General features: G+C 44.1%; 6 protein-coding genes across 8 annotated transcripts; all 6 read left to right on the top strand.

Moving 5' to 3' along the window:
- The first annotated feature begins 12,247 nt into the window (after window positions 1–12,247).
- LOC110486847 (voltage-dependent calcium channel gamma-4 subunit-like) lies at window positions 12,248–34,222 on the top strand. The gene is made up of 4 exons (XM_021558673.2): window positions 12,248–12,770; window positions 31,162–31,245; window positions 31,898–32,038; window positions 32,476–34,222. The coding sequence occupies exons 1-4, from the start codon at window positions 12,548–12,550 to the stop codon at window positions 33,009–33,011; spliced, it is 984 nt and encodes a 327-aa protein (XP_021414348.2). The 5' UTR covers window positions 12,248–12,547; the 3' UTR covers window positions 33,012–34,222.
- Window positions 34,223–46,768: 12,546 nt separating this feature from the next.
- LOC110516592 (voltage-dependent calcium channel gamma-1 subunit-like) lies at window positions 46,769–79,305 on the top strand. Its single transcript, XM_036941565.1, has 4 exons — window positions 46,769–47,589; window positions 73,500–73,574; window positions 76,139–76,276; window positions 76,476–79,305. The coding sequence occupies exons 1-4, from the start codon at window positions 47,349–47,351 to the stop codon at window positions 76,715–76,717; spliced, it is 696 nt and encodes a 231-aa protein (XP_036797460.1). The 5' UTR covers window positions 46,769–47,348; the 3' UTR covers window positions 76,718–79,305.
- Window positions 79,306–129,729: 50,424 nt separating this feature from the next.
- Window positions 129,730–259,382, top strand: LOC110514491 (cytoplasmic phosphatidylinositol transfer protein 1-like). 2 transcript variants are annotated; one of them, XM_036941563.1, is made up of 9 exons: window positions 129,730–130,446; window positions 231,337–231,485; window positions 240,311–240,399; window positions 242,369–242,376; window positions 244,736–244,807; window positions 247,459–247,557; window positions 252,573–252,728; window positions 254,046–254,109; window positions 257,825–259,382. In XM_036941563.1, exons 1-9 carry the CDS (start codon window positions 130,399–130,401, stop codon window positions 258,139–258,141), a joined length of 1,002 nt encoding a protein of 333 aa, XP_036797458.1. In that variant the 5' UTR covers window positions 129,730–130,398; the 3' UTR covers window positions 258,142–259,382. The 2 variants fall into 2 exon arrangements, with proteins under 2 accessions (XP_036797458.1, XP_036797459.1); XM_036941564.1 differs by lacking the exon at window positions 244,736–244,807.
- Window positions 259,383–262,453: 3,071 nt separating this feature from the next.
- Window positions 262,454–266,300, top strand: LOC110486836 (methionine-R-sulfoxide reductase B1-A-like). Its single transcript, XM_036941562.1, has 4 exons — window positions 262,454–262,669; window positions 263,694–263,836; window positions 265,397–265,511; window positions 265,699–266,300. The coding sequence occupies exons 1-4, from the start codon at window positions 262,615–262,617 to the stop codon at window positions 265,716–265,718; spliced, it is 333 nt and encodes a 110-aa protein (XP_036797457.1). The 5' UTR covers window positions 262,454–262,614; the 3' UTR covers window positions 265,719–266,300.
- Window positions 266,301–272,390: 6,090 nt separating this feature from the next.
- On the top strand, window positions 272,391–275,064 carry LOC110486834. Its single transcript, XM_021558657.2, has 4 exons — window positions 272,391–272,794; window positions 272,994–273,260; window positions 273,474–273,580; window positions 274,050–275,064. Exons 1-4 carry the CDS (start codon window positions 272,502–272,504, stop codon window positions 274,289–274,291), a joined length of 909 nt encoding a protein of 302 aa, XP_021414332.2. The 5' UTR covers window positions 272,391–272,501; the 3' UTR covers window positions 274,292–275,064.
- A 2,560-nt stretch (window positions 275,065–277,624) lies between these two features.
- LOC118938330 lies at window positions 277,625–284,959 on the top strand. 2 transcript variants are annotated; one of them, XM_036941561.1, is made up of 5 exons: window positions 277,625–278,062; window positions 279,914–280,180; window positions 281,795–281,910; window positions 284,423–284,713; window positions 284,837–284,888. In XM_036941561.1, exons 1-4 carry the CDS (start codon window positions 277,758–277,760, stop codon window positions 284,671–284,673), a joined length of 939 nt encoding a protein of 312 aa, XP_036797456.1. In that variant the 5' UTR covers window positions 277,625–277,757; the 3' UTR covers window positions 284,674–284,713; window positions 284,837–284,888. The 2 variants fall into 2 exon arrangements, with proteins under 2 accessions (XP_036797456.1, XP_036797455.1); XM_036941560.1 differs by having other exon boundaries at window positions 284,423–284,959.
- The last annotated feature ends 3,399 nt before the right edge of the window (window positions 284,960–288,358 follow it).

Raw genomic sequence — 288,358 nt, 5'->3', positions numbered from 1 at the left:
GAAGGGGAGGAGACGGGTTAAATAAGGATGTTTAAGCCTTGAGATAATTAGACATGGATTGTGTATGTGTGTCATTTAGAGGGTGAATGGGCAAGACATAGTAGGTGCCAGGCGCACCTGTTTGTGTCAAGAACTGCAAGAATGGTCCACCACCCAAAGGACATCCAGCCAACTGGAGTCAACATGGGTCAGCATCCCTGTGGAAGGCTTTCGACACCTGGTAGAGTCCATGCCCTGATGAAATCGGGCTGTTCTAAGAGCAGAAGAGGGGCTAAGTCAATATTAGGAAGGTATTCCTAATGTTTTGTACACTCAGTGTAAGTGTTAGGTGTTACACACAGAATGACCTTGAAGGAATATTTCACCCACATTACAGAAGGACCTCTTGGTTTCCTCCAGGCCTCGTTTTGTATCACTTTCCAATTATAAAACTGGGGGGGCAAAAATGCTATTTCAGAATGTGTTGGGGGGCATGTCCCCCCCCCCCCCCCTGTCCCCTGTAAAAGTTGCGCCCCTGGTTTCCTTACCATACCAGCAGTCTATGGACAAGATCAGACATCAATCTATGCTGTGGTTTACCTGGTCACTGTCGCCAAATGACAATTTAGCATATGTGGCACAAATCCAATGCAAGTCAACATCCCATATATAAATATATATTTTTGCGCTTCATGTCTGCATCATCTTAAAGTAACTTAATTGAGCTACACAATCAATTTTAGACTGAGATCAATATGAACTTAATGCCACATCTGATCTATTGTAAATTAGTTTGGTAAAGCAAGCACTAACTACTGCAGTAGGTTGTCTGGGGTTTCACAGATGGTGTGACAAACGCTAAGAAGAGGAACAGAATGTACTGTCTGGCTGAAACACTTGTTATGTCATCACATAATGGTATTTCTATATTCTTCCTAGACTCTTAATATTATTTTCTATATTACGTTGTTCTATATTAAACCCAGTGGTGGAAAAAGTACCCAATTGTCATATTTGAGTAAAAGTAATGATACCTTAATAGAAAAGGACTCAAGTGAAAGTCACCCAGAAGAATATTACTTAAGTAAAAGTTTTAAAATGTTTTTTGAATATTTGGTTTTGAATATACTTAAGTATCAAATGTAAATGTATTTGGTTAAATGTACTTAATTATCAAAAGTAAAGTTATAACTAATTTCAAATTCCTTATTAAGTAAATACTTTTGTATCATTACTTCTGATACTTAAGTATATTTGTGCAATTACATTTACTTTTGATGCTGAACTATATTTTAAACCAAATACTTTAACTTTTACTCAAGTAGTATTTTACTGGGTAACTTTTACTTGAGTCATTTTCTATGAAGGTATCTTTACTTTTACTTGAGTATGACAGTTGGGTACCTTTTCCACCACTGACTAGTACTTTTGGGTGTGAAGGAAAATGTATGTGAAGTACATTATTTTCATTAGAAAGGAAGTGAAGTAAAAGTTGTCAAATACCCCAAAAACCGATTTAAGTACTTAAGTGCACCACTGATTTAAACCAAATGAATCTGGATTGCTAAAAAAGTGTGAATTATTCAGTAGTAACCCATCTGTCCAATAGGTGGCAGGTGAGTCATTTACTATGGCTTGACAAACTACTCTTTTTGCCCTTCCAGGCTTTTCACAGATCAGTTCATATAACGCAGTATGCCAAGAGGTGGGAACAGAATAATCCAGCAGGTAAAAAGTTAATTGTTTCTACTGTAGACACTTTTCCAAAAGACATTCATGTAAACTCAGCAAAAAAAGAAACCTCTTCACTGTTAACTGCGTTTATTTTCAGCAAACTTAACATGTAAATGTATGTATGTAAATGTAAATATTTGTATGAACATAACAAGATTCAACAACTGAGACATAAACTGAACAAGTTCCACAGTCATGTGACTAACAGAAATTGAATAATGTGTCCCTGAACAAAGGGGGTCAAAATCAAAAGTAACAGTCAGTATCTGGTGTGGCCACCAGCTGCATTAAGTACTGCCGTGCATCTCCTCCTCATGGACTGCACCAGATTTGCCAGTTCTTGCTGTGAGATGTTACCCCACTCTTCCACCAAGGCACCTGAAAAGTCCCGGACATTTCTAGGGGGAATGGCCCTAGGCCCAGACTATGACAGACCCTCCAAATCCATCCTGCTCCAGAGTACAGGCCTCGGTATAACGCTCCTTCCTTCGACGATAAACGTGAATCCGACCATCACCCCTGGTGAGACAAAACTGCGACTCGTAAGTGAAGAGCACTTTTTGCCAGTCCTGTCTGGTCCAGCAACGGTGGGTTTGTGCCCATAGGCGACGTCGTTGCCGGTGATGTCTGGTGAGGACCCGTCTTACAACAAGCCTGCAAGCCCTCAGTCCAGCCTCTCTCAGCCTATTGCGGACAGTCAGCACTGATGGAGAGATTGTGCGTTCCTGGTGTAACTCGGTCAGTTGTTGTTGCCATCCTGTACCTGTCCCGCATGTTTGGATGTACCGATCCTGTGCAGGTGTTACACGTGGTCTGCCACTGCAAGGACGATCAGCTGTCCGTCCTGTCTCCCTGTAGCGCTGTCTTAGGCTTCTCACGGTACAATCTATTGCCCTGGCCACATCTGCAGTCCTCATGCCTCCTTGCAGCATGCCTAAGCCACATTCACGCAGATGAGCAGGGACCCTGGGCATCTTTCGTTTGGTGTTTTTCAGTGTCAGTAGAAAGGCCTCTTTAGTGTCCTAAGTTTTTATACCTGTGACCTTAATTGCCTACCGTCTGTAAGCTGTTAGTGTCTTAACGACCGTTCCACAGGTGCATGTTCATTAATTGTTTATGGTTCATTGAACAAGCATGGGAAACAGTGTTTAAACCCTTTACAATGAAGATCTGTGAAATTATTTAGATTTTACAAATTATCTTTAAAAGACAGGGGCCTTTCTTTTTTTGCTGAGTTTACATACAGTACCAGTCAAAAGTTTGGACACACCTACTCATTCAAGGGTTTTTCTTTATTTTATACTATTTTCTACATTGTAGAATAATTTATGAAGAAACCAAAACTGAAATGCCACATATTGAATCATGGAGTAACCCAAAAAAATTAAACAAATCAAAATATAGCCCTTAAAAAAAAATAGCCCTTTAACAGCCTGGAGGTGTGTTGGGTCATTGTCCTGTTGAAAAACAAATTATAGTCCCACTAAGCGCAAACCAGATGGGATGGGGTATCGCTCCAGAATGCTGTGGTAGCCATACTGGTTAAGCGTGTATTGAATTCAGAATAAATCACAGACAGTGTCACCAGCAAAGCACCATCACACCACCTCCGTGCTTCACGATGTGAACAACACATGCAGAGATCATCCGTTCACCTACTCTTCCTCACAAAGACACTGCGGTCGGAACCAAAAATCTCAAATTTGGGCTCATCGGACCAAAGGACAGATTTCGTGTTTCTTGGCCCAAGCAAGTCTCTTCTTATTATTGGTGTACTTTAGTACTGGTTTCATTGCAGCAATTCGACCATGAAGGCCTGATTCACACAGTCTCCTCTGAACAGTTGATGTTGAGATGTGTATGTTACTTGAACTCTGAAGCATTCATTTGGGCTGCAATCTGAGTCTGGTTACTAATGAATGTAAATCAAATCAAATCAAATCAAATCAAATTTTATTTGTCACATACACATGGTTAGCAGATGTTAATGCGAGTGTAGCGAAATGCTTGTGCTTCTAGTTCCGACAATGCAGTAATAACAAGTAATCTAACTAACAATTCCAAAACTACTGTCTTGTACACAGTGTAAGGGGATAAAGAATATGTACATAATATGTACATAAGGATATATGAATGAGTGATGGTACAGAGCAGCATAGGCAAGATACAGTAGATGGTATCGGGTACAGTATGTACAAATGAGATGAGTATGTAAACAAAGTGGCATAGTATAGTATAAAGTGGCTAGTGATACATGTATTACATAAGGATACCGTCGATGATATAGAGTACAGTATATACGTATGCATATGAGATGAATAATGTAGGGTAAGTAACATTTATATAAGGTAGCATTGTTTAAAGTGGCTAGTGATATATTTACATCATTTCCCATCAATTCCCATTATTAAAGTGGCTGGAGTTGAGTCAGTGTCAGTGTGTTGGCAGCAGCCACTCAGTGTTAGTGGTGGCTGTTTAACAGTCTGATGGCCTTGAGATAGAAGCTGTTTTTCAGTCTCTCGGTCCCAGCTTTGATGCACCTGTACTGACCTCGCCTTCTGGATGATAGCGGGGTGAACAGGCAGTGGCTCGGGTGGTTGATGTCCTTGATGATCTTTATGGCCTTCCTGTGACATCGGGTGGTGTAGGTGTCCTGGAGGGCAGGTAGTTTGCCCCCGGTGATGCGTTGTGCAGACCTCACTACCCTCTGGAGAGCCTTACGGTTGAGGGCGGTGCAGTTGCCATACCAGGCGGTGATACAGCCCGCCAGGATGCTCTCGATTGTGCATCTGTAGAAGTTTGTGAGTGCTTTTGGTGACAAGCCGAATTTCTTCAGCCTCCTGAGGTTGAAGAGGCGCTGCTGCGCCTTCTTCACGATGCTGTCTGTGTGAGTGGACCAATTCAGTTTGTCTGTGATGTGTATGCCGAGGAACTTAAAACTTGCTACCCTCTCCACTACTGTTCCATCGATGTGGATAGGGGGGTGTTCCCTCTGCTGTTTCCTGAAGTCCACAATCATCTCCTTAGTTTTGTTGACGTTGAGTGTGAGGTTGTTTTCCTGACACCACACTCCGAGGGCCCTCACCTCCTCCCTGTAGGCCGTCTCATCGTTGTTGGTAATCAAGCCTACCACTGTTGTGTCGTCCGCAAACTTGATGATTGAGTTGGAGGCGTGCGTGGCCACGCAGTCGTGGGTGAACAGGGAGTACAGGAGAGGGCTCAGAACGCAACCTTGTGGGGCCCCAGTGTTGAGGATCAGCGGGGAGGAGATGTTGTTGCCTACCCTCACCACCTGGGGGCGGCCCGTCAGGAAGTCCAGTACCCAGTTGCACAGGGCGGGGTCGAGACCCAGGGTCTCGAGCTTGATGACGAGCTTGGAGGGTACTATGGTGTTGAATGCCGAGCTGTAGTCGATGAACAGCATTCTCACATAGGTATTCCTCTTGTCCAGATGGGTTAGGGCAGTGTGCAGTGTGGTTGAGATTGCATCGTCTGTGGACCTATTTGGGCGGTAAGCAAATTGGAGTGGGTCTAGGGTGTCAGGTAGGGTGGAGGTGATATGGTCCTTGACTAGTCTCTCAAAGCACTTCATGATGACGGATGTGAGTGCTACGGGGCGGTAGTCATTTAGCTCAGTTACCTTAGCTTTCTTGGGAACAGGAACAATGGTGGCCCTCTTGAAGCATGTGGGAACAGCAGACTGGTATAGGGATTGATTGAATATGTCCGTAAACACACCGGCCAGCTGGTCTGCGCATGCTCTGAGGGCGCGGCTGGGGATGCCATCTGGGCCTGCAGCCTTGCGAGGGTTAACACGTTTAAATGTCTTACTCACCTCGGCTGCAGTGAAGGAGAGACCGCATGTTTTCGTTGCAGGCCGTGTCAGTGGCACTGTATTGTCCTCAAAGCGGGCAAAAAAGTTATTTAGTCTGCCTGGGAGCAAGACATCCTGGTCCGTGACTGGGCTGGGTTTCTTCCTGTAGTCCGTGATTGACTGTAGACCCTGCCACATGCCTCTTGTGTCTGAGCCGTTGAATTGAGATTCTACTTTGTCTCTGTACTGGCGCTTAGCTTGTTTGATAGCCTTGCGGAGGGAATAGCTGCACTGTTTGTATTCGGTCATGTTACCAGACACCTTGCCCTGATTAAAAGCAGTGGTTCGCGCTTTCAGTTTCACACGAATGCTGCCATCAATCCACGGTTTCTGGTTAGGGAATGTTTTAATCGTTGCTATGGGAACGACATCTTCAACGCACGTTCTAATGAACTCGCACACCGAATCAGCGTATTCGTCAATGTTGTTGTCTGACGCAATACGAAACATCTCCCAGTCCACGTGATGGAAGCAGTCTTGGAGTGTGGAGTCAGCTTGGTCGGACCAGCGTTGGACAGACCTCAGCGTGGGAGCCTCTTGTTTTAGTTTCTGTCTGTAGGCAGGGATCAACAAAATGGAGTCGTGGTCAGCTCTTCCGAAAGGGGGGCGGGGCAGGGCCTTATATGCGTCGCGGAAGTTAGAGTAACAATGGTCCAAGGTCTTTCCTCCCCTGGTTGCGCAATCGATATGCTGATAAAATTTGGGGAGTCTTGTTTTCAGATTAGCCTTGTTAAAATCCCCAGCTACAATGAATGCAGCCTCCGGATAAATTGTTTCCAGTTTGCAGAGAGTTAAATAAAGTTCGTTCAGAGCCATCGATGTGTCTGCTTGGGGGGGGATATATACGGCTGTGATTATAATCGAAGAGAATTCTCTTGGTAGATAATGCGGTCTACATTTGATTGTGAGGAATTCTAAATCAGGTGAACAGAAGGATTTGAGTTCCTGTATGTTTCTTTCATCGCACCATGTCACGTTAGTCATAAGGCATACGCCCCCGCCCCTCTTTTTACCAGAAAGATGTTTTTTCCTGTCTGCGCGATGCGTGGAGAAACCTGTTGGCTGCACCGCTTCGGATAGCGTCTCTCCAGTAAGCCACGTTTCCGTGAAGCAAAGAACGTTACAGTCTCTGATGTCCCTCTGGAATGCTACCCTTGCTCGGATTTCATCAACCTTGTTGTCAAGAGACTGGACATTGGCAAGAAGAATGCTAGGGAGTGGTGCGCGCTGTGCCCGTCTCCGGAGTCTGACCAGAAGACCGCCTCGTTTCCCTCTCTTTCGGAGTCGTTTTTTTGGGTCGCTGCATAGGATCCACTCCGTTGTCCTGTTTGTAAGGCAGAACACAGGATCCGCGTCGCGAAAAACATATTCTTGGTCGTACTGATGGTGAGTTGATGCTGATCTTATATTCAGTAGTTCTTCTCGACTGTATGTAATGAAACCTAAGATGACCTGGGGTACTAATGTAAGAAATAACACGTAAAAAAACAAAAAACTGCATAGTTTCCTAGGAACGCGAAGCGAGGCGGCCATCTCTGTCGGCGCCGGAAGTAGAAGTATCCTCTGCAGCAGAGGTAACTCTGGGTCTTCCTTTCCTGTGGCGGTCCTCATGAGAGCCGGTTTCATCATAGTGCTTGATGGTTTTTGCGACGGCACTTGAAGAAACTTTCAAAGTTCTTAATCTTCCGGATTGACTGACCTTCATGTCTTAATGTAATGTTGGACTGTCGTTTCTCTTGGCTTATTCGAGCTGTTCTTGCCATAATATGGACTTGGTCTTTTACCAAATAGGGTTATCTTCTGTATACCACCCCTACCTTGTCACAACAGATTGGCTCAAATGCATGAAGGAAAGAAATTCCACAAATTAACTTTTAACAAGGCACACCTGTTAATTTCAATGCATTCCAGGTGACTACCTCATGAAGCTGATTTGAGAGAATGGCAAGAGTGTGCAAAAGCTGTCATCAAGGCAAAGGGTGGCTACGTTGAATAATTTTTTTAACACTTTTTTTTGTTACTACATGATTGCATATGTGTTACTTCATAGTTTTGATGTCTTCACTATTATTCTACAATGTAAAAAATAGTCAAAATAAAGAAAAGCCCTTGAATGAGTAGGTGTGTCCAAACTTTTGACTGGTACTGTAGGCTGTCTGTATATCCTGTTTGTTTATTGTGGCAGCACCATTTCACAGAGTCATATTCCTGTACATGCAAATATTTTTATTTTATTAAACCTTTATTTAACTAGGCAGGTCAGTTAAGAACTAATTCTTATTTAAAATGACTGCCTACCAAAAGGCCTCCTGCAGGGACAGGGGCCTGGGATTAAAAAAAATATATATATATATAAATATAGAACAAAACACACATCACAAGAGAGACACAACCCTGCATAGAGACCTTAGACAACATAGCAAGGCAGCAACACATGACAACACAGCATGGTAGCAAAATGACAACATGGTAGCAGCACAAAAACATGGTACAAACATTGGGCAAAGTCAACAGCACAAAGGTCAAGAAGGAAGAGACGACAATACATTATACAAAGCAGCCACAACTGTCAGAAGAGTGTCTATGATTGAGTCTGAATGAAGATATGGAGATAAAACTGTCCAGTTTGAGTGCTGGTTGCAGCTCGTTCCAGGCGCTAGCTACAGTGAACTGAAAAGCGGAGCGACCCAGGGATGTGTGTGCTTTGGGGACCTTTAACAGAATGTGAATATATTTGCAGAATAAAGGTGATTTGTCCATCTGTCTATCTGCCCACCCGTCTGTCTTTGTCTGCCTGCCTTCTGTGTATCTGCCTCTGTCTGACTGGGCATTCAAATTGAACAGGAGTCAGGAAAGTGCAGGGAGTCTCTTGGCGACCGCCTGATGAGACCAAACCTCCAGTCTGTCAGCTTTGCTGTGAGGCTCAGAATACACTGAGGAGACACTGAAAGCAGTCACACACACACTGGCACTGAGGTTCTTCTGTACACACTACTGTGGGTTTTAGGTCTTGAATGAAATCACTCTGTATAGTCTGTCTTGGGGGGGGATATGAGAAGAAAATAACTTGATTTACTGCCTGTCATATAAAGTTATGATTCCACTCATATTTTCGTCTTTGTGTTCCTCAGTCTTGAAACTGGAATTTAACGGTGTTTATACAGCAATGGATATTGCTGTTCCATGTTTACTAAAGCTATTTGTCAGCTGTATGATCACACTCACTGTGGAGTGCGGGTGATGGGCTTTGGGGAATCAGGCTGTATAGGAGAGGGGGAGGGTGGCTGGTGGAAGATGGCAGTAGGGGTGTATAGATGGAGGGAGAACACCAGGAATTGGGTGAGTGTCTGTAAGGAGGGAAAAGATGTATGGTTGAGAGAGGAAGGTGACGGTATGGGCATATGAAGCAACATCAGGGAGTATGGTTGTGTGGGTGGGGGGGGGGGGTGATGTGGTATGAAGCAACATCAGGAGTATGGTTGTGGGGGGGTGATGTGGTATGAAGCAACATCAGGAGTATGGTTGTGGGGGGGAGTGATGTGGTATGAAGCAACATCAGGGAGTATGGTTGTGGGAGGGGAGTGATGTGGTATGAAGCAACATCAGGGAGTATGGTTATGGGAGGGGAGTGATGTGGTATGAAGCAACATCAGGGAGTATGGTTATGGGAGGGGAGTGATGTGGTATGAAGCAACATCAGGGAGTATGGTTGTGGGAAGGGAGTGATGTGGTATGAAGCAACATCAGGGAGTATGGTTGTGTGGGGGGGGGGGGGTGATGTGGTATGAAGCAACATCAGGGAGTATGGTTGTGGGGGGGTGATGTGGTATGAAGCAACATCAGGGAGTATGGGGGGGGGGGTGATGTGGTATGAAGCAACATCAGGGAGTATGGTTATGGGAGGGGAGTGATGTGGTATGAAGCAACATCAGGGAGTATGGGGGGGGGGGGTGATGTGGTATGAAGCAACATCAGGGAGTATGGTTATGGGAGGGGAGTGATGTGGTATGAAGCAACATCAGGGAGTATGGTTATGGGAGGGGAGTGATGTGGTATGAAGCAACATCAGGGAGTATGGTTATGGGAGGGGAGTGATGTGGTATGAAGCAACATCAGGGAGTATGGTTATGGGAGGGGAGTGATGTGGTATGAAGCAACATCAGGGAGTATGGTTGTGGGAAGGGAGTGATGTGGTATGAAGCAACATCAGGGAGTATGGTTGTGTGGGGGGGGGGGGGGGGGGGTGATGTGGTATGAAGCAACATCAGGGAGTATGGTTGTGGGGGGGTGATGTGGTATGAAGCAACATCAGGGAGTATGGGGGGGGGTGATGTGGTATGAAGCAACATCAGGGAGTATGGTTATGGGAGGGGAGTGATGTGGTATGAAGCAACATCAGGGAGTATGGGGGGGGGGGTGATGTGGTATGAAGCAACATCAGGGAGTATGGTTATGGGAGGGGAGTGATGTGGTATGAAGCAACATCAGGGAGTATGGTTATGGGAGGGGAGTGATGTGGTATGAAGCAACATCAGGGAGTATGGGGGGGGGGTGATGTGGTATGAAGCAACATCAGGGAGTATGGGGGGGGGGGGGGGTGATGTGGTATGAAGCAACATCAGGGAGTATGGTTATGGGAGGGGAGTGATGTGGTATGAAGCAACATCAGGGAGTATGGTTGTGGGAAGGGAGTGATGTGGTATGAAGCAACATCAGGGAGTATGGTTGTGTGGGGGGGGGGGGTGATGTGGTATGAAGCAACATCAGGGAGTATGGTTGTGGGGGGGTGATGTGGTATGAAGCAACATCAGGGAGTATGGGGGGGGTGATGTGGTATGAAGCAACATCAGGGAGTATGGGGGGGGGGTGATGTGGTATGAAGCAACATCAGGGAGTATGGTTGTGGGAAGGGAGTGATGTGGTATGAAGCAACATCAGGGAGTATGGGGGGAGTGATGTGGTATGAAGCAACATCAGGGAGTATGGTTGAATTAGGGAGGGTCCGACTGAAGAACAGAACAACAGCAGAGAGAGGTGGAGGGAGGAGAATAGAACAGTAGATGATGGGGAGTGTGGTGGACAGAACTACATGGGAAAGAATGAAGGACAGAGTGGAGGATAAGGGGATAGATTATATGAAAAGCGATGCTCAGTTGAACAATTCTCCAAGGTGAATTAGACTCTGAAATGGCAGCATATTCCTTATAAAGCGCTATGGGCCCTGGTGAAAAGTAGTGCACTATTAAGGGAATAGGGTGCCATTTGGGACACTTACCCTAGAGGGAACATCCTTATGAGTGTGACAACATTGACATAAAGACACAAAACCATCTACTGATCACAGACAGGGGAATTGTTTCTAGATCAGCACTCCTACTCCGAGACACTTTTTGAATAAGGACCCAGGAGTTTTTCTTGATCAGGTCACATGGGCATAAAAGACTCCTGGCCTTAATAATTTGCTATAAAGCTTACAGCCAGCCACACAATTAACTGACTTTCTGTTGCCACAGGGTTTGCTTCCATATTGACTATAGTAAACGCTCATCAGCTGCAACGGGTAGATGTTCTCGGCTCTCTTCAGACTCCAGTAAGTGATCGACCATCGTGTCAGGCACACACACACACACACACACACACACACACACACACACACACACACACACACACACAAACTATTGACCCCCAGACTACATCTACTGGGCCTGGTGGAAGTCAACCAATCAGAAGCCCAGCATGACTTCAGGGGTGGATGGTGCTTCCTGTTGCTCCTTCACAGAGGGACAATAGCCTGTAAATTCTGGCCACTGTCACTTTTACTGCCTCTTGTTACATGCTTTGCCTACATACAGTATCAGTCACTGTCACAGGCTGGCTAGCACAGGCAGGTAGCTCTTTGTGCATCTCAAATGGCACCATATTCCCTATACAGTGCACTACTTTTGACCAGAGCCCTATGGGTCCTGGTCAAAAGTAGTGCAATTAAAAGGGAATAGTGTGCCGTTTGAGATGCAGGCTGTGTCTTATTGGCTTGTCTCTAGTCTTCTCCAAAGGTTAATGTGGCATGAGGTTGTAATATTGTTTCATCAATACCTATAATAGCATATAGGCCTCAGGCTACATGTGAAGAACAGTGGTGTCCTACTGCCTGCTGTGATTTATAGTGTGCTTGATAGTAACATGTACTCAGTAAACATCTAAGTGCATTTTTAACAGTCTGTACAGAGGGCTTGGGCTATCCTGATTGCCAGTCTGTTTAGCTTAAATTATAATCAAGAATAAAATGAGTGACTGTTGCCATTTTCGTTTTACAGTGGCATTGAGGGCAGCAGTAAGTAGTGAGAGTAGGTCTAAGACAATACCGGTAAGCACCACGTATCTGGGTGATATATTGGGCCAGATATCTGGGGTTTAGGATGGTAATTCAGGTCTCCATGTCTTTGACACATGAACCAGGCTTGAGCTGGCTTGAGAGGTAGACCACAGAGAGAGATGTCAATACCTGACTGTCATTATTTCTCTGCAGCCCCTCCCTTCCTAGTGACATCTCTCCATAGATCAGTGATATTGACAGGTTCTGATTCCAATAAAAGTTGGTATATAGGGCAGGAGCAAACCAGGAACATAGAATCAACCTGGGGTAAAATATCAGGCGATTCAGAAACTATGAATGGCCAAACATGTGGGCTGTTTGCGCGCGTCAGATCAGTGTGGACACCGATTTCTCTCCCGTTCGGATCACTCAAGCTGGCTGTCACACGGAGTGAGCGCTACAGCTCCAAGTGAACATTGGGATCCAGTGTCACCCATAGTCAACACGTAGCCCACGTCTCAGATCCTTGGAGAGGAGAGAGGAGCGAGCAAAGCGCAGTGGACATGCGGTATGACCAGATGACCCGCCGCGCCGTGACGCTCTCCAGGTGTGTGTAGACCGGGCTCTGTTGAATAATATGAAGCGCCATGGCGTGGTGTGACCGTGGGGTTCAGACACTGCTGGCTACCGTGGGGGCTTTCGCCGCTTTCAGCCTCATGACCATAGCCATAGGGACGGACTACTGGCTGTACTCACGGGCATACATATGCAACGCAACCAATGCCAGTACGGATGACACCCAGTCACAACCCAAGAAGGCAAGGGGAGATCTTACGCACTCTGGGCTGTGGAGAATATGTTGTATTGAAGGTAAGGCAAGCTGAAATAGGTTACTCTTTCTATTATACTTTGGTAATGTGAAGTCATGTTGAGTTCATGTGGAGAAAGGGTGCTTATGGGTAGTATTTGGAGGAAGAAGGTAATTGTCTGTATCATAGAGGAGCTGTTTTGTTTCTACTGTCAACTGTATTGGCTTCTCTTCGCTAAGAGAGAGGAAGAGACTTAACGCCGTCAAAGGGTGCGTTTTTACGCGCTCCAAACAAGGTGAGAGTAAATAGGGTAGTCTTTAATAAGGACTGTTTGGCAGTGATATGAGCATGACAAATACATTAAACGCAGCAGGTGTTGGCCGTAAGAATTATCTAGTTTAAATACAGGGAATATGTTTCTATCTGAAGCGGCGCTATAATTCTATGAGTGGATTATGGAGAAAACAAGTTAATCAACACACTTGTTTAAAAAGTTTATAAATCACTGACAGAGTGAAGTTGGTTGATATTTTCACTACACTGTTGCTAAACTTAAAGACGCTCTGAGGACCTTTATGAGTCCTGCCTTCAGGACGAGCTCTGCCTTCATTCACGTCTTTATTGTATTTGAGGGTGTTGCTTGGCAACGTCTCTCTAATTGCTATGGAAACATGAGAGACTAGGTTATAAAAATAAAGAGGAATCTGTACAGAGATTTCATTGTCCAAGCAAAGTAAAATATGATGTTCTTATGCCATTAAAGATGTACAAATGCATATATTTTTTATAGGTATAGCTAGACATGCTTGCTTAATGTAGTTTTATGTGAAGTATTTTGATAATAAGTGGTGTATAGACCAGAGCCCCCAATAGGCCTACATGGCTCGTAGTCTAATTGGTCAGAGGCGGAGGCAATGGCAACAATATATTACCATTCATCCACTGCTGTTAGCCTTTTAGAACCATTGGAATTAAGACGTTTTCAAGGTTTAGGTTCTTGTATCACACTCTACTTGAATAACATAATGTTCCGTAACAGTTTGAGGTGGTTTAGCTTAAGTGGGTGAAACAAAGCTGCTGGCATTGTTGTCCAACAAATCACTGACTTTAACCTGTACTTGTTATGCTTTTTCCAAGGCTTTGGGAATTATCCTAGCCTATATGACAAGGTTGTCTTATATCATGGGACCTTAGGGCTTACCACCCCAATTTGCAAGTCAAGTGTCCCTTCAGTCAACCCACAGTCACTCCTGACCTCAATGCCGTCAGTAATGGTTTGAGAATACGTGTGCTGAGGGGTGTGGATATCACTAGCAAGTAGACGTGTATAATTTAGCGCGCGGGAAGACACTATTCTAGAAGCACTTTGTTGTGTTCCAGTCGCAGACTGAGCAAAGCGCTCGAGCAGCTGTCGGTGGTGCTGAACTGCTTGACGTAGACTAAAGCCAGAACTCATCATTTTACAAGATGTTGGCCTCCTGATAGTGAATGTATTTGCTAATAAGCAACACTGTTGAAATTATAAATATGGACAACAGTTTAACACACTATCAATTTGAAAAAGCTAGAAAAGTTTCCAAGATTAGCCAGGTTATTTTACACGAGGCTTTGGCGGCATAATCCATTTATGTAATCCAAAAGGTAGGCCTATGTCTGTTTCTGTGTTCAGCTCCTATTCCAACACAAATGAGTAATCTTTCCTGATCTATCCATGTCCGCTCCACACCACAGACATCCACGAGCGCATGGACGCGCCTAATGCAGGTCATTTTTTGAAAGTCAGGCGTGGCTCGGCCCCCCTTCGCGTGGCTTGGACAGGCCCATCAGAGAAAACAAATGGCTTGGCAGCCGGAGTGCAGTATCTGATGTGGTTATCACGCAGTGCTGTCATTGCATGAGTGTTTTATTGCACTGCTTTCTATAGGAAAATAACAGCTGGAAAAGGAAAGGCTGAGGAAGTTTGATGAGCATGGATGATGGCAGGCCTGTGATTGGTATAGCTCTTCAACACATCCGTGGTTTTGTAGGCTATCAAATATATTACAGGCCATGATAGTCTAATTAGGACAACCTAGTTGATTTTTTAATATATCCCCGTCGTTTTTCAACATCCTATTCCCTGGCGTTTCTTTCAGCTCTGCAAATAGCCTATATATTCAGTGTAAACATATAGCACGGTAGTAAACATAACAGAAACAAAAAAATCTAAGACATCAAATAAGATAACAGTGCTTGATGTGTATGAATGATGTAAACGTGTGACGAAATGTTCGCATCCATTATGACGCCACGTTCCAAAACCTAAAAAAGCGCTGCATCGTCCATCAACCATCATAAAGCCATCAGACATGGACACCCACATCGACTTAGTTGACACCGTGACCCTGTCAATCAAGATGGCAATTGAAATGGACAAGAGAGTGAAGTCTCGACAATTAACTGAGCTTTTGAAACGAGCCGTGGCGACCGCCCAAGGACTGAGCCTTCGACCTGAGGCCGGGGATTGGAGCCCAATTCCCAATGCTAGCCCCGCGGAGAAACTCGCTCCAAAAGCCATCCAGAACCTCGAGACCCGGTTGGGCTCAGGTGATTTCCGCGTGACTACTGCTTCGACCATCAAATGTGACCTCGCCGCTGCTGCCATTGGTACAACCATTGCTAATGGACTCGCCACGGCCATCGCCTCGTCTTCTGGTAACCGTGGCACCGCCGCAGCAGCTAACAAGATCTCAGAGACCCTCGAGATCATTGAGACCCCTGGAGCGCGTGCAACCGACTCCGGGTCGGTGCAGACATCGGGTTATGATATCAGCGAGCAGATCCAGATGACATACACATGGGCGACTGTCCAGCCCATGGCCTATTGCTGCGGCTGCTATGCGCCACCACAGGTGTACTATAACACATACAGCTGGGAGATGTCCAGCCAGTACACCCCTGTCACCTAAAGACAAGCAAGACAGACACTTTTTTTTCCTTACAAGATTTAGTTGTAACCTTTATTTTTACACATGTAGCAAAATAAAAGTCTGAAAAGAGAATCCAGTCTGTATGTCTTTTTTATTTAGGATAGTTTAGTTTAGCCACGTTTCATTTTTATTATAAAGCTGAAAGCTGAATGGAGCAGTATGCAGCTAGCTCTATAAGTAGCCCAAAGAAAACAGAAACCAGAAGTCATCAAGGAAAGGGAAAAAAGTAAACAAGCGTTTCTATATTTTTGACTGCTGTGTTTGTTTGCTACAGTTCTTGCACATACAGAGGTTCCACAGTTATTGTATATATCTGGATGGACTATAAATAGGCCTGTCTACAGTGCTGTATATCTGAATAGACTATAAATAGACCTATCCACAGTACTGTACATCTGAATAGACTATACATAGGCTATCTACAGTACATTATGGCTAGACATGCTATTTATTCAGACAATCTGACATTTGAATCAAAATGTATCTAACAGATCAATGTACCACTATCAAAATCAAATCAAATCAAATGTATTTATATAGCCCTTTGTACATCAGCTGATATCTCAAAGTGCTGTACAGAAACCCAGCCTAAAACCCCAAACAGCAAGAATTGCAGGTGTAGAAGCACGGTGGCTAAGAAAAACTCCCTAGAAAGGCCAAAACCTAGGAAGAAACCTAGAGAGGAACCAGGCTATGTGGGGTGGCCAGTTCTCTTCTGGCTGTGCCGGGTGGAGATTATAACAGAACATTGCAAAGATGTTCAAATGTTCATAAATGACCAGCATGGTCAAATAATAATAATCACAGGCAGAACAGTTGAAACTGGAGCATCAGCACGGCCAGGTGGACTGGGGACAGCAAGGAGTCATCATGTCAGGTAGCCCTGAGGCATGGTCCTAGGGCACAGGTCCTCCGAGAGAGAGAAAGAAAGAGAGAAAGAGAGAATTAGAGAGAGCATACACACCAGACGCCATTTGAGTGGACAAGTGTCCCACGGTTGTCATGGGGACAATCATCAGTAGATAAGAACACAAGAGGAAGAGACTGTGCCCAGGCGTTGTTGACGCATGCCAGATCTTAGAGCAAGCAAGAAAGTCCAATTCACTGTACTAGTGCACATGACAATAAAAACACAACTTAAAATAGCCATCATATACTCTGCTGCTACTCCGTTTATCATATATCCTGATGCCTAGTCACCTTACCTCTCTCTATACATATCTACCCCTTCCACTCCAGTATCCCTGCACATTGTAAATATGGTATTGGAACTGACCCTGGAACTGACACTGTACAGTATATAGCTTACTCACTTTCTCGTGTTGAACTTATTTCTAATTCTCATGTGTTTTGGTTTGACTTGACTTTGTATTTATTTTTTACACTACTTCTTGATTGCTGCATTGTTGGGAAAGAGAAAGCAAGAAAGTATTTCACTGTAGGCCTACTTGTGACAATATAAACTAAGAGTTTTTATTACTAACCCAAGATAGACCAAAGTCTGTCGTTTTCATCGGAGCAAATGAATCATAGTGGGCAGAACAAGCAAGGCAGAGCCAAGGACGAGCTAGTGAGATCCTATTGGCGCTTTCCAATATTTATTTGCATATTTCTGCTAGGGAATGCCTACTCGGTGAAGTTTGTGTGTGCAATTCACCCTTGAACTCCTTCTAAATCTAAACAATGGACTTTTTTGAAACTTTAGGAATGGGTAACGTCTACAACATGCAGTCCACTCTGATTGTTATATATTGTAGTTTGGAAAAAGAAAACTGTATGAAGATCAAATGTTTCATCGATGAGAAAATTAGCAAAATGTGGGCTACTGGGCTTCCTCTCATCACCATATTTGGTAGTGAGTGGAAATACCAACCGGATGCTTCACATTTATACATCTGGTGAAATATATGGCTTCCTAGTTCTATCTAGTTGTAGTTCTATCTGTGATGAAAACTTGAAACTTGAAAAATCATTCTGTGTAATGCAATTGATAGTGTAGTCAGTACGAAAAGGTATTTGTCACCTGACCTCACAATCCAACTTCAAGGTCCGTACAATAAGTGTGAGATATGTAGCCTCTCTAGGAGTCAGCGGCTGTGACACCAGACAGTCGAAACACATTGTAACACATCTAAAACATGGGGACAGTAAGCACTTGTTGAGCAGAGTGAATCTTGAGCTGTCCAGTGTTGAAATTAAAGTAGCACATAAGCAAGCCCTATAGGCATGAACACAGCCCACTAATGTGTTCCCCTTACACTGTGTACAAGACAGTAGTTTTGGAATTGTTAGTTAGATTACTTGTTGGTTATTACTGCATTGTCGGAACTAGAAGCACAAGCATTTCGCTACACTTGCATTAACATCTGCTAACCATGTGTATGTGACAAATAAAATTTGATTTGATTTGATTTGATTTTGTTCATATTAGCCTCTGTGCTAGTTTCATTTCAGCACTGGACAGCTCATTTCTCAGTGTTCTTCTCAGGAAGTGTTCATTCTTTTGACATGTAGACTCATGGGATAAAAATGTAAAAGCAGCATGTAGCCTAGCGGCTTGTTTCACAAATTCTATCTTCAGATTGGTCAATGGCCATCTTTAATTCTATTCCCTTGTGATTGTAATTTCAGAAATTCATAATTTAGTGCTCTGGAAATCACTATTCCACAAGCACTTTGTGTTCCAATCACTGGTTCCATTCGCAGACAGAGCAGAGAGCTTGAGCGCTGTCCACAGAGTGTGGTGCTGTAAGTCTTTGAATACATTTGTCAGCAGAAGAAGAATCCCTTTTGTCCAGCATCCCCGCCCATCAGCATCCCTGCCATCTATGCTATTAGCTGTAGCAGAGAGTAAGAAGCTGTCCGGTGCTGAAATCAAACCTTTGTCTTTTGTTAGTTTGATTTCAGCACTGGACAGCTCCTTTCTCACTATTGCGCTCATAATTAGCTTATTTTGAATCTCGCTTGGCATTCTCAGCATGTTCCACAGGTCTGTAATTAAAATGTGTCAGCCGAAAGGCCACAAGGGTGCTAATTAGCCACCGGGCTCTCACTTCCACCAGCACTGCCACTTTTCTACTCTCCTCTGTTTTCTTCTCATCTCTACCTTTTCCTCTCCTCTCCTCTCCTCTCCTCTCCTCTCCTCTCCTCTCCTCTCCTCTCCTCTCCTCTCCTCTTGCATGCTGCCCTCAGCTTTGCCCCTCCCCACCTTTCTCCTCCAATTCTCTTCTCTTTGCTTCACTCACTCATACTCTTCTCTCTTCTACACCTCTCTTCTCTTCTTCTGTCCTTCTAAACTCAGCAAAAAAAGAAATGTCCTCTCACTGTCAACTGCGTTTATTTTCAGCAAACTTAACATGTGTAAGTATTTGTATGAACATAACAGGATTCAACAACTGAGACATAAAATGAACAAGTTCCACAGACATGTGACTAACAGAAATGCACAAATGTGTCATCGAACAAAGGGGGGTCAAAATCAAAAGTAACAGTCAGTATCTGGTGTGGCCACCAGCTACATTAAGTACTGCAGTGCATCTCCTCATGGACTGCACCAGATTTGCCCGTTCTTGCTGTGAGATGTTACCCCACTCTGCCACCAAGGCACCTGCAAGTTCCCATACATTTCTGGGGGGGAATGGCCCTAGGCCTCACCCTCCAATCCAACAGGTCTCAGACATCCTCAATTGGATTGAGATCCGGGCTCTTCGCTGGCCATGGCAGAACACTGACATTCCTGTCTTGCAGGAAATTACGCACAGAACGAGCAGTATGGCTGGTGGCATTGTCATGCTGGAGGGTCATGTCAGGATGAGCCTGCAGGAAGGGTACCACATGAGGGAGTAGGATGTCGTCCCTGTAATGCGCAGCATTTAGATTGCCTGCAATGACAACAAGCGCAGTCCGATGACGCCCCAAACCATGACAGACTCTCCACCTCCAAATCGATCCCGTTCCAGAGTACAGGCCTTTGTGTAACGCTCAGTCCTTCAACGATGAACGCGAATCCGACCATCACCCCTGGTGAGACAAAACCGCAACTCATCAGTGAAGATAACCTTTTTCCAGTGCTGTCTGGTCCAGTGATGGTGGGTTTGTGCCCATAGGCGGCGTTGTTGCCGGTGATGTCTGGTGAGGACCTGTCTTACAACAGGCCTACAAGCCCCCAGTCCAGCCTCTCTCAGCCTATTGCTGGGTGCATCTCAATAGTCTAAAGTGGCTTCCTCACCTCATCCTCACCTCCTCTCATTCAGTTGTACTGATCTGAAAACACAGGTTTGAATGCGAAATGGAGGATCCTTACCGGTGACTTGAATTTAACCTATCCAGTTTTATCACATTGTAAGGAGACAAGGAGAGAAAGCCACTTTAGCCTATTGAGATGCACCCCGGTATTCACATTGGTGAAGATGAAGGAAAGGAGACAAGGAGAGGAAGCCAGTCTGCACTATTAAGTTGCACCCCTAGTGATCCCAGCCTTCAGCACTCCCAGCTGCCTATACTACCATAGAAACAGATTAATATGGCCGCTGCGAGCTGGACCACCCATCACAGAATAATTGTCCCTTCTAGTAATTACATTTCTATGCTGCCACCTGAGAGGACCAGGGAACAGTGTCTGGTTGTTTTATAGGCTGGGGAACAGTGTCCTATCTGTTTACAGCTATATAAAACCAGATTACTCCCCCTGATAGACTCCAACCCACAGCCTCACTGGCCCCTTTTGATGATGTAATGGTATACTATGCGGCTGTATAGTACAGTCAGTGAATGTAAGGCTGAGTCCCAAATTGCACCCTATTCCCTATATAGTGCATTGCTTTTGACTAGAGCCATATGGTCCCTGGTTGAAAGTAGCGTAGTAGTGTACTACAAAGGAAATAAGATAACATTTGGGACTCTGCCTTACATTCACTGACTGTACTATGCAGCCACCTCATGTACCATTACATTATAGCCCCCAGGCTGTATTAATGATGCTATATATTGCAGATATATGTATTGATGTTCATTTGGAGGGTATCCTTAATTAATCTGCCCATTAAAATATTCAACTGGAGAGATGATATGTCTTGAGGATAGGAAAAAGGCAGGGTAGACACCAGGGAGAGCTGAGAGAGTGTAGGATATGATGCTGTGATACTGTAATGCGATTGGTCTATTCCACTGAGGCTCTCGCGTTATTGGCTGAGCTGAGTTAATTCACAATAATGGCAAAGTACATCACCCTGTCACCCACAGCAATGCTGTGCTGTGATAGCTGTTTCATTCACAGGGCATGCATGTGTGTGTGGGTGTACATTATGTAATATCTGTGTTTTGTGTTTCAAATCAAAATGTATTTGACACATGCTTCGTAAACAACAGGTATAGACAGATGTGTGTGTGTTGGGGGATATATTTCTTGAAGGGTTAGGGGGCTGTTGACAGGGAGCCATGTGACAGGCTGTCTGTTGGTGGTTGCCAATGAAGATGTCAAAGGCATCCTTAGAGACATTATGGAAATCAGACTGTTGAAACAGAACTGGGGTTGCCATGGAGAGGATGTGCCCAGCGGTGGTCTCCCAGGAAGGGCTCAGGGACTGGTCTCTCTCTCACTCTCTCTCTCTGTCTGTCTGTCTGTCTGTCTGTCTGTCTGTCTGTCTGTCTCTTTATTGCTCTCTCGCTCACACACACACACACACACACACACACACACACACACACACACACACACACACACACACACACACACACACACACACACCTTAGACATTAGACTGATAACCACCGCTCGTAAATCACAAGCCCAGGAGCCTCAGTCTCTAATCGGATTACAAATCAGATGCAATATTCTCTTTTCCTCTTCCCCTAGACAGACCGACACACACACACACACACACACACACACACACACACACACACACACACACACACACACACACACACACACACACACACACACACACACACACACACACACACACACACACACACACACACACACAGGTGGAAGGGGCCATGGCGGCAGACAGACTGGAGAGGTTGGAGCTGGGGTCTGAGTGAGACGCTCTGGGGGAGGGAGGACGGGGGATGGGATGAGATGAAATGGGTGAGGAGGGAAGAGGCAAGAGAGGGGAAATGCTGGACATAAATAAATGACTGCTCACCCATTACGTCCATTCTAGCAATGTCATTGTCATGTCCAAACATCTCTTCTGTTAGAAAGAACAAAACACACTGTCGTCTTGGTAACGACAGTGGTGTGTTTTCATGGATGCCAAGAGAAGCCAGGCTTCCCCCAAAATTAAGAAAACATTAAGTTATTTATCTTTCGTCTCTCTGTGTTTTCATAATTTCCCTTCAATTCACAAGAGGCTGAATGTATCTCACCAGAGAAAGCATCTGAGCGAGTGAAACAACGCCTTTCTGTTTCTCTACGTGTAGGCCATCTATCTGATGCGGTCTGGTCATAAAGAGGATGACATTGTTACCACCTGTAGCATTAAAGACAAGGGAAGCCAGCAAGCATCTGGCCTCCCTTGACAAAAAAAGTATAAAATAGTCAATCAGCGTTGAGCTAAACTGAGTGTCAAAAGAAGCCAGTTTGGATTTGGCTTCACTCCTATCAAATCGCATTGAGAGCATACGTCATTGACAGAAACATCTTTAATTGTTGCATCTCATTGTGTTGTTGTCCTTCAGTGGCTAGCTAGCTAAAATTGTCCCTATCCTAAATTAACCATGGGCGGAGATAAGGATTACTTAATTTTTACTTAATTCTCCGTACTGGCCAATGATTATAACGGTGATTCTGATCCAACCATTAATTCATACATTGTTGTGCCCCGGCCTGAGAGGATGGAAGTTCAATATGTAGCTAGATGCAGAAGGCTAATGTTAACTAGCTAACGTTGCCAGGTAGCCTAGGAAAACAAAAACAAAAAATGTGTACTTTATGACAGAGTCATAGACCGTTTCATCAACATGAAAGAGAGGAGGATGGCATTGGCATTTCTCTACAAGTAGGGTGTGTCAACATGTTTTTTCCACTTAAATAGACACACACACACACACACACACACACACACACACACACACACACACACACACACACACACACACACACACACACACACACACACACACACAGCGAGAAATCAGAACCATGGACTGCGACATCTTATTTAGCTTACGTTGATTGTACTAAATTGTTTTTGGAATCTTTTAGTTGTCACTGTATTAGACTAAGCAGAGGTGATTTGATGATGTTGAAATGTTGAAGTTGAAATGGTCCTAGAATAGTGGAGGCAGCTCCTGTTTCTTTGCAATTTGCTGTAACTCTCTGTGGTTCTAAATCAATAGTTATTTAGAAGTCTGAAAATGTCAGAAACATTAACTTTCTTGACTATGCTGTAGGTCATGTAACTGTTTGTTACAATACATGCAATATGCTTTGTGGACTTCACTGGACAGAGGTTACTGTCCGGTTTTGTGATGAAACGAAGGTGTGGTTGAATTTATTCTGCTCCTCTGTCTTCTTATTGTCTCTGCCTTTAAACCTTTATGACCAAAAGTATGTGGACACATGCTCGTCGAACATCTCATTCCAAAATCATTGGCATTAATATGGAGTTGGTCCCCCTTTTGCTGATTTAACAGCCTCCACTCTTCTGGGAAGGCTTTCCACTAGATGCTGGAACATTGCTGTGAGGACTTGCTTCCATTCAGCCACACGAGCATTAGTGGGGTTGGTCACTGATGTTGGGCGATTAGGCCTGGCTTGCAGTCGGTGTTTAAATTCTTCCCAAAGGTGAGGGCTATGTGCAGGCCAGGGCTCTGTGCAGGCCAGTCAAGTTCTTCCACACCAATCTCGACAAACTATTTCTGTATGGACCTTGCTTTGTGCACAGGGGCATTGTCATACTGAAAAAGGAAAGGGCCTTCCCCAAACTGTTGCCACAAAGTCAGAATTGTCTAGAATGTGATTGTATGCTGTAGAGTTAAGATTTCCCTTCACTGGAACTAAGGGGCCTGAACCATGAAAAACAGCCCCAGACCATTACTCTTCCTCCACCAAACTTTATTTTTGGCACTATGCAGTCGGGCAGGTAGCTCCCGACTAACAGTTCTTGTGCTGACGTTGCTTCCAGAGGCAGTTTGGAACTCGATAGTGAGTGTTGCAACTGATGATAGATGATTTTAACGCACTACGTGCTTCAGCACTCGGCGGTCCCGTTCTGTGAGCTTATGTGGCACACCACTTCGCGCTTGAGCCATTGTTGTTCCTAGACGTTTCCACTTTACAATAACATTACTTGACCAGGTCAGCTCTAGCAGGGCAGATATTTTACAAAATGACTTGTCAGCAACGGGTGTGACTGAAATAGCCGAATCCAGTCATTTGAAGGGTTGTCCACATACTTTTGTATATACAGTATCACGGTGGCAAGGCACATTAACTAACATTAACTAACAGAGCAAACAATGCAATTATCACAACATACAGTATATGTGGAAATCTGGCTTTTCTGGGGGGATTGGCTTCCCCCGGGATTTTACCCACGCACCACTACTGGGTAATGATGCTCTTCTTCGGGACAATTATCAGTTACATGAGGTGTTTATTTGGCATATAAACATACAGTGATTTATTATTATTATTATTTTTTATTATTTTTTGAATTTTTACCCCTTTTTCTCCCCAATTTCGTGGTATCCAATTGTTGTCCTTGTCCTTGTCCTTGTCCTTGTCTCATCGCTACAACTCCCGTACGGGCTCGGGAGAGACGAAGGTTGAAAGTCATGCGTCCTCCGATACACAACCCAACCTGCTTCTTAACACAGCACGCATCCAACCCGGAAGCCAGCCGCACCAATGCGCCGGAGGAAACACCGTGCACCTGGCCACCTTGGTTAGCGCACACTGCGCCCAGCCCGCCACAGGAGTCGCTGGTGCGCGATGAGACAAGGACACCCCTACCGACCAAGCCCTCCCTAACCCGGGCGACGCTAGGCCAATTGTTCGTCGCCCCACGGACCTCCCGGTCGCGGCTGGTTACGACAGAGCCTGGGCGCGAACCCAGGGACTCTGATGGCACAGCTGGCGCTGCAGTACAGCGCCCTTAACCACTGCGCCACCCGGGAGGCCCAGACTGTGTGACAGGCCCAGACTGTGTGACAGGCCCAGACTGTGTCTCAAGGCCCCTGCTCTGTGAGTCACCCTGAGTGTACAGAGAGAGTCTCCTGGGTCTCTGACTAGCTGTTAGGTTCCTTCTTGGTGGTTACTCACGTAATAAGGCTTTTATACAGTCGGGAGGAAACTGTGTCAACCCTGTCACAGGTGTTCAGCCATTAGGGATCTGAGGGAGGAAATAGATGGTTAATACCACAACAACACTATGGATAAAGGGGTTGTCCATGGAATCTTACAACATTCGTTCAAGACACGAGTGCACACATGCAGCAAGCACACAAGCACAAACACACAAACACACACACACCACAGTAACTGTTGACAGTGACACTGCTGAGTGCTGGCTGTGCTCAACACTGCAAATAAACTCAGGTACAGTCCAGCCCAGCCCAAGACAGAGATGGTAAGTAGTCTATTTATGATTGAATTGGTTGGCTGAACAGCAATACCACAACAACATTATGTATCCATGAACCTTCTCGTCCTCTTCCCTCCCTTCCTCTTCCCTCCTCCTCATCTTCCCTCCCTCCTCCCTCTTCCCTCCCCCTCCTCCTCTTCCTCCCTCCCTCCTCCACCCTCTTCCCTCCCCCTCCTCCTCCCTCCCTCCCTCCCTCCCTCCCTCCCTCCCTCCCTCCCTCCCTCCCTCCCTCCCTCCCCTGAGTGTGTACAATATTACAGCAATAGGTCTCTCCCCTACCCAACATACACACACACACACACACACACACACACACACACACACACACACACACACACACACACACACACACACACACACACACACACACACACACACACCCTCAGACAGGTACTTAAAGCCATCAGAGAGCCCACTCCTTTGTTGTTCCAGTAAGGTGGTTGTTTTCCCTGAGCTCAACCAATCAGGGATTCACCTCAGATGAATTTGGACATGCACTGAAATGCACGAAATACCTCTGGGTAATGCATTCTTAATCACACTGTGGTGTAATATCAGTGTGTGTGTGTTGTTCCTCCAGCATCTAACTCAAATCGGCTTTGTGGTGGCCCACGATTTATGTGTTGTGCAATGAGCTGGAATCTTAATTTGCAAGCCCCAGAGAGACGCAGGGCATTGACTGCACCTTTTTGAAAGTCATAACCAATAACCAGTGCCTCACCTCACCTTAGATGAGGTTCTCATCGGCTGCTTGCTGCTTTATCTAAAGCCAATATAGGGAGAAGGTAATGGTTTGAGGTGAGACAAACATCACCTTGTCGTGTTGAACACACACATGGGTCCATCTAGATCGCAGGACAAACCATTCCTCACATTCTTTTCCATTTCCTCTCAATCCCACTTCTGACACCAGTGTAACGAACCAAGAGGGGGAGTAATGGAATAATGTATTCTGCCTCCAAGGAGAAGATGAAGTTCAGTTGAACAAGCTCTCCATGAGCTTCATATCTCAGTGTTAAACAGCTTGCTATAGTGGATGAATATCTCAGTGCTAACCAGCTTGTTATAGTGGATGAATATCTCAGTGTTAAACAGCTTGTTATAGTGGATGAATATCTCAGTGTTAAACAGCTTGTTATAGTGGATGAATATCTCAGTGTTAACCAGCTTGTTATAGTGGATGAATATCTCAGTGTTGACCAGCTTGTTATAGTGGATTAATATCTCAGTGTTAACCAGCTTGTTATAGTGGATGAATACCTCAGTGTTAACCAGCTTGTTATAGTGGATGAATATCTCAGTGTTAAACAGCTTGTTATAGTGGATTAATATCTCAGTGTTAAACAGCTTGTTATAGTGGATGAATATCTCAGTGTTAACCAGCTTGTTATAGTGGATGAATATCTCAGTGTTAAACAGCTTGTTATAGTGGATGAATATCTCAGTGTTAACCAGCTTGTTATAGTGGATGAATATCTCAGTGTTAAACAGCTTGTTATAGTGGATGAATATCTCAGTGTTAAACAGCTTGTTATAGTGGATGAATATCTCAGTGTTAAACAGCTTGTTATAGTGGATGAATATCTGAGTGTTAAACAGCTTGTTATAGTGGATGAATATCTCAGTGTTAACCAGCTTGTTATAGTGGATGAATATCTCAGTGTTAACCAGCTTGTTATAGTGGATGAATATCTCAGTGTTAAACAGCTTGTTATAGTGGATGAATATCTGAGTGTTAAACAGCTTGTTATAGTGGATGAATATCTCAGTGTTAACCAGCTTGTTATAGTGGATGAATATCTCAGTGTTAACCAGCTTGTTATAGTGGATTCATATCTCAGTGTTAAACAGCTTGTTATAGTGGATGAATATCTCAGTGTTAACCAGCTTGTTATAGTGGATGAATATCTCAGTGTTAACCAGCTTGTTATAGTGGATGAATATCTCAGTGTTAAACAGCTTGTTATAGTGGATGAATATCTGAGTGTTAAACAGCTTGTTATAGTGGATGAATATCTCAGTGTTAACCAGCTTGTTATAGTGGATGAATATCTCAGTGTTAACCAGCTTGTTATAGTGGATTCATATCTCAGTGTTAAACAGCTTGTTATAGTGGATGAATATCTCAGTGTTAACCAGCTTGTTATAGTGGATTAATATCTCAGTGTTAACCAGCTTGTTATAGTGGATGAATATCTCAGTGTTAAACAGCTTTTTATAGTGGATGAATATCTCAGTGTTAACCAGCTTGTTATAGTGGATGAATATCTCAGTGTTAAACAGCTTGTTATAGTGGATGAATATCTCAGTGTTGACCAGCTTGTTATAGTGGATTAATATCTCAGTGTTAAACAGCTTGTTATAGTGGATGAATATCTCAGTGTTAAACAGCTTGTTATAGTGGATGAATATCTCAGTGTTAACCAGCTTGTTATAGTGGGTGAATATCTCAGTGTTAAACAGCTTGTTATAGTGGATGAATATCTCAGTGTTAACCAGCTTGTTATAGTGGATGAATATCTCAGTGTTAAACAGCTTGTTATAGTGGATTAATAAAATATGTAGTCCTATTGTGTCCTACAGTGCTATTCATCACTAAGTTATGAGAATCTAGAGCTTTTCAATAGGAGGAAGGCAATACATGTTTTAAATGAGATGCCATTTTCTATTCTCTTATATTGTCCCCTTGGTGCCCTTATCTTCAAGTACTGTATTAGTCTAATGTGTAAGAAATTAACCGGGGTCAGTTCCTCAGATTTTTCAATTTTTTTTTGCAATATTGAAGAGCCCTCACTGCTGCTCAATCAGCCTACTTTTCCAACCTGATGGAGGAGAATAAAAACCATCCAACATGTATTTTTGATATTGTTGCAAAGCTAACTAAATAGCAGCATTCCCCAAGAGAGGGTGGCCTTCACTTCAGCAGTGATGAATTCATTAACTTCTTAGATGAAAAGATCCTGATCATTAGAAAGTATATTATGGACTCCTCTTTGAACCTGCCTATTTCTCCAAAACTAAGTTGTTCTATCTGCACAGAACTGCCAGGACCTAGGATCAATGGGAGACACTCAAGTTATTTTATCCTGTATCTCTCGACACATTCACGAAAATAGTCATAGCCTCTAAACCTTCCAGCTGCCGACTGGACCAGAAGCAGTGTGTGGATGAAATCCCTGAGGAAGCCACCTCTGTCCAGTGAAGTCCACAAAGCATATTCCATGTACAGTAACAGACAGTTACATGACTCACAGCATAGTCAAGAAAGTTAATGTTTCTGACATTTTCAGACTTCTAAATAACTATTGATTTAGAACCACAGAGAGTTACTGTAAGTCACAAAGAAAACAGAAGCTCCACTATTCCAGCACCATTTACACTTCAACATCATCAAATCACCTCTGCTTAGTCTAATACAGTGACAACTAAAAGATACCAAAAACGATTTAGTCCAATCAACGTAAGCTTAATATGATGTGGCTGTCATTGGTTCTGATTTCTGTGTGAGCGTTCGTGCAAATAGAAAAACATGTTGACTCACCCTACTTGTAGAGAAACTCCAATGCCATCATCCTGCTCTCTTTAATGTTCACAAAACGGCTTAGTGCTCTGTCATACAGAACACGCTATTATTTCTTGTCCTAGGCTACCTGGCTAAAATGCTTGCTCACTAGCCTAACTTCCATTTGTGGGCAACATTAGCTAGTTAACATTAGCCTTCTACATCTAGCTACATATTGAACTTCCATCCTTTTAATCATTAGCAGGTACGGAGAATTAAGTAAAAACAAACTCCAAATCCCTGTCTCCATCCATGGCTAAATTAGGAAAGGGCCAAGTTTAGCTAGCTGGCTAGCTAGCTACCGGAGGAAAACAACACAACAAAATGGAACATTGAAAGTTTTTCTGGTATTTGATAGGAGTTAACACTTTTTTTAATGCACCTGGACCATGCACAGCTGAGGTCGCTCAGTTCAGCTCAACAATGATTGGCTAGTTTTGTATACTATTTTTGTCAATGGAGGCCAGATGCTTGCTGTCTTCCCTTGGATTCAATGCTAAAGGAGGCAACAATGTCATATTGGTTTGGACCAGACAGCATCAGATAGTCGACCTACGTAGAGAAACAGAGAGACTCTGTGTCGCTCGGAGGCTTTCTCTTGTGAGATACATTCAGCCTGTTGCAAATTGAAAAAAGAAAATGGCAGCCATGAATACACGTCACTGTACTGGACCCTATTCCAACTATACCACTGAAAGAGCTACTTCCTGTGCTTGGCCCTCCTATGTTGAACATCATTTGTATCAAACTCAATACAAGTGGCAGTAACGAAGCCTGACCCCCCCTCCCCCCCACTAACGGCCTATATCGAATCTCCCACTCAAGCATTTAAAATAAAAGCTGCCTTCCTGAAGACAAACAATGTATACGAAATGCTCCAGTCTAATTTTAGACCCCATCATAGTTCTGAGACTGCACTTGTGAAGGTGGTAAAGGACCTTTTAATGACGTCAGACCAAGGCTCTGCCTCTGTCCTCGTGCTTCTAGACCTTAGTACCACGTTTTGACACCATCGATCACCACATTCCTCTGGAGAGGTTGGAAACCTTCTCTACACGGCCAAGTTCTTACCTGCTTTAGATCTTATCTGTCAGAAAGATATTAGTTCGTCTCTGTGGATGGTTTGTCCTCTGACAAATCAATTGTAGGTTTCAATATTCGTCAAGGTTCCATTGTAGGACCACTTTTGTTTTCACTAGACTACTGCAATGCTGTACTCTCCGGCTACCAGGATAAAGCACTAAATAAACTTCAGTTAGTGCTAAACACGACTGCTAGAATCTTGACTAGAACCCCAATTTGATCATATTCACTGACCCCCCTGTCTCAGCCTCCTGTGTATATTCTGCAATAGTCTATGTGCTGGGGTGCTAGGGTCAGTCTGTCCTATCTGGTAAAATTCTCCTGTCTTATCTGGTTTCCTGTGTGAACTTAATAAGTATGATCCTTCTAATTCTTACATCTCTCTCTCCCTCTCTCTGTCTGTCTCCGTCTCTCTGTGTCTGTCTATGTCTGTATCTGTCTCTCTCTGTCTCTCTCTCTGTATCTCTCTCTGTCTCTGTGTGTCTCTCTCTCTTTCCCTCTCCCTCGCCCTCTCCCTGTCCCTCTCTCTCTCCCTCTCACTCTCACTCTCACTCTCCCTCTCTCTGAGGACCTGAGTCCTAGAACCATGCCTCAGGTCTACCTGGCCTGATGACTCCTGGCGGTCCCAGTCCACCTAGTTGTGCTGCTGCTCCAGTTTCTGCCTTTCTGCCTGTGGCTATGAAACCCTGACCTGTTCACCAGCCGTGCTACCTTGTCCCGGACCTACTGTTTTTGACCCTCTCTCGCGCTCTCTAGCGCTCTCCCTCCCTCTTTCGCTCTCTCTCTACCGCATCTACTGTCTTGACCTCGGAATGCTCGGCTAGGAAAATCCAACTGACATTTACTGAAGATGTGCTGACCTGTTGCACCCTCTACAACCATTGTGACTGAAGAACGATCTAGCCTTAATTGCCATTTACTCTTATAATCTCCACCCGGCACAGCCCGAAGAGGACTGTTTACCCCTCAGAGCCTGGTTCCTCTTTAGGTTTCTTACTAGGTTCCTGCCTTTCTAGGGCGTTTTTCCTAGCCACCATGCTTCTACACCTGCTTTGCTTGCTGTTTGGGGTTTTAGGCTGGGTTTCTGTATAAGCATTTTGTGACATCTGCTGATGTAAAAAGGGCTTTATGAATACATTTGATTTGATTTGATCGACGATCTAAGTTAATAACTGAGGTCTGTTCCTCAGCTGTTTCAGTCACTGTGTGTAAATGCAATGCAATGTTTCTTCCAATGTCCTGCAGGGATTAACGTAGGGAGCTGTTACCGTATCAACCACTTCCCAGATGATAACGACTATGACACAGACAGCTCAGAATACCTCCTGCGTGAGTGGTCATTGTCTCTTCTCTTCTTGACTTCTCTCCTCTCCTCTTCACTTCTTTTCTCTTCTCTTCTCCTCTCATCTCCTCTCTTCTCCTGTCCTTCTCTTCTCTCCTTTCCTTTCCTCTTCTCCTCTCTTCTCTTCTCTTCTCTCCTCTCCTCTCCTCTCCTCTCCTCTCCTCTCCTCTCCTCTCCTCTCCTCTCCTCTCCTCTCCTCTCCTCTCCTCTCCTCTCCTCTCCTCTCCTTCACTTCTCTTCTCTTCTCTTCTCTCCTTCTCTTCTCTCCTCTCCTCTCCTCTCCTCTCCTCTCATCTCCTCTCCTCTCCTCTCCTCTCCTCTCCTCTCCTCTCCTCTCCTCTCCTCTCCTCTCCTCTCCTTCACTTCTCTTCTAATAAATGTTCAGACCTCGTGACTATGTGTGTAGTAATCCTAACTGTTGTTACTGCTCGTCATTTAAAGTTATGGGTATTTTTTCTTATATTCCCCCAAGACAATAGACTTTAAAGAGTGATTTTATTCAATATCTAAAACCCACAGTAGCACTCAGTGTGTACAGAAAATAGCTGCAGGGAGTGTGTGTGAGTGTGTGTGTCCATGTGTGTGTGTGTGTGCGCATGTGTGTGTGTGTGTGACTAACCATACCTCTCTCTACTCCAGGTATTGTGCGGGCGTCCAGTGTGTTTCCTATCCTCAGCACCTGTCTGTTGATGCTGGGGGGGCTGTGTTTGGCCGTGGGACGTATCTATAGCAACAGGAACAGCATCCTGCTTAGCGCCGGCATCCTGTTCGTAGCCGCAGGTAAGCCACGCCCCCTTCAGGGCCTGACACACACACACCCTTCAGGGCCTGACACACACACACACACACACCCTCATCAGTTACCTGTGCTCGGTCTGAATTGTGAAGTCCATTCACAGCGCAGGCTGAGAAGGCCATGAGCTGTCCTCTACGTACATTAGAGCAGTGTGTTAGGGCTGGGGAGGTCAGTGGCACCGATCATTAAGACTGTTCATTACTTATCAGACCAGAGAGAAGATGTGTTCTGGGATCTCTGACTGATGACTAGTATTATCCAGAGGTCTGATTACACGTTCCTCAAGTCAGGGCTGAAGCCTGATAGGAAAACCAATGGGGCTGAGAGATTGTCTGATGTTCTGACTCTCTCTGTCTCTGTTTCGGTGTCTCCCTCATATACACTCTCTCTCTGTGTTTCGGTCTTTCTATAACTCTCTCAGGCCTGAGTAACATCATTGGCATCATTGTCTACATCTCTAGCAACGCCGGCGACCCCAGTGACAAGCGGGATGAGGACAAGAAGAACACCTACAGCTACGGCTGGTCCTTCTACTTCGGAGCTCTGTCCTTCATTGTGGCCGAGATGGTGGCCGTCCTGGCTGTCAACATCTACATCGAGAAGAACAAGGAGGTCCGCTTCCACGCTCACCGCGACTTCATCCGCTCCATGTCCTCCTCCTCACCCTACTCACGCATACCCAGTTACCGCTTCCGCCGGCGGACACCCCACTCCAGCTCGCGCTCCTCTGACGCTTCGCAGGAGCACTCCCCGGCGAGGCTGAAGGGTGGGACCTCAGCAACGGGGCCGTTGGGAGAATTGACCATGTACACGTTGACCCGTGAGGGGGGTCTGAAAGGGGGCGTGACGGAGAACGCATACAGCCCCGAGCACGGCTCAGGCGATTTCCTGCAGTTGCACAACTGCTTCCCCAATGACCTGAAGGACGGGGTCAACCGGCGGACCACGCCCGTGTGAGAAGAGCTTTAGACGGGCCGGTGGAGTGAGGAGGCCCCCCTGATGTGGATGGAGGATGGAGGTGGGCCTTTGGGGATGGAGGACCCCATGGTAGCCCGTCACACTGGAGAATCAGAGTCAGAGTCCGCAGTTCCAGGGAAAGACGGAGCCAGTGAAAAGACAAAGCCCCTCCTCAGTGAAAAACAACATGAGGACGAGGACTGAGGACATGGACAGAGATATAAGGTTAGAAAATGTTGCCCGTGACATGGTTTCTAAGGGTCACTGGACATAAAGAGTGCTTGCTTCTTTCCTGGTGTTCCTTTGTGCTTTTTGACTGCAACAGACTAGTCACCATCATTGTTTGTGTCGTACACTACAAAGAAAAAAACCATTCCCTTTCAAATGTGTCCTTGAACCGCGTAAAAGAGAAGAGAGTGGAATGTCCTCTTGTTGATGGATTTTTATTGCCAATGTGTGTTGGGAAACTGTTGAGTGAATTGTTCAATGTACAACATTTCACACTATTTTACCTGCTTTAGGTATCGAACACAGTTCAGCTAAATGTATTGTCCAACCTGAAGCCCTCTGTCACCTTTGCATGCTACTGTATAGCCTACTGGAGTAGAGCTCGGTGTCTCTGTGTTATCTGTTAGTAGCTACTGTGTGTCACTGTCAGTTTAATAGAGAAATAAAACCCAAGGATTGAGTTCTCAACAAAGACATTCTTTTGTATCTGGGAAAAACTAAAGGGACATGACTGACCAGCGAACCCATGTTAAACTTAATTGGTTGTAGTTAGGTTAGGTGAGGGTTAAGGTTAGGAGTTAGAGTTACAGTGGGGCAAAAAAGTATTTAGTCATCCACCAATTGTGCAAGTTCTCATCTTTTTAAGTGGGAGAACTTGCACAATTGGTGGCTGACTAAATACTTTTTTGCCCCACTGTATGTTATATCATGCCCCTTTTTTTCCTGCAACCATAGTCATTTAATTCTAGACACTTCTATGATTAAATGACCATCTGTTATATAAAAAAAGCACATCCAAACGACTGCTAATTTCCGGATTAAGAATGTGTTGTTGTACATTTTCAAGTTTAGAAGGGAAATAGCACCTTTGAATGTGCATACACTGAATGTACAAAACTTTAAGAACACCTGCTCTTTCCATGACATACACTGACCAGGTGAATCCAGGTGAAAGCTATGATCCCCCATTGATGTCACCTGTTAAATCCACTACAATCAGTGTAGATGAAAAGGAGGAGAGGTTAAAGAAGGATTTAAGCCTTGAGACAATTGAGACATGGATTGTGTATGTGTGCCACTCAGAGGGTGAATGGGCAAGACAAAAGTGTTTTTGATGGTAGTAGGTGCCAGGCACACCGGTTTGTGTCAAGAACTGCAATGCTGCTGGGTTTTTCATTCTCAACAGTTTCCAGTGTGCATCAAGAATGGTCCACCAGCCAGGCAACTTGACAACTGTGGGAAGCATTGGAGTCAACATGGGCCAGCATCCCTGTGGAACGCTTTCGACACCTTATAGAGTCCAAGCCCTGACGAATTGAGGCTGTTCAAAAGGACAAAAGGGGGTGGAACTTGATATTAGGAAGGTATTACTAATATTTGGTACACTTAGTGTATGTTTCATTCTTTTTTAAATTGATACTGGATTGATGACATTTCATCCATAACTGCTAAGTCTAACCAGCTGTCTTAAAACGTATCTCTGATACCCTTCATCCTATAGCAATCTCAATTCATCCCCATCTCATCTCATGACATCTCTGTGTTGAAGTTCATTCCTACTGCTCAGTCCCCATAGAGTCCAGTCCAATATGGCCGACCTGATGATGTCAGTGGAACACCTATGGACATTCTGCAATCTTTATTTATTTCTATGTCAGTCCCCTTCCTTCAGTGTTCTAATCAAAAACCCTACTGAGATTTGACATTGTGGGGGCACTGGTCACAGGAAAAGAGCAGTTAACAAAAGCCGACTCGCCCAGGAATTGAGAGAGCACAGGACGTCTTTCAGCTTTTCAACAGCCAGGCAGCTGGTTGGATAAGGATCGAGGATCGACAGAGAATGAATTGGCTGAAAGGCTACCTGTCTGTCTGTCTGTCTGTCTGTCTGTCTGTCTGTCTGTCTGTCTGTCTGTCTGCCTGCCTACCTGTCTTTCTGCTCTCTGTCTGGGTAGATGTTTTCTAGATCTCCACCATCCAGTGCAGAACAGAGAAGTCAATCTGAAGGTTGGGAGAAATCCACATCTGTAACCTGGAGCTCCAGTCATCCATGGCATCATTGTCCTCCAAACTTCTCTTCCATTTTGGTTTCTCAGGAAATATTCCATTATAGTTTCTACAGTTCAACCCCTTGAGGTTTGGAGATTCAAGGATTCACTGCTTTAATGCCATTGTTGTGAGGAAGAGAACTGGACTATGGGGGATTTCAAAGTGGATGTTTGTCCCTGAGGGGCCACCATAAACAGGAAATGCTGATATCATTGTGGGACCATTGAGAGTAGTTCTAACTCTGTTCTTACTCATCTGTTACAGTTGGAAACAGACGTGTGGTGGTTTGAAATGTGAAAATGTATATACAAAAGTCAAGCCAACACAAACCATGTATAGAGAGAGTATTGCTGAATTGACATCACATCTTTTAATAGAATAATATATCAAACAAGATGTGATGACGGAAAAATACTTTGATAGTTTGTTGCATTTGTCATGCTTGGAGGTGGATACCATTGTTCCTGTCTGGGATACCATTTAATACGCTGAAAACACATTCCTGTTTTTTCTGTAGAGTGATGAACGTAGAGGGAGAGGAACACATATTTTCTATGACTCTGTGTTCAACAGCTTTAATGTGCTTTCAATGTTCTAAACAGGACTACTATTGAGCCTTCCTGTAAAAACAATAAAACACACACACACACACACACAGTATACCTGTACTCTTCTCCTCTCCTAACTCTGAGGAACTACCTGCTTATTCTCATCACATCTCTGGTAGCTGATATTGCTGTTCTCTATATTTCTTTCAGTCTCCATCCAACAGTCAACATAAAGTTGTTAATATGAATGAGAATAAATAAAATTGGGGTACAACATCTTGTTCATTGGCTTGTGCATGTTTTGTCTGTCATTCTATTGTGTGTCTGATTCCCTTCAACTTCCCTATTGTTTATTCTCTTTCAGGCAAGACAAGTGTAAAATGTATCACATCTAATGCATAGGCATAATAGCACATACAAAGTGTCAGTATTCATGTATTCATTCTCTGTGTTTTATTTATTGGTTTCAATAGAAGCTGCAATTCATGTTAAGCCTCGTTCTTTTTTTCTATCCACAGATGAACTGTACAATGTCAGGAACATAAAACACCAATCTTAACTGAGCAAGCAATGCAGGTTTTCAACAGGCTTTTACTATTGATCTGAGAGCTGTACCTTTTTAAAAGCACAAATCAGATGAAACTGTTTTCTTTGTTTCAGATGACGTATCATTGTACATTGCTGGGGAACGATCAGTAATATGCAGTAAATATGAACATACAATGGAGCATTATGAAGCCTGCAGGCTTATCTGATATTCTGCTGAATGGAAAAAAAGCTACCTCTGGTTTGATTGCACTCCATTTAGCAATCTACAATTCAGGTTGCTCTGAGATCTAGTGCTCTCTACCTTGTAGACAACCTCACACCACTGGTTCTTCTGGACTTCAGTGACTTTGAATATCTCATAGGGCGTAATTAAAACCTCACTCTCATTTACATAGGTAGAGTAATATGTCAGGTTACCCCCGAAACATGTTTTGATCTCAAAGCAGGAAACGTTACCGAAAGTGTATAAGGTTTTGAGTTGATAGTTTGAGGTGAAAGAACCAAAAGGGATCTCTTTGTCAACAACACTGATTAAAAGACGAGGCAGTTCTGCGGTATGTGGTCCTACATGCTGTTTGACTTAGTTTAAGGATGTGAATGGCATCCGTCAGATAGAAGTGCAGGGAATGGTACTGGAATGTTTTTCCATACAGTGATTTGCCATTTCTAACCACATTGTTGAAGTCAAATTAGAAGGATTGTGATTTAGATTTGGTTTTGGGTTTGTTATTTGTGAATAAATGCATAGCATCGGAATGCTCTCTGTTCAGACCACGTTTAGGTGACTTTGCTTTTTGTTCGGCTATCTTCCAGGCTTCATCGAACTTTGAGACACTTGGCCGCTTCAGTGTACATTTCCGTTGTGCAACTTTCTTATTTGTCATCAACAGAATCTGGGGCCATGTCCAGTGCAAACGGCTTGGGCTGTAAGAACAACATGTCATAGTGTCAAATAAAGACATGCCTGGTCTCCACATCCAAACAGATATTTTTGTTCTATGGAAACAGTTCAGCACTTGAAATCACATTTACATAGTTGTGGGGAGGATGGATTGTATGATGGAGAGATGGCTTGGCTACCCCAGGATGGATTGTATGACGGAGAGATGGCTTGGCTACCCCAGGATGGATTGTATGACGGAGAGATGGCTTGGCTACCCCAGAATGGATTGTATGATGGAGAGATGGCTTGGCTGCCCCAGGATGGATTGTATGATGGAGAGATGGCTTGGCTACCCCAGGGTGGATTGTATGATGGAGAGATGGCTTGGCTGCCCCAGGATGGATTGTATGATGGAGAGATGGCTTGGCTGCCCCAGGATGGATTGTATGATGGAGAGATGGCTTGGCTACCCCAGGATGGATTGTATGATGGAGAGATGGCTTGGCTGCCCCAGGATGGATTGTATGATGGAGCGATGGCTTGGCTACCCCAGGATGGATTGTATGATGGAGAGATGGCTTGGCTGCCCCAGGATGGATTGTATGATGGAGCGATGGCTTGGCTACCCCAGGATGGATTGTATGATGGAGAGATGGCTTGGCTACCCCAGGATGGATTGTATGATGGAGAGATGGCTTGGCTACCCCAGGATGGATTGTATGATGGAGAGATGGCTTGGCTACCCCAGGATGAAGGTGCTTGTAATAGAGTTTGGTGTAAACTGATGGGCAATAAGGGCAATAAATGACAGTTAAATGTGTATAACAAATGAACAGTGAATAAATATGTCACCAGTGTGTAGTAAAGACAGACGATCAACGAGGGGATCAACACCAGCAAAGTGAAAAGGAGACACCAACCAGCCATCCTTTCTTATTCTCACACTCACAGTCACACCTCATATCTAAAAACGAGAGAGAAATCAGTCAAATATGATACAAGAGATTTCAACAAGAACCCAGTAATAACTGTTCCTGTTCCAATGACATTAATACAGAAGCACAATGACATTAATACAGAAGCACAATGACATCAATACAGAAGCACAATGACATTAATACAGAAGCACAATGACATTAATACAGAAGCACAATGACATTAATACAGAAGCACAATGACATTAATACAGAAGCACAATGACATTAATACAGAAGAACAATGACATTATTACAGAAGCACAATGACATTAATACAGAAGCACAATGACATTAATACAGAACCACAATGACATTAATACAGAAGCACAATGACATTAATACAGAAGCACAATTACATTATTTAGCTCTGTCCTAATGTTCTAAATGTGACTTTCTATTTCTCCATTAGTCTTACGGTGGCAAAAGTTCACCTCACACATTTAAAGATTATAATTAACTTAGTCAAGAAAGGTCTTATTTCAACAAGGATCTAGGTCTTACTAAGCCTGGTCCAAAGACAGGCAGACAAACGCACATCCTGTCAAATAGTGAATCACTGACCTGTACTGAAGGTCGACACGAGATGTTTGAATCTCTGCAGTGAAACTCTTTGTATTCTATATTCCAGTAAATGGTCAATCATTTGCATGTTTTAATTACCTTGACAAGGACGTTATGGACATGAAAAGGTAAGATATGATAATATAAGATAATAAATCTTACTTCCACACGCTGACCTAACCCTCGTCACTTGTCCTGGCTCGGTGCGGTATAACGACTCCTCAAAAGTGACTTTCTCTCTCAGTTTGGTAAATGTTTAACTTTATGATTGTTGTTTCAGTATGTAACTTCCAGATGTTTTTCCTCCAGATTTACATGTAACATTCTTTCATAAAGAGCACATGTTCAACTTAATAAAAAAACGTTTCCCATCTCAAGAGGTTAAATAAAACAAGTATTTCTAGCCGGTCGTTCAGTGGGGAACAGGGATGTCATGTTATGCTCGACCTGCTCAGTTTCCCATCTCAAAACAGCAGATAATGGCCAAGTAAAAAGCAATGGCAGTTTTAACAAGACTTTATTCATATAAAAAACGGATTTACTGAATGTTCCATTTGGTCTTTATTGAAGGACATTCATTTAATACAGCAGGCTTTAAAAATGTAATATTTGTGCACAACTTCTAATTTATAAAAAACATATTTGGCAATGACATGCAGTACAAGTAGTGGAATGTTAGATAAACAGACTGGTACCCGGGCTACACTGATAGTGAAGCATATTTCAAACTAGATACAGCTTTGCTTAGAGGCTGAAGGTAGTATTTGTTTACATGTAACGTGTAGTTGCTTTAGATGAGGTGGAATATATCCTTCTGAGAACAGAAGCAGTGGATAAAAAGGACCGTTGTAATGCTTTCTTTTTCTGTTTTTACTTATTGCTTTCAATACAAGCAGCAATGCACATGCTAACAAATATCCATCAGTCACATTGCTTTCAATACAAGCAGCAGTGCACATGCTAACAAATATCCATCAGTCACATTGCTTTCAATACAAGCAGCAATGCACATGCTAACAAATATCCATCAGTCACATTGCTTTCAATACAAGCAGCAATGCACATGCTAACAAATATCCATCAGTCACATTGCTTTCAATACAAGCAGCCATGCACATGCTAACAAATATCCATCAGTCACATTGCTTTCAATACAAGCAGCAATGCACATGCTAACAAATATCCATCAGTCACATTGCTTTCAATACAAGCAGCAATGCACATGCTAACAAATATCCATCAGTCACATTGCTTTCAATACAAGCAGCAATGCACATGCTAACAAATATCCATCAGTCACATTGCTTTCAATACAAGCAGCAATGCACATGCTAACAAATATCCATCAGTCACATTGTTTTCAATACAAGCAGCAGTGCACATGCTAACAAAATATCCATCAGTCACATTGCTTTCAATACAAGCAGCAGTGCACATGCTAACAAATATCCATCAGTCACATTGCTTTCAATACAAGCAGCAGTGCACATGCTAACAAATATCCATCAGTCACATTGCTTTCAATACAAGCAGCAGTGCACATGCTAACAAAATATCCATCAGTCACATTGCTTTCAATACAAGCAGCAGTGCACATGCTAACAATATGTCCATCGATCACACTGTCAGGGGAAATATAATCAATCCAAGAAAATAATGCAGGTATAATGTTTTTAACAGGATAGATGTAATGGAGCTGATAGATTCCACAAGAAAGACATGTCTGCTCTTCACAATATATGTCTTCCAGAAGGATCCGTAACTGAACACGACACAGAACTGTGCTCCTTAAAGAATCTGAAGTGCCCCTTTAACTCTACTTCATGTGATTGTTGGGTTCTAACTTGAATTATAAACTGGGTGGTTCAAGCCCTAAACGCTGATTGGCTGACAGCTTTGGTATTTCAGACCATATACCACGGGCATGACAAAACATGTATTTTAATGCTCTAATTACGTTGGTAACCAGTTTATAATAACAATAAAGCTCCTCGGGTGGTTGTGGTATATTGGCCACATACCACACCCCCTTGTGCCTTATTGTGTCTGCTTCTTCCTGTCACCACATTAGAACTGATTGATTATGTTACATGAACAAGAAATAAACATGTTAGAGGTCAATGAAGGGTGAAACAGAACTTTGTGAATGGAAGGTTACTGTGAGAGAAAAGGGGAACAGAGTATATGACCCAGGTCTGTTGAGGAAGGTGAACAGGTCACTGATAAACATTATGGAGAAGTGACTAGAGAAAGAACAACTGCTACCAGACTGCCCGACCCGAAGACAACAGTACAACAGTTAGGCAATGTTGGGCAACAGATAAGGATTTCCAAGAAGTTGAGTACCCCTACTCTTGTCCTGACATATAAATGGTTGTTTGATCATGTGCAGAGTGTGCTTGCAGCTGAGGCACCCAGTGGGTTGAAGACACTTTTTATAGTCTTTTTACTTGGTTTGTTCAGAACCGAACTCTGTCATTTTAGAGTGAAATATGACTCACTTTGGCCTCTGCTCTGAGACATTGTTTGCAGAGGTACATGGATATACCTGTTTTTAAGGAATGACACTGCTCTTAGATCAAAATGTTAAAACACAGTCACCCCACAGACAGAAACTAACAGAGAGTGGCTCCATTTCCACCAATCAACTGATTGGTTTCAGATCAGTCACCCACTGGGCACAGACGTCAGTTCAAAGTCTAATTTTGATTTACATTTCAACTAATGTGAATTCAATGTGAAATCAGCAAAATATTTCACGATGTCATTGGATTTAGGTTAAAAGTTTGGTGAAAAAAATATGAAAATCCTTTTTGCAAATTCAATCAGTTTTTCCACATCGGTTCAATGTCATCACATAGATTTTGTTTTTAAATGATGTGGAAACAACGTTGATTCAACCAGTTTTTGCTCGGTGGGCAGTGTCATACGAAGGAAAGTGATGTGGTGGTTGGACTCACTCAATCAACATACCAACCACATTGGACCAATCAATCAATTGAACCATTTCCCCTCCTGTTCTTCCCTACATTGTTCTATACAAGTGGTAGAATGAGAGGAGAGGATGAAGAATGAGAGGAGAGGTTGAAGAATGAGAGGAGAGGTTGAAGAATGAGAGGAGAGGTTGAAGAATGAGAGGAGAGGTTGAAGAATGAGAGGAGAGGTTAAAGAATGAGAGGAGAGGTTAAAGAATGAGAGGAGAGGTTGAAGAATGAGAGGAGAGGTTGAAGAATGAGAGGAGAGGTTGAAGAATGAGAGAAGTCACAGGCTGCAGATGGAGACAGAGGCAGTGGGTTTAGGTGACCTCAGTTGTGACGACAGTCCTGCCTCTGAAACTAGCCAATCACCAGTGGCCGAAAAAGCAGCGTGTCGAAGGACCATCTTCTGTTGGGAGGCCATTCACACCACATGATGATGCAATCCCATCACTTTGTAATTGACCTTTCACAATAGAAGGAGACGTTCAGAGGCGTGATGTGGTCTTTGAAATTCCTATTCATACATAAAGTGAAGGATCTGTGCATCAAATCTATAGCCAATCAATCAACTGAAAATACTTTATTTGGAGAAAAATGCTTACAGTTCCATTACTCCAGTGGAGAACTCCTGTTATCTAAGATTCTAATCAACCTTTAACTGTTCTAAAAGGGTAAACACAGGTAGACGTAGAAACTGTATGAACACCGTAGTGGATTGACACTCACTGCAATAGACGTAGAAACTGTATGAACACCGTAGTGGATTGACACTCACTGCAATAGACGTAGAAACTGTATGAACACCGTAGTGGATTGACACTCACTGCAAAAGACGTAGAAACTGTATGAACACCGTAGTGGATTGACACTCACTGCAAAAGACGTAGAAACTGTATGAACACCGTAGTGGAGAGACACTCACTGCAATAGACGTAGAAAGTGTATGAACACCATAGTGGATTGACACTCACTGCAATAGACGTAGAAACTGTATGAACACCATAGTGGAGTGACACTCACTGCAATAGACGTAGAAACTGTATGAACACCATAGTGGATTGACACTCACTGCAATAGACGTAGAAACTGTATGAACACCATAGTGGATTGACACTCACTGCAAAAGACGTAGAAACTGTATGAACACCATAGTGGATTGACACTCACTGCAATAGACGTAGAAACTGTATGAACACCATAGTGGATTTGACACTCACTGCAATAGACGTAGAAACTGTATGAACACCATAGTGGATTGACACTCACTGCAAAAGACGTAGAAACTGTATGAACACCGTAGTGGATTGACACTCACTGCAAAAGACGTAGAAACTGTATGAACACCGTAGTGGATTGACACTCACTGCAATAGACGTAGAAACTGTACGAACACCATAATGGATTGACACTCACTGCAATAGACGTAGAAAGTGTATGAACACCATAGTGGATTGACACTCACTGCAATAGATGTAGAAACTGTATGAACACCATAGTGGATTGACACTCACTGCAATAGATGTAGAAACTGTATGAACACCATAGTGGATTGACACTCACTGCAATAGACGTAGAAACTGTATGAACACCATAGTGGATTGACACTCACTGCAATAGACGTAGAAACTGTATGAACACCATAGTGGATTGACACTCACTGCAATAGACGTAGAAACTGTATGAACACCATAGTGGATTGACACTCACTGCAATAGACGTAGAAACTGTATGAACACCATAGTGGATTGACACTCACTGCAATAGACGTAGAAACTGTATGAACACCATAGTGGATTGACACTCACTGCAATAGACGTAGAAACTGTATGAACACCATAGTGGATTGACACTCACTGCAATAGACGTAGAAACTGTATGAACACCGTAGTGGATTGACACTCACTGCAATAGACGTAGAAACTGTATGAACACCATAGTGGATTGACACTCACTGCAATAGATATAGAAACTGTATGAACACCATAGTGGATTGACACTCACTGCAAAAGATGTAGAAACTGTATGAACACCATAGTGGATTGACACTGACTGCAATAGACGTAGAAACTGTATGAACATCATAGTGGATTGACACTCACTGCAAAAGATGTAGAAACTGTATGAACACCATAGTGGATTGACACTCACTGCAAAAGATGTAGAAACTGTATGAACACCGTAGTGGATTGACACTCACTGCAAAATATGTAGAAACTGTATGAACACCATAGTGGATTGACACTCACTGCAATAGACGTAGAAACTGTATGAACACCATAGTGGATTGACACTCACTGCAAAAGCGACATCTTCCTCACTGTCTAGTTCACATTTACTGATGTTGTAGAATGTAATTTATAATAAAGAGGCATCAGCGCAATTGATCTAGCAGGGGAAATTATCCTTGGATATGAATATCTGATACCAGACTACCAAGGCGATGCGAGCCCTTGAACATTTACATTTAATTGAGTTTTTGTATGATATTGCACTCATTAACTGCCAGCCCTCATGATTGCATAATTGCACCTCATAATGTTCCTGTTTTGAATTCTATTCTGATACGTGCTCGAAGCTAGCGCAACGTTAGCATAACAACAGGCACATTAGTGTAAACTAGCACTATAAACGCTTGTTGATTCATTGTGTGATAGTTGAGTATTAACATGACCCTCCTAGAAATGGCCTGGGGCCGGGCTAATCTAATTTATCTTGAGTAATGTTGTCTGTCATTAGCAAAGGAATACAATCGCTCCCTCAGAAGGCCCTAAAATTATGATCTGCGCCGGGTAAAATTAGCCACCAATTAAGGCTATTTTTCTAAAGAAAAAAATGGATAACTCAGAAACGATTAAGGGAGAACATTAAGGAGATCCGCTATTAAAGGAAAATGGCCTCGGAGTTCACTGAGTAACACTCCCAGGTGAGAGACAGAGACAGACGGTCTCCTGCCGGACGGTGTTGAGCCCATTCACTGTTTCTCATCCTTCACAGGTTGACAGAGGTTCTGTGGTGTGATGATGTTGATCCTCATTGCCAGGGATGCTGGGGACATGTGTTGTCGCTGTTGGCTGTTGCTTGGCGACACCGCAGGTGGACGGTGTTTGATTCTACACCGAAACAGATAGGAGGTTAGTTGGGGAGACAGGCGGTACGGAGATATACCATTATTACAAATATAGAAAGGTCTCCCAACTGACATGTCATCAGAGATAGAGAAAGAGAGAGGGAGGGAGGGAGAGAAAGGGAGAAATTGCTAATCTTTCTCTCAAGAAGGGTGGGAGGAGGTTTGGGGTTGGGTTGAGAAAGAGAGAGGTTTCACAGAGAATGAATCCAGGTGAACAAAAGTGCTAATGAACACAAAGGTCTTGATTCAACTCCATGGGCCTTAGTTTGTCTTCCAGTGTTGCTGATTACTGTCCATCTGCTGGTTCAGTAGGCTTCTGATTGTGTTTCTGAAGAGCACGTTAGTTCTATCAGAGTGCATTCTGTTTCTGTAAGTGTGAAACATTATGATTATCTGCGGCTTTTTAAGCACATACACGCGCATTCGTGCACATAAACACACACAATTGCACACACACACACACACCGCAGAGTGTGCCCTTTTCCCCTTTTGTCACATCGTCACCCTCCATTTATTGTGTTAAAACTGCGGGCTGTGAGAGACTTGACACTACAGAAAATAGGCCCTGCCTAAAGTTGGGCCCAGTAGTTTATAAAAAGCCCAGACATCTGTATCCTCATGTCTTACACATTGGAATACAGTATGAAAGGTGTCTATAATGACGATTCTACTATTTCACACTCTGATTCTGTTTCATCCCACACACACACCCTCTGAACCCACACACACCCTCTGAACCCACACACACCCTCTGAACCCACACACACCCTCTGAACCCACACACACCCTCTGAACCCACACACACCCTCTGAACCCACACACACCCTCTGAACCCACACACAACCTCTGAACCCACACACACCCTCTGAACCCACACACACCCTCTGAACCCACACACACCCTCTGAACCCACACACACCCTCTGAACCCACACACACCCTCTGAACCCATACACACCCTCTGAACCCACACACACCCTGAACCCCCCCCCCCCCCTCTGAACCCACACACACCCTCTGAGCCCACACACACCCGCTGAACCCACACACACCCCACCCCTCACTCACCCACCCCACACTCACTCTCGAGGCACCATGTTGGAGGAGAAGAAGACCAAGGTGAAGATCACGTTCTTCGACCTCCTGGTGGGCATCTCCTGCATGGTGGCTGCCATGGTGACGGACCACTGGACTGTACTGAGCCCGCAGTTCGACAAGTTCAACACCACCTGTGAGACGGCCCACTTTGGCCTCTGGAAGCTCTGCATGAAGACCATCTTCATGGTGGAGGAAGATTTCATCACACATTCTCTCTGATTCTGTTTCATTCATTAAGTCCAAGAAAATCCCTTTTTTCACTATTTAGTCTGAGGATTCATTCCATTTATATTCCAGTATAGTATGGATGTAGTAGCATCTTCAAGCAGCTATACATATAGAATAGCAGACACTTAAAACACAACAACCAAAATAATATGAAACAGCAGAGGAACAAGTGGAGACACCTGTTGCTATACAGTTACATGCCCTTTCAAGGACTTAACCCATTCATCTGCAGAGTGGATGTACGTAATAACAAAGGATGTATATCGCTAGACAGCGGATTAAATACAATCCTTTCAGGATTCCTTCACTGTCAACTATTAAGGTGTAAAGATATATTATCTTTAGTCCTCTGTAGTCCTCTGTTAGATTTAAATATATCCTTCCTTTTCCCGAATTTGGATTGGGTGCAGCAGTCAGGTGGGGCCCCCCGTGTCTCAGGCCCCTCAGTGATTGGTGGAGAAATAGATCAGCTCGTAAAAAAGGAACTCTCCCATGAGCCCCTTAAATGGAGCCAGAGAGCAACAAGACACTTTCTGATAGGTAGAAATGACATGGGAATCTATTAAAAATAACATGTTCTGAATATTCACATTGGATTTCAAGGGTATCTAGAACAACAATATCTACAGAATGTGTGCAATATTTACTTTGGCTTAGATATGAGTCTTTTCCACCTCTGAATCGTCAATGTCGTATAAAAGCTTAAACCAGGTCGAGCCCTCAACCCGTCTCGTTCGATCGTACCCCATCACAGCACCTAACCCCTGACCCCAAGTAGCTCAGACTGGTCGAAGTTGGTAAATATTTCACATCCTTCTTCACAGCAGTGCTGTATAGACCCGGGCTAAGCACTGTAAACATGTTCCTGAGAGGGAGAGTAGGAATCTAGGGCACTATTATCTGGCCCCTTTTCTTCGAGCAGAAGCAGAGATCTGTGGATGGAGAGAGCTGGAGAGAGAAAGAGAGAGAGAGAGAGAGGAGATATTTCGTGCTTTATTCAGGCTGCTGGAGAAGACTAATTCTTAATACTCCTTTCTAGGAGCTAGACAATCTCACAGGGACCTTTACTATAATACACAACCACACACACACACTTCATACACTCCCTCAGCACCATGTTGGAGGAGAAGAAGACCAAGGTGAAGATCACGTTCTTTATCATCCTGGTGGGCATCTCCTGCATGCTGGCTGCCATGGTGACGGACCACTGGACTGTACTGAGCCCGCCGTTCAACAAGTTCAATGCCACCTGTGAGACGGCCCACTTTGGCCTCTGGAAGCTCTGCATGAAGACCATCTTCATGGTGGAGGAGGACCCTGAGGGCCAGGGCTGTGGCCCCATCAGTCTGCCCGGAGGTAAGGGCTGCTTCTACCCTCCGTCTCTGTTAGGGTCAGGGAGTCTACCCAGAGCTAGGGGTCCTTTACTGTATATCCTCCAGGTGATACGCAGGTCGACGTTTATTGGGATGAATCTTGTCCTGGAGGCAGAACTGAGTGATCTTAACTTGTTTGGCCAGCAAGTCAAAATTGGCTATATATTGTAAAAATGTATGAAAACTATAATGAGCTTTTTTCCCTTAATTTAAGGTTAGGGTTAGGCATAAGGTTAGCAATGAGGTTTAGGTTAGGGTTCAGGTTAGGGTTAGGTTTCAAATTGAATTTATGACTTTGTGGCTGTGCCAGCTGGTGACCACCCTGCAGAGCTGCTCCAGTACATGAGTCATCCCAATAAATGCCAACCTGCAGGTGGTGCAGTGTGATTGTTTCTAACCCTCTGTGTCAGTTCGTGTAAGGCTGTGTCCCAAATGAAACCCTATTCCCTACACAGTGTACTACTTCTGACCAGACACGACATAGGTAATAGGGTGCCATTTGGGACACAGACAGAGATGAATAACTAGCAGAGCAGTAAATGTCTCTTTGCTCTCCTGTCTCTGTGTTAATGTCTGCTTGCCAGGAAGGTGTTTGTTTCTAACCCTGTTTCTTCTGAGGCTAAAAGAACACGGTTAACCCCTTTCTCTGTCTAGTAGTGTCTCCCCAGAGGCAAGGGGCGATTGACCATATCGGTCTCTATTAGTGAGCTACAGTAAGGGTGAGGGGTTACACGGGCTGCAGAAATTCATCTACTGGCTTTCATTCATTATATCATGTTGTTGCAGGTGGGGGTCGTTACCAATATGCGGCCTTCCAATTAGAATTTGGCTCACTTGTCAGGGATTAAGGGACTCTCGCCCTGGTTTTCTGTCTGAGCGTACAGTAGACCTGCCACTCACCACTTCCATCTCTGCAGATGTCAGAGGATAGAGAGCTGAGAGTGAGTGGTGTGAGTGTACTGTCCTCTCATATACACACACACACACACACACACACACACACACACACACACACACACACACACACACACACACACACACACACACACACACACACACACACACACACACAGCCCCCCAGAGTTACTATGTGTGCAAGTGTGTGTGTGTGAGACAGAGAGAGAGAGAGGCAGGTTTAACTATGTGTGTATCACTTGCCCTGGCAATGTAAACATATGTTTCCCATGCCAATAAAGCCCTTAATTGAAATTGAATTGAATAGAGAGAGAAAGAGAGAGACAGAGACAGAGCGAGAGGGTTTTCTTTGCCATGAAAAAGGAACATAAAATTTGACATACTAATTAGGTTCAGGCTAAAAATACTTGAATCAGTTATAGAATCCATTGCACTTTATAGTTGTGAGGTCTGGGGTCTGCTCACCAACCAAGAATTCACAAAATGGGACAAACACCAAATTGAGACTCTGCATGCAGAATTCTGCAAAAATATCCTCTGTGTACAACATAAAATACCAAATAGTGTATGCAGAGCGGAATTAGGCCGATACCTGCTAATTATCAAAATCCAGAAAATAACTGTTCAATTCTACACCCACCTAAAAGGAAGCGATTCCCAAACCTTCCATAACAAAGCCATCACCTACAGAGAAATTAACCTGGAGAAGAGACCCCTAAGCAAGCTGGTTCTGAGGCTCAGTTCAAAAACACAAACAGACCACACAGAGCCCCAGGACAGCAACACAATTAGACCCAACCAAATCATGAGAAAACAAAAAGATAATTATTTGACACATTGGAAAGTATTAACAAAAAAACTGCCGAAGGCAGACCTGGCTCTCAAGAGAAGACAGGCTATGTGCACACTGCCCACAAAATGAGGTGGAAACTGAACTGCACTTCCTATCTTCCTGCCAAATGTATGACTTTTTTAGAGATACATATTTCCCTCAGATCACACAGACCAATAAAGAATTAGAAAACAAATCCAATTTTGAACAACTTCTATATCTATTGGGTGAAACTGTCTCTCCCTTCCTTCAGGCTCAATTGACTCGCTAGTCCAACTGAGGTGTGTGAATTGACTCGCTAGTCCAACCGAGGTGTGTGAATTGACTCACTAGTCCAACCGGGGTGTGTGAATCTCGCTAGTCCTATCAAGGTGTGTGAATTGACTCGCTAGTTCTATCGAGGTGTGTGAATTGACTCGCTAGTCCAACCGAGGTGTGTGAATTGACTCGCTAGTCCAACCGAGGTGTGTGAATTGACTCGCTAGTCCAACCGCGGTGTGTGAATTGACTCGCTAGTCCAACCGAGGTGTGTGAATTGACTCGCTAGTCCTATCGGGGTGTGTGAATTGACTCACTAGTCCAACCGGGGTGTGTGAATCTCGCTAGTCCTATAAAGGTGTGTGAATTGACTCACTAGTCCAACCGAGGTGTGTGAATTGACTCGCTAGTCCTATCGAGGTGTGTGAATTGACTCGCTAGTCCAACCGAGGTGTGTGAATTGACTCGCTAGTCCTATCGAGGTGTGTGAATTGACTCGCTAGTCACACCGAGGTGTGTGAATTGACTCGCTAGTCCAACCGCGGTGTGTGAATTGACTCGCTAGTCCAACCGAGGTGTGTGAATTGACTCGCTAGTCCAACCGAGGTGTGTGAATTGACTCGCTAGTCCAACCGAGGTGTGTGAATTGACTCGCTAGTCCTATCGGGGTGTGTGAATTGACTCACTAGTTCTATCGAGGTGTGTGAATTGACTCGCTAGTCCAACCGAGGTGTGTGAATTGACTCGCTAGTCCAACCGAGGTGTGTGAATTGACTCGCTAGTCCAACCGCGGTGTGTGAATTGACTCGCTAGTCCAACCGAGGTGTGTGAATTGACTCGCTAGTCCTATCGGGGTGTGTGAATTGACTCACTAGTCCAACCGGGGTGTGTGAATCTCGCTAGTCCTATAAAGGTGTGTGAATTGACTCACTAGTCCAACCGAGGTGTGTGAATTGACTCGCTAGTCCTATCGAGGTGTGTGAATTGACTCGCTAGTCCAACCGAGGTGTGTGAATTGACTCGCTAGTCCTATCGAGGTGTGTGAATTGACTCGCTAGTCACACCGAGGTGTGTGAATTGACTTGCTAGTCCAACCGCGGTGTGTGAATTGACTCGCTAGTCCAACCGAGGTGTGTGAATTGACTCGCTAGTCCAACTGAGGTGTGTGAAATGACTCGCTAGTCCAACCGAGGTGTGTGAATTGACTCACTAGTCCAACCGGGGTGTGTGAATCTCGCTAGTCCTATCAAGGTGTGTGAATTGACTCACTAGTCCAACCGAGGTGTGTGAATTGACTCGCTAGTCCAACCGAGGTGTGTGAATTGACTCGCTAGTCCAACCGAGGTGTGTGAATTGACTCGCTAGTCCTATCGAGGTGTGTGAATTGACTCGCTAGTCCAACCGCGGTGTGTGAATTGACTCGCTAGTCCAACCGAGGTGTGTGAATTGACTCGCTAGTCCTATCAGGGTGTGTGAATTGATTCACTAGTCCAACCGGGGTGTGTGAATCTCGCTAGTCCTATAAAGGTGTGTGAATTGACTCACAAGTCCAACCGAGGTGTGTGAATTGACTCACTAGTCCTATCGAGGTGTGTGAATTGACTCGCTAGTCCAACCGGGGTGTGTGAATCTCGCTAGTCCTATCAAGGTGTGTGAATTGACTCACTAGTCCAACCGAGGTGTGTGAATTGACTCGCTAGTCCAACCGAGGTGTGTGAATTGACTCGCTAGTCCAACCGAGGTGTGTGAATTGACTCGCTAGTCCTATCGAGGTGTGTGAATTGACTCGCTAGTCCAACCGAGGTGTGTGAATTGACTCGCTAGTCCAACTGAGGTGTGTGAATTGACTCGCTAGTCCAACCGAGGTGTGTGAAATGACTCACTAGTCCAACCGGGGTGTGTGAATCTCGCTAGTCCTATCAAGGTGTGTGAATTGACACACTAGTCCAACCGAGGTGTGTGAATTGACTCGCTAGTCCTATCGAGGTGTGTGAATTGTCTCGCTAGTCCAACCGAGGTGTGTGAATTGACTCGCTAGTCCAACCGCGGTGTGTGAATTGACTCGCTAGTCCAACCGAGGTGTGTGAATTGACTCGCTAGTCCTATCGGGGTGTGTGAATTGATTCACTAGTCCAACCGGGGTGTGTGAATCTCGCTAGTCCTATAAAGGTGTGTGAATTGACTCACAAGTCCAACCGAGGTGTGTGAATTGACTCGCTAGTCCTATCGAGGTGTGTGAATTGACTCGCTAGTCCAACCGGGGTGTGTGAATCTCGCTAGTCCTATCAAGGTGTGTGAAATGACTCACTAGTCCAACCGGGGTGTGTGAATCTCGCTAGTCCTATCAAGGTGTGTGAATTGACACACTAGTCCAACCGAGGTGTGTGAATTGACTCGCTAGTCCTATCGAGGTGTGTGAATTGTCTCGCTAGTCCAACCGAGGTGTGTGAATTGACTCGCTAGTCCAACCGCGGTGTGTGAATTGACTCGCTAGTCCAACCGAGGTGTGTGAATTGACTCGCTAGTCCTATCGGGGTGTGTGAATTGATTCACTAGTCCAACCGGGGTGTGTGAATCTCGCTAGTCCTATAAAGGTGTGTGAATTGACTCACAAGTCCAACCGAGGTGTGTGAATTGACTCGCTAGTCCTATCGAGGTGTGTGAATTGACTCGCTAGTCCAACCGGGGTGTGTGAATCTCGCTAGTCCTATCAAGGTGTGTGAATTGACTCACTAGTCCAACCAAGGTGTGTGAATTGACTCGCTAGTCCTATCGAGGTGTGTGAATTGACTCGCTAGTCCAACCGAGGTGTGTGAATTGACTCGCTAGTCCTATCGAGGTGTGTGAATTGACTCACTAGTCCAACCGCGGTGTGTGAATTGACTCGCTAGTCCAACCGAGGTGTGTGAATTGACTCGCTAGTCCAACCGCGGTGTGTGAATTGACTCGCTAGTCCAACCGAGGTGTGTGAATTGACTCGCTAGTCCAACCGGGGTGTGTGAATCTCGCTAGTCCTATCAAGGTGTGTGAATTGACTCACTAATCCAACCGAGGTGTGTGAATTGACTCACTAGTCCTATCGAGGTGTGTGAATTGACTCACTAGTCCAACCGAGGTGTGTGAATTGACTCGCTAGTCCTATCGAGGTGTGAGAATTGACTCACTAGTCCAACCGGGGTGTGTGAATCTCGCTAGTCCTATCAAGGTGTGTGAATTGACTCACTAGTCCAACCGAGGTGTGTGAATTGACTCACTAGTCCAACTGGGGTGTGTGAATCTCGCTAGTCCTATCAAGGTGTGTGAATCGACTCACTAGTCCAACCGAGGTGTGTGAATTGACTCGCTAGTCCTATCGAGGTGTGTGAATTGACTCACTAGTCCAACCGAGGTGTGTGAATTGACTCGCTAGTTCTATCGAGGTGTGAGAATTGACTCGCAAGTCACACCAAGGTGTGTGAATTGACTCGCTAGTCCAGCCGCGGTGTGTGAATTGACTCGCTAGTCCAACCGAGGTGTGTGAATTGACTCACTAGTCCTATCGGGGTGTGTGAATTGACTCACTAGTCCAACCGGGGTGTGTGAATCTCGATAGTCCTATCAAGGTGTGTGAATTGACTCACTAGTCCAACCGAGGTGTGTGAATTGACTCGCTAGTCCTATCAAGGTGTGTGAATTGACTCGCTAGTCACACCGAGGTGTGTGAAGTGACTCGCTAGTCCTATCGGGGTGTGTGAATTGACTCATTAGTCCAACCGGGGTGTGTGAATCTCGCTAGTCCTATAAAGGTGTGTGAATTGACTCACTAGTCCAACCGAGGTGTGTGAATTGACTCGCTAGTCCTATCGAGGTGTGTGAATTGACTCGCTAGTCCTATCGGGGTGTGTGAATTGACTCACTAGTCCAACCGGGGTGTGTGAATCTCGCTAGTCCTATCAAGGTGTGTGAATTGACTCACTAGTCCAACCGAGGTGTGTGAATTGACTCGCTAGTCCTATCAAGGTGTGTGAATTGACTCGCTAGTCACACCGAGGTGTGTGAATTGACTCGCTAGTCCAACTGCGGTGTGTGAATTGACTCGCTAGTCCAACCGAGGTGTGTGAAGTGACTCGCTAGTCCTATCGGGGTGTGTGAATTGACTCACTAGTCCAACCGGGGTGTGTGAATCTCGCTAGTCCTATAAAGGTGTGTGAATTGACTCACTAGTCCAACCGAGGTGTGTGAATTGACTCGCTAGTCCTATCGAGGTGTGTGAATTGACTCGCTAGTCTTATCGGGGTGTGTGAATTGACTCACTAGTCCAACCGGGGTGTGTGAATCTCGCTAGTCCTATAAAGGTGTGTGAATTGACTCACTAGTCTTATCGGGGTGTGTGAATTGACTCACTAGTCCAACCGGGGTGTGTGAATCTTGCTAGTCCTACTGATGTGTGTAAATTGACACGCTAGTCCAACATAGGTGTGTGAATTGACTCGCTAAACTGGATGTGCGAGATGTACTACATTCAGTCGTTCACACTTGGAAGAAAGTCAGTGGGAACTGTCTAAATACAGGTGTGGAAGCCATGAGGATGTGGAAGACAGGCAGTGGGAACTGTCTAAATACAGGTGTGGAAGCCATGGGGATGTGGAAGACAGGCAGCGGGAACTGTCTAAATACAGGTGTGGAGTGGGAACTGTCTAAATACAGCTGTGGAATACATGGGAATCTAGAAGACAGGCAGTGGGAACTGTCTAAATACATCCGTGGAAGACATGGGGATGTGGAAGACAGGCAGCGGGAACTGTCTAAATACAGGTGTGGAGTGGGAACTGTCTAAATACAGCTGTGGAATACATGGGGATCTAGAAGACAGGCAGCGGGAACTGTCTAAATACAGCTGTGGAGTGGGAACTGTCTAAATACAGCTGTGGAGTGGGAACTGTCTAAATGCAGGTGTGGAATACATGGGGATCTAGAAGACAGGCAGTGGGAACTGTCTAAATACATCCGTGGAAGACATGGGGATGTGCTACTATGTAAATAATTCAAGGTTACAGATATGGATGTGATAATACGTTTATTTTTAAGTGCAAGTATAAAGATCACATTGGCTTTGAATAATTACAACATTGTCAGTGTTGGAAGTGACTATTCCACTATGTCCAGGCCAGTTTTCACTCAATACTGCCTGTGAATGGGTGTTTGATTAGATGGCCACATGGTCTTGTTCAAGGAGGAAATTCACTGGGACAATTGCTGTCATTCAATGCATTGCTGCATACCATTCAACCACAATCTGTGGTATTGTGGATCCAGTTGTGTTTGGTGGTTATAGACTTCACTACAGACAGATGTAGGATCAGATTCTGACCTATTTTGTCACAGCAAAAATAATCCTGCAGCAACAGGAATTGAACATTTAGTCCATAATGTTTTGATCAGTGGTTAAGCTATTAGATAAGATTCATTTAATAGTCACATGTACAGGGTTACAGATGTATTACAGGGTACAGTGACATTCAGGTAGCTGACTAGTGGTGGCTATTCAGCAGCCTGATGGTCTGGGGTTAGAAGCTATTGGCCAGTGTGTTGCGTGTGATACAGCCCGGCAGTAGGCTCTCGATGGTGCTCCTGTAGAAGACAGCAAGCGCCCTTGGAGACAGGCCACATTTCTCCTGTTAGATTCTGTTAGATTAGGGGCTGTTAGTGACCCAGAGGAAAGTGAGGAATAATGGGATTTATCCAGGTTTCCTGCCACACAGTCACCTGATGTTATGTGTTAGCTGCTCATTAAGACACACTGTTGGGGCTGGGGGTTGGGTGTGAGGCAGAATACATCAACACAGCGCAGCGCCAGCAAAGAATATTACATTGTGTGAAAAACACCACAGGATCATACACGCCTAAATGTCTACCCGTGGTGGGAGTCAGGGTGACTCACCTTAATAACATGCTTTGCATTCCAAACCGATTGGAGCTGATCACCGTGTGTCATGCGCTCCCGGTCATTTCCGTTCACTCCTGTTCGCTGTACACTTTTGTCATTTACCGCAGTAATTACAAGGCATTTGTCTTCCGCAACAAGATGCCTTGATGACATTTGAAAACGGCCTTCCCTATAAATGACGCATGACTTCTTGACTGGTTTTAAATCAAACAAACACTTTAATGAACACCACCATCACTTCAGCCAGGAAATAACACTAGGGGCATATTGTTGGAGTGATGGATGGTTTCATGTGTGTGTCTTTGTCTGTGTGTCTCTCTCTCTCTCGCTCTCTCCCTCTGTGTGTGTGTGTTTCTCTGTGTGGTGTGTGTGTTTTGGGAGGAATGTAAGTGGCTCACAGACAGATAGACAGTAGATAGTAGGCAGTTGAATTACCTGTTCATTTGGAAGGAAGGGACCAGATGGTTATTGGTTTAACTCTCAGGAGGGTAGTATTTTTGGAGTCCCTGAGCAAGGCAATTAGTTCAGGATGAGACACAGCTGGATAAATGGAGATGGGTGCAAACTGTAGTTTCTCAACCCCGGTGTTCTAGAACTGTAGTGTTTCTCAACCTCTGTGTTCTATAACTGTAGTGTTTCTCAACCTCTGTGTTCTATAACTGTAGTGTTTCTCAACCTCTGTGTTCTGGAACTGTAGAGTTTCTCAACCCCAGTGTTCTGGAACTGTAGTGTTTCTCAACCTCTGTGTTCTTTAACTGTAGTGTTTCTCAACCTCTGTGTTCTTTAACTGTAGTGTTTCTCAACCTCTGTGTTCTGGAACTGTAGTGTTTCTCAACCCCAGTGTTCTGGAACTGTAGTGTTTCTCAACTTCTGTGTTCTATAACTGTAGTGTTTCTCAACCTCTGTGTTCTATAACTGTAGTGTTTCTCAACCCTGGTGTTCTATAACTGTAGTGTTTCTCAACCTCGGTGTTCTATAACTGTAGTGTTTCTCAACCTCTGTGTTCTATAACTGTAGTGTTTCTCAACCCTGGTGTTCTATAACTGTAGTGTTTCTCAACCCTGGTGTTCTATAACTGTAGTGTTTCTCAACCTCTGTGTTCTATAACTGTAGTGTTTCTCAACCTCTGTGTTCTGGAACTGTAGTGTTTCTCAACCTCTGTGTTCTGGAACTGTAGTGTTTCTCAACCTCTGTGTTCTATAACTGTAGTGTTTCTCAACCTCTGTGTTCTATAACTGTGGTGTTTCTCAACCTCTGTGTTCTATAACTGTAGTGTTTCTCAACCTTTGTGTTCTATAACTGTAGTGTTTCTCAACCTCTGTGTTCTATAACTGTAGTGTTTCTCAACCTCTGTGTTCTGGAACTGTAGTGTTTCTCAACCCCTGTGTTCTATAACTGTAGTGTTTCTCAACCTCGGTGTTCTATAACTGTAGTGTTTCTCAACCTCTGTGTTCTGGAACTGTAGTGTTTCTCAACCTCTGTGTTCTATAACTGTAGTGTTTCTCAACCCTGGTGTTCTGGATTTGTAATGTTTCTCAACCCTGGTGTTCTATAACTGTAGTGTTTCTCAACCCTGGTGTTCTATAACTGTAGTGTTTCTCAACCTCTGTGTTCTGGATTTGTAATGTTTCTCAACCTCAGTGTTCTGGATTTGTCATGTTTCTCAACCCTGGTGTTCTATAACTGTATGTCACACCCTGACCATAGAGAGCCCTCTAATTGGGGATCATACTTAGTGTGTCCTTTTCCCCACCTGCTATGTGGGATATTGTTTTGGATGAGTGACTATACGCGCTACGTATTTCATGATCGCTTTGTCTTTGTTGTTTTTGGATGTTTCACTATCATTAAGATGTGGAACTCTACTCAGGCTGCGCCTTGGTCTTGACACTGTAGTGTAAATTCGCTGCTCCTTGGTCTTGACACTGTAGTGTAAATTTGGTGCTCCTTGGTCTTGACACTGTAGTGTAAATTCGCTGCTCCTTGGTCTTGACACTGTAGTGTAAATTCGCTGCTCCTTGGTCTTGACACTGTAGTGTAAATTCGCTGCGCCTTGGTCTTGACACTGTAGTGTAAATTCGCTGCTCCTTGGTCTTGACACTGTAGTGTAAATTCGCTGCTCCTTGGTCTTGACACTGTAGTGTAAATTCGCTGCGCCTTGGTCTTGACACTGTAGTGTAAATTCGCTGCGCCTTGGTCTTGACACTGTAGTGTAAATTCGGATGAACTAAATACGCTATCAAAAAGCCATGTTGTGGCAAGTGATGTAGACAGGGTGTCATACACCCATTATTTTATATGACAGCCTGAAATGGCTTCATAGTTAGGTTCCCAATTTCCCAAACTCATGACTATCTAGCTGACTAGCTAAAGCCAATTTAATTAAATTACTAGTTATTACAGAGAAACAATTCATTTTATTTAAATGTATTCATCAAGAAGGAGTCAATAGGCTACAAAGCTTGATCAAATTCATTTAAAAACATACCTTCTGTGAATCTTGCCCATCCCCGGCAGCTCAAATCAAATCAAATTGTGTTGTCACATACACGTGATTAGCAGATGTTATTGCGGGTGTAGCGAAATGCTTGTGCTTCTAGCTCCGACATTGCAGTAGTATCTAACAAGTAATATCTAACAAATTACACAACATACACCCAATACACACAAATCTAAGGAGGAATGAATTAAGACTATATACATATGGACGAGCGATGTCAGGACAGAAATCAAAAGCTGTGTGTGTCACTCAACACTCTCTCTCCTCTTCCACTGACAATACTGTCTGCACCTCCACAGTATCTAACGTCCTGCACCACTAGAGTATCTAACGTCCTGCACCACTAGAGTATCTAATGTACTGCACCACTAGAGTATCTAACGTCCTGCAACACTAGAGTATCTAACGTCCTGCACCACTAGAGTATCTAACGTCCTGCAACACTAGAGTATCTAAAGTCCTGCACTACTAGAGTATCTAACGTCCTGCACCACTAGAGTATCTAACGTCCTGCACCACTAGAGTATCTAACATCCTGCACCACTAGAGTATCTAACGTCCTGCACCTCTAGAGTATCTAACGTCCTGCACCACTAGAGTATCTAATGTACTGCACCTCCAGAGTATCTAACGTCCTGCACCACTAGAGTATCTAACGTCCTGCACCACTAGAGTATCTAACGTCCTGCACCACTAGAGTATCTAACGTCCTGCACCACTAGAGTATCTAATGTCCTGCACCACTAGAGTATCTAACGTCCTGCACCACTAGAGTATCTAATGTACTGCACCACTAGAGTATCTAACGTCCTGCACCACTAGAGTATCTAACGTCCTGCACCACTAGAGTATCTAACGTCCTGCACCACTAGAGTATCTAACGTCCTGCACCACTAGAGTATCTAACGTCCTGCAACACTAGAGTATCTAAAGTCCTGCACCACTAGAGTATCTAACGTCCTGCACCACTAGAGTATCTAATGTACTGCACCACTAGAGTATCTAACGTCCTGCACCACTAGAGTATCTAACGTCCTGCACCACTAGAGTATCTAACGTCCTGCACCACTAGAGTATCTAACGTCCTGCACCACTAGAGTATCTAACGTCCTGCACCACTAGAGTATCTAACGTCCTGCACCACTAGAGTATCTAATGTCCTGCACCACTAGAGTATCTAACGTCCTGCACCACTAGAGTATCTAATGTACTGCACCACTAGAGTATCTAACGTCCTGCACCACTAGAGTATCTAACGTCCTGCACCACTAGAGTATCTAACGTCCTGCACCACTAGAGTATCTAACGTCCTGCACCACTAGAGTATCTAATGTCCTGCACCACTAGAGTATCTAACGTCCTGCACCACTAGAGTATCTAATGTACTGCACCACTAGAGTATCTAACGTCCTGCACCACTAGAGTATCTAACGTCCTGCACCACTAGAGTATCTAACGTCCTGCACCACTAGAGTATCTAATGTCCTGCACCACTAGAGTATCTAACGTCCTGCACCACTAGAGTATCTAACGTCCTGCACCACTAGAGTATCTAACGTCCTGCACCACTAGAGTATCTAACGTCCTGCACCACTAGAGTATCTAACGTCCTGCACCACTAGAGTATCTAACGTCCTGCACCACTAGAGTATCTAATGTCCTGCACCACTAGAGTATCTAACGTCCTGCACCACTAGAGTATCTAATGTACTGCACCTCCAGAGTATCTAACGTCCTGCACCACTAGAGTATCTAACGTCCTGCACCACTAGAGTATCTAACGTCCTGCACCACTAGAGTATCTAACGTCCTGCACCACTAGAGTATCTAACGTCCTGCACCACTAGAGTATCTAATGTCCTGCACCACTAGAGTATCTAACGTCCTGCACCACTAGAGTATCTAATGTACTGCACCACTAGAGTATCTAACGTCCTGCACCACTAGAGTATCTAACGTCCTGCACCACTAGAGTATCTAACGTCCTGCACCACTAGAGTATCTAACGTCCTGCACCACTAGAGTATCTAATGTCCTGCACCACTAGAGTATCTAATGTACTGCACCACTAGAGTATCTAACGTCCTGCACCACTAGAGTATCTAACGTCCTGCAACACTAGAGTATCTAAAGTCCTGCACCACTAGAGTATCTAACGTCCTGCAACACTAGAGTATCTAAAGTCCTGCACCACTAGAGTATCTAACGTCCTGCACCACTAGAGTATCTAACGTCCTGCACCACTAGAGTATCTAACGTCCTGCACCACTAGAGTATCTAACGTCCTGCACCACTAGAGTATCTAACGTCCTGCACCTCCAGAGTATCTAACGTCCTGCACCACTAGAGTATCTAAAGTCCTGCACCACTAGAGTATCTAACATCCTGCACCACTAGAGTATCTAACGTCCTGCACCACTAGAGTATCTAACGTCCTGCACCACTAGAGTATCTAACATCCTGCACCTCCAGAGTATCTAACGTCCTGCACCACTAGAGTATCTAACGTCCTGCACCACTAGAGTATCTAACGTCCTGCACCACTAGAGTATCTAACGTCCTGCACCACTAGAGTATCTAACATCCTGCACCACTAGAGTATCTAACGTCCTGCAACACTAGAGTATCTAAAGTCCTGCACCACTAGAGTATCTAACGTCCTGCACCACTAGAGTATCTAACGTCCTGCACCACTAGAGTATCTAACGTCCTGCACCACTAGAGTATCTAACGTCCTGCACCACTAGAGTATCTAACGTCCTGCACCTCCAGAGTATCTAACATCCTGCACCACTAGAGTATCTAAAGTCCTGCACCACTAGAGTATCTAACATCCTGCACCACTAGAGTATCTAACGTCCTGCACCACTAGAGTATCTAAAGTCCTGCACCACTAGAGTATCTAACATCCTGCACCTCCAGAGTATCTAACGTCCTGCACCACTAGAGTATCTAACGTCCTGCACCACTAGAGTATCTAACGTCCTGCACCACTAGAGTATCTAACGTCCTGCACCACTAGAGTATCTAACATCCTGCACCACTAGAGTATCTAACATCCTGCACCACTAGAGTATCTAACGTCCTGCACCACTAGAGTATCTAACGTCCTGCACCACTAGAGTATCTAACGTCCTGCACCACTAGAGTATCTAACGTCCTGCACCACTAGTGTATCTAACGTCCTGCACCACTAGTGTATCTAACGTCCTGCACCACTAGAGTATCTAAAGTCCTGCACCACTAGAGTATCTAACGTCCTGCACCACTAGAGTATCTAACATCCTGCACCACTAGAGTATCTAACGTCCTGCACCACTAGAGTATCTAACGTCCTGCACCACTAGAGTATCTAACGTCCTGCACCACTAGTGTATCTAACGTCCTGCACCACTAGAGTATCTAAAGTCCTGCACCACTAGAGTATCTAACGTCCTGCACCACTAGAGTATCTAACGTCCTGCACCACTAGAGTATCTAACGTCCTGCACCACTAGAGTATCTAAAGTCCTGCACCACTAGAGTATCTAACGTCCTGCAACACTAGAGTATCTAACGTCCTGCACCACTAGAGTATCTAACGTCCTGCACCACTAGAGTATCTAACGTCCTGCACCACTAGAGTATCTAAAGTCCTGCACCACTAGAGTATCTAACGTCCTGCAACACTAGAGTATCTAAAGTCCTGCACTACTAGAGTATCTAAAGTCTTCCACCACTACTGTATCTAACATCCTGCACCACTAGAGTATCTAACATTCTGCACCTCTAGAATATCTAAGTGCCTGCACCTCTAGAGTATCTAGCGTCCTGCCTAGCATATCTTTGCTCCTGGGTCACTTTTGAAGAAACCACTTACTAGGGAGAATAGGGGAGGGGGATAATACTTTTATTAATAATTATGATAAAAAGTGGGCTTAAAAATTAAGTTTAGAAAATTAATCAAAAAAATGGAGACCATTGTACACGTTATGGGCATGACCTCTCCGGATATAGATGTGTTGAGTTGATCCAGTAGGTTCTGGATCTCCAGACTTCTTCCCTTTTCCTTCCCAGACTCCTCTAACTGCCCTCCCTCCCTCCATCCCTCCCCATACCTTTCTCCCTACCTGTCCCCTCCCTCCATCCCTCCCTCCCTGTACCTTTCTCCCTACCAGTTCCCTCCCTCTCCCCCGTACCTTTCTCACTATCTGTCCCCTCACTCCATCCCTCCCTCCCATACCTTTCTCCCCACCAGTTCCCTCCCTCCCTCCCCGCACCTTTCTCCCTACCAGTTCCCTCCCTCCCCCATCCTTGCCTCCATCCCTGTACCTTTCTCCCTACCAGTTCTCTCCCTCCCTCCATCCCTCCCTCCCTCCATCCCTTTCTCCCTACCAGTCCCCTCCCTCCATCCCTCCCCGTACCTTTCTCCCTACCAGTTCCCTCCCTCCCATACCTTTCTCCCTACCAGTTCCCTCCCTCCCTCCCTCCCTCTCCGTACCTTTCCCCCTACCAGTTCCCTCCCTCCCTCCCTGTATCCTTTTCCCTACCAGTTCCCTCCCTCCCTCCATCCCTCCATCCCTCCCTCCCCGTACCTTTCTCCCTACCAGTTCCCTCCCTCCCTACCCATATCTTTCTCCCTACCAGTTCCCTCCCTCCCTAAACCTTTCTCGCTACCAGTTCCCTCCCTCCCTACCAGTTCCCTCCCTCCCTCCATCCCTCCCCGTACCTTTCTCCCTACCAGTTCCCTCCCTCCCTCCCCGTACCTTTCTCCCTACCAGTTCCCTCCCTCCCTGTATCCTTCTCCCTACCAGTTCCCTCCCTCCCTCCCCGAACCTTTCTCCCTACCAGTTCCCTCCCTCCCTCCTATCAGTTCCCTCCCTCCCTCCCCCTACCTTTCTCCCTACCAGTTCCCTCCCTCCCTCCCCGTACCTTTCTCCCTACCAGTTCCCTCCATCCCTCCCCAAACCTTTCTCCCTACCAGTTCCCTCCCTCCATCCCTCCCTGCCTCCCCGTACCTTTCTCCCTACCAGTTCCCTCCCTCCATCCCTCCCCGTACCTTTCTCCCTACCAGTTCCCTCCCTCCCTCCCTGTATCCTTCTCCCTACCAGTTCCCTCCCTCCCTCCCCGAACCTTTCTCCCTACCAGTTCCCTCCCTCCCTCCTACCAGTTCCCTCCCTCCCTCCCTCCCCGTACCTTTCTCCCTACCAGTTCCCTCCCTCCCTCCCCGTACCTTTCTCCCTACCAGTTCCCTCCCTCCCTCCATCCCTCCCTCCCCGTACCTTTCTTCCTACCAGTTCGCTCCCTCCCCGTACCTTTCTCCCTACCTGTTTCCTCCCTCCCTCCCTCCATCCCTCCCTCCCCGTACCTTTCTCCCTACCAGTTCCCCCCCTCCCTCCCCGAACCTTTCTCCCTACCAGTTCCCTCCCTCCCCGAACCTTTCTCCCTACCAGTTCCCTCCATCCCTCCCTCCCCGTACCTTTCTCCCTACCAGTTCCCTCCATCCCTCCCTCCCCGTACCTTTCTCCCTACCAGTTCCCTCCCTCCCTCCCCGTACCTTTCTCCCTACCAGTTCCCTCCCTCCCAGTACCTTTCTCTCTACCAGTTCCCTCCCTCCCAGTACCTTTCTCTCTACCAGTTCCCTCCCTCCCTCCCTCCCCGTACCTTTCTCCCTACGTGTTTCTTCCTTCCCTCCCTCCCTCCCTCCCTCCCTCCCTGTACCTTTCTCCCTACCAGTTCCCTCCCTCCCTCCATCCCTCCCTCCCTGTACCTTTCTCCCTACCAGTTCCCTCCCTCCCTCCCTTCCCTTTCTCCCTACCAGTTCCCTCCCTCCCTGTACCTTTCTCCCTACCAGTTCCCTCCCTCCCTCCCTCCCACCCCATACCTTTCTCCCTACCAGTTCCCTCCCCATACCTTTCTCCCTACCAATTCCCTTCCTCCCTCCCCGTACCTTTCTCCCTACCAGTTCCCTCCCTCCCTACCAGTTCCCTCCCTCCCGTACCTTTCTCCCTACCAGTTCCCTCCCTCCCTACCAGTTCCTTCCCTCCCTCCCTTCTTCCTACCAGTTCGCTCCCTCCCCGTACCTTTCTCCCTACCTGTTTCCTCCCTCCCTCCCTCCATCCCTCCCTCCCCGTACCTTTCTCCCTACCAGTTCCCCCCCTCCCTCCCCGAACCTTTCTCCCTACCAGTTCCCTCCCTCCCCGAACCTTTCTCCCTACCAGTTCCCTCCATCCCTCCCTCCCTGTACCTTTCTCCCTACCAGTTCCCTCCATCCCTCCCTCCCCGTACCTTTCTCCCTACCAGTTCCCTCCCTCCCTCCCCGTACCTTTCTCCCTACCAGTTCCCTCCCTCCCAGTACCTTTCTCTCTACCAGTTCCCTCCCTCCCAGTACCTTTCTCTCTACCAGTTCCCTCCCTCCCTCCCTCCCCGTACCTTTCTCCCTACGTGTTTCTTCCTTCCCTCCCTCCCTCCATCCCTCCCTCCCTGTACCTTTCTCCCTACCAGTTCCCTCCCTCCCTCCATCCCTCCCTCCCTGTACCTTTCTCCCTACCAGTTCCCTCCCTCCCTCCCTTCCCTTTCTCCCTACCAGTTCCCTCCCTCCCTGTACCTTTCTCCCTACCAGTTCCCTCCCTCCCTCCCTCCCACCCCATACCTTTCTCCCTACCAGTTCCCTCCCCATACCTTTCTCCCTACCAATTCCCTTCCTCCCTCCCCGTACCTTTCTCCCTACCAGTTCCCTCCCTCCCTACCAGTTCCCTCCCTCCCGTACCTTTCTCCCTACCAGTTCCCTCCCTCCCTACCAGTTCCTTCCCTCCCTCCCTTCTTCCTACCAGTTCGCTCCCTCCCCGTACCTTTCTCCCTACCTGTTTCCTCCCTCCCTCCCTCCATCCCTCCCTCCCCGTACCTTTCTCCCTACCAGTTCCCCCCCTCCCTCCCCGAACCTTTCTCCCTACCAGTTCCCTCCCTCCCCGAACCTTTCTCCCTACCAGTTCCCTCCATCCCTCCCTCCCCGTACCTTTCTCCCTACCAGTTCCCTCCATCCCTCCCTCCCCGTACCTTTCTCCCTACCAGTTCCCTCCCTCCCTCCCCGTACCTTTCTCCCTACCAGTTCCCTCCCTCCCAGTACCTTTCTCTCTACCAGTTCCCTCCCTCCCAGTACCTTTCTCTCTACCAGTTCCCTCCCTCCCTCCCTCCCCGTACCTTTCTCCCTACGTGTTTCTTCCTTCCCTCCCTCCCTCCATCCCTCCCTCCCTGTACCTTTCTCCCTACCAGTTCCCTCCCTCCCTCCATCCCTCCCTCCCTGTACCTTTCTCCCTACCAGTTCCCTCCCTCCCTCCCTTCCCTTTCTCCCTACCAGTTCCCTCCCTCCCTGTACCTTTCTCCCTACCAGTTCCCTCCCTCCCTCCCTCCCACCCCATACCTTTCTCCCTACCAGTTCCCTCCCCATACCTTTCTCCCTACCAATTCCCTTCCTCCCTCCCCGTACCTTTCTCCCTACCAGTTCCCTCCCTCCCTACCAGTTCCCTCCCTCCCGTACCTTTCTCCCTACCAGTTCCCTCCCTCCCTACCAGTTCCTTCCCTCCCTCCCTTCTTCCTACCAGTTCGCTCCCTCCCCGTACCTTTCTCCCTACCTGTTTCCTCCCTCCCTCCCTCCATCCCTCCCTCCCCGTACCTTTCTCCCTACCAGTTCCCCCCCTCCCTCCCCGAACCTTTCTCCCTACCAGTTCCCTCCCTCCCCGAACCTTTCTCCCTACCAGTTCCCTCCATCCCTCCCTCCCCGTACCTTTCTCCCTACCAGTTCCCTCCATCCCTCCCTCCCCGTACCTTTCTCCCTACCAGTTCCCTCCCTCCCTCCCCGTACCTTTCTCCCTACCAGTTCCCTCCCTCCCAGTACCTTTCTCTCTACCAGTTCCCTCCCTCCCAGTACCTTTCTCTCTACCAGTTCCCTCCCTCCCTCCCTCCCCGTACCTTTCTCCCTACGTGTTTCTTCCTTCCCTCCCTCCCTCCATCCCTCCCTCCCTGTACCTTTCTCCCTACCAGTTCCCTCCCTCCCTCCATCCCTCCCTCCCTGTACCTTTCTCCCTACCAGTTCCCTCCCTCCCTCCCTTCCCTTTCTCCCTACCAGTTCCCTCCCTCCCTGTACCTTTCTCCCTACCAGTTCCCTCCCTCCCTCCCTCCCACCCCATACCTTTCTCCCTACCAGTTCCCTCCCCATACCTTTCTCCCTACCAATTCCCTTCCTCCCTCCCCGTACCTTTCTCCCTACCAGTTCCCTCCCTCCCTACCAGTTCCCTCCCTCCCGTACCTTTCTCCCTACCAGTTCCCTCCCTCCCTACCAGTTCCTTCCCTCCCTCCCAGTTCCTTCCCTCCCTCCCTCCATCCCTCCCTTTCTCCCCGTACCTTTCTCCCTACCAGTTCACTCCCTCCCTCATCCTCAGCCTTCCAAAAGGTAAGCCTTCCCCCAGACAGTCAGGCAAGACAGACCCTCCCTGCCTCCAGTTCCTCGTCCCCCTCCCCCTCCACCTTCACCCCACGTGCCATGAGACAGTGGGCCCCAATTTCACACCAGTTTCTCAGCCTGCTCAGTCGAGGGTGAGTGAGGGCTAAAGTGGTGAGTTTCTTTAAATGCCCAGATGTAGCTTTGAGCAAACACGTTGGCACTTAAACACCTAATCCGTTTTTCCGCTTTGTGTTTGCTTGTCCTGGTTCTTGGCACGGAGCCTAGACTAGCTGACAGCAGGGGGTTGTGTGTGTGCATGTGTGTGTGTGAGCAACATACTGTAGCATTCAGTAAACAACCTGGCAGGTGTGTGGATTCAGTGGTGGTGACGGTGATTTTGGTGGTGGTGGTAATGGTGACGGTGTGGGTGGTGGTGGTGATAGTGACGGTGGTGGTGATGGTAAGGGTGACCGTGGTGGTGAAGGTGGTGATAAAGTAAGATAGTAAGAGGACAACTGTAGTAATGGGACTTGTTTTTATTTTGAACTAAACCATAGATTGTAACTTTGTTCTCTGAGGAGGGTCATGCCATTAAAATTACACACACACGCACAGACACACACACCCCTGAGTACCATCCTAGGCCATTGCGACCCAGTTATGAATGCTTGCTGCGGGTCAGCCTTTTTAAAAGCACCCCGATTCACATTGACCCAGAATCTGATGGTCATTCTGCACCTGGACTTAAAAATAACCATTTTCCCCTCACCATTCCCTCGCATACAGCCACTGTTCTCCTGTTGACAATGCCATCTCCCCTTAAGCACTGCTACCAGAAGGAAGCCATTTCCAGGGGTTAAATTGAGGGCAGAAGGTAGTGGACTTCTTTCCACTTTGATTGGAAAGAGTAGAAAACACAAGTAAACCTCCTGTTAAAAGTCCATTCATTTTGAAGACCATTACCTCATGTCTAGGACACCACATCCATTGTCGAGAGAGGCAGAGGGAAAGGAAGAGGATGTAGTATGAGTGAAGAGGATGTAGTATGAGCTAAGAGGGTAAAGGACGAGTGAAGAGGAGGAAGGAAGAAGATGGATGAGGAGGAGAGGAAAGAAAGAAGAATGAAGGAGGGGGGAAGAGGGAGATGAAGAGGAATATCGGGAGGATAGGAGGGGGAGGAGAAGAAGGATTATATTTTTTAAATCTTTATTTAACTAGGCAAGTCAGTTAAGAACAAATTCTTATTTACAATGACGGCCTACCCCGGCCAAACCTGGACGACGCTGGGCCAATTGTGTGCCGCCCTATGGGACTCCCAATCACGGCCGGTTATGATACAGCCTGGAGAAGGGTGTAGAGGAAACAGGAAGATGAATAGGGAGGATAGAGAAAGAAGAGGATGAGGTCTAATGGAGGAATGAAAACCGAAACTGACAGGCGAGACCACCTCCTAATTGCCTACCTCACTGGAATGAAGTTCCCTTATTAACCACAAGGTCAATGATACGGCCCCAAAATATTATCCCCAGAATCTCACATATCAGCAGCATGTGAGTCTTCACAGCCTATGTACAGTATATGTGTTGAGTGCTGTTGTATTGGCAAAGAGTATCTCTCTCAGTGGTTGGCAACACAAAGCAAGGGTGCCTCTAGAGCAGGGCTATTCATCACTTACCTTACAAGAACCGGAGCCTACTGGTTTTCTGTTCTACCTGATAAGTAATTGCACACACCTGGTTTACCAGGTGTAAATCAGTCCCTGATTGGAGAGCAACAATAAAAAAACAGTTCAGAGGTGAGTTTGAGGGCTCTATAGCCTGATGAAACTGCCTTTCTTTACCTTCTCTACTTTAAACAGTTGTGTATGTTTAGTCATACTCCTAGTTCCAGTCCCAGGAGAGGTAAACATTTAGCCTGATCCCATACCTGTTTGTGCTCCTGTACCACAGTGGCCACAATTGTTGGCTTTACAGCACCAACAGGTCTGAGACCAGGATAACATTCAGCTGTGTGTACAGTATGATATCTATCTGGGTTAAAGAGACAACGTTCAGCTGCTTGTAAAATATGATATCAGCTGGATTAAAGAGACAACATTTAGCTGCTTGTACAATATGATATCTAGCTGGGTTAAAGAGGCAACATTCAGCTGTGTGTACATATGATATCTAGCTGGGTTAAAGAGACAACATTCAGCTGCTTGTACAATATGATATCTAGCTGGTTAAAGAGACAACATTCAGCTGCTTGTACAATATGATATCTAGCTGGTTAAAGAGACAACATTCAGCTGCTTGTACAATATGATATCTAGCTGGATTAAAGAGACAACATTCAGCTGCTTGTACAATATGATATCTAGCTGGGTTAAAGAGACAACATTCAGCTGCTTGTACAATATGATATCTAGCTGGTTAAAGAGACAACATTCAGCTGCTTGTACAATATGATATCTAGCTGGATTAAAGTGATACATGCAGTCTCCTGGATAGAAGCAGTGGTTCTGCCAAGATACAGCAAGATAAAGCAGAACCACAGTATATCCTCAGTTTAAGTGTCAGACCTAGTATATCTTACTACAAGTCTTCTCTTCCGGCCTGCATTGACACAGGCACATATACAATACAATCACCTCTCTGATGGAAATAGGCTAGCCAAATGGAGCTGATATTCAGGCATGAAAGCTTGGGCATGCTCTAACCTCAGCATCTTCTCCACTGCCCCCCTCCCCTTCCTGTCCCATTCGAAGGGCCTTTACTTGAAAATACACACCAGCAAAAAAACAGAGCAGCCTGTTGCTAAGCTACGTCTTTAGTTATTTTCCATCCTGGGGAACAAACAAGAGAGCAGAGGATAGGGGAAAGAGGTAGAGGGGAAGAGGAGGGAAGAAGAGTAGAGGGGATAGAGGGAGAGGGGTCTCCTTGGTCTATACATGCAAACCGCTCCATCACTGTGTCCAGGGAAACAGACCATACCTCTCCATCACTCTGTCCAGGGAAACAGACCATACCTCTCCAACACTCTGTCCAGAGAAACATACCAAACCTCTCCATCACAATGTCCAGGGAAACAGACCATACCTCTCCATCACTCTGTCCAGGGAAACAGACCATGCCTCTCCATCACTCTGTTCAGGGAAACAGACCATACCTCTCCATCACTCTGCCCAAGGAAACATACCATACCTCTCCATCACTCTGTCCAGAGAAACATACCAAACCTCTCCATCACAATGTCCAGGGAAACAGACCATACCTCTCCATCACTCTGTCCAGGGAAACAGACCATACCTCTCCATCACTCTGCCCAAGGAAACAGACCATACCTCTCCATCACTCTGTCCAGGGAAACAGACCATACCTCTCCATCACTCTGCCCAGGGAAACAGACCATACCTCTCCATCACTCTGCCCAGGGAAACAGACCATACCTCTCCATCACTCTGCCCAAGGAAACAGACCATACCTCTCCATCACTCTGTCCAGGGAAACAGACCATACCTCTCCATCACTCTGTCCAGGGAAACAGACCATACCTCTCCATCACTCTGTCCAGGGAAACAGACCATACCTCTCCATCACTGTCCAGGGAGATAGGAAACAGACCATACCTCTCCATCACTCTGTACAGGGAGATAGGAAACAGACCATACCTCTCCATCCCTCTGTGCAGGGAGATAGGAAACAGACCATACCTCTCCATCACTCAGTCCAGGGAGATAGGAAACAGACCATACCTCTCCATCACTCAGTCCAGGGAGATAGGAAACAGACCATACCTCTCCATCACTCTGTCCATGGAAACAGACCATACCTCTCCATCACTGTCCAGTGAGATAAGAAACAGACCATACCTCTCCATCACTCTGTCCAGGGAGATAGGAAACAGACCATACCTCTCCATCACTCTGTCCATGGAAACAGACCATACCTCTCCATCACTCTGTGCAGGGAGATAGGAAACAGACCATACCTCTCCATCACTCAGTCCAGGGAGATAGGAAACAGACCATACCTCTCCATCACTCTGTCCAGGGAGATAGGAAACAGACCATAACTCTCCATCACTCTGTCCAGGGAGATAGGAAACAGACCATACCTCTCCATCACTCTGTCCAGGGAGATAGGAAACAGACCATACCTCTCCATCACTCAGTCCAGGGAGATAGGAAACAGACCATACCTCTCCATCACTCTGTCCAGGGAGATAGGAAACAGACCATACCTCTCCATCACTCTGTCCAGGGAGATAGGAAACAGACCATACCTCTCCATCACTCAGTCCAGGGAGATAGGAAACAGACCATACCTCTCCATCACTCTGTCCAGGGAGATAGGAAACAGACCATACCTCTCTGTTACTCTGTGCAGGGAGATAGGAAACAGACCATACCTCTCCATCACTCTGTCCAGGGAGATAGGAAACAGACCATAACTCTCCATCACTCTGTCCAGGGAGATAGGAAACAGACCATACCTCTCCATCACTCTGTGCAGAGAATTTTCTTAGATTAAGAGAATTTAGACATATTTAATCAGAGTGATTCAAATCTAAGATTATACATGGTTATTTCTCTGGAGCAAAACATGATAATGACAAAGTAATCAAGTAATCAAAGTAACATGAGTATGACAAAATAATCAAAAAATGTTGGCTATGCAAATTAGAGGTGATAAAGAAGAGATCTCAAATTGGATTTAAATTTTCTATGGGTTTAATAAAAATAATTATTTATTTAATTTTCAGAAATAATCTCAGTGCATAAAAATCAAAACAGAAAACAACACATTTAAATTGAGATAGTAGAGATGGAGATTGAATGTCTATATTTGGTTTGTGATGAAAGGCTGTGAGTTGAGGCAGTTTGGATTGGAAATGCAGTGTACCTTCAGGGGAGGGGACATCGATGGTCCAGCCAGAGAGAAACAAAGACAATCTGACAAACAGACCTGTAGCGCTTCATCAGAGCACCACATCTGCTTCTCCGACGGTCAGGTCCTCCATAGGACCTGCTCCTCTGTAGGTACTGGTCCTCCACAGGACCCGCTCCTCTGTAGGTACTGGTCCTCCACAGGACCCGCTCCTCTGTAGGTACTGGTCCTCCATAGGACCCGCTCCTCTGTAGGTACTGGTCCTCCACAGGACCCGCTCCTCTGTAGGTACTGGTCCTCCATAGGACCCGCTCCTCTGTAGGTACTGGTCCTCCATAGGACCCGCTCCTCTCTAGGTACTGGTCCTCCATAGGACCCAATCCTCCGTAGGTACTGGTCCTCCACAGGACCCAATCCTCCGTAGGTACTGGTCCTCCATAGGACCCGCTCCTCTGTAGGTACTGGTCCTCCACAGGACCCGCTCCTCTGTAGGTACTGGTCCTCCACAGGACCCGCTCCTCTGTAGGTACTGGTCCTCCATAGGACCCGCTCCTCTGTAGGTACTGGTCCTCCACAGGACCCGCTCCTCTGTAGGTACTGGTCCTCCACAGGACCCGCTCCTCTGTAGGTACTGGTCCTCCACAGGACCCGCTCCTCTGTAGGTACTGGTCCTCCATAGGACCCGCTCCTCTGTAGGTACTGGTCCTCCACAGGACCCGCTCCTCTGTAGGTACTGGTCCTCTATAGGACCCGCTCCTCTGTAGGTACTGGTCCTCCACAGGACCCGCTCCTCTGTAGGTACTGGTCCTCCACAGGACCCGCTCCTCTGTAGGTACTGGTCCTCCATAGGACCCGCTCCTCTGTAGGTACTGGTCCTCCACAGGACCCGCTCCTCTGTAGGTACTGGTCCTCCATAGGACCCGCTCCTCTGTAGGTACTGGTCCTCCACAGGACCCGCTCCTCTCTAGGTACTGGTCCTCCATAGGACCCGCTCCTCTGTAGGTACTGGTCCTCCATAGGACCCAATCCTCCGTAGGTACTGGTCCTCCACAGGACCCAATCCTCCGTAGGTACTGGTCCTCCATAGGACCCGCTCCTCTGTAGGTACTGGTCCTCCACAGGACCCGCTCCTCTGTAGGTACTGGTCCTCCACAGGACCCGCTCCTCTGTAGGTACTGGTCCTCCATAGGACCCGCTCCTCTGTAGGTACTGGTCCTCCACAGGACCCGCTCCTCTGTAGGTACTGGTCCTCCACAGGACCCGCTCCTCTGTAGGTACTGGTCCTCCACAGGACCCGCTCCTCTGTAGGTACTGGTCCTCCATAGGACCCGCTCCTCTGTAGGTACTGGTCCTCTATAGGACCCGCTCCTCTGTAGGTACTGGTCCTCCACAGGACCCGCTCCTCTGTAGGTACTGGTCCTCCATAGGACCCGCTCCTCTGTAGGTACTGGTCTTACATTGCCAAACATATAGCACCCACCTTGGGTGATGCCACAGCTGCTGAAAAGCGCACGAAAGCCACCACATCTTGGCAGCAGTTAAACTTTTACTGCAGTGGGCTAAATCAGGGCCACACAGAGTGTTTCTTGGTAATCTTAAATAAATCTACTTTGAAACAAAAGTAAAAACCTCACACAAATGGTTATGGACTTAAAAAACGTTTGACACAGAAACACGGGATTTTAGGCAAAGTTTTTGAAGTAATGTTTATTAATGATGAAATGATCCAAACTATTCTGCCATCTCTGGACACAGCATGCTGTACCTGTTGTTATTCTTCCTGACAGATGAAACCATAAAGCCATGGCTGCATTATTTAAATCCAAACAGCTAGCTAGCTATAAGCCAAAAATATAGACTTTTCATCCCAATTCTTCAACTCTGAGAGTCAAGACCACGAGATGTATGTGATCAACCCCCAGAGGAGTCAAACCCCCCAAATGGATTTTAATAATGACACAAAAAAATTAAAAAATGAATTACAACATTTACAGAGCCCTCTGCCTAGAAGACCTCACGGTGCGACGGCAACCACGGAAGTGGTCTTTAAAAAAATAAAATGGCTGCCAGGCTCATTGGTAGTGCTGGAGCATTGGGAGGCTGATTACAACCCAGAGCCACCATGCACCTGCACCCACTTCAATAAATGTTTTCATCTCTTTCCCTCCGCAGCCAAGAACTGCTCCTACTTCAAACACTTCACTAAGGAAGAAGAGGCCAAAGGGTTCGAAGCCAAAACTCAGAAAGGTGAGTTCTCTCTCCTTCGTTACAGGCTTCCGGTGAATGAGCCACAGTGCAAATTTTTTTTAAATACATTCGGTCAGATTCACCACTGTGGCGATTTTAAGCAATTTACAACTTTAGTTTTGAGTTGTAAATTGAGTAATACATGAGTACAATTCCCTCAAATATGGTGCATTTCCTTAAATATCAGAACTGTTAATCCTTGTTTTCAAGCAATGAGGGGCCTATGCTGTTGAGGGGGAGGCATGGTGAATAGGAATGAGATGTATACTATGTGTCTATGGGACTGCTCATTGGGCTCTCAGCATGACAATAAAACACATTCAGTCAAAACACAGACATGATGGTACCCTCTGTGATTGGCGAACCCTTTCTCTCTCCCTTTCCCTTTCTCACACACACACACACACACACGCATGCTATTAGTTATTATCCCCGCGTCAGGGGAAAAAACGAGATCTTTCCGCATCTCACATTGCTCTCCTCAAAACAGATGCTATTCTAGGAGACTACTGCAGACCCCTTACAAATATACATTGTTGTGTGCAGAGTATGCTATAAGCATGACAACACTCATTAAGACAGACAGGTAGAAACCTAGCATGGCTAGCCATCAGCAGGATTTACTGGTTGAAGGTGAAGTAACTTTTGAGTGCAATGGAGTTGACTGGTGACATTAGTACAGGAGCTGGAACCCAGTTCTAATGAAACATGTTTTAACTATGTGTGTCCTTATTGTAATGAACACGATGGGAGACAGAGAGCTGGTTTCAAGCGCAGGGCACAGCAGGTGTTTATTGTGAAGGACCACACCATTAGGCAGGTAGCTGGGTCCAGGGGCAGGCAGGTCATACACAGGGGGTCCAAAAAGGCAACAGTACTGGCAGGGAAAAGGCTAGTAACGTAGTCCAGGAGATCAGGCAGTAGGTTGATAACAGGAAATCTGATAGGCTAAAGTACAGGTAGGGAATAGGCTAGTAACGTAGTCCAGGAGATCAGGCAGTAGGTTGATAACAGGAAATCTGATAGGCTAAAGTACAGGTAGGGAATAGGCTAGTAACGTAGTCCAGGAGATCAGGCAGTAGGTTGATAACAGGAAATCTGATAGGCTAAAGTACAGGTAGGGAATAGGCTAGTAACGTCGTCCGGGAGATCAGGCAGTAGGTTGATAACAGGAAATCTGATAGGCTAAAGTACAGGTAGGGAATAGGCAAAAGGCTCCGTTAGTGAGGCAGGCAACACTATCATACACAGGAGGAGTACATTACGGGGAAACCAGAGCGCCATATAACAAACAATACCTCACAATGATTGGGTGCAAATAACTGAACTAAATAGTGTGTGATAATGACATACGGGTGTGTGAACAGATGATCAGAATTCAGGTGATTGGGATCTGGAGAGTGAGCTGCGTTCAGGGGATCTATGTGTTTGAGAGTGTGAGTTGGAAGCAGACGTTACACTTATTGGTTGAAATCAGGATTCTGCACTGCTTTTAACGGAGGAAAGGTTGCTTCCGTCCCCTCTCATCCCTGCTTGCGTGAATTTAGTTGAAAACGTCACTTTGCCCTGTGGACCTATTGGCTGTGCCTATGTCCCAAATGTCTCTTTACGGACTCTAGTCAAAAGTAGTGCACTACTGTATATAAGGAAGAGGGTGCCATTTGGGACGCATCCATAAGAATCCCTAGCAGGTCGGTATCACAGGCAGAGGCAGCCCACCGTAACGTCTGAGGTTATGCATGTAGACACAGATTGTATGTCTCCCTCTGTGTCTCTCCACAGCCAAGCCATGACAAAAGTAGCTACTTGAGTGGAACGATAACGCTTATTTCACGCTCCATGCTCTCCTGCTACTTACGACGGGAAAGTGAGCCCTGGCTTATCGTAATCTGTACAAGGGCCTGGAGGATTGGAGGGGGGTTAGAGAGGATGAGTCACCTGGAGACAAGTCTTCTTTCTTCATCACTCCTCTCCTAGAAGCAGTGCTAATAGACGGTTTTAGTGTATTGTAGCATGGTTAAACCAGACTGAATGCTGAGCTCAGTGAAACAGTGGGGATCACACCATTCAGTCTGCTGGTTCAAGCAGGCTAACTATATAGTCAGTGATGGTTAACGAAGACACTGTTCAAGAGGGCTCTCTGCTGTATTCTCTTCATGCTGATTAAGGTTAATTGGAGGGGGATGGGTTAGTGGGAGTTCCAATGCCTTAGAATGGGAGATGGATTACAGTAAGAACTGAATGATTTTTGGTTGGTTATCAAGATGGAAAGAAACAGATTGAGGGCCCCAGATCCTCCGGAATGCTTGACTTGAGGATCCTTCTTTCTAGCATAACAATACACAACATTACAATACAAAACCTCAAAGTTGACTCATTAGCACTGTCATAAACAATGTTAAACTGGCCATGGCCATGTAAGGCACACCGTAGCAAAACGTTTTGCAACAGAAAAATGGGAATATGTGTTCTTTTTGGACAAGTTGAGGTAGTATCTCCCCATTCCAGAACATTTTCTCTCCACTGAAAAAAATCCAGGTTCTCTCTCTCTCTCTCACTCTCAGAGTACAACCTCTCAGCAGCGGCCATTGCTGTGTTCAGCCTGGCCTTTATGACCCTGGGGTCGCTGTGTGTCGTGTGCTCCTTCGGGAAGGGGAGGGACTACCTGCTGAGGCCTGCTGGGATGTTCTTTGCCTTCGCAGGTCAGACACATCTACTTTGACTGAGATGTCACGTCATACATCAGGCATGACTACAAAGAACATTGTACATGTTTCTGCCTGTCCATCCAGGTACATCAGTTATTTGTTCATTTGTTCGTTAGTTTGTCCTTTCTGTCTCTCCATCCGTCCGTCCGTCTGCCCATCCATCCATCCTCACCTGTAACCCTTCTCCCTCTAGGTCTCTGCATCATCATCTCTGTTGAGGTGATGCGGAACTCCACCAAGCGGATGATTGACAGCGAGGAGACCGTCTGGGAACAGTACTACTACTCCTGGTCGTTTGAATGTGCCTGCACCTCCTTCGTCCTCCTGGTCTTCAGTGGTCTCAGCCTGTTGATCCTCTCCATGCCCCAGATGCCACGCAACCCCTGGGAGACCTGTATGGACGCAGAGCCAGACTCCATGGAGCCTTTAGACTAGTAGTAGTAGATCAGATTAGACCTGCCCAGATCAACCCCTGGGAGACCTGTATGGACGCAGAGCCAGACTCCATGGAGCCCTTAGACTAGTAGTAGTAGATCAGATTAGACCTGCCCAGATCAACCCCTGGGAGACCTGTATGGACGCAGAGCCAGACTCCATGGAGCCCTTAGACTAGTAGTAGTAGATCAGATTAGACCTGCCCAGATCAACCCCTGGGAGACCTGTATGGACGCAGAGCCAGACTCCATGGAGCCTTTAGACTAGTAGTAGTAGATCAGATTAGACCTGCCCAGATCAACCCCTGGGAGACCTGTATGGACGCAGAGCCAGACTCCATGGAGCCCTTAGACTAGTAGTAGTAGATCAGATTAGACCTGCCCAGATCAACCCCTGGGAGACCTGTATGGACACAGAGCCAGAGTCCATGGAGCCCTTAGACTAGTAGTAGACTCCATTAGAACAGACCAGACTAGTCTAGACCAGGGGAATCTTCAACAAAGGCTGCTAAAACCATACATGTTTTTATAGAATCCAACTGAAGATAAACTAAATTGAGGCTGGTGGTGGGGGCAACAGAGTTAAGGATACAGATGAATGAGAGTGGGGCACCCCGCCTAAGTAATAGTAGAAGGGGAAACACTGCACTACACTGCTTGGTTTTAAGTGTACAGATAAAGATGTAAGGCAGGATCTCTGAGCAGTCCTTGAGGGCCACAGATTTTCCTTTCTTTGGTCCTTAACTGATACATTTCTGTCATTGATTGCAGAGAGTGTCTGCTCTCCTGGTCCATATCATCCGTTACTAAGCAACAGACACTGTGGCACTTGAGGACTGGCCTGATTTAGGGTGCGTTAGTAAATTCACCATGGCAACTTACTTCGAAATTCAGAACACTCTGGTTGGAGAGTGCCAGAGCGCAGAATCATTTATGAATTTACGAACTGCCTAAACTCAGTTGTTATGACAGATTTAAGTAAACATTGGCTAAAAAACTGAATTAAATTGTTGCCAGTAACACAGTTACAGTCACTAACCCTCTTGATAACATGGAAACACTCTAGCACTAATAGCAGCTCTGCAAGGGTGAGTAACATGTTCAGAGTGAAGTGTTCTCTCATTTGTGTCTGGAAGTAGCTAGCAAGCAAGCTAAGCAAGTTTAGCCAGTTGGCTTGGGAGCTTGAAGGCCGATGTAAAGTCAGAATGCTCAGATCAACCCTACACCTCGGCCAGAGTGTCCAGTGTGCACTCTGAACGCTCCGAGATCGAAACACTGAAGTTATGAACGGACAATCTGACAACACTCTGAATTTACAAACACTCAAAGCACACTCCGAGTGCACTCTGACACTCTAAAGTGAATTTACGAACGCACCTATAATGTACAGTATTAAAATGTGGCTTTTGCTATAAAATGACCACAGAGACAGAAAGAGCTAAAGAACATGGCAACATAGTGAGCTGCTACTCTGTGTAATTTAATATAGTTTGAGCTGTCTTGTACACGTCTAATATACATTTCCGCTCTAGCGTTCTACATTTTTGTAATGAAATAAGTTAATGCTTTAATGAACGTTGCATTGTAAATGTTCACCCCTCCAGGCAGCTACAAACAATGTGTATTTATTTAACATGTATCAATGGATTAAACCATATTGAAGCTCCAGTGCAATGCCAGTACACAGATCTACTGTATTAGTTAGGGAGCTACACTGCTGCTTGTTGTTTACAGAGGAAACCTAGAATGTACAGTGTGTATACAGTACTTGTATGTTTTAAACATGGGCCTATGAAGATGATAGATATGTTGTTTTGTGTTCAATAGTAGCTTCATCAAACAATCCATTCCAATCTAGCTTGAACACAAAACATTCAAGCCCACCACAGTGATTATTGGACAGATACATTGTCTTCACTGAATGGCAATATCTCCCATTGTGTACCTCTCCTCATATTGTATTCTCTCTCTCTCTCTCTCCCTCTCCCTCTCTACTGTCTAATTATCTATCTATCCCCCCTCTCTTCCCATCTGTTTCACTTAAAGTTCCAAAGCAAAAGATGAAGTGTGAGAATGTTTCAAGGGTGTTGTGATAAATTCCTTTCTTTCTATTGACACAGGACAGTTGTTGCATAATGAATTATCTTCAAAGTATTATAGCCAGCTGAACAAGTTAAATTGTAGTGATTTTCAGTCAACAAGCGACAGGCATGTTCTGTTTTTGGGGAACACTGTTGTATAGGTACTGATTTCAATAGCTACAAAGCAGTAATGTTCTGTGCTGACAGATTCAAGTACATCTAAACACAAACACCCCTTGTTCTCACCCATCTAAGCACCGAACCCATTGTTTTGTGCTAGGTTCTCTGACAGGTACAGTATAATATATATTTTCTACAAGGCCTAACCATTGCTGTTTTGCTGTGAGCACATAGTCATAGAGTTATTAAAGAGGCAATCTGGAGTTCAAACAACAACAAAGGAACACCCTGCCACTGATTTGGTAAACAGCTAAGGGATGAGACTCGAGATACAATATGTGACTATTCTCAATGTGTAGACAGAGCTATGGATGCAAGGACTGGCCATCCTTTAGATCAGGGGTGTCAAAGTCAAATGGACGGAGGGCCAAATAAAAAAATCAGCTACAAGACGAGGGCCGGACTGTTCGAATGTTCATTGAAAATTTTTTAAATGACGCATATAGTCTAGTGAACCTAATTGAACCTACTGAAAACCTAACAAATATATTACAATATGATCAGATAAATAAAGCAATATTTTCTTATGGCTCTGTCAGTAATCTTTAATTTTCAACAGACACAAAAGACAAATTTCCTTTATATAAATATCCCCATAACATGAACATTAAATGAAAGAAACCGGTATTCAAGGCACCATCAGTAGACTATATTTTCTATTTTAGCAAAAGTGGGCTAAATTTACTTCAAAGAAAAAACAATAATAGCAATTTTCTATCATCCACTCAACTGAAATATTTTTAAAATATAATTGGATTGAAATACAAAAAAATAAAGTGCAAAAATCTATTAATCAAAAACAACACTTTGTTTAAGGAGGAGTAACATGCAGTGAAAACAAATATTAAATTTTAACTTTTAAACTTGAACTGAGTAAAAACTCTAAATATGTGATTGCACAGTAATGTTCACTTGTTTGAGGTTGAGGGTGATACTTGGTGGTGTCCCATCTTTTCCACAAGTTCATCAATGTTCGGGGTAAGGCTCTGAGCTGAAGAAATCCTCAGAATTGAGTGGAGGTGTTCAGCAGTAAGTCGACTTCTGTGTGATGTTTTGTTCAGGTTCATCAAAGAAAACAGTTGTTCACACAGGTATGTGCTGCCAAACATAGACAACGTTTGAGCAGCCTGGATGCGCAGCTGGGGCATTGTGCCGGGGAGGAAACGGGCGAACTCCGCAGCACCCACTGCCGCATATTTTGCCCTCAGTGCATCATTGCATTGGAGGTCAATCAACTCCATTTGGAGGTTTGGTGGTGAGCTTTCCACGTCAACAGCAAATGGGTTACCGAGCAGTTCCAACCTGCTTTTTTGTGCTTCAAAGTCAGCAAATCGGCGTCGAAAGTCAGCGGCAAGCATACCTATTTTATCAGCCAACTGTGTGCTCGGGAACGCACTGGTAGAGAGCTTCTCTTTCATGGTCTGGCAGCTGGGAAAGTGGCTCAAATTTTCTTTCCGCATCTGCGTCTCCCACAGAGTCAGTTTGGTTTTAAATGCCTTCACTGTACTGTACATATCAGAGATGACACGATCCCGACCCTGCAGCTGCAAGTTTATTGCATTCAGATGACTCGTAATGTCACACAGAAAAGCCATTTCACACAGAAACATTTCGTCTCGGAGTTGTGTTGTGTCTTTCCCTTTGCTGTCCAAGAACAGACAAATCTCCTCACGAAGCTCGAAACATCTTTGAAGCACCTTTCCCTGGCTTAGCCATCGCACCTCTGTGTGATAAGGCAAATCACCATGCTCCGTTTCTAACTCCGTCAGAAATGCCTTGAACTGGCGGTGATTCAAACCTTTGGCTCTGATAAAGTTAACTGTGCGCGTGATGATGCTCATTACATGCTCCATTTTCAAGGCTTTACCGCACAACGCTTCCTGGTGTATGATACAATGATAAGCTGTCAGCTCACCTGTCGCGTTTTCCTCTTGCATCTTTTCCCGTATCTTCGCCACCAGTCCGCTCCTGTGTCCACACATCGCAGGTGCTCCGTCGGTTGTCAAACCCACGAGTTTTTCCCAAGGCAGCTCCATCTCATTTACACATCTTGACACCTCTTCATACAAATCATGCCCCGTAGTTGTGCCATGCATAGGACGTAAAGCCAAAAACTCCTCTGTCACGCTTAGGTTGGAGTCCACTCCGCGGATGAAAATTGACAACTGGGCAATGTCAGAAATGTCGGTGCTCTCATCCACAGCCAAGGAATATGCAATAAAATCTTTTCCCTTTTTCACAAGCTGCTCTTTTAGATTGATGGACAACTGGTCTACTCTCTCGGCAATGGTGTTTCTGCTCAGACTCACATTTAAAAAGAGTTGCCTTTTTTCTGGGCAAACTTCGTCACAAACTTTAATCATGCAGTTTTTGATGAAATCCCCCTCCGTAAATGGCCGGGCTGATTTAGCGATCTCTTCTGCCAAAATAAAACTGGCCTTTTGTAGCCTTTGTTCCATGTCCATATTCTTGTTTTTGTCCGCGTGTTTCGTTTCATAATGTCGTCTCAGATTATACTCTTTCAGTACCGCCACACTTTCTCCACACAGAAGACACACAGGTTTTCCAGCTACCTTCGTGAACATATACTCCGACTCCCACCTTGTTTGAAACCCCCGGTTCTCAGTATCCACCTTCCGTTTTGCCATTTTTGATGGGTATCTGAAAGTTAATTTTACTGTGATGCTGACGACTGCTGTGCCAATAAATATTGAAATGAAGCAGCCTACTGCTCGGTGCGTCACCTTTGCATTGTGGGAAATGTAGTATTGGTGCGTGTAAAAGATCTGCGGGCTGCCGGCTTGCTGCGGGCCGGTTCTAATAATAAATCAAGATCATCCCAGGGGCCGTAAAAAACCTTCTTGCGGGCCGGATGTGGCCCGCGGGCCTTGACTCTGACATATGTGCTTTAGATCAATGATAGTTTTAACCATGTTTTGAGGATATACAGTGTTTGTTTACAATTACATTGTGGAGTAAAAAAAAGCTTATATTTTGGGTTCTGATGTGGTATGACAGTTGAACCAAGCTAATGAGGCATTTCAATGGGAATTAATCAAAATAATAACGGATGTCGCTATGGCAGATTGCCCCTTTAAGCAGAGATATATTTGACATATTGACCTTTTATTCCTTTCTCTCAGCCAGAAACCCCACAGCTTCATCTCTAACCCACCATGACACACTTTCCCTTCTATTTCATTCAGAAAGCTGTTCTAAATTGAGAGACAAATGTTTTCTAAATGCTCCATAGACAAGGCGTCTTGGAGGTCATGGCTTCTGTGAGAAGAAGCCGTAATGGATGCAGAACACTGATCGACATCCCAAATGGCACCCTATTCCCAATATAGTGCACTATGTTTGTCCAGAGCCCAATTGGTGCCATTTGGGAAACAGCACACTGAGCTCACAAATCATTTCTAGCTCTGCTCCCCTCAGAGCCAATGTTCACCGGCAGACAGACAGCCAGCTTAAAGTAGTAGGCTGTGTCTCTGTCTGCCTGCAGTGGACCCTGGCAGCAGAACACACCGCTCTACTTTTAACCCTCTAGCTGCTGTAGCACCCTATTCTCTTTATAGTGCATTCAATTTGACCAGGGTCCATGGCCAAAAGTAGTCCACTATATAGGGAATAGAGTGCAATTTGGTACGCAGCCTCAGTCTGCAGTGAACCCAGGCAGCAGCACGCATGTCTCTGTACCTTTACAACTAAAAGGGTTCTTTGTTTGTCCCCATAGATAACACTTTTTGGTTCAAGGTAGAACCCTTTGGAGTGAAAGAGGTTTTACTAAGAACTTGTCAGTGGTGAAAATGTTCCACATAGAACCTTAGTGGAAAGATATTAGTGGAAGGGTTCCACTTGGAAACAAAAATAGTTATTTTCAAAGAGTTCTCCTATGGGGACAACAGATTAACCTTTTCTGGTTCTAGGTAGCACCTAATTTTCTTAAAGTGTACCCTGTCAGCCTCCAACACATCATCCCTGTCATACACACAAGTGTTTGGTTTTTCTAAAAGAATGATAAAACCAAGCTTCAGTTCTTCAGGTGTTTATGATCAAACTCCCCCACTTGATTACAACTTAATAAAATAGAGCTTTATAAATTATTAGTGTCATGTGGATTTATTGATGAATGATTAATGTACTCATAAACACCACAGCACAAATGCATTAAATGCACAGAACCACAGAATCACTTTATTTGTATTTTCCCATGGATAGAGAGTACATACCTGTTCCCCATCACAACAGAGAGTACGTACCCGTTCCCCATCACAACAGAGTACGTACCTGTTCCCCATCACAACAGAGTACGTACCTGTTCCCCATCACAACAGAGTACGTACCTGTTCCCCATCACAACAGAGAATACATACCTGTTCCCCATCACAACAGAGAGTACGTACCCGTTCCCCATCACAACAGAGTACGTACCTGTTCCCCATCACAACAGAGAATACATACCTGTTCCCCATCACAACAGAGAGTACGTACCCGTTCCCCATCACAACAGAGAGTACGTACCCGTTCCCCATCACAACAGAGAGTACGTACCCGTTCCCCATCACAACAGAGAGTACGTACCCGTTCCCCATCACAACAGAGAGTACGTACCCGTTCCCCATCACAACAGAGAGTACGTACCCGTTCCCCATCACAACAGAGAGTACGTACCTGTTCCCCATCACAACAGAGAGTACGTACCCGTTCCCCATCACAACAGAGAGTATGTACCCGTTCCCCATCACAACAGAGAGTACGTACCCGTTCCCCATCACAACAGAGAGTACGTACCTGTTCCCCATCACAACAGAGAGTACGTACCCGTTCCCCATCACAACAGAGAGTACATACCTGTTCCCCATCACAACAGAGAGTACGTACCCGTTACCCATCACAACAGAGAGTACGTACCCGTTCCCCATCACAACAGAGAGTACGTACCCGTTCCCCATCACAACAGAGAGTACGTACCTGTTCCCAATCACAACAGAGTACGTACCTGTTCCCCATCACAACAGAGTACGTACCTGTTCCCCATCACAACAGAGAATACATACCTGTTCCCCATCACAACAGAGAGTATGTACCCGTTCCCCATCACAACAGAGTACGTACCTGTTCCCCATCACAACAAAGAATACGTACCTGTTCCCCATCACAACAGAGAGTACGTACCCGTTCCCCATCACAACAGAGAGTACGTACCCGTTCCCCATCACAACAGAGAGTACGTACCCGTTCCCCATCACAACAGAGAGTACGTACCCGTTCCCCATCACAACAGAGAGTACGTACCCGTTCCCCATCACAACAGAGAGTACGTACCCGTTCCCCATTACAACAGAGAGTACGTACCCGTTCCCCATCACAACAGAGAGTACGTACCCGTTCCCCATCACAACAGAGTACGTACCCGTTCCCCATCACAACAGAGTACGTACCCGTTCCCCATCACAACAGAGTACGTACCCGTTCCCCATTTACAACAGAGAATACGTACCCGTTCCCCATCACAACAGAGAGTACGTACCCGTTCCCCATCACAACAGAGAGTACGTACCCGTTCCCCATCACAACAGAGAGTACGTACCCGTTCCCCATCACAACAGAGAGTACGTACCCGTTCCCCATCACAACAGAGAGTACGTACCCGTTCCCCATCACAACAGAGAGTACGTACCCGTTCCCCATCACAACAGAGAGTACGTACCCGTTCCCCATCACAACAGAGAGTACGTACCCGTTCCCCATCACAACAGAGAGTACGTACCCGTTCCCCATCACAACAGAGAGTACGTACCCGTTCCCCATCACAACTGAGAGTACATACCTGTTCCCCATCACAACAGAGAGTACATACCTGTTCCCCATCACAACAGAGAGTACGTACCCGTTCCCCATCACAACAGAGAGTACGTACCCGTTCCCCATCTCAACAGAGAGTACGTACCCGTTCCCCATCACAACAGAGAGTACGTACCCGTTCCCCATCACAACAGAGAGTACGTACCCGTTCCCCATCACAACAGAGAGTACGTACCCGTTCCCCATCACAACAGAGAGTACGTACCCGTTTCCCATCACAACTGAGAGTACATACCTGTTCCCCATCACAACAGAGAGTACGTACCCGTTCCCCATCACAACAGAGAGTACGTACCTGTTCCCCATCACAACAGAGAGTACGTACCCGTTCCCCATCACAACAGAGAGTACGTACCTGTTCCCCATCAAACCAGAGAGTATGTACCCGTTCCCCATCACAACAGAGAGTACGTACCCGTTCCCCATCACAACAGAGAGTACGTACCTGTTCCCCATCACAACAGAGAGTACGTACCCGTTTCCCATCACAACAGAGAGTACGTACCTGTTCCCCATCACAACAGGGACCGACTGGGACCAGACCGACTGGGACCAGACCGACTGGGACCAGACTGTCATACCAGCCCATGTTTTCCCTCAAGTCCCTCATTATTAGCTTAAAAATGATCATTATGTGTGACATGTAGACCAGCACACTGAGCTACAGATGAACCAGTGTAGACCAGCCCACTGAGCTACAGATGAACCAGTGTAGACCAGCCCACTAAGCTACAGATGAACCAGTGTAGACCAGCCCACTGAGCTACAGATGAACCACTGTAGACCAGCCCACTGAGCTACAGATGAACCACTGTAGACCAGCCCACTGAGCTACAGATGAACCAGTGTAGACCAGCCCACTGAGCTACAGATAAATCAGTGTAGACCAGCCCACTGAGCTACAGATGAACCAGTGTAGACCAGCCCACTGAGCTACAGATGAACCAGTGTAGACCAGCCCACTGAGCTACAGATGAACCAGTGTAGACCAGCCCACTGAGCTACAGATGAACCACTGTAGACCAGCCCACTGAGCTATAGATGAACCAGTGTAGACCAGCCCACTGAGCTACAGATGAACCACTGTAGACCAGCCCACTGAGCTACAGATGAACCACTGTAGACCAGCCCACTGAGCTACAGATGAACCAGTGTAGACCAGCCCACTGAGCTACAGATGAACCACTGTAGACCAGCCCACTGAGCTATAGATGAACCAGTGTAGACCAGCCCACTGAGCTACAGATGAACCACTGTAGACCAGCCCACTGAGCTACAGATGAACCAGTGTAGACCAGCCCACTGAGCTACAGATGAACCACTGTAGACCAGCCCACTGAGTTACAGATGAACCAGTGTAGACCAGCCCACTGAGCTACAGATGAACCAGTGTAGACCAGCCCACTGAGCTACAGATGAACCACTGTAGACCAGCCCACTGAGCTACAGATAAATCAGTGTAGACCAGCCCACTGAGCTACAGATGAACCAGTGTAGACCAGCCCACTGAGCTACAGATGAACCCGTGTAGACCAGCCCACTGAGCTACAGATGAACCCGTGTAGACCAGCCCACTGAGCTACAGATGAACCACTGTAGACCAGCCCACTGAGCTACAGATGAACCCGTGTAGACCAGCCCACTGAGCTACAGATGAACCACTGTAGACCAGCCCACTGAGCTACAGATGAACCAGTGTAGACCAGCCCACTGAGCTACAGATGAACCAGTGTAGACCAGCCCACTGAGCTACAGATGAACCCGTGTAGACCAGCCCACTGAGCTACAGATGAACCAGTGTAGACCAGCCCACTGAGCTACAGATGAACCAGTGTAGACCAGCCCACTGAGCTACAGATGAACCACTGTAGACCAGCCCACTGAGCTACAGATGAACCCGTGTAGACCAGCCCACTGAGCTACAGATGAACCAGTGTAGACCAGCCCACTGAGCTACAGATGAACCCGTGTAGACCAGCCCACTGAGCTATAGATGAACCAGTGTAGACCAGCCCACTGAGCTACAGATGAACCCGTGTAGACCAGCCCACTGAGCTACAGATGAACCAGTGTAGACCAGCCCACTGAGCTACAGATGAACCCGTGTAGACCAGCCCACTGAGCTACAGATGAACCCGTGTAGACCAGCCCACTGAGCTACAGATGAACCCGTGTAGACCAGCCCACTGAGCTACAGATGAACCCGTGTAGACCAGCCCACTGAGCTACAGATGAACCCGTGTAGACCAGCCCACTGAGCTACAGATGAACCCGTGTAGACCAGCCCACTGAGCTACAGATGAACCCGTGTAGACCAGCCCACTGAGCTACAGATGAACCCGTGTAGACCAGCCCACTGAGCTTTCTTTTGTTGTTGTTGAATTCTGCCCCCTTTTCTCCCCAATTTCATGGTATCCAGTTGTTTAGTAGCTACTATCTTTTCTCATTGCTACAACTCCCATACGGGCTAGGGAGAGACGAAGGTTGAAAGTCATGCGTCCTCCGATACACAACCCAACCAAGCCGCACTGCTTCTTAACACAGCGCCATCCAACCCGGAAGCCAGCCGCACCAATGTGTTGGAGGAAACACCGTGCACCTGGCAACCTTGGATAGCGCGCACTGTGCCCGGCCCGCCACAGGTGTCGCTGGTGCGCGATGAGACAAGGATTTCCCTACCGTCCAAACCCTCCCTAACCTGGACGACGCTAGGCCAATTGTGCGTCGCCCCACGGACCTCCCGGTCACGGCCGGTTACGACAGAGCCTGCCGAGCTGCCCTTTCTGCATCACAGTGAGCTTCTCAGTAAAATCAGAAGGCCATGTCAGGTAACACACAACTAACTGGCTGAGAGAGACATCAGAGATCTGTAACAGAGATAGACATGATGTAAACTTGTAAAGAGGTTTGGGAGAAGTGGATTCACAGAAAACCAATTGCCATGAGTGTGATAAGTACTCTGCAGGTCTTTTGCAGGTATCAACTGACATGGTTTTGACAGATCCAAAATTGACACCAGAGCAGTTTGAAGTCTCTAGTGGAAAGACTAGCTTTGACAGAGACTGACTGAGGAGATATGAGAACCTGAACAAGAGATACACATTCGGAGGGACACACGGACGCACGCGCACACACACAGACACAGACACACACACGCACGTACAATACTAGACTTCAGATCTCTTGATGGAATTAGAGAACAATCAGACAAGATCTGATGTACTGTATTTTTCAAATATTTAGACGTTGGTCCCAAAAATATTTTGGGTGATTCATTGAAAACAATTATGTTTGTAGGCTTCACTTTCAGCTGATTCTGTTTTTATTCAGGAAACACGACAGGTATCAACTAGCTGCGGATTCAAACAAATCAAGTTTGAAAACATGGTACAGTACACAGTACGGATTTGATAGTCAAGAGAAATCCTATGTCCTACGAACGAGTCACATCCCCATTAGAATGACAAACAGTCACATTGAAACCATCAAGTTGTATTCCATATCACATCCCCATTAGAATGACACAGTCACATTGAAACCATCAAGTTGTATTTCATATCACATCCCCATTAGAATGACACAGTCACATTGAAACCATCAAGTTGTATTCCATATCACATCCCCATTAGAATGACACAGTCACATTGAAACCATCAAGTTGTATTCCATATCACATCTCCATTAGAATGACACAGTCACATTGAAACCATCAAGGTGTATTCCATATCACATCTCCATTAGAATGACAAACAGTCACATTGAAACCATCAAGTTGTATTTCATATCACATCCCCATTAGAATGACACAGTCACATTGAAACCATCAAGTTGTGTTCCATATCACATCCCCATTAGAATGACAAACAGTCACATTGAAACCATCAAGTTGTATTCCATATCACATCCCCATTAGAATGACAGTCACATTGAAACCATCATGTTGTATTCCATATCACATCCCCATTAGAATGACACAGTCACATTGAAACCATCAAGTTGTGTTTCATATCACATCTCCATTAGAATGACACAGTCACATTGAAACCATCAAGTTGTGTTCCATATCACATCCCCATTAGAATGACACAGTCACATTGAAACCATCAAGTTGTATTCCATATCACATCTCCATTAGAATGACACAGTCACATTGAAACCATCAAGTTGTGTTTCATATCACATCCCCATTAGAATGACAAACAGTCACATTGAAACCATCAAGTTGTGTTCCATATCACATCTCCATTAGAATGACACAGTCACATTGAAACCATCAAGTTGTATTTCATATCACATCCCCATTAGAATGACACAGTCACATTGAAACCATCAAGTTGTGTTTCATATCACATCCCCATTAGAATGACAAACAGTCACATTGAAACCCTCAAGGTGTATTTCATATCACATCCCCATTAGAATGACAAACAGTCACATTGAAACCATCAAGTTGTATTTCATATCACATCCCCATTAGAATGACAAACAGTCACATTGAAACCATCAAGTTGTATTTCATATCACATCCCCATTAGAATGACACAGTCACATTGAAACCATCAAGTTGTATTCCATATCACATCCCCATTAGAATGACACAGTCACATTGAAACCATCAAGGTGTATTTCATATCACATCCCCATTAGAATGACAGTCACATTGAAACCATCAAGTTGTATTCCATATCACATCCCCATTAGAATGACACAGTCACATTGAAACCATCAAGTTGTGTTTCATATCACATCCCCATTAGAATGACAAACAGTCACATTGAAACCATCAAGTTGTATTCCATATCACATCCCCATTAGAATGACAGTCACATTGAAACCATCAAGTTGTATTCCATATCACATCCCCATTAGAATGACACAGTCACATTGAAACCATCAAGTTGTGTTTCATATCACATCCCCATTAGAATGACACAGTCACATTGAAACCATCAAGTTGTATTCCATATCACATCTCCATTAGAATGACAGTCACATTGAAACCATCAAGTTGTATTCCATATCACATCCCCATTAGAATGACACAGTCACATTGAAACCATCAAGTTGTATTCCATATCACATCCCCATTAGAATGACACAGTCACATTGAAACCATCAAGTTGTATTCCATATCACATCCCCATTAGAATGACACAGTCACATTGAAACCATCAAGTTGTGTTTCATATCACATCTCCATTAGAATGACACAGTCACATTGAAACCATCAAGTTGTGTTCCATATCACATCCCCATTAGAATGACACAGTCACATTGAAACCATCAAGTTGTATTTCATATCACATCTCCATTAGAATGACACAGTCACATTGAAACCATCAAGGTGTATTTCATATCACATCCCCATTAGAATGACACAGTCACATTGAAACCATCAAGTTGTATTCCATATCACATCTCCATTAGAATGACACAGTCACATTGAAACCATCAAGTTGTATTCCATATCACATCCCCATTAGAATGACACAGTCACATTGAAACCATCAAGTTGTATTCCATATCACATCCCCATTAGAATGACACAGTCACATTGAAACCATCAAGTTGTATTCCATATCACATCCCCATTAGAATGACACAGTCACATTGAAACCATCAAGTTGTATTCCATATCACATCCCCATTAGAATGACACAGTCACATTGAAACCATCAAGTTGTGTTCCATATCACATCCCCATTAGAATGACACAGTCACATTGAAACCATCAAGTTGTATTTCATATCACATCTCCATTAGAATGACACAGTCACATTGAAACCATCAAGGTGTATTTCATATCACATCCCCATTAGAATGACACAGTCACATTAAAACCATCAAGTTGTATTCCATATCACATCCCCATTAGAATGACACAGTCACATTAAAACCATCAAGTTGTATTTCATATCACATCCCCATTAGAATGACACAGTCACATTGAAACCATCAAGTTGTATTTCATATCACATCTCCATTAGAATGACACAGTCACATTGAAACCATCAAGTTGTATTTCATATCACATCCCCATTAGAATGACACAGTCACATTGAAACCATCAAGTTGTATTCCATATCACATCCCCATTAGAATGACACAGTCACATTGAAACCATCAAGTTGTATTCCATATCACATCCCCATTAGAATGACACAGTCACATTGAAACCATCAAGTTGTATTCCATATCACATCTCCATTAGAATGACACAGTCACATTGAAACCATCAAGGTGTATTTCATATCACATCCCCATTAGAATGACAGTCACATTGAAACCATCAAGTTGTATTCCATATCACATCTCCATTAGAATGACACAGTCACATTGAAACCATCAAGGTGTATTTCATATCACATCTCCATTAGAATGACACAGTCACATTGAAACCATCAATGTGTATTTCATATCACATCCCCATTAGAATGACACAGTCACATTGAAACCATCAAGGTGTATTTCATATCACATCCCCATTAGAATGACAAACAGTCACATTGAAACCATCAAGGTGTATTTCATATCACATCCCCATTAGAATGACACAGTCACATTGAAACCATCAAGTTGTATTCCATATCACATCTCCATTAGAATGACACAGTCACATTGAAACCATCAAGCAACCTAAAGCTCAAGGTCATTAGCCACTGATAAAATTACGTCAAATCACGTTATCTGTACAATAGCTTTGATTGGACTGATCATGTCAACATCATACTTTCAAAAACTTAGCTAGCAGTCATCATGAATCACGTCGACAATCTACTGGCAAATCCTTTTCAATCCTCGTCATATAAAGAGAAATAATGAAGAGAAATTATAGCTAAAACGTACCGGTGCTCATCGGCCATTGGATAGAAACAGGTAAGTTCAACAATGAGTGGTTTGGAAGGAATCAGTGGCTAACTGCAGGCGTGAATGTGTGGTCTCAAGTCTGGATTTAAGGGTCTCTTTTTCAAGCTTAAAATTATAAACATTCAACATTGGTCAATCCAGCATGATTTCTGCTGCCCTCAAAACAACTGTTAACTCGGAACTGGGAAACCTGACTTCAGTGAGTTCAAGACAACTGGGAACTCGGGGAAAAAAACGAGCTCCGACTAGGAAATCGGTTTTGAACTGTCATCCAACTCGGATTTGTATGTCGGGACCTCGGGCCCCTTTCTAGAGCTACGACCTAAAGATAAATGAATCATCATGATTCAACCTTGTTATTTTGAAAGTTCCCAGTTGTCTTGAAAGCACCATAAATCCAGGGAATGCCAGACGTTGTTCAAGTGAGCACAGCACAAGGAGGTGAGTCCATAAATGTCTTGTATGCTGCTGCATAAACAATGTCATATGCCGGGGAGATATGTACAATAACTCAAGTACGCCTAATTGATCATCTGTAGATTTTAGCAGTTGCACGCTGACCCTACAGGCGGGTGAGAATAGGTTGTCCATGTCAGTCAAACAGTATCTTAGTTTTCTTTTAGAGTTTGGTTCTCCATTCTTTCTGTGTTTACTCTCCACCATGTTTTTGTTTTGACTGCGTTGGTGGTGTTTTTCTATAACATTCTATAGCCTTACAAGTTGTTTTGAGTTATTATCCAGTTTGGATGTTGTTGCCCACGAGGGAGCAGATCAACATAAAAGTACTATTATTTGGTCAGTTTTAGGGACATGTAGAGACATAAGCTTTTTCACAAAACTTTCTGCACCTCCATCTTCAGTCCATAACATCTCTCCCCAAAACACAGTATTGGTCAGTGGTGATTTGCGCTAAATTGGAGCGGGTTCCAGTAATGAGGTAGTGCTCTTGTTTTGATTGGTAGAGGACTATGACTCGCAGGAAGTCAAATTTGTATCCTCTCCACTGACCTCAGCTCCTCTCCTTCTGGCCCTCGGCCTTTTCTCTCTCTCTCTCTCTCTCTCTCTCTCTCTCTCTCTCTCTCTCTCTCTCTAGCTGTTTTTACTCTAGTTCTCTGTTTTCCACCCCCGTCTCTCTCTGTTTCGTTCCCTCTTTCTTACTCTCACTATCTCTCAGTTCAATTCAAGGGCTTTATTGGCATGGGAAACATATGTTAACATTGGCAAAGCAAGTGAAGTAGATAATAAACAAAAGTGAAATAAACAATACAAATGTAGTAAGCATTACACTCACAGAAGTTCCAAAACAATAAAGACATTTAAAATGTCATACTATGTATATTAACAGTGTTGTAACAATGTGTAAATTGTTAAAGTACAAAATGGAAAATAAATAAACATACATTTATTTACAATGGTGTTTGTTCTTCACTGGTTGCCCTTTTCTTGTGGCAACAGGACACAAATATTGCTGCTGTGATGCACACAGTGGTATTTCACCCAGTAGATATGGGAGTTTATTAAAATTGGGTTTGTTTTCGAATTCCTTGTGTATCTGTGTAATCTGAGGGAAATATGTGTCTCTAATACGGTCATACATTTGGCAGGAGGTTAGGGAGTGCAGCTCAGTTCCCACTTAATTTTGTGGGCAGTGTGCACATAGCCTGTCTTCTCTTGAGAGTCAGGTTTGCCTATGGTGGCCTTTCTCAATAGCAAGGCTCTCTCTCTCTCTCTCACTGTCTTTCTCTCATTATCTTCAGTACACCAACTCTCTCTCCCTCTTGCTGTCCCTCTCTCATTGTTCTTTCTCTGTATCTCTGTATCTCTCTGACTATGTCTTTGTTTCAGTGTCATCATTCTCCCTCTCAATCTCTCTCCCTTGGGCCTGAGTGAGACTGAACAAACACTTTGTTTAAATTTTCTCTCTGACTGACAGTGAACCATGGCTTTGTCTCCACCCTCTCTATCTCTCTCTCTGACTGACGGTGAACCATAGAGAGGGTGGAGACAAAGCTATCTCTCTCTCTCTGACTGACAGTGAACCATGGCTTTGTCTCCACCCTCTCTATCTTTATACACACATACACATGGATTTTGTATTGTAGATTTGTGATAGTAGAGTAGTGGCCTGAGAGCACACACTTAATGTGTTATGAAAAGTGTTATGAAATGTAATGTCATGTAATATTTTACATTTTATATAATTGCCTTAATGTTGCTGGACCCCAGGAAGAGTAGCTTCTGCCTTGGCAGGAACTAATGGGGATCCTTAATAACTACAAATATAAATGGTTATCAGGAGAGACAAATGGCCCAATTCATACACTTATCAAGAGAGCATCCCTGGTCATCCCAATCGTCTCTGATCTGGCAGACTCACTAAACCAGTGTTGGAGTGTGCCCCTGGATATCCGAACATTTTAAAAACAAGAAAATGGTGCCGTCTGCTTTGATTAGTGTAAGGAATTTGAAATGATTTATTCTTGTACCTTTGATACTTAAGTATATTTTAGCAATTACATTTACTTTTGATACTCAAGTATATTTAAAACCAAATACTTTTAGACTTTTACTCAAGTAATATTTTACTGGGTAACTTTCACTTATACTTGAGTAATTTTCTATTAAGGTATCTTTACTTTTACTCAAGTATGATAATTGGGAACTTTTTCCAACACTGGAAGTACCTTATTGGTACGTATGGTCAAAAATAAATAAGAGTAGCTTCTTAGCTAAGAGCAATTTCTCAATAAATAATTTTGCCAGGACTATCTGGGCGTGGTCTGAGTGGGGAGGGGGAAGTGAAAACGTGCTGTTATTGGCAGAAAGGGTTGGAACTGTCTTTCTTATTGCGTGGTCTATTAACACATTTCACCATGAAAGGCCAAAATTCCATCCCACCATAACAGGCTGAAATTTCAGGCAGTCTTTTCAAACAGCTCTTACACGAAGGTCATTATTATAATTGATTTTCAATTTTACAGTATTATTCCAAACTCATATATATATATATATATATATATCAAATATATATAAAACACAGGAAATCACGTTTTTGACTACACTGGGCCTTTATCAAATGCTACACGGCCTTGGGCGAACTGTCACATGCTATCTAATATGACCTGTAGGTTAGGGAACAAAAACATCAAGAGGACAACACTACTTCTACATTCTCCATATAGAGCAGAGTAGCTTGGTGTGGCTTGGTTGGTTGCTAAACAGCTCTCTGAACTAGCAGAGAGAAGGGAACACTGTTGGGTATGTTTACCCCAACCACTGATACAGGGTCAGCTATTTCCATCCCCTAATGGCAATGTTGTAGTCTGGTCTAGAGACCACTTATTGAGTGTCTCGGCCTCGTCTCGGGGTGTCGGATACATTTATACTGGGTCTTGACTCGGTCTTGACCAGCGGGAAAAAACCCTAATCATCAGCTTCCATTCAGTCAGCAGATAAAACCACTTCAACCAGGCCAATTATATACACTCCTTTCTTGAAGCGTGATTATCTTAACAGTCTTTATATCTATAATAGACATGTTTGTGCAGTTGCGAACCTATAAAGTCAAATCAAATCACATTTTATTGGTCACATACACGTGTTTAGCAGATGTTATTGCGGGTGTAGCGAAATGCTTGTGCTTCTAGTTCCGACAGTGCAGTAATATCTAACTAGTAATATCAAACAGTTTCACAGCCTATATGCCTTCCGTGTGTGACAGGTTTGGGATTCTTAAAGGACAGCAACTATAATATCAGCACACTCATGTAGGAGAGGCCATGTTTTTCAGTGGGCATTGCTTATCTCCACATCTTAATCCCTTCTGAAGCGTATCAAAGTAGTGTAGTGGAGGTATACGACTTCTCAATGATGTAGAGCAACAGAGAAATCATGCACAAGGTAGCCTACACAATCACAAAGTATGTGAAAAATAGTCACGTGCGTGCTGCACACAGCCTAGTTTCAGTGGACTGTCCTCTGCAGGCAGCAAGAGCCTGCAGCTCTCAACTGGTTTTGGCATGAAGCAGCTCACTGAAGAATGACATCGGAAAATACGTTTCAGCTTATGATACAGAAACACAAGCATTAAGCATTTCCCAATTGAAATGCAAAACAATTACTTCCAATTGCAAAAAAATGACTCATCATTCTGGACAAAAACAGATGAACGTAACTAAGGCTGGGAATGTCAATACAATCAAACTAGCGAGGGCAATGATCACAAGTCAGTCATAACGTGGCTAATAGGCTAGCATGTCTATTTATGTAGCTAAAAACACAGAGCCTAATGCTAGCTAGATACTAGCTGCTAGGAGGATGTCATGTCATGCCATTGGAGTGGGTGAGTGACTTACTTGTTCCCCTCATATCGTTTTTTCGGTGGCTGTACACAGCTAGAGATGCAGGTGTCATTTGGTTAGCTAGCAAGAACTTGAATTACTGTTATACAGTTAGCGTATCTCTTGCGTTCGCAAATTCACTCTGGCTATCTACAAACTGTAGAAGGACGAGGTCAATCGTTTTTCCGTGCAATTTTGACTGCCAACTAGTTTGAGATGGTTTATCTAATGTTCCTTCGTTAGATTTTTAGCTCATCTTGTTCCGGCTAGCATTAGTTGTTGATCTTGTTGTTGTTGATGTGCATAACTGAGGGTGAGAGAGCCTAACTTTTTATGGTTGTTTGATCAATAGGACTGTAAGGATTCCCGTGATGTTTACGTATTTGCAGAAATCCATTCAGGTGGCTTTTGGCGAATGCATTCTAATCATTTAAAGTTGTGCTGTTACAAATGCCTGTAAACACACATTCTAGTTCAAAGTGAATGATGGAAGGCCCATGTGGCAAATGGCTTGTTTGTTTAAAGGGCTACTGTAGCTGTGATTGGCTATAGCGCACCGGTCTGTGTAGACTACGGTCCTGGACAAGACAGATGTTGTCATGCCCTGATCTGTTTCACCTGTCCTTGTGATTGTCTCCAACCCCTCCAGGTGTCGCTTGTTCTCCCCAGTGTATTTGTTTCTGTGCCAGTTCGTCTTGCATGTTTCCAAGTCAACCAGCGGTTTTCCTGTTCTCCTGCTTTTTGCATTCTCCTTTTTCTAGTCCTCCCGGTTTTGACCCTTGCCTGTTCCTGAACGTTGTACCCACCTGCCTGACCTTTCTGCCTGCCTTGACCACGAGCCTGTCTGCCACTCTGTACCTCCTGGACTCTGATCTGGTTTTGACCTTTTTGCCTGTCCACGACCATTCGCTTGCCTACACCTTTGGATTAATAAACATTGTAAGACCATCTGCCTACCATCTGCCTCCTGTGTCTGCATTTGTGTCTCGCCTTGTGCCTTGATAAATGTTTTTATTCAGTTTTATTTACTACAGTGTCTATTAAATTGTCCAAACGCACGGCCGCTTTCACAATCTATATTGCTATAGAATTTTCACAAATGCCTTAGTATATGTAATTCCCAAACATTGTAAGAATTTATGAAAACATGAAAATGACCATTTCTAAACGGGTCAGATTATATACATTTTTAAGTATCATATTCTTCCTGGGGGTGTATATGAACATATTCTAATACGATTTCATATTGCTAAAATGTTGGCAGTTCCACTTTAAATGCAACAATGTTTTACACAGTTATTTTCACAGGGATGGCTAACAACAGCTAGCGCACTGCAATTAAAAACACAGTTCCACTCACCAGATGATAATCATGTGAAACTTAACTTCATGTTCAGTTATTCTTGAAAAGGGAGAATCTAACAAATTAGCAACAACATCCTCTTTGATAACACCTGCTGCAACCGCTGCAAACTAGCTGACAACAAAAGCTAGACCGTGGGAAAACTACTGCTTGCTGTGAGTGACCTGTTGGCCTTCAAGAAGGCAGAAGTTCCCATATGTTTTGTTAAAAACAGTCCCACTCATTGAGTCAAAATGTGATTGGTTGATTCCACTGTCAGTCCAAAATGTTGCCCTAATACAGTTAAATGCCAGATGCCTTTATCCAGCTTCTGATGACCTACCCAATTGCTGACATAGCTAGCTAGATTTATCTCCTCAGAGACCAGCAAAGAAAGATTGGAACTTTTTCTCTTCAGTGTTAACCCTTTCCTTTCCAACAAAAACTGAAGAGGTTAAATCAGAACATAATTGAAAATAATAATATGATTATCATTATTATATTATTATAATCATTATTTTATAAGGTGTAGAAGGCGCATTGTTCAGTACTGTGTTTGGGTTAGCAATACTTTGTAGAGTGGCTCTAATTTCCCTCAGGATGCATTTGTCACTATTCTGAATGTCTAAAAATCCAAATGTTGTTCTGAATATGAACACAGAAATGCTGGACGTTTTCAAATCTTATTATGGTGGTGATCTCGTCCCCCTCCCAGTCTTGGTCTTGACTCAGTCTCGCCCCCCTCCGGTCTCCATCTTGACTCGGACTCGATTTGCACTGGGCTTGGTCTTGAATCGGTCTGGCTTTAGGTGGTCTCGAATACAACACTCGTTGAATGGCAGATGCCTTTATCTAGCTTATTATGTTCTAGCCTAGCAAATGACTGACTGGATCTTTTTTTCTCTTCAGTGTTAACCCTTTCCTTTCCAACAAAAACTGAAGAGTTTAAATCAGAACGGTCCCCCCCCCCCCCCCCCCCCCCCTCCAGTCTTGGTCTTGACTCGCTCTCGATTAGCTCCGGTCTTGGTCTTGAATCTGTCCTTCTTTAGGTGGTCTCAAACACAACACTGCCTAATGGTTCAGAATAGGATTTGGGGTAGGGTAATCTGATCCTAGATCTGTGGTAAATGGCACTTTCTCCCTTAAGGATGCTTGGCTACAGTTGGGGAGGGGGAAGTACTGTAGAATGAGTAGTGGTGGGGTGAAGGGGGGTTAGGGGAGAGAGGTGAAAGAGCGTCTGTTTGTCAGAGTGTGAGAGTATATACAGTGACAGTGTAGTCCCAGTACCCTCTATCTGTCAGAGCAGGAGAGCAACTGAAGCACTACCAGAGGGAGAGAGTCAAGGGAGGTGGGGAAGAGATGGGAGCAGAGGGAAGTGGGAGAAGAGAGGGGGACTGACTCGCTTTAGATACAGACTTCAGAGGGCATGTGTTACTGTATACACACACACAAGCTCCCTCCTAAACACACTGGCTGCTAAGGGCGACCGTGAATGCTCAGAAAGGCTAATGTATTGTATGCCTCTTGGTAAACTGTCCATTCAAATGTAATCAATTTTCTAAAACAGTTTTTACATCAGCAGTCTTCACAGAGAGGAGAAGAGTGGTGGAAGTAAGGAGCTGTGATTGCTGCACTTACATGTTCCAGCGAGGAAACAATGTTTATGTTCTGATGAGCATGGGGGCGTTATTCAATCCAGCCCTTGTGGAAAGATCAATTTGTGCTTGATGATTATGTTTTTTCTATTACACACTGTGAGAGGATTAACTGCCTTGCCATTACACACCCACCCACGCACGTACACATCAGAGGAGGCTGCTGAGGGGAGGACGGCTCATAATAATGTCTCTCTCTCTCACTTCTTTTTCTGTCTTCCTCTCTCTTACCACACATGTACGTTCTCTCTCTTTCCCCTTTTCTCATTATCTCTCTCTCCTATCCCTCGCTCCCTTTCCCCTCCATCTCCCTCTTCCTCTCCTGAGTCCTGCTCTCATAAGAAGCGATTGCTAAGATGTATTCAAAACATATCGTCTCAGGTGACATATGAAAAGATAGAAGGTAATGAGGTGATGGAGGGAGGAAGGGAAAAGAGGAGGAGGAGGATCACAGGGAGAAGGAGTACAGGGAGGTGGAGAAAGATATGGAGGAGAGAGGAGGGAGGAAGAGGAAAGGGAGGAGGAGGAGATGAAGGAGATGGTGGAGGAGGTAGTTGATATTGCTTTTATTAGAAGTTGATAATGCCTTCTGATAACTGCCCTCATCCATGTGGACATATTCACTTCCACTTACCAGAATCATCATCATCCTGCATCCCAAATAATACACTGCTTAGGGCTCTGGTCAAAAGTAGTGCACTATGTAGGGAATAGGGTGCCATTCGGGACGTAACCAGTGATTCACAGAGGTTGTTTGGTTTTTGTTTCGCAGAATTACTCATGTGCTAAGTACAGTATACGATCAAGCTCCACTAACCAGGCTAACTAATCTACTCTCTAAGTGACTAATACCCATGTGGGAGTAAAAGAGACAATCTCGTGCCAATGTTTCTGCATTCATACCTTTATTTTTCTACTTTCAAAAGGTGCCTTGCCTTTCACAAAAGAAAGGATGTCCATTGCCATGACAACAGAGAGCTTTCGCTGTTAAATCAAATCAGATATGTGGTGCGGGACCTGTTGCTGTGGCCTTCCTCTGGTTGTTGTCTTGTCGGGGCTGGGAAAGCACATCGTGGTCAGATGTGTGTGTGTGTGTGTGTGTGTGTGTGACTTTGTGCTTGCTTGTGTGTGTGTGTGTGTGTGTGCGTTGGTGTGTGTGTGTGTGTGTGTTTTACTATCCTTTTGGGAACCTGAAGTCCTCACAAGGATAGTAAAACAAGGACAATTCTGACAAGTGGGGACATTCCGCCGGTCCCCACAAGGAAAAGGCTATTTTAGGCTTATGGGTTAGGTTTAGGGTTAGGGGTTAGGTTTAGGGGTTTGGAGTTAAGGTTAGGGTTAATGGTTAGGGTAAGTTTTAGGGTTAGGGATGAGGGAAAATAGGATTTTGAATGGGAATCAATTGTTTGTTCCCCACAAGGATAGTAAAACAAACGTGTGTGTGTGTGTGTCTTTGTGCTTGCTTGTGTGTTTGTGTGTGCGTGTGCCAGGTATGTGTAAATTCCTCCCTGCATGCGTTTGTGTGTGTTTTGTGGGTTATTCCTATTAGTCGTCTGGCGGAGTATCTCGCTCTAATGAGAGGAGCAGACACAGCCTGTGACGTCTACAGCATCAAGAGTGTAGGGTCAACAAATTGAACCAGAGAGAGAGAGAGATAGAGTGTGAAAGAGAGAGAGATAATGAGAGCGCGTGAAAGACAGAACGAGTCATGAAAACAGAAACAGAGAGAGTACTGGTATCGTAAGTCAGAGAGAGTACTAGTATCGTAAGTCAGAGAGAGTACTAGTATCGTAAGTCAGAGAGAGTACTAGTACCGTAAGTCAGAGAGAGTACTAGTATCATAAGTCAGAGAGAGTACTAGTATCGTAAGTCAGAGAGAGTACTAGTATCATAAGTCAGAGAGCGTACTAGTATTTATCATGTTTATCACCTGACACCTGAGTTGACAACTGTTTGGAAAACAGTCTCATGGACAATTTTCCCTCCTCACGGCTGTTGAATGCAGCTTGCTCAGATTGATGCTCCCACTAAAGTAAATATCTACTGGAGAGTGAAACGCTCACACCAATCCACTTCAATGTCCTCCACTGATTAAAACGGTTCGGTCTCTAGCTGACATTATCAGTACCGATACTGATTCAGATTGACAGGCTCTTACAAACACGCACACACACTCAGGCATACGCACACACACACACGTTCTGGCATGCACACGGACATACGCATGCATACAAGCACACACATACGCACATACACAAGTGGCTGCTGAGGGAGGATGGCTCATAGTAATGGCTGGAATGGAGTCTGTGGAATGGTGTCAACCAAATGGAACCATATATGTTTGATACCATTCCATTGACTCCATTCCAGCTGCTATTATAAGCTGTCCTCCCTTCATCAGCCTCCGCTGACTTACACACTTGACTTGCTCTATTCAAGATGACTGGATTAGCAACCAAGCCTGTAAGACATTGCTCCCTCACAAACATGCCTCCCTGCTTCAAAGATGACAACATAGTGTACATAATCACAAAGTCTGAGTCCACCCACATTTTGTGAGGTTGTGCCCTAATGAATATGACCGAGGCAAATTTGCTTGTTCCTTCCTGGATCCTAGCTTGTGTCCAGCTCAGGGGCCTCTAGCTGGGTCCAGGTCAGCCCAGAGATGAACCCCTGCAGCCTGGGGCCAGGTCAGCCCAGAGATGAACCCCTGCAGCCTGGGGCTAGGTCAGCCCAGAGATGAACCCCTGCAGCCTGGGGTTAGGTCAGCCCAGAGATGAACCCCTGCAGCCTGGGGCCAGGTCAGCCCAGAGATGAACCCCTGCAGCCTGGGGACAGGTCAGCCCAGAGATGAACCCCTGCAGCCTGGGGCCAGGTCAGCCCAGAGATGAACCCCTGCATCCTGGGGCCAGGTCAGCCCAGAGATGAACCCCTGCAGCCTGGGGCCAGGTCAGCTCAGAGATGAACCCCTGCAGCCTGGGGACAGGTCAGCCCAGAGATGAACCCCTGCAGCCTGGGGCCAGGTCAGCCCAGAGATGAACCCCTGCAGCCTGGGGCCAGGTCAGCCCAGAGAAGAACCCCTGCAGCCTGGGGCCAGGTCAGCCCAGAGATGAACCCCTGCAGCCTGGGGCCAGGTCAGCCCAGAGATGAACCCCTGCAGCCTGGGACCAGGTCAGCCCAGAGATGAACCCCTGCATCCTGGGGCCAGGTCAGCCCAGAGATGAACCCCTGCAGCCTGGGGCCAGGTCAGCCCAGAGATGAACCCCTGCCTCCTGGGACCAGGTCAGCCCAGAGATGAACCCCTGCATCCTGGGGCCAGGTCAGCCCAGAGATGAACCCCTGCCTCCTGGGGCCAGGTCAGCCCAGAGATTAACCCCTGCAGCCTGGGGCCAGGTCAGCCCAGATATTAACCCCTGCAGCTTGGGGCCAGGTCAGCCCAGAGATGAACCCCTGCAGCCCGCTGCTCCCCTGACAGATGGGGAGGCAGGGATCAGTGAACCAGAAGTGGGGCAACGGTACCGGACGGCAGGCAGGCTCTGGGGCAGGCAGAGTGGTCAGGCAGGCGAGTTCAGAGTCAGGACAGGCAAGGGTCAAAACCAGGAGGGCAAGAAAAAGAGAGACATAAAAACGCTGGTTGTCTTGACGAACAAGACGAACTGGGAACAGACAAACAGACAACACAGGTATAAATACACAGGGGATAATGGGTAAGATGGGTGACACCTGGAGGGGGGTGGAGACAATCACAAAGACAGGTGGAACAGATCAGGGTGTGGAAATGAGCTGTGGGAAAAAAATATATATTTTCAGTTATTTGGTATGAGAGCTGTGGGAGAAAAAAATATATATTTTCAGTGATTTGGTATGAGAGCTGTGGGAGCTCTAGCTCTCTAATCAGAGACAGTATGAATATCTCTGCAGCCTCTGGTTTGTAAAGAGATGCGTGGAGATATATGGTGAACTAGAGTCCTTTGTGTCATTATCGTCACAGGCTTGTGTTACTGGGACAAATGATGGTCAGCTCCAGTGTTATACGCTGTCACGCCCTGACCTTAGTTGTCTCTGTTTTCTTTTGGTTAGGTCAGTCAGTCAGCTCCAGTGTTATACGCTGTCACGCCCTGACCTTAGTTGTCGCTGTTTTCTTTTGGTTAGGTCAGTCAGTCAGCTCCAGTGTTATACGCTGTCACGCCCTGACCTTAGTTGTCTCTGTTTTCTTTTGGTTAGGTCAGTCAGTCAGCTCCAGTGTTATACGCTGTCACGCCCTGACCTTAGTTGTCTCTGTTTTCTTTTGGTTAGGTCAGTCAGTCAGCTCCAGTGTTATACGCTGTCACGCCCTGACCTTAGTTGTCTCTGTTTTCTTTTGGTTAGGTCAGTCAGTCAGCTCCAGTGTTATACGCTGTCACGCCCTGACCTTAGTTGTCTCTGTTTTCTTTTGGTTATTATTTTGGTCAGGTCAGGGTGTGACTAGGGGGGGTATGTTAGTTTTTGTATTGTCTAGGTTTTTTTTGTATATCTAAGGGTTTTGTAATCTAGGGATATGTATGTCTATGGTGGCCTGAATTGGTTCCCAATCAGAGGCAGCTGTTTATCATTGTCTCTGATTGGGGACCATATTTAGGTAGCCATATTCCTTGGGTATTTTGTGGGTTCTTATTCTATGTTTAGTTGCTTGTCTGCACTGGCCGTATTAGCTTCACGGTTGTTCAGTGTTGCATTTATTTTATAAATTAAGAATATACGCTTACCATGCTGCGCCTTGGTCTCCTCCTTATGACGGACCGCTCAGCTTGTGTGTGTGTGTCAGTGTGTGCCTGCATGTGTTCATGCTTGTTTATGTATGTGTCTGTTTGTGTGTGTGTCAGTGGTGGAAAAAGTACCCGGTTGTCATACTTGAGTAAAAGTAAAGATACCTTATTTATAGAAAATGACTCAAGTGAAAGTCCTCCAGTAAAATACTACTTGAGTAAAAGTCTAAAAGTATTTGGTTTTAAATATACTTAAGTATCAAAAGTACATGCAATTGGTAACATATACTTAAGTATCAAAAGAAAAAGTAGAAGTACAAATAATTTCAAATTCCTTATATTAAGCAAACCAGATGGCAAGGTTTTCTTGATTTTAAGATTTACTGAAAGCAAGGGGCCCAGCACTCAGACATAATTTACAAACTAAGCATTTGTGTTTAGTGAGTCTGCCAGATCAGAGGCAGTAGGGATGACCAGGGATGTTCTCTTGATAAGTGTGTGAATTGGTCCATTTTCCTGTCCTGCTAAGCACTCAACATGTAACGAGTACTTTCGGGTGTCAGGGAAAATGTAAAAAACAAAAAGTACATAATTTCTTTAGGAATCTAGTGAAGTAAAAGTTGTCAGAAATATAAACAGTAAAGTCAAGTACAGGTACCTAAAAAAAAGACTTAAGTAGTACTTAAAAGTTTTTTTACTTGAGTACTTTAGACCACCGCTGTGTGTTTAATTAGACTTTTGCACAGTGGGGTCTGAGGACCTCAAGCGATACATTTCCATCCAGTCACGAGGGTCCCCCGGGAGAGAGCCGTCTACAGTATCAATCCATGTATTACAGTAATAATACACACACACACACACACACACACACACACACACACACACACACACACACACACACACACACACACACACACACACACACACACACACACACACACACACACACACACACACACACACACACACACACACACACACACACACACACACAGAGAAGCTATTCTTATCTTTCTCCAATGGTTGTTGAACCCAGACACCTCTTTCTGAAATGGCTGCACATGTTTTCTAGTTATTAGTGAAAGGCCTCTCACCCAGACCCTGAACTGCTGGGGGCATGCTGTTTGCAACAGTCAGACTTTTGGGAGAGAGGACGGTGATTTTGTTACTCTGGAAATAAAAAGCAGGGCGTTGGGGGCGTGTGTGCCTGTATGTGTGTGTGGTGCTTGTGTCATGGTCCAAACATCACCTTGGACCGAAACAGCTAAACTAATTTCACTTGGGTCTCAAGATGTGCCTCATCATGGAACAGCTGATTCTCTCTCTCTCTCTCTCTCTCTCTCTCTCTCTCTCTCTCTCTGTCTCTCTCTCTCTCTCTCATTCTCTCTCTCTCTCTCTCTCTCCTTCTCTCTCTCTCTCTCTCTGTCTCTCTCTGTCTCTCTCTTTCTCGCTCTGTCTCTCTCTCACTCTCTCTCTCTCTCTCTCTCTCTCTCTCTGTCTCTCTCTCTCTCTCTCTCTCTCTCTCTCTCTTTCTCACTCCGTGTCTCTCTCTCTGTCTCCTCTCCTTTCCCCCCTCCATTATTTTCTGCTGCGCATCTCTTCCTTAGTCCTTCTCTCTGTCTCTCTATCCAACTCTCTCTTCCTCCCTTACACCTTCACCTCTACACTTTCTATCTTTTCTATTCTCAAATGGGTCGAGGTAGAGAGAATGATGCCTGTTCTTGTTATCCATCACCTTCTGTGTCACCTTGATTTATTTTATCACTTCGGTGGTACATTTTGACAATTCTAAGCACAAAAATCAAAACACATCATCAAAACTCTAAGCACACTTTCAATCGACTGACTACGACAAACAAATTCACAAAGTAACTTGTTCACTGCACCAAATCACTCTTTCGATTTGGATACATGTTCAATCTAATTGCTGAAACACCTGTGTTGTATATACAAATATATTCCACTCATTGTGTGAATGTTATTGATACAATAAGCTGATGAATTTCAAGCAGAGAGACAGGTGATACTCTATCAGTTGACATGTAGAAAAGGTGATCTTGTACATTGTGTCATGGGGCAGAAATGGCCTACAACAGGGTGCTATGTTTGACAGTAGCCAACTGCTTTACAATACCTCTATTTCTGATGATTTGTCCTCCAGTATGTACTGTATAAGGATAATGAAAGTGTAAGACTAGCATACTGTGTTACTCAGCATGTTCACCACCTGCCATTGGACACAAACAAACATGTCAAGTTATCGTAAAATACTGTACGGAAAACTATATCCACTATTTGTTCTATTCGGCAATTCAAAAATGACCGTTTTGAGATGTGTATCTTGTATATTTAATGGTAGTTAAATTGACTAAATGGTGAACCTGTCATTATCTGATGTATTGGTGACTAAATGAAATGTTCTCATGGTTTTTCACTGCTGAAACTGATTTTGCATGAATGACTCAGGGGTGAAAGATGTGTGAAACCCCAATGAAAGAACAATCAAAGGTTTTGAACATAAGATAGGGGTCATAACCAGTGTTACCAGTTTACACTTTTGTACTTAACCGCATACTTGTGAAAATAGCACCAAAGTAATTGAAAAAAATGAACTCATATATTATAATCATAATAATGATTTATACCATGTAGCAAACCCTTTTATCCAAAGTGACTTACAGTAGTGCGTGCATACATTTCCATTTCCATCCTTGACCTCCTTCAGAGTGATGTAGTAATGGCTTGACCTCCTCCAGAATAATGTAATAGTGGCTTGACCTCCTCCAGAGTAATGTAATAATGGCTTGACCTCCTTCAGAGTGATGTAGTAATGGCTTGACCTCCTCCAGAGTAATGTAATAATGGCTTGACCTCCTCCAGAGTAATGTAATAATGGCTTGACCTCCTCCAGAGTGATGTAGTAATGGCTTGACCTCCTCCAGAGTAATGTAATAATGGCTTGACCTCCTCCAGAGTAATGTAATAATGGCTTGACCTCCTCCAGAGTAATGTAATAATGGCTTGACCTCCTTCAGAGTAATGTAATAATAGCTTGACCTCCTCCAGAGTAATGTAATAATGGCTTGACCTCCTTCAGAGTAATGTAATAATGGCTTGACCTCCTCCAGAGTAATGTAATAATGGCTTGACCTCCTCCAGAGTAATGTAATAATGGCTTGACCTCCTCCAGAGTAATGTAATAATGGCTTGACCTCCTCCAGAGTAATGTAATAATGGCTTGACCTCCTCCAGAGTGATGTAATAGTGGCTTGACCTCCTCCAGAGTAATGTAATAATGGCTTGACCTCCTCCAGAGTGATGTAATAGTGGCTTGACCTCCTCCAGAGTGATGTAATAATGGCTTGACCTCCTCCAGAGTAATGTAATAATGGCTTGACCTCCTCAAGAGTAATGTAATAGAAGCCAGGCTTCCCCAAAACATTTACCAAGAAAAAAATAATTAAACATAAAATAATTTAACTTTCATAAAATTATTTAACTGTCTCTTTGTGTTTTCATAGTTTTCCTTCAATTCAGAAGAGGCTGAATGTATCTCACCGGAGAAATAATCCGAGCCAGTGAAACAGCGCCCCTCTGCCTCTATATATGTAGCCATCTATCCGATGCTGTCTGGTCAGAAAGAGTATGATATTTTTGCCGCCTGTAGCATTGAATGCAAGGGAAGCCAGCGAGCATTTGACCTCTAATGATACAAATAAAAGAGTAGCCAATAATAGCCAATCAGCGTTGAGTTAAACTGAGGGAGCACAACTGTGATTGGTCCTGGCACACCAAAAAAAGCATCAAGGGAAGCCAGCTTGGATTTAGCTTCTCACCAATCACATCACATCGAGAACAAAATGTAATTGACAGAAAAAAAATGTAATTGTTGCATCTTGTTGTGTTGTCCTCTGATGGCTAGCGAGCTAGCTAAAATTGTCCCTTTCCTAAATTAGCCATGGATGGAGATAGGGATTTAGACTTGCGGTTTTACTTAATTGTCCGTACTGGCCAATGATTATAAAGGCGATTCTGATCCAACCATTAATTCATACATTGTGCCCCTGGCCTGAGAGGATGGAAGTTCAATATGTAGCTAGATGTAGAAGGCTAATGTTAACTAGCTAACATTGCCCATGAATGGAAGTTACGCTAGCGAGCAAGCATTTTAGCCAGGTAGCCTAGGTACAACCATAGACACAGCCACATATATAGATACAGCTACAACCATAGATACAGCTACAACCATAGGCACAACCACAACCATAGATACAGCTATAACCATAGACATAACCACAACCATAGATACAGCTACAACCAGAGACACAGCCACATATATAGATACAGCTATAACCATAGATACAGCTACAACCAGAGACACAGCCACATATATAGATACAGCTAAAACCATAGATACAGCTACAACCATAGACACAACCACAACCATAGATACAGCTACAACCATAGACACAGCTACAACCATAGATACAGCTACAACCATAGATACAGCTATAACAATAGACATAACCACAACCATAGACACAGCTACAACCATAGACACAGCCACAGATATAGATACAGCTATAACCATAGACATAACCACAACCATAGATACAGCTACAACCATAGACATAACCACAACCATAGATACAGCTACAACCATAGACACAACCACAACCATAGATACAGCTACAACCACAGACACAGCCACAACCAAAGATACAGCTACAACCATAGACACAGCTACAACAATAGATACAGCTACAACCATAGACACAGCTACAACCATAGATACAGCTACAACCATAGATACAGCTACAATAGATACAGCTACCATAGATACAGCTACAACCATAGACATAACCACAACCATAGATACAGCTACAACCATAGACACAACCACAACCATAGATACAGCTAGAACCATAGACACAACCACAGCCATAGACACAGCTACAACCATAGATACAGCGACAACCATAGACACAACCATAGATATAGCCACAGATATACATACATCTACAACTATAGATACAGCTACAACCATAGACACAGCCACAGCTATAGATACAGCTATAACCATAGATACAGCTGTAACCATAGATACAGCTACAACCATAGATACAGCTACAACCATAGATACAGCTACAACCATAGACACAGCTATAACCATAGATACAGCTATAACCATAGATACAGCTACAACCATAGATACAGCTACAACCATAGACACAGCTACAGATATAGATACAGCTAGAACCATAGCTACAGCTACAACCATAGACACAGCCACAACCATAGATACAGCTACAACCATAGATACAACCACAACCATAGATACATCTACAACCATAGACACAGCTACAGATACAGCTTCAACCATAGATACATCAACAGACACAGCTTCAACCATAGATACATCTACAACTGTAGACACAGCTACAGATACAGCTTCAACCATGGATACATCAACAGACACAGCTTCAACCATAGATACATCTACAGACACAGCTTCAACCATAGATACATCTACAGACACAGCTTCAACCATAGATACATCTACAACCATAGACACAGCCACAACCATAGATACATCTACAACCGTAGACACAGCTACAGATACAGCTTCAACCATAGATACATCTACAACCATAGATACATCTACAACCATAGATACATCTACAACCATAGATACATCTACAACCATAGATACATCTACAACCGTAGACACAGCTTCAACCATAGATACATCTACAACCATAGATACATCTTCAACCATAGATACAACCACAACCATAGATACATCTACAACCGTAGACACAGCTACAGACACAGGTTCAACCATAGATACATCTACAGACACAGCTTCAACCATAGATACATCTACAGCCATATTTAACCCTTATTTTACCAGGTAAAATGACTGGGACCATATTCTCATTTACAGCAACAACCTGGGGAATAGTTACAGGGGAGAGGAGGGGGATGAATGAGCCAATTGTAAGATGGGGATTATTAGGTGGCCATGATGGTATGAGGACTAGATTGGGAATTTAGCAAGGACACTAGGGTAAACACACCTACTCTTACAATAAATGCCATGGGATCTTTAGTGACTACAGAGAATCTGGACACACGTTTAACGTCCCATCCAAAAGACAATGCCCTACACAGGGTAATGTCCCCAATCACTGCCCTGGGGCATTGGGATATTGTTTTAGACCAGAGGAAAGGGTGCCTCCTATTGGCCCTCCAACATCACCTGGTCTCCAATCCAAGGACTGACCAGGAAAAAACCTGCTCAGCTTCAGAAGCAAGCCAGCAGTGGGATGCAGTGTGGTATGATGCTGGCTAACCATACATGTAGATGCAGCTACAGCCATAGATATAGCTACAACCACAGCCAAAGCTACAGCCAGCCAAAGCCACGGCCAGCCAAAGCCAAAGCCACAGCCAGCCAAAGCCACAGCCAGCCAAAGTTACAGCCAGCCAAAGCTACAGCCAGCCAAAGCTACAGCCAGCCAAAGCCACAGCCAGCCAAAGCTACAGCCAGCCAAAGCTACAGCTAGCCAAAGCCACAGCCAGTCAAAGCAGACTGATTACATGGTCGGCCTTGTCTGCTGGTGACATTTCCTGGCCTGCAACGAATGGCTGATGCGAGGCAATCTATGTTTCCATGGAGACCAGCGAGCTGCAGTTGGGTTTAGATGTGCGTGGGGAGCAGAGGGAGCTGATGGAAAGGCCTAGAGGGCCCAGAGGTTTCCACACCACATCTGCGGTCCCACCTGAGCATGATAAGTGGTTCACTCTCCAAACAGGAGTGCATAATTGCAGCGATATTGAATGGATTTAGTTTAATCGCCAAGGCAACCTGAGTCGAGGTTTCGGACTCAGAGAAATCTCACCTCCCTTGCAGCAATATCTCCTTGCTGGCAACCAGGTCAGGTTTCATGATATATTACAAAGGGGACAATATTGGGTTGAGTGTTGAGTGTGTGTGAGTGTGTGTGTGTGTGTGTGTGGAGGGGGGGGGGGGGGGGGGGCATGCGTGAGACATGGTTGGCTAACCTGCTGCATTCACAACAGCATTGGTGTTCTTATTATCTAACTGTGTATAGATGTTCTGATTGACCCCTGCTTATAGAGGTTCTGATTGACCCCTGTATATAGAGGTTCTGATAGACCCCTGTGTATAGAGGTTCTGATTGACCCCTGTGTATAGAGGTTCTGATAGACCCCTGTGTATAGAGGTTCTGATAGACACCGGTGTGTAGAGGTTCTGATTGACCCCTGTGTATAGAGGTTCTGATTGACCCCTGTGTATGGAGGTTCTGATTGACCCATGTGTATAGAGGTTCTGATTGACCCCTGTGTATAGAGGTTCTGATTGACCCCTGTCTATGATGGTTTTGGTCCTGAATCAGCAGGGATGCTTTCCCTGTTAGAACGGGTGCTGATATGTAACCATGGCAACAGGGCCAACTTCTAGCTTCAATCACTCTTCAAAAGGTCACATCTGCATGTTTAATAAAGATTAACACACACACACTGCACTTACACACTCATGCACCCACCCACCCACGCACACACCCATGTACAAACACACACACAAACGTACACACAAACAGACACAGGCAAACACACACACACACTTACGATGCTAAGCTTCCTCTCTACTTTGACTCCTTTCTTTAAAGAAATTGCTCAATTTCATCATAATTATGCAATAATAAAAGTAAAGAGAATCTACCCTCTAATGAATTTTACTGGGAAATCAGCTCAACTAGGAAATGCATAGATATCTGTGGCAGGACAATGTATGTAGATATTATGCTAAACGATTCATCAGAAACAGATGCTCTGTGTATTTTTTAACAGAACTCTCCATATATCCGTATTAATTAACATTTAAACACTTAAGAAGACACATCAAGGTCATTTAATTAATTAATTCCACTCCTTTCATTCGCCTTCCAAAGATTTGAGACCTCAGATATCTAACAGATGCTACGCTACTATAAAAGTACTTTTTTGCCCAGCTACCTTAGCAACAGTGACAGGGCGGGCTTGGCGGCATTCATTTGCAGTGTTGACACTTCTATTACAGCTTGGAGAGGTGTTCCATCTTCCAATGTGTTATTGTCAACTCTCAATCGTGCCTCCACTCAAACAATAGGAGTTGGTGTGAAGGGTGAAGGTGTGGGTGACTGATAAAGGGAGCGGTATTCAGCATGAGTGTGTGTGTGTGTGTGTGTGTGTGTGTGTGTGTGTGTGTGTGTGTGTGTGTGTGTGTGTGTGTTTGTGTGTGTGTGTGTGTGTGTGTGTGTGTGTGTGTGTGTGTGTGTGTGTGTGTGTGTGTGTGTGTGTGTGTGTGTGTGTGTGTGTGTGTGTGTGTGTGTGTGTGTGTGTGTGTACCTAGAGGAACGACACAGTGAAGAGATCCATCACAGTTTAAAGGATTAGTCATCTCTGGCCAGGACACCAGGCTCCATCTCAAATGGTATCCTATTGTAGAACACACAACACCACAAGGACCAGGAACAGGATTGGGAAACAATGGTCTAGGCTCTAGGGGATAGATGTGCTGCTGTTGGGTGAACAGTTTCCAAATGTATTTACATCAGGATATTGTCAAAGGCAATAACAAACATAATGTTAAATTAATCTAGTACAAAGTACAACTGTTTCTATTGAGAGATTACTGTCCCAAACCTTGACTCCTAAACTTCATGTTTCAAGTAAAAGTTTTTTATTTTATTTCAATAGAACATCTTGAGTTGTTTATTTATGACATTGAAAAATACTGATCTAATTAGTAGTTTTGTTTATATAGAAGAAGTCTCTGTCACTACACCCACTTTAAAAGAGTGTAGAATGAACATGGCTTAAGCAACAACCCTACAGACATCACCAGGTGATGGGATGCACCCCTCTTCACTATGGACACATGGTGAGTAGTCTGTCTGCAAACACTATGGACACATGGTGAGTAGTCTGTCTGCAAACACTATGGACACATGGTGAGTAGTCTGTCTGCAAACACTATGGACACATGGTGAGTAGTCTGTCTGCAAACACTATGGACACATGGTGAGTAGTCTGTCTGCAAACACTTTGGAGAAAATTTGTGAGCAAGTTGGTCAGTCTTTGTGTATTTGTAAGAAGTGTCACTACCGAACATTTAATATATCAAAAAATATGAAGAAGACAATGCTCTCTGATCATTGGCTGGTCACTCCCAACCCATAGGAATCCCTGCCCAGTTGACAACTTTTAAATTGTGGAAGCCCTCAATGGCAACATCTATACCAAAACGAGTTATTTTTCATTTGGAGTCCTTTGTTTATTTCTGTGATTGACACTTGACACCGAAACTCCTGTTATTTTGCCTAAATAAAAATAAAGTGAACTGATAATTTAAACATCTAACAACATAATTAATTTGATGCGTAAGCGATTCAGTCAATCAACAAGTTTCAGATTCATACAATCAACATTGAACATTTTCCAGAGAACAATAGATATTATATTTTCTTTACATTCAATTGAAAAGATTTTGAAAATCAGTTTAAAATCCTGTTTTTACTGAATAGAGTAATCTGGTATGCAAATACAATTTCCAAAATGTATCTGTAATAGAAGGTTCATCAGAATGATCACTACTGTCCATGGTTCTCCCTTCACTGCAACTTATAACTACGTTTCAGAAGTGACACATTTAGTGGGGAGGTAAGGAATTCAGCTAAGCATTTCAAATATGCAATATAAAGTGTGTGACTAGTGTATACTAGTAATAAACAGTCTTCGACTTCACACGGTTTTCAGGCATGGAGTGTGTGTGTGCATAAGCGTGCATGTGTGCGTATGATTCAGTGTGTGTGTGTGCGCTCCACGTGTGTGTGTGTGTGTGTGTGTGTGTGTGTGTGTGTGTGTGTGTGTGTGTGTGTGTGTGTGTGTGTGTGTGTGCGCACATCCTGATAAATGTTGTTAATGACGCTTGCTACGGTCTCAAACCTTTCTGATTGGTTCAAAAGAGACTGGCTGCACTTAGCAGCTTCTCATAACATCTGATAATGTAATTTTCTCCAATTATATCCTTTGGCTGCGTTTCTGACTGAGAGGATGCCACATGAACCACTTGTGCTTGACTCCAGATCTACATGAAGGCCATTCATAAGGTTACACTGTTCTAGTCAATTAAGTTTCACCTTTGGGATGATGAGTGTTTAAGAAGAACTGTAGAGATCTCTTGTCTGACTCAACATCATGTATGTCATCTCTATAGGCCCTGTAATGCATGCACTCGAACGCACCTAAACACTATAGAGGGGACTGCATAGTGTGTGTGTGTGTACGTGTGTATGTGTGTGTGTGTGTGCGTGTGTGTGCGTGTGCATGTGCATGTGCATGCATGTGTGCTTATGCTAGTGTGCTAAAAAATTGTGTGCATCTGAAATGGCACCCTATTCCAGGGCCCTAGTCAAAAGCAGTGCACTATATAGGGAATAGCATGATATTTGAGACACAAACCTCCACCTATCCATGCCTGCTCACCTGCCTGGGCTACTGAGCTGAAGCTGAAGCATACACAAACAAGCTACCTGTTACACATTCCATGGACACACATGAAATATGAATGTTCATGGGATGGTTCCATTACTGAACAGTTGACTATAAATGCCAGCATATTGCCTGCTCAGTATTCTACTGGGGATGTCTCTGGCATTCGTATTACCTAACTCCTACACTCTAAAAAGAAAAGGTTCCTGGAAGATCTTTTAGGGGTTCTTAAAATTGAAGCTGTGGAGGAACCTCTATAAATACCTCGAAGAACCCTTTAGAAGGGTTCTTCAAAGAACCCCCTTTAATTATTATTATTATTAATCAGCATAACAAGAACTCAATCTTTTATTTGTTAATGTTTATTATCATTTTAGTGGCAAAGCAGAAGTCAAACATCTAAATATGAGATAAACTCTCAGCAGAGCTTCAAGTTCAATCAGTATATCCTCTGGCCTGTTAATGTGTTGATGACCTTGATAACCTTCGTCTCCGTAGCCAGAATGATTTTGCAGTGCATGGTGATTGAGCTGTCTGTGAATAGAAGTCTGTGAATAGAAACATATACAGATGATCAACAAAACGTGCACCTGACAGTATTCATACCTTGGTTTTGTATTAAATGTGAATGAAAGAACTGTTCACTTTTTTACCACGGTTTTCATACACACACACCTTGTCCATAATGTAGAGACCTCTGGGATCTTCATTGAAGAGGTCAGGGGGGAGGAAGATGGCTGCTGTGACTGAGTCCTATAATGTTTTAGAGAAACCATTAATACAAATTAGATGATAGTCTACATGTGATCTGCATAACATTATGCGACAAACCAAAACCAATTGTACATATGTGCCTCCTCGTCAGTATACCTGCAGGCATCTGGGGCCAATGCAGCTGTAGCCTACAACATATTCTTACCTCTTTGTTGATTGACATCTGTTGAATTGTGACCATTTTCTGTTTTAGAAAGACATTTAAAAGGGAGAAAGTGCCAAACATTGCCATTTTCACAAATATGAAAAATGTGATGTTATAATCATAATCAATCTACATTTAGTGTCAGCCTTCTAGTAGTGGGTTTGGAGTCAGGCACAGAGAGCAGAGGGTTCGAATAATTGTATTTATTTCTGGTACAAACGGTCAAGCCAAAAACAGTAGGTGCATAAACTGATCGGCCCAAACACAGGACCCAAACACAGGACCCAAACACAGGACCCAAACACAGGACCCAAACACAGGACCCAAACACAGGACCCAAACACAGGACCCAAACACAGGACCCAAACAGTCTGGAGAAAATAAAATAGGAATGAACATCCACAAACTAACAGAGGAAGAATCCCACACAAACTTAGACGGGCCTAACAGGCTTAAATAGACATAACTCAAGAACTAAAATGAGAGACAGGTGCAACCAATAAGACCAAACGAACAGAAAAGGAAAACGGGATCGGTGACGGCTGGTAGACCGGCGACGACGACCGCCGAGCGCCGCCCGAACAGGCAGGGGAGCCACCTTCATTGAGAGTCATGATATTTAGATCAAACAAGGCAGAAACCTCAAACTGAGGAGATGTAAAACATGTTCAGTTAAGTACCTGCACCTGCTGTTTTCTCCAATTCAAATCCAAAGTTAGGTTCCTGCAGGAACCTAGGAGGTTCCTCGACGATCCCCACCTCCTATGGGGTTCTTGGAAATACCTTTTAACGGGAATGTTTCAGTGGTACAAATCCTAAGGTTCTTCAGAGATCTTTGTTTATCCTTCATTTATCTATTTATAAAATAGCCATTATATGGTTGAGTGGAAGAAAATGAGAAGAGCCCTGGATAACAGCAACACATGCACTATCAGACGATAACATCATTCATCTCCACTGAGCATTTCAACATAAGGGGTCTCACAAATGACACCCTATTCCCTGTACAGTGCACAACTTTTAACCAGAGCCCTTTGGGTCTTGGTCAAAAGTAGTGCACTATCAAAGTAGTGCACTATATAGAGAATATGGTGCCATTTGAGACGCAATGACTGACAGTCCTATTCAGCTCAACCCGAGGTCCCCATCAACACTAACAATTCCCTCAGACAACTCATAAAGACAGAACAGTCTCTACAAAGAGTCTCTACATTTGCAGTCTCTACATTTGCATGATAATAATATTGTGTCAGTTGGAGCGGCAAAACCTTGGACCCGATATAGCTGAACTGCTCTTCTATTTGACTGACAGCTCTGTGTGTGTGTGTGTGTGTGTGTGTGTGTGTGTGTGTGTGTGTGTGTGTGTGTGTGTGTGTGTGTGTGTGTGTGTGTGTGTGTGTGTGTGTGTGTGTGTGTGTATGTGTGTCACGGAAGGCTGGTAAGGGGAGGACAGATAATAATTATGGCTGGAATGGAGTCAATGGAAACCATGGAAACCCTGTGTTTGATAACATTCCATCAATTCCGTTCCAGCTATTACTATGACTCTGTCTTCCCTAATTAAGGTGCCACCAGCCACCTGTGGTGTGTGTGTGTGGTCCTCTTCTATCTGACTGACACCTCTGAGGCTCGAGGCTCTAACAGCTGCATGTTGCCTACTGTTGCATTATTCACATTATATTCATAGGTGTCACATAGAATTCAACTAACAGTGATGGCGAAGATGGCAATGCTGATACGTGTGTGTGTGTGTGTGTGTATGTGTGTGTGTGTGTGTGTGTGTGTGTGTGTGTGTGTGTGTGTGTGTGTGTGTGTGTGTGTGTGTGTGTGTGTGTGTGTGTGTGTTTGCATGTGCGTGTGTGTGTGTGTGTGTGTGTGTGTGTGTGTGTGTGTGTGTGTGTGTGTGTGTGTGTGTGTGTGTGTGTGTGTGTGTGTACATGTATTTTCTTTTGTAAATGTATTTTAACCTTATATTACCAGGTAAGTTGACTGAGACACATTCTCATTTACAGCAATGACCTGTAGAAGAGTTACATGGGGAAGGAGAGGGGATTAATGAGCCAATTGGAAGTTGGGGTTGCTTTGGTGGCCATTATGATATGAGGGTCAGATTGGGACCTCTCTAGGAACTCTCTAGGACCTCCCTAATCTCATTAGGCTCCTGGAATACTGTAATCATAATGATAGGAGTCTGAATGATCATGACTACCCTTACCTCTTTCTCTCTCTAAAGCTTTATTGGAATGGAGAGTGTACTCTATCTTTCTCACTCTCTTTCTCTCTCTGTCTCTCCCTCTCCCTCTCTCTGTCCCTCTCTCTTGCTCGCGCTCTGTAGTCACTTGGTGTGGCCATAAACCCCCACATTGGTGCCACAAAAGAGAGAAGATGATGAAGTGCAGGTTCGTGTAAGAATGCAAGAATGCACAGAAATGCAGTTTATAATGGTTGGCTGGGACCCCACTGTCAGGGGGAGTTGGGATATTTAAAAATACATCTCACAGAGGTTACTGCACATGCATGGAAACACGTTGCATTTAAGCACCCCCCACCTTACCTTTTCAACAAGCCGTCTGAGATACAACGTTCAGCTGTGAATAAGGTCAATTCAATCCCCCGCTCTTCAACATCTCATTCTGCTCATGTCCTGTAAGACCCACACAATGCAGTTGGTATTCACTTAACAATGCAGACTTACTGAAACTTTGGAGTGGCAGTAGCCTCAAGGTTAGGTTACTACAGGCAGCCAGCCAAATAACAGAGTATACTTTATTTTCAACAACTTTTGAACATTGGTGAATTTTGTATTTTTGCGTCATTGTAGGTCGGTATAAATGTGTATTGTATTCTTTCACAGTTTGACCATGAAAAGCTATGAGCTATGGGAGTTCACTCACAGCTGAATGTAAAGTCGTCCCTGAGAAGCGTAGCTACAATTGTTTTAATTTCATCTCTCATATGTTTCTTTTTTTGTCCTCCAGAGGGGTGTGACCTTTCTCAGTGTATGATCCATCATCTAATCAACTGTATTTATGAAGCCCTTCTTACATCAGCAGATGACACAAAGTGCTTGTACAGAAACCCAGCCTAAAACCCCAAACAGCAAGAAACGCAGATGTAGAAGCACGGTGGCTAGGAAAAACTCCCTAGAAAGGCAGGAACCTAGGAAGAAACTTAGAGAGGAACCAGGCTCTGAGGGGTGGCCAGTCCTCTTCCGGCTGTGCCGAGTGGAGATTATAAGAGTACATGGCCATTAAGGCCAGATCGTTCTTCAAGATGTTCAAACGTTCATAGATGACCAGCAGGGTCAAATAGGGTTATCCATCGCACAGACCTAACTTTATAAAAGTCAGCTTTCAAAACAAAGTTACATTCTCCTGAATCAGCCAATGAATGAGCCAGGCCTAAGGTGAATGTTTGTCGCTTATTTCCAAGTCAGAACAATTCATCTTCAGAAAGATTGGCAGACAGAATGATGAACACTTGATGCTAAAGATTGACAGTGGATATCAATGAGACCAACCTGTATTCAAAGGTTCAATAAAAAATAATAATAGACAGACTGACAGACGTCCGGCTAACCTATAGATAGATAGAGATTAAATGAAACAAAACACCCACCATCAGCCGGTCTTGCCATCTGTCCCCAGCCAGAGAGGAGAGTTGTCCCCTGGACAGCTGCCTGGCCTGGGTGTACTGTAGCCCCAGCAGGCTGTGCAGTACCTGGCTCTCAGCCCCAACCTCCAGCCAAGCCCTGTCAGCAAGCATGGAGCTCCACACCAGCTGGAGGCCACAGGCATTAGTCTTGAACCTGTGGGGACAAAAGGAGAAAAGAGTTCAGTATCTTTGGTGCTGATATAAACTGGACACTGTGCTGTCTGCTGCTTTAGGGAGGAGCTTGAGGCCAAGGGCTCAACTAGTATATCCAGATAACGATGCGGTTTAACGCTGGCCTCACACAGTGTAAACATTTCAAATATCTTCACCCGCCATTGCATTTCTTTGGGTTGGGTTAGGGTTAGCTAACGCCCCCTCGTTTCCTAACCTTAACCTAAGTCTCTTTAAACCTCTTAAATGTAAAGTCCCCGTATTCAGGGACCCTTTTTGATTTGTTTTATTCAATTAAGTCTGGTATGAGAACGGTAGCCCCTATCTGCAAACGCAGGGTATCTGCTGAAAGCTGACTATATTGGCTATTCATTGATGCCTTCAAATCTTTGGTACGACTTACTACCATATATGGGCATACAACTGTATAATGGCTGTGCCGATTACCTTATTTCAAGGTGGCTGCTACTTACATTCCGGTTAGCGTTGTGAAGTATAAACTAAATTAACACGGAATACGTTGATACACACCGAAAGCCGGGACTCCACAGATCATGAGGATATCTTATGTGTCTGCCTGTGACCTACCGTTATTCATCACCAGCCTCGAGAGTCAACATGTTTATTTTACACACCGTTTTCACCAAACAGCAATAATCTTACAAGGTAAGCTTCCATTTGGTGTGTGTTTGAGCTATGGCTACATGGGTGGTATCAAATGAATCCTTAGGTTGGTAGGAACAAATACTGAATATTGGCAATATTATCTGATGATGTATGACTTAATGGCAACATCGAATGTCCACCGAGTGACCATATCTTTGCGCATCAAAAATATGATGTTGCCTGTTTACGCGCTGAGGCATTCATATCTCCTGTATGTCCCCCGACACCACCACAATGTTTGAGAGAGGTTGATGTTGTAGGAATTTAGTTTTTATAGTGAACAATAACTTTAAGGCACATCCAGTGTGCATAAACAGTGCAATTACCACATTAGGACACTTTGGAGAGGTTGAAAGGACACCTGAATGTACCCTGGACACCCCAGAACACCACCACAATGTTTGAGTGAAGCTGATATGGTATAAATTGTGTTTTTATGCTGAAAAAAATAATATTTAGGGATTGCAAATATGTTATAGCACTGGAAGTATCTAATTTTCATACATATGTCACTTTGGAGAGGTTTAGGGGGACACACCTGACACAACTTACTAAAACATATGCCCATTTCTAATTGTTAGATGTATCAATCCCATTTATTTTCTGATATTGTTCACATGTTGTGGAAGCCATGTGATGTGTTTCCAGCTCTAGTCATCAATAATTCACTTACAGCTTGTCAATGAAAGATGACCTTAAACATAAAAATAACTCTTATTTTGTGTGTACTTGATCTTGTGTATTCTGAGCTGTGTAACTCCCATCTATCTTCTGATCATTCCCTCCTAATCTCCCAGATGTCTTCTTTCCATATATACCACGTTTTTGCATGTCAGAATCATGTAATTACACGTGAATAGCAGTTACTTTTGGGTATGTCTAATTAACCAGAAATCTACATTTTGCCATTACATTTATCTCTTAACCTGCTACGTTAATTATCCTAACCTGCTAAGTAAGATTTAACCTGTTATGAAAAGTCTCTATTCCCTCTAGTCAAAACCAATCATTTCCAATAATGCAATTACACCCAGATTTGGTGCCCATTCACGCCCAGTTTGAAGGCACCAGTTTTGACACTGGGGTATAGTTTCTCCCTGTTTGTTATGTTGAGAATATAAATGTAAAGCCATGTATTATCTGTTTGTTATGTTGAGAATATAAATGTAAAGCCATGTATTATCTGTTTGTATGGACATTTGGTTCATTTAGATAGGAGGGTTACCAACTGGTGTTTATGCCTGTCTGTTTCAGACCTTCAGCGCTAGAGGAAGGGGTTAAACTGCTAGTTACCTGCCTGCCTATCCTTACACAATTTTCAATGTTACACAATATCATGTTTCACGTTTCAAGTGCGAGATGCCCGTTGTGAAGAATTCCTCAGAGGACTACAGTTCAAGGCTGAAGGACTACATCTCAAAGCTGTAGTTCACTCTCAGTGTTTGCTAAAAAGTTTATTCTAGTTCTTATTTTCTGGATTTCGTTTTGTATTTTTGTCGGTTGCTGAACATTTATCACTTGCTGTAAATAAAACACCTGACTTTACCTGGGAGACTGTTATCCAGCAGCTTCTTGCCATCTCCCTTGGCCTGAGCACATTACGTTTTCTCAATCCAAACCAGTCAAATGGGCGAAATACGCAGGAATCTGTATTCTGTGTGGGCAAAACATGTAGAAATGTGTGATGTTACACATCTCTCACTCTCGCTCTCTCTCCCTCTTGCTTTCTCTCTCTTTCTTTTTAGAATAAGCGTTCAGCGATGACATCTAGTGTTAGAGATACGTACATGCATTGATGCTCAGGGATTATTATATTGAACGATAATACATTAGAGATAACATATCTAGCTAGATTATTCTCTACATGAGTTTGATCAGTAGCCCAGGCCTATGTGATGGAGATAAGTAGGCTGAAGAAAGAAGTGAAGAAGCAAGGCCACACCTTAAGGTGAATGTTCTTTCAGTAGATTAATAATTGTTTTCATATTTGGGGAACACTTTACTTGACACCCAGCGTCATAACACATTATGACTTTGTCATAACCATGTCATAATGTGTCAAAACAGCTGATATGACTTGTCATAACCATGTCATAATATGTCAAAACAGCTGATATGACTTGTCATAACCATGTCATAATATGTCAAAACAGCTGATATGACTTGTCATAACCATGTCATAATATGTCAAAACAGCTGATATGACTTGTCATAACCATGTCATAATATGTCAAAACAGCTGAAATGACTTGTCATAACCATGTCATAATATGTCAAAACAGCTGATATGACTTGTCATAACCATGTCATAATATGTCAAAACAGCTGAAATGACTTGTCATAACCATGTCATAATATGTCAAAACAGCTGATATGACTTGTCATAACCATGTCATAATATGTCAAAACAGCTGATATGACTTGTCATAACCATGTCATAATATGTCAAAACAGCTGATATGACTTATCATAACCATGTCATAATATGTCAAAACAGCTGATATGACTTGTCATAACCATGTCATAATATGTCAAAACAGCTGAAATGACTTGTCATAACCATGTCATAATATGTCAAAACAGCTGAAATGACTTGTCATAACCATGTCATAATATGTCAAAACAGCTGATATGACTTGTCATAACCATGTCATAATATGTCAAAACAGCTGAAATGACTTGTCATAACCATGTCATAATATGTCAAAACAGCTGAAATGACTTGTCATAACCATGTCATAATATGTCAAAACAGCTGATATGACTTGTCATAACCATGTCATAATATGTCAAAACAGCTGAAATGACTTGTCATAACCATGTCATAATATGTCAAAACAGCTGATATGACTTGTCATAACCATGTCATAATATGTCAAAACAGCTGAAATGACTTGTCATAACCATGTCATAATATGTCAAAACAGCTGATATGACTTGTCATAACCATGTCATAATATGTCAAAACAGCTGATATGACTTGTCATAACCATGTCATAATATGTCAAAACAGCTGATATGACTTATCATAACCATGTCATAATATGTCAAAACAGCTGATATGACTTGTCATAACCATGTCATAATATGTCAAAACAGCTGAAATGACTTGTCATAACCATGTCATAATATGTCAAAACAGCTGAAATGACTTGTCATAACCATGTCATAATATGTCAAAACAGCTGATATGACTTGTCATAACCATGTCATAATATGTCAAAACAGCTGAAATGACTTGTCATAACCATGTCATAATATGTCAAAACAGCTGATATGACTTGTCATAACCATGTCATAATATGTCAAAACAGCTGATATGACTTGTCATAACCATGTCATAATATGTCAAAACAGCTGAAATTACTTGTCATAACCATGTCATAATATGTCAAAACAGCTGATATGACTTGTCATAACCATGTCATAATATGTCAAAACAGCTGATATGACTTGTCATAACCATGTCATAATATGTCAAAACAGCTGATATGACTTGTCATAACCATGTCATAATATGTCAAAACAGCTGAAATGACTTGTCATAACCATGTCATAATATGTCAAAACAGCTGAAATGACTTGTCATAACCATGTCATAATATGTCAAAACAGCTGAAATGACTTGTCATAACCATGTCATAATATGTCAAAACAGCTGAAATGACTTGTCATAACCATGTCATAATATGTCAAAACAGCTGATATGACTTGTCATAACCATGTCATAATATGTCAAAACAGCTGATATGACTTGTCATAACCATGTCATAATATGTCAAAACAGCTGATATGACTTGTCATAACCATGTCATAATATGTCAAAACAGCTGAAATGACTTGTCATAACCATGTCATAATATGTCAAAACAGCTGAAATGACTTGTCATAACCATGTCATAATATGTCAAAACAGCTGAAATGACTTATCATAACCATGTCATAATATGTCAAAACAGCTGAAATGACTTGTCATAACCATGTCATAATATGTCAAAACAGCTGAAATGACTTGTCATAACCATGTCATAATATGTCAAAACAGCTGAAATGACTTGTCATAACCATGTCATAATATGTCAAAACAGCTGAAATGACTTGTCATAACCATGTCATAATATGTCAAAACAGCTGAAATGACTTGTCATAACCATGTCATAATATGTCAAAACAGCTGAAATGACTTGTCATAACCATGTCATAATATGTCAAAACAGCTGAAATGACTTGTCATAACCATGTCATAATATGTCAAAACAGCTGATATGACTTGTCATAACCATGTCATAATATGTCAAAACAGCTGAAATGACTTGTCATAACCTGTTATAACAGGGACCTACAAAACGTACCCACACAAGGCAAAACATTGCATTATACCATAGCCTACATGTCAACAGTATGTTTATGTTGTATATATATTAAATTATCATTGTAATTGCGGACACATTGATGTCAGACATGCACCTACCCTAAAGCTCTGTTGTGGATGACTGGGATGAATGCTGGAGCAGATTTCAGGAGCAGGTCAAGACACCCTCTTTCTGACTGATGACTGTTAAAAGGGCATGTACTGTATGTGATAGGCCTATCTGGCTTATGTCATTATGGTATTCATAATCTTTTTTGACTGTCATGAAGTGTCTTCCTAGTCCAAGTAAAGTAACACAGGATGGTCATAAATCTCCATGACAGTGGCAGAAAATTATTTTAAATGTGATGAAAAAAACCATGGCTAATTTATTCATTACAACATCAACAAAGGATAAAAGACACAAACTTTTAAACGAAATTACAACATCAACAAAGGATTTAAGAAACAAACTTAAACTAAATGAATTTTCTTTGCAGGGAAAAACTAATTTCTGTGTTTGTGGGTTTTGATACGCCTATGCAGGTCTGATAACCAGTCATAAAATAATGCAATATATGTCACAACAGGTGTAAATATATGGGTCATGACAATGTTTGACCATATTATGACAGGTTATGACATACAGTATTATGATGTGGTTATGACCATGCCATAAAGTGTCATGGCACTGGGTGTCAAGTAAAGTGTTATGGTACTGGGTGTCAAGTAAAGTGTGATGGCACTGGGTGTCAAGTAAAGTGTTATGGCACTGGGTGTCAAGTAAAGTGTCATGGCACTGGGTGTCAAGTAAAGTGTCATGGCACTGGGTGTCAAGTAAGGTGTTATGGCACTGGGTGTCAAGTAAAGTGTTATGGCACTGGGTGTCAAGTAAAGTGTCATGGCACTGGGTGTCAAGTAAGGTGTTATGGCACTGGGTGTCAAGTAAAGTGTTATGGCACTGGGTGTCAAGTAAAGTGTCATGGTACTGGGTGTTAAGTAAAGTGTCATGGCACTGGGTGTCAAGTAAAGTGTCATGGTACTGGGTGTCAAGTAAAGTGTCATGGTACTGGGTGTCAAGTAAAGTGTCATGGTACTGGGTGTCAAGTAAAGTGTTATGGCACTGGGTGTCAAGTAAAGTGTCATGGCACTGGGTGTCAAGTAAAGTGTTATGGCACTGGGTGTCAAGTAAAGTGTTATGGCACTGGGTGTCAAGTAAAGTGTTATGGTACTGGGTGTTAAGTAAAGTGTCATGGCACTGGGTGTTAAGTAAAGTGTCATGGCACTGGGTGTCAAGTAGAGTGTCATGGCACTGGGTGTCAAGTAGAGTGTCATGGCACTGGGTGTCAAGTAAAGTGTTATGGCACTGGGTGTCAAGTAAAGTGTTATGGCACTGGGTGTCAAGTAAAGTGTTATGGTACTGGGTGTCAAGTAAAGTGTTATGGCACTGGGTGTCAAGTAAAGTGTTATGGCACTGGATGTGTAGTAAAGTGTTATGGCACTGGGTGTCAAGTAAAGTGTCATGGCACTGGGTGTCAAGTAAAGTGTCATGGCACTGGGTGTTAAGTAAAGTGTCATGGCACTGGGTGTCAAGTAGAGTGTCATGGCACTGGGTGTCAAGTAAAGTGTTATGGTACTGGGTGTCAAGTAAAGTGTTATGGCACTGGGTGTCAAGTAAAGTGTTATGGCACTGGATGTGTAGTAAAGTGTTATGGCACTGGGTGTCAAGTAAAGTGTCATGGTACTGGGTGTCAAGTAAAGTGTCATGGTACTGGGTGTCAAGTAAAGTGTCATGGTACTGGGTGTCAAGTAAAGTGTTATGGCACTGGGTGTCAAGTAAAGTGTCATGGCACCGGGTGTCAAGTAAAGTGTTATGGCACTGGGTGTCAAGTAAAGTGTTATGGCACTGGGTGTCAAGTAAAGTGTTATGGTACTGGGTGTTAAGTAAAGTGTCATGGCACTGGGTGTTAAGTAAAGTGTCATGGCACTGGGTGTCAAGTAGAGTGTCATGGCACTGGGTGTCAAGTAGAGTGTCATGGCACTGGGTGTCAAGTAAAGTGTTATGGCACTGGGTGTCAAGTAAAGTGTTATGGTACTGGGTGTCAAGTAAAGTGTTATGGCACTGGGTGTCAAGTAAAGTGTTATGGCACTGGATGTGTAGTAAAGTGTTATGGCACTGGGTGTCAAGTAAAGTGTCATGGCACTGGGTGTCAAGTAAAGTGTCATGGCACTGGGTGTTAAGTAAAGTGTCATGGCACTGGGTGTCAAGTAGAGTGTCATGGCACTGGGTGTCAAGTAAAGTGTTATGGTACTGGGTGTCAAGTAAAGTGTTATGGCACTGGGTGTCAAGTAAAGTGTTATGGCACTGGATGTGTAGTAAAGTGTTATGGCACTGGGTGTCAAGTAAAGTGTCATGGCACTGGGTGTCAAGTAAAGTGTTATGGCACTGGGTGTCAAGTAGAGTGTTATGGCACTGGGTGTCAAGTAAAGTGTTATGGCACTGAGTGTCAAGTAAAGTGTTATGGCACTGGGTGTCAAGTAAAGTGTTATGGCACTGGGTGTCAAGTAAAGTGTTATGGTACTGGGTGTCAAGTAAAGTGTTATGGCACTGGGTGTCAAGTAAAGTGTTATGGCACTGGGTGTCAAGTAAAGTGTTATGGCACTGGGTGTCAAGTAAAGTGTTATGGCACTGGGTGTCAAGTAAAGTGTTATGGCACTGGGTGTCAAGTAAAGTGTTATGGCACTGGGTGTCAAGTAAAGTGTTATGGTACTGGGTGTTAAGTAAAGTGTTATGGCACTGGGTGTCAAGTAGAGTGTCATGGCACTGGGTGTCAAGTAAAGTGTCATGGTACTGGGTGTCAAGTAAAGTGTCATGGCACTGGGTGTCAAGTAAAGTGTTATGGTACTGGGTGTCAAGTAAAGTGTTATGGCACTGGGTGTCAAGTAAAGATGGGTGCTGTTAATCAGCTAGGATGCCTATCAGATGTAATTATGAGAGCAAGGAGCTATTTACTTTTTGCTAATAATCTGCAATCAAAATTAAATTTCTCACTTGGCACAGATATCAGTTCAATGTTTTTATTTACGTTTGGCTGAGTTGTCAACTATTGTGAATTCAGTGTGAAAAAGAGGACATTCCCTAACATTGATGACTTTTTGCAAATCCAAATCCAATTTTCCACATTGATTCCATGTCATCAAGTATGTTTTGTTGTTGTTGAACTGATGTGGAAATGATATTGATTCAACCAGTTTTTTGCCTGGTGGGGTGCTATGCCTTAATGTAATAGGCCAGGGTTTTCAAACCTTTCCTCGGGACCTCCAGCCTTTCCATGTATTGTAACTATTCCACAGCTAGCATGCCTGATTCAACTTGTCAACTAATCATCAAGCCCTTGAATAGGTGAATCAGGTGAGCTAGTTCAGGGCTACAACAACATTGTGTGGAACGTCTGGGAGAGATGTTTGAAAACCACTGTAGTAGACTTTCACCCCTTGCAAGCTCTGAGGTTTGATATATCGGCCATCTCAGCACCTTGGACAGCGCCCGCCTGACCGCACGAGACTGTAGGGCAGAATGTCGCAAATGAGTGCACTGCAATTTCACTGCACTGATTGCTTTGAAATAACATAGGCTTTTGTAATTTAGCACGAGTTGTGACGGCGTGTCACCTTTAATTTTCCCGTAGGCAAACACACATGTGTCCTTTTCAAAATAAAATCCGGAAAATTAACATTCGCTTCTCATTGTGACGTACCGTTTTGGGGCTTTACAGTGATTTGTGATGCTACGGTATGAATCTGTGAACTGGCTTTATTTGAACTATTTTTACTAGATCCATGCACTGCAATGTAGGCAAAAAAATCCTATAGCCTACCATTATTCACATTAGGGAAGGTTATGCAATAATGCAATCCATGTATTTCATAAGCTATAGCGCACAGTTATGATTGCACAAATTAAATATTTTTCTGAAGAAAAAAATACATTGGTTTATTGTAGGTTTTGTGAAACGGGTTATTTATGTTTGGTGATCTCTGGCTGAGCTGCATACACCGCTGCTCATGCGCCCAGGGTTGAAGGATGTAGGGTGACTTCAGTTGCAGCATCCTATTTCAGCCTGGTCTCATAGAATAGATGTAACATAGTAATTCTAATCCTGGATTGGAACGAGTATGATATATTATGGTTGATATGGTTACATAAGGCAGATGATTACTTAAAGGAAAAATGAAAGTAGCCTTGTTGGTTGGAATGGATGGGTGGGCATACAACACAACATCTAGCAACCCAAGGTTGAGAGTTTTATTTTTTAAATTTTATTTCACATTTATTTAACCGGGTAGGCTAGTTGAGAACAAGTTCTCATTTGCAACTGCGACCTGGCCAAGATAAAGCATAGCAATTCGACACATACAACAACACAGAGTTACACATGGAATAAACAAAACATAGTCAATAATACAGTAGAACAAAATAAAACAAAAAGTCTATATACAGTGAGTGCAAATGAGGTAAGGGAGTTAAGGCAATAAATAGGCCATGGTGGCGAAGTAATTACAATATAGCAATTACACACTGGAATGGTAGATGTGCAGAAGATGAATGTGCAAGTAGAGATACTGGGGTGCAAAGGAGCAAGATAAATAACTAAATTCAGTATGGGGATGAGGTAGGTAGATAGATGGGCTGTTTACAGATGGGCTATGTACAGGTGCAGTGATCTGTGAGCTGCTCTGACAACTGGTGCTTAAAGCTAGTGAGGGAGATATGAGTCTCCAGCTTCAGAGATTTTTGCAGTTTGTTCCAGTCATTGGCAGCAGAAAACTGGAAGGAAATATGACCAAAGGAGGAATTGGCTTTGGGGGTGACCAGTGAGATATACCTGCTGGAGCGCATGCTACGAGTGGGTGCTGCAATGGTGACCAGTGAGCTGAGATAAGGCGGGGCTTTACCTAGCAGAGACTTGTAGATAACCTGCAGCCAGTGGGTTTGGCGACGAGTATGAAACGAGGGCCAACCAACGAGAGCGTACAGGTGGTACAGGTCGGGTAGTTTATGGAGCTTTGGTGACAGTTCAATTCTCATTGTGGACAATTTTGGCATTTTAGATCGGTTAACTTTTCAAATAATTACTACTTTTCAGCTACTTTTCAACTACTTAGCATGTTAGCTAACTCTTTGCCTAACCTTAACGTTAACCATTTTAGCTAACTCTTCCCCTTCCCCTAACATTTTAAAATAAGTCCTAAACTTAACCCTAACCCTATCCCCTAACCTAGCTAACATTAGCCAGCTAGCTAATGTTGGCCACCTAGCCACCTAGCTAGCTTCGTAACATATCATACGTTTTGCTAATTCGTAACAAATTGTATATTTAGAAAATTCGTAACATATTGTACAACATGCAAATTCGTAAAATATTTTGCATTTTGAAAATTCTTAACAAATAATATGAATTGTAATTTGTAAAATAACACATGAAATGGGTGATGGACATCCACAAATGAATACATGCCATACAAAACGTAACATACCATACCAAAATGAGTATCTCGGATTTACATAAATAATATTACGAAATGCTCTGAGACCAGGTTGCCTATTTCCAGATCGGAATGAATGGGCAGTTGTTTTCTGTTCATTGCGAAGTAAAGAGGGAGTGCTGAATGTTGCAATAGAGTATCGTCAGTTTACCGCCAGACAGCAGCATCACCTTGATGATGTAGCCGAACAACAACAGCAAACTCGCCAATTTTGATTTGGGACCAACGTGGCTCAATTCAGAGCTCACTGTGTGCTTGCTTTGTCCGGGACGTTAGCGCTGCCACACGACACTTCGGATGAGTCTTGGATAGTGCTCAGGGGAATTTAGCCTAGAGTTCATCACCGTTTTTGTAATGCTTTTCTTTTACAACTAATATTACCATCAGAAGCGTTGCTGATCTTTACCGTGCCAATTATTTAGCTAATGGGTCGTTTTAGTGGATGTTCCCTCATGATTTCAGTGAGAAGATGACTGCATTTACTTTGCTCTGCTCGGTCGTGTGATTGCAGTGGGATAGCGGACGCTCACATTCAACGCTGGACTGATATAGCATAGTTGTTCTAATCAAATATAAAGATTGTTTTGTTTTTTATCAGTCTCGTGCTTATCTTTGATGACAATTGCCTAGCGCTGGCATAAGTTTGAGTTGCCATAGACCGCCAAAAGACACAGAACCTAAACGTCGTTTCAACTTCTAGTCGTTTTTTTGACAACAGTCTTGACGGAGGAAGAATATGTTGATGAAGGAATATAGAATATGTATGCCGCTCACTGTGGAAGAGGTAAGTTAGGGTACTTATATCTCCCAGTTTTTCTGAACATTTTGCGTTTTCTTCTGTCCTACTAAACCTAAAACTGTGAAAGGTTTAGGCTGTTGCATGGTCATTGTATGGAATGTCTACCATGCTAGTTGCAAACTGGATGGAGTAGGTAGTTATGCCATTTTATTGTGAAGAACTTTTGTACCACACTGATTGTAGGGGCTATTTAGAGTACTGTAGACTAAACCACAGGGTGGTGCTGTTGGAAGTATGCTAGGCCTACGCCATACTTCCCTTGTTTGGTTTATTGGCTTTAAGTGCCAAATCTTCACATGCATATCTAAGACACCAAGCAAAACATGTAGAGATGTTACAGTATGTTGTTGTCTGTGTGTGTCACTCTGCTAGTCTACTCATACGACCATCAGTTAGGACTTGTGTCACTCTGCTAGCCTACTCATACGACCATCAGTTAGGACTTGTGTCACTCTGCTATTCTACTCATACGACCATCAGTTAGGACTTGTGTCACTCTGCTATTCTACTCATACGACCATCAGTTAGGACTTGTGTCACTCTGCTAGCCTACTCATACGACCATCAGTTAGGACTTGTGTCACTCTGCTATTCTACTCATACGACCATCAGTTAGGACTTGTGTCACTCTGCTATTCTACTCATATGACCATCAGTTAGGACTTGTGTCACTCTGCTAGCCTACTCATACGACCATCAGTTAGGACTTGTGTCACTCTGCTAGCCTACTCATACGACCATCAGTTAGGACTTGTGTCACTCTGCTATTCTACTCATACGACCATCAGTTAGGACTTGTGTCACTCTGCTAGCCTACTCATACGACCATCAGTTAGGACTTGTGTCACTCTGCTATTCTACTCATACCACCATCAGTTAGGACTTGTGTCACTCTGCTATTCTACTCATACGACCATCAGTTAGGACTTGTGTCACTCTGCTATTCTACTCATATGACCATCAGTTAGGACTTGTGTCACTCTGCTAGCCTACTCATACGACCATCAGTTAGGACTTGTGTCACTCTGCTAGCCTACTCATACGACCATCAGTTAGGACTTGTCACTCTGCTAGCCTACTCATACGACCATCAGTTAGGACTTGTGTCACTCTGCTAGCCTACTCATATGACCATCAGTTAGGACTTGTGTCACTCTGCTATTCTACTCATATGACCATCAGTTAGGACTTGTGTCACTCTGCTAGCCTACTCATACGTCCATCAGTTAGGACTTGTGTCACTCTGCTATTCTACTCATACCACCATCAGTTAGGACTTGTGCCACTCTGCTATTCTACTCATACGACCATCAGTTAGGACTTGTGTCACTCTGCTATTCTACTCATATGACCATCAGTTAGGACTTGTGTCACTCTGCTATTCTACTCATACGACCATCAGTTAGGACTTGTCACTCTGCGAGCCTACACATACGACCATCAGTTAGGACTTGTGTCACTCTGCTATTCTACTCATACGACCATCAGTTAGGACTTGTGTCACTCTGCTATTCTACTCATACGACCATCAGTTAGGACTTGTGTCACTCTGCTAGCCTACTCATACGTCCATCAGTTAGGACTTGTGTCACTCTGCTAGCCTACTCATACGACCATCAGTTAGGACTTGTGTCACTCTGCTATTCTACTCATACGACCATCAGTTAGGACTTGTGTCACTCTGCTATTCTACTCATACGACCATCAGTTAGGACTTGTGTCACTCTGCTATTCTACTCATACGACCATCAGTTAGGACTTGTGTCACTCTGCTAGCCTACTCATACGTCCATCAGTTAGGACTTGTGTCACTCTGCTAGCCTACTCATACGACCATCAGTTAGGACTTGTGTCACTCTACTATTCTACTCATACCACCATCAGTTAGGACTTGTGTCACTCTGCTATTCTACTCATACGACCATCAGTTAGGACTTGTGTCACTCTGCTATTCTACTCATACCACCATCAGTTATGACTTGTGTCACTCTGCTAGCCTACTCATACGACCATCAGTTAGGACTTGTGTCACTCTGCTAGCCTACTCATACGACCATCAGTTAGGACTTGTCACTCTGCTAGCCTACTCATACGACCATCAGTTAGGACTTGTGTCACTCTGCTATTCTACTCATACGACCATCAGTTAGGACTTGTGTCACTCTGCTAGCCTACTCATACGACCATCAGTTAGGACTTGTGTCACTCTGCTATTCTACTCATACGACCATCAGTTAGGACTTGTGTCACTCTGCTAGCCTACTCATACGACCATCAGTTAGGACTTGTCACTCTGCTATTCTACTCATACGACCATCAGTTAGGACTTGTGTCACTCTGCTATTCTACTCATACGACCATCAGTTAGGACTTGTGTCACTCTGCTAGCCTACTCATACGACCATCAGTTAGGACTTGTGTCACTCTGCTATTCTACTCATACGACCATCAGTTAGGACTTGTGTCACTCTGCTATTCTACTCATACGACCATCAGTTAGGACTTGTGTCACTCTGCTATTCTACTCATATGACCATCAGTTAGGACTTGTGTCACTCTGCTAGCCTACTCATACGACCATCAGTTAGGACTTGTGTCACTCTGCTAGCCTACTCATACGACCATCAGTTAGGACTTGTGTCACTCTGCTATTCTACTCATACGACCATCAGTTAGGACTTGTGTCACTCTGCTAGCCTACTCATACCACCATCAGTTAGGACTTGTGTCACTCTGCTATTCTACTCATACGACCATCAGTTAGGACTTGTGTCACTCTGCTAGCCTACTCATACGACCATCAGTTAGGACTTGTGTCACTCTGCTATTCTACTCATACCACCATCAGTTAGGACTTGTGTCACTCTGCTATTCTACTCATACGACCATCAGTTAGGACTTGTGTCACTCTGCTATTCTACTCATATGACCATCAGTTAGGACTTGTGTCACTCTGCTAGCCTACTCATACGACCATCAGTTAGGACTTGTGTCACTCTGCTATTCTACTCATATGACCATCAGTTAGGACTTGTGTCACTCTGCTAGCCTACTCATACGACCATCAGTTAGGACTTGTCACTCTGCTAGCCTACTCATACGACCATCAGTTAGGACTTGTGTCACTCTGCTATTCTACTCATACGACCATCAGTTAGGACTTGTGTCACTCTGCTATTCTACTCATACCACCATCAGTTATGACTTGTGTCACTCTGCTAGCCTACTCATACGACCATCAGTTAGGACTTGTGTCACTCTGCTAGCCTACTCATACGACCATCAGTTAGGACTTGTCACTCTGCTAGCCTACTCATACGACCATCAGTTAGGACTTGTGTCACTCTGCTATTCTACTCATACGACCATCAGTTAGGACTTGTGTCACTCTGCTAGCCTACTCATACGACCATCAGTTAGGACTTGTGTCACTCTGCTATTCTACTCATACGACCATCAGTTAGGACTTGTGTCACTCTGCTAGCCTACTCATACGACCATCAGTTAGGACTTGTCACTCTGCTATTCTACTCATACGACCATCAGTTAGGACTTGTGTCACTCTGCTATTCTACTCATACGACCATCAGTTAGGACTTGTGTCACTCTGCTAGCCTACTCATACGACCATCAGTTAGGACTTGTGTCACTCTGCTATTCTACTCATACGACCATCAGTTAGGACTTGTGTCACTCTGCTATTCTACTCATATGACCATCAGTTAGGACTTGTGTCACTCTGCTAGCCTACTCATACGACCATCAGTTAGGACTTGTGTCACTCTGCTAGCCTACTCATACGACCATCAGTTAGGACTTGTGTCACTCTGCTATTCTACTCATACGACCATCAGTTAGGACTTGTGTCACTCTGCTAGCCTACTCATACCACCATCAGTTAGGACTTGTGTCACTCTGCTATTCTACTCATACGACCATCAGTTAGGACTTGTGTCACTCTGCTAGCCTACTCATACGACCATCAGTTAGGACTTGTGTCACTCTGCTATTCTACTCATACCACCATCAGTTAGGACTTGTGTCACTCTGCTATTCTACTCATACGACCATCAGTTAGGACTTGTGTCACTCTGCTATTCTACTCATATGACCATCAGTTAGGACTTGTGTCACTCTGCTAGCCTACTCATACGACCATCAGTTAGGACTTGTCACTCTGCTAGCCTACTCATACGACCATCAGTTAGGACTTGTGTCACTCTGCTAGCCTACTCATATGACCATCAGTTAGGACTTGTGTCACTCTGCTATTCTACTCATATGACCATCAGTTAGGACTTGTGTCACTCTGCTAGCCTACTCATACGTCCATCAGTTAGGACTTGTGTCACTCTGCTATTCTACTCATACCACCATCAGTTAGGACTTGTGCCACTCTGCTATTCTACTCATACGACCATCAGTTAGGACTTGTGTCACTCTGCTATTCTACTCATATGACCATCAGTTAGGACTTGTGTCACTCTGCTATTCTACTCATACGACCATCAGTTAGGACTTGTCACTCTGCGAGCCTACACATACGACCATCAGTTAGGACTTGTGTCACTCTGCTATTCTACTCATACGACCATCAGTTAGGACTTGTGTCACTCTGCTATTCTACTCATACGACCATCAGTTAGGACTTGTGTCACTCTGCTAGCCTACTCATACGTCCATCAGTTAGGACTTGTGTCACTCTGCTAGCCTACTCATACGACCATCAGTTAGGACTTGTGTCACTCTGCTATTCTACTCATACGACCATCAGTTAGGACTTGTGTCACTCTGCTATTCTACTCATACGACCATCAGTTAGGACTTGTGTCACTCTGCTATTCTACTCATACGACCATCAGTTAGGACTTGTGTCACTCTGCTAGCCTACTCATACGTCCATCAGTTAGGACTTGTGTCACTCTGCTAGCCTACTCATACGACCATCAGTTAGGACTTGTGTCACTCTGCTATTCTACTCATACCACCATCAGTTAGGACTTGTGTCACTCTGCTATTCTACTCATATGACCATCAGTTAGGACTTGTGTCACTCTGCTATTCTACTCATACGACCATCAGTTAGGACTTGTCACTCTGCGAGCCTACACATACGTCCATCAGTTAGGACTTGTGTCACTCTGCTAGCCTACTCATACGACCATCAGTTAGGACTTGTGTCACTCTGCTATTCTACTCATACGACCATCAGTTAGGACTTGTGTCACTCTGCTATTCTACTCATACGACCATCAGTTAGGACTTGTGTCACTCTGCTATTCTACTCATACGACCATCAGTTAGGACTTGTGTCACTCTGCTAGCCTACTCATACGTCCATCATTTAGGACTTGTGTCACTCTGCTAGCCTACTCATACGACCATCAGTTAGGACTTGTGTCACTCTGCTATTCTACTCATACCACCATCAGTTAGGACTTGTGTCACTCTGCTAGCCTACTCATACGACCATCAGTTAGGACTTGTGTCACTCTGCTATTCTACTCATACCACCATCAGTTATAACTTGTGTCACTCTGCTAGCCTACTCATACGTCCATCAGTTAGGACTTGTGTCACTCTGCTAGCCTACTCATACGACCATCAGTTAGGACTTGTGTCACTCTGCTATTCTACTCGTACGACCATCAGTTAGGACTTGTGTCACTCTGCTATTCTACTCATACGACCATCAGTTAGGACTTGTGTCACTCTGCTATTCTACTCATACCACCATCAGTTATGACTTGTGTCACTCTGCTAGCCTACTCATACGACCATCAGTTAGGACTTGTGTCACTCTGCTAGCCTACTCATACGACCATCAGTTAGGACTTGTCACTCTGCTAGCCTACTCATACGACCATCAGTTAGGACTTGTGTCACTCTGCTATTCTACTCATACGACCATCAGTTAGGACTTGTGTCACTCTGCTAGCCTACTCATACGACCATCAGTTAGGACTTGTGTCACTCTGCTATTCTACTCATACGACCATCAGTTAGGACTTGTGTCACTCTGCTAGCCTACTCATACGACCATCAGTTAGGACTTGTCACTCTGCTATTCTACTCATACGACCATCAGTTAGGACTAACTACAATGCCTCTGTAACTGTTTTCCCTCTGGTACAAATATAGAGTTAACTGATCGAAAGTGTTTGCTACCCTTCCCCAGACCTGTGCCTCGACACATTCCTGTATTGGAGCTCTACAGAAAATTCCTTCGACCTCCTGGCTTGGTTTTTGCTCTGACATGCACTGTCAACTGTGGGACCTTTTATATAGACAAATCATGTCCAAATCATGTAAATTTACTACAGGTGAACTCCAATCAAGTTGTAGAAACATCTCAAGGATGATCAATGTAAAGAGTATGCACCTGAGCTCAATTTCGAGTCTCATTGCAAAGGGTCTGAATACTTATGTAAATAAGGTATTTCAGTTTTTTTATTTTTGATAAATTAGCTAACATTTCTAAAAACCTGTTTTCGCCTTGTCATTATGGGCTATTGTGTGTAGATATATTAAAAAAAATCAATTTTAGAATAAGATAACAAAATGTGGAAAAGGTGAAGGGGCCTGAATACTTTCCGAATGCACTGTATGTGGGGGTGTTCATTCCCTTAATTTAAAGACACAAGTAAACTCCTGTAATGATCATTAGTATTTCCTATTTGTGTCCTTTTAGGGATGGTTTCTAAGAAATGACTTCATTTAAAAATAACTGGATCGTTCACATGTTGTTCTATAGTGAAAAATATATAAATGCAACATGCAAAAAATGTCAAAGATTTTTACAGAGTTACAGTTCATATAAGGAAATCAGTCAATTGAAATAAATTAATCGATGGATTTCTCATGACTGGGAATACAAATATGCATCTGTGGGTCACAGATGCCTTTAAAAGGCAGGTGCGTGGATCAGAAAACTAGTCAGTATCTGGAATTTTTCGATGGGAAGTTAAGCCCTAGGAAATTTTGCTTAAATTCATCTAAAAGTTAGCTAATAACAGTGAACCTTCTTTGTGGGATACACGTAAGGCAATTCTACGTCTTGTGGCATATTTTGGTTAAACTATCCTCAATTCAATGGAATGGAATGGAATCACATGTACAGCTGATTCTCAAGATCTTGCACACAAATGAGATGCTATTGAGCCCACACTACTACACTGTCAGAGGCAAGGACTACATGCTTTTTGATTACAAAACTGGGTGGGGTGAATATATTTTATATGGCATACATGATTTTTTGTTAACTAGTAAATAGTAGCCTAAATGTGTTTTAAATAATTTCTAACTTTTTAACAATTTATGCTAATTATTTTTTGATACCATGTAGGTTTTAGCATGCTTGAGCCTGCTAACTGAGGAGTGTTAATTCACCTGTTTCCATACATGTTTAATTTTAAAACATTTGTCTTACAAAGGTGTTGTTTAATCTATCTGTTTAACTATTTATCTGTACATGAAATTGTATTTGTTTTTTAAAAACCTATTTAAAAAAAAATCTTTACAGGAAAATGCCACGGGCGCTATCTGATGTGTGGAGACATTTCCCTGCAGCTAATGTAGAAGGAAAAGCTGTGTACTTTTGCAAATACTGTGCCAAATCATATGTGAAAAATGCAACAAAGATGCAGAATCATCTGGCCAAGTGCATAAAGTTCCCTCAGCGCTCACAACAAGCAATCTCTGACAAAAGTCCCTACACTTCTATTCGAGGTGAAAATGATGAATCCGACACCTTAGCGATAGCAACAGCTCATGGTCCTCCTGGAATCTGATGTTTTTTTTACTTAGTGGAGGAACGTAGTCAGAGAAATGCTGATGAATGTCTTGCTCGATCTGTGTATACAACTGGTTCAGCTCTGATGCTCACAGGCAATGTGTATTGGAAGAGATTTCTGAATGTTCTTCGCCCAGCATACACTCCTCTAACCAGACATGCATTGTCTACTCATTTGCTGGATGCAGAGTTCAACAGAGTTTAAGTGAAGGTCAAGCAAATCATAGAGAATGCAGACTGTATTGCAATCATCTCTGATGGGTGGTCGAATGTTCGTGGGCAAGGAATAATTAAACTACATCATCTCCACCCCTCAACCAGTATTCTACAAGAGCACAGAAACAAGGGACAACAGACACACCGTTCTCTACATTGCAGATGAGCTGAAGGCAGTCATCAATGACCTTGGACCACAGAAGGTATTTGCACTGGTGACAGACAATGCTGCGAACATGAAGGCTGCTTGGTCTAAAGTGGAGGAGTCCTACCCTCACATCACACCCATTGGCTGTGCTGCTCATGCATTGAATCTGCTCCTCAAGGACATCATGGCACTGAAAACAATGGATACACTCTACAAGAGAGCCAAGGAAATAGTTAGGTATGTGAAGGGTCATCAAGTTATAGCAGCAATCTACCCCACCAAGCAAAGTGAGAAGAATAAGAGCACCACATTGAAGCTGCCAAGGAACACTCGTTGGAGAGGTGTTGACATCATGTTTGACAGTCTTCTAGAGGTAAAACAGTCTGCCGATATGGACAGCCCCATCAAGAGGAGTCTCCTGGATTATGTATTTTGGGAGAGAGTGGTAAGCAGCCAGAAACTCCTGAAACCTATAGCAGTTGCCATTGCACGGATTGAGGGACAATTCCATCCTGTCTCATGTTCAGACCCTGCCTGCAGATGTAAGAGAAGAAATCCGTATTGCCCTGCCCACTTCACTGTTGCTCCAAGCAGAGGAAACTGTAGTTCTGAAATACATCAAAAAGCGTGAATACTTCTGCCTGAAGCCCATTCATGCCGCAGCGTACATGTTGGACCCCAAGTATGCTGGCAAGAGCATCCTGTCTGGTGCAGAGATCAACAAGGCCTATGGTGTCATCACTACTGTGTCTCGCCACCCTGGCCTAGATGAGGGTAAGGTTCTTGGCAGTCTGACGAAGTACACTTCCAAGCAAGGGCTTTAGGATGGAAATGCAATATGGCAGTCGTCCCAACATATCTCATCAGCCACCTGGTGGAAGGGACTTTGTGGATCTGAGGCTCTTTCCCCTGTTGCCTCCTCCATCCTCCAAATCCCACCAACATCGGCCGCCTCAGAGCGCAACTGGTCCATGTTTTGGAACACACACACCAAAGCACGCAACAGGCTGACCAATACAAGGGTTGAAAAATTGGTGGCCTTCCGGGCAAATTTGAGGCTTTTTGAGCCTGACAACGAGCCATCCTCAACAAGGTTAGAAAGTGATAGTGAAGATGAGGCCTCAGAGTTTGATATTCAAGAGATAGATATTGAGGAGGTCCAGGGAGAAGACATGGAAGCCTGAGAGGAAGACAACCAAGGCTTTAGTTTCTAGACTGTCATTTTACAGATGTATGTTGAAAACATTGTTGGGAGATGTGATGGATCATTGGGGATCCTTCAATATTCCCTTTTGTTGTTCAGTGAAATCATCCCATGTGAAGAGTCAACTCATTTAATTAAAGTTAAATTCGTAACTAAATCGTTTTTTAAATTTCTATTGGAAGGATTTAATAATTTGCAATTATGTCTACTTATGATAAGGTAAAAGGTTTATGTTTATGTCTCCATATGATATGGTAAATATATCCAATGCAAAAAACATCTACATTTCACTGGTATTAATATTAATTTGCATATATTACCATTAATTCCAATATATTCCCGTTAATTCCCACGGAAGGTTTCCACCTCTGAATATTCCCCAAAATGTGCAACCCTATCTGGATGTTTTTAGTTCAGCTCATGAAACATGGGACCAACACTTTACATGTTGTGTTAGTATTTTTGTTCGGTATATAATGTATATTTAAACATTTTGAACTTAAAAAATTAAGCTTTGTAAAAATTTTATAATGGTTTTATGAGTTCTGTCACATCATCTCTACAGCTGCATCCCAGACAGGGTCTGTAGTTGTTGTGAAGCACTGTGTGTTGTTCCTGATTAGAGGAAACACTCCCACCGTGGCCACTCTAACCATACAACATTGGTCTGCTGGCACTGCAGTGCTTTTCAATTTTGTCTACAAAATTATGCAGATGTGTTCACAGGCTGTGGGAGTTCCCTGGCTGCGAGACACTGGCAGTTAATTTACTGCATTCTGGGATGATGAGATACAGTACGTTTGATCTCAGGGGCATTACACTTGATCTTCAATGGGCAGAAAAACTATTTTAGTTCCCTGTGGATCATATTACTGTATCTTCAGAGAGAGAGAGAGAGAGAACTCTGCTACCCACAGACTGTTTGTTTGATGCCAGAATAGGATCCTGAGCCTTCTTTGTTTCATGACCTTGCTGTGTTCTGATACCCCTGCCCTCAGTCATGACCTGAGAGAGGTTTACAGTATATGCAGGGAATGAGGGTATGTGTTCCTGCTAAGGCCAAACAATGATGGCTTGTGTGGGGACAAAAGCCCTTAGTATAGTCCTTCTGGAGAAGTAAGCCTATGACTTCCTGACCTCACAGCACACAAATCTGCATTTCAGAATCTTTGTTACTTTCAGTCTGACCCTGTGTATCAACTTGTAACTCTTGAACATCTTGGTTGAAATGATAAATTAAGGCCCTCTTCAACCTTTAGATTCCTGTTTGCTATAAGATGATGACCAGAGTTGACACTGCATTCCTCTAATCCTCAGCAAGAGGAATCATCTGTTTCCCCTGAAACATCAATTAGGCCTATTACTGTGTCATAAAGTCACAGGATCCAGGAGTCATTACACCCATTCCAAACATGTCAACACTTCACAAGAACGAGGTTCTCTTACGTAAAAATAAGCTAATTAACCCTTAGTTGCCATGGAAATGTCATAAAGGGGTGTAAGTCATAAAGTCAACCGAAAAGCTTTCTGTCACGGCCGTCTGGAAGGAATAAGTAGTCCAAAGCGCAGCGTGGTGGGCGTACATTTTCTTTATTTGATAAAAATGTTGCCAACAATACAAAGAAACGCTTAACTGCTTAACTGGGCGATAATGCCACTAACAAAGTCAACTACCCACACTGAAAGGAGGGAAAAAGGGCTACCTAAGTTTGATTCCCAATCAGAGACAACGATCGACAGCTGTCCCTGATTGAGAACCATACCCGGCCAAAACATAGAAATAAAGGAACCTAGAAATAAAAAAATAGAATGCCCACTCCACATCTCACCCTGACCTAACCAAACAGAGAAATAAAACGTCTCTCTAAGGTCAGGGCGCAACACTTTCTGCTTATAGAGACACGTACCTATGGACCCTCTTTAGGTCTCTACAGAACATTGACTGAGGTGTTTCTATATGGACCATCTTTAGGTCTCTACAGAACATTGACTGAGGTGTTTCTATATGGACCATCTTTAGGTCTCTACAGAACATTGACTGAGGTGTTTCTATATGGACCATCTTTAGGTCTCTACAGAACATTGACTGAGGTGTTTCTATATGGACCATCTTTAGGTCTCTACAGAACATTGACTGAGGTGTTTCTATATGGACTCTCTGGTCTCTACAGAACATTGACTGAGGTATTTCTATATGGACCATCTTTAGGTCTCTACAGAACATTGACTGAGGTGTTTCTATATGGACTCTCTGGTATCTACAGAACATTGACTGAGGTGTTTCTATATGGACCATCTTTAGGTCTCTACAGAACATTGACTGAGGTGTTTCTATATGGACCCTCTTTAGGTCTCTACAGAACATTGACTGAGGTGTTTCTATATGGACCATCTTTAGGTCTCTACAGAACATTGACTGAGGTATTTCTATATGGACCATCTTTAGGTCTCTACAGAACATTGACTGAGGTGTTTCTATATGGACCATCTTTAGGTCTCTACAGAACATTGACTGAGGTGTTTCTATATGGACCATCTTTAGGTCTCTACAGAACATTGAATGAGGTATTTCTATATGGACTCTCTGGTATCTACAGAACATTGACTGAGGTATTTCAATATGGACTCTCTTTAGGTCTCTACAGAACATTGACTGAGGTATTTCTATATGGACTCTCTTTAGGTCTCTATAGAACATTGACTGAGGTGTTTCTATATGGACTCTCTGGTATCTACAGAACATTGACTGAGGTGTTTCTATATGGACTCTCTGGTCTCTACAGAACATTGACTGAGGTATTTCTATATGGACCCTCTTTAGGTCTCTACAGAACATTGACTGAGGTGTTTCTATATGGACCATCTTTAGGTCTCTACAGAACATTGACTGAGGTGTTTCTATATGGACCATCTTTAGGTCTCTATAGAACATTGACTGAGGTGTTTCTATATGGACCATCTTTAGGTCTCTACAGAACATTGACGGGGGTGTTTCTATATGGACTCTCTGGTCTCTATAGAACATTGACTGAGGTGTTTCTATATGGACTCTCTGGTCTCTACAGAACATTGACTGAGGTATTTCTATATGGACCCTCTTTAGGTCTCTACAGAACATTGACTGAGGTGTTTCTATATGGACCATCTTTAGGTCTCTACAGAACATTGACTGAGGTGTTTCTATATGGACCATCTTTAGGTCTCTATAGAACATTGACTGAGGTGTTTCTATATGGACCATCTTTAGGTCTCTACAGAACATTGACGGGGGTGTTTCTATATGGACTCTCTGGTCTCTACAGAACATTGACTGAGGTATTTCTATATGGACCCTCTTTAGGTCTCTACAGAACATTGACTGAGGTGTTTCTATATGGACCATCTTTAGGTCTCTACAGAACATTGACTGAGGTATTTCTATATGGACTCTCTGGTCTCTACAGAACATTGACGGAGGTGTTTCTATATGGACTCTCTGGTCTCGCAGCAGGTACAGTCCAAACAAACACCTCAGTTACAATGCTTTATTTCCATGGTGACATTGTTTTGCCGTGGAAATGAGAGCGGTGAAGGTTATCCCTTTTAATAGACCGAGCACAGCAGAATAGTTTGACAGATGGCCTCTCATTTAGCTGCTGCGCGGGATGTGCAATTAACAGAAGGGACAGTGAGTTCAGGGTTTTAAGTCATTTTCTTTCAGGACTCTCCGCTTGCAGGTTGAAACTACTCGACTTTCAGAGTCCACTTAAAGGAGGAAATGATCAAAAGGACGAGGTTGAGAATGTTATCATTCAATGGGCATATCTGATGTGCTATATCCTATTACAACCACTTCAAAATAAAAGTATCCTATGTGTGCCATTACCATAACATCACTTCAAGCTCAATTCAATGTTATAGCTCCATAATGTCATGAATGACTAAAATAGCCTTGGCTTTTAATGCGGGACATATCTTTGTTCGATCTGTTCTATCTGTAGGCCATCTGTTGTTTCCAGGTGGTGCTTCAGTTTCTAATTCCCGCCTCCTGGACTTGAGCATATGGAATGTATTTATTTCCTCTTGTAACTACCCATCCCAGATCTGGGAGCGTAATCATCAACTGACACTAATTAGCAGAACGCAACGGACATAAATATTACTAGAAAATATTAATATTCATGAAATCACAAGTGAAATATATTGAAACACAGCTTAGCCTTTTGTTAATCACCCTGTCTTCTCAGATTTTGAAAATATGCTTTACAGCCAAAGCAAGACAAGCATTTGTGTAAGTTTATCGATAACCTAGCATAGCATTATGCCTAGCTAGCAGCAGGCAACCTGGTCACGAAAATCAGAAAAGCAATCAAATTAAATTGTTTACCTTTGATGATCTTCGGATGTTTTCACTCACAAGACTCCCAGTTAGAGAGCAAATGTTCCTTTTTTCCAAAAATATTATTTTTGAAGCCGAAATACCTCCATTAGTTTTTCACGTTTGGCTGAGAATTCAACCGGAAATTGTGGTCACGACAACGCCGAAAAGTATTCCAAATTAGCTCCATAATATCGACAGAAACATGGCAAACGTTATTTATAATCAATCCTCAAGGTGTTTTTCAAATATCTATTCGATAATATATCAACCGGAACAGATGGCTTCTTAGTAGGAAAGAGAGAAACAATGACCGCATTTGTCCTTTACGCACAAAACACTCTGAGAGACTTCAGCTGACCACTGACGTGTTTTCAAAATAAAAGCCTGAAATTATGTATTGTGACACTAGACACATTAGGGAAGCCATAGAAAAGGGAATCTGGTTGATATCTCATTCACTGCTCAATAGGGACACATAGGAACGCAGAGGTTTCTAAATAAGAGTCACTTCCTGATTGGATTTTTCTCAGGCTTTCGCCTGCAATAACAGTTCTGTTATACTCACAGACAATATCTTTACAGCTTTGGAAACTTTAGAGTGTTTTCTATCCTAAGCTGTCAATTATATGCATATTCTAGCATCTTGTCCTGACAAAATAGCCCGTTTACTTAGGGAACGTTATTTTTCCAAAAATGAAAATAGTGCCCCCGAGATTCAAGAAGTTTTTAAGCTTATTGGTATCTGTAGAGTGTTTGTTGTGTTTTGGTATGTTAGGAATAGTTGGCCTTACTGTCTTCACTACCCCTAGTGTTTCTTTGAGGTCGTAATGATTTAACCATCTACGTGACCAGGTGTACTATTCCCCACAGTTATTAACAAATGAGAACATTGCCTACTCCCCATTGAAGAGACCAAGTGAGAAAGTATCACCCTCTGAAGTCTATCGAACCTCATCCAACCGTATTGTTCTCTCATCAACCCCACCAGTAAATTGTTCTTGTGTGTTGCCGTGTGATTGTGATTATAGGTCTGTCACTATATCACGGCTCTGGACAGGCTTAGTCTAGCTGGCTGAACACTGGCGGTCTGGCCACTGGCTATAAACCAGATGGGGTTCTTTTTTTGGGCTCACTTGTGATTGAAGATTATATTTTCCCTCCCGACCAGGCTGCCGGTTTAATCTGTTGATGATATCACTGGACTGACCTCCAGTCAGTTTGATGACGTGGTCTAGCTCCAGCCAGTTGCATGGCAGTATGGATCTGTCTCAGAATTGAAATGACCCTTTGCATTTGTCTGAATGTTCACAAATAAGTATCTGTCAGATAAAAAACACATTTTTACCTTGAAATATCACAGACACAGTGCTTCAGACACAGTGCTTCAGAGACAGTGCTTCAGAGACAGTGCTTCAGAGGCAGATGGATGTTGGCCCTTGCTATATCAAAAGCATATACTATATCAAGTGTTGATTATGTAAGCTACTTGTTTCTTTTAGTCCGTTCAAGTAGAGAAAATCCTGGTGGTTACCTTGTTCTAACTAAATCATAGCTCAATGCGTTTTCCTCAGCGTTGGGTAGGATACTTTCTAAACGTAATCTGTTAGTTACTAGTTACCTGTCCAAAATTGTAATCCGTAACGTAACTTTTGGATTACCCAAACTCAGTAATGTAATCGAATTACATTCCCCCTTAAGAGGCATGAGAATGCATTTGGTGTCATCATAATGGCCTCTGACTTGTCGTCAGACTCGCTCAGGTGGAATAAACTTAAAGTTGCGCCTTTTTTCAATGCTGAATTGAATGTCGTTGAGAAAACAGAAAGGTGTAATTTCCCGCAAACATCCTTTCTGCATTTAAAAGTAATCCAAGAAGTAATTTAGTTTTTCAAAAGTATCTGTATTCTGATTACAATATTTTTGCTGGTGATGTAACCGATTACAGTTTGTTTTTTTGTAATCATATTACATGTAACTGATTACATGTAAGCAGTTACTACCCAACCCTGGTTTTCCTGTTCTAAACCATTCCATCCCCTGGTGCGGGTCATCTGCATTGCTAATACTTTCCATAAGATAACGGAACTGTCACGACTCTTCTCATCACATGTCATCACTGCATGGCTTGCAGAGCCATCAAGAGAGACACAGAAAAGTGTAATTAAGTCAGAGAATAGATTGTTTTGATGTGTGAAGCTTCGGGGGACACAACTCCATGTTCGCTGCACTGCTTAAGGATTTAGAAAATCAAATCAAACAAATCACATTTTATTTGCTCTGTGATGTGGTCTGTGATGTGGTCTGTGATGTGGTCTGTGATGTGGTCTGTGATGTGGTCTGTGGTGTGGTCTGTGATGTGGTCTGTGATGTGGTCTGTGGTGTGGTCTGTGATGTGGTCTGTGATGTGGTCTGTGGTGTGGTCTGTGATGTGGTCTGTGATGTGGTCTGTGATGTGGTCTGTGGTGTGTGTGCGTGTGTTTAGACTATGCTAGGCTATTTTCTTCTCGCTGAAGCTCTCCCATAGAGCTTGAGGGATGTGATGGAGTGTCTCTAATGTTGGCCCTGCATTACAATGGTGTCTCATAGCATCTCCCTGAGGCATAAAAAACTAAACTAATTTCTTAGAAATAACCAATCATTTGTCTCTCTTGTGAAACAAACGACCAACAACGACACACAGACTAATCTACTGACGAGACAACACAGAGAATGGGTCAATGTCTTTTTCTGCACTGGCTATCAGATGATTTGATTGCGTCTCCCAGAGTTGAGCTTTGAAAGCTCCGGGCAGTGTTCAATAGGCTGAAAACTGGAGAAAACATGTCGAAACGAATAGTCACTACCTGAACTCCAATCAGAATGCTCTTTTAGATTTATTTGTTTCATTATGTTTTTCCGTTTGGTGCCTACTGAACACTACCCAGGAGCTCTATTGTTTCACCAGCTCCCCTGTACTACTCTGCTCTTATGCTCTGCCTTTCCCCACAGGTCCCTACGCTAAAGGCATTTGATTTAAAATCACCCACAAACAGCTCTGCTGTCTAGTGACACAGGAACACTGCACACAGTTATATGACATCCATGTTTGAGTGATTGAACAGCTAGATCTTAAATCTCATGCAGGGAGACTGAGGAAGGAACAGTGAATGAAATATCAAAGTATTGGGGGCTGAATGAACAACTGGAGTTTGTGTGTGGTGTGCGTGTGCGTACGTGCTTCTGTATTAGAGGTCGACCGATTATGATTTTTCAACGCCGATACCGATTATTGGAGGACCAAAAATGCCGATACCGATTAATCGGCCAATTTTACATTTTACATTTATTTGTAATAATGACAATTACAACAACACGGAATGAACACTTATTTTAACTTAATATAATACATCAATAAAATCAATTTAGCCTCAAGTAAATAATGAAACATGTTCAATTTGGTTTAAATAAAAAAACAAAGTGTTGGAGAAGAAAGTAAAAGTGCAATATGTGCCATGTAAGAAAGCTAACGTTTCAGTTCCTTGCTCAGAGCATGAGAGCATATGAAAGCTGGTGGTTCCTTTTAACATGAGTCTTCAATATTCCCAGGTAAGAAGTTTTAGGTTGTAGTTATTATAGGAATTATAGGACTATTTCCCTCTATACCATTTGTATTTCATTAACCTTTGCCTATTGGATGTTCTTATAGGCACTTTAGTATTGCCAGTGTAACAGTATAGCTTCCGTCCCTCTCCTCGCTCCTCCCTGGGCTCGAACCAGCAACACAACGACAACAGCCACTATCGAAGCAGCATTACCCATGTAGAGCAAGGGGAACAACTACTAGAAGGCTCAGAGCGAGTGACGTTTGAAATGCTATTAGCGCGTGCTAACTAGCTAGCCATTTCACTTCGGTTACACCAGCCTCATCTCGGGAGTTGATAGGCTTGAAGTCATAAACAGCGCAATGCTTGACGCACAACGAACAGCTGCTGGCAAAACGCACGAAAGTGAATGTTTACGCGCCTGCTGGCATATAATCTGAGAGCTGCTGGCATATAATCTGCTGCTTGTATGCTCAGTCAGATTATATGCAACGCAGGACACGCTAGATAATATCTAGTAATATCATTGACCATGTGTAATTAACTAGTGATTATGATTGATTGTTTTTATATAAGATAAGTTTAATGCTAGCTAGCAACTTACCTTGGCTTACTGTATTCGCGTAACAGGCAGTCTCCTTGTGGAGTGCAACGAGAGAGGCAGGTCGTTATTGCGGTGGACTAGTTAACTGTAAGGTTGCAAGATTGGATCCCCCGAGCTGACAAGGTGAAAATCTGTCTTTCTGCCCCTGAACAGGCAGTTAACCCACCGTTCCTAGGCCGTCATTGAAAATAAGAATGTGTTATTAACTGACTTGTCTAGTTAAATAAAAGGTAAAAAAAATATAAAAATACAGATTTCCGATTGTTATGAAAACTTGAAATCGGCCCTAATTAATCGCCCATTCCGATTAATCGGTCGACCTCTATTCTGTATGTGCATTCTGGCTCAAGTCAGTTGTCAGTTTATTCATTTGGTAGTAGTGCTTTCTTCCCTCACTTTGAAGAGGCTACAGCTGTTCGGGGTGTTACCGCTAACGACTCCCTGATGAGCATCGAGGAAATGTTTAGTATTCAGCTCGCGGGTCACCGACGTAATCATGTTCTGGCATCACAGTGTGAACCAACCAACCCTCTGTCAGCACCACTAACATCACTGACGTCCCTATTCTCTATTCACCCAGACAGGTAGGCTAGGTACACAGAAGATAAGGTGAAAACTTCAGAATAAATGACACTTCTTTTGGGACTTATTCCAGACTGTGGGAGGTTACAGAACGTTCCTATAGAAATACATGGTGTGCACGAGACATGATTTGCTGATCCTGATTCAGCTAATCAAAGTTTTGGAGGATTAGTTGAGTAGTTAAACCAGGTGTTGTTGTGCTGGGCCGGGACAAAAGCCTGCTGGTGGCCAAACCCAGAAGGAAGAAATCTACCGTAGCGCGTAGCAACAGACTGAACTGTAGGTAATTAAGAGAACACTCTTTCTCCTTTGAATTTAGGCAAATAGAATGTCATGGCAACAGCTTATTCAGTGGCTCTGAGGCTTGTGGCTCATGACAGGCTAAGTGGTTCTGTAATCTCTATCTCATCTCTTTGTATCTCCAATCTCTCTCTGACGATGATGATTATTATTATTGACTGACAGCAACTTGTATTGTATTAATCTCACATTTCAGAATGAGAGAAACCCATCTTCAATCCTCTGAAATGTGTGTGTGTGTGTGTGTGTGTGTGTGTGTGTGTGTGTGTGTGTGTAAAACGCAGCATAAAACTACAGTATTCTTCATGGTGGCGGAGCTAATTGAAACTAACAGTCTCAGCCTTGCTCTCCAGTCCCCAATGTAGAGGTTCTCTTCTCTGGCTACGAGGGGACTGTTCCCTTGCCTCTGTCTGGATCTCATCGTTCAGACTGGCCTGGCACAGAGAGACCAGACGGAAGGAGACACACTCAGCTATCCCATCTGCTAGATGTCAGGGGGTGAGTGTAGTGTGATATGCAGAACCCTCTCTGTTCCCTCACTGCGTCTCCTCCATGGCCTGGTGGCCAGTCTGTTTCTGCTCCACCATGCCAACTTGCCATTGTCTTGCCAATAATTGGCACCGATGCATTCCAGACTGTTTGGTAAAGCAATGATACAGTGTAGCGTTGTTATAGAAACAGTGATGTGTGCTATAGAGGCTTGCATTTTCAGGCACTCCGTCAAGAATTTGTCCATAAAGGGAAGTGGTCATATTAACACATGATGTAGTTCCTACTAAAGGGTTTGCCTCGTTGCCTCTGTCCTCTCCAATGTATGGCAAGGGAGGGAAATGCCTGTAAACAAGGAGGACGTTGTGGTATGTAGCCTACATTGATTTTCATTACAGCACTTGGACTTCCAGTTTGTCTTAAAGTATTTCAACCTCAGTGCTCCTGGTTATTATGGTTCTCATCCAGTAAATTGGCAGTTTAGGATCCTGTTTGGTCTCTTCCTGAACGGAGAGATGAACTGTCCTCTCCTTGTGCTCAGGCCACAGTGTAATGAGGCCTGAAGAATGGAGGGAGCACATAGACAGAATAAAGCAATGAGAGTGTCATTGTTGCTCTGGCAACCACTTTAGATTACAAAGTGTCTACTCTGCATATCCTTTCCAATAAAACTGGATCTGTGTGTGTGTGTGTGTGTGTGTGTGTGTGTGTGTGTGTGTGTGTGTGTGTGTGTGTGTGTGTGTGTGTGTGTGTGTGTGTGTGTGTGTGTGTGCGCGAGCGAGCATGTGTCCATTGAGCTCTCTGGAGCTCTCAGTGCCAGCCAGCATTGTGACTGCAGTACTTTTAATCATGCTGTTGGCCTGGACTGGACTTGCTCTAAAGACACCTTGGAGAGGAAATCTCTCTGAATGAAGTGTGTGTGTCATAGAAAGACTCCAGAGTGTGTTTGTGTGTGGTGTAGAAAGACACCAGAGTGTGTTTGTGTGTGTGTTGTAGAAAGACTCCAGAGTGTGTTTGTGTGTGTTGTAGAAATACTCCAGAGTGTGTTTGTGTGTGTTGTAGAAAGACTCCAGAGTGTGTGTGTGTGTGTTGTAGAAAGACTCCAGAGTGTGTTTGTGTGTGTTGTAGAAAGACTCCAGAGTGTGTTTGTGTGTGTTGTAGAATGACTCCAGAGTGTGTTTGTGTGTGTCATAGAAAGACTCCAGAGTGTGTGTGTGTGTTGTAGAATGACTCCAGAGTGTGTTTGTGTGTGTCGTAGAAAGACTCCAGAGTGTGTGTGTGTGTTGTAGAATGACTCCAGAGTGTGTTTGTGTGTGTCGTAGAAAGACTCCAGAGTGTGTGTGTGTGTGTGTGTTGTAGAATGACTCCAGAGTGTGTTTGTGTGTGTTGTAGAAAGACTCCAGAGTGTGTTTGTGTGTGTTGTAGAATGACTCCAGAGTGTGTTTGTGTGTGTTGTAGAAAGACTCCAGAGTGTGTGTGTGTGTGTGCGTGTGGACTGACTCAACAATGCATCACTTACACATGCTGTTTGTATCTACAATTGTCAGTCACCAGATGAGCCCATGTCTCCATTAACTTCCACTTCATCACAGCAGGATCACTACAACACTATTCATTCTCAGTGTGACACTCATGGCTATGTTCTGATATGAACTGAAATAAAAGCATGACTGTTTCACTAACAAATGGACTTTTAGCAGAGCAGTGTGTCTTTCTCTTCCGCTATCCTCTATAGAACACCTGACAACACTTCAGTAGCCATCCCTTAAAAATCCTCTACAGCAAGGCACATGTCCTATAATACTCCTGTATTACCCTGTAATTCATCCAAGGCTATTAAACCATATCTCAGATAAAGGTAGCTAGCCTTGATATGGCTGTAGTAGCATCTAGTATTATGGAACATGGAGTGTAAATAATGGAGGCTATATCAGGGCTAGTGAAGCAGCAGGAGAACACTAACCTAACCCCCTTTTTCAGGGGAAACGGAAGTTAGGTTGAAAATACTGTATCCCTGAAAACCGAAAACATCCGCTTTCTGTCAACGCCGCTGTGGGTGGGAGGACACTGATGTACTCTCTCACTCTACCTCCCAGCCAATCAGTTGTCAGTGTTACGGTTGAATTATGTCACTGTGTTACTCTGTCTGGAGGACACGGCCCATTAGCTATTACTGTGATGGAGTCTCTCTACCACACACACTTTGGAGTCAGACAGACTCCCCAGGCAGACTACATTAGAGAATGTCTGCGTCCCAAACGACACCCTGTTCCCTATCAAGTGCACTACTTTTGACCAGGACCCATATTAATGCACTATGTAGGGAATAGGGTGCAATTTGAGAGTCATTCTATGATTTAGCCCAGTTGGGGCTGAAAGAGCCCACTAAGCTTGGCCCACAAGGGGTAGTACTGTTGATAATGGACAGACTGGGGGTGGAGGGAGAAGTCTGTGGTCAAATATGCTGAGTAATACAGTACCAGTCAAAGGTTTGGACACTCATTCGACCATGAAGGCCTGATTCACACTGTCTCCTCTGAACAGTTGATGTTGTGATGTGTCTCGTACTTGAACTCTGTGAAGCATTTATTTGGGCTGCAATCTGAGGCTGGTAACTCTAATGAACTTATCCTCTGCAGCAGAGGTAACTCTGGGTCTTCCTTTCCTGTGGTGGTCCTCATGAGAGACAGTTAACTCTAATGAACTTATCCTCTACAGCAGTGGTAACTCTGGGTCTTCCTTTCCTGTGGCGGTCCTCATGAGAGACAGTTAACTCTAATGAACTTATCCTCTGCAGCAGTGGTAACTCTGGGTCTTCCTTTCCTGTGGCGGTCCTCATGAGAGACAGTTAACTCTAATGAACTTATCCTCTACAGCAGTGGTAACTCTGGGTCTTCCTTTCCTGTGGCGGTCCTCATGAGAGACAGTTAACTCTAATGAACTTATCCTCTACAGCAGTGGTAACTCTGGGTCTTCCTTTCCTGTGGCGGTCCTCATGAGAGGCTGTTAACTCTAATGAACTTATCCTCTGCAGCAGTGGTAACTCTGGGTCTTCCTTTCCTGTGGCGGTCCTCATGAGAGACAGTTAACTCTAATGAACTTATCCTCTACAGCAGTGGTAACTCTGGGTCTTCCTTTCCTTTGGCGGTCCTCATGAGAGGCTGTTAACTCTAATGAACTTATCCTCTGCAGCAGTGGTAACTCTGGGTCTTCCTTTCCTGTGGCAGTCCTCATGAGAGCCAGCTTCAGCATAGCGCTTGATGGTTTTTACGACTGCACTTGAAGAAACTGCTCCTTATTGACTGACCTTCAAATCTTAAAGTAATGATGGACTGTCGTTCCTCTTTTTTTACTTGAGCTGTTCTTGCCATAATATGGACTTGGTCTTTTAACAAATAGGGCCGTCTTCTGTATACTCCCTACCTTGTCACAACACAACTGATTGGCTCAAACACATCAAGAAAGAAATACCACAAATGAACTTTTAACAAGGCACACCTTCTGAAACACATTCTCACTTACATATTCCTGTCAACAAACTGATATGAAGTAAATGTCATTCAAGTGTTTTCTAATTATACAGTAGTATTTACATGGCTATTAGAACCTGTCTTCTAATGGCTTTCGTTTCTATGGAAAATGACTCATGTGCACCAATGTGAAGTTTATAGGAGCATATTATGAATTTATTAAGTGATTTAAAACTTGTAATTCTGTTACCAAACTCGTAACGGAATTACAAAAAAATCTGTAACGAAATTACTATACTTTTTACTCCTTTTTCTCCATTCAATTGGTAGTTATTCAAATGGTAGTTAGTCTTGTTCCATCGCTGCGACTCCCGTACCGACTCGAGAGGCAAAGGTCGAGAGCCATGCATCCTCCAAAACCCGACCCTGCCAAGCCGCACTGCTTCTTGACACACAGCTCGCTTAACCCGGAAGCCAGCCGCACCAATGTACGCGACTGAAGTCAGCGAGTATGCATACGGCCCACCACTAGGAGTCGCTTGAGCGCAATAGGACAAGGATATCCCGGCCGGACAAACCCTCCCCTAACCCAGACGACGCTGGCTCTGCGACACAGTCTGGGATCGAACCCGGGTCTGTAGTGATGCCTTTAGCACTGCGATGCAGTGCCTTAGACCGCTGTGCCTCTCGGGAGGCCCTGGCCTTGATGTTAACATCATCAGATGGACTGGACTGGACCAGATCTGAACCTATCATATATGTATATTTAGATTTATAGATGTATGCACATTACAGTGAGTACAGTACAGTAAGTAGAGTGAGCAGAGCAGAGTACAGTACAGTGAGCAGAGTAGAGTACAGTACAGTGAGCAGAGTAGAGTACAGTACAGTGAGTAGAGTACAGTAAAGTGAGCAGAGTAAAGTACAGTACAGTGAGCAGAGTAGAGTACAATACAGTGAGCAGAGTAGAGTACAGTGAGTAGAGTAGAGTACAGTACAGTGAGTACAGTACAGTGAGTAGAGTACAGTACAGTGAGTAGAGTACAGTAAGTAGTGAGTAGAGTACAGTACAGTGAGTAGAGTACAGTACAGTGAGTAGAGTAGAGTACAGTGAGTAGAGTACAGTGAGTAGAGTACAGTACCGTGAGTAGAGTACAGTACAGTGAGTACAGTACAGTGAGTAGAGTAGAGTACAGTGAGCAGAGTAGAGTACAGTACAGTGAGCAGGGTAGAGTACAGTACAGTGAGCAGAGTACAGTACAGTGAGCAGAGTACAGTGAGTACAGTACAGTAAGTAGAGTACAGTGAGTAGAGTAGAGTACAGTGAGTAGAGTACAGTGAGTAGAGTACAGTGAGTAGAGTACAGTACAGTAAGTAGAGTGAGTAGAGTACAGTACTGTAAGTAGAGTGAGTAGAGTACAGTACAGTGAGCAGAGTAGAGTACAGTACAGTGAGCAGAGTAGAGTACAGTACAGTGAGCAGAGTAGAGTACAGTGAGTCGAGTACAGCGAGTAGAGTAGAGTACAGTGAGTAGAGTAGAGTACAGTGAGTAGAGTACAGTGAGTAGACCACAGTACCGTGAGTACAGTACAGTGAGTAGAGTACAGTACAGTGAGTACAGTACAGGGAGTAGAGTACAGTGAGTACAGTACAGTGAGTACAGTACAGTGAGTAGAGTACAGTACATTGAGTAGACCAGAGTAAAGTGAGTAGAGTACAGTACAGTACAGTGAGTAGAGTACAGTACAGTAAGTCGACCAGAGTAAAGTGAGTACAGTACAGTGAGTAGAGTACAGCGAGTAGAGTACAGTGAGTAGAGTAGAGTACAGTGAGTAGGGTAGAGTACAGTACAGTGAGCAGAGTAGAGTACAGTGAGTAGAGTACAGTGAGTAGAGTACAGTGAGTAGAGTACAGTGAGTAGAGTAGAGTACAGTGAGTAGAGTACAGTGAGTAGACCACAGTACCGTGAGTACAGTACAGTGAGTAGAGTTCAGTACAGTGAGTAGAGTACCGTACAGTGAGTAGAGTACATTACAGTGAGTAGAGTACAGTACATTGAGTAGACCAGAGTAAAGTGAGTAGAGTACAGTACAGTACAGTACAGTGAGTAGAGTACAGTGAGTAGAGTAGAGTACAGTGAGTAGAGTACAGTACAGTAAGTCGACCAGACTAAAGTGAGTACAGTACAGCGAGTAGAGTACATCGAGTAGAGTACAGTGAGTAGAGTAGAGTACAGTGAGTAGAGTAGAGTACAGTGAGTAGATTAGAGTATAGTGAGTAGAGTACAGTGAGTACAGTACATTGAGTACAGTGAGTACAATGAGTACAGTACAGTGAGTAGACCACAGTACAGTGAGTAGAGTACAGTAAGTAGACCAAAGTACAGTGAGTAGAGTACAGTACAGTACAGTGAGTAGAGTACAGTGAGTAGAGTACAGTGAGTAGAGTACAGTACAGTGAGTACAGTACAGGGAGTAGAGTACAGTGAGTACAGTACAGTGAGTACAGTACAGTGAGTAGAGTACAGTACAGTGAGTAGAGTACAGTACAGTGAGTAGAGTACAGTGAGTACAGTACATTTAGTACAGTACAGTGAGTAGAGTACAGTGAGTAGAGCACAGTACAGTGAGTACAGTACCGTGAGTACAGTACAGTGAGTAGACCAGAGTAAAGTGAGTAGAGTACAGTACAGTAAGTACAGTACAGTGAGTAGAGTAGAGTACAGTACAGTGAGTAGAGTACAGTGAGTAGACCAGAGTAAAGTGAGTAGAGTACAGTACAGTAAGTACTGTACAGTACAGTGAGTAGAGTACAGTAAGTAGACCCGAGTAAAGTGAGTAGAGTGCAGTAAGTAGACTAGAGTACAGTACAGTACAGTGAGTAGTGTACAGTACAGTGAGTAGAGTACAGTGAGTAGAGTACAGTACAGTGAGTAGACCACAGTACAGTGAGTAGAGTACAGTGAGTAGAGTACAGTACAGTGAGTAGAGTACAGTAAGTAGACCAGAGTACAGTGAGTACAGTACAGCGAGTACAGTGAGTAGAGTAGAGTACAGTACAGAGAGCAGAGTAGAGTAGAGTAGAGTACAGTGAGTGGAGTACAGTGAGTAGAGTACAGTGAGTAGAGTAGAGTAGAGTACAGTGAGTAGAGTACAGTGAGTAGACCACAGTACAGTGAGTAGAGTACAGTGAGTAGAGTACAGTACAGTGAGTAGAGTACAGTAAGTAGACCAGAGTACAGTGAGTACAGTAAAGCGAGTACAGTGAGTAGAGTAGAGTACAGTACAGAGAGCAGAGTAGAGTACAGTACAGTGAGCAGAGTACAGTGAGTACAGTACAGTAAGTAGAGTACAGTGAGTAGAGTAGAGTACAGTGAGTAGAGTACAGTGAGTAGAGTACAGTGAGTAGAGTACAGTACAGTAAGTAGAGTGAGTAGAGTACAGTACTGTAAGTAGAGTGAGTAGAGTACAGTACAGTGAGCAGAGTAGAGTACAGTACAGTGAGCAGAGTAGAGTACAGTACAGTGAGCAGAGTAGAGTACAGTGAGTAGAGTACAGCGAGTAGAGTAGAGTACAGTGAGTAGAGTAGAGTACAGTGAGTAGAGTACAGTGAGTAGACCACAGTACCGTGAGTACAGTACAGTGAGTAGAGTTCAGTACAGTGAGTAGAGTACAGTACATTGAGTAGACCAGAGTAAAGTGAGTAGAGTACAGTACAGTACAGTGAGTAGAGTACAGTACAGTAAGTCGACCAGAGTAAAGTGAGTACAGTACAGTGAGTAGAGTACAGCGAGTAGAGTACAGTGAGTAGAGTAGAGTACAGTGAGTAGGGTAGAGTACAGTACAGTGAGCAGAGTAGAGTACAGTGAGTAGAGTATAGTGAGTAGAGTACAGTGAGTAGAGTAGAGTACAGTGAGTAGAGTACAGTCAGTAGACCACAGTACCGTGAGTACAGTACAGTGAGTAGAGTTCAGTACAGTGAGTAGAGTACCGTACAGTGAGTAGAGTACATTACAGTGAGTAGAGTACAGTACATTGAGTAGACCAGAGTAAAGTGAGTAGAGTACAGTACAGTACAGTACAGTGAGTAGAGTACAGTGAGTAGAGTAGAGTACAGTGAGTAGAGTACAGTACAGTAAGTCGACCAGACTAAAGTGAGTACAGTACAGCGAGTAGAGTACAGCGAGTAGAGTACAGTGAGTAGAGTAGAGTACAGTGAGTAGAGTAGAGTACAGTGAGTAGATTAGAGTATAGTGAGTAGAGTACAGTGAGTACAGTACATTGAGTACAGTGAGTACAATGAGTACCGTACAGTGAGTAGACCACAGTACAGTGAGTAGAGTACAGTAAGTAGACCAAAGTACAGTGAGTAGAGTACAGTACAGTACAGTGAGTAGAGTACAGTGAGTAGAGTACAGTGAGTAGAGTACAGTACAGTGAGTACAGTACAGGGAGTAGAATACAGGGAGTAGAGTACAGTGAGTACAGTACAGTGAGTACAGTACAGTGAGTAGAGTACAGTACAGTGAGTAGAGTACAGTACAGTGAGTAGAGTACAGTGAGTACAGTACATTTAGTACAGTACAGTGAGTAGAGTACAGTGAGTAGAGCACAGTACAGTGAGTAGAGTACAGTACAGTGAGCAGAGTAGAGTACAGTACAGTGGGTACAGTACAGTGGGTACAGTACAGTGAGTACAGTACCGTGAGTACAGTACAGTGAGTAGACCAGAGTAAAGTGAGTAGAGTACAGTACAGTAAGTACAGTACAGTGAGTAGAGTAGAGTACAGTACAGTGAGTAGAGTACAGTGAGTAGACCAGAGTAAAGTGAGTAGAGTACAGTACAGTAAGTACTGTACAGTACAGTGAGTAGAGTACAGTAAGTAGACCCGAGTAAAGTGAGTAGAGTGCAGTAAGTAGACTAGAGTACAGTACAGTACAGTGAGTAGTGTACAGTACAGTGAGTAGAGTACAGTGAGTAGAGTACAGTACAGTGAGTAGACCACAGTACAGTGAGTAGAGTACAGTGAGTAGAGTACAGTACAGTGAATAGAGTACAGTAAGTAGACCAGAGTACAGTGAGTACAGTACAGCGAGTACAGTGAGTAGAGTAGAGTACAGTACAGTACAGAGAGCAGAGTAGAGTAGAGTAGAGTACAGTGAGTGGAGTACAGTGAGTAGAGTACAGTGAGTAGAGTAGAGTACAGTGAGTAGAGTACAGTGAGTAGAGTACAGTACAGTGAGTAGAGTACAGTAAGTAGACCAGAGTACAGTGAGTACAGTAAAGCGAGTACAGTGAGTAGAGTACAGTACAGTACAGAGAGCAGAGTAGAGTAGAGTAGAGTACAGTGAGTGGAGTACAGTGAGTAGAGTACAGTGAGTAGAGTAGAGTACAGTGAGTAGAGTACAGTGAGTAGACCACAGTACCGTGAGTACAGTACAGTGAGTAGAGTTCAGTACAGTGAGTAGAGTACCGTACAGTGAGTAGAGTACATTACAGTGAGTAGAGTACAGTACATTGAGTAGACCAGAGTAAAGTGAGTAGAGTACAGTACAGTACAGTACAGTGAGTAGAGTACAGTACAGTAAGTCGACCAGAGTAAAGTGAGTACAGTACAGCGAGTAGAGTACAGTGAGTAGAGTAGAGTACAGTGAGTAGATTAGAGTATAGTGAGTAGAGTACAGTGAGTACAGTACATTGAGTACAGTGAGTACAATGAGTACAGTACAGTGAGTAGACCACAGTACAGTGAGTAGAGTACAGTACAGTAAGTAGACCAAAGTACAGTGAGTAGAGTACAGTACAGTACAGTGAGTAGAGTACAGTGAGTAGAGTACAGTGAGTAGAGTACAGTACAGTGAGTACAGTACAGTGAGTAGAGTACAGTGAGTAGAGTACAGTGAGTACAGTGAGTAGAGTACAGTGAGTAGAGTACAGTACAGTGAGTAGAGTACAGTGAGTACAGTACATTGAGTACAGTACAGTGAGTAGAGTACAGTGAGTAGAGCACAGTACAGTGAGTAGAGTACAGTACAGTGAGCAGAGTAGAGTACAGTACAGTGGGTACAGTACAGTGGGTACAGTACAGTGAGTACAGTACCGTGAGTACAGTACAGTGAGTAGACCAGAGTACAGTGAGTAGAGTACAGTGAGTAGACCACAGTACCGTGAGTACAGTACAGTGAGTAGAGTTCAGTACAGTGAGTAGAGTACATTACAGTAAGTACTGTACAGTACATTGAGTAGACAAGAGTAAAGTGAGTAGAGTACAGTACAGTACAGTACAGTGAGTAGAGTACAGTACAGTAAGTCGACCAGAGTAAAGTGAGTACAGTACAGTGAGTAGAGTACAGCGAGTAGAGTACAGTGAGTAGAGTAGAGTACAGTGAGTAGAGTAGAGTACAGTGAGTAGATTAGAGTATAGTGAGTAGAGTACAGTATATTGAGTACAGTGAGTACAATGAGTACAGTACAGTAATTAGACCAAAGTACAGTGAGTAGAGTACAGTACAGTACAGTGAGTAGAGTACAGTGAGTAGAGTACAGTGAGTAGAGTACAGGGAGTAGAGTACAGTGAGTACAGTACAGTGAGTAGAGTACAGTGAGTAGAGTACAGTACAGTGAGTAGAGTACAGTACAGTGAGTAGAGTACAGTGCAGTGAGTAGAGTACAGTGAGTACAGTACAGTGAGTAGAGTACAGGGAGTAGAGTACAGTGAGTACAGTACAGTGAGTAGAGTACAGTGAGTAGAGTACAGTACAGTGAGTAGAGTACATTACAGTGAGTAGAGTACAGTGCAGTGAGTAGAGTACAGTGAGTACAGTACATTGAGTACAGTACAGTGAGTAGAGTACAGTGAGTAGAGCACAGTACAGTGAGTAGAGTACAGTACAGTGAGCAGAGTAGAGTACAGTACAGTGGGTACAGTACAGTGGGTACAGTACAGTCAGTACAGTACCGTGAGTACAGTACAGTGAGTAGACCAGAGTAAAGTGAGTAGAGTACAGTTCAGTACAGTGAGTAGAGTAGAGTACAGTACAGTGAGTAGAGTACAGTGAGTAGACCAGAGTAAAGTGAGTAGAGTACAGTACAGTAAGTACTGTACAGTACAGTGAGTAGAGTACAGTAAGTAGACCCGAGTAAAGTGAGTAGAGTGCAGTAAGTAGACTAGAGTACAGTACAGTACAGTGAGTAGTGTACAGTACAGTGAGTAGAGTACAGTGAGTAGAGTACAGTACAGTGAGTAGACCACAGTACAGTGAGTAGAGTACAGTACAGTGAGTAGAGTACAGTAAGTAGACCAGTGTACAGTGAGTACAGTACAGCGAGTACAGTGAGTAGAGTAGAGTACAGTACAGAGAGCAGAGTAGAGTACAGTACAGTGAGTAGATTGCAGTATAGTATAGTGAGTAGAGTAGAGTATAGTGAGTTGAGTACAGTACAGTATAGTAGAGTACAGTACGGTGAGTAGAGTAAAGCACAGTGCAGTGAGTAGACTAGTGAGTACAGTACAGTGAGTAGAGTACAGTACAGTGAGTAGAGTACAGTACAGTGAGTAGACCAGAGTACAGTGAGTACAGTACAGCGAGTACAGTGAGTAGAGTAGAGTACAGTACAGAGAGCAGAGTAGAGTACAGTACAGTACAGTGAGATCTCTGTTGTGCTGTACTGTTCTGCACTGTACTCTACTGATCTTAGCTGTATTATTCTGCACTGTACTCTACTGATCTCTGCTGTGCTGTATTGTTCTGCACTGTACTCTACTGATCTCTGCTGTATTATTTTGCACTGTACTCTACTGATCTCTGCTGTGCTGTATTATTCTGCACTGTACTCTACTGATCTCTGCTGTATTATTCTGCACTGTACTCTACTGATCTCTGCTGTGCTGTATAGTTCTGCACTGTACTCTACTGATCTCTGCTGTGTTGTATTGTTCTGCACTGTACTCTACTGATCTCAGCTGTGTTGTATTGTTCTGCACTGTACTCTACTGATCTCTGCTGTATTATTCTGCACTGTACTCTACTAATCTCTGCTGTGTTGTATTGTTCTGCACTGTACTCTACTGATCTCTGCTGTGTTGTATTGTTCTGCACTGTACTCTACTGATCTCTGCTGTATTATTCTGCACTGTACTCTACTGATCTCCGCTGTGCTGTATTGTTCTGCACTGTACTCTACTGACCTCTGCTGTATTATTCTGCACTGTACTCTACTGATCTCTGCTGTGTTATTCTGCACTGTACTATACTGATCTCTGCTGTGTTGTATTGTTCTGCACTGTACTCTACTGATCTCTGCTATGTTGTATTGTTCTGCACTGTACTCTACTGATCTCTGCTGTATTATTCTGCACTGTACTCTACTGATCTCTGCTGTATTATTCTGCACTGTACTCTACTGACCTCTGCTGTGTTGTATTGTTCTGCACTGTAATCTACTGATCTCTGCTGTGTTGTATTGTTCTGCACTGTACTCTACTGATCTCTGCTGTGTTGTATTGATCTGCACTGTACTCTACTGATCTCTGCTGTATTATTCTGCACTGTACTCTACTGATCTCTGCTGTATTATTCTGCACTGTACTCTACTGATCTCCGCTGTGCTGTATTGTTCTGCACTGTACTCTACTGACCTCTGCTGTATTATTCTGCACTGTACTCTACTGATCTCTGCTGTATTATTCTGCACTGTACTCTACTGACCTCTGCTGTATTGTTCTGCACTGTACTCTACTGATCTCTGCTGTATTATTCTGCACTGTACTCTACTGACCTCTGCTGTATTATTCTGCACTGTACTCTACTGATCACTGCTGTATTATTCTGCACTGTACTCTACTGATCTCTGCTGTATTATTCTGCACTGTACTCTACTGACCTCTGCTGTTTTATTCTGCACTGTACTCTACTGATCTCTGCTGTATTATTCTGCACTGTACTCTACTGATCTCTGCTGTGCTGTATTGTTCTGCACTGTACTCTACTGACCTCTGCTGTATTATTCTGCACTGTACTCTACTGACCTCTTCTGTATTATTCTGCACTGTACTCTACTGATCTCGGTTGTATTATTCTGCACTGTACTCTACTGATCTCTGCTGTGCTGTATTATTCTGCACTGTACTCTACTGATCTCTACTGTATTATTTTGCACTGTACTCTACTGATCTCTGCTGTGCTGTAATGTTCTGCACTGTACTCTACTGATCTCTGCTGTATAATTCTGCACTGTACTCTACTGATCTCTGCTGTTTTATTCTGCACTGTACTCTACTGATCTCTGCTGTGCTGTATTGTTCTGCACTGTACTCTGATGATCTGTGCTGTATTGTTCTGCACTGTACTCTACTGATCTCTGCTGTATTATTTTGCACTGTACTCTACTGATCTCTGCTGTATTATTCTGCACTGTACTCTACTGACCTCTGCTGTATTATTCTGCACTGTACTCTACTGATCTCTGCTGTGCTGTATTGTTCTGCACTGTACTCTACTGACCTCTGCTGTATTATTCTGCACTTTACTCTACTGATCTCTGCTGTGTTGTATTGTTCTGCACTGTACTCTACTGATATCTGCTGTATTGTTCTGCACTGTACTCTACTGATCTCTGATGTATTGTTCTGCACTGTACTCTACTGATCTCTGCTGTGCTGTATTGTTCTGCACTGTACTCTACTGATCTGTGCTGTATTATTCTGCACTGTACTCTACTGATCTCTGCTGTATTATTTTGCACTGTACTCTACTGATCTCTGCTGTGCTGTATTGTTCTGCACTGTACTCTACTGATCTCTGCTGTGCTGTATTATTCTGCACTGTACTCTACTTATCTCTGCTGTGCTGTATTGTTCTGCACTGTACTCTACTGACCTCTGCTGTATTAATCTACACTGTACTCTACTGATCTCTGCTGTATTATTCTGCACTGTACTCTACTGATCTCAGCTGTATTATTCTGCACTGTACTCTACTGATCTCTGCTGTATTGTTCTGCACTGTACTCTACTGATCTCTGCTGTGCTGTATTATTCTGCACTGTACTCTACTGATCTGTGCTGTATTGTTCTGCACTGTACTCTACTGATCTCTGCTGTGCTGGGCTGTGATGTCTAAACTTGTGAAACATGAGTGGAATGACATTCATATTCATAATTCTGCATTTATTTGTGGTACAGATCAGGGACCCATGATGTAATTCCGTTACCTGGTGTAAATCCACTTCACTTACTGCAATTCAATAACCCAAATGTATTTTTTCAAACTCAAGGTGACACCCCATTCTTTCTACAGAAATCTTTTAATCTTTATTGGGAGCAGATATTTACGAGTTTTTGGAAGATGTGTTCTCATTAAAATCTGAGGGAGAGATCTTCCTCTAAATTAGTTTTTGTAAAATGTTCAGTGTAAATTGTTGAAATAGTCCTTGTGCATAGAGTTGTATGGTTTGTTAAAATGTGAAATAATTTATTTTGTTTGGCCTAGATTGTAAAGTGAAATTCCGTTACTGTGGAATTGCCCTTAAAGGTGCTGCATGGTCAGTCCAACGTCTGCATTGGCTGTGCAGCATTTACAGTGATACGGCCTCAGGACGTTCATACTTCTTACCCTTCACTGAGCAGTGCAGAGCTGTTGTGAAGGAAGTTGTCAAGGAAATGAGTTTGTGTTTATACAGGACCTCTCGCTCCAAACTACTGTCAACCAGTCATGTCAATACGGAGCTATACGGAGCCCTTCGCATTGTTACAACATTTGAGAATCGCACGGCGATGCGGTACGGAGCTCAATTTGGCCTCTGCGTGCCTTCGGAGGCTCCACTATTGCGTCACACCACGTTTTAGGATCAACATAAATTGGGACTTAGGTTATAAAGTATAATTTATCTTTCTTCCAGGGACCTAATGTTAACACATATTCACTGGCCTATATTTTCTACACCATTACCAACCACAGCTATTATGTAACAGTTGTATATATCAACAGCTGTTGTGAGCTGGGCTTTTTTATATCAGTGTTTCAGTGTAGTTTTTCTTTGCCCTGTGTATTCACATGAAGTATTTGGCCTAGATGTCTTTGTGACCTGCCATCTCTGGCTGTGCACTGTGTCCAGAACAGCTCTAGTCTCTCCTCTCCTCTCATATCCTTTCCTCTCCTCTCATATCCTTTCCTCTCCTCTCATATCCTTTCCTCTCCTACTCCTCTCACCTCTACTCCTCTCATCTCTACTCCTCTCAACTCTACTCCTCTCATATCCTCTCCTATCCTCTCCTCTCCTCTCATATCCTATATCCTCTCCACTCCTCTCATATCCACTCCTCTCATATCCTCTCCTCTCTACTCCACTCATCTCCCCCCATATCCTCTCCCCTCATATCCTTTCCTACTCCTCTCCTTTCTACTCCTCTCATATTCTCTCCTATCTACTCCTCTCCTATCCTCTCCACTCCTTTCATATCCTCTCATCCACTCCTCTCCTCTCATATCCTCTCCTCTCCTCTAACTGTGTAAGTTTTCCACTCTGAAAAATAAAGATCCTGAGGTCTCATCTCACACACAGTCATCTGTTCTACCATCTGGCGTGAAAAAACACTACTCAGGACTTGAGAGCTTATCTAAGCACAGATGAAAGAGTAGACTCACAACAAAGTAGTGTAATGTACAGTCAGCAAGCTCTGTTTGTTATGTAAGGTCTAATCCAGGCTAAAAACATGTCTAGGCTTTCATTTACAGTGTAGAGGCTGCTGTATGGAGTTGTGTTACTGTAGGGGGGTGGATATGGTCATGCAAATCCTACTAGGATGGGAACATGCTCTCTGTGTGTGTGGTACAGTCTAAGCATCCTTAGATAGATGGCGGTTCTTATTGGCCTATAATTACATGGGGTTCTTACATGATTGCTTGGTTGATAATGAGCTATCTCTGTTTAGCTAAACAGAGCAGGAAATCTTCTATCACCTTTCTCCCTCCCTCTCACCCCTCCTCACCCCTTCCTCCTGTCTCACGTCCCCTATCTCTCACCATTCCTCACCCCTTCCTCCTGTCTCACTTCCCCTATCTCTCACCCCTTCCTCCTGTCTCACTTCCCCTATCTCTCACCCCTCCTTACCCCTTTCACCTGTCTCACTTCCCCTATCTCTCACCCCTTTCTCCTGTCTCACTTCCCCTATCTCTCACCCCTCCTCACCTCTTTCACCTGTCTCACTTCTCCTATCTCTCACCCCTCCTCACCCCTTTAACCTGTCTCACCCCTCCTCACCCCTTTAACCTGTCTCACTTCCCCTATCTCTCACCCCTCCTCACCCCTTTCTCCTGTCTCACTTCCTCTATCTCTCACCCCTTTCTCCTGTCTCACTTCCCCTATCTCTCACCCCTCCTCACCCCTTTCTCCTGTCTCACTTCCCCTATCTCTCACCTCTTTCTCCTGTCTCACTTCCCCTATCTCTCACCCCTCCTCACCCCTTTAACCTGTCTCACTTCCCCTATCTCTCACCCCTCCTCACCCCTTCCTCCTGTCTCACTTCCCCTATCTCTCACCCCTCCTCACCCCTTTCTCCTGTCTCACTTCCCCTATCTCTCACCCCAAACCTAGTTTACTGTGGACATCCTGTCTCCTCAGGGACAAACCTAGTTTACTGTGGACATCCTGTCCCCTCAGGGACAAATCTAGTTGACTGTGGACATCCTGTCTCCTCAGGGACAAACCTAGTTGACTGTGGACATCCTGTCTCCTCAGGGACAAACCTAGTTTACTGTGGACATCCTGTCTCCTCAGGGACACACCTAGTTGACTGTGGACATCCTGTCTCCCCAGGGACAAACCTAGTTTACTGTGGACATCCTGTCTCCTCAGAGACAAACCTAGTTTACTGTGGACATCCTGTCTACTCGGGGACAAACCTAGTTTATTGTGGACATCCTGTCTCCTGAGGAACAAACAATGGCTGCTTTAAATAGAACAGGACTGACACATTCGTGTCTGTGTTAGAGTTAGGGCCACATCTATCACAGCCAGATGAACAGTAGAGAGAGACAGGCTGCAACTGAAGGCACCATACTACTGGGTGTGATGTGGTAGAGTGTAAGGGTCTGTAATACTGGGTGTGATGTAGTATAGTGTCAGGGTCTGTAATACTGGGTGTGATGTAGTAGAGTGTAAGGGTCTGTAATACTGGGTGTGATGTAGTAGAGTGTAAGGGTCTGTAATACTGGGTGTGATGTAGTAGAGTGTAAGGGTCTGTAATACTGGGTGTGATGTAGTAGAGTGTAAGGGTCTGTAATACTGGGTGTGATGTGGTAGTGTAAGGGTCTGTAATACTGGGTGTGATGTGGTAGAGAGTAAGGGTCTGTAATACTGGGTGTGATGTAGTAGAGTGTAAGGGTCTGTAATACTGGGTGTGATGTGGTAGAGTGTAAGGGTCTGTAATACTGAGTGTGATGTAGTAGAGTGTAAGGGTCTGTAATACTGGGTGTGATGTAGTAGAGTGTAAGGGTCTGTAATACTGGGTGTGATGTAGTAGAGTGTAAGGGTCTGTAATACTGGGTGTGATGTGGTAGAGTGTAAGGGTCTGTAATACTGGGTGTGATGTGGTAGAGTGTAAGGGTCTATAATACTGGGTGTGATGTAGTAGAGTGTAAGGGTCTGTAATACTGGGTGTGATGTAGTAGAGTGTAAGGGTCTGTAATACTGGGTGTGATGTGGTAGTGTAAGGGTCTGTAATACTGGGTGTGATGTGGTAGAGAGTAAGGGTCTGTAATACTGGGTGTGATGTAGTAGAGTGTAAGGGTCTGTAATACTGGGTGTGATGTGGTAGAGTGTAAGGGTCTGTAATACTGAGTGTGATGTAGTAGAGTGTAAGGGTCTGTAATACTGGGTGTGATGTAGTAGAGTGTAAGGGTCTGTAATACTGGGTGTGATGTGGTAGAGTGTAAGGGTCTGTAATACTGGGTGTGATGTGGTAGAGTGTAAGGGTCTGTAATACTGGGTGTGATGTGGTAGAGTGTCTGTAATACTGGGTGTGATGTAGTAGAGTGTAAGGGTCTGTAATACTGGGTGTGATGTGGTAGAGTGTCTGTAATACTGGGTGTGATGTAGTAGAGTGTAAGGGTCTGTAATACTGGGTGTGATGTGGTAGAGTGTAAGGGTATGTAATACTGGGTGTGATGTGGTAGAGTGTAAGGGTCTGTAATACTGGGTGTGATGTGGTAGAGTGTAAGGGTCTGTAATACTGGGTGTGATGTGGTAGAGTGTAAGGGTCTGTAATACTGGGTGTGATGTGGTAGAGTGTAAGGGTCTGTAATACTGGGTGTGATGTGGTAGAGTGTAAAGGTCTGTACAGAATGGAGTCGCTCCATTGAACTGTTGATTGGTGCTCATTCAGACAAACAGGAGGACGTATGTGTATACACACCAGAGTGTGCATGCAGCCACGCACACACACCACAACTTTCTCTCACACTACTGAAGGTGTGCAGCATAGTCTGCTGTGGTTTGAACTAGAGGTCAACCGATTAATCGGAATGGCCGATTTATTAGGGCCGATTTTCATACAATCGGAAATCGGTATTTTTGGGCACCAATTTGCCGATTTGTATTTGATTTTTTATATACCTTTATTTAACTAGACAAGTCAGTTAAGAACACATTCTTATTTTCAATGACGGCCTTGGAACGGTTGGTTAACTGCCTTGTTTAGGGGCAGAACGACAGATTTTCACCTTGTCAGCTCGGGGGATGTAATCTTTCAACATTACAGTTAACTAGTCCAACGCAATAACGACCTGCCTCTCTCTCGTTGCACTCCACACGGAGACGGCCTGTTACGCGAATGCAGTAAACCAAGGTAAGTTGCTAGCTAGCATCAAACATATCTTATAAAAAACAATCAATCATAATCACTAGTTAACTACACATGGTTGATGATATTACTAGATATTATCGAGCGTGTCCTGCGTTGCATATAATCTGACTGAGTATACAAGCATACAAGTATCTAAGTATCTGACTGAGTGGTGGTAGGCAGAAGCAGGCGCGTAAACATTCACTTTCGTGCGTTTTGCCAGCAGCTCTTCGTTGTGCATCAAGCATTGCGCTGTTTATGACTTCAAGCCTATCAACTCCCGAGATGAGACTCGTGTAACCGAAGTGAAATGGCTAGCTAGTTAGCGCGCGCTAATTGTCATTGTGTTGCTGGTTCGAGACCAGGGAGGAGCGAGGAGAGGGACGGAAGCTATACTGTTACACTGGCAATACTAAAGTGCCTATAAGAACATCCAATAGGCAAAGGTTAATGAAATACAAATGGTATAGAGGGAAATAGTCCTATAATTCCTATAATAACTACAACCTAAAACTTCTTACCTGGGAATATTGAAGACTCATGTTAAAAGGAACCACCAGCTTTCATATGGTCTCATGTTCTGAGCAAGGAACTGAAACGTTAGCTTTCTTACATGGCACATATTGCACTTTTACTTCTCCAACACTTTGTTTTTGCATTATTTAAACCAAATTGAACATGTTTCATTATTTACTTGAGGCTAAATTGATTTTATTGATGTATTATATTAAGTTAAAATAAGTGTTCATTCAGTATTGTTGTAATTGTCATTATTACAAATAAATAAAATAAAAAAAATTGGCCGATTAATCGGTATCGGCTTTTTTGGTCCTCCAATAATCGGTATCGTTGTTGAAAAATCATAATCGGTCGACCTCTAGTTTGAACCCTGTGAACTGAGCTCCCACTTCACCATCAGTGAGCCAATGAACCTTGCTCCATCACCTCTGTGAACCGTATGTATTATATTAAGTTAAAATAAGTGTTCATTCAGTATTGTTGTAATTGTCATTATTACAAATAAATTAAAAATTAAAAATTGGCCGATTAATCAGTATCGGCTTTTTTGGTCCTCCAATAATCGGTATCGTTGTTGAAAAATCATAATCGGTCGACCTCTAGTTTGAACCCTGTGAACTGAGCTCCCACTTCACCATCAGTGAGCCAATGAACCTTGCTCCATCACCTCTGTGAACCGTTAGTCTAATTATAGATCCAGTCTACACAGAGTCTGAAGTCCAACCATAGAGAATCATAGAGATGTCTCTCCGCATACATTAAAATGAGCTGAGATTTCAGTCTGTCTGCACGGATAGTGCATACTCTGCCTCCGGCCAGAGGTAGGCTAGGGGTTAGTGTAGGCTGTAGCATTGGGCGAGAGATAGCGATATCGTAGACAAGTAGAGAAAAACATGTTCACACACGCAGGGAAAATAACAGAGAATTGACCCGAGCACAGAGGCGAGTGAGTATCCCCGGTTGCCATGGGAACATGTGCAGTGACACTACTGATTAGTCGTCTCTTTGAAGATGAAGTGATGTGTGTATATTCTCCTAGGACCACTTGAGTCTAGCTGACCCATGGCCTCTATCCATTCAGTAGCAGTCATTAAAGTATGTTTACTCACCCCCTCCCCCACACACACACACAGAAACACAGATGTAGTCTTTAACACACAGTACCATTTTTCAAAGAAAGGGTGTGAAATGGTTTACTCAAGATGAACTTGTAACCTAAAGTTCAGTGTTTGATGGTGTGACTGTATCATAATTTTAAAGGTCTCCCTGACTGGATCATAACAGACAACACCACTCCACACAGAGACATCAATCCTGCTCCCTGCAAAACACCCTCTGTCTGCATCCCAAATGGCACCCTCTTCCTCATAGGGCTCTAGTCAAAGGTAGTGCACTATATTGCTAACACTGCCTCAGTACAGACCTATTTATATCTTGAGAGGAGACATGGAATACAATGGCATTGAGTTTGGGTAGTCGTGACTGGGAGAGTGTCAATGGCTGCTTCTCATACTAGTGTTTCTCTCTCTCTCTCTCTGGACTGGTCTCTAAAGGGAATATCCCCCTGCTGCCCTCCCCCTTTCTCTCCTCCATACCCCTCTATCTCTGTACCGCCGTCTCTGTCTCTTCCCCACCTCTCCTCTCAGTGAGGGATTGATAGGCATGTTGCTCCGCTGATTGGTTGATTTACTTAATGGGACATACCAGAAAGAGAAAGAGTGTGAGGGAGTGAAATCCCAGTGAGCAGAGCTGGACAGGCACCTTCCCTCTCTGCTCTGCTGTGTAGAGAATGCCTGTCTCCCAAATGGCACCCTATTTCGTATTTAGTGAACTACTTTTGACCAGGAACTATAGGGCTCTGGTCAGAAGTAGTGCACTATTCTATAAATAGTGTCATGACGTTGGCCTCTGAGTATAGCAACCCCATCCCCGCTCCCTGCCTCCCCCCTTTCCTCCTTCAACTAGGCTGCTGTGGTCAGAGGTCGTAAATTCCTCAGAAGACCCTGCCTCATGGCCACACAGTATTAGAGATAGGGTACGTTTTTCATGGAGACAAAGGAAATCCTTCCACGTCACAGAACTTGAGGTACGAACAAATGTCTTGTTCCAGAGAAAGTGTAAAAGATTGGTGAAGAATCCAGCTACGAACTGGTCCGTTTGTCACAACTTGGGAAGCTCAAGAGAGACGGTGTGGCCACATTACCATAACGCTGTTTATTTAATAGCCTCAGATATGAGGTTTACATCTAATTGTTGTATAAGATGAATGAGTGAGTATGATACTGTTTGTATAATTGTGTAATGTGATTTTGGACTGTTTAATGAAGGAAACTCCAATTCCTATTTGATTTGAACTAAATCAGAGGACCGCCCCTGAGCCCAGTTAGGGTCAGACATCCTGGGACAGCCCCTGAGCCCAGTTAGGGTCAGACATCCTGGACCGCCCCTGAGCCCAGTTAGGGTAAGACATCCTGGGACAGCCCTTTTCTGCCATTCTGAATAAAACCCAACTTTTAGAAATCATCACCAGACCATGTTTATCTCAATCACGGGAGTACAAAGGTGGCAGACCATTGCTGAATCTTTTAACCATACCACGTGGTTAAACTCCTAGACTATCGATACCGACAGAATAAGAACAAGTCTTTGATACTAATTACTAGTCTGCAGCTAGGAATTCGGCATCATTGAACGCGAAGAACGACAACCGCCGAAACATCCATTCTATAACGAATGTCACTTTGAACTATCCCCTCTAATCAAGACAGAGGGAGAGAGACAGACAATTCTACAAAAGAAAGACTTTTCACTAGCGATCAAGACGACACACTGAGCGTAAATATATATGTTGATTGCAATTGTTCCCGAATGAGTGAGCGTTCATGTGTAAAGGATTAGCATTTTAATTGTTATAGTTAACTCTGTAGTGACTTCTTAGTCGACCCCCCCCATTGCCCCTTTGTCTATCAAGCCGCCATGCAGGTTCAGCCCACTAGGGCACATCCTATCATTTAATGTAACCATATTTACTGTTTGTTTATGCATTTCTGTGAATTACTTAGTTAGTAATAAATAAACGATTTAAGACAATTGATGTATGGATGACTCATAGTGAAGACGGGGTTCGTGCAGATAACCAATAATTTACGACGTTTGGAATGAGACTAACTTGAGGTTAAATAAATAAAATCATTAATCAGAAGACTTTTGATCGGATATGAAAATATCTGTAAGGTTATATTGGTAAATTATAACTTTGTAATCTGAATACTTTCCTTGGTGCACCAACTTCCTAGTTAATTACAGTTACATGATTATTCAGTTTAATCAAGTAACTAATTACAGAGAATCTTTGATAAAACAAAGTCTTCAGTTTAATGATGGTAAAGACACGACAACAGTATGGGCTCTGAGTCACACAAAATGACTGACATACAGGCATCCAGGGCTGGCATGCAGCCTGCTCAGCCCTCACATTAACTATATGGTTTTTATAGGCTGTCAGCAAAGCCTAATACTATACAACTAGGATCCACGCTGCTTCTGAAATAGTTTGACCCCTAGCCAGGGCTGCTGCTGGTCTGAATACATCCTGGAGTGCCAAGCCAGTCGATGACAATGTGTGTGTGTCAGTGTTTGTGACTGGCGTGTGTGTGTGTGAACATCTACATAGAGGTGTGTGTGTGTGTACGTGTATGAATGCTCTATGTACATTTCAATGCATAATAAAACCTTGGCACACTCTACAGAGGACAGGGTCAGGTTGGCCTTGACCAGATCTGTTTGTTGGGTCTGCTGGGACGGACAGACAAAATCAACAGATGTCAGAGGGAGGGGGACCCAGCTCCATGCAGGCAGCACCAGCTGTGCCCCATCCTGACTGGCAGTGAGCGGAGAGGTCTTGCAATAGCACACTGAGCAGATGAGGTGGCCAGAAACAACAACAAGACACAAACACACACACACACTCACACACACTAGCACACGCACTCTAAACACACACACACTCACACACACTAGCACACACACTCTACACACACACACACACACATACACACACACACACACACACACATACTCACACACACTAGCACACACTGACACACACACTCTACACACACACACACTAGCACCCGCACTCTACACACACTAGCACCCGCACTCTACACCCACACTCTACACACACACACACACACACACACACACTAGCACCCGCACTCTACACACACACACTAGCACCCGCACTCTACACACACACACTAACACACACACACACACACACATACTCACACACACTAGCACACACTGACACACACACTCTACACACACACACACTAGCACCCGCACTCTACACCCACACTCTACACACACACACACACACACACACACACACACACACACACACACACACACACACTAGCACCCGCACTCTACACACACACACACTAGCACCCGCACTCTACACACACACACTAACACACTAGTACACACACACACTCTACACACACACACTCACACACTAGCACACGCACTCATACACTAGCACACACACTCACACTCTAGCACACACACTCTACACACACACACTAGCACACGCACTCTACACACTCACACTCACACTAGCACACGCACTCAACACACACACTCACTCACACTAATACACGCACTCTACACACACACACTTACACTAACACACGCACTCATACACTAGCACACACACTCACACTCACACACTAGCACACGCACTCTACACACACACACTCACACACTAGCACACGCACTCTACACACACACACACACACACACACACGCACTCTACACACATACACACTAACACACGCACTCTACACACACACACAAACACACACACTCTACACACACATACAATAACACACGCACTCTACACACACGCACTCTACATACACACTCACACACACTAACACACGCACTCATACACTAGCACACACACTCACACTCACACTCACACTCTAGCACACGCACTCTACACACACACACTCACACACTAGCACACGCACTCATACACTAGCACACAAACTCATACTTACACACTAGCACACGCACTCTACACTCACATACTAACACACTAGCACACGCACTCATACACTAGCACACGCACTCTACACACACACTCACACACTAGCACACGCACTCTACACACACACACACACTAGCACACGCACTCTACACACTAGCACACGCACACTACACACTCACCCACTAGCACACGCACTCTACACACTCACACACTAGCACATGCACTCTACACACACTAGCACACGCACACACACACTCTACACACACACACACACACACACACACACACACACACACACACACACACACACACACACACGCACTCTACACACACACACACTAACACACGCACTCTACACACACACGCACACTCTACACACACACTCACACTAATACACGCACTCTACATACACACTCACACACACTAACACACGCACTCACACTCACTCTAGCACACGCACTCTACGCACACGCACTCTACACACTCTACACACTCACACACTAGCACATGCACTCTACACACACTAGCACACGCACTCTACACACACACACGCACTCTACACACACGCACACACACACACTCTACACACACACACACACACACTAACACACGCACTCTACACACACACACACACTAACACACACACTAACACATGCACTCACACTCACTCTAGCACACGCACTCTACACACACACACTCACACACTAGCACACGCACTCTATACACTCACACTCACACTAGCACACGCACTCACTCACACTAATACACGCACTCTTCACACTCACACTAACACACGCACACATACACTAGCACACACACTCACACTCACACGCTAGCACACGCACTCTACACACACACACTCGCACACTAGCACACGCACTCACACACTAGCACACGCACTCTATACACTCACACTCACACTAGCACACGCACTCACTCACACTAATACACGCACTCTTCACACTCACACACTAGCACACGCACTCACACTCACACTCTAGCACACGCACTCTACACACTCACACTCACACTCACACACTAGCACACGCACTCTACACTCACACACTAGCACACGCACTCTACACTCACACACTAGCACACTAGCACACGCACTCATACACTCCTTCAGGTCTGCATTATTGCCTCCGCCAGGTCGTCGGGTCTGCAGTATAGCCTCCGTCAGGTCTGCAGTATAGCCTCCGTCAGGTCTGCAGTATAGCCTCCGTCAGTTCCGCAGTATGGCCTCCTTCAGGTCAGCAGTATAGTTTCCGTCAGGTCTGCAGTATAGCCTCCGTCAGGTCTGCAGTATAGCATCCGTCAGGTCTGTAGAATAGCCTCCGTCAGGTCTGCAGTATAGCCTCCTTCAGGTCAGCAGTATAGCCTCCGTCAGGTCTGCAGTATGGCCTCCTTCAGGTCAGCAGTATAGCCTCCGTCAGGTCAGCAGTATGGCCTCCTTCAGGTCAGCTGTCAGGTGCGTGAATGAGGACCCAAAAGCGATTTAACAAAACAGAGTTTCTTTAATGATGAACACACGTGAGCTCAGATGGACAGGCAGATTCCGACAGGACAGGACAAGGTTGCAGCAAACACGATGATAGTCTGGTTCAGGCATGAGACACACAAACAAGAATCCGACAAGGACAGGAACAAAAACAGAGAGAGATATAGAGGACTAATCAGAGGGAAAAAGGGAACAGGTGGGAAAAGGGGTGACGAGGTAGTTAGGAGGAGACAAGGAACAGCTGGGGGAAAAGAGGGGGAGAAAAGGTAACCTAAAACGACCAGCAGGGGGAGACAGGGTGAAAGGAAAGGACAGAAACAAGACACAACATGACAATACATGACAGTACCCCCCCACTCACCGAGCGCCTCCTGGCGCACTCGAGGAGGAAACCTGGCGGCAACGGAGGAAATCCTCGATCAGCGCACGGTCCAGCACGTCCCGAGAGGGAACCCAACTCCTCTCCTCAGGACCGTACCCCTCCCAATCTACGAGGTACTGGTGACCACGGCCCCGAGGACGCATGTCCAAAATCCTACGGACCCTGTAGATGGGTGCGCCCTCGACGAGGATGGGGGGGGGGGGGGGAGACGAGCGGGGGCGCGAAGAACGGGCTTGATACAGGAGACATGGAAGACCGGGTGGACGCGACGAAGGTATCGCGGAAGAAGAAGTCGAACTGCGACAGGATTAATGACCCGAGAAATACGGAACGGACCAATGAACCGCGGGGTCAACTTGCGAGAAGCCGTCTTAAGGGGAAGGTTCTGAGTGGAGAGCCAAACTCTCTGACCGCGACAATATCTAGGACTCTTAGTTCTACGCTTATTAGCAGCCCTCACAGTCTGCGTCCTATAACGGCAAAGTGCAGACCTGACCCTCTTCCAGGTGCGCTCGCAACGTTGGACAAAAGCCTGAGCGGAGGGGACGCTGGACTCGGCGAACTGAGATGAGAACAGCGGAGGCTGGTACCCGAGGCTACTCTGAAAAGGAGATAGCCCGGTCGCAGACGAAGGAAGCGAGTTGTGGGCGTATTCTGCCCAGGGGAGCTGTTCTGACCAAGACGCAGGGTTGCGAAAAGAAAGACTGCGTAAGATGCGACCAATAGTCTGATTGGCCCGTTCTGCTTGACCGTTAGACTGGGGGTGAAAGCCGGAAGAGAGACTGACGGAAGCCCCAATCAAACGGCAAAACTCCCTCCAAAATTGAGACGTGAATTGCGGACCTCTGTCCGAAACGACGTCTGACGGAAGGCCATGAATTCTGAAAACATTCTCGATGATGATTTGTGCCGTCTCTTTAGCAGAAGGAAGCTTAGCAAGGGGAATGAAATGAGCCGCCTTAGAGAACCTATCGACAACCGTAAGAATAACAGTCTTCCCCGCTGACGAAGGCAGTCCGGTGACAAAATCTAAGGCGATGTGAGACCACGGTCGAGAGGGAATGGGAAGCGGCCTGAGACGGCCGGCAGGAGGGGAGTTACCGGACTTAGTCTGCGCGCAGACCGAACAAGCAGCCACGAAACGACGCGTGTCATGCTCCCGGGTGGGCCACCAAAAACGCTGGCGAATGGAAGCAAGCGTACCCCGAACGCCAGGGTGGCCGGCTAACTTGGCAGAGTGAGCCCACTGAAGAACGGCCAGACGAGTAGGAACGGGAACGAAAAGAAGGTTCCTAGGACAAGCGCGCGGCGACGGAGTGTGAGTGAGCGCTTGCTTTACCTGCCTCTCAATTTTCCAGACAGTCAACCCGACAACACGCCCCTCAGGGAGAATCCCTTCGGGGTCAGTGGAGGCTACTGAAGAACTGAAGAGACGAGATAAAGCATCAGGCTTGGTGTTCTTAGAGCCCGGACGATAAGAAATCACGAACTCGAAACGAGCGAAAAACAGCGCCCAACGCGCCTGACGCGCATTAAGTCGTTTGGCAGAACGGATGTACTCAAGGTTCCTATGGTCAGTCCAAACGACAAAAGGAACGGTCGCCCCCTCCAACCACTGTCGCCATTCGCCTAGGGCTAACCGGATGGCGAGCAGTTCGCGGTTTCCCACATCATAGTTACGTTCCGACGGCGACAGGCGATGAGAAAAATACGCGCATGGGTGGACCTTGTCGTCAGAGAGGGAGCGCTGAGAAAGAATGGCTCCCACGCCCACCTCTGACGCGTCAACCTCGACAACGAACTGTCTAGAGACGTCAGGTGTAACAAGGATAGGAGCGGATGTAAAACGATTCTTGAGGAGATCAAAAGCTCCCTGGGCGGAAACGGACCACTTAAAGCACGTCTTGACAGAAGTAAGGGCTGTGAGAGGAGCTGCCACCTGACCGAAATTACGGATGAAACGACGATAGAAGTTTGCGAAGCCGAGAAAGCGCTGCAGCTCGACGCGTGACTTAGGGACGGGCCAATCAATGACAGCTTGGACCTTAGCGGGATCCATCTTAATGCCTTCAGCGGAAATAACAGAACCGAGAAATGTGACGGAGGAGGCATGAAAAGTGCACTTCTCAGCCTTCACAAAAAGACAATTCTCTAAGAGGCGCTGGAGGACACGTCGAACGTGCTGAACATGAATCTGGAGTGACGGTGAAAAAATCAGGATATCGTCAAGGTAAACGAAAACAAAGATGTTCAGCATGTCTCTCAGGACATCATTGACTAATGCCTGAAAGACAGCTGGAGCGTTAGCGAGGCCGAAAGGAAGAACCCGGTATTCAAAGTCGTCTTCCACTCGTCCCCCTCCCTGATGCGCACGAGATGGTAAGCGTTACGAAGGTCCAACTTAGTGAAAAACCTGGCTCCCTGCAGGATCTCGAAGGCTGAAGACATAAGAGGAAGCGGATAACGATTCTTCACTGTTATGTCATTCAGCCCTCGATAATCTATGCAGGGGCGCAGAGACCCGTCCTTCTTCTTGACAAAAAAAAACCCCGCTCCGGCGGGAGAGGAGGAGGGGACTATGGTACCGGCGTCAAGAGCTACAGACAAATAATCTTCGAGAGCCTTACGTTCGGGAGCCGACAGAGAGTATAGTCTACCCCGGGGGGGAGTGGTTCCCGGAAGGAGATCAATACTACAATCATACGACCGGTGTGGAGGAAGAGAGGTGGCCCTGGACCGACTGAACACCGTGCGCAGATCGTGATATTCCTCCGGCACCCCTGTCAAATCACCAGGCTCCTCCTGTGAAGAAGAGACAGAGGAAACAGGAGGGATAGCAGACATTAAACATTTCACATGACAAGAGACGTTCCAGGAGAGGATAGAATTACTAGACCAATTAATAGAAGGATTATGACAAACTAGCCAGGGATGGCCCAAAACAACAGGTGTAAAAGGTGAACGAAAAATTAAAAAAGAAATGGTTTCGCTATGATTACCAGAGACAGTGAGGGTTAAAGGTAGCGTCTCACGCTGAATCCTGGGGAGAGGACTACCATCCAAAGCGAACAAGGCCGTGGGCTCCCTTAACTGTCTGAGAGGAATGTTATGTTCCCGAGCCCAGGTCTCGTCCATAAAACAGCCCTCCGCCCCAGAGTCTATTAAGGCACTGCAGGAAGCTGACGAACCGGTCCAGCGTAGATGGACCGACAAGGTAGTGCAGGATCTTGAAGGAGAGACAGGAGTAGTAGCGCTCACCAGTAGCCCTCCGCTTACTGATGAGCTCTGGCTTTTACTGGACATGAAGTGACAAAATGACCAGCAGAACCGCAATAGAGACAGAGGCGGTTGGTGATTCTTCGTTCCCTCTCCTTAGTCGAGATGCGGATACCTCCCAGCTGCATAGGCTCAGCTCCCGAGCCGGCAGAGGAAGATGGTAGTGATGCGGAGAGGGGGGCAACGGAGAACGCGAGCTCCTTTCCACGAGCTCGGTGACGAAGATCAACCCGTCGCTCAATGCGAATAGCGAGTTCAATCAAGGAATCCACGCTGGAAGGAACCTCCCGGGAGAGAATCTCATCCTTTACCTCTGCGCGGAGACCCTCCAGAAAACGAGCGAGCAAAGCCGGCTCGTTCCAGCCACTGGAGGCAGCAAGAGTGCGAAACTCAATAGAGTAGTCTGTTATGGATCGATTACCTTGACATAGGGAAGACAGGGCCCTGGAAGCCTCCTCCCCAAAAACAGATCGATCAAAAACCCGTATCATCTCCTCCTTAAAGTCCTGATACTGGTTAGTACACTCAGCCCTTGCCTCCCAGATTGCCGTGCCCCACTCACGAGCCCGTCCAGTAAGGAGAGATATGACGTAGGCGACACGAGCAGTGCTCCTGGCGTAAGTGTTGGGCTGGAGAGAAAACACAATATCACACTGGGTGAGGAACGAGCGGCATTCAGTGGGCTCCCCAGAGTAACACGGCGGGTTATTGATTCTGGGCTCCGGAGATTCGAAAGCCCTGGAAGTGGCCGGTGGATCGAGGCGGAGATGGTGAACCTGTTCTGTGAGGTTGGAGACTTGGGTGGCCAGGGTCTCAACGGCATGTCGAGCAGCAGACAATTCCTGCTCGTGTCTGCCTAGCATCGCTCCCTGGATCTCGACGGCTGAGTGGAGAGGATCCGAAGTCGCTGGGTCCATTCTTGGTCGGATTCTTCTGTCAGGTGCGTGAATGAGGACCCAAAAGCGATTTAACAAAACAGAGTTTCTTTAATGATGAACACACGTGAGCTCAGATGGACAGGCAGATTCCGACAGGACAGGACAAGGTTGCAGCAAACACGATGATAGTCTGGTTCAGGCATGAGACACACAAACAAGAATCCGACAAGGACAGGAACAAAAACAGAGAGAGATATAGAGGACTAATCAGAGGGAAAAAGGGAACAGGTGGGAAAAGGGGTGACGAGGTAGTTAGGAGGAGACAAGGAACAGCTGGGGGAAAAGAGGGGGAGAAAAGGTAACCTAAAACGACCAGCAGGGGGAGACAGGGTGAAAGGAAAGGACAGAAACAAGACACAACATGACAATACATGACATCAGCAGTATAGCCTCCGTCAGGTCGGCAGTATAGTTTCTGTCAGGTCTGCAGTATAGTTTCTGTCAGGTCTGCAGTATAGTTTCCGTCAGGTCTGCAGTATAGCCTCCGTCAGGTCTGCAGTATAGCCTCCGTCAGGTCTGCAGTATAGCCTCCGTCAGTTCCGCAGTATGGCCTCCTTCAGGTCAGCAGTATAGTTTCCGTCAGGTCTGCAGTATAGCCTCCGTCAGGTCTGCAGTATAGCATCCGTCAGGTCTGTAGAATAGCCTCCGTCAGGTCTGCAGTATAGCCTCCTTCAGGTCAGCAGTATAGCCTCCGTCAGGTCTGCAGTATGGCCTCCTTCAGGTCAGCAGTATAGCCTCCGTCAGGTCAGCAGTATGGCCTCCTTCAGGTCAGCAGTATAGCCTCCGTCAGGTCGGCAGTATAGTTTCTGTCAGGTCTGCAGTATAGTTTCTGTCAGGTCTGCAGTATAGTTTCCGTCAGGTCTGCAGTACAGCCTCCGTCAGGTCTGCAGTATAGCATCCGTCAGGTCTGTAGAATAGCCTCCGTCAGGTCTGCAGTATAGCCTCCTTCAGGTCAGCAGTATAGCCTCCGTCAGGTCAGCAGTATGGCCTCCTTCAGGTCAGCAGTATAGCCTCCGTCAGGGCTGCAGTATAGTTTCCGTCAGGTCTGCAGTATAGCCTCCGTCAGGTCTGCAGTATAGCCTCCGTTAGGTCTGCAGAATAGCCTCCGTCAGGTCTGCAGTATAGCCTCCTTCAGGTCAGCAGTATAGCCTCCGTCAGGTCTGCAGTATGGCCTCCTTCAGGTCAGCAGTATAGCCTCCGTCAGGTCAGCAGTAGGGCCTCCTTCAGGTCTTGAGTATGGCCTCCTTCAGGTCAGCAGTATAGAGTCCGTCAGGTCTGCAGTATGGCCTCCTTCAGGTCAGCAGTATAGCCTCCGTCAGGTCAGCAGTATGGCCTCCTTCAGGTCTTGAGTATGGCCTCCTTCAGGTCAGCAGTATAGCCTCCGTCAGGTCTGCAGTATAGCCTCCGTCAGGTCTGCAGTATAGCCTCCGTCAGGTCTGCAGTATAGCCTCCGTCAGGTCTGCAGTATAGCCTCCGTCAGTTCCGCAGTATGGCCTCCTTCAGGTCAGCAGTATAGCCTCCGTCAGGGCTGCAGGATAGTTTCCGTCAGGTCTGCAGTATAGCCTCCGTCAGGTCTGCAGTATAGCCTCCGTCAGGTCTGCAGAATAGCCTCCGTCAGGTCTGCAGTATAGCCTCCGTCAGGTCAGCAGTATGGCCTCCTTCAGGTCAGCAGTATAGCCTCCGTCAGGTCTGCAGTATGGCCTCCTTCAGGTCAGCAGTATAGCCTCCGTCAGGTCAGCAGTATGGCCTCCTTCAGGTCTTGAGTATGGCCTCCTTCAGGTCTGCATTATTGCCTCCGTCAGGTCAGCAGTATAGCCTCCGTTAGGTCAGCAGTATGGCCTCCTTCAGGTCTTGAGTATGGCCTCCTTCAGGTCAGCAGTATAGCCTCCGTCAGGTCTGCAGTATAGCTTCCGTCTGGGCTGCAGTATAGTTTCCTTCAGGTCTGCAGTATGGCCTCCTTCAGGTCAGCAGTATAGCCTCAGTCAGGTCAGCAGTATGGCCTCCTTCAGGTCTTGAGTATGGCCTCCTTCAGGTCAGCAGTATAGCCTCCGTCAGGTCAGCAGTATGGCCTCCTTCAGGTCTTGAGTATGGCCTCCTTCAGGTCTGCAGTATAGCCTCCGTCAGGTCTGCAGTATAGCCTCCGTCATGTCTGCAGTATAGTTTCTGTCAGGTCTGCAGTATAGTTTCTGTCAGGTCTGCAGTATAGTTTCTGTCATGTCTGCAGTATAGTTTCTGTCAGGTCTGCAGTATAGTTTCTGTCAGGTCTGCAGTATAGCCTCTGTCAGGTCTGCAGTATAGTTTCTGTCAGGTCTGCAGTATAGCCTCTGTCAGGTCTGCAGTATAGCCTCTGTCAGGTCTGCAGTAGAGCCTCTGTCATGTCTGCAGTATAGCCTCTGTCAGGTCTGCAGTATAGCCTCTGTCAGGTCTGCAGTATAGTTTCTGTCAGGTCTGCAGTATAGCCTCTGTCAGGTCTGCAGTAGAGCCTCTGTCATGTCGGCAGTATAGCCTCTGTCAGGTCTGCAGTATAGTTTCTGTCAGGTCTGCAGTATAGTTTCTGTCAGGTCGGCAGTATAGTTTCTGTCAGGTCTGCAGTATAGCCTCTGTCAGGTCTGCAGAATAGTTTCTGTCATGTCTGCAGTATAGTTTCTGTCAGGTCTGCAGTATAGCCTCTGTCAGGTCTGCAGTATAGTTTCTGTCATGTCTGCAGTATAGTTTCTGTCATGTCTGCAGTATAGTTTCTGTCATGTCTGCAGTATAGTTTCTGTCATGTCTGCAGTATAGTTTCTGTCATGTCTGCAGTATAGTTTCTGTCAGGTCTGCAGTATAGTTTCTGTCATGTCTGCAGTATAGTTTCTGTCATGTCTGCAGTATAGTTTCTGTCATGTCTGCAGTATAGCCTCTGTCAGGTCTGCAGTATAGTTTCTGTCATGTCTGCAGTATAGTTTCTGTCATGTCTGCAGTATAGCCTCTGTCAGGTCTGCAGTATAGTTTCTGTCATGTCTGCAGTATAGTTTCTGTCATGTCTGCAGTATAGCCTCTGTCAGGTCTGCAGTATAGCCTCTGTCATGTCTGCAGTATAGTTTCTGTCAGGTCTGCAGTATAGTTTCTGTCAGGTCTGCAGTATAGTTTCTGTCATGTCTGCAGTATAGTTTCTGTCAGGTCTGCAGTATAGTTTCTGTCAGGTCTGCAGTATGGCCTCCGTCAGGTCTGCAGTATAGCCTCCGTCAGGTCTGCAGTATAGTTTCTGTCAGGTCTGCAGTATAGCCTCTGTCAGGTCTGCAGTAGAGCCTCTGTCATGTCTGCAGTATAGCCTCTGTCAGGTCTGCAGTATAGCCTCTGTCAGGTCTGCAGTATAGTTTCTGTCAGGTCTGCAGTATAGCCTCTGTCAGGTCTGCAGTATAGTTTCTGTCAGGTCTGCAGTATAGTTTCTGTCAGGTCTGCAGTATAGTTTCTGTCAGGTCTGCAGTATAGCCTCTGTCAGGTCTGCAGTATAGCCTCTGTCAGGTCTGCAGTATAGTTTCTGTCAGGTCTGCAGTATAGTTTCTGTCAGGTCTGCAGTATAGCCTCTGTCAGGTCTGCAGTATAGCCTCTGTCAGGTCTGCAGTATAGTTTCTGTCAGGTCTGCAGTATAGTTTCTGTCAGGTCTGCAGTATAGCCTCTGTTAGGTCTGCAGTATAGTTTCTGTCAGGTCTGCAGTATAGCCTCTGTCAGGTCTGCAGTATAGTTTCTGTCAGGTCTGCAGTATAGCCTCTGTCAGGTCTGCAGTATAGCCTCTGTCAGGTCTGCAGTATAGTTTCTGTCAGGTCTGCAGTATAGCCTCTGTCAGGTCTGCAGTATAGCCTCTGTCAGGTCTGCAGTATAGCCTCTGTCATGTCTGCAGTATAATTTCTGTCAGGTCTGCAGTATAGTTTCTGTCAGGTCTGCAGTATAGTTTCTGTCAGGTCTGCAGTATAGTTTCTGTCAGGTCTGCAGTATAGTTTCTGTCAGGTCTGCAGTATGGCCTCCGTCAGGTCTGCAGTATAGCCTCCGTCAGGTCTGCAGTATAGTTTCTGTCAGGTCTGCAGTATAGTTTCTGTCAGGTCTGCAGTATAGCCTCCGTCAGGTCTGCAGTATAGCCTCCGTCAGGTCTGCAGTATAGTTTCTGTCAGGTCTGCAGTATAGCCTCTGTCAGGTCTGCAGTAGAGCCTCTGTCAGGTCTGCAGTATAGCCTCTGTCAGGTCTGCAGTATAGTTTCTGTCAGGTCTGCAGTATAGCCTCTGTCAGGTCTGCAGTAGAGCCTCTGTCATGTCTGCAGTATAGCCTCTGTCAGGTCTGCAGTATAGTTTCTGTCAGGTCTGCAGTATAGTTTCTGTCAGGTCTGCAGTATAGTTTCTGTCAGGTCTGCAGTATAGCCTCTGTCAGGTCTGCAGTATAGCCTCTGTCAGGTCTGCAGTATAGTTTCTGTCAGGTCTGCAGTATAGTTTCTGTCAGGTCTGCAGTATAGCCTCTGTCAGGTCTGCAGTATAGCCTCTGTCAGGTCTGCAGTATAGTTTCTGTCAGGTCTGCAGTATAGTTTCTGTCAGGTCTGCAGTAGAGCCTCTGTTAGGTCTGCAGTATAGTTTCTGTCAGGTCTGCAGTATAGCCTCTGTCAGGTCTGCAGTATAGTTTCTGTCAGGTCTGCAGTATAGCCTCTGTCAGGTCTGCAGTATAGCCTCTATCAGGTCTGCAGTATAGTTTCTGTCAGGTCTGCAGTATAGCCTCTGTCAGGTCTGCAGTAGAGCCTCTGTCATGTCGGCAGTATAGCCTCTGTCAGGTCTGCAGTATAGTTTCTGTCAGGTCTGCAGTATAGTTTCTGTCAGGTCGGCAGTATAGTTTCTGTCAGGTCTGCAGTATAGCCTCTGTCAGGTCTGCAGTATAGTTTCTGTCATGTCTGCAGTATAGTTTCTGTCAGGTCTGCAGTATAGCCTCTGTCAGGTCTGCAGTAGAGCCTCTGTCATGTCTGCAGTATAGTTTCTGTCAGGTCTGCAGTATAGCCTCTGTCATGTCTGCAGTATAGTTTCTGTCAGGTCTGCAGTACAGTTTCTGTCAGGTCTGCAGTATAGCCTCTGTCAGGTCTGCAGTAGAGCCTCTGTCATGTCTGCAGTATAGTTTCTGTCAGGTCTGCAGTATAGCCTCCGTCAGGTCTGCAGTATAGTTTCTGTCAGGTCTGCAGTATAGCCTCTGTCAGGTCAGCAGTATAGCCTCTGTCATGTCTGCAGTATAGTTTCTGTCAGGTCTGCAGTATAACCTCCGTCAGGTCTGCAGTATAGTTTCTGTCAGGTCTGCAGTATAGTTTCTGTCAGGTCTGCAGTATAGTTTCTGTCAGGTCTGCAGTATAGCCTCTGTCAGGTCTGCAGTATAGCCTCCGTCAGGTCTGCAGTATAGTTTCTGTCAGGTCTGCAGTATAGTTTCTGTCAGGTCTGCAGTATAGCCTCCGTCAGGTCTGCAGTATAGTTTCTGTCATGTCTGCAGTATAGCCTCCGTCAGGTCTGCAGTATAATTTCTGTCAGGTCTGCAGTATAGCCTCCGTCAGGTCTGCAGTATAGTTTCTGTCAGGTCTGCAGTATAGTTTCTGTCAGGTCTGCAGTATAGCCTCCGTCAGGTCTGCAGTATAGTTTCTGTCAGGTCTGCAGTATAGTTTCTGTCAGGTCTGCAGTATAGCCTCCGTCAGGTCTGCAGTATAGTTTCTGTAAGGTCTGCAGTATAGTTTCTGTCAGGTCTGCAGTATAGCCTCTGTCATGTCTGCAGTATAGTTTCTGTCAGGTCTGCAGTATAGTTTCTGTCAGGTCTGCAGTATAGCCTCTGTCAGGTCTGCAGTAGAGCCTCCGTCATGTCTGCAGTATAGTTTCTGTCAGGTCTGCAGTATAGCCTCTGTCAGGTCAGCAGTATAGCCTCTGTCATGTCTGCAGTATAGTTTCTGTCAGGTCTGCAGTATAGTTTCTGTCAGGTCTGCAGTATAGCCTCTGTCAGGTCTGCAGTAGAGCCTCCGTCATGTCTGCAGTATAGTTTCTGTCAGGTCTGCAGTATAGCCTCTGTCAGGTCAGCAGTATAGCCTCTGTCATGTCTGCAGTATAGTTTCTGTCATGTCTGCAGTATAGCCTCCGTCAGGTCTGCAGTATAGTTTCTGTCAGGTCTGCAGTATAGTTTCCGTCAGGTCTGCAGTACAGCCTCCGTCAGGTCTGCAGTATAGCATCCGTCAGGTCTGTAGAATAGCCTCCGTCAGGTCTGCAGTATAGCCTCCTTCAGGTCAGCAGTATAGCCTCCGTCAGGTCAGCAGTATGGCCTCCTTCAGGTCAGCAGTATAGCCTCCGTCAGGGCTGCAGTATAGTTTCCGTCAGGTCTGCAGTATAGCCTCCGTCAGGTCTGCAGTATAGCCTCCGTTAGGTCTGCAGAATAGCCTCCGTCAGGTCTGCAGTATAGCCTCCTTCAGGTCAGCAGTATAGCCTCCGTCAGGTCTGCAGTATGGCCTCCTTCAGGTCAGCAGTATAGCCTCCGTCAGGTCAGCAGTAGGGCCTCCTTCAGGTCTTGAGTATGGCCTCCTTCAGGTCAGCAGTATAGAGTCCGTCAGGTCTGCAGTATGGCCTCCTTCAGGTCAGCAGTATAGCCTCCGTCAGGTCAGCAGTATGGCCTCCTTCAGGTCTTGAGTATGGCCTCCTTCAGGTCAGCAGTATAGCCTCCGTCAGGTCTGCAGTATAGCCTCCGTCAGGTCTGCAGTATAGCCTCCGTCAGGTCTGCAGTATAGCCTCCGTCAGGTCTGCAGTATAGCCTCCGTCAGTTCCGCAGTATGGCCTCCTTCAGGTCAGCAGTATAGCCTCCGTCAGGGCTGCAGGATAGTTTCCGTCAGGTCTGCAGTATAGCCTCCGTCAGGTCTGCAGTATAGCCTCCGTCAGGTCTGCAGAATAGCCTCCGTCAGGTCTGCAGTATAGCCTCCGTCAGGTCAGCAGTATGGCCTCCTTCAGGTCAGCAGTATAGCCTCCGTCAGGTCTGCAGTATGGCCTCCTTCAGGTCAGCAGTATAGCCTCCGTCAGGTCAGCAGTATGGCCTCCTTCAGGTCTTGAGTATGGCCTCCTTCAGGTCTGCATTATTGCCTCCGTCAGGTCAGCAGTATAGCCTCCGTTAGGTCAGCAGTATGGCCTCCTTCAGGTCTTGAGTATGGCCTCCTTCAGGTCAGCAGTATAGCCTCCGTCAGGTCTGCAGTATAGCTTCCGTCTGGGCTGCAGTATAGTTTCCTTCAGGTCTGCAGTATGGCCTCCTTCAGGTCAGCAGTATAGCCTCAGTCAGGTCAGCAGTATGGCCTCCTTCAGGTCTTGAGTATGGCCTCCTTCAGGTCAGCAGTATAGCCTCCGTCAGGTCAGCAGTATGGCCTCCTTCAGGTCTTGAGTATGGCCTCCTTCAGGTCTGCAGTATAGCCTCCGTCAGGTCTGCAGTATAGCCTCCGTCATGTCTGCAGTATAGTTTCTGTCAGGTCTGCAGTATAGTTTCTGTCAGGTCTGCAGTATAGTTTCTGTCATGTCTGCAGTATAGTTTCTGTCAGGTCTGCAGTATAGTTTCTGTCAGGTCTGCAGTATAGCCTCTGTCAGGTCTGCAGTATAGTTTCTGTCAGGTCTGCAGTATAGCCTCTGTCAGGTCTGCAGTATAGCCTCTGTCAGGTCTGCAGTAGAGCCTCTGTCATGTCTGCAGTATAGCCTCTGTCAGGTCTGCAGTATAGCCTCTGTCAGGTCTGCAGTATAGTTTCTGTCAGGTCTGCAGTATAGCCTCTGTCAGGTCTGCAGTAGAGCCTCTGTCATGTCGGCAGTATAGCCTCTGTCAGGTCTGCAGTATAGTTTCTGTCAGGTCTGCAGTATAGTTTCTGTCAGGTCGGCAGTATAGTTTCTGTCAGGTCTGCAGTATAGCCTCTGTCAGGTCTGCAGAATAGTTTCTGTCATGTCTGCAGTATAGTTTCTGTCAGGTCTGCAGTATAGCCTCTGTCAGGTCTGCAGTATAGTTTCTGTCATGTCTGCAGTATAGTTTCTGTCATGTCTGCAGTATAGTTTCTGTCATGTCTGCAGTATAGTTTCTGTCATGTCTGCAGTATAGTTTCTGTCATGTCTGCAGTATAGTTTCTGTCAGGTCTGCAGTATAGTTTCTGTCATGTCTGCAGTATAGTTTCTGTCATGTCTGCAGTATAGTTTCTGTCATGTCTGCAGTATAGCCTCTGTCAGGTCTGCAGTATAGTTTCTGTCATGTCTGCAGTATAGTTTCTGTCATGTCTGCAGTATAGCCTCTGTCAGGTCTGCAGTATAGTTTCTGTCATGTCTGCAGTATAGTTTCTGTCATGTCTGCAGTATAGCCTCTGTCAGGTCTGCAGTATAGCCTCTGTCATGTCTGCAGTATAGTTTCTGTCAGGTCTGCAGTATAGTTTCTGTCAGGTCTGCAGTATAGTTTCTGTCATGTCTGCAGTATAGTTTCTGTCAGGTCTGCAGTATAGTTTCTGTCAGGTCTGCAGTATGGCCTCCGTCAGGTCTGCAGTATAGCCTCCGTCAGGTCTGCAGTATAGTTTCTGTCAGGTCTGCAGTATAGCCTCTGTCAGGTCTGCAGTAGAGCCTCTGTCATGTCTGCAGTATAGCCTCTGTCAGGTCTGCAGTATAGCCTCTGTCAGGTCTGCAGTATAGTTTCTGTCAGGTCTGCAGTATAGCCTCTGTCAGGTCTGCAGTAGAGCCTCTGTCATGTCTGCAGTATAGCCTCTGTCAGGTCTGCAGTATAGTTTCTGTCAGGTCTGCAGTATAGTTTCTGTCAGGTCTGCAGTATAGTTTCTGTCAGGTCTGCAGTATAGCCTCTGTCAGGTCTGCAGTATAGCCTCTGTCAGGTCTGCAGTATAGTTTCTGTCAGATCTGCAGTATAGTTTCTGTCAGGTCTGCAGTATAGCCTCTGTCAGGTCTGCAGTATAGCCTCTGTCAGGTCTGCAGTATAGTTTCTGTCAGGTCTGCAGTATAGTTTCTGTCAGGTCTGCAGTATAGCCTCTGTTAGGTCTGCAGTATAGTTTCTGTCAGGTCTGCAGTATAGCCTCTGTCAGGTCTGCAGTATAGTTTCTGTCAGGTCTGCAGTATAGCCTCTGTCAGGTCTGCAGTATAGCCTCTGTCAGGTCTGCAGTATAGTTTCTGTCAGGTCTGCAGTATAGCCTCTGTCAGGTCTGCAGTATAGCCTCTGTCAGGTCTGCAGTATAGCCTCTGTCATGTCTGCAGTATAGTTTCTGTCAGGTCTGCAGTATAGTTTCTGTCAGGTCTGCAGTATAGTTTCTGTCAGGTCTGCAGTATAGTTTCTGTCAGGTCTGCAGTATAGTTTCTGTCAGGTCTGCAGTATGGCCTCCGTCAGGTCTGCAGTATAGCCTCCGTCAGGTCTGCAGTATAGTTTCTGTCAGGTCTGCAGTATAGTTTCTGTCAGGTCTGCAGTATAGCCTCCGTCAGGTCTGCAGTATAGCCTCCGTCAGGTCTGCAGTATAGTTTCTGTCAGGTCTGCAGTATAGCCTCTGTCAGGTCTGCAGTAGAGCCTCTGTCAGGTCTGCAGTATAGCCTCTGTCAGGTCTGCAGTATAGTTTCTGTCAGGTCTGCAGTATAGCCTCTGTCAGGTCTGCAGTAGAGCCTCTGTCATGTCTGCAGTATAGCCTCTGTCAGGTCTGCAGTATAGTTTCTGTCAGGTCTGCAGTATAGTTTCTGTCAGGTCTGCAGTATAGTTTCTGTCAGGTCTGCAGTATAGCCTCTGTCAGGTCTGCAGTATAGCCTCTGTCAGGTCTGCAGTATAGTTTCTGTCAGGTCTGCAGTATAGTTTCTGTCAGGTCTGCAGTATAGCCTCTGTCAGGTCTGCAGTATAGCCTCTGTCAGGTCTGCAGTATAGTTTCTGTCAGGTCTGCAGTATAGTTTCTGTCAGGTCTGCAGTATAGCCTCTGTTAGGTCTGCAGTATAGTTTCTGTCAGGTCTGCAGTATAGCCTCTGTCAGGTCTGCAGTATAGTTTCTGTCAGGTCTGCAGTATAGCCTCTGTCAGGTCTGCAGTATAGCCTCTGTCAGGTCTGCAGTATAGTTTCTGTCAGGTCTGCAGTATAGCCTCTGTCAGGTCTGCAGTAGAGCCTCTGTCATGTCGGCAGTATAGCCTCTGTCAGGTCTGCAGTATAGTTTCTGTCAGGTCTGCAGTATAGTTTCTGTCAGGTCGGCAGTATAGTTTCTGTCAGGTCTGCAGTATAGCCTCTGTCAGGTCTGCAGTATAGTTTCTGTCATGTCTGCAGTATAGTTTCTGTCAGGTCTGCAGTATAGCCTCTGTCAGGTCTGCAGTAGAGCCTCTGTCATGTCTGCAGTATAGTTTCTGTCAGGTCTGCAGTATAGCCTCTGTCATGTCTGCAGTATAGTTTCTGTCAGGTCTGCAGTATAGTTTCTGTCAGGTCTGCAGTATAGCCTCTGTCAGGTCTGCAGTAGAGCCTCTGTCATGTCTGCAGTATAGTTTCTGTCAGGTCTGCAGTATAGCCTCCGTCAGGTCTGCAGTATAGTTTCTGTCAGGTCTGCAGTATAGCCTCTGTCAGGTCAGCAGTATAGCCTCTGTCATGTCTGCAGTATAGTTTCTGTCAGGTCTGCAGTATAACCTCCGTCAGGTCTGCAGTATAGTTTCTGTCAGGTCTGCAGTATAGTTTCTGTCAGGTCTGCAGTATAGTTTCTGTCAGGTCTGCAGTATAGCCTCTGTCAGGTCTGCAGTATAGCCTCCGTCAGGTCTGCAGTATAGTTTCTGTCAGGTCTGCAGTATAGTTTCTGTCAGGTCTGCAGTATAGCCTCCGTCAGGTCTGCAGTATAGTTTCTGTCATGTCTGCAGTATAGCCTCCGTCAGGTCTGCAGTATAATTTCTGTCAGGTCTGCAGTATAGCCTCCGTCAGGTCTGCAGTATAGTTTCTGTCAGGTCTGCAGTATAGTTTCTGTCAGGTCTGCAGTATAGCCTCCGTCAGGTCTACAGTATAGTTTCTGTCAGGTCTGCAGTATAGTTTCTGTCAGGTCTGCAGTATAGCCTCCGTCAGGTCTGCAGTATAGTTTCTGTAAGGTCTGCAGTATAGTTTCTGTCAGGTCTGCAGTATAGCCTCTGTCATGTCTGCAGTATAGTTTCTGTCAGGTCTGCAGTATAGTTTCTGTCAGGTCTGCAGTATAGCCTCTGTCAGGTCTGCAGTAGAGCCTCCGTCATGTCTGCAGTATAGTTTCTGTCAGGTCTGCAGTATAGCCTCTGTCAGGTCAGCAGTATAGCCTCTGTCATGTCTGCAGTATAGTTTCTGTCAGGTCTGCAGTATAGTTTCTGTCAGGTCTGCAGTATAGCCTCTGTCAGGTCTGCAGTAGAGCCTCCGTCATGTCTGCAGTATAGTTTCTGTCAGGTCTGCAGTATAGCCTCTGTCAGGTCAGCAGTATAGCCTCTGTCATGTCTGCAGTATAGTTTCTGTCATGTCTGCAGTATAGCCTCCGTCAGGTCTGCAGTATAGTTTCTGTCAGGTCTGCAGTATAGTTTCTGTCAGGTCTGCAGTATAGTTTCTGTCAGGTCTGCAGTATAGCCTCTGTCAGGTCTGCAGTATAGTTTCTGTCATGTCTGCAGTATAGTTTCTGTCAGGTCTGCAGTATAATTTCTGTCAGGTCTGCAGTATAGTTTCTGTCAGGTCTGCAGTATAGCCTCTGTCAGGTCTGCAGTATAGTTTCTGTCAGGTCTGCAGTATAGTTTCTGTCAGGTCTGCAGTATAGCCTCTGTCAGGTCTGCAGTATAGCCTCCGTCAGGTCTGCAGTATAGTTTCTGTCATGTCTGCAGTATAGCCTCCGTCAGGTCTGCAGTATAATTTCTGTCAGGTCTGCAGTATAGCCTCCGTCAGGTCTGCAGTATAGTTTCTGTCAGGTCTGCAGTATAGTTTCTGTCAGGTCTGCAGTATAGCCTCCGTCAGGTCTGCAGTATAGTTTCTGTCAGGTCTGCAGTATAGTTTCTGTCAGGTCTGCAGTATAGCCTCTCTCAGGTCTACAGTATAGCCTCCGTCGGGTCTGCAGTATAGCCTCCGTCAGGTCTACAGTATGGCCTCCTTCAGGTCAGCAGTATAGCCTCCGTCAGGGCTGCAGTATAGTTTCTGTCAGGTCTGCAGTATAGCCTCCGTCAGGTCTACAGTATAACCTCCGTCGGGTCTGCAGTATAGCCTCTCTCAGGTCTACAGTATGGCCTCCTTCAGGTCAGCAGTATAGCCTCCGTCAGGGCTGCAGTATAGTTTCTGTCAGGTCTGCAGTATAGCCTCCGTCAGGTCTACAGTATAGCCTCCGTCAGGTCTGCAGTATAATTTCTGTCAGGTCTGCAGTATAGCCTCCGTCAGGTCTGCAGTATAGTTTCTGTCAGGTCTGCAGTATAGTTTCTGTCAGGTCTGCAGTATAGTTTCTGTCAGGTCTGCAGTATAGCCTCCGTCAGGTCTACAGTATAGCCTCCGTCGGGTCTGCAGTATAGCCTCCGTCGGGTCTGCAGTATAGCCTCCGTCAGGTCTACAGTATATCCTCCATCATGTCTGCAGTATAGTTTCTGTCATGTCTGCAGTATAGCCTCCGTCAGGTCTACAGTATAGCCTCCGTCAGGTCTGCAGTATAATTTCTGTCAGGTCTGCAGTATAGCCTCCGTCAGGTCTGCAGTATAGTTTCTGTCAGGTCTGCAGTATAGCCTCCGTCAGGTCTACAGTATAGCCTCCGTCAGGTCTACAGTATAGCCTCCGTCAGGTCTGCAGTATAGTTTCTGTCAGGTCTGCAGTATAGCCTCCGTCAGGTCTACAGTATATCCTCCATCATGTCTGCAGTATAGTTTCTGTCAGGTCTGCAGTATAGCCTCTGTCAGGTCTACAGTATAGCCTCCGTCATGTCTGCAGTATAGTTTCTGTCATGTCTGCAGTATAGTTTCCGTCAGTAGTTAATGTGCTGCGTGTGTCTGTGCTCAGAGTATCTGTAGGTCAGTAGTTAATGTGTTGCGTGATGCTGTGCTCAGCGTATCTGTAGGTCAGTAGTTAATGTGCTGCGTGATGCTGTGCTCAGAGCATCTCTATGGTCAGTAGTTAATGTGTTGTGTGTGTCTGTGCTCAGAGTATCTGTAGGTCAGTAGTTAATGTGTTGTGTGTGTCTGTGCTCAGAGTATCTGTAGGTCAGTAGTTAATGTGTTGCATGTGTCTGTGCTGATCTATTATCTGCTGGTCTGATTGCGCTTCTGTTCTGTAAGGACACTCTGTATGATGGAGCTGTGTGAAGAACAGCCCCATGCTGCCAGGGACCCACGCAGTGTGTGTGTCTGTGTGTGTGTGTGTGTGTGTGTGCGTGCGTATTTGTGCTGATTCCCACTCCTATCCTGCATGTTCACACCTTGTCTGCCAGCTCAGTGGGCGAGTGGAGAGCAGTGGGATATCTCATCTTCTCCTGCAGGGCCGTGATTAACTGGACCTTATTCCACTGACCCTCTGGCAGCGCACGGACCGACACGCACACAGACACGCGCATACACACACGTGTGCATACACGCACCGACACGCACACACACACGCGTGCATACACGCACCGACACACACACACGTGTGCAGGCACCGACGCGCACACACACACGCGTGCAGGCACCGACACGCACACACACACACGTGCAGGCACCGACACGCACACACACACGCGTGCAGGCACCGACACGCACACACACACGCGTGCAGGCACCGACACGCACACACACACGCGTGCAGGCACCGACACGCACACACACACGCGTGCAGGCACCGACACGCACACACACACACGCGTGCAGGCACCGACACGCACACACACACGCGTGCAGGCACCGACACGCACACACACACGCTGTTGAATCCTATCAACCATAGTTTGATGATTCACAGTTCACATGAACTATACAGCTCCAAGTTTCAACTCTTGCCATGTTGTTCCAGTTTGTTTAACTCTGTTACCATCCAGCCCTCAATAAAAAGTCCAGAATACTTCATATCATTAGAGAGTTGTCTCTTAAACTGTCTCAGAAGTCGTTTGCGGTGGCTGCACTAGTTTGTCTTCTTTGATCATCTGCTGACAAGCTAAAGCTTGGCTCCCTAATAGGACTCCTCACGGCTGTCTTCTGACTGAAGAAGTTCAGCTGGACTAATAGGACTCCTCACGGCTGTCTTCTGACTGAAGAAGTTCAGCTGGACTAATAGGACTCCTCACAGCTGTCTTCTTAATGAAGTTCAGCTGGACTAATAGGACTCCTCACAGCTGTCTTCTGACTGAAGATCAGCTGGACTAATAGGACTCCTCACAGCTGTCTTCTGACTGATGAAGTTCAGCTGGACTAATAGGACTCCTCACAGCTGTCTTCTGACTGAAGATCAGCTGGACTAATAGGACTCCTCACAGCTGTCTTCTGACTGAAGAAGTTCAGCTGGACTAATAGGACTCCTCACAGCTGTCTTCTTAATGAAGTTCAGCTTGACTAATAGGACTCCTCACAGCTGTCTTCTGACTGAAGTTCAGCTGGACTAATAGGACTCCTCACAGCTGTCTTCTGACTGAAGAAGTTCAGCTGGACTAATAGGACTCCTCACAGCTGTCTTTTGACTGAAGTTCAGCTGGACTAATAGGACTCTTCACAGCTGTCTTCTGACTGAAGGTCAGCTGGACTAATAGGACTCTTCACAGCTGTCTTCTGACTGAAGTTCAGCTGGACTAATAGGACTCCTCACAGCTGTCTTCTGACTGAAGATCAGCTGGACTAATAGGACTCCTCACAGCTGTCTTCTGACTGAAGTTCAGCTGGACTAATAGGACTCCTCACAGCTGTCTTCTGACTGAAGTTCAGCTGGACTAATAGGACTCTTCACAGCTGTCTTCTGACTGAAGGTCAGCTGGACTAATAGGACTCCTCACAGCTGTCTTCTGACTGAAGTTCAGCTGGACTAATAGGACTCTTCACAGCTGTCTTCTGACTGAAGTTCAGCTGGACTAATAGGACTCCTCACAGCTGTCTTCTGACTGAAGATCAGCTGGACTAATAGGACTCCTCACAGCTGTCTTCTGACTGAAGTTCAGCTGGACTAATAGGACTCCTCACAGCTGTCTTCTGACTGAAGTTCAGCTGGACTAATAGGACTCCTCACAGCTGTCTTCTGACTGAAGTTCAGCTGGACTAATAGGACTCCTCACAGCTGTCTTCTGACTGAAGAAGTTCAGCTGGACTAATAGGACTCCTCACAGCTGTCTTCTGACTGAAGTTCAGCTGGACTAATAGGACTCCTCACAGCTGTCTTCTGACTGAAGTTCAGCTGGACTAATAGGACTCCTCACAGCTGTCTTCTGACTGAAGATCAGCTGGACTAATAGGACTCCTCACAGCTGTCTTCTGACTGAAGAAGTTCAGCTGGACTAATAGGACTCCTCACAGCTGTCTTCTGACTGAAGTTCAGCTGGACTAATAGGACTCCTCACGGCTGTCTTCTGACTGAAGATCAGCTGGACTAATAGGACTCCTCACAGCTGTCTTCTGACTGAAGATCAGCTGGACTAATAGGACTCTTCACAGCTGTCTTCTGACTGAAGTTCAGCTGGACTAATAGGACTCTTCACAGCTGTCTTCTGACTGAAGTTCAGCTGGACTAATAGGACTCCTCACAGCTGTCTTCTGACTGAAGTTCAGCTGGACTAATAGGACTCCTCACAGCTGTCTTCTGACTGAAGTTCAGCTGGACTAATAGGACTCCTCACGGCTGTCTTCTGACTGAAGGTCAGCTGGACTAATAGGACTTCTCACAGCTGTCTTCTGACTGAAGATCAGCTGGACTAATAGGACTCCTCACAGCTGTCTTCTGACTGAAGATCAGCTGGACTAATAGGACTCTTCACAGCTGTCTTCTGACTGAAGTTCAGCTGGACTAATAGGACTCTTCACAGCTGTCTTCTGACTGAAGATCAACTGGACTAATATGCTACATCAACTACAGGGACAGGTAAATAGTTAGAACATTTAGGAACTGAGTTTGTCAAACAAACACCCAACCTGAAACAAGGTCATTAGGGCTCACCAAAGGGTCCGCAGCTTAATTGACTATGGCTGTGATTCAAACAAACTGCAGTATGGTGACATGGCAATGCATTCGACTTAATTTATGTTTGTGTTGATATTCACAACGTTTAGCGGATATGTGATTGCTGGGAACCTCAGGGAAATTGCAGCGAGATGTCAGTGCAGTATGGTTTTGTATCAATCCAGGGCTATGAGAGTATTTAACTACTGTGAATAAAGGCCTACATACTGACTATATAAGGACGTGAACTTCAAACACAGTGTCATTTAATAGATGTAGAAATACACCCATTAGGAAGCTGTGGTGGTGCTGTCTGTCGCTGGACATGTTATCCACCAGGATATGTGACTGGGGGTAATTGAAAGCCATGTATCAGACAGCCAGCAGGTCAGTGACGGGGCCACAGACTCTGGTATGGTTCCTCTCCTCAGCGCTGTGTGGGGCTGGATGAATGACCAGACCATCTGACTCTCACTGCTCTCTAGCCATGACCCACAGCAGCCATGTGTGTAAAATGACTGAGCTCAAATAGCGATATTGAGAAAGTGTGTGTGTGTGTGTGTGTGTGTGTGTGTGTGTGTGTGTGTGGAAGAGAGAAAATAGCAGGAGTGTGTAGGCTTCTGTTTGTGTCTCTTCCTCTATGTTTATTGTCATCTACAGAGTCAGATCACCTGTTACTGTCAGGGCCCTCCACACAGACACACAGACAGGCAGGGAACCACCATGTCCTCTTACTCACTGCACTTCAACATGCCGCTGATTAATCCTGATTTATCAGACGCCTCTTTTCTGCCCCCTCAGCCAATCAGATCACTTGTTACTGTCAGGGCCCTCCACACAGACACACAGACAGGCAGGGAACCACCATGTCCTCCTACTCACTGCACTTCAACATGCCGCTGATTAATCCTGATTTATCAGACGCCTCTTTTCTGCCCCCTCAGCCAATCAGAGCTCCTAATGAAGTCTCTGCCGACTACATAGTGTGTGTGTGTGTGGGGGGGGGCTGTGTGTGTGATTGTGGGTGTATGCAGTCTCCTTTGGGGTCTCTAGCTGTGTTGTATCACGTTCTCCCTGAGCGTCTCCTTGTCATTACTGCTGATTGGGCCAAATATGATGACACCCAATTAGACAGCCCATATGCTGTTGGGAGAGGAGATGGAGTGTATCGTTTAGTTGTCACTATTAGATATGTGGCAGGAATTGGATCTGTGAAAGGTACAACAAAAATTCGAATTTTGTGGGATTGGAAACACTCCACACTCACGTTCACAGCAGCTGAGGCTGGTGAGGGGAGGACGGCTCATAATAATGGCTGGAATGGAGTCAATGGAATGGTAACCACCACATGGAAACCAGGTGTTTGATGTGTTTGATTCCATTCCATTGACTCCATTCCAGCCATTATTATGCAGTATTACCGTTCTCTATGGGCTCTGGTCATAGTAGTGAAATATATGCCATAGGGTTCCACTTCTCTGTTGTACTGCAAACCCTGTGTACATAGCATCATGATATTACTGTCAAGGACACGTCATTGTTATCAAAGGTAATTGTTTCATTTCCATGACAACAAGAACCCTCTTCCTGTACACAGGCCCTTGTCAATAGAAGTGGAATGTAAAGAATACATTGACCGATCATTGGCCCTTGTGTATGAGATGAAAAATAGGTATATTTCTGTATAAGAAAAATGGACAAAAGACCCAGTTGGCTTACAAAGAAACAAGTATTGCTTGTGAATGAAATTAACTGAATAGACATCTTGACTCTGCCGCTGTCTAGGCTAGTTGGCGTCTGTCTTCACTCTGTGTTGAGTGAGTGGAGACACCACTGACCTCAATAGAGTGGATTATATTAGCTATGTCTGTGCTTCTCAAATGGCACTAATTTTTACCAGAGAACTATGGGCCCAGGAAAAAAGCACGGGGCTCTGGACAAAATGAGGGCCCTATATGGGGTCTAGGGTGACATTTGGCACACAGTCTATCTCTATTGGAGCCACACTCAATGAACCTCAACAAAGATCTCAACCCACCGATTGGTTTGAGATAGGTCAACACTGGTTCCTCAAACTCCCCTCCTGTCACCCAATGAGTAAACATCCTGATAATCATCCTAACCATCCTGCTAATCATCCTGATAACCATTCCGCTAATCATCCTGAATACCATCCTGCTAATCATCCTGATAACCATTCTGCTAATCATCCTGATAACCATCCTGCTAATCATCCTGATGACCACCCTGCTAATCATCCTGATAATCAACCTGCTAATCATCCTGCTAACCATCCTGCTAACCATCCTGCTAATCATCCTGATAACCATCCTGCTAATCATCCTGATAACTATCCTGCTAATCATCCTGATGACCATCCTGCTAATCATCCTGATAACCATCCTGCTAATCATCCTGATAACGATCCTGCTAATCATCCTGCTAGTCATCCTGATGACCATCCTACTAATCATCCTGCTAATCATCCTGATGACCATCCTGCTAATCATCCTGATAACCATCCTGTTAATCATCCTGCTAATCATCCTGAACTGTCCCCCGGTTTTCTGTAATTAGTTTCTGTCAGGAGTCGGTCATCACTCTTATGGACCGTGGGGAATGTCTAGGGGCTAACAAAAGCTGGGAAGTGTGTATGTGTTTTTTGTCACGAGCCTGACTAGGTCACACAGAGGGCGATTTTATATTTATTGTGTGTGTGTGTGCACGTACGTGTACTGTATATGGTCCATGTCACACACACACACAATCACACACACATCACACACGCCAGTCACAAACACTGACACACATTGTCATCGCCTGGCTTGCACTCCAGGATGTATTCAGACAAGCAGCAGCCCTGGCTAGGGGTCAAACTATTTCAGAAGCAGCGTGGAAATGTAACTTGACTACTGACAGGCCTGCACTTCAGTTCCACTGCATGGTGCGACACCGATAAGAGTCCCCCTGGGGCTGTCTGTTATTCAGATTCAAGAAACAAAGAAACAAAGAGTCAAGAAACAAAGAAAACAACCACACACACACACAGACACACACACACACACACACACACACAGGGTCTTTATTTCATTTAGATATAACTAAGACACATGGGTTTTCAGGACACTGTGAGAATATCATTTGGGTGAGAATTAACAATAGAAAAGGACAGAGTGTGCTTAGCTAAGGCCTGCGTCTGAAATGGCACCCTATTCCCTATGCACTCCTCCTACCTCTCTAGTGAGTTATCTCCTATTAGGATCTTCCTCTGGCCTGGAGAGGAGAAGAAAGACAAAGACAGAAAGAGAAAGAAAAGGTCTAAGAACTGAGGTTTGTTTTCAGCTTGTTTTTCATGTTGCTGGTCTTTGATTATTTCTTATTAATGAATGGGGGAAAAATAGATACTGTTACATATCGGGATATTCTTTTTCACGATTTGTCATATCATTTTGACAATATCGCAATATTATTTTTGAGCTAGTTGACTGTATCTGCACCATCTTCTTTTTAATTGGGGAGCCAATTAGTTTTCAGCACTTTTATTTCCATGATGACAACTTGTTTTCTCAGGGCTCTCTCTTGTCCCCCTGCAGCAGTATTGAACTACAATACATATAGAATCGTGTGCATCGCAATACATGTCGGATCAGCACCATCATCTTCGGCACCATCATCTCCATACATCATCTTCAGTGGACAGATCATGTAGAATGAAGAATCTGCCAGGCCTGAATGGGATGCCTGAGATAACGAGCAGCATTAGTTCCATTTTGGGGTTTTCATCACTGGTTATTTGGACGTATCAGGATTGGGTGAAGGCGGTGCTTAAACTGCGAAGGTAGAGACTACATTTTTGACGGAACTCTCAATTTCTGACACGAATGAGTACAGACATTAATCACGCAGCTGAACAAATTACACAATATTTCACTTCTGGGTTGACAGATTAAGCCGTTTGTGTGTCTACATCAGGCCTGCGTCCCAGGTTACCCAGAGAGACATAGCTGTACCATACAGTAAGAGGACCCTGTAGACGGAGGTACTGTAGGGTGAGGGTCAGCTCCCAGGTTACCCAGAGAGACATAGCTGTACCATACAGTAAGAGGACCCTGTAGACAGAGGTACTGTAGGGTGAGGGTCAGCTCCCAGGTTACCCAGAGAGACATAGCTGTACCATACAGTAAGAGGACCCTGTAGACAGAGGTACTGTAGGGTGAGGGTCAGCTCCCAGGTTACCCAGAGAGACATAGCTGTACCATACAGTAAGAGGACCCTGTAGACAGAGGTACTGTAGGGTGAGGGTCAGCTCCCAGGTTACCCAGAGAGACATAGCTGTACCATACAGTAAGAGGACCCTGTAGACAGAGGTACTGTAGGGTGAGGGTCAGCTCCCAGGTTACCCAGAGAGACATAGCTGTACCATACAGTAAGAGGACCCTGTAGACAGAGGTACTGTAGGGTGAGGGTCAGCTCCCAGGTTACCCAGAGAGACATAGCTGTACCATACAGTAAGAGGACCCTGTAGACAGAGGTACTGTAGGGTGAGGGTCAGCTCCCAGGTTACCCAGAGAGACATAGCTGTACCATACAGTAAGAGGACCCTGTAGACAGGTACTGTAGGGTGAGGGTCAGCTCCCAGGTTACCCAGAGAGACATAACTGTACCATACAGTAAGAGGACCCTGTAGACAGAGGTACTGTAGGGTGAGGGTCAGCTCCCAGGTTACCCAGAGAGACATAGCTGTGCCATACAGTAAGAGGACCCTGTAGACAGAGGTACTGTAGGGTGAGGGTCAGCTCCCAGGTTACCCAGAGAGACATAGCCATACCATACAGTAAGAGGACCCTGTAGACAGGTACTGTAGGGTGAGGGTCAGCTCCCAGGTTACCCAGAGAGACATAGCTGTACCATACAGTAAGAGGACCCTGTAGACAGAGGTACTGTAGGGTGAGGGTCAGCTCCCAGGTTACCCAGAGAGACATAGCTGTACCATACAGTAAGAGGACCCTGTAGACAGGTACTGTAGGGTGAGGGTCAGCTCCCAGGTTACCCAGAGAGACATAGCTGTACCATACAGTAAGAGGACCCTGTAGACAGAGGTACTGTAGGGTGAGGGTCAGCTCCCAGGTTACCCAGAGAGACATAGCTGTACCATACAGTAAGAGGACCCTGTAGACAGAGGTACTGTAGGGTGAGGGTCAGCTCTTACATTCTTTCCACTAACAGTCTTGTGACAGATCACCTGCATTGTGGGTAATGCCTTTCAAAATTAACATGTTCCGTAATCAGATGACTTTTATGTGTAACGGAGTAAAGTAACACGTGACTCTATCTCTTCCGGCCGTGTGTTTCCATGATCCGATCTCCACATTTAGTTCTGGAGCGAGCTAAGAAAGAGAAATGTCATGACAGCTGCTGTCCATAGAGATGTATAGAGCACACTGCTTTGATCTTTGCCGTTGTGGCTCAGTTGTTAGAGCATGGCACTTGTGTTCAATTCCCACGGGGGACCAGTAAGAAGATGTTTTACTACAGTAAGTCACTCTGGATAAGAACGTCTGCTAAATGACTCAAATTAAAATGTTCAAAAAGAAATAGTGCACTACTTTTGACCAGGGTCCATATGTAAGGAATAGGGAGCCATTTGGGACACCCCCTCAGTCACTGCATAGCCTTGCCAGTGAGATGATAACATCCAGTCAGAGGCTAACTCTCACCCTGTGGTTCACTCATCTGAGTCTAATGTTGACTGTTTACTCACAACCGGCTAACTGTCTGCCTCCTCTGTTACATTCAGTCAACACCCCCTCCCACCTGTCTCCCTCCCATCTGATGGAAGCAACAGAAAGAGAGAGGGATAGAGAGAGAGATAAATAAAGAGCGAGAGAGGGGACAAGAATGAGGAAAAAGCCATAGGGGACAAAAACAGAGAGAGGGCAAGAAAGAGAGTTGAGCCTGTCAAGCTGCACCCTGGATGTCTTTAACCCAGCTCCGTACCCCAGCGTCCCCCACATCAAATCTCCTCTCCACCTATATCTGCTTGTCTGGCTCCTGAGTGGCACAGCGGTCTAAGGCACTGCATCTCAATGCTAGAGGCGTCACAGTAGTGCCTGGTTTGAATCTGGGCTGCATCACATTTGGCCGTGATTGTGAGTCCCTAAGGGACCCCTCCCCGCGCACAGTTGGTCCAGGTTTGTCCGGGGAAGGCCGTCATTGTAAATAAGAATTTGTTCTTAACTGACTTGCCTAGTTAAATAAAGGTTAAAAAACCTCCACTGACCTTTCAATGGTCACCATTCAGTCAACACCCCTTTCCCTCCTCTGTTGTTACATTCAGTCAACACCCCTCCTACCTGTCTCCCTTCTCTGTTGTTACATTCAGTCAACACCCCTCCTACCTGTCTCCCTACTCTGTTGATACATTCAGTCAACACCCCTCCTACCTGTCTCCCTACTCTGTTGTTACATTCAGTCAACACCACTCCTACCTGTCTCCCTCCTCTGTTGTTACACTCAGTCAACACCCCTCCCACCTGTCTCCTCCTCTGTTGTTACACTCAGTCAACACCCCTCCTACCTGTCTCCTACTCTGTTGTTACATTCAGTCAACACCCCTCCCACCTGTCTCCTCCTCTGTTGTTACATTCAGTCAACACCCCTCCTACCTGTCTCCTCCTCTGTTGTTACATTCAGTCAACACCCCTCCCACCTGTCTCCTCCTCTGTTACATTCAGTCAACACCCCTCCTACCTGTCTCCTCTGTTGTTACATTCAGTCAACACCCCTCCTACCTGTCTCCCTCCTCTGTTACATTCAGTCAACACCCCTCCTACCTGTCTCCTCCTCTGTTGTTACATTCAGTCAACACCCCTCCTACCTGTCTCCCTCCTTTGTTGTTACATTCAGTCAACACCCCTCCTACCTGTCTCCTCCTCTGTTACACTCAGTCAACACCCCTCCTACCTGTCTCCCTCCTTTGTTGTTACATTCAGTCAACACCCCTCCTACCTGTCTCCTCTGTTGTTACACTCAGTCAACACCCCTCCTACCTGTCTCCCTCCTTTGTTGTTACACTCAGTCAACACCCCTCCTACCTGTCTTCTCCTCTGTTACATTCAGTCAACACCCCTCCTACCGGTCTCCCTCCTTTGTTGTTACACTCAGTCAACACCCCTCCTACCTGTCTCCCTCCTCTGTTGTTACACTCAGTCAACACCCCTCCCACCTGTCTCCCTCCTCTGTTACACTCAGTCAACACCCCTCCTACCTGTCTCCTCCTCTGTTGTTACACTCAGTCAACACCCCTCCTACCTGTCTCCCTCCTCTGTTACAGTCAGTCAACACCCCTCCTACCTGTCTCCTCCTCTGTTACACTCAGTCAACACCCCTCGTACCTGTCTCCTCCTCTGTTGTTACACTCAGTCAACACCCCTCCTACCTGTCTCCCTCCTCTGTTACACTCAGTCAACACCCCTCCTACCCGTCTTCTCCTCTGTTACATTCAGTCAACACCCCTCCTACCGGTCTCCCTCCTTTGTTGTTACACTCAGTCAACACCCCTCCTACCTGTCTCCCTCCTCTGTTGTTACACTCAGTCAACACCCCTCCCACCTGTCTCCCTCCTCTGTTGTTACATTCAGTCAACACCCCTCCCACCTGTCTCCTTCCTCTGTTGTTACACTCAGTCAACACCCCTCCTACCTGTCTCACTCCTCTGTTGTTACACTCAGTCAACACCCCTCCCACCTGTCTCCCTCCTCTGTTGTTACATTCAGGCAACACCCCTCCCACCTGCCTCCCTGCTCTGTTACACTCAGTCAACACCCCTCCCACCTGCCTCCCTCCTCTGTTGTTACACTCAGTCAACACCCCTCTTACCTGTCTCCCTCCTCTGTTACAGTCAGTCAACACCCCTCCTACCTGTCTCCTCCTCTGTTGTTACATTCAGTCAACACCCCTCCTACCTGTCTCCCTCCTCTGTTACAGTCAGTCAACACCCCTCCTACCTGTCTCCTCCTCTGTTGTTACATTCAGTCAACACCCCTCCCACCTGTCTCCTCCTCTGTTATCTCTTATGTCTATCTCTTTCCGTTTTGTCACCAAAGCCCCATATACCACCCACCACTGCGACCTGTATGCTCTCGTCGGCTGCCCCATGCTACATATTCGCCGCCAGACCCACTGGGTCCAGGTAATCTATAAGTCTATGCTAAGGTCAGCCTTATCTCAGCTCACTGGTCACCATAGCAATAGCCACCCGTAGCACACTGGTCATGCCAAAAGCCAACACCTCTTTTGGCCGCCTTTCCTTCCAGTTTTCTGTTGCCAGTGACTGGAAATAATTGCAAACCTCGCTGAAATTGGAGACTTATATCTCATTCACTAACTTTAAACATCAGCTGTATGAGCAGCTTACCGATCGCTGCAGCTGTACACAGCCCATCTATAAATAGCCCATACAATCTACCTACCTCATCCCCATATTGTTGTTACTTACTTTTTTTCTCTTTTGCACACCAGTATTTCTACTTGCACATCATCATCTGCACATCTATCACTCCAGTGTTAATTTGCCAAATTGTAATGACTTCGCTACGATGGCCTATTTATTGCCTTACCTCCTCACGCCATATATACTTTTTCTATTGTGTTATTGACTGTACGTTTGTTTATTCCATGTGTAACTCTGTGTTGTTTGTGTCACACTGCTTTGATTTATCTTGGCCAGGTCACAGTTGTAAATGAGAACTTGTTCTCAACTGGCCTACCTGGTTAAATAAAGGTGAAATAAAATAAATGTAAAAAAAATATCTCTTCCCCTGATCTCTCCTCTACTTGTCTTTCTATTCTGTCTCTCCTCTACTTGTCTTTCTATTGTGTGTCTCTCCTCTCTACTTGTCTTTCTATTCTGTGTCTCTCCTCTACTTGTATTTCTATTGTGTGTCTGTCCTCTACTTGTCTTTCTATTGTGTATCTCCTCTCTACTTGTCTTTCTATTGTGTGTCTCTCCTCTACTTGTCTTTCTATTGTGTGTCTCTCCTCTCTACTTGTCTTTCTATTCTGCCTCTCCTCTCTACTTGTCTTTCTATTCTGTCTCTCCTCTCTACTTGTCTTTCTATTCTGTGTCTCTCCTCTACTTGTCTTTCTATTCTGTGTCTCTCCTCTACTTGTCTTTCTATTGTGTGTCTCTCCTCTACTTGTCTTTCTATTGTGTGTCTCTCCTCTACTTGTCTTTCTATTGTGTGTCTCTCCTCTACTTGTATTTCTATTGTGTCTCTCCTCTCTACTTGTCTTTCTATTGTGTGTCTCTCCTCTCTACTTGTCTTTCTATTGTGTGTCTCTCCTCTACTTGTCTTTCTATTGTGTGTCTCTCCTCTACTTGTCTTTCTATTCTGTGTCTCTCCTCTACTTGTCTTTCTATTCTGTCTCTCCTCTACTTGTCTTTCTATTCTGTATCTCTCCTCTACTTGTCTTTCTATTCTGTGACTCTCCTCTACTTGTCTTTCTATTCTGTGTCTCTCCTCTACTGGTCTTTCTATTCTGTGTCTCTCCTCTACTTGTCTTTCTATTCTGTGTTTCTCCTCTACTTGTCTTTCTATTCTGTGTCTCTCCTCTACTTGTCTTTCTATTCTGTCTCTCCTCTCTACTTGTCTTTCTATTCTGTGTCTCTCCTCTACTTGTCTTTCTATTGTCTCCCCTCTCTACTTGTCTTTCTATTGTGTGTCTCTCCTCTACTTGTCTTTCTATTCTGTCTCTCCTCTACTTGTCTTTCTATTGTGTCTCCCCTCTCTACTTGTCTTTCTATTGTGTGTCTCTCCTCTACTTGTCTTTCTATTGTGTCTCCCCTCTCTACTTGACTTTCTATTCTGTGTCTCTCCTCTCTACTTGTCTTTCTATTCTGTCTCTCCTCTACTTGTCTTTCTATTGTGTCTCTCCTCTCTACTTGTCTTTCTATTGTGTCTCTCCTCTCTACTTGTCTTTCTATTGTGTATCTCTCATCTACTTGTCTTTTTATTGTGTCTCTCCTCTACTTGTGTTTCTATTGTGTCTCTCCTCTACTTGTCTTTCTATTGTGTCTCTCTACTTGTCTTTCTATTCTGTGTCTCTCCTCTACTTCCACCTGTCTATCGTTCCTTCTCCTTCTTTCTCTCTCATAGCACTTATTTCTCTCTCTCTCTGCCTGTCTCTCTCCATCTCCCGTTTCAATAATTTCTCTCTCACTCTCTCTCTCAATTTCTCTCTCTCTCTCTCTCTCTGTCTCTTGCTCTCTCATTTTCTCCGCCACTCTGTCTCTCTCTCAATTTCTATGTCTCTCTGTCTCTCTCTCCCTCTCTCTCCATCCCTCTGTCTCTCTCTCTCTCTCTCTCTCTCTCTCTCTGTCTCTCTCTCTCTTTCTCTCTCTCTCAATTTCTCTGTCCCTCTCTCTCTCTTAATTTCTCTGTCCCTCTGTCTCTCGCTCTCTCGCTCCGTCCCTCTCTCTCTCTCGCTCTCTTTCTCCGTCCCTCTCTCTCTCTCTCTCTCTCTTTCTCTCTCCGTCTCTCTCTCTCTCTCTCACTCTCTCTCCGTCTCTCTCTCTCTGTCTCTCTCTCTCCGTCCCTCTGTCTCTCTCTCTCCGTCCCTCTCTCTCTCTCTCTCCGTCCCTCTCTCTCTCTTTCTGTCTCTCTCTCTCACTCTCTCTCTCCGTTCCACTGTCTCTCTCGCTCTCTCTCTCCATCCCTCTGTCTCTCTCTCTCTCTCTCTCTCCCTCTGTCTCTCTCTCTCTCCCTCTCTCTCCGTCCCTCTCTCCGTCCCTCTCTCTCTCTCTCCGTCCCTCTCTCTCTCTTTCTCTCTCCGTCTCTCTCTCTCTCTCTCTCTCTCTCTCTCTCTCTCTCTCTCTCTCTCTCTCCGTCTCTCTCTCTGTCTCTCTCTCTCCGTCCCTCTCTCTCTCTCTCTCTCCATCCCTCTCTCTCTCTCTCTCCGTCCCTCTCTCTCTCTTTCTATCTCTCTCTCTCTCTCCGCCCTCTGTCTCTCTCTCTCACTCTCTCTCTCCGTTCCACTGTCTCTCTCGCTCTCTCTCCATCCCTCTGTCTCTCTCTCTCTCTCCCTCTCTCTCCGCCCCTGTCTGTTTCTCTCTCTCTCCATCCCTCTGTCTCTCTCTCTCTCTCTCCCTCTCTCTCCGTCCCTCTCTCTCTCTCTCTCCGTCCCTCTGTCTCTCTCTCTCTCTCCCTCTCTCTCCGTCCCTCTCTCTCTCTCTCTCTCGCTCTCTCTCTCTCTCTCTCTCTCTCTCTCTCTGTCTCTCTGTCTCTGCCGTGTGGCATTGATCCCTTTGTAAGCAGCTCTCTGATCCTATCTTACATTCACACTCCTACATGGCCCCAGTGACCCCAGAGACTTTAGCAACAACTCTTAAATCCCCCCCTCACCAGTTCACTATGCGCTAAAACACACACACACACACACAGACACACACACACACACACACTCTCTCAGCAGTTTAGACTAGATACATCACACCCACCCCTTAAGAATAAGAATATTCTAGCTTTTAAATGAAGCCCTATAGAGTGAAAGACAGGCACAGAGAGAGAGAGGAAGGGAGAGTGGGAGAGAGAGTGTAAGAGATGGATGAATGGAAAGGGTGAATGAGGGGAAAGGGGAGGAGGAGATGGTGAGAGAGAGTGTTAACATCTAAGGTTGGTGAACAGTGATTGTAGAAATCAGGGCAGCAGTAGTGAGATGGGACCAGCCCTCACTACTTCTCCCCCACTGAGTGGACTACAGAGAGTTAAACATACGGTACAGATCTCTCCCTGTATGTCTCACTACATCGCTCTCTCTCCCTCTCTCTGTTCCTCTCCCCCTGTCATCTCCTCCAGTACAGTACACTCCTCACCACATTCATAATGGATACGGTTCCCACAGAAGCCCAGACAGGGAGAGACACTGCTGCACTACAGTCTATACCAATAGAGACATATAGCCTTGCTTATGTAACATGAAAGCAGTGGCTGATTTCTTGTTGAGTGAAATCATGTCTGCTGATGTGGAAAGACTTTCGGGGGTTGTGTTAACAGGAAATGTTTGGAACACACTTTGACAAGTAGCTCACCTTTCTTCTGTGGTGTACACCATTTCTATTTGGATTCCAATTGATAACACGTTGTGATGATTGCCATTCACTTAAAGCCAACACTCGAAGGTCAGACGGACTTGGGTTGAGAGGGAGGGGATAAAAGAGAGAGGGAGAGATAGACAGAAATCAATATAACTTCACATTTGAGCTTATCCATCGAGCTGCAGTATGCTTGATGCTGATGGAGGGTTGTGTGAGGGTTGTGTGAGGGTTGTGTGAGGGTTGTGTGAGGGTTGTGTGAGGGTTGTGTAAGGGTTTGGAGGATAATGATAAAGAGAGAGAGATGCCACTGCATCAGAATAGGTTCTTGTTTTGTTTTATTATGTCCTTCAATTAAAATCGCTGAACAATGGATCATAAGAAGTTAATGGACTAATGTAACCTCTAAGTCAGCCTTTAACCAGATGGATGAGAAAGATCCACAAAGAATTCAAAAACAAATCCAACATAAACTCCCATATCTATTGGGTGAAATTCCACAGTGTGCCATCACAGCAGCAAGATTTGTGACCTGTTGCCACGAGAAAAGGGCAACCAGTGAAGAACAAACACCATTGTAAATACAACCCATATTTATGCTTATTTATTTTATCTTGTGTCCTTTAACCATTTGTACATTGTTAAAACACTGTATATATATATAATATGACATTTGTAATATCTTTATTGTTTTGAAACTTCTGTATGTGTAATGTTTACTGGGAGAGGGAGAGGGAGAGGGAGAGATGAAGAGGGAGGGAGAGGGAGAGGGAGAGATGAAGAGGGAGGGAGAGGGAGAGACAGAGGGAGGGAGAGGGAGGGAGGGAGGGACGGAGAGGGAGAGGGAGTGACTGAGAGGGAGGGAGGGAGAGACGGAGAGGGAGGGAGGGAGAGATGGAGAGGGAGGGAGGGAGAGACGGAGAGGGAGGGAGGGAGAGACAGAGAGGGAGGGAGAGACGGAGAGGGAGGGAGGGAGAGACGGAGAGGGAGGGAGAGAGGGAGGGAGACGTAGAGGGAGGGAGAGATGGAGGGAGACGGAGAGGGAGAGAGACGGAGAGGGGAGGGAGAGAGACGGAGAGTGATAGAGGGAGAGAGACGGAGAGGGAGACGGAGAGAGAGGGAGAGGGAGAGAGACGGAGAGGGAGAGAGACGGAGGGGGAGACGGAGAGGGAGAGAGACGGAGAGAGACGGAGAGGGAGAGAGACGGAGAGGGAGAGAGATGGAGAGGGAGACGGAGAGGGAGAGGGAGACGGAGAGAGGGAGAGGGAGGGAGACAGAGGGAGAGAGAGGGAGACGGTGGGAGGGAGAGAGAGGGAGACGGGGGGAGGGGGAGAGAGAGAGACGGAGGGGGAGAGAGGGAGACGGAGGGAGAGAGAGAGAGAGAGACAGAGACGGAGAGGGAGGGAGAGAGAGACGGAGGGGGAGAAAGAGAGAGGGAGACGGAGAGGGAGGGAGGGAGGGAGAGAGAGACGGAGTGGGAGGGAGAGAGAGAGGGAGGGATAGACGGAGGGGGAGAGGTAGAGAGAGGGAGACGGAGGGGGAGAGAGAGAGAGGGAGACGGAGAGGGAGGGAGGAAGAGGGAGACGGAGTGGGAGGGAGGGAGAGACGGAGGGGGAGAGAGAGAGGGAGACGGAGAGGGAGGGAGGGAGAGGGAGGGAGACGGAGTGGGAGGGAGGGAGGGAGACGGAGACGGAGTGGGAGGGAGAAAGAGAGGGAGGGATAGACAGAGACGGAGAGGGAGAGAGAGACGGAGGGAGAGACAGAGAGAGGGAAAGACAGAGACAGAGAGGGAGAGAGAGAGGGAGGGAGAGAGAGAGGGAGAGACAGAGACGGAGAGGGAGAGAGAGAGGGAGGGATAGACGGAGAGGGAGAGAGAGAGGGAGGGATAGACAGAGACGGAGAGGGAGAGCTTATTTATTTTATCTTGTGTCCTTTAACCATTTGTACATTGTTAAAATACTGTATATATATATATAATATGACATTTGTAATGTCTTTACTGTTTTGAAACCTCTGTATGTGTAATGTTTACTGTTAATTTTTGTTGTTTTTCACTTTATATTTTCACTTTGTATGTTGTCTACCTCACTTGCTTTGGCAATGTTAACACATGTTTCCCATGCCAATAAAGCCCTTGAATTGAATTGAATTGAGAGAGGGAGGGATAGACAGAGACGGAGAGGGAGAGCGGTACAAAAGTAGGATAAATATGAAAAGGGAGACAGACAAGCAGATAGACGGCGAGAGGGAATGAGAGTGAGATATGTAGAGAGAGTTACAAAGGGAGGAGAAATAAGGTAAATATGAAAAGAGAGACAGACAGGCAGATGGACAGGGAGAGAGAGTAAGATTGTCTCCTCACTGTCTTCATTCTGCTGCACTGCTGTTTCCCCTTCCATCTCTCTCTCCCCCTCTCTCACTCTCTCTCCCCCACCCCTGCTGTTTCCCCTTCCATCTCTCTCTTCCCTCTCTCGCTCTCTTCTCCCCCCCCCCCCCTCTATTAGTGTTGTCACGATACCAGAGTTTTGACATTGATACCAGGTCCAGTATCACGATGCTCAATACCAAAACGATACCACAGCTAAAGAAGAAGGAAGCCTCTATCAGCCAGAGTCACAGAATGGCTCTTGATCCAGACAGATAAACTCAGCTACTGCTCTGTTCAATTGTTGGGCATCTTTAGAGTTCAATATCACTGCATTTGAATAGTTTTACATCAACATCAGAGAAAGCATTAATTCAGTAATTATACAATCAATTTGACTTTGGTTTTACCAATCAACATGACAACATAATAGTAATCACTTATTTGAGTGGTAAATCTCTATTGATAAACTGGGTAAATCAAGATGTAGCCTCGCCCTTTTCACCATACAGAGGAATGGATATTTAATAGTACTGTTTGCATTGAGTTATCAAGCTTGTTTTGGCTCATTTCATGGGGCTCCAGATACAATAACAAACGCTCTGCTTCCTTTCCATCTGGGACTTGTTTTATTGTACTGATCAACAACATTTGCATAGAAGTAGTTTATTTTCTAAAAGTGAGCGCTGTCTCTTTAACCAGTAATGATGTCATTCAGATGACACCCTGCTATAAACAAGGTGCTGAGGCAATAGACCATCTTTGGCTGATGGACAGACGTGACAAAGACACCTATTAAGTGAATGAATAACGAATAGCAATCGGCTTTGAAATCAGCATATTTTACATATGGACATTGTTTTGCAATCAGTAATTAACAATTTCAACCTTTCTACATGCCGTGTCGTATTATTCAAGTGTGTTAACTTCTGTACAGTATGAGTGTGTAGCTAACATGATGTAGCCCAGACTCCCAGTACAGCATGAGTGTGGAGCTAACATGATACAGCCCAGACTCCCAGTACAGTATGAGTGTGTAGCTAACATGATGTAGCCCAGACTCCCAGTACAGTATGAGTGTGTAGCTAACATGATGTAGCCCAGACTCCCAGTGCAGCATGAGTGTGGAGCTAACATGATGTAGCCCAGACTCCCAGTACAGCATGAGTGTGTAGCTAACATGATACAGCCCAGACTCCCAGTACAGTATGAGTGTGTAGCTAACATGATGTAGCCCAGACTCCCAGTACAGTATGAGTGTGTAGCTAACATGATACAGCCCAGACTCCCAGTACAGTATGAGTGGGTAGCTAACATGATGTAGCCCAGACTCCCAGTACAGTATGAGTGTGGAGCTAACATGATGTAGCCCAGACTCCCAGTACAGTATGAGTGTGTAGCTAACATGATGTAGCCCAGACTCCCAGTACAGTATGAGTGTGGAGCTAACATGATGTAGCCCAGACTCCCAGTACAGTATGAGTGTGTAGCTAACATGATGTAGCCCAGACTCCCAGTACAGTATGAGTGTGGAGCTAACATGATACAGCCCAGACTCCCAGTACAGTATGAGTGTGTAGCTAACATGATACAGCCCAGACTCCCAGTACAGTATGAGTGTGTAGCTAACATGATGTAGCCCAGACTCCCAGTACAGTATGAGTGTGGAGCTAACATGATGTAGCCCAGACTCCCAGTACAGTATGAGTGTGTAGCTAACATGATGTAGCCCAGACTCCCAGTACAGCATGAGTGTGGAGCTAACATGATGTAGCCCAGACTCCCAGTACAGTATGAGTGGGTAGCTAACATGATGTAGCCCAGACTCCCAGTACAGTATGAGTGTGGAGCTAACATGATGTAGCCCAGACTCCCAGTACAGTATGAGTGTGGAGCTAACATGATGTAGCCCAGACTCCCAGTACAGTATGAGTGTGTAGCTAACATGATGTAGCCCAGACTCCCAGTACAGTATGAATGGGGAGCTAACATGATGTAGCCCAGACTCCCAGTACAGCATGAGTGTGGAGCTAACATGATGTAGCCCAGACTCCCAGTACAGCATGAGTGTGGAGCTAACATGATGTAGCCCAGACTCCCAGTACAGCATGAGTGGGTAGCTAACATGATGTAGACCAGACTCCCAGTACAGCATGAGTGGGTAGCTAACATGATGTAGCCCAGACTCCCAGTACAGCATGAGTGGGTAGCTAACATGATGTATCCCAGACTCCCAGTACAGCATGAATGTGGAGCTAGCAGCGATCGGTAAGCGGCTCTGACAGCTGATGCTTAAAGTTAGTGAGGGAGATATGTCTCCAAATTCAGCGATTTTTGCAATTCGTTCCAGTCATTGGCAGCAGAGAACTGGAAGGAAAGGCGGCCAAAGCAGGTGTTGGCTTTTGCGATGACCAGTGAAATATACCTGCTGGAGTTCGTGCTACGGGTGAGTGTTGTTATGATGACCAGTGAGCTGAGATAAGGTGGATATTTACCTAGCAACGACTTATAGATGTCCTGGAGCCAGTGGGTCTGGCGACGAATATGTAGCATGGGCCAGCCGACGAGAGCATACAGGTCGCAGTGGTGGGTGGTATATGGGGCTTTGGTGACAAAACGGAAAGAGACAGATATAACAGAGGAGGAGACAGGCTCCCCTACCTCTCTCCCTCCCACTCTCTCTCCATCTCCTTCCCCACCTACCTCCTTCTGTCCCTCCCTCCCTCTCCATCAATCCCCCTCTCTCCATCTCCCACCCCTACCTACCTCCTTCTCTCCTTCTCTCCCTCCCGCTCCACCCCCCCTCTCTCCATCTCCTTCCCTACCTTCCTCTCTCCCTCCCTCCCTCTCCATCCCTCCCCCATCTCTCAATCTCCTTCCCTCCCTCCCTCTCTCCTTCCCTCTCCCTCCATCTCCTTCATTACCTACCTATCTCCCACACTTTCCTCCCCCCATCTCGATCTCCCTCTATCTCTCCCCCCTTCATCTTCTCTCCCCCATCTCTCTCTAGTGTGTGTGCAAATGAAAACAGGCTTCCACAAGTACACCTACTGGCAGGTTGCAGTGTAAACCAGCTGAGTGAACCGTAGTGATCTGTCAATTATGTCATCTCTATTCAGACGATCTCCAGACACATGTTAGTGGAGACAGGTATCAAGGAGAGGAGGGAGAGGGAGGGAGGGAGAGAGGAGGAGAGAAGGGTGTGGGAGAGATGGGGGCTGAGGAGAGGGGGAGAGACAGAGAGGGAGAGGGATAGCAGTCTTTCCCACTACAATCTGCATCATTAGTATCACTGTCACATTACCACAGCCTGTTTGTATGTAATGACAGTCGTGTAGCTTTCACATTATTAATGCTAGCTAGACAGACGCACAGCGCACCCAAAGGTTGGAAACAGAAGCATTGGAAGGTTCAAGTGATTTGAAATCCAGAACAGCAGAGATGCATCATTTGATGAGGGAGCCTCCATTGTGCTCCTCCACCTTCATTGGAAAACAGTTAAATGGCTTGTACAGTGGGAAGCCATTTTGACATATTGTATATATTGTACAATTTGGTTTAGGCTTTGACACAATGTATAGTGAAACAATGTGTTAAACTTAGTGGTGGACAGTGTGTCATTGTCCAAAGGAGTCCTTGTCTTGCCCATAGGGGCAGAACATGATGTAGATATGAGTCAGACTACTGTCCTCAGTGTATGTGCTGATACTCACGTACACACACCTAATGTCACATGTTCATGTAATCACTCACATGTACAGTACACACACACATGAATGTTTTAGCACACAGATACAGTAGAACTGCTCACACACATCAAATAATTGTCTTCTGAAGCAGCATAGGCACACATGCTGTATGTACACACTCACTCACCCCCCCCCCCCCCCCCCAAGCACACACACACACACACACTGTACATGCACACACACACACACACCATACACACACTGTACATGCACACACTGTATACACACTGTACACACACACATATACACTGTACACACACACACACACACACCGTACAAGCGCACACATACACACAGACACACACAGTGTTATTTGTGCTGAAGCAGCACCCTCCAGGCTGCAGTAGATGTAGGGCTCTCCACTCAGCCCGCTGCCGCCGGTAACAGCCAATCACCACAGGGACAGGCCTCACCACTCTCTGAGTAAGGGCACCTTGCCAGCAAACACACACACATACACACACACTGTCCTGTCTTATTTACGGCAACAGCTCCCATGACAGAGACTCTCCTCTGCAGTCCTGCTGCAGTTCTGTATCATCACTACTACTGACTTTATACCTTCCACAGTCTGTCTCTGTCTCTGTCTCTGTCTCTGTCTCTGTCTCTCGCTCTGTCTCTCTCTCTCTCTCTGTCTCTCTCTCTCTCTCTCTCTCTCTCTGTCTCTCTCTCCCTCTCTCTCTGTCTCTGTCTCTCTCTCCCTCTCTCTCTCAGTCGCTCCCTCTCTCTCTCTCTCCCTCCCTGTCGCTCTCTCTCTCTCTCTCTCTCTCTCTCTCTCTCTCTCTCTCTCTCTCTCCCTCTCTGTTTCCCTGGCTCTATATATCTCTGTCTGTTTCTCTCTCTCTGTCTCTCTCTGTCTCTGTTTCTCTCTGTCTCTCTCTCTCTCTCTGTCTGTCTTTCTCTCTCTCTCTCTCGCTTTCTTTGTCTCTATTGCTCGCTCTCTCTCTCACTTTCTTTCACACACACACTCACTCAGGCCAATAACCCATCAAGTAGTGACTGTTCTCTCTCTGAAAACAACAGGAGATGAAACAACAGAAGTTGTGTTCCAGAGCAACAGCTGGAATAATTCAGGTGTGTGTGTGTGTGTGTGTGTGTGTGTGTGTGTGTGTGTGTGTGTGTGTGTGTGTGTGTGTGTGTGTGTGTGTGTGTGTGTGTGTGCAGTTTCATTTCCAACTGTCATTGATCAAACAATTGGTTCGAAGGGAGAAAATAGTTAAGAAAAGAAAACAGTTAAGAAAAGGAGCTTGAGAGGGTCAACAGAGAGGGAGAAAGTGGGAATGAGATTAAGAGAAAAGGAGCTTGAGAGGGTCAACAGAGAGGGAGAAAGTGGGAATGAGATTAAGAGAAAAGGAGCTTGAGAGGGTCAACAGAGAGGGAGAAAGTGGGAATGAGATTAAGAGAAAAGGAGCTTGAGAGGGTCAACAGAGAGGGAGAAAGTGGGAATGAGATTAAGAGAAAAGGAGCTTGAGAGGGTCAACAGAGAGGGAGAAAGTGGGAATGAGATTAAGAGAAAAGGAGCTTGAGAGGGTCAACAGAGAGGGAGAACGTGGGAATGAGATTAAGAGAAAAGGAGCTTGAGAGGGTCAACAGAGAGGGAGAACGTGGGAATGAGATTAAGAGAAAAGGAGCTTGAGAGGGTCAACAGAGAGGGAGAAAGTGGGAATGAGATTAAGAGAAAAGGAGCTTGAGAGGGTCAACAGAGAGGGAGAAAGTGGGAATGAGATTAAGAGAAAAGGAGCTTGAGAGGGTCAACAGAGAGGGAGAAAGTGGGAATGAGATTAAGAGAAAAGGAGCTTGAGAGGGTCAACAGAGAGGGAGAAAGTGGGAATGAGATTAAGAGAAAAGGAGCTTGAGAGGGTCAACAGAGAGGGAGAAAGGGGGAATGAGATTAAGAGAAAAGGAGCTTGAGAGGGTCAACAGAGAGGGAGAAAGGGGGAATGAGATTAAGAGAAAAGGAGCTTGAGAGGGTCAACAGAGAGGGAGAAAGTGGGAATGAGATTAAGAGAAAAGGAGCTTGAGAGGGTCAACAGAGAGGGAGAAAGTGGGAATGAGATTAAGAGAAAAGGAGCTTGAGAGGGTCAACAGAGAGGGAGAAAGTGGGAATGAGATTAAGAGAAAAGGAGCTTGAGAGGGTCAACAGAGAGGGAGAACGTGGGAATGAGATTAAGAGAAAAGGAGTTTGAGAGGGTCAACAGAGAGGGAGAAAGTGGGAATGAGATTAAGAGAAAAGGAGCTTGAGAGGGTCAACAGAGAGGGAGAACGTGGGAATGAGATTAAGAGAAAAGGAGTTTGAGAGGGTCAACAGAGAGGGAGAAAGTGGGAATGAAATTAAGAGAAAAGGAGCTTGAGAGGGTCAACAGAGAGGGAGAAAGTGGGAATGAGATTAAGAGAAAAGGAGCTTGAGAGGGTCAACAGAGAGGGAGAAAGTGGGAATGAGATTAAGAGAAAAGGAGCTTGAGAGGGTCAACAGAGAGGGAGAAAGTGGGAATGAGATTAAGAGAAAAGGAGCTTGAGAGGGTCAACAGAGAGGGAGAAAGTGGGAATGAGATTAAGAGAAAAGGAGCTTGAGAGGGTCAACAGAGAGGGAGAAAGTGGGAATGAGATTAAGAGAAAAGGAGTTTGAGAGGGTCAACAGAGAGGGAGAAAGTGGGAATGAGATTAAGAGAAAAGGAGCTTGAGAGGGTCAACAGAGAGGGAGAAAGTGGGAATGAGATTAAGAGAAAAGGAGCTTGAGAGGGTCAACAGAGAGGGAGAAAGTGGGAATGAGATTAAGAGAAAAGGAGCTTGAGAGGGTCAACAGAGAGGGAGAACGTGGGAATGAGATTAAGAGAAAAGGAGCTTGAGAGGGTCAACAGAGAGGGAGAAAGGGGGAATGAGATTAAGAGAAAAGGATCTTGAGAGGGTCAACAGAGAGGGAGAAAGTGGGAATGAGATTAAGAGAAAAGGAGCTTGAGAGGGTCAACAGAGAGGGAGAAAGTGGGAATGAGATTAAGAGAAAAGGAGCTTGAGAGGGTCAACAGAGAGGGAGAAAGTGGGAATGAGATTAAGAGAAAAGGAGCTTGAGAGGGTCAACAGAGAGGGAGAAAGTGGGAATGAGATTAAGAGAAAATGAGCTTGAGAGGGTCAACAGAGAGGGAGAAAGTGGGAATGAGATTAAGAGAAAAGGAGCTTGAGAGGGTCAACAGAGAGGGAGAAAGTGGGAATGAGATTAAGAGAAAAGGAGCTTGAGAGGGTCAACAGAGAGGGAGAAAGTGGGAATGAGATTAAGAGAAAAGGAGTTTGAGAGGGTCAACAGAGAGGGAGAAAGTGGGAATGAGATTAAGAGAAAAGGAGCTTGAGAGGGTCAACAGAGAGGGAGAAAGTGGGAATGAGATTAAGAGAAAAGGAGCTTGAGAGGGTCAACAGAGAGGGAGAAAGTGGGAATGAGATTAAGAGAAAAGGAGCTTGAGAGGGTCAACAGAGAGGGAGAAAGTGGGAATGAGATTAAGAGAAAAGGAGCTTGAGAGGGTCAACAGAGAGGGAGAAAGTGGGAATGAGATTAAGAGAAAAGGAGCTTGAGAGGGTCAACAGAGAGGGAGAAAGTGGGAATGAGATTAAGAGAAAAGGAGCTTGAGAGGGTCAACAGAGAGGGAGAAAGTGGGAATGAGATTAAGAGAAAAGGAGTTTGAGAGGGTCAACAGAGAGGGAGAAAGTGGGAATGAGATTAAGAGAAAAGGAGCTTGAGAGGGTCAACAGAGAGGGAGAAAGCGGGAATGAGATTAAGAGAAAAGGAGGAAGAGAGAATGAGGGGATAGAGAGACAGACAAGAGAGAGAAGGAAAGGAGGGCGATTAGATAGGAGAAATATACAATGATAGTATTGTGCTAGGTGAATGACACACACACACACACACACATACACACGGGTAAACAAACTAACAAGCGAAAACAAACCTCTTTACCTTGTATTCAGTGTAAGTTCCATTGTATATATGCATTAGCCTCGAGCTATGCACCCCATCATCTACCTTTGTGATGAGACAGAAGCCTGCTTTTCACAAGGTTTTTGTCCCAAATCGCACCCTATTCCCTATATCGGGCACTACTTTTCGTAGTGCAGGATATAGGGAATAGGGTTATTCCCTATAGTGCACTACTTCTGGTAGTGTACATTGTAGGCAATAGGGTGCCATTTTAGCCGTTGCCCAGAGAGCTGTTTGATGAATGAGATGTGCGTTTCATTGTTCTCTTTAGAAAGGCAACTCATACAGATGAATACAGGTAGCTGGTTAGAAAGGCCTCTTTGGTTAAAGTGCCTGTAAATCATTCATTATTCTCTCCCTCCTTTCTTCTTGCTCCCTCGCTTTTTCTCTCCGGAGGCTGGACAGATGTGCATAGAGATAAGTGGAGTGGGAGCCGGAGGGGTGGAGAGATGGTGGAATGGCTTAGAGGCAATTAACAAGGGGATGAATAATACCAGAAAAAGGGACAACATTGAATCACTCACCACCCCAAGCCTCTTCCCCTCTTTCACCTTTCTCCTCTACCGACCTTCTCTTCCCCTCGTTCACCTTTCACCTTTCTCCTCTACTGACCTCCTCTTCCCCTCTTTCACCTTTCTCCTCTACCGACCTCCTCTTCCCCTCTTTCACCTTTCACCTTTCTCCTCTACCTTTCTCCTCTTCCCCTCTTTCACCTTTCTCCTCTACCGACCTTCTCTTCCCCTCGTTCACCTTTCACCTTTCTCCTCTACCAACCTCCTCTTCCCCTCGTTCACCTTTCTCCTCTACCGACCTTCTCTTCCCCTCTTTCATTTTTCTCTTTTCCCTCTACCGACCTCGTCTTTCACCTTTCTCCTCTACCTTTCTCCTCTTCCCCTCTTTCACCTTTCTTCTCTACCGACCTCCTCTTCCCCTCTTTCACCGTTATCTTTCTCTTCTGCCGACCTCCTCTTCCCCTCTTTCACCTTTCTCCTCTACCAACCTCTTCTTCCCCTCTTTCACCTTTCTCCTCTACCAACCTCTTCTTCCCCTCTTTCACCTTTCTCATCTACCGACCTCCTTTTCCTCTTCATCATCTCTCTCTTTCTCCACTACCTCCCTCCTCTTCCCTCTCTTCACCCTACGTATCACCACCCTTTCTCTGTGCCCCAGATGTGTCCTTGGTTGTCTCTGTGGGTGTTACTACACCGGGTAATGGCCAAAACTCAGACACCATTGTTACAGAGTCAGAGGACATCTGTCAGAGTTAGAGAGAGCTCTTTCTACTCTGAGTTTAATGGTCTGCTATTTCAGAGATTACAGTGGGCTACAGTGTTCTCTGGCTCCTTAGACCGACACTGATTTGACTAAATCTAAAAAACAGACTTGCTAAAGTTTTACTCTGTCCCTATCATAGTCCCTATGCAGAATATACTAGCATGTTAGCTAACTGGGGCTGAATCCACTCTATCATAGTCCCTATGCAGAATATACTAGCATGTTAGCTAACTGGGGCTGAATCCACTCTATCATAGTCCCTATGCAGAATATACTAGCATGTTAGCTAACTGGGGCTGAATCCACTCTATCATAGTCCCTATGCAGAATATACTAGCATGTTAGCTAACTGGGGCTGAATCCACTCTATCATAGTCCCTATGCAGAATATACTAGCATGTTAGCTAACTGGGGCTGAATCCACTCTATCATAGTCCCTATGCTTGAAATGTGTTTCCGCACACAATGGCTGCATTCCTGCAGAAAGATGTTTTCTGTCTTTTCTTTCCCTCCGTTTATTGTTTCTCTATAAAACATTCTCTTTCCCTCCTTCATCTGTAGTTTCTCTATAAAACATTCTCTTTCCCTCCTTCATCTGTCGTTTCTCTATAAAACATTCTCTTTCCCTCCTTCATCTGTCGTTTCTCTATAAAACATTCTCTTTCCCTCCTTCATCTGTCGTTTCTCTATAAAACATTCTCTTTCCCTCCTTCATCTGTCGTTTCTCTATAAAACATTCTCTTTCCCTCCTTCATCTGTAGTTTTTCTATAAAACATTCTCTTTCCCTCCTTCATCTGTCGTTTCTCTGTAAAACATTCTCTTTCCCTCCATCTTTCTTTTCTCTATAAAACATTCTCTTTCCCTCCATCTGTAGTTTCTCTATAAAACATTCTCTCTCCCTCCATCTGTAGTTTCTCTATAAAACATTATCTTTCCCTCCTTAATCTGTCGGTTCTCTATAAAACATTATCTGTCCCTCCTTCATCTGTCGTTTCTCTATAAAACATTATCTTTCCCTCCTTCATCTGTCGTTTCTCTATAAAACATTCTCTCTCCCTCCATCTGTAGTTTCTCTATAAAACATTCTCTTTCCCTCCTTCATCTGTCGTTTCTCTATAAAACATTCTCTTTCCCTCCTTAATCTGTCGTTTCTCTATAAAACATTCTCTTTCCCTCCTTCATCTGTCGTTTCTCTATAAAACATTCTCTCTCCCTCCATCTGTAGTTTCTCTATAAAACATTCTCTTTCCCTCCTTCATCTGTCGTTTCTCTGTAAAACATTCTCTTTCCCTCCATCTTTCGTTTCTCTATAAAACATTCTCTCTCCCTCCATCTGTAGTTTCTCTATAAAACATTCTCTTTCCCTCCTTCATCTGTCGTTTCTCTGTAAAACATTCTATTTCCCTCCATCTTTCGTTTCTCTATAAAACATTCTCTTTCCCTCCATCTGTAGTTTCTCTATAAAACATTCTCTCTCCCTCCATCTGTAGTTTCTCTATAAAACATTATCTTTCCCTCCTTAATCTGTCGTTTCTCTGTAAAACATTATCTGTCCCTCCTTCATCTGTCGTTTCTCTATAAAACATTCTCTTTCCCTCCTTCATCTGTCGTTTCTCTATAAAACATTCTCTCTCCCTCCATCTGTAGTTTCTCTATAAAACATTCTCTTTCCCTCCTTCATCTGTAGTTTCTCTATAAAACATTCTCTTTCCCTCCTTCATCTGTTGTTTCTCTATAAAACATTCTCTTTCCCTCCTTTATCTGTAGTTTCTCTATAAAACATTCTCTTTCCCTCCTTCATCTGTAGTTTTTCTATAAAACATTCTCTTTCCCTCCTTCATCTGTCGTTTCTCTGTAAAACATTCTCTTTCCCTCCATCTTTCTTTTCTCTATAAAACATTCTCTTTCCCTCCATCTGTAGTTTCTCTATAAAACATTCTCTCTCCCTCCATCTGTAGTTTCTCTATAAAACATTATCTTTCCCTCCTTAATCTGTCGGTTCTCTATAAAACATTATCTGTCCCTCCTTCATCTGTCGTTTCTCTATAAAACATTATCTTTCCCTCCTTCATCTGTCGTTTCTCTATAAAACATTCTCTCTCCCTCCATCTGTAGTTTCTCTATAAAACATTCTCTTTCCCTCCTTCATCTGTCGTTTCTCTATAAAACATTCTCTTTCCCTCCTTAATCTGTCGTTTCTCTATAAAACATTCTCTTTCCCTCCTTCATCTGTCGTTTCTCTATAAAACATTCTCTCTCCCTCCATCTGTAGTTTCTCTATAAAACATTCTCTTTCCCTCCTTCATCTGTTGTTTCTCTATAAAACATTCTCTTTCCCTCCTTTATCTGTAGTTTCTCTATAAAACATTCTCTTTCCCTCCTTCATCTGTAGTTTCTCTATAAAACATTCTCTTTCCCTCCTTCATCTGTCGTTTCTCTGTAAAACATTCTCTTTCCCTCCATCTTTCTTTTCTCTATAAAACATTCTCTTTCCCTCCATCTGTAGTTTCTCTATAAAACATTCTCTCTCCCTCCATCTGTAGTTTCTCTATAAAACATTATCTTTCCCTCCTTAATCTGTCGTTTCTCTGTAAAACATTATCTGTCCCTCCTTCATCTGTCGTTTCTCTATAAAACATTCTCTCTCCCTCCATCTGTAGTTTTTCTATAAAACATTCTCTTTCCCTCCTTCATCTGTCGTTTCTCTGTAAAACATTCTCTTTCCCTCCATCTTTCTTTTCTCTATAAAACATTCTCTTTCCCTCCATCTGTAGTTTCTCTATAAAACATTCTCTCTCCCTCCATCTGTAGTTTCTCTATAAAACATTATCTTTCCCTCCTTAATCTGTCGGTTCTCTATAAAACATTATCTGTCCCTCCTTCATCTGTCGTTTCTCTATAAAACATTATCTTTCCCTCCTTCATCTGTCGTTTCTCTATAAAACATTCTCTCTCCCTCCATCTGTAGTTTCTCTATAAAACATTCTCTTTCCCTCCTTCATCTGTCGTTTCTCTATAAAACATTCTCTTTCCCTCCTTAATCTGTCGTTTCTCTATAAAACATTCTCTTTCCCTCCTTCATCTGTCGTTTCTCTATAAAACATTCTCTCTCCCTCCATCTGTAGTTTCTCTATAAAACATTCTCTTTCCCTCCTTCATCTGTCGTTTCTCTGTAAAACATTCTCTTTCCCTCCATCTTTCGTTTCTCTATAAAACATTCTCTCTCCCTCCATCTGTAGTTTCTCTATAAAACATTATCTTTCCCTCCTTCATCTGTCGTTTCTCTGTAAAACATTCTATTTCCCTCCATCTTTCGTTTCTCTATAAAACATTCTCTTTCCCTCCATCTGTAGTTTCTCTATAAAACATTCTCTCTCCCTCCATCTGTAGTTTCTCTATAAAACATTATCTTTCCCTCCTTAATCTGTCGTTTCTCTGTAAAACATTATCTGTCCCTCCTTCATCTGTCGTTTCTCTATAAAACATTCTCTTTCCCTCCTTCATCTGTCGTTTCTCTATAAAACATTCTCTCTCCCTCCATCTGTAGTTTCTCTATAAAACATTCTCTTTCCCTCCTTCATCTGTAGTTTCTCTATAAAACATTCTCTTTCCCTCCTTCATCTGTTGTTTCTCTATAAAACATTCTCTTTCCCTCCTTTATCTGTAGTTTCTCTATAAAACATTCTCTTTCCCTCCTTCATCTGTAGTTTTTCTATAAAACATTCTCTTTCCCTCCTTCATCTGTCGTTTCTCTGTAAAACATTCTCTTTCCCTCCATCTTTCTTTTCTCTATAAAACATTCTCTTTCCCTCCATCTGTAGTTTCTCTATAAAACATTCTCTCTCCCTCCATCTGTAGTTTCTCTATAAAACATTATCTTTCCCTCCTTAATCTGTCGGTTCTCTATAAAACATTATCTGTCCCTCCTTCATCTGTCGTTTCTCTATAAAACATTATCTTTCCCTCCTTCATCTGTCGTTTCTCTATAAAACATTCTCTCTCCCTCCATCTGTAGTTTCTCTATAAAACATTCTCTTTCCCTCCTTCATCTGTCGTTTCTCTATAAAACATTCTCTTTCCCTCCTTAATCTGTCGTTTCTCTATAAAACATTCTCTTTCCCTCCTTCATCTGTCGTTTCTCTATAAAACATTCTCTCTCCCTCCATCTGTAGTTTCTCTATAAAACATTCTCTTTCCCTCCTTCATCTGTTGTTTCTCTATAAAACATTCTCTTTCCCTCCTTTATCTGTAGTTTCTCTATAAAACATTCTCTTTCCCTCCTTCATCTGTAGTTTCTCTATAAAACATTCTCTTTCCCTCCTTCATCTGTCGTTTCTCTGTAAAACATTCTCTTTCCCTCCATCTTTCTTTTCTCTATAAAACATTCTCTTTCCCTCCATCTGTAGTTTCTCTATAAAACATTCTCTCTCCCTCCATCTGTAGTTTCTCTATAAAACATTATCTTTCCCTCCTTAATCTGTCGTTTCTCTGTAAAACATTATCTGTCCCTCCTTCATCTGTCGTTTCTCTATAAAACATTCTCTTTCCCTCCTTCATCTGTCGTTTCTCTATAAAACATTCTCTCTCCCTCCATCTGTAGTTTCTCTATAAAACATTCTCTTTCCCTCCTTCATCTGTCGTTTCTCTATAAAACATTCTCTTTCCCTCCTTCATCTGTCGTTTCTCTATAAAACATTCTCTTTCCCGCCTTCATCTGTCGTTTCTCTATAAAACATTATCTTTCCCTCCTTTATCTGTAGTTTCTCTATAAAACATTCTCTTTCCCTCCTTCATCTGTAGTTTCTCTATAAAACATTATCTTTCCCTCCTTCATCTGTCGTTTCTCTGTAAGGGAGGGAGGATCGATAGAGACACTACACAGGGTCAAATAGATAACCACAGGCCTGCTCCATGCTAATAGTCCACTGCTACTGCTCTTAGTACTGATACTAGGGTTGTGATGATACCAGTACTGCAACATTTTTGTCTTCGTCTTTGGTCCTATAAAAAGCTACTGTATGTAAAATATTGTGTGCTATAGCCTGGAAAAAAAGTAAATATGACTCTGGGTGAATACACAATGATGTTTGTTTCCAACATTAGGGCTGTTTTCCTAAAGAAGTTAAATCTGTTTTGTGTTTTGTTTCCTTGCCACGATACTAACAAGCATCATGATACTGGTATTGTCCCAACCCTACTAAGTACACCACTGGTTACCAGTGATGGTTGGATGACAACCCTGTCTTCTGTTGAACACACACAAGTATTTGATACGCTGCCGATTTTGGAGGTTTTCCTACTTACAGAGCATGTAGAGGTCTGTAATTTTTATCATAGGTACACTTCAACTGTGAGAGACGGAATCTAAAACAAAAATCCGGAACGTCACATTGTATGATTTTTAAGTAATTAATTTGAATTTTATTGCATGACATAAGTATTTGATCACCTACCAACGAGTAAGAATTCCGGCTCTCACAGACCTGTTCGTTTTTCTTTAAGAAGCCCTCCTGTTCTCCACTCATTACCTGTATTAACTGCACCTGTTTGAACTCGTTACCTGTATAAAAGACACCTGTCCACACACTCAATCAAACAGACTCCAACCTCTCCACAATGGCCAAGACCAGAGAGCTGTGTAAGGACATCAGGGATAAAATTGTAGACCTGCATAAGGCTGGGATGGGCTACAGGACAATAAGCAAGCAGCTTGGTGAGAAGGCAACAACTGTTGGCGCAATTATTCTAAAATGGAAGAAGTTCAAAATGACGGTCAATCACCCTCGGTCTGGGGCTCCATGCAAGATCTCACCTCGTGGGGCATCAATGATCATGAGGAAGGTGAGGGATCAGCCCAGAACTACACGGTAGGACCTGGTCAATGACCTGAAGAGAGCTGGGACCACAGTCTCAAAGGAAACCATTAGTAACACACTACGCCGTCATGGATGAAAATCCTGCAGCTCACACAAGGTCCCCCTGCTCAAGCCAGCGCATGTCCAGGCCCGTCTGAAGTTTGCCAATGACCATCTGGATGATCCAGAGGAGGAAAGGGAGAAGGTAATGTGGTCTGATGATGCAAAAATAGAGCTTTTTGGTCTAAACTCCACTCACCGTGTTTAGAGGAAGAAGAAGGATGAGTACAACCCCAAGAACACCATCCCAACCGTGAAGCATGGAGATGGAAACATCATTCTTTGGGGATGCTTTTCTGCAAAGGGGACAGGACGACTGCATCGTATTGAGGGGAGGATGGATGGGGCCATGTATCGCGAGATCTTGGCCAACAACCTCCTCAGTAAGAGCATTGAAGATGGGTCGTGGCTGGGTCTTCCAGCATGACAACGACCCAAAACACACAGCCAGGGTAACTAAGGAGTGGCTCCGTAAGAAGCATCTCAAGGTCCTGGAGTGGCCTAGCCAGTCTCCAGACCTGAACCCAATAGAAAATCTTTGGAGGGAGCTGAAAGTCCGTATTGCCCAGCGACAGCCCCGAAACCTGAAGGATCTGTATGGAGGAGTGGGCCAAAATCCCTGCTGCAGTGTGTGCAACCCTGGTCAAGAACTACAGGAAATGTATGATCTCTGTAATTGCAAACAAAAGTTTCTGTACCAAATATTAAGTTCTGCTTTTCTGATGTATCAAATACTTATGTCATGCAATAAAATGCAAATTAATCATACAATGTGATTTTCTGGATTATTGTTTTAGATTCCATCTCTCACAGTTGAAGTGTACCTATGATAAAAATTACAGACCTCTACATGCTTTGTAAGTAGGAAAACCTCCAACATCGTCAGTGTATCAAATACTTGTTCTCCCCACTGTATATGCACCATGCACGCACGCTCACACACACACTTTCACACGCACAGACAGACACACACACACACACCATGTCCACAGAAAAGCAGGTGGGGGCGAGAAGCTTGTGTTTACAGCCAGGGAATGTTTTTCTAGATATTTTTGGGGCTAGAACCGGCACACGGCAACCCACACGGCAACCCACACGGCAACCCAGCGCTAACTGACAGACAATGGTCTACTCAACACAACGATGTAATTCAAATGTGAACATAGACAGACTAATTACTGCTAATATAGCTCTCCATATATCTTAGTTACAGGCTAAATGACTGGGCTTCTGTGTGAGGAGAGACAATTGAAGCTAAAACACATCTCAACCATACCAAGAGGACTGAAGGAGGTCATTATTATTGTAAACCTAGTGTCTTATCTATGTGTTTCTTCTCTGGGAGGATGGATGCAGCAGACTGTCTATATGTAACGCCAGCTTACACTACGCCAAACAACAGTGATTTGACGCTTCCAAATTGGCTCCCTACATAGTGTTCTCCTATGGACACTGGTCAAAAGTAGTGCACTATATAGGGAATAGGGTGCCATTTTGAATGAAGCCATTGACTAATACAGCTGACAATGTGGTTGCCAGTCTTTGCCATTGACATGTAGGCAACCTACATCTGAATGAGATCTTGCATACATTTTGAGCTTTATAAAAAATTGTATTAGTCAGAATATAAGTCTGTGTTAGAGCCTCAGCGGGCTGGGGTACTGTGCTTTGGCGAAGAGCGAGAGAGAGAGAGATATGGAGAGAGAAATAGATGCATAGAGAGAGATATGGACAGAGAAATAGATGCATAGAGAGAGAGAAATTGACAGAGAAATAGATGCATAGAGAGAGAGATATGGACAGAGAAATAGATACATAGAGAGAGAGAAATAGATGCATAGAGAGAGAGATATGGACAGAGAAATAGATACATAGAGAGAGATATGGACAGAGAAATAGATACATAGAGAAATATAAATAGATGCATAGAGAGAGAGATATGGACAGAGAAATAGATACATAGAGAGAGATATGGACAGAGAAATAGATACATAGAGAAATATAAATAGATGCATAGAGAGAGAGATATGGACAGAGAAATAGATGCATAGAGAGAGAGATATGGACAGAGAAATAGATGCATAGAAAGAGAGAAATAGATGCATAGAGAGAGAGATATGGACAGAGAAATAGATACAAAGAGAGAGAGAGATATGGACAGAGAAATAGATGCATAGAGAGAGAGATATGGACAGAGAAATAGATACAAAGAGAGAGAGAGAGATATGGACAGAGAAATAGATACATAGAGAGAGAGATATGGACAGAGAAATAGATACAAAGAGAGAGAGAGAGATATGGACAGAGAAATAGATGCATAGAGAGAGAGATATGGACAGAGAAATAGATGCATAGAAAGAGAGAAATAGATGCATAGAGAGAGAGATATGGACAGAGAAATAGATACAAAGAGAGAGAGAGAGAGATGGACAGAGAAATAGATACAAAGAGAGAGAGAGAGATATGGACAGAGAAATAGATGCATAGAGAGAGAGATATGGACAGAGAAATAGATGCATAGAGAGAGAGATATGGACAGAGAAATAGATGCATAGAGAGAGAGATATGGACAGAGAAATAGATACAAAGAGAGAGAGAGAGATATGGACAGAGAAATAGATACAAAGAGAGAGAGAGAGATATGGACAGAGAAATAGATACATAGAGAGAGAGATATGGACAGAGAAATAGATACATAGAGAGAGATATGGACAGAGAAATAGATACATAGAGAGAGATATGGACAGAGAAATAGATACAAAGAGAGAGAGAGAGATATGGACAGAGAAATAGATGCATAGAGAGAGAGATATGGACAGAGAAATAGATGCATAGAGAGAGAGATATGGACAGAGAAATAGATGCATAGAGAGAGAGATATGGACAGAGAAATAGATGCATAGAGAGAGAGATATGGACAGAGAAATAGATACATAGAGAGAGAGATATGGACAGAGAAATAGATGCATAGAGAGAGAGATATGGACAGAGAAATAGATACAAAGAGAGAGAGAGAGATATGGACAGAGAAATAGATGCATAGAGAGAGAGATATGGACAGAGAAATAGATGCATAGAGAGAGAGATATGGACAGAGAAATAGATGCATAGAGAGAGAGATATGGACAGAGAAATAGATGCATAGAGAGAGATATGGACAGAGAAATAGATACAAAGAGAGAGAGAGAGATATGGACAGAGAAATAGATACATAGAGAGAGAGATATGGACAGAGAAATAGATGCATAGAGAGAGAGATATGGACAGAGAAATAGATGCATAGAGAGAGATATGGACAGAGAAATAGATGCATAGAGAGAGAGAGAGATATGGACAGAGAAATAGATACATAGAGAGAGAGAGAGATATGGACAGAGAAATAGATACAAAGAGAGAGAGAGAGATATGGACAGAGAAATAGATGCATAGAGAGAGAGATATGGACAGAGAAATAGATGCATAGAGAGAGAGATATGGACAGAGAAATAGATGCATAGAGAGAGAGATATGGACAGAGAAATAGATGCATAGAGAGAGAGATATGGACAGAGAAATAGATGCATAGAGAGAGAGATATGGACAGAGAAATAGATGCATAGAGAGAGATATGGACAGAGAAATAGATGCATAGAGAGAGAGATATGGACAGAGAAATAGATGCATAGAGAGATATGGACAGAGAAATAGATACATAGAGAGAGATATGGACAGAGAAATAGATACATAGAGAGAGAGATATGGACAGAGAAATAGATACATAGAGAGAGATATGGACAGAGAAATAGATACATAGAGAGAGATATGGACAGAGAAATAGATACATAGAGAGAGAGATATGGACAGAGAAATAGATGCATAGAGAGAGATATGGACAGAGAAATAGATGCATAGAGAGAGAGATATGGACAGAGAAATAGATGCATAGAGAGAGAGATATGGACAGAGAAATAGATACATAGAGAGAGAGATATGGACAGAGAAATAGATGCATAGAGAGAGAGATATGGACAGAGAAATAGATACATAGAGAGCAAGAAATAGATACATAGAGAGCAAGAAATAGATACATAGAGAGAGAGATATGGACAGAGAAATAGATACATAGAGAGAGAGATATGGACAGAGAAATAGATGCATAGAGAGAGAGATATGGACAGAGAAATAGATACATAGAGAGCAAGAAATAGATACATAGAGAGAGAGCGAGGTGAAGTGAGAGAGATGATTATTATTATTCTAATTCATATTGTTGTGGTTAATGGTAATACCATTTCCACTACTACTATTACTGTTATTATTGATACCTTATTGCAGTTGGTCCTACCATTGTTGTTATAAGTGTATTTTGACAACATAAGTCATTTAACTTGCCATGTTAATAAAGTCTACTGAATTTAATTTAATTGAGAGATATGGAGATGGAGAGAGAAAAATAGATGCAGAGAGAGAGAACATCATTTAATTTAACGTCTGTACTTCAGCCTTCAGTTTGAGAAATCACCTCCGCGAGAGGCCCTGTAAACAGAGGCAGCACTAAACATCACATATCAGATCATAGAATTCCATTAAAAGTGTCACCTCGCTCTAATGCGCAGCTGCGTCAGGGAGCCCATTGTGATGAATGGCACTGCGCTCCTGTGCGTCAAAGGGGTCTCAGTGTAATTAACGGGATTAGGAGTCCCACGGTGGAGCTGCACCACCAAGCCTACTGTAATAATAAGGTATACTGCATTAGGGTACCATTGTGACAGAAACCTAATTTGGTGTGACAGCAAAAAGGTTGTTATTGTGACCAGAATATATAGCATATTCCCCCATTTAATTTAGTGAACCAGCCATTACCACAGTCTGAAAGTTCCAAAATGATTGGATTGTTGAGCATAATATAAGTATTTGTAGTTTAACTTGCACTCACACCCCCACATGTTGTTTCTTCCTGCCACTGGTTCTGCTGATAGTGCTATTTCTAAGAATGGTCTTCTTTTTCCCTAATCCTCCACACCTTACTCTTGGACGTCTTGGGGGTACATCATCAAAAGAGGTGTCAGCCACAAGTCAGAGCCCCGTGGCCTGTTTCTGTTCCCCCTCCTAGATTAGTCTAGGTCTCTCTGAAACTCTATAGGAAGCTACACTCTGAGGCACTGGTTGAGTCCCAAATGGCACCCTAGTCCCTATATAGTACTCTAGTTTTGACCGGAGCCCTATGGGTCCTGGTCTAAAGTAGTACACTGTGTAGGGATTTGGGATACAGGCACTGAGCCCCTGTGTCCCTGAGAGGACTACCAGGGTCATATATGTTAGTCACAGTTCAGTATTGATTTCCTGGACTACGAATGGGAATGCCAGCAGTCGGAAAACCGCGCTCCCAAAGCTGTCGAGATCCCCCCTCCTGCTCTCCCTACTCAGGTTTTCCACCGAGTTGGAAATTGTTACCGTATGACACCATCCCTGTCGCTCACAGCAACATGGTCGTTACGCCCTCACGGTCCATGCCGGTGTGCGATGAGTGAATGATGGTGAGTGTTGACTAGACTGGAGGCCTCTGGGATATGGTATCACCTAGCGTGGGCAACTGTTGCTATTGTTCTGTTGTTTAGAGCTAGCTCGGGGGTGGGACTGATATGGACGTTTCTGTTGTTATGGTGTGGGTGACTCTTTTAAACCATGTGTTTGGTTGTTATGGAGATGGTTACCAGGTGTGAATATGCCATGGTTGTTGTAACTCTGGTATTTATGATCTTGGGATAGCACCTGATCTGGGCTTATATGTTTAATGATGGTCATGAAGTTATTGTTCTGATGCCTTACATTAAATGGGAGATTTACTAGTGGTTTTATTTTACCATCATTCTTCAACAAACTTAGATTTTCACTCAATAAAATTCCTATTTATACTCAACTAATCTTAACTTATTAATGATCTTTAAATGGCCTCATGCTAAAGCTGTCGTCTTGCTCTATATATTCCTGCAAACAATGAACGTTCCTACAATGTTTGGAAACATTCCAATTTGTTGTACAGCTAACATTAGAATGGTGGATCTAAAACCACGTCTATCTGTCTGTCTGTCTGTCTGTCTGTCTGTCTGTCTGTCTGTCTGTCTGTCTGTCTGTCTGTCTGTCTGTCTGTCTGTCTGTCTGTCTGTCTGTCTGTCTGGTCTGTCTGTCTGTCTGTCTTCCAGTACAGGATTGGCCAGCTGTATATGATCAGCAAGCACAGCCATGAGCAGAGTGAGCGTGGAGAAGGAGTGGAGGTGGTGCAGAACGAACCCTACGAGGACCCCACATATGGACAGGGACAGTTCACAGAAAAACGGGTCTACCTCAACAAGTAAGTGTGTACTCACCAACTGTGTTGGAAAAAGTACTCAATTGACATACTTGAGTGAAAATAAAGGCTTTCCCGAGTGGAAAAGTCTCGACAGCGGTCTAAAGCACTGCACTGCGGTGCTTGAGGCGCCACTACAGATCCAGGCTGTGTCACAGCTGGTCTGTCAAGAAGCAGTGCGGCTTGGTAGGGTTTTGTTTCGGAGGAATCATGGCTCTCAACATTCGCCTCTTCCGAGTCGGTACGGTAGTTGCAGCGATGGGACAAGACTGTAACTACCAATAGGATATCACCAAATTGTGGAGGAAAAAGGGTAAATAGTACACAAAAAATATATGTAAAGTTACTTTAATAGAAAACGACTTAAACGACTTAAGTAAAAGTGAAAGTTTCCCAGTAAAATACTAGTTGAGTAAAAGTATAAAAGTATCTGGATTTATGTGTACAGTGGTGGGGAAAGTACTCAATTGTCACACTTCAGTAAAAGTAAAAAATGAAATGAAATGCTACACATCAAATTCCTCATATTAAGCAAACCAGACGTCAAAAAGCCATGGTCCTGCCAGGTTGAATACTGCCCACAGAAGATACAGTAAACACAGAAGTCACATACTGTATACTCCGAAGGATCCTGTCAAATGATTTAAGCACAAGGTGTTGTGTAGTTTATTCCCATTAGTAAGCTACAGCAGGACTAATCTCCTGGCACTAGCGGAGAGCGTCTGACATATCCTTGGGGAGTGCCATATTCACTGTCTTCATTGGGTGAGTCAGTGCCACTGGAAAGTTTAGGACAGTACTTTTCTCCTCCAGGCTAGATGGATGTCATATTGTCATAATGTGTCTCCTCTTCTCGTAGGCCTAGATTAGATAGTTGCATTCAAGACAAGGTAATTTTCATTGATCTCAGTTTGTCAGTGTCAGTAGAGTATCCTAGGCCTACCCTGTCATGTTTGTGGTATCATATTAAAGATTCTGATGATGAATGTCATATAATTGCCTGAAATGTGTTTATAAAATGCTCCTTAAAAATGTTCCTCTAGTTGGGGCTGAATTGCTACACTAAACATGAAACTCACACGCCTCCTATGATGTTGTGTATTTCATTATGATTGTTTACTGTCTGAGTTGGACAGTCTGCCTGTTTTGTCAGCAGTGTTGCTGTAAGAGGTTGTAACGTGTGTAGCTGCCCTGGCTACAGATGTAGGATCTTAGTAGAAATATTAGTAGTGTATTGGAGGTTTAAAAAGGCTTCTGAAGTTTGTAGTTTACACATTGACATTTCAGACTTGATTTTCCTTTACAAAATATGTATCTACCCCCACAAAAATGTAAATGTTATCATGTTCCACATAACAATTCACATTTCCTGTTGCTGCAGAATTATTTTCATGCTGTAGCAAACTTGCTCAAGTTAAGATCTTACATCTGTACTTGGCAGTAGGCCTAAAAAGGGCTTGTTGGACAAGGACATTTTGTGGTGTTTCTTGGTCACATTTATCATGTTTTAAATGATGCAATGTGATTGTAAAAATGTTCAGTTATTTTTGCTGCATTTTTACTGGAAAATGTTGGCCCTGTCACTTTTACTCAAGCCCAGTCACTTTTACTCAGGCCCAGTCACTTTTACTCAGGCCCAGTCACTTTTACTCAGGCCCAGTCACTTTTACTCAGGCCCAGTCACTTTTACTCAGGCCCAGTCACTTTTACTCAGGCCCAGTCACTTTTACCCAGGCCCAGTCACTTTTACTCAGGCCCAGTCACTTTTACTCAGGCCCAGTCACTTTTACTCAGGCCCAGTCATTTTTACCCAGGCCCAGTCACTTACACTCAGGCCCAGTCACTTTTACTCAGGCCCAGTCACTTTTACTCAGGCCCAGTCACTTTTACCCAGGCCCAGTCACTTTTACTCAGGCCCAGTCATTTTTACCCAGGCCCAGTCACTTTCCCTCAGGCCCAGTCACTTTCACTCAGGCCCAGTCACTTTCACTCAGGCCCAGTCACTTTCACTCAGGTCCAGTCACTTTTACTCAGGCCCAGTCACTTTTACTCAGGCCCGGCCATTTTATAATCTAAATCAAATCAAATCAAACTTTATTGGTCACATACACATGGTTAGCATATGTTATTGCGAGTGTAGCTACAGTGCCTTGCGAAAGTATTCGGCCCCCTTGAACTTTGCGACCTTTTGCCACATTTCAGGCTTCAAACATAAAGATATAAAACTGTATTTTTTTGTGAAGAATCAACAACAAGTGGGACACAATCATGAAGTGGAACGACATTTATTGGATATTTCAAACTTTTTTAACAAATCAAAAACTGAAAAATTGGGCGTGCAAAATGATTCAGCCCCCTTAAGTTAATACTTTGTAGCGCCACCTTTTGCTGCGATTACAGCTGTAAGTCGCTTGGGGTATGTCTCTATCAGTTTTGCACATCGAGAGACTGAATTTTTTTTCCCATTCCTCCTTGCAAAACAGCTCGAGCTCAGTGAGGTTGGATGGATGGAGAGCATTTGTGAACAGCAGTTTTCAGTTCTTTCCACAGATTCTCGATTGGATTCAGGTCTGGACTTTGACTTGGCCATTCTAACACCTGGATATGTTTATTTTTGAACCATTCCATTGTAGATTTTGCTTTATGTTTTGCATCATTGTCTTGTTGGAAGACAAATCTCCGTCCCAGTCTCAGGTCTTTTGCAGACTCCATCAGGTTTTCTTCCAGAATGGTCCTGTATTTGGCTCCATCCATCTTCCCATCAATTTTAACCATCTTCCCTGTCCCTGCTGAAGAAAAGCAGGCCCAAACCATGATGCTGCCACAACCATGTTTGACAGTGGGGATGGTGTGTTCAGCTGTGTTGCTTTTACGCCAAACATAACGTTTTACATTGTTGCCAAAAAGTTCAATTTTGGTTTCATCTGACCAGAGCACCTTCTTCCACATGTTTGGTGTGTCTCCCAGGTGGCTTGTGGCAAACTTTAAACAACACTTTTTATGGATATCTTTAAGAAATGGCTTTCTTCTTGCCACTCTTCCATAAAGGCCAGATTTGTGCAATATACGACTGATTGTTGTCCTATGGACAGAGTCTCCCACCTCAGCTGTAGATCTCTGCAGTTCATCCAGAGTGATCATGGGCCTCTTGGCTGCATCTCTGATCAGTCTTCTCCTTGTTTGAGCTGAAAGTTTAGAGGGACGGCCAGGTCTTGGTAGATTTGCAGTGGTCTGATACTCCTTCCATTTCAATATTATCGCTTGCACAGTGCTCCTTGGGATGTTTAAAGCTTGGGAAATCTTTTTGTATCCAAATCCGGCTTTAAACTTCTTCACAACAGTATCTCGGACCTGCCTGGTGTGTTCCTTGTTCTTCATGATGCTCTCTGCGCTTTTAACAGACCTCTGAGGCTATCACAGTGCAGGTGCATTTATACGGAGACTTGATTACACACAGGTGGATTGTATTTATCATCATTAGTCATTTAGGTCAACATTGGATCATTCAGAGATCCTCACTGAACTTCTGGAGAGAGTTTGCTGCACTGGAAGTAAAGGGGCTGAATAATTTTGCACGCCCAATTTTTCAGTTTTTGATTTGTTAAAAAAGTTTGAAATATCCAATAAATGTCGTTCCACTTCATGATTGTGTCCCACTTGTTGTTGATTCTTCACAAAATAATACAGTTTTATATCTTTATGTTTGAAGCCTGAAATGTGGCAAAAGGTCGCAAAGTTCAAGGGGGCTGAATACTTTCGCAAGGCACTGTAAATGCTCGTGCTTCTAATTCCGACAGTGCAGGAATATCTAACAAGTAATCTAACAATTCCACAACAACCACCTAATACACACAAATCTAAAGGGATGGAATAAGAATATGTACATATAAATAAATGGATGAGCAATGACAGAGCGGCATAGGCAAGATGCAATAGATGGTATAAAATACAGTATATACAAATGAGATGAGTAATGTAAGATATGTAAACATTATTAAAGTTATTTGTGATCCATTTACTAAAGTGGCCCATGATTTTGCGAGTCTGTATGTAGGCAGCAGCCTCTCTGTGTTAGTGGTGGCTGTTTAACAGTCTGATGGACTTGAGATGGAAGCAGTTTTTCAGTTTCTCGGTCCCAGCTTTGATGCACCTGTACTGACCTCGCCTTCTGGATGCTAGCGGGATGAACAGGCAGTGGCTCGGGTGGTTGTTTCCCTCTTTTTGGCCTTCCTGTGACATCGGGTGCTGTAGGTGTCCTGGAGGGCAGGTAGTTTGCCGCCGGTGATGCGTTGTGCAGACCACACCACCTTCTGGAGAGCCTTACGGTTGTGGGCGGTGCATTTGCCGTACTAGGCGGTGCTACAGCCCAACAGGATGCTCTCAATTGTGCATCTGTAAAAGTTTGTGAGGGTTTTAGGTGACAAGAACCATTTCTTTAGCCTCCTGAGGTTGAAGAGGCGCTGTTGCGCATTCTTCACCACACTGACTGTGTGGGTGGACCATTTCAGTTTGTCCGTGATGTGTATGCCGAGGAACTTAAATAGTATTGTGATATCCTCATATCATTATGGGTCACTTAATAGAATAGAATGTAACATAATAGAATAGAAAAGAATATAACATTATGGAATGGAATAGTATAGAATAGATCAGAATAGAATGGAATAAAACATACTGTACACAGTAATGGGCTGCCGTATGGACATGGAGGTTCCATAAAACACTCATAAGAGGACATAAAGATTTTAAGACATTATAGGTCTCACAGGTTCTAGCCATAGAAGAGCAATGTATTTTATTGCATGTGTCATTTCAATCCCATTTTCTCTGTTAGTCCATCTCCACACTCTGTTGAACATGATTACTGTGTGAAATTGAATATTTGATTCTCCATTATGTAGATTTAGATCACAATTGAATTTGCTGTTAAACGCACTGGTGAGTCTGAAATACACGTTCTGCTTCACTAATGCCCTTTCTGTGAGTTGGCCCTGGATTTGACCCAATCAGTCACACACTTCCACACACAGAGACACATGATAACATACACACTGCATGCACAAGCAAGCCCACCTGCTCTTTCATACTCAAACATGCATACTGTATACTTCTGTCTCTCTTTCTCTGTCTTTGTCTCTCCCTCACTCTTTCTCCCTATTTCTTTCTTTTTAAAATGTTTTGTTCTTTCTCTTTATCTCAAACACACACACATCTTTCTCTTTATCTCAAACACACACACATCTTTATCTCAAACACACACACATCTTTCTCTTTATCTCAAACACACACATCTTTCTCTTTATCTCAAACACACACACATCTTTCTCTTTATCTCAAACACACACATCTTTCTCTTTATCTCAAACACACACATCTTTCTCTTTATCTCAAACACACACACATCTTTCTCTTTATCTCAAACACACACATCTTTCTCTTTATCTCAAACACACACACATCTTTCTCTTTATCTCAAACATACACACACATCTTTCTCTTTATCTCAAACACACACATCTTTCTCTTTATCTCAAACACACACACATCTTTCTCTTTATCTCAAACACACACATCTTTCTCTTTATCTCAAACACACACATCTTTCTCTTTATCTCAAACACACACATCTTTCTCTTTATCTCAAACACACACACATCTTTCTCTTTATCTCAAACACACACATCTTTCTCTTTATCTCAAACACACACACATCTTTATCTCAAACACACACACATCTTTCTCATTATCTCAAACACACACACATCTTTCTCTTTATCTCAAACACACACACATCTTTATCTCAAACACACACACATCTTTCTCATTATCTCAAACACACACACATCTTTCTCTTTATCTCAAACACACACACATCTTTCTCATTATCTCAAACACACACACATCTTTCTCTTGTAGTAATACTGACAGATCAGAGTCAATCAACTGAGTCACTGACTCATCATCAGAGATGTGACTAGGAACACAGTTTAGCAGAGTGGGTTCATTCCAGTTTGGAAAATGGTCAAGATGCGGTCGCCAATGGAAACAGCCTCCACCAAATCCTCCACCAGCCAGGCAACCGTCACAACCCAAGGGGTTCTTCATGCACTAAGTGGACAGCGTTGTCGGACAGTCACAGAAAGTCACGGCCCTGCAGTGTGCTGCTCTGGGAAATCCATCAGGTCTAACTGTGTTCCAGACTGTTTCATTCTGATCACAGCAGACCTGCCTGCCTGGCGGAAGGAACTGCTCTCTATTGATTCCATGGGTCTGGTCCCTATGGAGCGTTATCTATCTCCCATTCACTGACTTCATTAGATGTCTGGGACGCGAAGAGACACTCTGATTGGTTTCCAGGGGGTCAGATAGGTACAAACCGGGTCAGCGATGGGCGACATCTTAAATGGCACCCTAATCCCTTTATAATGCAATATTACTTTTGACCATAGGGAATATAGTGACTTTTGGGAAGCAGGTCATGATAATGGGTGGTACCAGTAATGTATGGTATCTATGGGTGGTACCAGTAATGTATGGTATCTATGGGTGGTACCAGTAATGTATGGTATCTATGGGTGGTACCAGTAATGTATGGTATCTATGGGTGGCACCAGTAATGTATGGTATCTATGGGTGGCACCAGTAATGTATGGTATCTATGGGTGGTACCAGTAATGTATGGTATCTATGGGTGGTACCAGTAATGTATGGTATCTATGGGTGGTACCAGTAATGTATGGTATCTATGGGTGGTACCAGTAATGTATGGTATCTATGGGTGGCAACAGTAATGTATGGTATCTATGGGTGGTACCAGTAATGTATGGTATCTATGGGTGGTACCAGTAATGTATGGTATCTATGGGTGGTACCAGTAATGTATGGTATCTATGGGTGGTACCAGTAATGTACAGTATCTATGGGTGGTACCAGTAATGTATGGTATCTATGGGTGGTACCAGTAATGTATGGTATCTATGGGTGGTACCAGTAATGTATGGTATCTATGGGTGGCACCATTAATGTATGGTATCTATGGGTGGTACAGGGTCCCAGTTCACAGGTTACAGATGCCCACTTCTGAAACTCAAGTATTTAAACGTAATTTCAAAACCTTAGTTCTAATTTAGCACACATTATGTTACCATTCACTTCCCTGTAGAGATTTGAGTGACGGTTTTAGATTTTAAAATGCCAGGCGAGGCAGAGAGAGAAAGAACTGGAAAAGACAGAGAGGAGTGGGGGTTTTCAGACATAAGTAAGACTGGTAGCTGCCTGTGTGAGCTCTGATGGGAGAGGAGATCAGTGTTGTGTAAGTGGTGGATCATTTAAACAGTCACGTTGGGATGCTGTACCTGCCTTCCCACCCACAGACCACCTGCTACCACAGCCAGACAAGTACGTAAGTGCGTGTGAGAGTTTGTGTGTGCAGAAAGGGGGGGTGAGGACATAAAAGTGGTCCTCTATACTTTGCTATTTAAAGGTCCGTCAGTGAGAGTGCAATGAACACAGCATGTCAGTCCTCTTTGGAACTGACAGGAGATTAGTGACTGGAGGATCTGTAGACTGGGACCAACAGGAACACAATATTCAGTCCACAGGAGGCTGCTGAGGGGAGGACGGACCATAATAATGGCCGTAACGGAGCACATGGAATGGCACCAAACACATGGAAACAATGTGTTTTATGTATTTGATACCGTTCCACCAGCCCGTCCTCCCCAATTAAGGTGCCCCCATCCTCATGTGATTCAGCCATCTAATCAACAAGGCTGAGGGAGGGAGGGTTGTGCTCCAACATTACTCAGTAAATTTAGCATTTTGAGTGGGAATCCTCCCCCAGTGGCATTTGGCTGTTTAAAATGGCAGCCGCCCACCTTCTGTTGACAGAGCTATTTGCAACTTTATGACTGGCCTGGTGCTGCAATCTGCACTTCTCCAATGTATGATATTGACTGCAGTAAACTACCCCACCCGTGACACCCACAATATTTATGGGTCTGTGTCCCTGATACACAGCCGTTTGGGCTGTAACTGTTGGCTTTTGCTGTTGCGGGCTTTCTGCTTCGATTCATCCTCACAAATGTAGTGTCCGGATGGAATTGGGATAAAATATACTTTATGCCTCTAATAAAGTTTATGCCTCCACCCAAGAGCTCACAATCTCAGTGTCAATTTAATTTGTTCTCATAGGATTCTTGTCCTCTCTCCTCGTATTTAACAGTTTTAACTCAGCATTTTGCTTTTCCAAACTTTGTCAAAATATAAACATCCACCTCAGCATCACAGCAGCAGACATCTTTGCTGCTCATCCTTCCAGCTCTGGTTCTCTGGTTAGGGTTTAGATAGGACATTCTTGAATGGGTTCTCCCTGATTGGCTACAAGGTCAGACCATGATGGTCACAGAGGTTCCTTTAGTTCTGAATGAGAAAACCCCTGTCTGTGTCCTCTGTGCTCCGTCCTCTCCCTTTTACCGCAGGTTGCCCAGTAACATCACCGTCATCTACAGAATTTTGAGCCGCAATGGCCACCCAGCAGTCTCCATTTTCAGCTCCTCACAGCTGGCGCCAGACACTGTATAGGGTCTAACAGTGAGGAAGGGATAGCAAGGGGTGGAAAGGTTCAGGTCTATGATTCAGATGGATGTCGTGTCTTCTCTCGTTTCTGCTTGATGCTGTTCTCTATTTCTCTCACTGTGCTCCACCTTACCTCTACTTCTCCCCTCTTCTTGTCTCTTCTCATCCCTTGTTCCCTTGCTTCTCTCTTTTCTTCACTCTACTCCTCCCTTATTTCATTCAGCTCACTTGTCTTCTTTTGTCTCTTTCAGTAAGCTCCCTAGCTGGGCCAGGGCTGTGGTCCCTAAAATCTTCTATGTGACAGAGAAGGCCTGGAACTACTACCCCTACACCATCACAGGTAACCACTCCTAGGACCATTACACTGTAACACCTCTACACTACTACCTACACCATCACAGGTAACCACTCCAAGGACCATTACACTGTAACACCTCTACACTACTACCTACACCATCACAGAAGAGCAGTACAGGAATGCACAGTGTGTCTGATAATGGAAAGGAGGAAAGGGGATACCTGGTCAGTTGTACAACTGAATGCATTCAACACAAATGTGTCTTCCACATTTAATCCAAGCCCTCTGAATCAGAGAGGTGCGGGGGCTGCCTTTATCGCCATCCACGTCATCAGCGCCCGGGGAGCAGGTGGTGTTGGGGGTTAACTGTCTCGCTCAAGGTGAAGAACGACACATTTTTACACTTTGCCGGCTCGGGGATTCAAACCATGGACTGTACTGTACTCTGATAGACATTGTGATAATAGTCTATAGATAGGTGATGGACTGTACTGTACTCTGATAGACATTGTGATAATAGTCTATAGATAGGTGATGGACTGTACTGTACTCTGATAGACATTGTGATAATAGTCTATAGATAGGTGATGGACTGTACTGTACTCTGATAGACATTGTGATAATAGTCTATAGATAGGTGATGGACTGTACTGTACTCTGATAGACATTGTGATAATAGTCTATAGATAGGTGATGGACTGTACTGTACTCTGATAGACATTGTGATAATAGTCTATAGATAGGTGATGGACTGTACTGTACTCTGATAGACATTGTGATAATAGTCTATAGATAGGTGATGGACTGTACTGTACTCTGATAGACATTGTGATAATAGTCTATAGATAGGTGATGGACTGTACTGTACTCTGATAGACATTGTGATAATAGTCTATAGATAGGTGATGGACTGTACTGTTCTCTGCACAGGGACTGTTTGTTCTGGCTGGCTAGTTTGGACTGGACTGACTAAGAGCTCTATCTGTTCTCAACCTTCTCTATCTGTTCAGACCCAACGTATTCCCTCGCTTCATCCCTCTACCACACACACACACACACACGAACACACACACGATATTTCTTTCCTCAGAGAGAAGAATCCCAATAGCTTGTTGGGAGGGATGGAGGGAGTGATGGATGATAACATGATGAGAGGATCATATTATTATAGCCCTCTAAAATAAAACAAGCTCCTGCTGCTCCTTGTTGTCCTTCTCAGGTGTCCTCTTAACACATGATGCTCTCTCTCCCTCTCTTCTCTTGTCCCCTCTTCCACTCCCTCTCTCTCTCTCTTTTTCTCTCTCTCCATCTCTCCTCTTGTTAAACTCCCTCCCCTCTTCCACTCCCTCTCTCTCTCTCTTTTTCTCTCTCTCCATCTCTCCTCTTGTTAAACTCCCTCTCCTCTTTCACTCCCTCGCTCTCGCTCTCTCTCTTTTTCTTTCTCTATCTCTCCTCTTGTTAAACTCCCTCTCCTCTTTCACTCCCTCGCTCTCGCTCTCTCTCTTTTTCTTTCTCTATCTCTCCTCTTGTTAAACTCCCTCCCCTCTTTCACTCCCTCTCCCTCTCTTTCTCTCCCCCTCCATCCCATCTTTCTCTCTCGCGCGCTCTCTCTCTCTCTCTGTCTCTCTCTCGCTCTCTCTCTCTCTCTCTCTCTGTTTCTCTCTCTGTCTCTCTCTGTCTCTCTTTCTCTCTCCTCTTGTTAAACTCCCTCCCCTCTTTCACTCCCTCTCTCTCTCTCTTTTTCTCTCTCTCCATCTCCTCTTGTTAAACTCCCTCCCCTCTTTCACTCCCTCTCCCTCTCTTTCTCTCTCTCCCCCTCCCTCCCATCTTTCTCTCTCTCGCGCTCTCTCTCTCTCGCTCTCTCTCTCTCTCTTTCTCTCTCTCTGTCTCTCCCTCTCTCTCTCTGTTTCTCTCGCTGTCTCTCTCTCTCCTCTTGTTTAACTCCCTCCCCTCTTTCACTCTCTCTCTCCATCTCTCTCTGGTCCTGGATTCTTCACCTGCTGTGACGCAGAGTACACTGTGAGTATACCACTGATGTTCCTTACACACGCACGCACGCACGCACGCGCACACACACACACACACACACACACACTGTGTCACAACCGGCCGTGTCACAACCGGCCGTGATCGGGAGTCCTATAGGGCAGTGCACAATTGGCCCAGCGGCGTCCGAGGCTGGGGCGGGGTAGACAGTCATTGTAAATAAGAATTTGTTCTTAACTGACTTGTCTAGTTAAATAAACTAGTAGACATGCAGAGCAGTCTGCCAGAAGTCAAGGGTTAGGTGAGCTGTGCTCTGATGACTGACAGAAGAGTATGAAATGTTGTATTCCTGTAGAATTCCATCTCTGTTTTGAATCAGTGAATGGTTCCCCCAGAGATGTACAGAGCAGCAATACAACGCTACAGTAATGCTGTGTGGGTCCTTAAATCCCAAATCTAATAGCTAAATGATCCTTGGTATGACCATCTTAAAACAATTCCATATGTTCACTTAATAGCTTAGACTCTTATGTAAAGCACAAGCTCAATTTGATTAGGCTTTGAATGTCATTAAAGGGACTTTAATTCGCCTATAATTTTTCAATGAGTTTTACAGACAGCTTCATCTATTGTTCTGGTTCTATATTTAGCCATTGAGGATTTATTTTCAACCACCTCAGTCTGCGTCCTAAATGGCACCCTTTCCCCTATATACTGCACTTCTTTTGACCAGAGTCCTATGGGCTTTACATAGGGAATAGGATGGTATTTGGGACCCAGCCTCATTCATGTATGGGCTTTTACTGAAATTATTAAAGGAGAGCTGCTCGGTTACACAATGCACTGAACCTGGTGTGTGTGTGTGTGTGTGTGTGTGTGTGTGTGTGTGTGTGTGTGTGTGCACTTTAATGAAGCTAAATGAATGGAAGAGATGGAGCACGTGTTCGTTAACAGGAGTTGACTACAGTGAACATGTTCAACATGGGGTTCTTGGTTGTGTGCGTCTCCTGCTGTGTAGTTTTGTAGGACAGGAGATGTTATTTAAAGAAACAAAAGGGATGGATGTGCTGAAGATAATGTTGGTTCAGATGAAGATAAGGACACACCCTCTCTCTAGATAAGCACACACACACACACACACACACACACACACAACCTCCTGCAGCAAGCCTATAGCCTGGGCCCCACCCCATGCTGCTGCGCTGTGGACATATTCATTCCTTCCCATTCTCTCTATTCTAAAGAGACATATGAACACACACACACACAACCTCCTGCAGCAAGCCTATAGCCTGGGCCCCACCCCATGCTGCTGCGCTGTGGACATATTCATTCCTTCCCATTCTCTCTATTCTAAAGAGACATATGAACACACACACATACAGAAACACACTCACTCACTCATACCGTTATGTAACTGGAGATCTATTGAGCTTTGTTGTAATTGCGGTGTTAAAGAGTTAATCTAATCAAAGCCTATGGTGAGAGCAGTGTGAGTGATAGTTGACTAGCCATGGGGGGATGGGGAGGAAGGTATGAGTGATAGTTGACTAGCCATGGGGGGACGGGGAGGAAGGTATGAGTGATAGTTGACTAGCCATGGGGGGACAGGGAGGAAGGTATGAGTGATAGTTGACTAGCCATGGGGGGACGGGGAGGAAGGTATGAGTGATAGTTGACTAGCCATGGGGGACGGGGAGGAAGGTATGAGTGATAGTTGACTAGCCATGGGGGGACGGGAAGGAAAGTATAAGTGATAGTTGACCTGCCATGGGGGGACGGGGAGGAAGGTATGAGTGATAGTTGACTAGCCGTGGGGGGATTGGGGGGAGGTTCAGGGTGTGGACGAGGAGCCAGTAAATCCACAGGGCGATATAATATAATCATTATTACTGAAGACAGGGGCAATAAAACACACGCAATCACACTCAGCATGACACACACACATGCGTATACGTGCACACACACACACACACACACACACACACACACACACACACACACACACTGCCCATAAAACACCTCACCCTGCAGGCTGACCACAAAGACCCAGGAATATATTCCCTCTGTCTTTCCTGAGCTTGTATGGATAGTGGTAGAAAGATTCTATCCCATCTCCCATGGAGATCAGTTTCCCCAGTGCTCCACACCTTGTTGGAGATGATTCGGATTTAACCACTCTACATTTAGGTTATGTCCCAAATGGGCAATAGCCTATGTAGTGTTTTGACCAAGGCCCACTATGGGGCCAACATAGTGCGTCCTGGTCAACAATAGTGCACTACATAGGCAATAGGGTACTATTTGGGACTCAGACATAACAAGTCAAAATATTGTCTTAATGTGTCTATATTCTGTGTGTAATCTCCTGCTGTTCTCTCCTCTTCTCTAGTGTTCCTTTCTGCCAAAGTTCTCCATTCACATAGAGACCAAGTATGAGGACAACAAAGGCAGCAATGACAATGTCAGTATGGTTGTCTGTGCATGGTCATGGTGTGTGTCTGTGCATGGTCATGGTGTGTGTCTGTGCATGGTCATGGTGTGTGTCTGTGCATGGTCATGGTGTGTGTCTGTGCATGGTCATGGTGTGTGACTGTGAGTGGGCATGGTGTGTGTCTGTGAGTGGTCATGGTGTGTGTCTGTGAGTGGTCATGGTGTGTGTCTGTGAGTGGTCATGGTGTGTGTCTGTGAGTGGTCATGGTGTGTGTCTGTGAGTGGTCATGGTGTGTGCACTTGAATGCCACATACAACATTCAGTCCCATCTTTTTCTCTCACTTCTAAACGAGTGGATGGAGTCAGAACAGGGGGATGCTGGGATGAATAAGAACACGGGTCTAATATATTCACGATGCCCCAACCAACTCATCAGAATGCACGTTTAGTTCATTGGCTAGGCTCTCCCTCACTAAAATCAGTGAGATTACCATTCAGTCTGTGGGCTTCAGGGCCCATATTCATAAAGCATCTTTATTAGGAGTGCTGATCTAGGATCAGGTTCCCCTTGTTCAAGTCAAAACTGGTCCTAGATCAGCACTCCAACTCTGAGAGGCTTTATTAATATGGGCCCAGGCCTCCGAGTCAAGTGGAAGTGGTTCTTTCTCCAGCCTTTCAATGTGGAGCATATCAAATCAAGTTGGATATGGGTTAATCCGTTGGGGTGGCAGGTAGCCTAGTGGTTAGAGCATTGGGCCAGTAGCCAAAAGGTTGCTAGATCAAATCCCTGAGCTGACAAGGTAAAAATCTGTCATTCTGCCCCTAAACAAGGTAGTTCCTAGGCTGTCATTGTAAATAAGAATTTGTTCTTAACTGACTTGCCTAGTTAAATTAAATGTGGATAACTGTGGGGCTGTGTGATAGGAGAGTTTATATTGTATACCTCTGTGATAGGAGAGTTTATATCGTATACCTCTGTGATAGGAGAGTTTATATCGTATACCTCTGTGATAGGAGAGTCTATATCGTATACCTCTGTGATAGGAGAGTTTATATCGTATACCTCTGTGATAGGAGAGTTTATATCGTATACCTCTGTGATAGGAGAGTTTATATCGAATACCTCTGTGTTGGGAGAGTTTATATCGAATACCTCTGTGATAGGAGAGTTTATATCGAATACCTCTGTGATAGGAGAGTTTATATCGAATACCTCTGTGATAGGAGAGTTTATATTGAATACTTCTTTGTTAGGAGAGTTTCAATAATGCATTATCTTGGTTGGGTTTGCTATCAGATGCCCATTGCTTCATGTTACACAATGGGTTTACTCATAACTCATCCCCCTTCTTCTGGATTGAAGGACATGTCAAGGACATCCTTAGTACAAGGTCTTACTCTGTCACATATCTGCATCTCAAATGACAATCTATTCCCTATGTAGTGCACTACTTTTGACCAGAGCCATGCACTGCATAGGCAATAGGGTGCCATTTGAGATGTAGACAACAGTTGTTTTCAGCCACGTTCGCCTGCTGCACCTTCTCTTTGTGAGAGTTGGTATGTCAGGGAGAAAGGGATGATTGCCTACAGCTCCTTGGCTACATATTTAAATTCCCTACAGTATGAAGGGCTGATATCCAGACAACCAGAGTTGAGAGAAGGGGGAGTAAGATAGAAAGGAAATAAGATATAGGGAGATATTGTGTGTATCTGTCTGCATGTCTGATCCAGTCCTTTAAACAAGGACTGTTGCTTCTTGTTCCTCTCACCACTGATCCTCATTTCCTGGTGGGGGACACATTCACATTATCATTCCACAACATTTACATGATGTCATATCATAAAACTGATCTTGTCTGTTCTGGGTCGTGTTCATTAGGACATAATGGAAACCATTTCAAAACGTTTTGCTATAGACAAAAGAAACGTTTCTTATTGGACATTTCCAGGTAATCCCTCCCTGTTTCAGCTGATTTTCTTGTGTTTGGTGCAAAACGAACACGACCCTGACTTCATTCCTGAGACTAAAGTATGTATTTGCTGAATTTTAAATTCATCCCATCAATGCCTCAATTTCCCAAGGCTTACTTCCTCTACTCTCAAAGACATCATTATTCAGTTCAGTTTTTCATCCTCTCAGTCTACTTATCATGCAAAGGTTGATAGATGAATATACATTGATGTCAGTAATGGATGGATTTTTGTCTGGATTATTCAACTATTTCAAGGAGGTTATTACTGCACCAGCTCTGTCTCTGTCTCTCCTGTTTCTTTCTCCCTGCTAAATGAGCTAAATGTATCCTCCGGGCGAAAGCACCTGTCACCTGACGAGGTCTAATGGCTTTAATGGGGAAAGGAGTAAAGCATTCATAACCGTTAAAAGCCTCGCTTTCCTCCTTCAAACAATGTCATTCTCTATATGATTAGCAGCTCTGGCCGATCAGTATCATGAAATGCTCGCTCGCTCAACTTACCCAAACATCAGAGCTCCACCTAGTGGCTGCTGTGGGAATGACCGTTGATTGAGCTTCACTCCTAAGATCACTGATATACATCTACATAGATAAGGTGTTGCTGAAATACAATGTCCTCATCATGGAGAACAGTTGATTATGTTCTCTCTCTTTCTCTCTCTCTCTCTAAAATGACGTGCCCATCTCTTTTTCTCTATCCCTCAGATCTTTGACAGCGAGCCCAAAGGGGAGGAGGAGATAGAGGTGTGCTTAGTGGATATCGCCTACGACGAGATCCCAGAGCGCTACTACAAGGAGTCTGAGGTGAGGAGGTCAAAGGTTAGAAGTCAAGGGTTAGGAATCCCAAGTCACTGTTTCAGCAGCAGTGGACTTCGACAGTCACAATTCTCCATCGTTTTCCAGTACAAGTGTGTACTTGTACACTCACCGGCATGGATATAAAACCATATGATTGGTGTAAGCATTGGCTGGCGTGAGTTTCTACCATTGTTAAACCCATGTTAGAAAGTGTGGAAGTGTACTTTTTGGGAGGAGTGGGGGGGTGAGCTCTGGGTGCTAGCAACCTGGTTGTTTCACAAAGTCAGAAAAAGTGTAAGAGTCTGATAACAAAATATCTAAGAGAATACAGTCTTAGAAAAACTGCACTATCTAGAACCTAAAAGGTTTCTTTGGCTGACCCCATAGGAGAACCATTTGAAGAACCCTTTTTTGGTTGAACCCTTCTACCTGGAACCAAAAAGGGTTCTCCTATGGGGACAGCCGAAAACCCTTTTGGAACCCTTTTTTCTAAGAGTGTTTACAAATCCCCATTTCTCTCATATCTCATTTGCTCATTTCTCCTCTCAGCCCTGATGGTCAGCTAGCTGCTAGTTTCATCAGAGAGAGAGACCTCCAGCTGGTCATATCTCCCCTCTCAGCCCTGAGGGTCAGCTAGCTGCTAGTTTCATTAGAGAGAGAGACCTCTAGCTGGTCATATCTCCCCTCTCAGCCCTGAGGGTCAGCTAGTTGCTAGTTTCATCAGAGAGAGAGACCTCTAGCTGGTCATATCTCCCCTCTCAGCCCTGAGGGTCAGCTAGCTGCTAGTTTCATCAGAGAGAGAGACCTCTAGCTGGTCATATCTCCCCTCTCAGCCCTGAGGGTCAGCTAGCTGCTAGTTTCATCAGAGAGAGAGACCTCTAGCTGGTCATATCTCCCCTCTCAGCCCTGAGGGTCAGCTAGCTGCTAGTTTCATTAGAGAGAGAGACCTCTAGCTGGTCTTGGCTGCCATTAACCATGTTCACTGCTGTGTCCCTGCTCTCCTTCACGTTCCATTCTTTTCTCTTCACAAGCCTCAGGGAGGGTTGATGTAGGGGTGGATGGAGGGAAGGGGGTGGAGGAATGGAGGAATACACAGCGTTATCTTCCTCAAACAGCCTCTTAAAGCTTCTCACTCCTCTGATCACCAACTGGCTATCTGCCTCGCCATACGTGTGTGTGTGTGGGGGGGGGGGGAGGGGGGGGGGGGGGGGGCTCTAATACCATGTCTGTTATTAGAGTCAGGGGGACAGCAATGGATCTGTCTTTTATGTTTGACCAGAGGACGGGGATTGATGCCCTAGCCACCAGATGCTTTTTCCTGGAATACAATACAATGTCAACCAGCCTATTTAAGTATATTTGATTTGATCTGAGCCAGTTTTAGATCCCTGATACCTGCTGTGTTCAGGAGAGCATAGACTTAGTCTTATATGTTGCCAACTGCAGTAACGTTTCACCTGTCATTGTTCAAATGTAAGTACAAAGAGATGATTTTGACAAATGGTCATACTATTACATTAAGCTAGGGCTGCGAAATTCTGGTAAATTTCCCCAAATTTTCCAGAAATCCTGGTTGGAATATTCCTGGAATCAGGAGGGAATAAACAAATAAATTGGAATATTCCAACCAGGATTTACAGAAACCTGGGAATTTTGTGAAAGTTGCTGGAATTTTGCAACCCAAATTCACATTATACCAGAACAATGATATACAGTTGAAGTCGGAAGCTTACATACACCTTAGCCAAATACATTTAAACTCAGTTTTTCACAATGACATTTAATCCTAATAAAAATTCCCTGTCTTAAGTCAGATAGGATCATCATTTGATTTTAAGAATGTGAAATGTCAGAATAATAGTAGAGAGAATTATTTATTTCATCACATTCCCAGTGGGTCAGAAGTTTACATACACTCCATTAGTATTTCGTAACATTGCCTTTAAATTGTTTAACCTGGGTCAAACGTTTCAGGTAGCCTTCCACAAGCTTCCCACAATAAGTTATGGTGAATGGTGAATTTTGGCCCATTCCTCCTGGCAGAGCGGGTGTAACTGAGTCAGGTTTATAGGCCTTTTGCCCGCACACGCTTTTTCAGTTCTGCTCACAAATCTTACATAGGATTGAGTTCAGGGCTTTGTGATGGCCACTCCAATACCTTGACTTTGTTGTCCTTAAGCCATTTTGCCACAACTTTGGAAGTATGCTTGGGGTCATTGTCCATTTGGAAGACCCATTTGCGACCAAGCTTTAACTTCTTGACTGATGTCTTGAGATGTTGCTTCAATATATCCACATAATTTTCCTTTCTCAAGATGACATCTATTTTGTGAAGTGCATCAGTCCCTCCTGCAGCAAAGCACTCCAACAACATGATGCTGCCACCCCCATGCTTCACGGTTGGGATGGTGTTCTTCTATTTTTGTTTCATCAGACCAGAGGACATTTCTCCAAAAAGTACAATCTTTGTCCCCATGTTCAGTTGCAAACCGTAGTCTGGCTTTTTTTATGGCGGTTTTGGAGCAGTTGCTTCTTTCTTGCTGAGCTGCCTTTCAGGTTATGTCGATATAGGACTTGTTATACTGTGGATATAGCTACTTTTGTACCTGTGTCCTCCAGCATCTTCACAAGGTCCTTTGCTGCTGTTCTGGGATTGATTTGCACTTTTGGCACCAAAGTACGTTCATCTCTAGGAGACAACGCGTCTCCTTCCTGAGCGGTATGACGGCTGCGTGGTCCCATGGTGTTTATACTTGCGTACTGTTGTTTGTACAGATGAACGTGGTACCGTCAGGTGTTTGGAAATTGCTCCCAAGGATGAACCAGACTTGTGGGGGTCTACAACTTTTTTCTGAGTTCTTGATTGATTTCTTTTGATTTTCCCATGATGTCAAGCAAAGAGGCACTGATTTTGAAGGTAGGCCTTTCAATACATCCACAGGCACACCTCCAATTGACTCAAATTATGTCAATTAACCTATCAGAAGCTTCTAAAGCCGAAAGTGACACATAAATCGTCAAAATGTAAATTTGTTGGTGGTTTGGGGGAGAATTGTAGCATTTCAACTAACCCTAAGCCTAACCATTGTCCTAACCTTAACCTAATGCTCCTAACCCGCTAGGTTATTATCCTATCCTGCTCCATAAATTATCCTAACCTGATAGGTTAATTGTCCTATCCTGTTCCGTAAGTTCTCCTAACCTGCAAGGTTAATTGTCCTATCCTGCTCCGTAAGTTCTCCTAACCTGCTAGGTTAATTAATGTATCCTGCTCCATAAATTCTCCTAACCTGCTAGGTTAATTGTCCTATCCTGCTCCGTAAGTTCTCCTAACCTGCTAGGTTAATTGTCCTATCCTCCTCCTTAAGTTCTCCTAACCTGCTAGGTTAATTGTCCTATCCTCCTCCGTAAGTTCTCCTAACCTGCTAGGTTAATTGTCCTATCCTCCTCCGTAAGTTCTCCTAACCTGCTAGGTTAATTGTCCTATCCTCCTCCGTAAATTCTCCTAACCTGCTAGGTTAATTGTCCTATCCTCCTCCGTAAGTTCTCCTAACCTGCTAGGTTAATTGTCCTATCCTCCTCCGTAAGTTCTCCTAACCTGCTAGGTTAATTGTTGTAACGTTCATTGTTAAGGGTAGAGACCAAGGCGCAGCGTGATTTGAGTTCATCATATTTTATTAAAATGTGAACCAGAAAAATAAACCAATAAACAATACAACGATCGAAAAGCTTAGGAGTGCAACCCATGCAACAAACAAAGACAAGATCCCACAACTGAAGGTGGGAAAAAGGGCTGCCTAAGTATGATCCCCAACCAGAGACAACGATAGACAGCTGCCTCTGATTGGGAACCATACTAGGCCAGCAAAGAAAAAGAAAACATAGATGTACAAAAACTAGAGTACCCACCCTAGTCACACCCTGACCTAACCAAAATATAGAGAATAAACAGGGATTTCTAAGGTCAGGGCGTGACAATTGTCCTATCCTGCTACTTAAGTTCTCCTAACCTATCTGGATTAATTATTGTATCCTGCTGCGTAAATTCTCCTAACCTGCTAGGTTAATTATCGTATCCTGCTGTGTAAGTTCTCTTAACCTGTTAGGTTAATTATCGTATCCTGCTGTGTAAGTTATCCTAACCTGATAGGTTAATTATCCTATCCTGCTGTGTAAATTCTCCTAACCTGCTAGGTTAATTATCGTATCCTGCTGTGTAAGTTCTCCTAACCTGCTAGGTTAATTATCGTATCCTGCTGTGTATGTTCTCCTAACCTGCTAGGTTAATTATCCTATCCTGCTGTGTATGTTCTCCTAACCTGCTAGGTTAATTATCCTATCCTGCTGCGTAAGTTCTCTTAACCTGCTACATAAAGTCAATTCTGTTCGTAACTGTATACCATCTTGTCCCAGAGTTCTCGACCTGGTAAGGTCACATGATCAAGAAGCACCCCCCCCCCCCCCCCACACACACACACACACACTCACCTCTGACTCAACCTAACCAAACGTTATAACGCGTCTCATCTGCAATCACACAGAGTGCCTCCAGGTTTCTCCTCCTGTAAAACAGCGTGTGTGTGTGTGTTTCTGTGTGCGTGCGTGTGAGACGCATCCCTTCTCACCATCCCAACAGTGAGACACCTGACCTTGCTAATGAGCATTACAGTCCCCAGGGAAGTGTGATTAATTAATGCGTAATGGGTACTGTTTGTAATGAGAACCCCCCCCAGCGGGCTGCTCCAGGCTGAGCTCTCCATGAGACTTGTACCCACCTGGTACCTACCATCCATTCTGCTGGACTGCTGGACAAAGAAACATGGTTCATTCATACTTGTCAGAATGTTTACTGCAAAACTCATTGGGTCAGGAATTGGTGAGACAGTGGCACTAAGCTCATGAGGTATGTGAAAGTTATATTCTTCAATGTCACTATGTCAAAAGATGTCCAACATTGGATGTACCAATCCCGGTCTGTAGCTTTAATACTGTCCATACTGTGTTTCCATGGTTCCCTGTAGGACTTGCGGTACTTTAAATCAGAGAAGACAGACCGGGGTGTTCTGCAGGAGGGCTGGATCGACAACCAGGAACCCATCATGTGCTCCTACAAATTGGTGACAGTCAAGTTCGAGGTGTGGGGTCTTCAGACACGGGTGGAGCAGTTTGTACACAAGGTCAGTCCAGTTATGTCCACCCACCATTTCTGTATTCACACACACAATTCAATATAGCCCCCTCCACCCCTACCTATACCCCTGTTCCCCCTCTGAGCTGTCCCTCTCCTTGCCTAAGGGTCTCTTTCCCTAACATCACACACACAGCATTACTCATACAGGGACACACATGGCTAACATTAACTGGTGGAGGAGTGAAAGAAAGACAGAGAACAACTCTCAAAAGTTCATCCTCTCTGACTCATCCTCTCTGACTCACTAAGTCTTCTAACCTCCTTTCCTCTCTGACTCACCTGTCCTCTCACTAAGTCTTCTAGCTTCCTTTCCTCTCTGACTCACCTGTCCTCTCACTATGTCTTCTAGCTTCCTTTCCTCTCTGACTCACCTGTCCTCTCACTAAGTATTCTAACCTCCTTTCCTCTCTGACTCACCTGTCCTCTCACTAAGTCTTCTAGCTTCCTTTCCTCTCTCACTCACATGTCCTTTCCCTAAGTCTTCTAGCTTCCTTTCCTCTCTGACTCACCTGTCCTCTCACTAAGTCTTCTAGCTTCCTTTCCTCTCTGACTCACCTGGCCTTTCCCTAAGTCTTCTAGCTTCCTTTCCTCTCTGACTCACCTGTCCTCTCACTAAGTCTTCTAACTTCCTTTCCTCTCTGACTTACCTGTCCTCTCACTAAGTCTTCTAGCTTCCTTTCCTCTCTGACTCACCTGTCCTCTCACTTAGTCTTCTAACTTCCTTTCCTCTCTGACTCACCTGTCCTCTCACTAAGTCTTCTAGCTTCCTTTCCTCTCTGACTCACCTGTCCTCTCACTAAGTCTTCTAACCTCCTTTCCTCTCTGACTCACCTGTCCTCTCACTAAGTATTCTAGCTTCCTTTCCTCTCTGACTCACCTGTCCTTTCCCTAAGTCTTCTAGCTTCCTTTCCTCTCTGACTCACCTGTCCTCTCACTAAGTCTTCTAGCTTCCTTTCCTCTCTTACTCACCTGTCCTCTCACTAAGTCTTCTAACCTCCTTTCCTCTCTGACTCACCTGTCCTCTCACTAAGTATTCTAGCTTCCTTTCCTCTCTGACTCACCTGTCCTTTCCCTAAGTCTTCTAGCTTCCTTTCCTCTCTGACTCACCTGTCCTCTCACTAAGTCTTCTAACCTCCTTTCCTGTCCACCCTTCTTTCTTGCTCCCTCCCTCCCTCCCTCCCTCCCTCCCTCCCTCCCTCCCTCCCTCCCTCCCTCCCTCCCTCCCTCCCTCCCTCCCTCCCTCCCTCCCTTTCTTTCTCACTCTCCCTCTTTACCTTCCTTGTCCTTCTCTCTCCATCCTCAGGTTATCCGTGACGTCCTGCTCCTAGGACACAGACAAGCCTTTGCATGGGTGGATGAGTGGATTGGTGAGTTTGCATCTTGTCTCTGTCCCAGTTAGTTGACATGTATGCTCAGATGTGAGCTAGCTTCTTTATACTGTGTGTATATATATATTATTATTATTATTACATTTTTAAAATGTATATTTCATAGTATTTGTATTTTAGTGAGTAAGGAGATGGAGAGGGAGGGAGATGCAGACTAGTGCTAGGGCCAGGATTCTTACCCACACTGAGGGGTGACGTGTATGTGCTGCAGTGGCCCAGTTACCTGCTAGACCAGCCTCTGGCGCATAACTACTATCTACTTCTATGTGACCATGATCTTCGCTCTGCCTAATGTAGGACCTTGGCCACGGCACCAAGCACTGCTACTATCTATTATCTGTATATTTGAGTTTGTGTTCATTTGACTGTTTCCTGAAAGCTATCTCAAAATGTCAGTAACTCATCTATACAAGCATTGATTTGTGTTAATAACCATTATTTTATATGAGGTTTTTAGTCTGAGAATTTCTTGTCTAAACATGACTTCAGTGTTTCATTGATTTGCTTCACTGTTTCAACATGAGCAAACGGCTTATAAAATGGATCTGTGTGGCCAGGTTGGTCAAACACAAGGTACACTGCAACAAGACCTGAGTTCAACACTACAGTATTTCAAATAGCTTAAGCGTTTGCTTTAACCTGCCTGGAGGGCCAGGTGGGCGGGGTTTGTATTTCCAATACTTTTTTATTAGTTCCAATGCAACAGGCCAGCTCAGTCAACCACAGCTTCACTATTTCAAATCATTTCTAACAGTATTTAAATGCAGATCTGACTGAAACTACACTTCTCACCCTGTTGTTACATTTGTTAGCAGCCTTTTATTTGAGGAAAAAAGACAATTGATAGGCCAGACCACTCTTTTGTACATTTTGGATTATGTACTTAACTTTGTGTTTTTGAAAAGCTGACGCATCACGATTGTCATGGAGAAGGAAGATAAACATTCTTAATTATAACAATAATGATGAATTATTGATTGATTCAGTATTTATAAATGTTATTTTTAATCCCAGGCCCCAGTCCCCGTCAATGTAAATAAGAATGTGTTCTTAACTGGCTTGCCTAGTTACATAAAGGTTCATTTAAATATATAAAGCCCATTTCTCACAACCAATACGCTTTCTCGCTGACCTTCATCAGAGAAGCTCCCACTTGAGATGTATCCACTGCAAGATAATGATTCAGAGAGTGTGCACACAGGTACAGAGAGCACTTGACTCAGTACTGTATGGGTAAGAAGATGAGAGAATGTGGCAGTATGCCAAGAGTCAGTAGCTATTTTATTTGGGACTTACGGAGCCTGGCTTTAACGATAGAGGAACATTTAAGACCACACGAGCCTGCTCTTTATCCCTATTCACATACAACATGAACTAGTATACAGTACATAATTAGCACAGTAGATACACTCTAGCCTTAGGTCAATCTAGATTGCATTGTTCCCCTTCCTCCAAGAGCTGTGGGAGATTCAGTGAAAGTGGCTGTATCACTGGAGGCCACTGAGGGGAGGACGGCTCATAATAGTGGCTGGAACGGAGTGAATGGAATGCATCAAACACATTTGATACAATACCACCAATTCTACTTCAGTCATTACCACGAGCCTGTACTCCCCAATTAAGGTGGCACCAACCTCCTGTGGGCTGTATATCATCTGGGTCATATTAATTTAGCACCAAACAGAAGAAAATCAACTGAATCAAAGGGACTACCTGTCCAATAAGAAAAACACGTTTTGATTTTCTGTTGCAAACAATTTACAAACGTTGTGTGCCCTAAACGAACACGGCCCTGCTGTACAGCAGTGGTCCTTCCCTCCATCCTTGCATTGTGGTTTTCCACAGCCTACATTACTAAGGCTTGTCTAATAATATTCCCGAGAGCGTGTATCTTATACCATAAACCACCACTATATCAAACCACCCTGTGTCCACCCACTAATGTGCTGCTCCACTTCACATTAAAGGCCCAGTGCAGTCAAAAATGTGATTTTTTGTGTTTTATATTTATTTTCACACTACACTCTTACAAAAAAATGGTTCCAAAAGGGTTCTTCAGTTGTCCCCATAGGAGAACCCTTTTTGGTTCCAGGTACAACCTGTTTTGGTTCTAGATAGAACCATTTTTGTTTACATGTAGAAAGGAACCAAAAGAGTTTTACCTGCAACCCAAAAGGGTTCTTCAAAGGGTTCTCCTATGCAGACAGCCGAAGAACCCTGTAAGGTTTTATATAGCATCTTTTTTTCCAAGAGTGTATGAGGTTGAAATAATACTGTTAAATTCTGAACATTATGATAATTCCCTTTTAGTGTTGGAGCTATCTAAAATGATTCCCTTTTGTAAGAGCTATCTAAAATGTCACATCACCAGGTGGTAAATTAGTTCATAGACTGATAAGAAAGAGAGTTCCAAACCTCTCTGCCAATAACAGCTGTTTTTTCTCCCATCTCAGACCACTCCCAGACAGTCCTATAAACATTATTGCTTGAGAAATTGTTCTTTGCTAAGATACAATGTTTGTTTTTATTTGACCATTTTAATTGAACTCAATCACAGTAAGGTACTTAATTGTTACCCCAAAATGATTTGATATTAAGATAAAAAATGTTTGCATTGGGCCTTTAACCTATATCCATACCTGCCCAGTACATACTCTATCTCACCAAGGGACTGGTTTCCCAGAGCCAGGTAAAGTCTTTGATTTAAATACTTCTCAAATGAGAATCTCAATTGAAAGTGCAAGTGTTTGTCACTAATGGTTAACTACCCGCAGACTACGCCAACTTCCTCAGCTCTTTATGGTTGTGACCACCTGACCTCTTGCCGACCCTTCCCACAAGACCTTGCTCCTCCTGCACCAAGTGCCCTAGCTATCTAGCAGGTGGCGTGGTGGTGGTCTGGAACATCTCCACAGATATAACTTGGGATGATGTGCAGGAGTACCAGAAACACATGCATTAGAGTTGGCCATGTCCAACAACCACAGCATACCACAGCATAAACTCACCTGCCACCCACCGCCATCACTGGACATGGTAGAGAGCCTTGTGACAGCCAGCCGTATGTCTTCACTCTTCCTTCACTGTTTCTCTGTCTGCTGGTGACTCAGCTCCCTCTTCCTCTCTGACTCATTTCATGTCATCCATTCAAACGGACTCAAACGTTCATGCATTGTCAATGACTGAATCAAACTTCATGCTTTGTTTGTCCTACCGGAACAGCACAGAACACGTGTACGGACCCAAACACACACACACACACACACAAGTGAGCAAGTCACTGTTAGCATTTCACTGTTAGTCTACACATGTTTTTTACAATACATGTGATGAATTTGATTTTATTTGACACACTCATTAATGTACACACACACACACACACACACACACACACACACACACACACACACACATACACTTGTGAGCGAGGAGGATGACTGTGTTACTGTGTCTCCTTTGGAACACACACAACTGATTATGAATTCAGATTTGTGTTCAGAGCAGGGAACATCCTTTCATGTATTGCTTGTATTCATCTCCAAGAGCCTTTGAAATGGAAGCTCTTTTAAATGCAACAGGTGAAGTCAGATACGTATTTACTGTATAATGTAATTGTGTTATTACACTACAATGCTAAGACATACAGTAGATGTCATGGGGTTGAAATTATATCCCTCTCTCTCGCCCCCTGAAGAAATGACCATGGACGAGGTGAGAGAGTACGAGCGGGCCACCCAGGAGGCCACCAACCGTAAGATCGGCCCCTTCCCCCCATCCATCTCCATCACCGAGACCCCCTTGGCCTCAGTGGCCCGCAACGGGCCCTCCAGTGCCCCCTCCACCCCCCTCTCCACGGAGCCTCCAGAGTACCTCTCCGTGCCCAAGGACCGACCCAGAAAGAAGTCAGCCCCAGAGACCTTGACCCTCCCCGACCCCAATCGCAGGGACTCAGGCTTCAGGCTGGCTAGCATCTTCTCCTGGGGCTCAACCCCTAACCCCCAGCCTGAATGAGAGGGGGACCCATAGGTGTGGTATACACCTATCTACATTCAGGGAGTGGCCATTTTGTCCCCTAGACAACTTATGTAAAAGGGAGTGTTGTTCACAGACCTCCTGTAACTTGGTGGTGTGGTAAACGCCTCTCCACAGACAGTTGCTGGTATCACCCTGAAGCCAGCTACTGTCACCAACTAACTGTGTCTTGGTCTGCTTTTGCAGAGAGAGAGTCAGTCTGATCACCACGCAACACTTGGAGAGGAGTCTCAAGGCACACACCAAATACATGTACGCGCAAACACACACTCACTCACATACACACACACACACACACACACACACACTGAGTGTCTTTTAAAAACCTCTTGAACCTCTCCATTGGTCCCATCAAAACACAGCAACCAGCACCATCTACCAGCCAGAAAGCTCATGTGGAGGTCAATTATAGTCTGATTTAATTTAGTTCACATTCCTCTGAATACTTTGCTTCTCTTCAGTGTCTCAGTCCTCTTTCATCTCAGTTGATACTGTATCTCAGGGTTTGTTACCTAGATACACAGAGATCTGATAAATAGACTCTTCAATCAGCACACTCAATCTTTCTTCATATGGATATAAATGTGTGGGATGATCAAACTCATTTCCTCCTCTCTCCTTGCAGTCAAGCCCTCTTATTGGTTGGAAATTGACACCATGTAATTTCAGATGTAATTGTGTGTTGGTTGTTATTCATGGTTTGTTGTAGGTCGCTGTGAACAGAGAAAAACGGTGGATTTCAGGAGAGTGTTATTTTATCTTGTGTTTTGTTTTGTAAATATGTATATTTAAGAATTATCTATTGTAAAATGCTGAATTCATTGATGTCTTTCAATGCTATGGAATTGCTGTAATCTCTGCATTGGAGAGAGAGAAAGAGGTCTGTGTAGAGCTCTAAAGTGGAGGCGTTCTCTTTCTGAATCTGAGTTCTGTTGGTATGGTTTTGTTGGCCACGGTGCCCTTTTAAAGACATATAGAAAAATGCATGGTCTGAATATCCAGCCTCTGCTTTTCTTTTAAACTGGGGAGAAAATGTACCTTTTGAAATGTCTGTCTTCTATACGGTATGGGGCTTTTCCTTTGCTTGTTACAGACTACGACAAGGACAAAACATCTGATCAATGTTGTGATTTGGCTTTTAGGGATGATTTAAGTCATGAATTTGCAATCATGTTGTTGTTGTGTTTTATATCAAATCAATAAATTAAATATTGCTCAAACATCTGGTGTCATTCATATAAACGAAATGACAATACGTGGGGGAATTGTGATATCTGTAGTTCATCAGTTTCTTGTTTAGTTTATTAAACTGAAGTGACACATGGGTTAGGTTAGTAGGGTCAACTTGTGACTTGCAGTCACTGGATGCTTATTGTACGTTGGGGTAGGGTCCTTGCTGTAGCTTTTTTACAACCAACCTACATTGTTTATGTAAATAGCATGTTGTGGAAGGGTCCAGACACTTTTTTGTGTGATTTCACTTGTTTTTGAGAAACTTACCCCCAACCAATGATTCATTTCCTTATCCTAGTTGTGCACTATGGGGGCTCTGAAACAACATGAACAAAGGTGGGAAAAACACTTTTAGAAACAGAAAAGCTTTAAGTATAGTAATGCAAGTCTTCACGTGTTGTACACATTAAATGGTGTTATTTCTTTACTTCTGCAACGTTATATTCCATTTCGTTGAGACTCGAGTGATACCTCTCTGTCCATTCTACATGGAACTGCCAAAACAAAAGAAACACGAGTAAATGAGGAATACAAAGTATATTGAAAGCAGGTGCTACCACACAGGAAGTTCCAGACACTTGTAGAATCTATGCCGAGGTGCATTGAAGCTGTTCTCATGGTGGCCCAACACCCTATTAAGACACTTTATGTTGGTGTTTCCTGTATTTTGACAGTTACCTGTAGCAGCAGGCTACACAGAGAATGGAACAGCTGGATTGGGGAAGCAGCTCGAGTCGCAATAAATGGAATATAAAGTCCGGAATGACACAATTTCATGCTATACTAACAGTGTTTTTGTTTCTAAAAGGATGTATTTGGGTGTTTTTGGAGCATTTGTTCATGTTTTTTCGGTGCCACCGTACTGCAAAACAAGGACGAGGAGGTATGAGAGTGTAAAGTTCCTTGGCGTCCACATCACCAACAAACTAACATGGTCCAAGCACACCAAGAAAGTCGTGACGAGGGCACGACAAAACCTATTCCCCCTCAGGAGACTGAAAAGATTTGCCATGGGTCCTCAGATCCTCAAAAGGCTCTACAGCTGCACCATCGAGAGCATCTTGACTGGTTGCATCACTGCCTAGTATGGCAACTGCTCAGCCTCCGACCGCAAGGCACTACAGAGGGTACTGCGAACGGCCCAGTACCTCACCGGGGCCAAGCTTCCTGCCATCCAGGACCTCTATACCAGGCAGTGTCAGAGGAAGGCCCTAAAAATTGTCAAAGACTCCAGCTAGGCTAGTCATAGACTGTTCTCTCTGCTACCGCACGGCAAGCGATACTGGAGCGCCAAGTCTAGGTCCAAGAGGCTTCTTAACAGCATCTACTCCCAAGCCATAAGACTCCTGAACATCTAATCAAATGGCTACCTAGAATATTTGCATTGTCCCTCCCCCTATTTTACACCGCTGCTACTCTCTGTTGTTATCATCTATGAATAGTCACTTTAATTGTCACGTTCTGACCATCGTTCGTGTGTGTTTTCCTTGTTTTAGTGTTGGTCAGGACGTGAACTGGGTGGGCATTCTATGTTGGATGTCTTGTTTGTCTATTTCTATGTCTGGCCTGATATGGTTCTCAATCAGAGGCAGGTGTTAGTCATTGTCTCTGATTGGGAACCATATTTAGGTAGCCTGGGTTTCACTGTGTGTTTGTGGGTGATTGTCCTTAGTATCATGATGTCCTTGTTCTGTGTTAGTTTTACACAAGTATAGGCTGTTTCGGTTTTCGTTACGTTTATTGTTTTTGTAGTGTTTGTATTGATTCGTGTTTTACGTTTGTTCATTAAAACATGGATCGCAATCTACACGCTGCATTTTGGTCCGACTCTCCTTCTCATCAAGAAAACTGTTACATTAATAACTCTACCTACATGTACATATTACCTCAACAAACCAGTGCCCCTTCAAATTGACTCTGTACTGGTACCCCCCTGTATATAATCTTGCTATTGTTATTTTACTGCTGCTCTTTAATTATTTGTTACTTATATTTATTATTCTTATCCATATATTTTTTAACTGCATTGTTGGTTAGAGGCTCGTAAGTAAACTTTTCACTGTAAGGTCTACTACACCTGTTGTATTTGGCGCATGTGACTAATACAATTTGATTTGATGAAGTGTTAATGTCAAATGCACAAGTACAGTGAAATGCCTTTCTTGCCAGGTCTAATCCCAATAATGCAGTAATCAATAAGAATAATACAAAAATAACAATGTAGAACAAAAACACAATAAATAAAAAAAAACGAGAAAGTAAGTAAGAATACTATATACAGGGTCAATGTGCAGGGATACTGGAGTGACAGAGGTAGATAAAGTATTGTTTTGAAACAGGCAGGAAGCAGGTCTCAAACCCTCAACCTTGTAGCCCGAAGTCCAGCGTGCTATTGACTGAGCAGCATGCTCAAGTGGGAGCATGGATATCCGCGCATATAAACCCAGGGTTGTTACACAACTCCCTCCATTTAAAGAACGCGTCCTCGTTTTAGCTTGTGACTCAACATCTTATAGGAACGCGCTCACTGGCCAAGCACACTCAAGTTCATGGATGCAAGGACCGATCCCACTTCTGACACCAATGTAATGAAACAGGCAGGGAGCAGGTCTCGAACCCTCAACCTTCTAGCCCGAAGTCCAGCTCTTATAAAGACTTATATCCGCGCTTCTAAAGCCAGGGTCGTTACAGTAGGTATTTATTCTTTATTGAACTAGGCAAGTCAATTAAGAGCAAATTGTTATGTACAATGACAGCCTACCCCTGCCAAACTAGACGACGCTGGGCCACTTGTGTGCCGCCCTGTAGGTCTCCCAATCACAGCCCGGGATTGAACCAGGGTCTGCAGTGACATCTCTCGCACTGCAGTGCATAAGACTGCTGGGCCACTGCTGGGCCACTCTCAAAATGAGAGATTTGGTTGTAAAAAAAAGCCTAACTGCTCCCAAGGTTAGGGTTTACAGTAGGGACGTCCCAAGGATCCCTGAAACCACTAACCGTTGGAGTTGAGGCTTTTATTTTGAAACCTCACTGTAAAGCAACCGGAAGCTTTGAACAATCGACGTCATTCAGCAGTACCAGCCCACTGCTGCTGTCCCAAAGCAAGCACAAGTCTGAACTTTTCTCAAAGCCGATAGATAACAAACCGGGTTGATTAAGGAAAGAGTGCGAGTCAACTGAACTTTTATACTCTCATTAAGGTTAATTGCAAGTGGAGTAATGTCATTTTGTTCCTTCTTCGGTGGTGAGGTCTTTAAAGACCACTTTAAAACTGGTAAGAGGCTCCTCAGCTAGCTAAGATAACATTGAAGTTAGTCAGTTACAGTAGCTAAGCTAAATTGTAAACATGAGATTAGTCAGTAAAAGTAACTTCTACATCTGCTTTGCTTGCTGTTTGGGGGTTTTAGGCTGGGTTTCTGTATAAGCACTTTGACATTGATGTAAAAAGGGTTTTAGAAATACATTTGATTTGGGACGTTATAACTATAACGTCTGTGCTATCTTTTACAGTAACGTTAGCCCAACTGTGTTGGACTATGACCTAACTTATGCTATGACATAACTTATGCTCAATCAGTAGCTAACTAAAAGTAGCATGCTCATGTAATCACTGATTACACAAGAGCCACGTTAAATTGCCAAACGTTTTCGAACGTTGCAGATAGAAATACCATGAATAGAGCCGTCGTGAGTCCTTATTCTACATGTCAGAGAGACATGTTTGCTCTGCATGGCTAACATGTTTCTGTCTGAACGTTCCAAAACGTAGCATTACTTCTGATCGCCCTCTGGCTCTTACCAAACCGTGATGTAAGATTGAACCACCAGCCAGTTAAACTGTAGCAACTTACTCCACTGGGCCAAGAAAACAAATGTAAACCAAACATTAGTAGTTGCAGTAACTATAAAGTATAATTGAAAATACAAATTGTATGTATACAAATTATACAAATTATATGTATACAATGTAGCGCCAATACAAGTATATTTAGATCTTAATGTGGCCACTTGTGTCATCATTTCTCCTAAATGTAGGTTTTGACATGTCCTCCTGTAACATCACTCAAAGAGAATGTGTTGAACATGGGTCCCTCCCCAGGGTTAATAGATGACAAACAGGTTTGGTTAAGGAAATAATGTGAGTCAACTGCACTTTTATCCATTGAGGATTGTTCCTGGTGGATTAATGATGTTTTCACAGGTCAAATCATCCTGTAACTTCACTCAAAGAGAATATGTTGAACATACATCCTAGATTTACTTTTGGCTAATCTCACTGTAATTTTCTATCTCCCCAGGGTTGTATATGTGTGCCCAGTGTGGACACCAGCTGTTCTCTAGCAGATCTAAGTATGAGCATTCCTCCCCCTGGCCTGCCTTCACTGAGACCATCCTCCAGGACAGTGTGTCCAAGCATGAGGAGAGACCTGGGGCATTCAAGGTGAGATCCTCTCAGTTTGGGCGTGGAGTTGCATTGGACCAGAGTTGTGAAGTTTACCTTAGGTACAGATCTAAGATCAGCTAAGCTTCCCCTTCCCCAATCTTATCCATTAGTGGGGGAAATTCAAAACTAACCCAAGATCATTGTCTATGGCGGTGGTCACCAAGCGATTGACTGGTCACCAACCGATTGACTGGTCGATCTTCTAGGCATTCGTAGTCGATCACCAAACATTTCTGTAGAAAAGCCAACGATAAAGGCTTGGGCTCCTTTATTTAATTGTCAGGGAATACAGCAGAGCTGCTGTTTTTATGATTGACTTCATGTTGAAGTTTTTATTCAGCTCTGTCAACACTGTTTTTATTCAACACTTTTACAAAACATAAATACTCTTCTCCTTCATTCCACTCGCGCTGCAGCTGCAATGAGTTAGTAGCCAAGTGTGTCGCTAGGCCTGCGTCTTTATTAGCAGCTCATGTCTATTTTAATATCGATGAATATTTCACTTTCTCTGGTCATAAGAACAGCATGAGTTTGTGCCTGAGGCAGAAATAATGTGTACCCTCTGGTCAGTGTCACTGGAGGAAGGTAGAGAGCAGGGACCGTGACAGACGGATGCTCTGCTGCTCTCTCCTTTCCTCCGCTGAGACTGACCATCAGATGCAGGTACCATTAATTAGTCCAGTAAAATAAAAAAGCTGATTATTTCACTTAATGTTCAACTATGCCTCGCAACTGATCTATTTTGTTATCAAAGCTTGAGTTTTGAAATATAATATGGTCTGAGAAGAACAATATTGGCAGGCCAAGCATATAGCCAAATATGCTGTGATAATGTATTAGGTTTACTGCACAGAAACGTATAAAGTTAAGTCATATTTTTGTAATAATCTGAGCGGTAAATTTCGGCTTGCTTTTTGACTGTGAAAGTGATCGTGAAAGAAAATATGGGTGACAACTTATCCCTACTCCATAGGGGTGTCCCTCTGTTGACTGTTCATTGCTAAGTAGTTGTCTGCTTGTGGTCAATACACTGATGAGCCCATGTTCATTTTAACAGGATGTGTGTAGGGTATTGCATTCAATTTCTGCATTTGTAAGCAGTGTTTCATTTTGAACTTGGGAGGGTCCTAATAATCATGTTTGATATGTTGATTGTGCACTGAACAAAAATCAAAACGCAACTTTGTAAAGTGTTGGTCCCATGTTTCATGAGCTGAAATAAAATATCCCCGACATTTTCCATCGGCACAAAAAGCTTATTTTTGCAATTGGCATGCTGACTGCAGGACTGTTCACCAGAACTGTTGCCAGAGAATTGAATGTTAATTTCTCTACCATAAGCCACCTCAACGTAATTGTAGAATATGTTGTACGTCCAACCAACCTCACAACCGCAGACCATGTGTATGGTGTTGTTTGGGGGAGCGGTTTGCCGATGTCAACGTTGTGAACAGAGTTTTTATGAAGGAAAACACATTTTTCTTGGTACAAATTTGGCACATAGAATTGACTTTACTATTGTATAGAAAGATGGAATCTGATAGTTGTGTGTTTCAGGTCCGATGTGGGAAGTGTGGAAACGGACTGGGTCATGAGTTTGTGGGAGACGGGCCAAAGAAAGGACTCTCACGTTTCTGAATATTCAGCAGCTCACTGAAGTTTGTCCCTAAAGGTACGGGTTCACTTAAATTATGTTGTCACGGAATGTCAAGCCAATTTGATTAGATTATAGTCAAAACATGTCAATGTCTCTGGTTGATACCTAACCAATCTGACTGAGCACACGTTAACCACTGGATAGTTAATGTTACACTTAAAAACGTTGATGAATTAAAATGTTGTCCTTTCTCTCTCCACAGATAAGGTAGATGGACAGTAAGGTGAGCAGCAGGGGTATGGAGTCACAGTGATGGTAGAGCAGTAGGATTGTCTGGAGTCTCTGTGCTGCTGAAGGTGTGCAGGACAGTGGATGAAGTGTCCTGGGATAAAGCCCACTTTGGGACCTCCAGGACACTGATGGTCAATGTCTTCGCTGGACAAGGACAGGGGAACTCCTACCAAATAGTCAGCTACATTATGCAATAATACAGCATCATAATATAACAATGATACACAATCATAACACAGACAAGTACAAGGAGTTACACCATTTACACAAAGATAGTCTGTCAATTAATCATTTTTATCTTAACATTGTCAGTCAAATGGGGGATCATTATGTAGCCTTCATAGTGGTGAATGTAACTTCAAGATGTCCTAATTTATATATAGTAGTGAAAGCAAACAGGTGGCTCAATCTACCAATGTATGTTAATCAGTTCTATCAATGATGTTATGAGCCTCTTAAAGATAGACAGTGACGTAAATAAAATCTCAATGGTCTTAACGGTCACAATGTATAATATGCAAACAAAAAGAGAAATTCAACTGAGAAATAAAGATGTCCTTTTATAGAAGATTACATTATTTGTTGGTTTATATTTGAAATTAAAATATGAAAATAGTTTTTCAGCCATCTTTATGACAAACACATCAATCATGCCAGTATTTTTCTGTACTCACCTCAAGAGATTAGCAGACCTGAAAATACTAAATTGTTAGTATATACTCAATCATTACTCAGGTTATACAACTAATCTTGTTCCACATCTTTCACAGTGAGTTTTATTTTTATGCATTATACTCCCACCTTGTGGCAGACATGAGACCACGCAACAGGACGGGCTTGTCATTTGGTCTGGCAATGAATGTGGGCTAGACTCACAAAACCCTTCAAAAATGCTAACCTGATATTTGTGCCTCTAACTTTATCACTCACCATTATTCGCGATTCATTAAGGACTATCTGTAATCATGGTAGCATCCACATTCATGTAGAATTGTTTAGAAATATATTATATTCTTATTTACAATAAATGTGACTTAAAAATGACAATACATTATTTACTATTCATTTCTATTGGGCACAAAATAATCTGAAACACAACCAAAACAAACACAATGCATCCAACAAGTTAGAGTCACAAGCTTGATGTAATCGTTGCTAACCTGAATGAGGGAGACTCATATCTCCCTCATTAACTTTAAGCATCAGCTGTCAGAGCAGTTTACAGATCGTTGTACCTGCCCACCTGTAAATACCCCATCCAACTACCTCATCCCCATATTGTTATTAATTTTTTTGCTCCTTTGCACCTCAGTATCTCTACTTGCACAGTCATTGTCTGCACATCTATCACTCGTGTTTAATTACTAAATTGTAATTACTTCACCACTACAGCCTATTTTTTGCCTTACCTCCCTTATCTTACCTCATTTGCACACATTGTATATAGATTTTTCTATTGTGTTATTGACTGTACGTTTGTTTATTCCATGTGTAACTCTGTGTTGTTGTTGGTGTCAAACTGCTTTGCTTTATCTTGGCCAGGTCAGTTGTAAATGAGAACTTGTTCTCAACTGGCCTACCTGGTTAAATAAAGGTAAAATAAAATAATAAATTGTGTGCTAGGAATATGGGACCAATTACTAAACTTCTGACTACTTTAATACACATATAAGTGAATTTGTCCCAATACTTCTGGTCTCCTAAAATGGGGGGACTATGTACAAAAACTGCTATAATTTCTAAAGGGTTCACCGAATATGGATTGAAATACCCTCAAAGCCATTGAATCACTTCAAGTCCAAAGTGCTGGAGTACAGAGCCAAAACAACAACACGTGTTACTGTCCCAATACATGTAGAGCTCACTGTATGTTCAGAATGGGGATATGAGCTCTTCTCCAGCATGTCCAAGATTGAGCATTCCTCAACATGGCCTGCTTTCTCTCAGACCATCCACCAGGACAGTGTGTCCAAATCCCATGGGAATTGGGGACCAGTGAAGGTGTGTTGTGTGTGCAGTCAGAGAGGGACTGATTCACCCTTATGACCTATAGGGGGCCTAACGTGTGTAGGGGTTGTTTGTGACTTCGTGTGATTGTTGTCAGTGGAGGTTTTAGTTTTCCACCAACTCATTTTACAACAGAAGGTATTTAACATGTTTTATGTGTCCCCTTTTAACAAGGATACAGAATGATAAAACAGAGGGAATCCTTCCTGGATGTGGTTTGTTTCAGGTCTGTTGTGTGGAAATGGACTGGGTCATGAGTTCTGATACGACGGAGCAAGAGAGTGACTCTGCTACTCCTGAATATTCAGCAGCTCACTCAAATTCATCCCTCAAGGTGGGAATTCAGTGTGTTTGACCTCTGTGAGCAGAAAGAGTTATCCTGTGTAGAATAGAACTCATTAGAAAAACAACACAAAGACACTAATGGGGGGTTAAGGAGGGTCTTTTTGTATTCTCCTCTGATATAGAGTACTATAGAATATACTCTGACCCTGCTCCCCAGCTCCCCTCTCCAATGTTAAGGTAGATATATATACAGTAAGGTGAGCAGCAGGGGTAGGGAGTCACAGTAATGGTAGAGCAGTAGGATTGTCTGGAGTCTCTGTGCTGCTGAAGGTGTGGAGGACAGTGGATGAAGTGTCCTGGGATAATAGCCTGAAAAGTAGTTAGATTGGCTTTTATAACACATAAGCCAATAGCCATCTATTATACATTAAATACAGTGCTACTGCTTTTTATTAAATACAAGTCACCACGTATGACAAGAAACACCAAATTAATGAATAATAATTGCCAAATAATCCTCTGTTAAAGTTCAGTTCGGGAACTGTGTGTATTTCAGTTGTTTTATCAATGTTTATTCACTTCTGAATCTCAGTCTCTTCAGCCAGCGAGTGGGTCTTAGTTTATGATCTCTGCTAAAGAGGGACTTTGGTGTTGAATTACATTCCATAGCCACTTCCACTGGAGACTGGAAAGTCCCACCTATTTCATTCGCTGAAAGGCCCGTCACTTCTTGGCAGACAGATACTCAGACGAAGCACAATGCTGGAAAACTATCTACATCCACTTAAACTAGTCCTGGCATCGTTCTATGACAAACACAGAAGGTTTCATATTGAATTCAATAGGAGAAAACAGAGAGACAGAGAGAGAAACAGCCATTTCCTTAATGTATCCATTGGCTGTATTATACAGCCCAAACATCAAGGGACTGACAATCTCTCTATCTTCTTCTCTCTCTCTGTTTTCTTCCTTTCAGTTATTGGTAGCCTAATATTTAATCCCTTAGCTAAGTGGGCAGGGGGGAACACATGACAGGGAATCATTTGAAATATGTAGTTAGGCTGTTATAAGGTATTATATAAACCAATTGTCATCTATAAGGCATTTATTCAGTGATTTTCTTCTTTGTCAAATATAAATGTTTATTCATTTACAAGTAGGATCTGATGGGTAACCTTTTATTTTAAGGGTCCATAATAAACCATCAGGTGAATGGCCAAGACAAAATATTGAAGTGGCTTTGAACGGGATATGGTAGTAGGTGCCAGGGGAGTGGGTTTTTCACGCTCAACAGTTTCCGGCATGTATCAAGAATGGTCCACCACTCATAGGACATCCAGCCAACTTGACACAACTGTGGGAAGCATTGGAGTTAACATGAATGCTTTCAACACCTTGCAGAGAGCATACCCCGATTAAATTGACGCTGTTCTGAGGGCAAAGAGGGGGGGGGGTCAGCTTTTCTGTGATGTTTTCTGTGTTATAGGTGGGAGAGATGTGTCAATCAGTATATTGGACTTTTCTGTGATGTTTTCTGTGTTACAGGTGGCAGAGATGTGTCAATCAGTATATTGGACTTTTCTGTGATGTTTTCTGTGTTATAGGTGGCAGATATGTTTCAATCAGTATATTGGACTTTTCTGTGATGTTTTCTGTGTTACAGGTGGCAGAGATGTGTCAATCAGTATATTGGACTTTTCTGTGATGTTTTCTGTGTTACAGGTGGCAGATATGTGTCAATCAGTATATTGGACTTGTCTGTGATGTTTTCTGTGTTACAGGTGGCAGAGATGTGTCAATCAGTATATTGGACTTTTCTGTGATGTTTTCTGTGTTACAGGTGGCAGAGATGTGTCAATCAGTATACAGTGCCTTGCGAAAGTATTCGGCCCCCTTGAACTTTGCGACCTTTTGCCACATTTCAGGCTTCAAACATAAAGATATAAAACTGTATTTTTTTGTGAAGAATCAACAACAAGTGGGACACAATCATGAAGTGGAACGACATTTATTGGATATTTCAAACTTTTTTAACAAATCAAAAACTGAAAAATTGGGCGTGTGGCAAAAGGTCGCAAAGTTCAAGGGGGCCGAATACTTTCGCAAGGCACTGTATTGGACTTTTCTGTGATGTTTTCTGTGTTATAGGTGGCAGAGATGTGTCAATCAGTATATTGGACTTTTCTGTGATGTTTCCCAGCTCTGTGTTCTGTCTAATTCCTCCCCCTCCTGTTGACAAGGAGCTGCTGGTATAATCTCAGACTCTCTTGCTAACGGCTGGTCCTCCCTGTTTACCTGACCGGAGAATACGCTCACGGGTGGGTCACACTCGATAAGTCCTGCGTATCAGGCTTCAACCAGTTTTCTCTGGTCAAAGGCAGGGGTTCAGCACTTCGTTTGGGCAAAGGACTAATGCTCAACAGGCTAGACTCCCAGTGTCCTTTATGTGTGCCTTAAACACCAAGCCCCTTTTGGTTTCCTGCTTGAGCCCACAATAATGGTCTGGTAACGGGCTACCTATGGTAGAGCCCCTTAAGCTAAGGTTGTTATCAGTGTTCCCTTTTCTCCTGAACACTTTATTCAACCAATAGAGTAACTAGTTAGGGAAAACCAGTAAGACTTCATGTTTGGTTTCACAAGTGATATATATATATATATATATATATTTTTTTTTTCAATACAATTTGGTTCTTTCAGAAGAGGTTGTTTGCTTCTTTAACTCTCTTTCACAAAACCGAAACAATGACTTTTAATAGTTCTATCTTACCCTATAGCTTTCCTCATTACAACACTTCAAGGTGTCAATGCCCCACATTCTGCACTCTTCTGGCAATTAAGCCCATGCCTTCCTCAAATAGAGTTATACAACACATAATTTCCTTCACGTGATGCTGTTCATTAAACAAAGTTAGATGACACCTTTTCCCCTTCACACATGACGACGACCCACGGTGATGTCTCCTCCCACCTGCTGTTCTACAGCTCTATCAGCTCTGACCCAGGGCTTGAGTTCAACAGGTTGCTTCCATATAAGGTGAACTTCCACCCTCCTGCAGCAGAATATCTGTACTTTTAATGGGTCATGCTGTATTCCAGCTGCTTGAGGCTGGCTTTTCTTCTGCTGCTGATGATTTTTCTCCTTCTGGTTCTTTGTTTTACGACCAGCAGAGTCATGCTGGGGGACTGGAGGAGTCATTAGGTCACCAGGACTTGGGCCAATCACGACAACCCCTCCTTGGAGTCATCCAATGGTTTTGAATCCTGTGACCCTGCCTCGTTCAAAAACATTCTGTTACCCCGACCCCCAATAGTCTCTTTATGTATTCTGAAAATAAATAGAAACTTGCAACAATTTCAAAGTTTGTAGTTACTTACCGTTCATATCAGGAAATCAGCCAATTTAAATAAATACATTAGGCCCTAATCTATACCTTTAAAAAAGGTAGGAATTTGTATTTTATGAACGTGTTTTTAAAAGGTTGGAATAAACCTTTACATTTCAAACCTTACAAACCTTTATCATGCTGACTACAAGTTTAGACAGCTGGCCCTAGACTCATGTAGCTGACATTGGCTAATTGTAGGTGACTTGCACCTTCTGTACCACAGATGATGTTTTAGGTGTTTGGTTGATAATGCACAGCAGTGTACCAGTAGTGGATCCAGAGACCCCCCCCCCCTTCCTTCCAAAGGCGTTAAAACTTTAAGAGGTTATTAACCAAGGAAATGTAAAGGTTTGTACCAACCTTTTAAAAACACGTTCATAAAATATAAATACTGTATATAGACCTAGTAGATAGATATATATGTAGATCAGCTGCGTGTCTGACTTGTATGTAAATAACACAGGCCCAAACGTTTGGTCAAGGAAGGATGTTAGGGAAGAAAAGGATGTTGTCAGGGAAGGATGTTGTCATTATGTTAGTGATTCTTCACCAAGTGTTTGCTTGAAGCACTTTATTCTACTGTAGCATTTATAAATGAACCACTTCATAACTGTACACCTTTGGCTGTTTGGGAGGGTGCGCCATTCTAGAACATTTAGATAGAAAGTGTGGAACAGGCATGGTTCTCAGTCATAAACAGTAGGGCATCATGTGAGCTGCTCTATACATTGCATTTCTATATGGAACACTCAGAACATCGCCCCACCCACTTAATAAACCCCTGTTCAAACCCTTACTATCCTACAAGTTCTCCCTTAAAGTACATATGTTCAGAATGTGGATATGAGCTCTTCTCCAGCAATTCCAAGTTTGAGCATTCCTCCCCATGGCCTGCCTTTTCCAACACAAACAAACAGGCCTATTTATAAACTTCATGACTCATTGGTCATTTGCTGCTCTACAGCACCACCACTGTTCTGTGCCATCTGGCAAACATTTCTAACTGCGTCAAGAGTATAAGAGCTCAGCTCAGAGAGGACATTTGCTGAGAAACCAGAGTTGGGCTACAAGACATTGTCGGCTACCAAGAGTTGAAATGGGTCTTCCAGCCTTGGGTCTGATACCGTTTTTGGGGCCCCTTGCGTTTCCAGTAGCATTGGGAACAGTCGCAGTAGGGGGGTTTATATTGATTAAGGCGATTCATAAGAAACCTTCGTATCATCCAGGAAGTCCCATAATAACACATTCCGTGAAGGTAAAGTCAAATAATGCTTCTGGAAATGAACCCACTGGAAATGCTGCCAGCAAGACGACAGAAGGACAGCAGAGCAGCAATGAAACTACCATCATAATTGCTTACGGCCTTGGAGTGGTTGATACTTATAAAAAGTAGGTCTATCATTTTTTACATATTTCTATCAAGTCTTCTTTACTGAGTACAATGTGCCTTTTTATTCATAAGAGCATGGATAGGCCTACCCTAGGCCATTATTTTCATGATATAATTCCTATTACATTGTATAATTCATTTTGAATTGACACAAGAATGATGTTAGCCCACTGATACTTCCTGTTCTATCCTCATAAGTGTTAAAAAAGGTAGACCATCTCAGTTTGGTCCGGGTAACTTTCGCATGGCAGAGGCAGACCATATTCCACCATTGGCTTCTCTGAGGATAGCCCGAAACCATGAACGACTGGATCGTCTCCTACAAGTGAATCCAAGGCTTCATGAGATGATCATGAGCCTTGATTATGACCCAACTGGACAGAACCTGTTAACCATGAGGGTTCTTTACCAGGATCACAGAGATGCTCTGACTACTGGAAACAGCAGGGAATCTCAAGTATCCAGGTGAATGCTTTAGAGTAGGCAACACCTTTTCTGTGTTATCGTGTATGGTTTAGCAGATATCAAGGAAAATACATTGTCCAGTTAAGGCAGAATAGCAAAATGGCCACCATGAGGATGATGTGTGACGTCGTACATGGCACCGTAGTTATTCTCAGCCATCAAAACATAGGTGTGGTCATCACCTTTTCCGTTGTCATGTTTTCTCTGTTCTAGTCGTCTGCTGGCAGAGACAATCGTAGACGGAGATGCTGCACTTATGCTGAGGAAGGCTTTTATCATGGGTCATCCTATATCTTCCTGGCAGCTCAGAGAAGACGCAGGTAAAAACACTGATTATTTCCCTGTTCCCTCATCTTACAGTAGACACTGTAGATCTTTAGTGTCTCTTACAAAAGTAACATTTTCACTAAGTTTGTCTTAGTCGCTGAGTTTGCCTGTATGTTATATTAGGAGTATTTTACAAAAAAACTAAGATATGCATACAGTATATTTCTCACCAGTCCACCATTGATATGGTCTCAGAATATCATCATTTTGAATAATGGAGCATCAGAGCTAGACTAATAGAAAACTTGTTTAGTTCCTAGAATACTGTTATCAACACTTGCTCTTGCTTTCCTGGCGACTTGAAGCTAAATGCCTTGAATGTGTGGGACAATTTGAGATTTCATAAAAAATGGACTAATGAAAAACATATTTTTTAAACATAAAAATGCATAATTGCTTTTTGAGTAAAATGCCACTTTAAAGTTCAAATGTTCCCTATTTGAAACTATGTACTTATTCTAGGATTGGCCGCACCATATACCGATGGTAACATTGACATGTCTGATGAAGGAACAAGGCAGTACTACAGATATGGCTACATTGAGCTGGTCGAAGCATACCACAAGAAGGGGATAATCAACAAGAATCAAGCAGAACAGCTCATTGCATGGGTGAAAAGAGAGATGTACCTGGACCGGGATACCCAAGAGTATAAGGAGATCCTTGATGACATTAAACGTCATATTTGTGTTTTCCGGTGGTAGAAATAGCAAACAAACTCAGACAACACAGAGTAAATCCAGATTGTGTAATCTAACATGCTGGCTAGACCGGACGCGTCACGTGCGCGAGCGTCGCAAAATACATTTTGAAATACATTTATGTACGATAGCGCACGTGCATAGATGTTTGGGTGTAACGGGAGTTCCCAAGTTAAAAACGTTTCTATGATATGCAAATTATGGAATTCAGTATAGTTGGATTCTAGTTTGAAATATACTAATTCATGTTGCCATTCTAGAACTCATTGATTAATTTACATGTATAAGGAATGCATATGCTGGGGTCAAGGAAGGGTAGATAGGGACTTGTGGAAAGTTACAGTGTAGAAAGTTCATATTCTGCTCCATGTTTCTAAGGAGGGAGTCGAAGGGCAATAGTTAGTCTCTGATAAGGCAGGCCAGCTGAGGAACTAGGGAGGGGCGAGGAATGCATCTCGAGGTCAAGTCAACAAATGAAGTGATAAGAAACCTCGGAGGCAGGCCAGAGAGACCCACCACAATGACTCTCCTACTGCAGTCCTATTTCACACATATACTTCCATGCATGAAGGTTTTAGTATCAGGCAGTGCTATAACTACACCAGTGAGAAGAACCAATTACGTTTCTGCCTAGCAACAGCGATGTATTGGCTGTCTAGATGTGTAAGGACATGATCCCACATATTAGAAGGTAATAAATATATCTGCTTGTGTAATCATGCCTTGTCTTTGCAGCTGTGTGACCCAGTGGGTGAATAAACTTGGTTTGAGCTTTGTGTAGTCGTCCGTTTGAGTTTTTGCTCCGTTTGTTCAGAATCTCACAGTATAAATATCATAATGAGGAGTATAATTTATTGTTGATAATTGTTGCCAAGTTTTGTTGGCCTACTGTATAGTCTGTGCCTGGTTGATTATGTTCAGCAGTGTACTAGTAGTAGATCCTGTCTGCCTGTTGCATTTGGTAAATGTACAGCCTATAGATTCTCTGCAAAATGTTTAGATTTCCTGATTCTCTGCAGTTATTGTAACATTATGCAGTGTGGACTAGCTCAATGTCTGGGAAAACCGTCATTAAAATATCATCTATTTTGGAAGCAGCAGACAGTGAGTGGACATTACTTTCTTATTTGTATTAAATCTTCTGTTTGTCGTGTGTAAAGTTTAGCTGTGTGTAAAACCCTCTACTTCCACAGATCCTTCATCTACCTGAAGAGTGCAGCAGCAGGTGTCCACCTGTTGATGGTGCCGTCCTCTTTCATAATACAACTCTGAGGTCCTGGTAAATAAATGTGATCAACGCTGCCGTGTGTTTTGTCCATAATTATGACACACCAATGGACAATTGTAACGATGTACGCTGAGAGTCGGGAAGCACTAAGACTTGCATGGCTTAATCTTTGGGACAAGAATATGGCAGGATCAACCAGGTAGAAAAGGGGGGAACAGTCTCCAAAAGAAGCACAGCTGATGGGAGGCCTCCCAGGGTGGATCACGTGGCTCATGGTCAAGAGGAGTGAAACTGGTAGGACAGACAGAGAAGGAGGAAGGGGATGGATGGTCTAATGCAGGGAGCGACAACCATGAATGCAGATAGTCCGGGTAGCCATTTGAATAGCTGTTCAGGAGTCTTATGGCTTGGGGGTAGAAGCTGTTAAGGAGCCTTTTGGACCTAGACTTGGCGCTCCGGTACCGCTTGCCGTGCGGTAGCAGAGAGAACAGTCTATGACTAGGTTGGCTGGAGTCTTTGACAATTTTTAGAGCGTTCCTCTGACACCACATGGTATAGAGTTCCTGTATGGCAGGAAGCTTGGCCCCAGTGATGTACTGGGCCGTACTTACTACCCTCTCTAGTGCCTTGCGGTCGGAGGCCGAGCTGTTGCCATACCAGGCGGTGATGCAACCAGGCAGAATGCTCTCGATGGTGCAGCTTTAGAACTTCTTGAGGATCTGAATTGTGTTACATCAAGTGGACATTGCTTTTAGGAACAAAATATAATCAATCAGAACTATTTGGAAATATGGACTATTGTTTCTTGAAATAAACTTATGTGCTATAACTAAAAGAGTAAGTGAAGGGAATTTGATTCATTATTTTAATTAATTTACTGAAGTTCAATGTTCCACGACCTTACATGGGACCGTCACACCATGGGACAATTGTCACGTTTGGTTCGAAATTGTAAGAAAACATTGCCTAAGAATACTCATGATACAATTAAAACAAAATCTAAGCTATTTGTGTTTGCCACCATGGACAAAACAATGGGTCGTCATGTCAACTACCCATATGTGTTGTAAGTATCCCTATTAATCACTCATTGCAGTATTAAAAGTGTTGACGATAATAAGTATGAACACACTTATTAACCATTACTATATATCCAATTAATTATATGTATAATTATACGTGTTAATATATACAGTATCTAAATCATCTGCCGACCGTTAATTAATACTCTCTTAATGATTTCATGAACCAATAACAGGTCTGTTACAACTGGTTTGTAATTGCAATAATAATAAATGTATATCTAGTTTATAAATCAACTATAAAGTATGAAAATACAATTATCAAACACCTTTTAATGGATCTTCTTAATCATTAATACATCATTTATAAGAGTGTTTATGAATTGATAAAATGCCATTTATGAATAGCTTACTAATATGTATACATTTAGGCACAATGCTCTCTAAATGATTAATAAACTATTAATCCATCATAAATACTTTATTTGTACAGTGTTTTTGTTTTTAAAGCTGTTGAATGCAGACTTCTGGGGCCAAAGCTGTCTGTATAAGTACACCTTGGACAAATGTTCTGGTGGTATTGTGACCATTTCCAGAAATCATATGAAACTTCACTGAATGATACTAGACACCTTGAAAATGGATATTATATTACCCATTTGTTGATAAGTACAACTTTAACTTCTCTAGAAACTCTAAAGTACAACAGCTGCCACAGCTATAAAAAATATTTTTCTCGAAGTGTGTTTAAAGAGTAGGTCTATACTTTTGCTTAATTTTTGTGTGGAAGTACAGGTAGACCTAGGCCGAAGCGTAGAAACACACAACCAAATATTGAATTGCAGATAGAAAGGCCATGAAAAGAGACGACATGATTCCTTGATCTCCATGTCAGAGAGATATGTTTGTTCCACATAGCATATTTCTGTTTGAATGTGTGTGTACAGTATGTGGGTGTGCGCATGTGTGTATGTATCCAGGCACTTCTCACCCAGTAATGTATAAAATATCTATTTCTCTTTCACTTAGAAACACACACGCACACACACACACACTTAGAATTTGGACTCATTGGTCATATATTGCACAACTCCGCCCATCCCACAAGCCGCATGACAAACCTGTGTGTCAAGATTATAACTTTTCAGAGTTAAGATCAGAGAGGACACATTTGCTGAGAACCAAGAGTTGGGCTACAAGACATTGCAGACTACCAGGAATGGGTCTTCCAGCCGGGCTGTTAGAGTTCTTGGGGCCAGTAGGGTGGGGGGCAGCAGTGCTGGTAGGGGTGGTTATATTCATTCAAGTGGTTAAAAAGAACAGGGAGGAGAAACGTTCTATTTCTCCAGGAACTCACAAGTGTTTTGGTGACGAGAGAACACGGTTGAAGGAGGAAAAGTCGAATGAAGCTTCTGGAAGAACTGGAAACTCTAGGAAGAAGAGAGTAGAACCGTGCCGTCATGACGAACATGAGGATGACGTAATAAAAGGTTACGGCCTTGGACATGTTCACAAATATAAAGAGTAAGTCCTTCATTTGGGTCCATTTTTGTGTGGAGTTACAGGTAGACCAAGGCCTAATCTCATCAACCCAGAATCAATTACTGTGTGAGCGGAATACTTCAGCCATCTACTCGATGTGTGTCAGTCTAAGTTACATAATAAAAATATCCCCATCAAAATCTGTCAGTTTAAAGTGAAGATAACAGATATTTTGGCGTGGGCTGCTTCTCAACCCACAGCATCCTCTTATGTCAGCGTCCCACATCTGTAGTGGAAGGTGGCCGAACTACAGACCATGAGACATCCCAAAACTCGGTCTTCTCACGAAAACGTCTGTAGCGACCAGAAGGTTTGGCCTACAAACTTATGGAAAGTGGAGAATTAACACGATGGTGTTCTCTGTTTGTCTCTTTGACCCACACAAGTGTCCCAGTACTCGTCTGAAGTTAACCAATACAAACAATGGAAGTCTGATGGTAACCCATACAAGCTAATGGAAGTAGAGATGTAGTTTTGTGCCCCAAAAAATAAGGTGTTAAATATGTGGAAAAACAAAAATAGAAATCACTACTGTCATTTATCTGCATGTCCAACCCTTATACTTAGCCTCACAGTGAAGTGTTTCAGCAGTTTATTTTCAGGACAACCAGGGCTACAAGTAAATTACAAAAACAGTAGCATTCATGAGTTTTATTGATGGATGTCAATAAGAAAAATAAGGTCCGCCAAACAAGAACCTGATTAAAAGCAATTTATAAGAATGCAGTAAGTATAGAAATTGTTTACTCATTGGGAAATTAATATTTAACTAGTCAGTGACAACTGTGTGGAGTTTGGAGTTTGCAACAGCAACTATGTGAACTTATTAGAGTATTATAGACACTATTGATTTCCTTTGATCTTCCATGTAGAATAACTCTTTACCTTCGACCTACTATTGTGTAGCTTGTGAGCGTCATAGAGCAAAACAGATTACAAGTACATGTTTGTGAGAGTCTCAATAGTTTCTAGCTCAAACCATTCGAACTCGACCAACGTTTTTGTGAACCCCTTCGGGATCCACCCTTGTCTCACAAACATTGCTAACGTTAATCACACAGACTAATGGTTACTATCAATGGACGCAGAAGAAATAGATGAACAACAAACATATCATGTTTAAAAGGGTTAGAAGCCCCAAGTGCCGGTGTCATGATTAAAGTCTACTTTGATAGCTGAATATAATAGGCCTTCTTATGGATAGGCCTAGGACATAATGTTCATGACAGCATGTATATAATTCCAACTGCATTGACAAACTAATAATCTTGTCCACCAGCTGGCTCTCTGTCGAACCATATGGTTTCACAGGGCCTCAGAATGGAAGTTGAATAGATGTCTATGGCAGAAGCGGATGAAACAACCTCTGGTTTTAATTGAATGATCTCTCAGTCCATCCTCTAGCCTAATCCTTAGAACCTCTCCCCTGCATTTTGGACTTCAGACGCCAGCACCACGAGGGATTTAAAGTGAGCTTAGAAAATCGGAAAGTACGCATCTTAGAAATAGTTTTCAATTGGGCTTCTCAAAAATAATACGGTCAATGTGATTTAACAGACATTTTCCTCGCTGATTTTGTTCTATTTTTTAAGTCCCATCTACTGTCACAGGCTCGCTCTCCATTCCCGTCTCCATTTAGAGCCACGCCTCATAATCGTGTGATTCACTCAGAATTTTAATTGATTAGCATTTCACTCAGTAAATCCACACCCCCAGAATTCCAAATAGTTCCACACTGTTACCAGGCTCTACGCGCCAGCAATTCGAGACTGGTGACGAGGTTAAACAAATGATGTAAACCTGACCTACTAATTCTTCTTCTCTCCTCATAAGTGACAAAAAATTTCGACCATCTTGGTGTGATAAGGAGAATGAAGGCATTACAGAGGCAGACCATATTCCACCTAAAGATTCTCTGAAGAAGGCCCTAAACAATGTACGACTGGATCGTCTCCTACAAGTGAATCCAAGGCTTCATGAGATGATCATGAGCCTTGTTAATGACCCAACTGGACAGAAACTGTTAACCATGAGGGTTCTTTACCAGGATCACAGAGATGCTCTGACCACTGGTAGCAGCAAAGAATCTAAAATATGCAGGTGAATGCCTTAGAAATGCTCAAGGCTTTCCCCCGATATGTGTACTAGTTCCCTCCCCTTAAAGATTGTAAATAGTTATTCATCCTTGAGCGCAGGGTTGGGGTCAATTCAGGAAGCATCATTTGAATTGAATTTCTATTGCAGGAAGTATAATTTAATTCAAAGCAATTCAAGCCAAATCAACTGAGACATGAAACAAATGTTTTATCCAAAGGATATGCCACTTATTAATGCAATAAATACACATACCATTCCAAATATTCGTTTTATTATATGAGATGTTAGATTGTTCCCTTCCATACTGTCGTGTTTTATGTAATGCATTCTTGCCAAAAATGATCTGATGTTAAAAAATATTGAGGGATTTATTAATTATTATAGACAACCCACAATATGATCTTAGAATATTTGCAGGCCACTGTAATTATTTAAAATTGTTTTAGGAGAATGCATTTTTTAAATTAAATGTATGCTACATGGTGTTGGTAACCATACATGACAGCCTGGTCTCATAGTCTAGACGTAACATAGTGAATGTAAATCCGGGACACAATTTAGTATGACATGTTACGTTTGGTATGGTTACATAAGACAGATGGTAACTTAAGGCAAAAAACGAAAGTAGGGTGGTTGGTTGGGGTGGATGGGTGGGTGTTTCGTATTTTAGCTAAAAAGCAACTTTTCAACTTACTACTTTTTAGCTACTTTGCAACTACTTAGAATATTAGCTAACCCTTCCCCTAACCCTAACCTTAACCCTTTTAACTAACTCTTCCCTAACCCGAACCTTAACCATTTTAGCTAACCCGTTCCCCTAACCCTTTAATCTAACTCCTTAACCCTAACCTTAATTTCTAATCCTAACCCCTAGCCTAGCTAACATTAGCTAGCTAGCTAATGTTAGCCACCTACCTAGAATTATTGTTAATTTTGTAACATATTGTGCGTTTTGCAAATTTGTAATATATTATGAATTGTAATTCATACCATATCATACGAAATGGGTGATGGACATCCACAATTTAAGTCATACCATGCGAAACGTAACCTATCATATTAAATGGATATGTACAGAATAATACAATATACTCTGAGACCAGGTTGTACATGATGTCAAAATAAACATTTCTATGGTGATAGAATAAATAATCCATTTGAATTTCATTGAATTTCATGGAATTAAATTATACTTTAAATCTAATTCAAAATGAATTCAGATTCTGCTTCCTAATTCAAGAGTTAAATTAAAATGAAAGAGCAATTCTCAATTCAGAATTGACCCCAACCCTGCTTGAGTGGGACTGAACAAGTATAAACTTAATTGGAAATTGGGGAAAAAAAACAGAAACAACCTCTTACCCTTACAATGACAGACTTTTCTGGTTACAAATGATAAAATAACAAAATTCCTGAAAGTAACTGTTTTTTTAAGCGTTTCCATTGAGGATTTTGAATGGCATATTATTTGTCTTTACAATCCTATTATACCTATCCCATATATTCATAAAACCACAAATTCCACGGGGGTAAGTGTAAGAGGTTGTTTCTGGACATTGTCTGTGCAGCTCCCCTGCTCTGTGTGTTATCTTTAATGCTTACCCCTCCTGTTCACAGGTGGATTTTGACACAAACAATGCTAAGCGGAAAAGATGATTGTGCAGTAAAAATGCTGGAGCAAGCTTTTATCATGGGTCATCCTATAGCTTCCCAGATGCTCAGACATGATGCTGGTAAAAATATGTATATACATACAGTATATACACTACCGGTCAAAAGCTTTAGAAAACCTACTCCTTCAAGGGTTTTTCTTTCTTTTTACTATGTTCTATATTGTAGAATAATAGTGAAGACATCAACACTATGAAATAACACATATGGGATCATGTAGTAACCAAAAAAGTGTTAAACAATATTTTTCTTCAAATAGCCACCCTTTGCCTTGATGACAGCTTTGCACACTCTTGGCATTCTCTCAACCAGCTTCATGAGGTAGTCACCTGGAATGAATTTAAATTAACAGGTGTGCCTTGTTAAAACATTATTTGTTGAATTTCTTTCCTTCTTAATGCGTTTGAGCCAATCAGTTGGGCTGTGACAAGGTAGGGGTGGAATACAGAAAGATAGTCCTATTTGGCAAAAGACCAAGTCCAAATGATGGCAAGAACAGCTCAAATAAGCAAAGAAAAACGACAGTCCATTATTACTTTAAGACATGAAGGTCAGTCAATAAGGAACAATTCAAGAACTTTGAAAGTTTCTTCAAGTGCAGTCGCAAAAACCATCAAACACTATGATGAAATTGGCTCTCGTGAGGACCGCCACAGAAATGGAAGACCCAGTTCCCTCTGCTGCAGAGGATAATTTCATTAGAGTTACCTGCCTCAGACGTTGCAGCCCAAATAAATGAATCACAGAGTTCAAGTAACCAACATATCTGAATATCAACTCTTCAGAGGAGACTGTGTGAATCAGGCCTTCATGGTTGAACTGCTGCAAATAAACCACTACTAAAAGACACCAGTAAGAAAAGGAGACTTGCTTGGGCCAAGAAACACGAGCAATGGACATTAGAGCGTCCAAATTGGAGATGTTTGGTTCCAACCGCTGTGTCTTTGTGAGACACGGTGTGGGGGAACGGATGATCTCTGCATGTGTATTTCCCACCGTAAAGCATGGAGGAGGAGGCGTGATGATGTGGGTGTGCTTTGCTGGTGATACTGTCTATGATTTAGAATTTAGAATTTATTTAGAACACACTTAACCAGCATGGCTACCAGAGCATTCCGCAGCGATACACCATCCCATCTGGTTTGGGCTTAGTGGGACCATCCTTTGTTTTTCAACAGGACAATGACCCAACACACCTCTAGACTGTGTAAGAGCTATTTTACCAAGAAGGAGAATAATGAAGTGCTGCGTCAGATGACCTGGCCTCAAACAAATTGAGATGGTTTGGGATGAGTTGGACCACAGAGTGAAAGAAAAGCAGCCAACAAGTCCTCAGCATATATGGGAACTCCTTCAAGACTGTTGGAAAAGCATTCCAGGTGAAGCTGGTTGAGAGAATGCCAACAGTGTGCAAAGCTGTCATCAAGACAAAGGGTGGCTACTTTGAATAATCTCAAATCTAAAATACATTTTGATTTGTTTAACACTTTTTTGGTTACTATATGATTCCATATGTGTTATTTCATAGTTTTGATGTCTTCACTATTATTCTACAATGTAGAAAATAGTACAAATAAAGAAAAACCTTCAATGAGTAGGTGTTGTAAAACTTTGGACCGGCAGTGTATATTTTCCCCTCATCATATGGATATTTAGTGTTAAACATAAATCTTACAAAGGTATCCAGTATTTGTTTTTCCATCAATGTTTTAGATTGTTTTATGAACTTGTAGTAGCCTAGGCACCCGATAGCGCACCCGATAGCGCTAGATCTGCACTATCATTTAGCATAGCTGCGGGAAGATGTTTGGGGTGAAGGTGCTGTGATTTGACATAGAAAAAGGCTCAGTGCACTACTTTTGTGAGATTATTTGTTTTGTGTGTAATTTTTGTTTTATTATGATTTTTCAGTGGGTGCACAGCACCCTCAGAACCTCTATGTCCTGCTGCCATGTCATTTAGGCTTGATGTGCATTCCCAGGTAATGCATTCATGTCCCCCATGGACCAGCTCATACATAAAGCATCCTCCATTCAGGCTGTAAAGGCATAATTGTCCTCACTTTAGTGGCGAGAAGGTGGGCGGGGGGTGGAAACAGGGAAAAAAATGCATACTTTCTTTATGAAACACCATTTCCACCACCATGTTTGTATTTTCTGATCATTTAGGATGTTGGACTCCTTTAATTGGCTGAACGCTGTGTGCAGCATCCTAAATTGTCTGAAAATATGAAAATGGTGGTGGAAAAAGGTGTTTCATAAAGACAGTATGCATATTGTCCCTGTTATTTTCTGCCTTCTCACCATTAAAGCTAGTTAACAAGGTAAACTATGCATTTGCAGCCTGAATGGAGGAGGCTTATATACGAGCCGTCTACGGGAGACATGAGTGTATTACCGGATATGCACATCAAGCCTAGCTTGATGATTGATAGTGCAGATCTAGCGCCCGTGCACTATTGGCTGCCTAGGCAAAATATGTAGTTGAGAAGGACTAGTGTTTGAATCACTAACATTAATTCTCTCAACATGTAAAAATCCCTTGTGAATGTGAAAATCTGCACTCTTATTGTAGGATTTGTTGACGCCGCACTACGTACCGAGGGTAAAGTTGACATGTCTGATGAAGGCACAAGGAGCTACTACAGATATGGCTACACTGACCTGGTCGATGAATATCTCTACAAGGGGATAATCAACGATGGTCAAGCAAAAGACCTCAAAATATGGGTGAAAAGAGAGATGCACCTTGACCGGGATACTGCAGAGTATAAGGAGATCCTTGAAGACATTAATGATTTCTATGACTGTTTTCATATGTTGTAGGCTTACTCTTACAGCAGTATCCAAGGGGAAAGAATCAAAAGTATACCTTCCATCACTTATCGATCATATTTTGGAGTAGCCTACAATTTCATGAATTTCACGTTGATAATCTCATTTTATAATTATAATGTTTTGCTTTACAACATTATTGGTTGATCCACAGATGTTGCAATCTCTATTGCACTCCACACTGCCCTTTCCCACCTGGACGAAAGGAACATCTATGTGAGAATGCTGTTCATTGACTACAGCTCAGCGTTCAACACCATAGTACCCTCAAAGCTCATCACCAACTAAACACCTCCCTCTGCAACTGGATCCTGGACTTCCTGACAGGCCGCCCCCAGGTGGTGAGGGTAGGTAGCAACACATCTGCCACGCTGATCCTCAACACTGGAGCTCCCCAGGGGTGCGTGCTCAGTCCCCTCCTGTACTCCCTGTTCACCCACGACTGCATGGCCAGGCACGACTCCAACACCATCATTAAGTTAGCTGACGACACAACAGTGGTAGGCCTGATCACTGACAACGACGAGACAGCCTATAGGGAGGAGGTCAGAGATCTGGCCGAGTGGTGCCAGAATAACAACCTATCCCTCAACGTAACCAAGACTAAGGAGATGATTCTTTACTACAGGAAAAGGAACACCGAGCACGTCCCCATTCTCATCGACAGGGCTGTAGTGGAGCAGGTTGAGAGCTTCAAATTCCTTGGTGTCCACATCAACAATAAACTCGATTAGTCCAAACACAGAGGGTAGTGGGTACGGCCCAGTACATCACTGGGGCAAAACTGACTGCCATTCAGGACCTCTACACCAGGCGGTGTAAGTGGAAGGCCCTAGAAATTGTCACAGACCCCAGCCACCCCTGTCATAGACTGTTCTCTCTACTACCGCATGGCAAGCGGTACCGGAGTGCCAAGTCTAGGACAAAAAGGCTTCTCAACAGTTTTTACCCCCAAGCCATAAGACTTGTGAACAGGTAACCAAATAGTTACCCGGACTATTTGCATTGTGTTCCCCCCCCAACCCCTCTTTTACGCTGCTGCTACTCTCTGTTTATCTTATATGCATAGTCACTTTAACTATACATTAATGTGCATACTACCTAAATGGCCCGACCAACCAGTGCTCCCGCACATTGGCTAACCGGGCTATCTGCATTGTGTCCCACCACCCGCCAACCCCTCTTTTTACGCTTCTGCTACTCTCTGTTCATCATAGAGTATATGCATAGTCACTTTAACGATACCTTCATGTACATACTACCTCAATAAGCCTGACTAACAGGTGTCTGTATATAGCCTTGCTACTCTTTTTTCAAATGTATTTTTACTGTTGTTTTATTTCTTTACTTACCTACACACACACACACACACACACACACACACACACACACACACACACACACACACACACACACACACACACACACACACACACACACACACACACACACACACACACACACACACACACACACACACACACACACATACCTTTTCCCCCCGCACCATTGGTTAGAGCCTGTAAGTAAGCATTTCACTGTAAGGTCTAAACTTTGATGTGATTATGTGCAGCAGTGTGCTAGTGGAGCCAATCTGCTTACGGTAAATAGTCTCTTGAAGCTTATCACTGTTTAAAGTCTCTTTCTAATCTACATTTATCTGGAGGTCTTCATATTGACCACATTGGTAAATGTATAGACTTCCTGCAAAATGTATACATTTCCAGATTTTCCACTTTTACACAAATGGAAGGCCGTGCAGCAATTGTTAAATTAATACTACTAATAATAATATGTAATTGGCCAAAAATATATTGTTTTTCTTAATTGGATCTGTGTTGAAACGTAGGCCTATCTATCCCAGAACAGCAATAATGAAATGCTCAAGTATACTGAACAAAAATATGAATGCAACATGCAACAATTTCTAAGATGTTACTGAGTTACAGTTCATATGAGGAAATCAGTCAATTTAAATGCATTCATTAGGCCCTAATCTATGAATTTCACATGACTGGGAATACAGATTTGTATCTGTTGGTCAAACTCTCCCTCAATGTGAGCAAGACAAAGGAGATGATTCTGGACTACAGGAAAAGGAGGGCCGAACACGCCACCATTCACATCGAAGGGGCTGTAGTGGAGCAGGTCGAGAGTTTCAAGTTCCTTGGTGTCCACATCACCAACAAACTAACATGGTCCAAACACATCAACACAGTCCTGAAGAGGGCACAACAAAACCTTTCCCCCTCAGGAAACTGAAAAGATTTGTCATGGGTCCCAGATCCTCAAAAAGTTATACAGCTACACCATCGAGAGCGGTTCTATCACATCCTGGTATGGCAACTGCTCGGCCTCCGACCATAAGGCGCTACAGGGGGTAGTGCGTACGCCCAGTACATCACTGGGACAAAGCTTCCTGCCATCCAAGACCTATACGCTAGACAGTGTCTGAGGAAGGCCCAAAAAATTGTCAAAGACTCCAGTCACCCAAGTCATAGACTGTTCTCTCTGCTACCGCACGGCAAGCGGTTCCGGAGCTCCAAGTCTAGGTCCAAAAGGCTCCTTAATTAACAGCTTCCATCCCCAAGCCATAAGACTGCTGAACAATTAATCAAATGGTCACCCGGACTGTTTACATTGACTTCCCCCTTTTGTTTTTACACTGCTGCTACTGTTTGTTATCTATGCATAGTCACTTTACCCCCACCTACATGTACAAATTACCTCGACTAACCTGTACCCCCGCACATTGACTTGGTACCGGTACCCCCTGTATATAGCCTCGTTATTGTTATTTTATTGTTACTTTTATTAAATTTTTTCCGTTAGTTTATATAGCAAATATTTTCTTAACTCTATTTCTTGAACTGCATTGTTGGTTAAGGGCTTGTAAGTTAGCATTTCACGGTAAGATCTACACCTGTTGTATTCGGCGCATGTGACAAATAACATTTGATTTGATTTGATGGTAAAGAAATTAACATGAAATTCTCTGGCAAAGCTCTGGTGGACATTCCTGCAGTCAGCATGGCAATTGCACGCTCCCTCAAAACTTTAACATTTGTGGCATTGTGTTGTATGACAAAAAAATGTAATTTTAGAGTGGCCTTTTATTGTTCACAGCACAAGGTGCACCTGTGTAATGATGTTTAATCAAAGTAATGATGTTTAATCAGCTTCTACATATGTCACACCTGTCAGGTGGATGGATTATCTTGGCAAAGGAGAAATGCTCACTAATAGGGTTGTAAAAAAACATGTGCTCAACATTTGAGAGAAATAACCTTGTGCGTGTGGAACACTTCTGGGATCTTTTATTTCAGCTCATGAAACATGGGACCAACACTTTACATGTTGCGTTCACATTATTGTTCAGTGTACATTTACAGAACTTCTGATCATTTTCTTGCCTTAGTACCCGTTCATGGACTATTAACACATTGTTTTCATCAGAAGAGAAATGTGTGAAATTTCCCGGCAATCAGTAAATACTACTGGGCAAAATTCTAAATCATCCCATCAGTGTCATACTATGTACAATATATGGGAAGATCTAGACAATGGGGACTGTCTAATTGTTATGATTTTTTTTTTTTGCAGTATTGCGGACATGCAGAGACGCAAACAATTAAGTTGGGTTCCTTTTCATCTCCCACATTGTGACCTTCCAGTA

Source organism: Oncorhynchus mykiss, chromosome 13 (genome assembly GCF_013265735.2).
Source record: "Oncorhynchus mykiss isolate Arlee chromosome 13, USDA_OmykA_1.1, whole genome shotgun sequence".
Lineage (NCBI taxonomy): Eukaryota > Metazoa > Chordata > Actinopteri > Salmoniformes > Salmonidae > Oncorhynchus > Oncorhynchus mykiss.
This window is presented reverse-complemented; position numbering and strand designations above follow the sequence as displayed.

Bases quoted from the DNA above. Each gene is read 5' to 3' on its own strand.
- LOC110486847 (XM_021558673.2), top strand. From the start codon at position 12,548: ATGGCGTGGTGTGACCGTGGGGTTCAGACACTGCTGGCTACCGTGGGG. The intron at 12,771-31,161 runs GTAAGGCAAGCT...AATGTCCTGCAG, and splicing joins GAGAATATGTTGTATTGAAG to GGATTAACGTAGGGAGCTGT. The intron at 31,246-31,897 runs GTGAGTGGTCAT...TCTCTACTCCAG, and splicing joins CAGCTCAGAATACCTCCTGC to GTATTGTGCGGGCGTCCAGT.
- LOC110516592 (XM_036941565.1), top strand. From the start codon at position 47,349: ATGTTGGAGGAGAAGAAGACCAAGGTGAAGATCACGTTCTTTATCATC. The intron at 47,590-73,499 runs GTAAGGGCTGCT...TTCCCTCCGCAG, and splicing joins CCCCATCAGTCTGCCCGGAG to CCAAGAACTGCTCCTACTTC. The intron at 76,277-76,475 runs GTCAGACACATC...TTCTCCCTCTAG, and splicing joins GATGTTCTTTGCCTTCGCAG to GTCTCTGCATCATCATCTCT.
- LOC110514491 (XM_036941563.1), top strand. From the start codon at position 130,399: ATGTTGATGAAGGAATATAGAATATGTATGCCGCTCACTGTGGAAGAG. The intron at 231,486-240,310 runs GTAAGTGTGTAC...TGTCTCTTTCAG, and splicing joins AAACGGGTCTACCTCAACAA to TAAGCTCCCTAGCTGGGCCA. The intron at 252,729-254,045 runs GTCAGTCCAGTT...CTCCATCCTCAG, and splicing joins TGGAGCAGTTTGTACACAAG to GTTATCCGTGACGTCCTGCT.
- LOC110486834 (XM_021558657.2), top strand. From the start codon at position 272,502: ATGGGTCTTCCAGCCTTGGGTCTGATACCGTTTTTGGGGCCCCTTGCG. The intron at 272,795-272,993 runs GTAGGTCTATCA...TATCCTCATAAG, and splicing joins GTGGTTGATACTTATAAAAA to TGTTAAAAAAGGTAGACCAT. The intron at 273,261-273,473 runs GTGAATGCTTTA...TCTCTGTTCTAG, and splicing joins AGGGAATCTCAAGTATCCAG to TCGTCTGCTGGCAGAGACAA.
- LOC118938330 (XM_036941560.1), top strand. From the start codon at position 277,758: ATGGGTCTTCCAGCCGGGCTGTTAGAGTTCTTGGGGCCAGTAGGGTGG. The intron at 280,181-281,794 runs GTGAATGCCTTA...TCCTGTTCACAG, and splicing joins AAAGAATCTAAAATATGCAG to GTGGATTTTGACACAAACAA. The intron at 281,911-284,422 runs GTAAAAATATGT...CTCTTATTGTAG, and splicing joins GATGCTCAGACATGATGCTG to GATTTGTTGACGCCGCACTA.